Source organism: Rousettus aegyptiacus, unplaced genomic scaffold, assembly GCF_014176215.1.
Source record: "Rousettus aegyptiacus isolate mRouAeg1 unplaced genomic scaffold, mRouAeg1.p scaffold_m13_p_15, whole genome shotgun sequence".
Taxonomy (NCBI): domain Eukaryota; kingdom Metazoa; phylum Chordata; class Mammalia; order Chiroptera; family Pteropodidae; genus Rousettus; species Rousettus aegyptiacus.
The window spans coordinates 24413307-24657099 of record NW_023416290.1 but is presented as its reverse complement, the minus strand read 5'-3'; the positions used below and the strand labels follow the sequence as shown (position 1 = coordinate 24657099).

Sequence of the window (243793 nt, the reverse complement as noted above, 5' to 3'; positions counted from 1 at the left end):
GAAACAGACATACAACCCCAGGAAGTAAGAAAGTCTCAAAAACCAGGAACCCAAAGAGGCCCACACCAATACACATAATAATAAAAGCGCCAAAGGTTAAATACAAAGAGAGAATCTTTAAAGCAGCAACAGAAAAGCAGTTAGAGCATCCATAAGACTGGCAGCTGATTTCTCAAAAGAAACCATCCAGGACAGAAAGGTCAGGCACAAAATATTCAATGTGATGAAAACCCAGGATCTACAACCAAGAATTATTTATCCAGAAAAGCTATCATTTAGAATCAAAAGACAGATAAAGAGCTTCCCAGGCAAAAATAATAATAATAATAATAATAATAATAATAATAATAATAAGCTAAAGGAATAATCACCACCAAGCCAACATTATAGGAAATGGTGGAGGGACTTCTTTAAGAAGAACAATCATGTATCGAAAACATGAATAAAGAATGGTAATAACCAATTTCCTATCAACAAGTACCTCAAATGGGAAAGAATTAAGTGCTCCAACCAAAAGACAGAGTGGCTGAATGGAAGAAAACAAGACCCCTATATATGCTGCCTATAAAAGACTCACTTTAGATTATAAGACACACAGGAAGGGGATGGAAAAAGATACTGCCTTGATGGACCTAGATGGTATTGCGCTGAACGAAGTAAGACAAGGAAAGAAAAATCCCACATGATTTCACGTATATGTGGAATCTAAAGAACAAAATGAACAACAACAACAAAAAAACCAAAAAGCAAACTCAGAGATACAGAGAACATTTTGAGGGCTACTCGCCGGGAGGGGACTTGGGGTGACAGTAAAAAAGGGAAAAGGGATTAAGAAGTACAAATGGAAAGTTAGAAAATAGTCATGGAGATATACAGTGTAGCATAAGGAAAAAAGTCAACGATGTTGTCATAAATATGCAAGGGGGAAGAGAGGTATTAGATTTAGTGGAGTGATCACTTTCTGAGTTATACAGATCTCCAATCACTAGGCTGTACGACTGAAACTAATATTGTATGCCAACTACAGTTGAAAAAACTCATTGAATTGTACAATGTAAATATGAGCAACTAATTATTATATTTCAATAAACTGTAAAAAAAAGCTTAGTAACTTAAAATGCTTACTAAAAATACTTAATAATATTCATATTTACTTATAAGTATAATCAGTAGAGATTCTTTTATTTTCTGGTTTCCAAACCAAGTATCTTTTAAAAATTAAATATATTGGGATGACATTGGTTAATAATATAAATTTGAAGTGTACAATCCTATAACATATCATTGCATTGTGCGCTCACCAAAGTCTAGTTTCCATTTGTCAGCTTATATTTGATTGACCCCTTTTACCTTCTTTATCTTCCCTGCAATCCTTCTGTTGTCTATGAGACAAACCAAATATCTTTATTCAGCAAGAATCATAGGGTTGAAGTTTGGACCACAGGTATGAGTCACATATGCAGTTCCTAAGTGTATAATAAGGACATTTACCATCCTGAGCAATTGTGCAAATGTCATGAATTTTGTATACTGTAACTGTTTCTTTCTGTTGCACTCTCATGGATTCTGATGGAATTTTCAAGCACAACAGCTTAGAAAGTGGACTCATACACAGTCATCTTGTAACAATGAACTTTTATTTACATAAAAAGTAGTCATTAAAAAACAGGGGTTCACATAATATGGGGAACTAGTTAATAAATATATCCCCTATTATCAGGACTCAAGTGAAATTATGGTTAATTGTTATAGAAAACATATTATAAATCAACTCAATTCCAAAGTAGGCTTGTTTTGGTTGCTTTTACACTGTAGCAAAACAAATCTTTACTAGATCATGTGTATAGTGGGTTTTCACATACATCGTCACTTATTTTCCTTTAAAGATGAAATTTCTTTGGTTGACTAGATACCATTTGCTGAGAATATCAAGGTTTATCTTTAATGCCATAATGTATTCAATCTGTAATTATGAGAATAAATTTGTCAAGTAATATAACAAAATATTTCATAAGATTAACATTTTGCTTTTGAAACTGCATAAGAGCTATACACTAGTTTGGGAAAAGAACTTTAACATTCCATATTATTAAGCTTGTTTCTCAAAATCATATGAGTTTCCAAATGTATGTATTTGAAGAAGACAATAATAAAAAGCTCAAAGCCAACCAGAAAACAGTTCCAGGTGTGTGGAGGATTAGAGGAAGAGCAGAGATTCTGTTAATGGATCGGAAGACATTTTTGTATTTTGTAATTTGATATTGCTGTTCTAAAATGCATCTTTTCTCTCCAAATGAGAAATTCACTTCAAATTGGATTTATTTGATTTTCCTAAAATTGAAATGCTTAGTGCTATTCCTATCACCATACCTGGAATTTTGGAAGTTATCTAAGTTTAGCTATCTTCCTGTTGTGGACCAGAGTAGCAGACGTGAGTGCTAAGGCCAAGTTTTTTTGTTTTTTTTTCCTCCTAAATACTTTCTCTTCTGGAGAATAACTATCATAAAATGTTGAAACTGGAAGAGAATAAAATAAAAGAAAAAAAACTACAAAAAATATCCTAAACTATCTAATGCAGTCATTTCTAAATATAATAAGCCATAACCATAGCTTTATCTATTGTTACTATTCCTCTGCTGCTAATATAATATAACAACCTATCAGTTCTACTATTGGCTTTTCTCTCACAGTCTTAGTGATAAAGTCTTTTGGGTGTTATTTCCAATGTGCCATGATTACCAATGAGAACACTGAATGGAATGTTCACATTTATACCATTTATTAAGATAGCTGGTTTACCTAAGTCATAGCACTTATAATACGCTATAATCTTAATAGTTGTATAAGCCTGGATATATATTTTTCTATTACAAGTCTATTATTATCCTAATCTAATCTTTGATTAAAACCTAATCATTCATTCATACTAACATTCCCTTATTCATCATGATCTTGATTCAACTTCTGCTACAAGACTATCACTAAATATTCTTCTCTTTAATGCTTCAAGAAATTCAGCTCGTTCAAAGTTTAAAAAATTCTTTATACACTTTCATGTTTTTTTTATCTGTTGGTTCACACAGATCTCACATCCAGGGCTCCCATCCTATCCAAGTTCTGCCAAGGATGTTGGGGTCTGTCGCCTGGTCAATTAAGCACTTTACTTGTGCCTCTTCTGAAAGTCCACTCTCCGGTTCTTGGGCACGAATGTTGTGATCTTTGTTTCCTCGTGCTACAGCCATATAATCTTCGAAGGCGGGGGCCTTCTCATGGCCCAGACGTAACTCATCACTGGAAAAATAATTAAACAAATATAAAAACACAAACTATGCATTACTTTTCCTTTGTTGCCTACATTCCTAGTTCCTAGTTATCAAACATTCCCTCTCATCACTTACAGAATATTTTCTGTTGCTCAAAACCTTGAAATCAAGAGATTCAATTTATAGAAAAATAGAACATGAATAATGTTGCTCTTGATGTTTATCTACAAGTTTTTATGCAGATACATGCTTTCATTTCTCTTGGATAAATCCAATTGTTGGGTCAAATGGTAATTCCATTTAACTTTTTGCAGAACTGCCAGACTGTTTTCCACAGCAGCTGCACCATTTTACATTCATACCAGCAACATATAAAGACTCCAATTTCTCCACATCTTTACCAACACTTGTTATAGCCCATTTTTTTAATTAGTAGGTGTGAAGTGGTATCTCATTTGCACTTCTCTGTGACTAATGATTTCAAGCCTTCATTTTTAAGATGGGGATAACAGTGCTAACACCACAGGCTAAATGTAAAGTTCTCAGCACTTTACACAGCATTTAGTAATTCTTCAGTAAATGGTAGCATGTGGCATTCTGTTTGTTTTTTCCATAAATAATAATCTTACCAAGTAATAACTGCTGGATTGGCACCCTCTAACTTTCTCTTAGCATAATATATTTTCTGCCGGGGATACCAATTTTTTTCGGTTACATTTATTTCTGGAATCCATGATCCTTTTTTCAGCATTTTCTGTTCAAAATTCTAAAGGAAAAGAACATGATTTTTTTTCTGCTTACTGTAATGGTATATATGATCGCATTCAAACAGAAGAAACCAGTAATGATCTTAAAATAAATATCTCTAGAACAGGGGAGAGCTCAACAGCTTTCTATACTAATTCGAATGGTAAATGAGATTTAAGAAAGCGCTATCTGTCTTTATGATCAAGTAAGACCTACTGTGGAACATAAGTCTTTATTTTAAAATAAAAGTTGTCTCCAAGAGAAATCGAGCCCATCATCACCAATGGGTCCATATTCCTCTTATAGTTAGAAATACACTCAGCTGAAACAACAGTTTTCTCCAAATAAAGGTTATATTTCTTATTTGGTTTTCAGGCTAAATGACCGCAATATTAATTCTGAGAAGTGCTGTACAAAATAATGTAAATAGTTTAATAAACACAATCTGATGCATTTCCATCATATAAAAGTGGATGACAGATCAATCACCAGCACATGGTATTAAAAGTGGAAAGTTCAAATAAAGAACCCTACTTTCCAGTCGAAGGATGGTTCCTTTACAAACACGTCCATGGTGGTAGTAAGCAGGTCAGGGTGTGAGCGGAAGGCTCTCAGTGCATGCACCATGACACTGTACATAACACCTGTTTCTTTCATTGGTAACAGCAGATTGATAAATTGGCGAGTTAGACGAAAAGGCATCAGTTCAGGGACAGGCAGAAACTAAACAAAAAAATACATGCAAGAAACAGAATATATGAAGTAGAAATCTCAAAGTAACAAGCATGAATAAAACATCATCTCACAGTTATTATTTGCATTTTGTGAGAATATGAACTCCTGTTCTTGAAATCAGTTATACAGATATGCATTTACTGTGCCTGAGTAATCAACACTATCATTCTTGCCATGCAGATACCTATGTGCATAGGACCACACACACGGCCTGCAGAGATTTAGAAGTGCAATTTAAAACATTCAGAGTTTAATGTCGGAGAAATATTTATATCATATCCTGTATACGACATTTCGACTACAGGGCTTCATAAAACTTTTTTATAGTCCTCCCTTTTCATCAGACATATTTTATTCTTAGCTCTGATTATATAACTTATCATCATACTTTCTTTCCATTACCTGTCCAAATCAGGTCAAAATGAAGTTGAAATTATCCCTTTCTGTACTGATGACAAATTTAATAACCATGATAAAACTGACCTAACTGAAGTGTCACTTGTTCCTTAAAATTATCCACTTTCAGAGGGTGTTACAAAGTCCTATGACAATTCTAGTAGCCAAGAATAACAACAGCAAGAAAAGCGTACCTGGGTAGCTGATCCAAACGCATGCCCAAAGTCAATTCCAATCATTCCGCCCGTCTCCATGCTTATCATAAAATTGTTCAGATGTCTGTCTCCGATACCCAGAATCCAGTGGCTAATGCACATCAGAGCATGAGAGTTGATAAAGTGGGAGCGAAGTGCCAGAAAGGCCTCGGGGCCCGTGCTCATCTTCAGAAATGCCCGCCTGGGGGAGGGAGGCACAAATGCTATGGTCTTCTGCTACACCACCAGCTTGCTGATAGTCAGAAGTATACTTACTTTAAGAGATCAGCTGGCACTTTACTTTCTCTTTTTCTGAAAGATGTGACTGTTTCAGTACGACTAGCTCCCCTATGATTTAACAGGAAACATCTGATTAGAATAACCTTCTAGTGACTGGAAATTTAAAATTCTTTTTTTACACTGAAGCTCAAATATCAAAACACTAGATTTTAATGATCTCTCTGAGGCAAAACTTTTCAAGAAAAGTATATATGCAACTTTGAAAAGCATGAACTAGTTACTAAAAAGGAAAATATAAACAAACTTACTTATACATTAGCGTGTAAGCATTAACATCATATTTTCCAGACATCTTTGTCAGCCAGTCTCTATACTCAAAAGGTGGTGCTTTGGGATCACTAACAAACAGGAAAAGGAATCAGCATTAGGAAGATATTTAGCATTATATAATTTCATTGGCAAAGACTACCAAAATTTACTGAAGAGTAGTGAAGAGGCAGGGAAAAATAAATATGACTTTTAATTATATTTCATCATTAACATTGAACCCATGTTACTCTGGATGAATTTCAATATATCATCATTAATTCTACATCGAAACTACATCCTATGTAAAAAATTAGGCACAGAACAATCAGATACAATATTTTCCCACTTTATACAGAGAGGAACAAGATGACCTAAACAGAAAAGTGTTTATGATCCAGGCATATGGCTCTGAAAATCTGGTCCTAGAAAAGAACCTTAAGAGAATGACAGCACTACATACAACTTACTGAAAGTAGGCAAGAAATGTTAAACCATATTACTATTACAAAAAAAAGAACACAAATTATTTGTTGAAGATAAAGTCTGCTTTTGTCATTATTTAAAACACTGCCATACCCTTTTTTTAAAACCATTTCCAGTATACAGAGACATACAAAATCCATATTAAGAACAATAAAGTATTTTCTCATATGACAATGGATTTGAATTGAATTTGAAAAGACATTTTCAATAATGCTTCATAGGAAAAAGACAGTATATGGAAACAATGTAATATTTGTATGTGTAGCTACTTTTGGATTTGTGTTAAAGCTTTAACAATTTTTCTTAAAAAAAAAAAAAGCTAAAGATAGAACAATTTCAGAGCATATTACTTAGTCACTTAAGGCAAATCTTTTCTGAGTTGCTACTAAGTTAATTTGAAAAACAGACCACTCCATTTTTTCACCTAAATTCTCCTTTCAAATGGGATGAACATTTTTAGTTTGGAAAACTGCAACATATAAATTAAGAAAAAAAATAGCAATGATTTTTAGTAATGGGGGCTAAAAGTGCCTGTTTTAAAAGGTAGTGGGAGGTAATTCACATATAATTCCATATTTGAAAAGCACTTTAAACTGTATTGATACCTATGTTTACTTTATTCATTTTACATTACTATCCCATCTTACAAACTGGAGTGGGGTGGGGCATGGGAATCAGAGGAAAGGCAAGTCACCTCTTCCGAATCCCCTTGTGAATCAGGACCATTGTGAGTTAGCACCAGAGCGAGCTCTGGAATTTCTGATCCCAGGAAATTCTATTCATCAGTTTCCCTGTCTTCCAGAGAAGGCAGAAACAATTCTACTCAAAGGACTCAAATGATTGGAATTAAAAGTTGGTAAACGCTGCCCTATTTAGTAACTATTACCCACAAATAAGAGTTTGATAGAGTACAATTAATTTTACAGAAACCATTCCTGACTGATGAGAATATTGCTCTTATGTAAATACTTTCAGGAAAGAATGAGTACAATGAAGAGAAATAGGCCTTGAAGCTATTTGTTATTATTTCCTCTTCTTTCTAGAGCTTGTCATCAAAACTTGTCAATTCCTCCTTCAAAATGTCTTTTAATCTGTCCTTATTCTTTACAGAAACAAAAAATGAATAAACCTCCTAATTAAAAATACATGTTCACTGTAGAAAAGTTTGAAAATATAAAAGGATAAAGAAAAATAAAAGCACCTATATCATGACCTAAAATTAATCACTAGTAATCCCAGTTATATTACTCAGATGCTGGGTGACCTAGGACAAGAGAGCCTAGGACAAGAGGCTCTCTGGGCCTCGGTTTCCTCATCTGTTCAGAGGTGATAATACTTGCCTTATAGATTCGTCTAAGAAATAAATGACTTCATATACATTAAGAACTGAGAATAGTACCTAGCACACAGAAAATGTTTAATGAAATGGTATCTGTTGAGAATCCTCTACTTCATTTAGTTTATTTACCTAGCCAGAGGCAGATTATAAACTAGACAAGGGTCTGGCTGAGAGAGCCAATTAAAAGGGGCTGTAAAATGTCACTGGAAACATGAGGTGGAAGAAACTGAATCTGAAACTACGCTAATCAGAGATGTTATGTCTGGGTAGCAGCAGGCTGGCTGTGCTGGGCCATGGCAGAGCTGGAGAAAATATTTAGACTCTACATTACCTTGTATAAGCTGCTTTCTCCTTTTGTGACATGTTACTCAAAAGAAGTTCCTTTAAGGTAAAAGTATTTTCAATCCATTCAATTAATCCTAATCTGAAAAGAATAAAAGACTTATGAATACAAATTCAAACTGCTCTTTACTTAGGAAAAAATTTCTGTAGACTCAAAATAGACTTCATGTTAATTCTTCACATTAAGATGAAAATCATGGGTTCAGAGTGTTTCAGTTTAGCTCTCTGTGAAATCTTAAAACACTAAAATGTCAAGTAGCCTTCGACCTCATCTCAACAAAATTAAACAAGGATTTGGCCTAGTGCTGAAATTTCCATTCATATAAATCTACTTCAGAATGAATGATGCCCATGTGGTCATACCTCGAGGTCATGGGTATAACCTGGTATGTCTTCAAATGCATGTTTCTCTGACTACAGGCGGCATCTTGGGAAAGGATGACATTCATGACCTCGAAGAGCTGCTCAATGCGTTGGTCCTGCCGCAGATCTTCACCCCCCTTCACAAGGAAAGGGTACTCTCTTTCATCATGGCCTCGGATGATGATGCGTTTCGGTTTTCTGAGAGATGCCATTACTTTTACCTTTAAAAATTAAGAAAATATTTTTAGGTGCAGCCTGAGAAATAGGGAGAATAGCCCATCATAGCAAATGGCCCATCATATAATTATCAAAAGGGGAAAAGGTTGGTTGGCACATATTCTTCAAAGATACTTCTCTCTGAAGACAGTCAGGTGATAGAGAAAAAAAAAAAAAAACAGAACCTAGGGACAATGAAATACTTCTGTTACCTGTTCATGCCATACTGTTGTGCCCATGGAATGAATATTCTTGGTTACAAATGTGGATGTCTTTAGTAATAAACAACATGTCAACTTTCTATACTTAATTTTACATATATTTTATGGATACACATATATAATTTACTCTTCAAGTTTATTATATCCTTAAATATGATTGATGTTATCTTCTTAGTAGGTATACAAGTGATTCAAAATGGATTAAAGATTTAAATATAAGACCCGAAACCATAAAACTTTAAGAAAACAACATAGGCAGTAAACTCTCTGATATTACCAACAGGAATTTCTTTTCAGATATATCTCCTCAGGCAAGGGAAACAAAAGAAAAAATAAATAAATGGGACTACATCAAACTAAAAAGTTTTTGTAAGCAAAGGAAACCATCAACAAAACAGACAACCAACTGTTTGGGAGAAGATATTTGCTAATGATACATCTGATAAGCGGTTAATATCCAAAATTTATAAAGAACTTACGCAACTCAACAAGAAAAAACAATTCAATTAAAAAATGGGCAGAAGACCTGAACAGATAATTCTCCAAAGAGGAAATACAGATGGCTAACAGATATATGAAAGGATGCTCAAGGTCGCTAAAAATCAGAGAAATGCAAATTAAAACCACAATGAGATATCACCTCACACCTGTCAGAATGGCCATCATCAAGAAATCAAAAAACACCAAGTGTTGGTGAGGATGCAGAGAAAAGGAAACCTTTATACTTTGTTGGTGGGATTGCAAATTGGTACAGCCGCTATAGAAAACAGTATGGAGGTTTCTCAAAAAAATTAAAAATGAATATACCTTTGGACTCAGCAATTGCACTTCTGGGTATTTATCCAAAGAAAACTAAAAACAATAATTTGTAAAGATCTATGCACTCCAATATACATGGCAGCACAATTTACAGTAGCCAAGATATGGAAGCAATCTACAGGCCCATCGACAGACGATTAGATAAAGAAATTATGGTTCATCTATACAATGGACTATTACTCAGCCAAAAAAAAAATTAAATCCTACCATTTGCAACGACACGGATGTACCTAGAGATTATTATGCTGAGTGAAATAAGTCAGAGAGAGAAAGATAAATACCAGATGATTTCACTTATGTGTGGAATCTAAGGAACAAAAAGAACAAACCAATCAAAAACAGACTCACAAATATAGTAGACAATTGGGTGATAGACAAAGGGGAGAGGGGTTGAGGAGGTGGGAGAATGGAGTGAAGGGTTAAAGAAGTACAAATTAGTAGTTGATAGTTGGGCATGACGATGGGGAGCATGGCACAGGGAATGCAGTTAGCATTAATATAATGGCTAAGTGGAGAGCGAGAGAGGGAGGGAGCAACTGTTTTATGCACAATATAGATGTCTAACCAATGCACTGTATACCTGAAACTAATTTAAATAAATAAATTTACTTTAAAAATATGATTGGTGTTAAAACATTGGAAACATATTAAGAAATTCAGTAAATAAGAGGATCAGAAAACTACATAAATTTGAGACCAACAAAGAAAGTTTAGTGTCTTTTCTTTAGTAAAGACGAATACTCTCTAAGAGAAGAACTAACTGCCACATGCTAACAATCCTAACGAGGGTGATTCAGTACCGACCCGCTCATCAAACCCAGCGATTCGCGCATGGTATTCTGGCACCGGCTTTCCTTTGCCATCATACTGACCTAAGATAAAACAAAGAAACTTGATTTAGATATAGCTTGTTACAGAACTCTGTATTTTAAAACATAACTATTGATTGAATAAAAAAAAAAAACTAACACTTTGAAATTTTTTACTAAAAGTTTTCATTTAAAGAAAATAGACTTTTTAAAAAATGTTATTTCTTAAATTGACTAATGGGAGTTACCTTCCTATTCTAATGGAGTGTTTCTCCATGTATGTTTTTTATATCTACAGGAACAAGAACATGAATAAACATATTAAAATATTTTTTGTCTGACAAATTCCAGAGTGAAGAACACGGAATGTACAAAGATTGTCATTTAAAAATCATGCTGTGTTCACTTCTGTTCACAATTCGCTAAGTGCCTCCAACCTCAATGTCAAAATTCTTTTTCCTGAAGGTAAGTCATTCATCATTATTGGGTCACTTTAAATGGGTTCAACGTGTTCAAATCCTTGGAAATGATCTGCATCTATACCTATATCATATTTCTGAGGAAAAGTTATTCAGGAGCAAAGCATGAGTATGGTTAGAGGGAATTACGGGTTACCAGCATTAGATAGAAATTTGAAAATTTGTTATAATCAGGAATATAAGGAAATGCTAATTAGACATTGGATAAAGTGTACTGATTCACAGTAATTGTAAATTTTCCTAATGATAAAAAATATGGTAAAATTTTAAATTAAAAAACACAATAATTGTCAGGACTGATTTTAGAAAGTTCTTGCTACAGCATTATTCTATTTAAAGTAGATTTGTTACTCCTAAAGGTTAACTCACCAGGAATCTCCAGCTCATTTCTCAAGAATTCTACTTTGAAGTTACTCATCCAAGGTGAGCATTCTTTCAGATTCCCAGGTGGCTTTGAGTCTTTGCACATTTTTGAAAGTAGTGAGCTGGTAATGTCATTGAAGTCACGGAGCTTCATTGTAGGTAGTTTAGAACCTCCTCTCCCAAAATGTTCATCGAATTCTTTTCCAAAAGCCTGAAATTAATAGTAATTTACCTGAATATTAATGTTTAAAAGGTGGACTTGAACTTTGAGAAATGTTTATTATAAATACCCAATTACATAGGGTTTTTTTTTTTTGTGCTTTCACAATTTATAGTTTTGTTTTCATTGACTATTTCAATACTCTAAAACACGGGTCCCCAACCCCCGGGGCCATGTACTGCGTGGCTTGTTAGGAACCAGAGTGATGGGTGAGCGAGCAAAGCTTCATCTGGGGAGTAGCCACTCCCCAGCGCTAACATCACTGCCTCAGCTCCACCTCGGGTCATCAGACAATAGATTCTCATAGGAGCACAAACCCTACTGGAAACTGCACACGTGAGAGACCTATGCTATGTGCACCTGATGAGAATCTAATGCCTGGTGACCTGAAATGGAGCTGAGGCTAGTACTGGGGAGCGGCTGCAAATACAGATTAACATCAACAGAGATGTTTGACTCTACAGACACCATAATAAATCAATTGCTTACAGACTCATAACAAAACCCTATCAGTGAATGGCAAGTGACAATTAAGCTGCATCAGGTGGCAGGCTTTATAGTAGGCAAGTGAGTTGATGAACTTCAATTTTACAGCTCTATCTGGTAGTAGGCTTTAAGTCAGAATCTGACATTTCTATTAATCCACGCATAGCCCACTCATTATTTTATTTACCACTTCTGTATGTGCCTCTTTCCCACACTGTGCACTTGTCTCAGTCAATTTTGGTAAGCGCACAAGCTAACCCTAGCCAAAATGAGTAAAAACAAAGGTCACTGGAGAGCTTCTTTGGAAAGGGGGAAAGAACCAATGATGAGACAGCAGAAGACTACGGCTGCCAACAAAAAGAAAGCTTCATTTGAAAGAAAATACCAAGAGTCCTACTTAAATTACAGTTCATTGCAACAGGTGATTCACATTTTCCCAGCCCACTTTGTATAACGTGTGGTGACCAGCTATCCAACAAAGCCATGAAAGCTTCAAAACTGCTTCACCACATGGAGACCAAGCGCCCTGCATTAAAAGACAAGCCTTTGGAGTTTTTCAAAAGGAAAAAAAAAAAACGTGAACATGAAGAACGAACCATTATTGAAGGCCACAACTTCATCAAACGTGTCTACACTGAGAGCATCATTCTTAGCGGCTAACCACATTGTTAAAGCTAAGAAGCCCTTTACTATTGGTGAAGTGTTGATCCTGCCTGCTGCAAAGGACATCTGTCATGAAATTTTAGGAGAAACTGCAGTTCAAAAGGTGGCACATGTTCCTCTTTTAGCTAGCACCTACCTAGATGAATTAATGAAATAGCAGAAGATATTGAGGCACAACTGTTAGAGAGGATTAATGAGTCACTATGGCAAGCAATCCAGGCTGATGAGTCTACTGATGTTGACAAGGCAACAGCACTTGCTGTGTGATATATTTTCAGGAGGATGTGCATGAAGATACGTTATGTGCACTTTTGTTGCCAACCGACACCACAGCTACAGAATTAATCAAGTCTTTGAATGATTACATATCAGGAAAACTGAATTGGTCATTTTTTGTCAGATGGAGAAGCTGCCATGACTGAACGGCTTTCTGGTTTCACTACTCGGATCAATCAAACAAGTCGCTTCTGAATGTGAGTCTAAACACTGTGTCATCCATAGAGAAATGCTGGCTACCTGAAAAATGTCACCCGAACTTAACGTTTTGCAGGATGTGATTAAAATTATCCATCACTTTAAAGTACATGCCCTTAACTCGTGTCTGTTTGCACAGCCTGTGAGGAGATGGACTCAGAGCACACATGTCTCCTCTTATACACAGAAATGAGACGGCTTTCCAAAGGTAGATCACTGGCCAGAGGTTCTGAGTTATGAGAGCTGCTCCAGAGATTTCTTTTAGAAAAACATTTCAGTGACACACAATGGTTTACAAAACTTGCTTACTCAACAACTGTGTTCAATTTGACAGATAAAGCAGCTGTATTCAAAGCCAAACTGGAATTATGAGAGCAATGAAATTGGGATTTTTGATATGTTTCAAACATTAGCAGAGATTCTGAAAGAGATTGAGCCAGGGCCTTCTTTATCCCAGCTGCTGCATGTTCACCTATCTCAGCTTAAAAAAGAATCTGAGCATTATTTCCCAACCACAAAAGACCCCTGAACTGGGGAGGAATGGACCCACGACCCATTTATGAATAAGCCAGGTGAATCAACTTGGTGCTATAAGAGGATCAACTGCTTGAGCTTGCATATGACGGTGGCCTTAAAAGTATGAGACAACTTCAAATCTCCATATATTCTATACTAAAGTCAAGGCGAAATATCCTGAGATTACCACAAAAGCACTGAAAAAGCCTGCTTTCATTTCCAATACCCTATCTTTGCGAAGCAGAGTTTTCTGCAGTGACAGCAACCAAAACGAGATTACAGAGTAGACTGGACATAAGCAACACACTTCAGGTGTCACCGTCTCCCATTACCCTCGGATGAGACTGTCTAGTTGCAGGAAAACAAGCTCAGGGCTCCCACTGATTCTGCGTTACGGTGAGTTTATAATTATTTCATTATATATTACAATGTCATAATAATGAAGTGCACAATAAGTATAATGCACTTAAATTATCCCCAAACCATCGCCACTCCCACTGGTCCATGAAAAAAATGTCCTCCGCGAAACTGGTTCCTGGGGCCCAAAAGGTTGGGGACTGCTGCTCTAAAACACTGAAGCCTGTCTTTTGTTTGTTTTCCTTAGAAAACATAGAAAAGGTATAATTGGTAGTGGCTTCTAGCCATAAATTCTAATAAGGACTTTTAAAACTTGAGAAAGTCATTTAACCTCTTTAAGCCTATTTTCTATTTACTGATCTACATCATTATGATAACAGAAGTAATTAGGAACAAAGCACAAAATAAATGGATTAATTCAATTAAAATGAAAAATCCATAATTATCACAGCTGAAGGGAAAAATATAAGAATGTTACTTTCTTTAGTAAGGGTCTTTCAAGTCATTTGGATCATAAACCAGTACAAACATCAAATAATTTATGTTTCAAAGAGCAATTATTATTAGAAGTATTTTATCTTGGAACATATCAAATATTTCTTTGTATTCATCTCTATTCAAATATTTAATATAATCTTAATATCAAAATAAGACAAAACTCAAGAGTATTAACAGTGACTTAATAGTCATCAATATTTACCTGATTGTTTTTAATTAGAAATGTTTTTACCAAATTTATAACTAACCTCACAACATAAATCTGGTATAAATAAAATATATGCTCTAATTTAAAATAATCTACTACAGGAAAAATTACACAAATAAAATAAATTTATTCTTTGGATTAAAAGTATTGAAACAATCTGCAAACTCTTAGAATACATGGAAAGACTGACTATTTCCCAAACATAACCAGCACCAACAATATATCTGAATAGCATAATGCCCTTAAAGATCCTCTAAAGTGAATTCTGAGACAAGTCTGTTTGGGTACATTATTTTAATTAATGAAAACTTGTTGATTTGGTACAAATTAGAAAGTTCTGGATTTATTTTCCATGGTACTAGAAAGTAACCTCAAGACTTTAAGTATCATGCCTGGTGAGAACTATGGAAGTAGGTTTCGACACTGTTCCTTGGTTAGGGTTGGAGGCAAATGTGCTCAGCAGCAATTAGGAAGAATAGTGGCTCTACACTAACAGCTTTTCAGGGCAGAGTCTTATGATATTCAGAATGCAGGGAAAGGAAGCGGCCATGAGTTCAAAGTAACAACATGCTGTCTCTTCTGGGGGCTGTGTAGAATTGTTCATAGAATTATTCAATATGAGGCAATGAACAGGACTGCTGCAGACATTCTCACACTAGTTAAGGAGACAGGCAGGAGAGCAAAACACCCACTCTTCAGTCTGGGGTAAGGTCCAGAGCCTACTGGAGAGCAGAGAAAGGCTGCAGAAAAGAGGTACTGCTGAAATTAAATCTTTTCCCAGATGATAGATTGGTCCTTCTAAGTTGGAAGACCTGGTTTTAGATTCTATTGACATTGGGCAAGTCACCTGTTTTTCAGCTCTAGCTTCTTTCTTTAGAACAAGGTTTGGCAAACTACAGCCCACAAGCCAAATCCTGCCTACTGCTTGTTTCAATAAATCAAATTTATTGGAATCTTTCAGTCACCACATACTGTCTCGGGCTGCTTTTGCAATATGATGGCAGATGTGAGTACTTGTGACAAGAGACTGATATAACTTATTAAGCTGAAAATCTGCGCCTTTACAGAAAAAGTATACCTAAAAGTTTCTTAAACCACTTACTGGTTTAGGAAAAAAAGAAAACCTACACTTTTCCAAATATAATATTCTAGAATTTTATTAATGCTAGTGTATTAAAGTACATTTATAGTATGTGTATTTCCTGTTCCAAGACCCTTGCATACGTAATGTGCAGCAGTATAATGAGACAGATTTGATATGATGTGAAGCCTAATATATGTCATAAAATGAACTACGGAGGTTTTTGGTTTTATCTTCACTTTTAGGATATATCCCTGCCTGGTCATGTTCAGGTAACGACAGTCCTGTGTATTACTACATTCATTCATACCTTTAACTAAAACTATCCTAAGAAGAAATGACCAACAAAATCCATCTCTACTTATTAAAACCATACCATTCATTCATCTAATTAAAGATGAATGTTTCACACAAGACACTATGCTAGGCAGTGGAAAGAAAAAGTGAATAAGACAAAATCCCTGTCCACAAGTCTAATTTGGGAGGCATAAAATTAAAGGGAGAGGTAAAAAATAAACACGAATTTCCAACTCTGAGGAGCTCCCCACAAGAATCTGTACACTGATGTTCACAGGAGCACTATTCATAAGAGCTAAGAAGTGGAAACACTCCAAATGTCCATCAGCTGATGAAAAGATAACCAAAATGTGGCATATCCATACAGTGGAATAATATTCAGCAATAAACAGAATGAAAAACTTACACATTACAACATGGATAAACTCTGAAAACATTATGCTAAGTGAAAGAAGTCAGATCACTTATTGTATGACTCACTCCATTTATAGGAAATGTCTGGAACAGGCAAATCTATAGAGAAAGTTTAGTGGTTGTCTGGTGTTGGCAGGAGAGGGGAGTGAGGAGTTACTGCTAACAGGCACGGTGTTTTTTTTTGTAGTGATAAAAATGTTCTAAAATTGATGTGGTGATGTTTGCACAACTCTGTGAACATAATAAAAAGTAGAGCATTGTACACTTTAAATTGATGGATTGCAGGGTATGTGAATTACATTTTAATAAAGGAATAATTTTAAAAAAATAAAAACCTCGTCTGCACTAGAGACTGTGGAACTGGAGAACTCTAGCAACATGAGTACCATGACTTCTCCTTTATGCTCTTAAACTTCCTGAGGTTTAATGAACAAAGGTAGTTTGACCAAAATTGGGGAAAAAAATCAATGTGATGAATGCTAAGAGTGGTGCACAAAGGTGCCTTAGACAGCAGAGAGGAAGGAGCACCTAATTCTTCTTGGGGATAGTAAGGAGAAGGTTCAGGAAAGGCTCTAAAGGAGAAATGATGCATAAGCCACATCTCAAATGATAAGTTCTCCAGATGGACAAAGGAGAAAAAAGATAAACTCATAGGGAGCAAAAAGCACAAAGTCTGATGGTATAAAATCTAAACACTTTGAGGCTCATTTTAATCTCCACTTGCTCCAAGAGGCTTTTCCAGATTCTCTCCAAACTGAGGTATGTTCTTTTCCTTTCAACTCTAGAGCAACTTTAAAAATAGATCTCACATTTACCACATTTGTCTTATACCATAATTCTTTATATAGAGCATTCATCAGACAATCCCTTAGAATTCAGAAACTGGGTCTGTCTTCTCCTTGTATAACCTGTGGCACTCAGGAGTGTGTGCCTTGAACAAAGATAAGTGCTCACAAATAGTAAAATTTCTTGATTCAATGTTCAAATTATTTGATAACTAAAAATATTAAATCACATGTGACCTTCATATCTAAGAATCTGAGCATGAAGAACACAATGTAATAAAAAAGCCCTGCTTGCTACTATTTGACCTAAAAGTATGCCATCAATATCTCACAGAAAGCATCAGATCTAAAGAAAGATTACAAATTCAATGGTTATTTTAAAACCAGAATGGTTAACAAAACAGCAAAATATAAGCATTGATCTTTATGATAATTCTGTTATCATAAGGGTAAGCTTCTGTTCACCCATACCTGAATAAACTTCCTTCTAAAAGCTCCAAGGCCTGGGGCCTTCAGGTCTCCCAAGGCTGCATACATTCTTTCATACATCTTTTCAATATTTTTTTTATTGATAGGGTTTTTTGCTAATTCGGCTTTGATATCATCGGTCCAATCCTATTGCAAAGAACAAAACAAAAAAAAAAAACAGAAAAATCAAGCTAGATTATAAATAGGTTATATCTAAGTTTTAGGTTTTATGTGTTAGAAATGTAATATTACCTTAAAGAGCATTTCGGGATTAGAAAGCTGTTCTAGGGCATTAATAAAATCTTGAATCACTCCTCCTTGATCCAACTTAATTTTAATCCTACAAAAAAATTACCAAGTTTAGGTAATGAAATATCTTTCATAGATCAAGGCCTATAATTTATAAATATTTATGTTTATATATAATAACCAGTTACATAGTCTAGGGAAAGAGCAATTTAAAAATTCTATGCAATTCTAGGAAAACATGGCGGAGTGAGAGACGTCCTCAGATTTCTACCCTTGAAACAACAATAAGCTGAACATTTAAAACTCAACAAAAAATACCCAAACTGCACACCAGAATGTGTGAGCCTGGGATCTGGCATAAGAGCTACCCTGGGTGTCAAGAGCTAGGTTGGGAGTAATAACGATGCTGCCTCTTGCGGCCCCCTGAGCTCTTTGTAGAAGGAGCGGGGAGAGTGAAGGTGCGGCGGCTTCCCTGATCAGCCCTGCCTGGAAGTGCCGGGACTTATCTGTGCAGCTGGCAGCAGGGCTCAGTCATCAGGGCAGAAAGCAGAGAAGCAGGACAGGACAGCAGAGAAACAACAGTTGATTTCTACTGGCCCCAGGTGAAAAACCAAAGCGGAGCTGCAGCCCCCAACCCCCAACCCAGAGTGCTTCCTGCCCATATCCTCCGAGACTGATCACCATGGAAAGCCAGGGGAATCGGAGCAAAAGCTGCAGAGACTGAAGCTACCCCTCTCAGCCTCTGGAACTCCCTGTAGGAGAAGGGAGAGGGGAGAAGGTGCAGCAACTTCCTTAACAGACCTGCTTGGAAGTGCTGGGACCTTTCTAAACAGCTGGCAGCAGGGCTCAGTCATCAGGGCAGAAAGCAGAGAAGCGGGACGGGACAGCAGAGAAACAACAGTTGATTTCTACGGGCCTCAGCTGTAAAACTGAGGCTGAGCCGCAGCGCCCAACTCCCAACCCAGAGGACCCCTCCCACATACTCTCTGAGACCAATCACTGTGGAGCCCCTGGGGAATTAAGCAAATGCTACCAAAACTGTTGCTAACACTGACAGGGACTGAAATGGAGAGTAGCAAGTGTGATTAAAAGCTACAAGAAAATAAAATACGTTAGGCTTTTTATAAAACAGAAATCCAAGAGTTTTAGATGCCACCTACTGGAAACCAAAAGAAAAGTGCCTTCTTTGCAGCAGGCTAAAGAGACACCTTTATATAATAAATCTTCATTCTGGAAAAACAACAGAATATACTTCCATTAATGCCCAGGTGCAGAAATAGTCCATTAAACACCATGAACCACCAAGGTGACAAGGCATTTCAGAAAGAATGAGAAAAATCTCCAGAAAATGAGCTTACAAACAAAGAAATGTGTGACTTGAGTGACAGAGAATTCAGGATGGTACTTCTGAAAAAACTCAGTGAGTTCCAAAACAAGTCATATCAACAATTTCAGATATTGCAAAAACAGCTAGATGAGCAAGGAGATTGAAACCCTCAAAAGGAACCAAACGGAACTTCTGGAGATAAAGAACACAATGCAAGATTTGAAAAATGAAATATTAAGCTAGGGAAATAGAGTCGACCAAATGGAGTAAAGTATCAGTGATATCGAAGACAAAAATCTAAAAATAAATCAGAACGAAGAAGAGAGAAACCGAAGAATGAAAAATAATAAAAGAGACATTAAAAAACTAGCTGATACCATCAGGAGAGGAAACATAAGAATAATGGGCTTTACCAATGACGAGGAAAGGAGCAGGGACTAGAAAGCATTTTCAGACAAATAGTAGACAAGAATTTCCCAAATCTAAGGAATGAGCTGGAACTCAGAATTCAAGAAGTCAACAGAACACCCAATTATCTCAACCCAAAAAGGCCTTCACCAAGACACACTGTATTAAAGTTATCGAAAATCAATGACAAAGACAGAATTCTCAGGGCAGGCAGGAAGAAGAAAACAGTAACTTTTAAAAGAAAACCCATTAGATTATCATCGGACTTCTCAGCACAAACTTTACAAACAAGAAAAGAATGGAATCAAATATTTAAACTATTAAGTGAAAGAAAATACGAGCCTAGAATAATGTATCCAGAGCTCTCCTTTAGATACAAAGGAGAAATTAAGACCTTTTCAGACACACAAAAACTGAGGGACTTCTCCACTACAAGGCTTGCATCGCAGGAAATTCTGAAAGAAGTCAGCTCAACAATAACAACAATAAAAAATACATAATTAGGAGTAAAGTGACTATCAGGCAAATAAAAGCAGAGGAGTGTAGCCCTTACTAAGAACAGGGCATTCTAAGCCTAAATAATAAGAAGAGAATTGCTATAGCAAGATAGTAATGAATGTTCGGCATACATAGAAACAAATTGAGATAACAATCACAGAAAAGGGGAAGATTCAAAGATCCAAATTCACAAAAGAGAAAGGAGATAAGGCACACACAGAAGAAAACGGACAACTGTATATATATATAACTATATCTTTTTCATATTTGTAATGGTAACCACACCCCATAGAGTCAGAACTGAAGTATATAGCATAAAACAAGAACCAGAGGCAAAACTCACAAAAGCCAATTGAAATAAAGAAACAAAAACACAAAGACAAGGAAGTAATGGAAAAACCAAGCTACCAGAAAGCAAAAGATAAAATGGCTATAAGACCCCATATTTCAATGATCACCCTAAATGTAAATGGACTGAAACTCACCAATGAAATGGCACAGTTACAAAATGGATCAAAAAACAAAACCTAATCATATGCTGCCTCCAGGAGACACATCTCAGCTCCAAAGACAAATACAGATTCAAAGTAAAAGGGTGGAATATGATTTTTCAAGCAAATGGCATTCAGAGAAAAGCAAGAGTAGTGGTACTAATATCGGACGAAAGAGACTTCAAAATAAACAAGGTCAAGAAAGATACTAAGGGACACTTCATAATGATAAAGGGAATCATGCACCAAGAAGACGAAGACGTAACACTAATTAATATCTATGCTCCCAATCAGGGAGCCCCAAAATATGTAAAGCAATTACTAACAGAACTAAAGGGAGAAACAGACCAAAACACTATCATATTAGAAGACCTAAATACCTCACTGTCGGATATGGACAGATGGTCCAAACAGAAAATCAATCAGAAAAATAACATCCTCAAATGACACATTAGATCGACTGGAGATAACTGACATATACGGAGCATTCCATTCCAAAACAGCTGCTTAAACATTCTTCTCTAATGCACGTGGAACATTCTCAAGAATCAACCACATACTGGGACACAGAAATAGCCTCAATAAATGTAAGAGGGTCGAAATCATACCAACCATATTCTCTGATCATAATGCTTTGAAACTAGAGATCAACTAAAAAGAAATCAGGAAGAACCACAAATACATGGAGATTAAACAACATGCTACTGAAGAATAACTGGGTCAGAGAAGAAATATAAATAGAGATCAAGAGATACATAGAAACAAATAGTAATGATAGTACAACATATCAAAACTTTTGGGACAAGGCAAAAGCGGTCCTAAGAGGAAAGTTCATATCATTACAGGCCTATCTCCAAAAACAAGAATGAGCCCAAATAAACAACTTAATGCTCATCTTAAAAAATAAGAAAAGGAAGAACAAATGAGGCCTAAAGTAAGAAGAAGGAAGGAAATAATCAAAATTAGAGCAGAAATAAATGTAATTGAAAACAAACAAACATTAGAAAACATAAATACAACAAAGAACTGGTTCTTTGAAAAAGTTAATAACGTTGACAAACCCCAGGCTAGACTCACTAAAGAAAAAGAGAAAGGACACAAATAAACAAAATTAGGGATGAAAGAGAAGAAATTATTACTGAATATCGCATAAATACAAAGGATCATGCAAGAATACTATGAAAAAGTATGTAACACCAAATTTAATAACCTAGAAGAAATGGACAAGTACTTAGAAAAATACAACCTTCCTAGACTGAATTAAGAAGACCTGGAAAATCTAAGACTGATCAGCAGAATGAAAATTGAAACAATCATCAAACACCTATCAAAGAGTAATGTCCAGGACCAGATGGCTTCACCAGTGAATTCCACCAAACATTCAAAAAGAGATTGAATACCTATTCTCCTCAAACTCTTCCAAAAATCAAAGAGGAAGCAATACTTCCCAGCTCATTTTATGAGGCCAATATTACTCTATACCAAAACCTGGTAAAGATTACACAAAAAAAGAAAACTACAGACCAGTATCTCTCAGGAACACTAATGCAAAAATCCTAAATAAGATACTAGTGAACCAAAGACAGCAACATATTACAAAGAGTATATACCATGATCAAGTGACCTTCATCCCAGGGGCACAGGGATGGTTCGACATATGCAAATCGATTAATGTTATACACAGGTAAACAAATTAAAAAATAAGAATCATATGATGATATCGTTAGATATAGAAAAGGCCTTCCACAAGATACAGCATCCATTTATGATCAAAACACTTAACAAAATCGGTATAGAAGAAAAGTACCTTAGCATCATAAAGGCCATCTATGAGAAACCCTCAGCCAACATCGTACTTAATGATGAAAAACTAAACACTTTCCTTCTAAGATCAGTAACAAGACAAGGCTGTCCACTATCACCACTGTTATTCGACATAACATTAGAAGTCCTAGTGAATGCAATCAGGTAAGAGAAAGATATAAAACAAATAAAGTCAAGTCTCTGGATACAAAATCAATGTTCAAAAATCCATAGCGTTCCTATATTCTAATTATGAAGTGTCAAAAAAGAAGTGGAAAAAACAATTCCTTTTGCAACTGCAAGAAAAAGAATAAAATACCTAGAAATAAATTGAACAAAACAAGTGAAGAACCTATATAATTAAAACTATAAGACCGTATTAAAAGAAATAGAAGAAGATACAAAGAAATGGAAAGATATTCCATGTTCTTAGATTGGAAGAATCAACATAGGTAAAATGACCATATTACCTAAAGCATTATACAGATTTAATGCAAATGCCCATCAAAATCCTATTGGCAGTTTTTAAAGAAATAGAACAAAAAATAATCAGATTTGTATGGAAGCACAAAAGACCCAGAATTGTCAAAGCCAACCTGAGCAAAGAGAATGAGGCTGGAGTCATCCCTCCGCCAACTTCAAATTATACACAAAGTGACAGTAATCAAAACAGCATGCTATTGGCAGCAAAACAGACACATGGACCAGTGGAACAGAATCAAGAGTCAAGAAGTAAACACATATTTATATGGGCTAAAAATTTTCAACAAAAAAGCCAAAAACATACAGTGAAGAAAGGAAAGCCTCTTCAATAAATGGTGCTGGGAAAATTGAAAGGCTACCTGCAAAAGAATGAAACAAGACTATTGTCTATCACCACACAGCAAAATTAACTCAAAATGGATTAAAGACCTGACTATAAGACCTGAAACAATAAAATGCATAGAAGAAAACATAGGAATGAAACTCAAGGACCTTGGACTTAAAGAGGTTTTTATGAATTTGACCTCAAAGTCAAGGGAAGTAAAAGCTAAAATATGTCAATGGGACTATATCAAACTAAAAAGCTTCTGCTCAGCTTTTTAGAAACCGTCAACAAGGTAAAGAGACAACCATCTGAACGGGAAAATATTTTTGCAAACAACACCTCCAATAAGGGCCTAATAAACAAAATATACAAAAAAACTCATGCAACTCAGTAACAACAACAAAAAATGATCCAGTTAAAAATGGGCGGAGGACCTGAACAGACATTTCTCACTAGAGCACATACAAAAGGCCAACAAACATATGAAAAGATGCTCAACATCGCTAGCTATTAGGGAAATGCAAATCAAAATCACAATGAAATACCATCTCACACCTGTCAGAATAGCTATAATCAACAGAACAAGTAATAACAAATGTTGGAGAAAATGTGGAGAAAATGGAGCCCTCATATACTGCTGGTGGGACTGCAAATTGGTACAGCCATTATGGAAAACAGTATGGAGGTTCCTCAGAAAACTAAGATTGGATTTACCATATGATCCAGCAATCGCACCCCTGGGTATTTACCCCAAAGACTTGAAAACCCATATCCAAAAAGATATTTGCACACTGATGTTCACGGCAGCATTATTCACAGTGTCCAGGTCATGGAAGCAACAGAAGTGTCCTGTGATAGGTGACTAGATAAAGAAGATGTGGCAAATATATACAACAGAATATTACTCAGTCATAAGAAGAGATGAAATACTGCCATCTGTGACAAAATGGATGGACCTCATGATAATCATGCAAAGCTAAATGATCCAGACAGTAAAATTTGAAAATCACATGATATCACTTATATGTGGGATATAAATCTAAAAGCAACAAACGAATAGGACAGAGACTCAGGGACATGGACAATGGCCTAATGGTTACCAGATGGTAGGGGGTGGGGGAGGAGGTGAGAGGTAGATGGGGAAAAGGAGGTTAAATGTAGGGGAGAGGGGAGGATAAGTGGGTAAAGGGGATCAAATATATAATAGCTGAAGGAAACTGAACTTTGGGTGGTAATCACACAGCAGACTATATAGATGTCAAATTATAATGTACATCTGAAAATTATATAATTGCATTAACCTATGTTACCCCAAATAAACTTAATTAAAAAAAAATAAAAATATTCTATGCAATATTAGATGAAGAACAAAATATATTCTCTTATCCATAGTTTCCATGGTATCAGTTACCCGTAGTGAACTATGTTCCAAAAATATTAAATGGATAATTTCAGAAACAATTTGTAAATTTTAAAATGAGAGCCATTCTAGTAGTGTGATGGAATTTTGTGCCATCTTGCCTGAGACATGAATCATCTCTTTGTCCAGCATACCCACCCCACTTCATCTCATCACTTGAGATGAAGCATTATATCGTCTCACATTATTAAAAGGGCAAGTACAGTATAGTATTTTGAGAGACCATATTCACATAACTTTTATTACAGTATGTTGTTATAACTGTTCTGTTATATTATTATTGTTGTCAGTCTCCTACTTTGCCTAATTTATAAATTAAACTATCATAAATACATATGTATAGGAAAAAACATAGTATATGTAAGATTTGGTACTGTCTGTTTCAGGGATTCACTGGGGGTCTTAAAACATATCCCTAATGGATAAGGAGAGACTACTATATTCTATAAAGAGGTGAGGTTCTTGGATAAGATAAAAGTAAATCTCCTTGCAAATAATATCAACATTTTGATGTATACAATTTGATACAAACAATTTTGAAGTTATGTTATGAAAGAAAAGGCCACTTTCTTGATGCATTTTCAAATCTTTTTCTTCTTTCTTTAAAAAAAAATTATGTTGCAGCTGACTCTGCTGAAAGATTATGTGGTGCGCCAAGCACTAACAGTGGCAGATAGTGTCTGCACAGCCAACCCATTGACAAACTGTAATGAAAGCTATGCCTTACTCTTCCCTGTCTTCTCAGAAACAATACGCTCTAAATAATAAGGCAAATCAGCTCATGAAAAAAAACAAAGCTCTTGACAGAGAATGTCAACTAAAATACCATGTACTTAGAAGTATTCTTGCAAAAGTAATACATCATTGCCAGTTACACCAGCTGTCTCCACTTACAAATAGGTTGAAGAATTGAAAAAGATGATACTTGAGGTAGTCTACTGAGTCCTAAATTAAGTACAGGGGCTTCTGGATATTTTCGTTAAAGAAGAATTTCAAAAACTGATTTTAAGAAGCATCTCATCTAGTCTGTCTCAACCAACAGCAATTAGGCATGAGGGTAGAATATTTCATGAATAATATTCTAAAATGAAATACATTTAAAAAAGGAAAGAAATTCTGTAACAAATAACATACCCAAGCTAGAAACTTTCAACAGATGTCTAAGATTTTCTATTCTTCAATGACAGCTCTAATTAATTTGAAGACAAACATAAGATTCCATGTGTTTACTTTTACCATACACATTTTTTATAACCTGTAATATTTGGTCAACCTAATTTCTCTGTAATATTACCTTGTCACAAACTCCTTATTCTTATGACCAGTAGAAGTATCTTTAAAGGAATAGCTTTCACTGCTTATTATAAATGGGTAGACAATCGCCTGTGGATAGTTATCAGCAATGTCTTCCACAGTGCGCTGGATGGCAATGGCTTCTTCTTTGTCCAATAAGGCCACTATGTGGCTGATCCAACCAATAAATTGCCAGCAAGGAATGGAAGAAATCTAAAACACAGATAGCCATAACTTAATAATGAATAAAACTTTAAAATTGTTTTATTATAAAAGTAATGTGCTCAATATAAGAAATATATGTTTATAATCATAAGCATGAAAACAGGCAGAAATATAAAAGTCTTTTCTTTCTCAGCCCTCTCAGTTCCTGTTCTGAGAACCATTCTATTCTTCCACATGTTTTCTATGTATATGTACACATATCCTTTCTTTACAAGAATGGGATAGACATACTGTTTCTAGTTTTTCTTAGATTTACCTCATTCTGTTTAACAGCTGTATAATATTCCATCTTATTTAACTACTGCTCTGTAATGAATTTTTAGGGTGTTTTCAAATTTTTGCTATTATAGATAATGCTACAATGGACATCCCTGTATGTTTATCTCTTTGTACTTCTGCTATATGGGTACATTGAAGAAATTCTTAGAAGTAAAATTACTGTGTGAACATTAACAACTATAAAAACATTGCTAGAGTTCCCTCCAAAAAGATTTCTCAAATTTCTACTTTTAAAAGTGAATTAGATTGACCCTCCCAAGTTCTTTCCAACACTGGACATAATCAATTTTTTAAATTTATTTTCAATCTGAGAAGTGAAAAATATCTAATTTCCATATTTCATTATTAGTGAGGCTGAACTATTTGCTTTACGGACGTTAATCTTGCATGTATTTCCTCTGACCATTTTCTACTGGTCTATTTATTTTGTAGAGTAGAGATAATCAACTCAGTCTTTAAAATGTATTGAAAATGTTTTTCTGCCAGTTTTTTTTTTTAAACTTTGTATATGGTAAAATGTTTCTCTGCATAGAAATGTCAAATTATTTTCCTTCATGGCTTCTGGTTTTGTCTCTTTACTCCAAGACCATTTCAAAATTTGTTCATGTTTTCCTCTAATGCTTTTTAAGGTGTTGATTTTAAGATATCTCATGTACTTAGCATATATATATTGGTATAAGGAGTGAACCTGGGCATGCTTCCTAACTTCATCTTTAAATGAGGAAAGAACAGGATATGTGAGGATAAAATATATCAGTCCATGTAGCTCACTAGGAGCACTCAGAAAAGGTTAGCTGCCCCAACCCAAATTCATTGTAACACTGGATTTAAAATGCTACTTTTATTATATATAAATATTACTTGGAAAAAGCTAAAATTATAACTTTTATTATTGCTATCTTTAAGAAAAATATACATATTGCATTTCTGAATTTACTTTAATCTCCTGTTTAAGACCTACTGAAAAAGTCCACATTCACAAGAGGGTCAGAGGTGTGGTACATAAAGCCCTGACAGGCACTGAGTCTCCACTGCTCAAACTTTGGCCCTATTTTCCAATTAAACAACTATAAAAATCATTGAGGAGCCTTTCCAATGGCCCTCAGCTTTTTATTATAGATGACAGGAAGGTGTCAGGATGACACAAGCCCTTTGTGGGGTGAGGACGGCAGGGACATACAAGCTGGTGAGCAGAACATGTGGAGGATTATGGGATGCTCCTGCGTGTCCACAAACACTAGCTGCGCACTGTGAATTTGGAGGCCTCAGGATTCCTGTGGACACAGTGCTGCTGACAGACACTACAATCACTGGAAGTTTCTCCCTGGGCTAAATCATACACTGAGCATGGGCACCAACAGATGTTACAGACTACAGCTTAGTCTTTATGGACAGCAAACTGCTACAGAAATTCCCGTCTCTGTCCCAAATATACTTGCTCTTCTATTTCTTGGAGTCCTTGTTCAGAAATAGCGTTATCAAGTCCCAATGAGGAAAATGGGTAAATAGGGACACTCCTTTATACGGTTTGAAATTATCTATGTTCTTGGAATGTAGCAAAATTCAACGTTGGTTAGGAAAAGCTACAATATATGTATTACACGCATTAATGTGGTTGAATATAAACAGGAATATGTCTTTCAGTTCTGTACAGTTCTCTTTTGCTAGAATAAAGATACTAACCTCTTTTGTCATTAGGCTCAGGGTCTCCTCTGGATACTGTTCTATAATCTGCAGTAGTCTGGGAAACTTCAGCCTGGCTTCATTGGAATGTAATTTTAAAGCTTTCAACATTTTGTCTACTAAAACAACTGGATATGTCTGCAGTTCTACAGACTCAATAACTTATAAGGATAGGAAAAAGAAAACAGTGGTCAATATATCCGCTTATACATACATTATAAATTTAACATATGATGACATTTTTACTTTTTGGCTTATATTTTATAATATGTCATTGTTTTCTTTTTAACAACAACTTTAGATCAACAAACACCAAACACAATCTTTTATACACTATATGTAAAAGATTCTACCTCGAAGGTGAACTTTTCTATTAGATTACCCATTCTGCAGGAAACATAGTTTGCTTCCTGAGCTGGAAAAATAAAGGGTAGGTGCTGATTATTGAATTTATTCCAGGAGCAAAAGGCAGGACACATAAGTCAATAATATCAAAGCTGCAAGCAGAATTTGAAAATATAAATTAAGCAAATGGAAAGAATGAAGATAGCCTAACTCTAGGATATGAAGACAGCTGGTCATGTTGCTTAGAGATGTCATTCCTTCTTAGAAAGACTTTTCTCAGAATTTGTCATTTAAAACGAACACACAAATAGGAAATCAAAAGTATATACAAAATTCTTAACACTTTATGCTAACAAAATATGACACATTCATTTTTTCTTTTGTGATTCACCTGAAGCAGTCTCTTCCTCCTTGCGAAGCTGTTGGTCACAGAAATCCACTAGTGTCATATAAGCATCTATTATCCTTGCTGCAGGCCATTGGTCCCTGGTGGAAGACTGTGTCTCCTCCTCAGCTATCCGCACAGCCTCAGAAATGTAATGGAATGCTCTCTGGTACAGCCCTGCAATCACCTAAAATTCAAAGATTTCAAAAAGAGTGAAGCTTTCTATAAGAACTCTGTTTTCTACCTGCAATGATAAAGAATACTTGTGATTCATTAGTTATGGCTAATATCACAGAAAGCTGGCTAAATGGAAAAGGGAGAATCTTCCCCAATTGTGAAAAAGTAAGCAATTCCAGTAAGATCCTGAGTACATAAAATAACACCAAATAAAAAAAAAGAATAAGCCAAGTGTGGACCAATCAACTAGTCACACATAACTGGCACCAAAAGTCAATGCAGATCATGCAGCCTTTAAAAAGAGATGGAATTTAAAAAGAGATGGAAGTTGGCACCTTATGCTCAACATACCGAGAATGTTAATAACATTGTGGAGGAAGAAGACAAGATTATACAACTAAAGTGACATAGGCCACAGTGAGATGAGGAAAAGCTGGTAATTATTAAAAATACAAAATCATTTTTAAAAGCTAAGTAAAGCAGGCACTAAATAAAAAAGAAAAAAAGGCTGATTTGTCCAATAAACTAATGGGACGTCTAAATGATGACTAGTAGTGAAATTCTATTAACAAAAGTCATGGAAAAACTGTCCGCATTATTCCAATAAAAATTTCTCATTGTAAAATCTGTATTATTCAAATAAACAGGAAACACATAAAATATGTCAATTTTCCACATAATAAATTTTGCTATGCTCAACTGTCAAATATATTATAGAAACGCAAAGCAATGACCATTATTTATTTATTTATCTTAATTATCCCTTTTTCGTCTTTAAGATCCAGTTTAAAACTGACCCTGCCTAGGATCTTGAAACAATGGCTCTTTATCTCAGCTGTTAGAAAGCATTTTAGGTTAATTCCTTCCATATAGTGAAGTTATCAAAAACTATTTTCAGACTGAATTTCCATTTTTTTTCAAATCAGTGTATGATTATTCAAATAACATATTAAACTGCTGAATAAATCCTCATTTTAAGTAGTTAAAAAGAAATGAAATGGAACAAAGAATAAAAGAATTTCAGAACCCTATATTTTCCCCCTAAAATGTAGCATCTCTTTCATCTTTGGTGTTTTACTTAAGAGCTTAAAAATCTACTAGCAATCAGATTCTCATTTGGAACTAAGCAAAAGGACTACTAAAAACTACACTGACTGGAATCACTGGGCATATATCACAACATCTTAAAGATTAAGAGTTTAAGATGAACATATGCAACATACGTCTTTCCCTTTGCAAGTATCTGCAGATGATTCAAGTTGTTTGTACTTGGATTTTTAAAATTTATTTTTCAATTATAGTTGATACACAGTATTATATTAGTTTCAGGTGTAAACATAGTGATTAGATTAAGTTTTTACGTGTTTCACGTGGTAGGCCTGTATTGCTATGCATTCCCCTTAGAACTGCATTTACTGTGTCCCATATTTTGTAGTCATTTTCGTTTTCTTTTGTCCCAAGTTATCTTGATTTATTCTTTGATCTCACTGTTAACACATTTAGCCTCCATGTGTTTTTCAGTTTTCTTCTTATACTTGATTTCTTGTTTCATACCATTGTGATCACAGAGGATGCTTCATATGATTTCATCATCTGACATTTATTGAGACTTCCTTTGTAGCTTAACATGTGTTCTATCCTGGAAAATGTTCCATGTGAACTTGAGAAAAGAATGTCTATTCTGATTTTTTGGGTGAAATGTTAATTTATTAAGTCCAATTGGTCTAAAGTGTCATTTAAGGCCTCTGTTTCCTTGTTGATTTTGTTCAGGTAATCTAGCCATTGGAGTCAGTAGGGTGTTAAAAGTTCTCTACTGTCATTATATTACTATTGATCTCTCCCATTATGTCTGTCAAAGTATGCTCATACATTGGGTGTGTAGATGTTTTTAAGAATTATATCCTCTTGTTTGATTGATTCTTTTATCATTATGTAATGTCCTTTTCTACAGCCTTGTTTTAAAGTCTTTGTTGGATATAATACTGGTACTCCAGCTTTTCAAAAAATTTCCATTTGCACGAAACATCTTTTTCCATCTCTTTACTTTCAGTCAGTGTGTGTCTTTTGAATTGAAATGAGTCTCCTCTACATAGCATATATATAAATGGATCTTATTCTTGTATCCATTCAGTCAGCCTATGTATTTTTATTGGAGGATACCGTCCACTTATATTTAATTAGTTATAGGTATGTAGTTATTGTCATTTTATTGTTCTGATTGTTATTGTAGTTCTCTGTTCCTTTTTTAGTTCTCTTGCTCTTCTTTTGTATGTTGACAACTTCCTGTGGTGTTATTTGAGATATCTTTTTCTTTATTTCTTATATATCTTTTCTAGGTTTTGATCTGTGGTTACGATGTGCTTCATATATACCAAGCTATGTTTATAGCGGTTTATTTTAAGTTGATGGTTGCTCAAGTTCAAACACATTCTTAAGTAACTACATTTTTTACTCAACCCCAATGTTTATTTTTGTCATTATTTTACCTCTTTTTTGTGTGTATCCCTTAATTTATTGTTGTATTTACACATGGTCTTCCTACAACTTATGGCTTTTAACTTTTATACTAGCTTTATAATTGGTTGATTCAATGTTTTAACTAAGTGCTTGCCTTTGTCAGTGAGAATTATTTCTGTCCTATATTTTTATTTTTGATCATTTCTACTAAAAAAAAGTCCCTTTAACATTTTTTGTAATGCTGGTTTAGTGGTGATGAAAGCCCTTAGCTTTTGCTTGTCTGGGAAACTATCTCTCTATTCTAAATAATAACCTAGATGGGTAATCTTGGCTATACGTTTTTACCATTGGTCACTTTGAACATTTCATGTAACTACTGCCTTTTGGCCCGCAAAGTCCAAAGAAGTCAAAAAAAATTATCTGACAGCCTTTTATGGGAGCTCTCTTGTACCTAAGTAGCTGCTTTTCTTTTTGTTTTTAGGATTGTCTCTTTGTTGTTAGCTTTTAGTATTTTAACCCTTTTAGTATTTAGGGGAAAAAAAAGGGCAGATGGCTGCCAGTGTCTATTTAACATCACACACAGGAATGCTACATTTTCTAAGATTTGACATTTTCAGCAATCAAACTACTAAAAACAGAATGCTATAAATAGAATGATGTCATTTGTTCTGAAGACTATCAATTTTCTATACTGATGCAAAAAATAATAATAAAAGCAAGATATTTCATGGCAAACTTTGGGGATAAGGTTAGAACTATAATCCATGAGTTATCTTAGGATAAATGCTGTAGCAGAAGCACCACTGGTGAGTGTTCTCAAGGTAAATGGGAAAAGGGTTAATCATAATGTGTCTTGGTATGGAGCTCTTTGGGTTCACCTTGTTTGGATCTCTCTGCTTCCTGGACTTGTATGTCTATTTCTTTGACCAGGCCAGGGAAGTTTTCAGTCAATATTTCTTGAAACAGGTTTTCAATCTCTTTCTCTCTCTCTTCTCCTTCTAAGACCCATATGGTATAAATGTCAGTTTGCTTAATGTCGTCCCAGAGGTTCCTTAAACTATCTTCATTAAAAAAAATTCTTTTCTCTTTTTTGCTGTGCCAAATGGGTATTTTCTGCGATTTATCTTCCAGATTACTGATTCAATTCTCTGCTTCGTCTAATCTGCTGATTCCTCCTAGTGTATTTTTCCTTTCAGTTATTGTAGTCTTCAGTTCTGATTGGTTACTTTTTTTCCTATTTCTTTGCTGAAGTTCTCACTGAGTTAATCTATTCTTCTTCCAAGTTCATTGAGGCTCTTTATAACCAGGGTTTTAAACTCTTTAGCTAGTATATTGCTCGTCTCCATTTCATTTAGTTCTTTTTCTCGAGTTTTGTCCTGTTCTTTAATTTGGGATATGTTTTTCTTCTCATTTTGACTGACTCTCTCTGTTTTTTCTATGTATTAGGTAGATCTGCTACATCTCCCATTCTTGAAAGAGTGGCCTTATGTAGATGTCCTGTAGGGCCCAGCAATGCAATTTCCCTGGTCACCTGAGCCAGGTGCTTCAAGGGCACTCTCCTGCTGCAGTTGAGTCTCAGTTGCTGCTGCCATGTGGGTGGGACTGACCTTCAGGCTGACTGGCTGTGAAGGCCATCTGCTACTTCAGTGCATAAGTTGTTGTGAAGGGGTGACTCCATGAAGTGGAAGTCACTTTAATGTGGCTCTGGTGCCAGCTGAGGCAGCCCATAATGTGTTGGGTGGGGCTCTAGTATGGGCCAAGGCTGGCCATCTGGTGTACTGGGTCTAGAGCCTCCTGGGAGGGGCTGTGATATGGGACAAGATCAGCTATTGCTTGTGCCGGGCGTGGTGCTGGTTGGTAGGAGCTACAAATTGATCTGTAGTTGGCTGCTTCTTATTCTGGGCTTGGAGGTGCTTAGAAAAGCTGAGCCAGATGTTGCTTGTGCTCATCTTGGGATCCTTTGTGAGCACTGAAATGTGAGCTGTGGCTGGCCATGCCAAGTTTGGGGACCTCTGGGAAATACAACACAAGTTGAAGCTAGCCACCACTTGTGCTGAGTTTAGGGGCAGGTTGGCAAGAGCTATTAATACAGGTTGAGGCTGGCCGCTGCTTGTGTGGGGCTTGTGGACTTTTGAGAGTCTTCTGCATGAACTGAGTGAGGTGGCCCACCATTCTTGTGAGGTTTGCGGATCTTTGGTAGAGTCCACAGCATGAGCAAGGCAGGTTGCTTGTGTGGAGGAGCCACTAGAAGACGATTGGCCAGGTGAGTGAGTTGAGTGGGGCGGGGTCTCAGGAAGTCACCAACACAGGGCAAATGTTCTTAGCCAGGGTAATGGAGCTCTGAGATTTGGTGCCTGCCTGTGCTAGGCCAATTGGGTGAAAGAAGATCTCAAAAAAAGAATAGCATGCCTACCAGTGCTCCTGTCCCCTGAGAGTTATCCCATTCCCTGTCCCTCCAGTGCTTGCCCTGAAGTTAGTCAATTTAGTTTCCCTCTATCTATCTCTGGCACTTTTTGAGCTGCTGCCTGTGTACTGGAGCTTAGAGTATGTGAGTCTGTGCAAGAGCCATTTAAGAGCAGTATCTCAGCCTCTTGCAAATGCTATGGGGACTTCTCTTTCTGGCACAGCTGCCCCAGGTTGGGGAACCTGGTGTGGAGCTGAGACCCTTCGCTCCTCAGGAGGGACCTCCAAAGCCGATCTATCCTTCCTGTTTATTAATCACCCCAGTGTGGGTACAGAACCAGTTTAGTCTCTGCCTCTACTCGTCTTGATGTGGTGTTTTCTTTATATCCTTGGTTATAGGAATTCTGCTCCTCTAGTCTTCAGGTGGTTCTAAGTGTTGATTATTCTGTAATTTAATTGTAATTTTGATGTGATCAGAGGAGGCAGTGCGCTCAGGTTACCTACTCCACCATCTTGACTCTGCCCTCTACTCATTATTTCTTACATGTAGCTAGAAGGTTACACATTAAAGACATATAACACACAAACATAAAAAGTTCATTCTTCCAGTATAAATTACCTTTTCTGTATTCTCTGAAGTGGATCCAGAAAGCGCTAAGATTTTTCTAGCCTTGCTTTCCTCGAATACAGCAAGGCAGGATGGCTCACTGCTGAGAGCATTAGCTATGATCCTATAAGTTGTACCTAAGAGAATGTTCTGGTCATGAAAAGCCAGAATATTTTCGTTTAAGTAGCTTGATGTATTCTCACCTATTGGATTAAAAAAAAAAAGATACACAAGATTTTTTCAGAAGTAATGAATACCATAAATTAAAAAAGAAGAAATTTGTAGTATACAAAGGTTTTCTATTAAGAAATTAACTAAAATAAATCTTGAAAATATAAGAAATTGACTTTAAATATTGGTTAGAGGATTTCTTGAACTCACATTAATGAAAAATGTTTATTATTATTGACCATATCAAAGTTCATAGAGGTTAAGCAATTAAAACACTAATTAAACGGTATTTAAGCATCATAATTATGCATTTTGTCAAAGCACCTAATTCTATCTGTTACAATAATAGAAAATGGCTCTTTTTAACACATTTGTGCACACACATTAATAACAGAGATTTTAAAACTGATACTATTACCTCAATGTATAAGTATCAGAGACTTATGCATTTAAATTAGGTCTGGTTTTTCTCAGACAAGAAAAAGCTGAAGGAGCTCATCATCACCAAACCAGTATTACAAGAAATGTTAAAGGGACTTTTTCAAGAAAAAGAAGGAAAAAAAGCAAAAAACAAAAATATGAATAAGAAAATAGCACAAAGAAAATCAATTCTCACTGACAAAACCAAACATATAATAAAAACAGTGCATCAATGAACACTAAAGCTACTACAAAAGTTAAAAGGCAAAAGTAGGAAGATCATGTGTAATTACAACAATAAAGTAAGGGATATGCAAAAACACACATGCACAAATGAAAATGAAAAAAACATAAATGTGGAAGGGAATGATAAAAATAGTAGTGATTTTAGAACGTGTCTGAACTTAAGCGATCGTCAACTTAAAATAGACTGCTATAAACATAAATTGGTGTATATGAAGCACATTGCAACCACAAATCAGGAATCTACAAGTGATTTATGAGAAATAAAAACAAAGAAATCCAACTCATCACTATAGAAAGTCATCAACATACAAGAGAAGAACAAGAGGATAAGAACAGAGAACTATAAAAACAATCAGAAAACAATAAAATGGTGTATTAAAATAACTATCACTAATTACTTTAAATGTCAATGGATTAAATGCTCCAATCAAAAGACAAATGGATAAAGATGTAGTACACATATATAATGAAATACTACTCAGCAATAAAAAAGAATGAATTCTTGCCCTTTGTGACAACATGGATGGACCTCAGGGGTTTTTTGCTAAGTAAAACAAGTCAGACAGAGAAAGACTAATACCATACGATTTCATTTATATGTGGAATCTAAGAAACAAACAAACAAAACAGAAACAAACTCACAGATACAGAGAACAAACTGATGGTTGCCAGAAAGGAGGGGGTTGTGGGATTTGGTGGAAAATATTAAGTATAAACTGACAGTTATGAAACACTCATGAGGATGTAAAGTAAAGCACAGAGAATAAAGTCAATAATACTGTAATAACTATGTATGGTGCCAGATGGGTACTAGACTAATCGGGGAGAATCACTTCATAAGTTATAGAAATGTCTTACCATTATCCTGTACACTTGAAATTAATATAATACTGAATGTCAATTGTAATTGAAAAAATAAAAAATAAAAATAATAAAGGTCTGGTCTACATCTTACTGTGTGTCTCTGGTAAAGAAAATTATCCAGCCCTAGTCAAGCCCGCAGCTGAGCTTGCTGAGGTGCGAGGAGTGGGCATGAAAGGGAAAGGGCAGTCTCCTAGCCAGTCCCATCAACCACACCTCCCTGCTCAGCCATGGGATGACAAGTCTCTGCCAGATTTCTTTCAGATACATGACTATAACTACTGGCTCTGCTTATTTCACAAGGCTATTACAAACTACAGCCATACTATAACTACTATAGCAATAGAATTATTTTTATAAGTATTAATGTTATCTTAATATCAGTTACTCCTCCTACACATCTTCTACATATCCTCTGGGGGGGGGGGGAACATAAAAAATACTTAAGTAATTGTAATGATGATTTTCTGATCCTGGGATCAATATAGAAAGGCTGCTTCTCCTGTTTGCACATTTACTGAGGCTGATACTCTGATATGATGCCCTGCCCTGCTGAACAGTCAAATTTGGGAATACGGTTGGGAGCACATTCAGTAATAGTGCTACTATGTACCCTTTGACATGTGCAACAGAGCAGCCATATCAGGTCCACATAAAACCCACACAGAGAAAGTTTTTCTCCCCTCAGTCTTAAAGGTGACATTATTATGAAAAGAGAAGCACTGAGGAGGAAAAAGGGTTTTCATGTTTAATATTTTACAAGGTAGTTCTTATATGTAAACAAAGTTTTCAAAATAGTTAAACTACTAGACTCATAATTAAGCTAAGTATTCAAAAACTTCTTTAGAATACAGATATAATATTAAATAGCATTCTTAAACTTATATAAATAAGAGCAGTCTAATACCCAACAAAGAGACTGTCTTCAATACAGTAAGAATCTGGTCAGGACAATTCTGGGTTTGGCTCCGGCTATGGCTGAGTCGACAGTAGCTCTGTACCCATTTCACCAGCCAATCATCTCTTGTTTTTGACTCTTTATGCAGCTTCTTCAATAGTTTCATGGCAAGTGAGAAATTGTTCTAGATAATAGAAGAGAGAAAGTTGTATGATGACATAAAGGTGATAATTTTAGAAATGAAATTATTTTATAAATGAAGGTTTTTTTTTTTTTTAATTGACCTGCTTCCCTTTTTGCATGACACAATTCACCTTAGAGTAGCTAATCCATCTCCTGAGCTTCAATTATGTGGATGTCTTTTTATTTACCAAGGGGATATAATTAACATTTAAAATGTATAATTCGGTGTCTTTTAGTATATTCAAAAGTTAGGCAACCATTACCACTGTCTAATTCATGAAGACTTTCATCAACCCCAAAAGAAACCCTTTGTCCATTAGTATTCACTCCCCATTTCCCTAGCCAATGGCAATCAACCTACTTTCTGTCTCCATAGATCTGCCTATCCTGGACATTTCATATCAATGGAATCAGAAACTAGATGGTGATTTTGTTTATGGCTTCTTTCACTTAACATAGTACTTTCTGGGTTCATCCACATTATAGTGTGTATCAGTACTTCAGTCCTTATTATAGCTGTTCTACTGCATGGGTAGACCACATTTCATTTAACCGCTCATCTACTGATAGATCTTCAGGTCATTTCTACGATTTATTTTTAATTTGGTTGCTTATGTGACTTTTTAAAAATCCATACCATTAATTCTTTCCTGAACTTCAAAGGACATTTTCATCAGACCTGTGCCTTCCTAATTACTACCCTTTCAACCACCCAGGCTAAAAATATGAGTCATCTTCAACTGCATGTTCTCCCTCATTCCTATTATCTCAGGTCTTCTATATACTTTTACAGAACATCTCTCATTGTTTTCATTCCCACTACTACTCTAACTCAAGACTGTAGTTGGTTTTCCCCCCTCAGTTAATCTTCCACAGAGTTTCTAACTTAACCAGGATGTTTGAAAAACCTTCAATGACTTCCTAAGTCCTATGGGATAGTCTTCAGTCATTACTTCAACATTCCAATGCTTCATGATTCACCTCAAACCAGCTATCATGAGACCCCCACAATCTCTGCTCAGAGCGAACTCTGTAGTTCCCAGTTTCTCACCTTCATGGTTTTATTTGAATATATCTGACACCTATAGTATCCTTGTCTCCTCACCAAGTCCAAATCCTACTATTCCCAGAAAGCCCAGTCCAGATGCCTCCTTTTCCATGAAGTCTTTCTATTCCAGGAAGAATTTTTCTTCTTCCCTGTGCAATCCTAGCATTCTTGATATCTCTTTTCTTCGCCCACCTTATGCTGCTATAGTTCTCGCCCTGTCACTACACAGTGATCATGAGGACAGGGATAACACCTTTCCCCCTTAGAATGGTGGGTGCAGTTTCTTAGCTTACCATTATTCAGATCCCCATCATTATACAGAACTCCTTCACCACCAAGCTCTTAAACTCAGATCATCCCATTCTGACCACAAACCTCTTCTACACACCAAATTCCTGCTATGCTTGTTTGATAAGCTACTTAAGATCTCTGGTAACTTTCCCTGCCCTCTTTCTGCTTTCAATTTCTTCCATGTCCAATTAAACAAGCCATTGCTTCTCAGCCTTTTGGCTAAGGTCAAGTGTCCAATTAAGCAAGCCAATCATTCCCATCATTCTCCTAGCAATATTTTCAGATCATTAGGCTTTAGGTATCATTTATCAGGTGTCACACCTATCTGGCAAAACCACATCCTTGGTTAATCAAAGCACATACTTCTCTGCTCCTCCACTTACAGGTTCCCTGGAGATAACACCAACCAGGTTCTATGCTGTCTGACAATCCTTTTCTAGTATGCTGGTCAGCTTCCCCCACACTCTCCCCAAGTGCAGAGTCATCTCCAAACCTCATTTTCCTCAATTTTCCTTCCTGCTCACCCTCTGCAAGTGACTTCCCCTCCCACTTCTCAGAGAAAACATGAGATTTCTTACTCTTCCTGACATTGAAGCCCATTCTTCCTTCCTACCCTCCATTGAGTGAAAACTCACCTTTGTCCTGAGTTCTGTCCCCACTAACCTCCACAAGGAATCTCATTTCACCAGCAATTCCTTTGTTATGTCCAATCTCTTCTGACTCATTAGTTACTTCCATTAAAACTTAAACATCTCCATTCTCTTCTATTCTAAAAAATATTCTTCCCTGATCTCATTTGTTCCTCTTTGTCATAGCTTCTTAATGAGCAGCCTGTGCTCACTGTCCCCATATCCTTACTCTCATCTATTTCTCCACTAAAATCTAACTTCTTTTACTCCAGTGAAATGGTTCTCAAACTCAACACCAACCTCCTCCTTTTAAATGCAAAGACACTTTTCAATCTTTCCACACCTTCACTCTTTTTGGTAATTGACAATGATGATTTCTGGCCCTTCCCCTGTGGTTTCACAGTCCCGTGATCAGACTCTAATCGTGTCATTCAGTTTTGGTTCCTTTGAGCATCCTCCTGCGCTCACCCCATTACTGTTGGTCTGTTTTGGGAACTGATCCTGTCACCTTATTCACTAACCATGGTTTCAAGACTAGCCACAATCTAATCATATTCACACCTCTATCACTAGCATAATAACTCTTTCTCCAGAGCTTCATATTTCTTATGTACAAACTGTCTAATAGAAATACCTAGTGTCTTAAAGGCTATGCAAATTCAAAAATTTTATTTTTGCTTTATAATAGCAATTGATACGGGGTCATTAAAAAAGCAAGCTCCCCTAGTGTATTCAAATATATGATATAATTAAATAGTTTATATGCAGCATTTAACCAAAGCATACTTATATTAAATACAAAAGGTCTTATTATCAAATAATAGATTCCTACAAACTAAACCTAAATATAATTTGTAACTAACTGGCAAGCATTCATTTTGTAAAGAAAGTCAAATGTGATATTAGGTTTCTTTTTTTTTTTTTCAGCTTTATTGAAATATAATAGACAATTAGTTGCTTGTATTTACATTGTACAATTCAATGAGTTGGGTTTTTTTTTTCTGATTATAGTTGGCATACAATTATTCTTTTCAGTTGTACGGCATAGTGATTAGAGATCTATATAACTCACAAAGCAATCACAGCACTAAATCTAGTACCCCTCTTCCTCCTCACATATTTATTACAACATTGTTAACTATTTCCCTTATGCTACACTTTACATCTCCATGTCTATTTTGTAACTATCCATTTGTACTTCTTCATCCCTTTGCCCTTTTTGCTCTCCCCCCAACCCCTCTCCCATCTAGTAATCCTCAAAATATTCTCTGTATCTATGAGTTTATTTCCATTTTTGTTGCTATTATTTTGTTCCTTAGATTCCACTTGTACATGAAGCCATGCGATATTTATCTTTCTCTATCTGACTTACTTCATTCAGCATAGGTTTATTTTCTTTTTCAATAAGAGAAAATAACCATTTTGAAGTGATTACTAAGTATAAAAAAACTTTAGACATTTTCTGGATAATTTAAAGTGTTTCCTTATTTTCTTATAAAGAGAAAAAAACTACTCAATTATCTTTAAGCTTTAGATTTTAAAGAAAAGCTAAGTTTTTAAAAAAAAAAAAGCTCATTTAAGAAAAGTCTGTGATACAATAGAGGAGCATAAATATATGAGTACCTACCTGTTTTCTTGCACTATCTATCATCTTCATTTTCATGGAAAACTTACAGCTCTTAATCAGAGAACAAATATCTCTTTCCTGCTCCTGTATTTCCATCCCGTCATTGGAATCTCCATCTCTATCCCTGTGTATACTATGATCATCTGCAAGAAGAGTAAGTTTCTCCTCTATTTTGCTGAGAAAGAAACATCTACATGAAACAAAGAAAAATTAGAATCGATGCCTCATCAAAGAAATCTCTGATATACAGGAAACTACTGGATAGCATTCACAGACAGAAATTCTAGTTACTAAATTTTTGCTCATTTTCTACAAATATACACTCTAGGTACTGAATTTAACATCCATTTTAATGAACCAATTTTTTAAATATCATCAAGGATATTTCAACAGAATTTTTCAGATTTCACTTATTGCCTTTACCTCCACAAAATAAAGCCTTTAAACAAGCAATTTTCTCTAATGAATGGGTCTGATCACATTCAGACCTCTATCACTAGCATAATAACTTTTTCTCCAGAACTTCAGATTTCTATGTACAAACTGTCTAATAGAAATAATAACTAGTATCATAAAGGCCTTGGAAATTCGACATGTCTCAAACTGAATGTATCATCTTCTTTACAAACAACTCTTCCTCCTGCACTCCATCCACCCAGCTACTCAGGTCAAATCGTGTTTGTCATCCTTTTTCCTCCCAAATAGAACTAGTCATCATGTCCCTGCCCTTCTATGCCAAAAAATACAATACATTACATATAGGTGAATAACAATTTGAATAACCATGACTTTTCTGAAATATTAAGTCAAATATACTGTTGAGGAGAAAGGGGGATCCACCTAGAATTCTATATCCATGGATAACATTCTACAGGAATGACAATGAAATAAAGATATCTTCTGATAAAAGAAAACTTAGAGGATCCATCACAGACCAATCTATACTATAAGAATAGCTAAAGGGAAATTTTCAGCTTAAGGGAAATGATACCAGAGGAAAGCCTGAGCACCAGAAGTGGTAATTATAAAGACTTTTTTTCCCATATAAATTCTTTTGAATATACTATTTAAAAACTGTTTACAGCAAAAATATATTACCTATTTGTGTTTTCACTATATGTTACTATGTATACATATGGAATCCCCTCCCACATCCCACATATACATATAGGCATATCTTATTTAATTGTACTTTGCTTTACTGAGCTGTGCAGATACTATGTTTTGTATAAATTAAAGATTTTTTTTCCCCCCCTGGGAGTTCTTTTTTTAAAAATTTATTTTAAATTCTAGTTGACATACAATATTAGTTTCAGTTGTACAACATAGTGATTCAACATTTATACGCCCTACAAAGTAATCACCACAAGAAGTCTTCTACCCATCTGTCACCATATAGTTACTATCAATCAATTTTTCCAACAGCATTTGCTCACTTTGTGTCTCTGTGTCATTCATATATATATATGTATGTATATATGGAACACAAAGGTGCCGGCTAAACTAGCCACAAACGCATGTGCAAAAACTACTACCCAACCTGCCCATAACTTTGCCTCATTATACCATCATTATAATACAAAGTCTATGGCCAGAAGTTCATGAATCTAATTATAAAAGACTGAATTCTGGGTAAGCACATACACAGTAGGCAAAAGGTTATATGGCAGCCAACTGTCAAAGTAACCTCATATGCAGATCATCTAGAACCTCCCATCATGACCCAAATATAAACCGACCTTCCGCATTGTTACAGCTCTCTTCACTGAAAACCTGCTCCTCCTTAGGACAGTACTCTTTTATCTTTTATTTTTTCACCTCCTAAATTCCATGGGGGCTACAGCCTTCTTTAATATGGCCCATCTCCTTCTAAAATGAACTTTCAATAAATTTTACTTCTTCTAAATCTTGCTGAGCTGTAATTCTTTGCTGTGTCAGCAGGGAAGAACTGAGACGCACTCCCCCCAACCCTGCCCCACCATGCCACTGAAGGAACATCAGATTTCACATCACCCCAGCGATAACAGTAATTCTCATAATATTTCAAGACTTTTTATTATTATTTGTTATGGTGTTCTGTGATCAGTGATCCTTGATATTACTATTTTAATTGTTTTAGGGAACCAAGAACCGTGCCTATATAAGACAGTGACTTAATAAATAAACATGTGTATTCTGATTGCTCCAGTGACTGGGCATTCCCCCATCTCCTTCCCTGTCCTTAGGCCTCTGTATTCCCTGAGACACAACAACACTGAAATGAGACCAATTAATAACTCTACAATGGCCTCTAACTGTTCAAATAAAAAAGAGTTCTACTTCTCTCACTTTAAATCAAAAGCTAAAAATAACTAAATTTAGTAAGAAATGCATGTCGAAATCCAAAATAGGTTGAATGCCAGGTCACTTGTACCAAATAACTAAGTCGTGAATGTAAAGGAAAAGTTCTTTAAGAAAATTAAAATGCTACTGCAGTGAACATGAATGATAAGAAAGCAAAACAGCCTTATTGCAGATATAGAGGAAGCTTAAGTGGTCTGGAAAGATCAAACCAACCAGAACATTCCCTTAAGCCAAAGCCTAATCCAGAGAAAGTCCCTATTTCCCTTTAATTCTATGAAGGCTGAGGGAGGTGAGGAAGTTGTGGAAGTAAAGTCTGAAGCTAACAGAGGTTGGTTTGTGAGGTTTAAGTAAAGAAGCCATCCCCATAACATAAAAGTGCAAGGTGAAGCAGCAAGTACTGATGCAGAAGCTACAATAAGTTATCCAGATCTAGCTAAGATAATTAATGTAGATGGCCACACTAAACAAGAGATTTTCAATGTAGATGAAACAGCTCCATATTGGAAAATACCATCTTGGACTTTTATAGGTACAGAGAAGTCAGTGCCTGGCATCAAAGTTTCAAAGGACAGGCTGACTCTCTTGTTAAGGGCTAATACAGCTGGGAGCTTGAAGTTGAAGCCAATGTTCATTAACCATTCCTAGGGCCCTTAAGAATTATGCTAAATCTGCTCTGCCTGGTGCTCTAAATCAGGGGTCCCCAACCCCCAAGCCACGGACCAGTACCAGTCCGTGGCCTGGTAGGAACTAGGCTGCACAGCACGGGGTGAGTGGTAGGTAAGTGAGCTTCACCTGTATTTGCAGCATCACCACCTCAGCTCTACCTCAGGTTATCAGGCATTATATTCTAATAGGAGCACTGGTCCCTGGTGCCAAAAAGGTTGAAGACTGCTGCTATAAATGGAACAACAAGCCTGGATGGCAGCACATGTGATTACAACATGGTTTACTAAATATTTTAAGCCCACTATTGAGACCTACTGCTTAGGAAAAGAGATTACTTTCAAAATATTATTGCTTATTGATAATGCACCTGGTCACCTAAGAGCTCTGATGAAGGTGTAAAATGAGATTAATGTTGTAACTTGGTAACACAACATCCATTCTGAAGTCCATGGATCAAAGAGTAATTTTGGCTTCCAAGATTTATAACTGAAAAACACATTTTGTAAGGCTATAGCTGCCACATATAGTGATTCCTTTAATGAATCTGTGCAAACTAAACTGAAAACCTTCTAGAAAGCATTTACCATTCTAGATACCACAAATACCATTTGTGATTCATGGTAAGAGGTCAAAATGGATGAGAGGTTCCTTCTTACAGATGATCAAAAAAGTGATTTCTTGAGATGGAATCTACTATGATGAAGATGCTGTGAAGATTATTGAATTGACAACAAAGGATTTAAAATATTACATAATCTTAACTGATGAAGGAGTGGCAGGGTTTGAAAGGACTGACTTAGATTTTGGAAGTTTTGTGGGTAAAATGCTATCAAATAGCATCACATGCTACAGAGAAATTGTTCGTGAAAGGAAGAGTCAATCAATGTGGCAAACTTCACTGTTGTCTTATTCTAAGAAATTCCCATAGCCACCCCAATCTTTAGCAACCAACTCCCTGATCAGTCAGCAGCAATCAACATCTAGGCAAGACCCTCAACCAACACAGAGATTATGACTTGCTGAAGGCTCAGATGATGGTTAGCACTTTTTAGCAATAAAACACTTTTAATTAAAGTATGTATATTATTTGTTTAGACATAGTGCTATTCTATACTTAATAGACATCAGTATAATGTAAACTTAACTTTTATATGCACTGGGAAACCAAAAGATTAGTGTGACTCACTTTATTGATATATTTGCTTTATTACAATGGTATGGAACTGTATGCAGGATCTCTGAGGTATGCCTGTATAGCATTACTTTGAGAAAATAATAAAAAGGACATTTTATCAGGAAGACACAGCAATTATCAATGAGAGTAAGGAAAAGTAAAATTAAAGAGAAAAACAGACAATCCATACCATAGAATTATATTTTAAAATCCCTATCTTAGCAGCTAAGGAAAGTAGACAAAAACAGAACAAAACAAAACGAACCCAAAACAACAACAAAACAATAAAGACATAGAAAATCTGAAAAATACCATAGATCACTTTGATCTAGTTGAAATTTAAATACTACCTCCAAGAACAGTAAAATATACAAGATTTTCAAGTGCACATGGTATATTTACTAAAACGGACCATACACAAGTCTAAATAAATTTGGGCTATTAACAAGTCTAAACAAATTTAAATTTAAAAAGATTAAAACCATATAGACTGTGGTTTGTGACCACAATGGAAGTAATTCAGAAATCAGTAACAATAAGAGGGACAAAAAATTTACCTACTTGGAAATTAAAACAGTTCTAACTTTTTGTGGATAAAAAAGAAAAATCACATGAAACTTAGAAAGTATTGTGAACTAAGTTGATAGTGTAAATACAACATACTATGCAGCTAAAATGGTACTTAGAGAGACATGTACAACTTTAATGTTTACATTAGGGGAAAAAGGTATTAAATCAATGATCAAAGTTTCCACCTTAAGAAACTAAAAAAATAAGAGCAACATCAGTCTAAAGTAGAAAGAAAATAGGAATTAATGCAATAGAAAACGGATAATAAAGAAAATTAGCAAAGGCAAAACATATCCTTCGAGAAGATCAATAGAACTGACAAATCTCTACAGGTTAGATCAAGAAAAAAGAAGATCAAGAAAAAAAAGAACAGAAATCACTAATATCAGAAATGAAAAAGGGGTTCCCACCACAGAATCTACAAATAATAAGATACAAGTAACTTTATACCAAAAATTTGACAACTCGGGTGAAATGGAAAAATGTATCAAAAAATACAATCTAACAAAACTGACACAAAAATAGAAAATTTAAATAGCTCTATATCTATTACAGAAATTACATGCATTATTAAAAATCTTCCCCATCGGAAAACTCCAGGCCCATATAGTTTTACCGGTGAATTATTTCAAATATTCAAATAAGAAATAAGAAAGATCTTACATAAACTTTTTTCAGAGAAGAGAGAAGGGAACATGTCTTCATTGATTTTATCAGGCCAGCACAACCCTTACAGCAAAACCTGATAAAGATCCTACAAAAAACAAAATTATAGAACAATATCCCATTTGAATATAAACACTAAAATTCTTAACAAAATGTTACCAAATACAAGAATGTATATAAGGGTTCATTATGACCACGCACAGTTTACCCCAAGAATGTGACATTTGTTTCATATTCAAAAAGCATTCAATGCAATCCACCATAAACACAATAAAGGGGGAGTAATGTCATCAAGATGGAGACACAGACTGTTGTTGAATTCAGTCTCCCTCACAAGAAAACCAACTAACAAATATTTATGAATAAGACACCATTATGAAAATTCAAGAACATGGGGGTAAGGCTTAAGCACATGCCTACAGCACAGAGACTGAGATAAAATGCATTAGAAGGTAAGAGGAGCAGCTACACTATGACTGCATGGCCCATCACCCAGGCCAGCACATCACTGCATCCAGTGCACTCCACCCCCAAGCCTACAGTTTCTCAAGTGAAAAAAAGAGAGCCCAAGGTGAACATTTAGCTACTCCAATGGTTGTGAGTCTCTAATTGGTAGGTCCACTTGGATCTACGGCTTGGATCTTGGCACACTTAGTGCCCAGGTAGGAATCCTAACCAGTGGCTCTGCTCATCGCAGAACCAAGAACAGCCGCTGATTCTGACAAAAGAACTGGCAGGATGCAGCTCTGCCTGATTTGAAACTGCAAACAATGAGCCTTGCTGGCCCTGGAGTGTGTTTTGTCACTCTGTTCAGGCAGGGAAGCTAATTTATAACTCCACCTATTTCTGAATATAGCTCCTGGCCCTGACTGACTTAGAAGCTGCTTAGCCCAGCAGCACTCCAGCTGAGAGCCCGGCCAGTGGCTCTGTTCATCCACAGAGCCATGCCATTGGCTCCATCCAACCAGGGAGTCTGGTATACAGTTCAGCTTGATTTGCTTCCCAAAAAGAGCCTTGCCAACCTCGGGGCTTATTCTTTGTCCTGACCCAGGCAGGGAAGGTAATCCATAGCCACATCCACTGCTGAATACAACTTCCAACCCTGCTACCCAGGGAACTTAACCAGAGCCCCTGGGAATCTGTGTAGCCAACCCTGCAATCCCAGTGACCGCAGCACCTGAGCAGAAAGCCCAGGCAGCAGCCCTGTGTCAGCAGAGCCAGTATATGACTCTGACAAGGCAGCCTGGTGTGTAGTTTTGCCTGATTTTGTTCGTAAATAAAGAGCATTGCCAGCTCTGGGGCCTTTTCTGTAGCCCCAAACAGGCAGGAAAGATAATTTATAGCCCTACCTAATGTTGAATAGAGCCTCCAGAGTGGCCTGACCGGGAAACCTAACCAGAGCTCCCAGGAATCTGTAGAGTCATCCTGCAACTGTGATTGCAGCGGCACTTGAGCAAAGAGCGCACCTGGAGGCCCTGCCCATTAACAGAGCCAAGACTCCAGTCGTGCCCATCTACAGAACCAGGATATTGGCCCACCAGGCCAGGTTAGTTGGTGCAGAGTTTTGCTTAACTTGATTTCCAAATAAGAGCCTTGACGGTCTTGAGGCCTATGTATGGTGGCTCTGCATAAGTAGGGAACCTAATTCGTAGCTCTGCCTATCCCTGAAAGAGCCTTCAGCTCATCTGACCATGGAACCTAACCAGGACACATGGGAAGTTGTGTAGATGATCCTACAGCCCCTGCTTACAGTGGTACTTGATCAAAGAGCACAGCTAGTCCCTCTCCCTCTCCCTGTCTGCAAAGCAAAACCAGTGGCCTTGTCTAGCCTGGGAATTCAGTACATAGTTCTGCCTAATTTGGGTTCCCAAATAAGATGTGCAGGCTTTGAGACCTGCTTCCTTACTCCTACTGCTGGGTATAGTACCCAGTCCTGATCTTCTAAGAAGCCTGACCAGGTTATACAGGCAACTGCAGAGCCCCTGTTACATCCATGCACAGGCAGGGAACCAAGTCAGTAGTCCTACCCAGCTGTTCTCAACCAGCAGCATCCCCCCTGACCAGAGATTGGGCAGTAGTCTTGCCCCAAAATATACCTTGCCCAAGGAAACTACCAGTTGATATGTCCAGAACCCCAAGCTGAGCTGACTGAAGGACTGTTTCTGCCAAAGTGAACCTATGAAGTTGTACCAACGTAAGGAATCAAGGATGATGAAAATCAGCTAAATATGACACCAAAGCTAATAAAGATCCAATAACTGACCCTAAAGAAATGGAGATCTATGAACTAACAAAGAATTCAGAATAATCCTCTTAACAAAATGTGTTGTACAAGAACACACAGATAATTAAACAAAATCAGGAAAACAATGTATGAATAAAATGACACATTCGACAAAAAATAGAAACCATAAAAAAAAAAAAAGAAATCCTAGAACTAAAGACTACAATGACTGAACTGAAGAATTCAATGGAGAGCTTCAAAAGCAGACTAAATCATAGAGAAGTAGGAATTAGTAAAATTATCCTGTTAGAGGAGCTAAAAGAAAGAAGAATAAAAGACTGAAGCAAGCTTATGGACCTATTGGGTAGCATGAAAAAAACAATACAAACATACCTCAGAGATATTGTGAATTTTGTTCCAGACCAATGCAATATAGCAAGTATTGTAATAAAGTGAGTCATAATCTTTTTGTTGGTCTTGCCTTCAGTTTGTAAAAAATGCAGTATCTGTGAAGTGCAAAAAAGTGAAGCGGAATAATGTATGTATACTTATTATGGGAATCCAGAGGGGAAGTGAAAGAGAAAGGGATATTTGTTTATATTTAAAGCAATAATAGCTGAAATCTTCCCAAACCTGGAAGAGAAATGGAGTACCATATCTGTGAGTCTCAAAAGACCACAAACAGGTCTTTTAAACCTGAATAGGGCTACACCAAGCCATATCATAATTAAATTGCCAAAAGTCAAAGACGAAGGCTTTTGAAAGCAGCAAGAGAAAAGCAACACGTCAGATACAAGGGAATTCCCTTAACAGTATGGATAGAGTTCACAATAGAAACTTTTCAGGCCAGGAGAGTGGGATGATATATTCTAATTATTCAAAGAAAAAAATCTGTCAACCAATAACGCTATATCTGGCAAAGCTATCCTTCAAAAATGAAGGAGAGATAAAGATTTCCTGAAAAAAAAAAAAAAAAAACAAAAGCTTGAGGAAGTTCATGATTAGACCTGCCTTATAAGAAAAGTTTAAGAATGCTATCGTCCTCGTTATTATCAGCTTAAAATAGGGTGTTATATATATTTTATGTGAGCTTCATGGTAACCACAAAGGAAAAACTTTGTGTAGTAGTTACACAAAAGATAACGATAAAGAAGTCAAAGCATACCAGTACAAAGTCATAAAAATCACAAAAGAAAACAGAAGAAGCAAGGAATAATGGATTTATAAAACAGAACAATTAACAAAATGGCACTATTATGTCCTTAACTATCAATATTTACTTTAAACGGAAATGGATTAAATTCTCCAATCAAAAGACACAGAATGACTGTATGGATTAGAAAACAAGATCCAATATATGCTGCCTACAAGAGACTCACTTAAGATTTAAAGACATACACACACTGACAGTGAAAGAAATGGGAAAGCAAATGGTAACCAAGAAAAAAAGCAGGAGTAGCTATATTATATCAGATAAAATAGACTTTAAGCCAATGATGTTAAAATGACACAAAGAAAGGCATTATAAACTAATAAAGGGGTCGATCCATCCAAAAGATATAACATTTATAAATATTTATGCACCCCAAATCAGAGCACTTACAATATATAAAGCAAATACTAACAGAACTAAAAATAAATAAATAAATAAAAAGCAATACAATAGCCGAAGACTTTAATATCCCACTGTCAACAATGAACAGAGATCAATAAGGAAATAGCAGATGTGGATGATATAACAGACCAAATGGACCTCACAGATATATACACAATAAAGAAAAAATATGTATAATTGATTAAACAGATACAGAGAAAGCACTTGACAAAATTCAACACCCATTCATGATATAACAAATATTTCAGAAAACCAGTATATGAGTAGCAAATAATTGGAAAACACAATTAAGAAGAAAAAATTCCATGTATAACAGTGCCAAAAATGATAAAATACTTAGGAACAAATCTAATGAATAACATCCAGGATATCCATATTGAAATAATACAAATCACTGAAATTAAAGAAGACAAAGAAATAGAGAGACATACAACCTTCATGAATAAAACAATGCTATATACTGTTAAAGTGGCAATTCCTCAAGTTTATCTACAGTCAATAAAATCCCAAACACACTCTAAGCTTTTCTGGGGAAGAAAGTGACTGGCAGAATCTAAAATGCACACATAAATGTAAATAACCTAGGGAAAAAAACACAACTATTTTCATAAAGAAAAAAAAAGTTGGAGTATTCACCCTATCTGATTCAAAACTTACTATAAAGCAACAAGAATAAAGACAATTTAATATTGTGAAAAGATATACAAATAAATCAAGGGATAGAACAGATCATTCAAAATTATACCCGCACACATATATATGGTCACTGATACTCAAAAAGGGTGCCAAGGCAATTCAATTATGAAAAGTAAGACTTCTGAATAAATGGGACTAGACAACTAAATTCCACATGGAAAGAGTGAATATCTACCCCTACTTTATACCATCTATGAAAACTATCTTCCACTGGATCATAGACCTAAATGTAAGAACTAAAACTATAACATTTCTAGAAAAAGGAGAATAATTTTACAAGATGAGCATGGAATGAATACCAGCTTGAAGGACCTTCTGTTAGCCAAATGTGAGACAATGTGAACATGAAATAATAAGAACAGTAATGAATTATATTCCATTAGATAAAATTGGAATCCATGATTCCATATTATTAAAATTGAAGTAAATGAATAAATAAAGAGGGGAGAAGGGAGAGCTCTTCCTTAACAATAAGATGTAGGCTGATAAACAGGGAACACAAGGTAGGAAAATCATCACCTTGCAAACATCATTGTCAGGACTGGCTTAAGCTAATGGTCATCCACAGAAACAAAATACAGAGGTAAGTCTTAAGACAAGCAGGATATATGCATGTCTCCCACATTGCTTATTAGTTGCAAAGGAAAAAAAAAAAAAATAGACATTTACACTGAAGAGACCATACAATATGTTAACTAGACAATCAAAATCACTATCAGCAGTAAAAGACAGATGGATTCTCTGTGCTTGCAGATGTGATACCCTGAATACTTAAGTAGTATTTTGGGTAGGGGTGTATCATCTGAATCTAACTGTGAGGATACACAGACAAATCCAAACTGAGGAACCTTCCTCAAAAGTATTGTTATCAAAGATGGCTAAGGAACTGTTCCAAATGAAAGGAAACTAAAAAGACATATCAAATGAATACCACATTTAATTCTGAACCGGAAATGCTTTAAAGGACAGTAAAAGGACAACTGACAAAACTGAAATGGGGGCTGTAGATTAAAAATTAAAATAGTGAAGTTACGGTTACATAACAGAATACTCTTTTTCTTAGAAAATGTATGGATAATTTAAGAGGTAAGAAAATATGTATACAACTTACCCTCAAATGGTTCAAAAAATATGTATATGTGGAGAGAATAAAAAAGCTAAAGTGGCAACATGTTAAAAACAGTGAATCTGGGTAAAAGGTACACAGGAGACAAGGGGGCAAGTGGGGACAAAGGACATACTGCTGACGCGGAGAGCTTTGTTAGAACAACTTAAACGAGAAATTGGGAAGATGGTATGTGGCTGCACTAGGTTCAAACTCCACAGTTTTTGTAAACCACAGTTTGAGAGAAAAACCATTCTGGCAATTTAGGAAAATAATCCACATTCAACTCAAAAGGATCACATCTTACCGATTTGTGATGATGTCATCCCAGATGTTCATTGGGTCCATTTTAGCATCTGGATATCTGTTTGTCCAGGTTTTTATAAGTCTCTTAAGGGGAACTTGAGATAATAAATTACCTAAAAATAATAGTAAGGGATGACGTATATCCACAACTCAGGACAAAACCAACTTACAAAGTAGTGCTGCCATTAGTAAATGGAAATTTAATTCAAATTTCTTGTCTAAATTAAAAAATTGTGTCTGTTGCACCAAGTTACCATATTAAACCTAAGGTATTCTGATTAAACTCAATTTCTTAAAGATATAAAGATGGGGAAATAAAGAATTTTTACATTTAGTAAAGGTCCACTTCATCCGCAATTCCAAAAATAAAATTAAAAAAAAGGCACTAAAAACTGAAAAGGGGTTGCAGTTAATTTTCTTGGCAAAATCTGATCTGAATTGGCATAGGGCTACTTATAATCTGTTTATGCCATTCATATGAATATTAACCACTTAAGCTAGAGATGCATCATTACATTTAATTAGGACATACTGCCCCAGGCCCTGGTGTTTGCACGAGATTACATATAGATAATGATGATGATATCTGAAACTATCTAGTCTCAAGGGTTTTGGAAAAGAAATTGATAATCCTCATGAAATTTAAATTTCACATTGCTAATGTTTAGTGTTGTAGATTTCTCTCTGTTGGTGGAAAGCAGGAGTTAAGAAAACAAGTTTAAATTAGGCAGCTCTGGGATCAAAATCTGAATCTTTCATTTAATAGTGTGAGAAAATTATTTAATCTCTAAGCCTCTACATCTCATAAGGCTGTTACAAAAACTAGGTAATACAGAAGAAAGAGATTAACATAGTTCCTGGAAAGTAAAAAGCACTTAATGAATGATAAGTAATTAATAATATGTACTTGAAAAATAATTCTCCAAATTTAAAAAGAACAATTAGATAGATATAAACATCAATCTTTATTAATACTGTGAAAAGTGTCTTTCATATCATTTTTAATTATTTACAGCAAGAATTAAAATTCAGGTTTACAACTAAGATTTGTTACTGTTGCAAAGATGAACTCTTTCCCTTTGACTCTAGGTGGCTTTCTATAGGCACCAGGATAAAATTCATTTGTTGGCTGCAGAAAGACCTTCATAGTATGAGCACCCCTCACTTCCCCTCAGGCCAGGACATCTGGCAGCGGTCACAGAACTTCCAACACCTCACGGGACACTACAAGCTTTCAGTCAGGCAGGCACTATGCAAACGCCTCTCCCTCATCCACACTCAATTCAGACTTCTCCTCCAGGAGCCTCCTGCACCCCTCAATCTAGGGCAAGTTCTGTCATCTGTGTTTCACATGGGGTCCTATGCACGACTCCGCCTCAGCAGGTATCACATCATGTAGGAATTACCCTACTATTCTGAAAGATTCTTCAAGGTGGGCAATATTATTTGGCTTTGCACTCCCAGTGCCTAAAATAGTGTGACCGTTTTAAACATTTCAATCATCTGAAAATATATATTTATAGAATTAACTCAAGGCAGTTTCTAACCCATACATTAAGAAAAAGATACGCTTTTACTAAGCAAAAAAAAAAACAAAAACAAAAACAAAAAAAACGCTAAAACTCTTTTAAAATTAAAAAAGAAAAAAATTACCTTCTTTGCTTATAAAGCTGAGGAACTCCTGAATTTCTATTAAGGTTTGTACAGACTGCAATTTGGTGAGTCTACTTCTGTGTAAAAGCACATCGATACTAGAATAGTTCTAGAAAAAAGGCATTTAGTATTGATTATAAATCAATTTACTACTTTAAATTTTAATTTAGTTCTCTAAAATGTGAAATATAGAAACTACCATAAAAATACATTAATTACACAATGTGTCTCAGAATAGTTAATAATTCGGTCATAGAAGCAATTAATAAATGATTTAAATTTTTTTAATAATTTAGGTTTTCGATCTCATTTTGATTCATCAAAATCAATACAAATAGGCTGTCATTGCCTTTATTTGCCAACAATGTTTGAAAATCACACCTTATAATGTAAATTGCTAAGTACAGAAACCAATTCTTTTTCTTCAATAAATTTTGAGTGCACTAATCAACTTCAAAAAAGTTTAAAAATGAGACAATAAATGAGTTTGCTTATATGATCAATATATGCCAATGATAAATGTTGTTAATATACACTATACAAGACACTGACTTTAAAAATAAACAAACAATCATCAGAGGAAGATTCTCAGAAAAGATAAATGGAAAGACAGCATAATAGCAGAAAATGATCAGGGAAGATTTATATTCTTCTTCACAAAGCAAACAAACTTCTATTCAGTTACTCCAAATGGAAAAGTCTACTCTCAGGTGTTTTTTAACAGTGTGAGAAAAATAAAAACCTAAAAAAAAAAACCCCAAAATGGAACTTTTGTAAAAGGAAAAAAAGGATTAAAAAAGACATTAAGACCAAAAAAAAGTGAAGAGAAATATCAGAAGAAACTGGAAGAACAGAAAGAAGGAAATGGGTGGTATCAAATAGTAAAAGAAAATTTTTTGATTGTTCTTATTCATGAGTTTACTGACTTTAAAAATATTACAGAAATGGTATATTTTAGATTGGTATATCTGTATTACCTGTATAAAATTGTGAATGCTATTTTCAATATAATATTTGGCTCTGTCAACATCATTTTGTAAGATGTAAAGAAGACTCAATTCCTGACTATAATGAAGCTCTATAATAGCCTTCTGGAGCTCCTTGTTCACAGCTTCATCAATAAACGTCAGCAGGGACTGGTCATTCTCTCCTTGAAGCAGTAACTTCAGCTTGCTGCGGATCATGTAAGGTAGATAGGTCTCCTAAGGAACATAAGAATCTACCTGTAACTTCAGAAAACCAATTTTGTATGCCTAATTATTTTATTACTATAATATTCTTCGGTATAATTTTAGAGGCTAAAATTTAGAGCCAAAGTGATTATTTGATACATCGAACATAAAACTAGAATTTTTAAAACATGTTCATCTAAAATTGTTCATTTTGTAACCACAAAATATATAGGAGGAACATGTTCTATAGAAAATCGGAACTATGTACTTTTAGCTGAAAGATGTTATATTCAAAGTAAGGAATCTTTATTTTTATTTTACTTTTTTTTCCAAGTGAGGAATCTTTAAGCAGAGCGAAGATAGCACCAGTGTGGGAGGGACCAGCCTTGTTCAGGTGTTTGGGCAACCTTGTGAGTGGGGAGCTGAATTGCTCCAGGAATTGGGGTGGGCCCACATGTAACCTTTGATACAGTGCAGAAACAACAGAAAATCTTCTTTCATGTCACCAAAGAAGGGATGTTAATATTTATTTTTAAATGCATGCCATTTATTTTGAAAGGGTTAGTTAAACGTGGTAAGAGATTTAACAATACAGTGGAGTTTGTGGGGGAAGTCAGGTAATATAAATACCTGAATGCTTCAAAATTACATTTTTTAAAAGTTTTAAACAACTTCATTAATTAGAAAACACCTGACCATCTAAAATATTTATTTCAGTGACCTCATAAAAATAATTCTACCCACCTGATAAAATGGTTCACTCCACATTTTATTTAGATCAGGAGGATTTTTACTGTCGACACTGACTATGGAACAGTATTCTAGTGATTTCCACTCAGCAAGTTGATTATAACAGTCAAGAGATGCAAGTTCCCAAAAATCCTTCTCAGCTTCTATAGGCTCACCATCTACCCACTCTTGTTTATTGAGAGCCTGGCAAAGAAAAGTTCCTAAGATTATTTTATAAAGTTGGAAAGAATACAAATTAAATATATTTGAAATAAGGTATGCAGCATAACATTCATAACAAAGACAATCATTTTCAGTTTATGATTAGGAGAGTGAAAAAGGAAAATAAAGTAACACTGAAGGGAAGAGAAAAAACCAAAAGGAATATTATAGTAACAAATAAAAATAAAAACTCCCACCAAAAGGAAACTACTTCTCTGAGAAACTTACCAATAAAGCCAATTAATAAAATGAAGACTTTAAATGACTCATAATTTGATTTACTGTGGGTTATTTACTACTTAAAAACATTAGAATCAAAACTGGAAAATAGGACATTTACAGAAACTTGCAGAGAATTTTACAACCTGAATTATGCATTCGGGAGTCTCACAGGTCACAGATCCTGAATTTCAAGTAATTCCTAGACATCTACACTTGGATAGACACTGGCAACTCAAAACACAAAATATAAAAAATTGAATTTATAGTCATCTACTCAAAACCAATTCTTGCTTCTCTCTTTATATATTTTTTACTTGCTGAAGGAAAACAATCTACTCAAATAGAAATTATATAATACTAGCAAACACTGAAATATTTTATAGTACTTGGTAATTTACAAAATGCTTTCTCTTTTACCATTGATGTTTCCTTAAAAAGAGGTACAACAATAATTATTTCGAATTTTAGTTATTGTGAAACAATTCTCTGCCACTTGTGTAAAATCTAAGGAATAAAGCTGAAACATTATAAAGCTCTAAATTTTAAAGCAAATAGTTTTTCCATCCAGAGAACAAAAGTGTTTAAGCAACTGACATTTGCTAGAGATCAGTTTTACCTCATTATACTGCTTAGCAGCTTCAGAATAATCACTTCTGGCTTCTTCTAATAAAGCATTCTGAGTGATTTGTTTTGTTCCTATCTCACTGCTAAAAATGCCATGGAGGACATCATATTCTCCAATTGATCTATATAATCTATAGAACAAACCAAAGGGGGAAAAATAGTCCAAATTAATGAATGCTCCAATATTTTTAAAGTATTTATTAAAACAAAACATTAAATCAAGATGTCACACATATTAACTAAAGATATGTTATTTTCGTTTTATAAAAATATAAAATCTTACGAATTTTGTTTGTAAGATTTTTTACAATTAGGTTTTACTATTGTAGTCATACAGAAGGCAGAACTTAGTCTAAGCTAAAATTAGAGTGAAGTCTGAAAATATCTTAGGTTCACAATGTATAAATTGTGTCATTAAAGAAGCTTCTTCTATGTTAATAGTACCATTACAGCAACATTGCACATATCTGCAGGAGACCTATTTAGAATCCCTGTCATAGCTCTAAAATTTGGAAGGCAGTCAAGAACCCAGAAGTGAGTGAAAATTAATCCAGGTCTTACTGATGCCACGTTTTAATCCATGTTCTAAGGATAATCTCAATTCTATTGACAAGTAATTTATTTACAGCCTTCATATTTGCTAGAGCATTCATGCATGTTTTTACATTTATACAAATCTGTCTGACCCCAGCAATCAAGCTTCCTCCTTTAGGATATTCTAAAGCATTTAATAAGTTTGATCCCTAATCCCCCCCAATTTTTTTCCATCTTTTAAGTTTCAATGCAAATATCATCTCTTCCTGAATCTGCAGTCACCTGACCAGCCAGCTGAGGACTGCTTTCTCCTTAGTTTTTCTGCAGTTTGGTCCCTTCCCAGGCATGAAATCAAAAGAGCCCCATGGGTGGGGTGAGGGGAGGGGGGAAGAATGGTTAAAAAGGACAAAAGGATGAAGAAGTACAAATGGACGGGTACAAAACAGTCATAGAGCTATAAAGTGCAATATGAGGAATATAGTCAACAATGTTGTAATAAATATGTAAGGGGGAAGAGGGGTACTAGATTCAGTAGGGGTGATCACTGTGAGTTAGTTATATAGATCTCTAATCACTAAGCTGTACGAATGAAATTAATATATTAGTGTATGCCAACTATAATTGGAAAAAAGATCTCATTGAATTGTACGATGTAAATATGACCAACTAATTTTGTCTATTATATTTCGATAAAGCTGTAAAAAATAAAAGAACCCCATGAGCTCTACTTCAGAGCCTACTGGTCCAAATTTAGATAAAAATCTAACACATATGGCTCTCTAAAGGGTTAAAGATAACAAATTAAGAGGCAGAGGTGTGGAGGTAGGTTGTAGGATAACAAACAGTTCACAGCCCAAGAGCCAAAGGGTAGATAAGAGCTACAAACATTTTTCAGGAACTCAGAAAGATATCAGCCTCATTTCACCCTACATTGGCCCCAATGTCCCTAAATTATTTATACTATAACACGGGCAAAACAATGATGGTGACATATCAAGAAAGGGCTAAATTAGTTTCTCAAAAACTGAAAAGGCAAAAATATTCTATAAAAAAGTATAAGTATTAAAATTAGAAAAACAAATATTTAAAATTTAGGTCCTTAAAAGTGTGTGCTTCATTACCCATTAAATATACACTATATGAGTTCTCACTCCCTGAAAATACTAAATAGACAAATTGTTACTTACTGTTCACATACATCTGAAACAATAAGGTAAAAAGTCAAGATGTGCTCTCTGAACTGTCTAATCTAGGATTTATCTGGCCTCTCAGAGAACTCACCATCTCCTACTTCATATAGTCACATATATAAGTACATGTATTTCCTACTGGATGGCTAGTTTTGAGTCTGTGAGAACTGTCTAATTCATATTTTAATTCTTCTCAGCACCTGATACAATGCCTTACTTAGTGCTCAATTAAGAAAGACAGGACTGACTTTGACTATAAAACAGTGAAAAGTGCACAGATTCCCCACCTTTACTTTTATTCTCTTTTTCCCTAGAACCTGAAAATCTAAAAATCTGTACGATAAAATAGAAGTTCTAATTAAATTTCAACCCAATCTAGCAGGCTTTCTTACGACAAAACCACAGGTATGGGAAGGATCAGACACAATACAAAATGCCATAACTACTAGATGGAAATTGTTTTTCCCAAATAAATAAAGTAATTGGGCTAAATTGTTCCTAAAAGTTTGAGTCCTGATGAAAATAATAAATCATCCTCTATTTAGTTTAGCAAACTAGCAAACCCATAAAATACTAGGTAGGAACTGCAAGTTACAGCCACACTTTGCAGGAAACTAAACTTAGTGGATAACATTCTGAGTCCAAAAACATTGTACACTGAAAGAAATTAGCAGGTATAATAAAAATCTTTCTTTGGGAAAGACATTCCTTGTCATGGCAACTATTCTTAACTCATGGAATGGTACTCAAGCTGAAAAATTTTTCAAAAAACTTTATAGAAGTGTTACTATCAACTTCATTTGTTTAGTTTTCTGCCAAAATGAAGCCAAGATTCTTCTGTATTACTTAGTTAAAAGTCACTATTCTCCCAACGGTGTCTGGATCACAGAGCTTACTTAGCAAGTTCCATCCATTTGCAGACATCAAGAGAGAGGTGGGATCTCCCCCGAGCTCGCTTGGCAAGTGGCTCCTGAGGAATCATTTGGAGCAGGGCCTCCTCTAAAAGGTGGATGCCCACAGGCTGCTGTAGACTGGCCAGGCAGCCGGCACTAACAGAAGCTGGATCAAGGCTCAGCAAGTCTGTGTGTTGGCTACTGATCTCCTGTGAAACCACAAACACATGTAGCTATTTAGCCTTGGTATTTTGACCATTATCTTCATACGTGAATAGTTCATTTTACGAAACATAAAAGAAAGTTTTAATATAAGTAGGGATAGAACCAAAAATTTCTCTGTGTAATTCTATTAAATTTTCCTCAACAAATGATTTCCTCGGGGGAGAAAATTACCTTTTATTTTTACACTGCCAATCCAGGGTTTAATTCAAAACAAAACAAAAAAAACCCACTAGAAAATATGAAGGTTTTTACATATATTCCATATATCCAAACAACAACTGCAGATTCCAGGACTACTTAAATTGAATGGATGAGAAAAGCAGCTGAAACACAAAGATTTCACAGCCATCATCAAAATACAGGATATGTCACAGACAAGAAATTCATCGTGGGAAGTTCTGGTGAGGCAGTGGAAATCTCAAAGAGATGGTCATCCTTGCTAGAAAAGAACACACATGAATGCTATGCCAAATGTACTATGGTTCCACTATGAGAGAAAACAAATCAATAGTTTTAGATATAAACCACAAACAAAATCATAAGAAGCATTTGTTTATTATATAAAGATACAATGTAAATCGATGTAAAGAGAAACTTACTTTGAAATACTGGCCAATTCAATAATACAACAACTCAAATCTTATATTTAGTGTGGCCAGGAAAAAAACAATGAAGGAATTTTACTTGTAAATTATAAACCAATAAAAAAAGAACTAATGTATTTTTAAAAACTATATTAACAGTTTCATGCTATATCAAAAAGAACAAAACAGAAAAACCAAGTACTTCATCTCAGGGAATTATTACCCAATTAGTTTGCAAACCAAAGCTACTAATAAATAATATTAAAAATATAATTTTTAAATTACTCCAGGGAGGGTACAAGTTATAAAAATGAACCAAAAAGATTTTCTATTAGGGACTTAGTAACGATCCATGTTTTGCATGGTAAAAAAACATTTCTTACATGAAAAAGTAGTCTTCCAATAAGTATGTTGTAGCAGTAACTAAAGTATGCCTACAGTAAATTCTCTGCTCAAACTGTATTGCCTTAGAAAGGCCTTCTCTGGCACTTCATCTAAGTAGTATCTACAATGGTTCACACTCCCTACCCTGATCAAAAGGCTGTCTTACTTACCTGCTTCATTATTACCCTACACTACTTTAAGTACTTCTATATTACTCAAGTTCTATGATATCTACTACTATACCTTATGGTATCAATCTATATTTGTCTGTTTATTATCTAGAGTGTTCTTGGGGGGCAGAGATTTGTGCTTCTTCATCACCATGTCCCTGCCACTTAGAACAAAATCAGGCATGTGTACAATCAACATCTCTTGAAGGCAGTCAGGAGGCAAGAATGAATTTAGTGAAATATCAAAAGGAAAAACAAATAAACGAGATGCAGGGTTTAAACAAAAGATTGAAGAGATCAGCTTATTAAAGATCAGAACACATTTATATCAAGATTATTCTGTTGCATATAAGTTTTTTTTTTCAATATAAATAAATTATATCTACTCATCTGGGAATAGGAAACCAAAACAGAGTACATCTACTGTTACAAACACCTTGTGTTTGAGCTTGTGAGACAAATGAAGTTATTGTAACATAATCATGTGAAGGCAAATTAGACAATGCATATATTATAAAGTGTATATAGACTTTTACCTGGATACAAGAGACAAATGGTGGAAAGAAAGAGAATGTGGTGTTAAGAAAAAGATTGAAGTCTTGGAGCAACTTTTGAGTAATGTTGTTTTTCTCAGACATGGTCTTATATTTATCCATCTCTTTTATAATTCCTGAAAACAGGCTGCCAAAAAGCTGCTTTGCAATTATTGAGTCTCTCTGTAAAATATTGAAAACAAAGACAAATTAGGATCTGAAATAAAAACGCTTTAATTTACCAACTATCAGAGCTTTACTGGAAAATACAAACTGCTACAAACACATCTCAATTCTATTCAGAAAGTTTTAACAGGCATTGACAAGGGGAGCATTTGGTATTTAACCTAATATATCTATTTGACATATGCCTTAAAAAAGGCATGATATCATTGACTTTGAACCCAGAGATATGAATTTAAAGTTAGCTTAATCACACACATAACCACATTATCTTAACTCCTGAGTGAGTCTGGGTCTTCAGATTCTTCATCTTTACAATAGGGATAAAAGAAAACATCTCATAGGGCTATAGTAAAGATAAGCCAAAAACGCATGTTAAATGTTCAGTGCAGTAACTGATGAAATCTTGAAAATTAAATTAGATTTTTAGGTATTATCCTCACATGAACATCATTGTAAAGCTTAAGATAACTGATGAGCTTCAATAAAATGCCAATTTTAATTTTTCGAAGTCCCAACATTATATGATGATTTAAACTGTTTTAAACCATCAGTAGCCATTTTTGTATCTTCCATGTTTGGGCTATTCATCTGTAACAGCACACTACTTGATCTTTTATGACTTTAACCCTCACTCTCCATGACCACAAAAACACTTCCTTTACTTGTGTCTATAACACCAGTACTAAGAACAATTTCTGGCATGTTGTGTCTATATATTTTTTTATAAAGGCATGAGTGCAAGAATAAATAAAATTTAAAACATTTCATTTCATAAAAGCTATGACTGAATAAAAAGTACAATTCGACATGTTCTTCATTTATTAATTTAAGTAATGGATTTGTCTTATAAAAAGTTATAATAGTCGCTGTATAAAATTTTTTAAAAAATGGATAAGGGAAAAAATATATTACCCATAATTATACTACATGAAGATAGGCATTGTCATGATTGGTCTCTTACTGACATGTACACTCTTTTACATGGTGTCTATTTTGGGGCAATCTGCTATTTTCACCTAACACGTGGCAGACAGTCTACAACTCATTGATTCTTATGACTTATGTACAAATTCCTTTATATTCTAGGGAGCCTCAAATGCTCATTCTGTTACAATACTGCAGCAGTAATTAAGATAAATAATGCCTTCAGAGCAATAGGATGCTACTGTTGGACATGCCCTGTAATGGCTAGCTTACAAGTGCCTCTTTAATTTTTTCCATATGCAAGGCTCACAATGAAGAATGGCAGTCCCAGAATAGCAGGAGAGGTTTCACCTGTTATCCAGCACTGCATCCCAGTGCTTAGAACAGCCCCTGGCATATTGGAGGAGTTACTCCATATACTAACATTTGTTGAATAAATAAAGTATTGGAACTTGAAAAATTAACAGAAATAAGAATAAACACATTCCTCCTTAAAGAATAGAAAAAATGTAGTCATGTTTTTTTCAAAACAATATTTACCATCTTTATTTTTTCCAAGTATAAATGAGATGAACAGACTTGGAGGTCTCTCAATAGTCTCAGGCTTGCTAACTTACTACCATCATTACATACCACATCTCTCTCCAGTGCAGACAGCAGTAAATCATGCCTAGGACAGCAGGTATCAAATCATTTTTGAAGCAGTGATGTGAACGCATGCAAAGGACTAGAAAAACTGGTAAATAGTGGAAACATAGAAGCAGCACTGGGCCAGGTATCAAAACACAGAGGGCACTTTCCTTGTTGCACAACCAGTGAAACATACAGCTTTCGCATATTATCTGTTCTTTGCTAAACTTCAACTCTTCATCTGTAAATGTGTCTATTAACTGCCTCAATGTCACAAAATTACTGGGAAAATCTAATGAGAGATATGTGAAACCACTCCATAATGACCCAGGGCTGTACTGTAATGGTAGCTACATGAAACTATGCATGGGGTAAAATACACAGAATTTCATACACACACATGAATGCAGGGGAAAACAACGAAAATGAACAAGGTCTGCAGTCTACTTAACGCTATTGTACCAGTCAATTTATAAGTCTTAATAACATACTACAATTATATAATATATCACTATTGGGGGAAGCTAGATGAAGGGTACATGGGACTATGTACTAGTTTTGCAAATTTCTGCAATCTATAATTATTTAGATTAAAAATTAAAGCTTAAAACAGTAAAGGGCTATGTAGATATAACCTATTATAATCAATGTTAGTACTAGAAACTTAAGTACAATAGAATATCAAGCATTACATTGCAGTACTTAGCATAGTGCTATATATACTATATATTATAATACTCTTCGATTTAAAAAATGATTTCAATAAAAGTCAAAAGAATCTTAATCAGGCTTTTGGGGGGAAATATCCTGATTTTGTCAAAGAATTCAGCTAGAAAATTTCATTCACTTTCAATACTTTTACATCCTAATGACTCAGAAAAATATTTTCACTCCTCTGCTATTAAGAGAATTAACAGAGAAGGAAGAATACTGATCCCACTGATAAACTGATACTCTCCTGATTCCAGGCTCCCCTAAAGGATTTTATATAAGCAATGATTTAAGTGGCTAAGCATCTTAAAATTTACAATGATTTTTAACACATTCTTTCATTCTAATATTATTGGTAAGAAAAACGGATTTCACTCTTAGGTTTTATAGACAAAATGCTATGGCTCAGAGCATTAAATGTCTTGACAAGGACCCCAATTATAGGACTATCTTCTAGATGACTCTAATCAGAATCCCACCATGTGAAAAACTTCAGAGCCAAGAAATGGCAGAGCCCTGATTTGCAACAAGGCCTGTTAAGCGAGTCCAGTGTTGAGGACATCTCAATACCTCATTTATGACATAGTATAGCCTTAACCATTTTTCCTTGTACACAGTAGACCCGTGGAACTGTTATAACAGTTTTAATCTGTTTCAGTAGGAAATGCAGTGTTCAAGGACCAACCTGGGCCACAGCTTGCAAGGGCGTGATCAGGCTGCTGTATTTAATCTGAATGTCTGGAAGGTCTCCTTGACGGTAACTTCTGTACAAAACAACCTGGGCATCATGCTTCATTTTCAACTTACTCTTGATCTCCTATAACCATTAGAATAAAAAAATGAAGATCTGAATTCTTATTTAAGAAAATCAGTAGTACATGAGCTATAAAACTGTCAGTCCCATCTTTTAACATAAAAGTGAATCGATGACAATTTTTACCCAAAAGGTTTAGTCACTATGCTTTACCAGTCTATGGTAGATCAGTATGGAAGACGAGTAATGAAAATATTATTTAAATATTTATTACAAAGTAATTTGAATATATGTAAAATCAGAACTCAACTGAAAACTTTTTAAAGCCATAAATCACAGAGTTGTATTTCATTTTAATGACCCTTACAATAAACCCTGGTTATAAGGTCCAATGTGATCACCACAACCCCTTCAACACTCAGGCCCTCTAAGCCCTGCTCATCTACCCAGGCCAGTCTGCTTCTTAATCATCTCCCTAACTCTCCCTCATGCAGGGCTGTGGGTACCTGCTCAACTTTTTGCCTAGAATCTTTCTACAGCTTTTCACTCATCATTTGGTTCCCATCTCGGATATAATCTCTTCAAAAAGGCTTGTCTCACTACCTCTTTTAACAGGTCTCCCCAGAAATGCTCATCACCTGGTCAGTTTACTACACTGAACTTGTTACAACCTTAACTCATCTTTTTTGCCTGTTGTACACACTGGACTGCAGCCCCATAAGTGCTACTATTATACATTTCTATACCACTAGCATTGAGTAGTGGCACTGAGCACAATGCCCAACAAATAAATGACAAGTTCATAGCCTTCTAATACCTATTTCCATGCCATTCTTAATGAGCAGTCAGCCACTTCAGATTAGAACACCTGTATCGGAGGGAATGCTACATTTCTTAATTATTAAAAAGACCTTTGTATCAGGCCAAAGTATCTTCCTGCAATTTCTACCCAACAGTTCTGGTTTTACCTCTTCCTTCTGCTGCCTAGTTACTGTTATTTCCTTCAGGCATGCCTACATAGGTTTCAGGTTTAATTATGAGTCCATACCTAGTTCTGTGAATGGGCAAAACTGAAGGCCCTCCAGGCATGGTAGGTCCAGTGAGAAGGAGCATGAAATAACCTTGGGACACTGATTTTAAAACTTAGTCCTCAAAAGAACAGTTGTAATTACAGAGACAAGAGAAAGCTGAAAAGTACATTTTCTTTCCACAGAAGATACAGTGAAACCATTCAACCACTTCATATTCAGATCTGGAAGTTAATTAAGTGGCTAAGGATTTTAACTGATTTAGAAAAAAGAAAAAAGATAGTTTTTTTTTCTTTTTTACTCACAATCTAGTCTTCCTTGTTTGAAAATTGTCATAATTACTGATTTATAAGTAAGATCAAAACTATGGCTAAACAAATTATTTTATTATTTCCACATTTTAAGAAAATTTAAACTATTAATTCATGCCACATTTGTGTCTCAAATCACTGCTTTCGGCAGATACCCATAGACTGTCTGCCTAGTCCCTGCCCGCTCCTTTCTCTGGGCCGACCAGTCCCTCCTCACCCACCTGTGAGCTAGAACATACCACAGATTCAGGGGATGACCCACATGTCTCATTCCAAGATCCCATGACCTAATCAGTGAGTCATGAATGCCCTTCATATCTACAGAAGTCAGAGGAGACTTTGGTTCATAAATAACTTTAACTCATAGAGTGCAGCTTCTCTGATTTGGATTTGACTAATGCTGGAACCAACATTTAGCAGGAAGCTGAGAGAGAGACAGACGGAGAGACAGAGAGAGAGAGAGAGAGAGAGAGAGACAGAGAGAGAGACAGAGAGAGAGACAGAGAGAGAGACAGAGAGAGAGAGAGAGAGACAGAGAGAGAAAGAGAGAAAAGATATATAAATAGGTATTTCTAACCAATTATTTTCTTGAAAAAGATACAAACCTCCTCTCGTTTTTGTTCAGCAACACCTTTTCTGGCATAAATCAAACTGAGCTTTTCTTGGTCTTTTAAGAATCGTCTGCGTAATCTTAATATTTCTGCCCGATTGTCTGTATCTGAAGAATATAAAGGTTTGTTATAGTTAGTCGAGTTGACATTTGCAGTTGACTCTACCTCCTTCTAGACTCTCCTAAAAAGTGAGATTGTTTGCTTATCTCCATTTTTTTACTTTTGTTACTTTTGTTTAGCTTTTCTTTTTTAAACAACACAATCCTATGAAGAACAGAGAACAACAGAGGAAATGATTAACCAGTTGGAATCTAGAGAACAAAAAGTTATAAATAACTCAGTCCAACCCCAGTGCTGTGGTGGAGAGAAGGGGGCCAGAACAATGACAGTGGAGAAGACTTGAAAGACCCAGGGCCTGGCAGCTCTAGGCACCTCCAGAGAAAAAGTTAAGTCTGAAGCAACTGATGTGGTTTGAACACACAGCCCCACATGCGGTGGGTGCAAAGCCTGGGGAGTGGGATACAGGACCTGTGAGTAGAAAAGGCTGGCATGACTGGAGGCAGAGGAACTACTATAACCATGAGGACATCTGGAATCTGGAGTTGCCTCCTCCCCTAAGGCTTCTATAGTGCTGGCACCCAGGCCTTTAGCCTATAGGCGAGAGGCTGTGGAGATTCTGCCATTGGATGATCAACCAGCACAAAAGAACAGACACAGACATCAACATATCATGGGTTTCAGCGTCTTGGTCCAGCCTGACCTCTGCACAGTGACGGCCCTACTCACTACACACTCCCGATTTGTTGCTATTTCAAATGCCTTTTTAGTGACCTACCAGGGAACACATGCAAAAAAGCCAAATATCACCAGGCATTTTGAAGACAGCTTCGAATATGAAAGACAGAAACCAAAATAAATAGGGAAAGAGCAACTGTTAAAATCTGACCATACAGGGAAGAAAATTCAAAAAATTATTATTTATTGAAAAGTTAAGAATAAATATTACAACTGTAGATCAAGGACTGAAAAGATGTTTAGAGAACAAAAATCCTCATGGAAACTAAAAAATATGATATCATGACATAAAAGCAAGGGTTACAAGATAAGGTTGAAGAGATTTCTCAGAATGTAGAACAAAAAGGAAAAAAAAAAAAGAAAATTAGATAAATATGTGGAAGAATTGATATCCGAGCTACAGGACTCCAAAAAAGAGAAAATTGAGATGAGGAAATCATCAACAAAATCACCCAAGAAAAAGGATTCCAGAACTGGAAAATATGAGTTAGCAGTCTGAAAGGGTCCTACAAAAATGGACTAAAATAGACCTGAACCAAAGGACACTTTTGTGAAATTTCTTAAAACTGGTTTAAAAGAGAAGATCCTAAAAGTGTCCAGAGAAACATTCAGTTCTTACAGCGGATCAACAAACAGAATGACATCCGCTTTCTCAATTGCAACCCTGTGGGGTAGGAAACTGATGAGTTCACACTCAGAATTCTACGGCTAAATACCCCATTAGGTGTGAGTGCCACAAAAGTAACGCATGGCATCAAGTATCAAAAAAAGCTATTGTTTCCGACCCCCTTTTTCTCAGGAAACTACTTGAGGAGGTATACCACCAAAAAAAACGAACTAAACCAAGAAAGAATAATCAGACCCAGAAAAAGTGAATAGATTCTCAGGATGTGGAGGTGATCCAAGATGATAGCTAAGCAGACACCCCAAAAAAGCAAGCAGCCTGGCATGAGGAAGTTCAGAGGCCCTAGGAGAGGTTTCCTTAAGAATATGAAACATTTATATGTTGGGACAAAATAAAACACAATAACTCAGAGAAAATTTGGTGATAAATATGTAGAAATCTAAGCATCTAAACCAAAATATACTACCTAGGACAAATTATTGTACAAAAAAGAAAAAAGTAGTCACAGAATCACTCATAGTTCAAAGACAAATTATATTATGTAGTCAAAAGGAAACAGGATATCAATGAAGCAAAGACTAAGACATAATTATATCAGTAAATGAAGGCACAGAAAGAACTCATTGTGAGTGTGTATAAGACAGATGGGGGTAAGAGACAAGAGAAAGCCAAATCCTCAATGTCTGTAATGCAAAGCCAAAAGTGACTAATACTGAAAGAAAAAAAAAGGTAACAATATAAAAAGACTCTTTAGAGAGATGGAAGTGAACACCAAGAACATGGCTAAAAGGGTATGTGGTTGACTCTGGGATTTGGAAAATGAGTTGTCATTTCTAATAAGCTTTGGAAAAATACTTCACTCTTTAAACTACATGCATGTATTAGTCTGATACAAATAACTAAAGAAAACCAAAATAAATAATTAAATAAAATAATGGTTCAAAAGTGGTATTTTAATTAGGTTACCACTTCAAGTTTGTAAACTGTACTGCCTTTCAATGATAATAGTGTCATAGTAAGTATTCACAATATTTTATGAACCTCCAAATGTTCTTCTTTAGGCAAGAAAACACACATCTCCTAAAGAAGACAGGATGTCAAACATTTTAAATCAATAAAATTACACGGGAAGATTCAAATATATTAACTGAATTGCTATTAGCATTCATTTTACCTACTTGGTTCTATGACAGAGTTTTTTCAAAATCATATATAAACCTTTCAAGGAAAATTATTTAAAAATTAGGTTTTACCTCTCATCTTTCTTAATTTATACTCATGGTCCCTCAATTCTACATTTTTTTTCACTCTAAAAATGCAGACAGGGAAAAACTACAACAACTTGATCTGTGGACAATAACTGCTGTCAACCTAAGCAATTTCATTTGTTTCTGAGCCTCATCCCATTCAATAAAGAAATCAACTAGCTCAGAGTTGGTCACTAACAATCACCATAGGTTAACTGACTGCAGACTGCCCCAAACGTACAACAATCTCTAACAATTCTACAGAAAGCTGCAATGCCCATAAGTTTGAGATGAGCGAGTGTAAAGGTCAGAGAGACAATTTATAAGCAACGAGAACATGACAGTCACTTTGGGACTTCATTTTAACTTTAGGACTTTCAAAATCAAAGTTACCAAGAGCTATACACTCTTAGAGGATAATACATCACTGACTGAAACAGTAAAGAAGAATGTAAATAAAGAAAACTAGTGAGAGGTAGTCAAGAGTGGAGGAAAAGACAGAGGAGTGGATTCATCAGTCCTCCATCACATTCAAGAGTTATGAGCAAAAAGAAGGCTAAGATACATTTACCATTCTATATTAAATTAAGAGAATTGTGCATGCCCACTGATCTGCATCATAAAAATATTAAGAGTGGTTGGAAGGAAAATATTTTTTTTCTGTGTGTTTTAGTTCCTACAATTAAATAAAAAGGAACATATATGCCCTTGCTTCTAATTTTACTTCTGTCTAAAGTCATACACTGGCATTTACACAGGGTTTTTACCTTGGGATCTTTCCTCTCTTCACATTTTCTCCCCCTGGGCTTTCACTCACTCCCAGAGCTGTAATTCTCATAAGGAGCTAACTTCGAAACTGGTCTCTCTACCCCAACCCTCTCAGAGTTGGGTCTTGTCAGCACTTTCCACTCTGCCCACCCCCCACCTTCTTCCTGCCTTGACACAGGTCAAGATGTGGCTGCCCTTGACCTACACCTCTCAGTATCCCTCAGGCACTCCATCCCCAAGAGGTCATTTAGAGACCCTGTGCCTGTCTCTGCTTGGTTCATTACATAAAGTTGTAGTGCACTCCTTGAGCCACACTCCCACACCCTCAAGTCTGTTTCCTCAGCATTCTTTACCTGTGTTCTCAGTGTGTCCTGACACATCCACTTAACTGGACACTGCTAGAGCTGACTCTCAGTCAGTGTGCATTGAGCTGTTCTGGGTCAGTTCCACCTCCTAACACACTACATACTCCTCCATCTCTGGCCTTGTTCGTCCTCTCCCTTTGTGGCTAGTCTTAAAGTCTACCTCCTCCATCGGGTATTTCCTGAGGCTCTCTCCATTCTCTACCTGGATTTAAACACTCTCTTCAAGACTTAGCTTACTAATTTTGCACACGATCACCTACTTGTTGCTTACTCACACCTATTATTCTGGAAAATCACTAAATAAATGGATTGAGTTCAGTTTATTCGACAGTTTTTCTGGAATACATAAAACTATGATTTCAACAAGGTAAATGCCCAGACGACATTTACTAAATTAAATTTTAATAGGCTTAATTACAGGTTACAAAGAAATGTGAACAGTCAGAAATGTGCTTTCTTCATCTAAGCCTCTGCATTGATTTAGACAGTAGGTGATTTTAAACACATTTCGGCAACTTTACCTTTTGCTTTGTTATCCACCTTGTCCCCTGGAAGGCCCAACCTTTTTTTCCCAAAATCAGGTCCCACTGACTTCAGGAGTGCTCTTCGTGATTTTTCACTCCTCTTGTGGACAAATAGTAAGGAGGAAGATAAGGAATCAGATGATGAGGAAACCATATAATCCACCAATGGGTCAATATTGCTCCCAGTGAGCCAATTAAAGGAGCTTCTTCCATCTGTAAACAGGTATAACCACAGCCATGTCACAGCATGCTCAGCACTTCAGAGCCCTGCCAAGCCCACACCCCACCCACCAACGCCCCACTGGGGCAGCACCACCTGCCAGAATACACTGTGTGAGAGAAAGGGGTACATCGTCCTGGTGGCACCTGGGGCCTCCACATGCTCACCTGGAACAGTAACTGGGAACAGCTTTCCAAGGAGACAGTCATGTCACAGCAGAAAGACACTGGGTGGAGACTCCATGAGGTCATCAGTGGGTGACCCAAGGCAGCTCAGGCATCTAAGCCTCAGTGTTCTCATTTATAAAGTAGAAAACACATTGCCTGCCCTTTTAAGCTGCTGTGAGCATTACAAGTATGGTGCTTTGTAGCTACTACGAAGTACTAAGATCCATGATTTCTAATATCAGTGTAATAAAATTTCCATTGTAATTATTCAAATTAGTGCTACTTCTAGAAACAACTGAACATGAAAAAATTTATATACAGAAAAAATGCTGTGAAGTGTTTCTATAAAATGATTTAAATATTTTACTCCACAACTTATACTTTGATGTTCAAAAGAAATAGTTGAACCATTTGAGAAAGAACATTTTGATCAACTATAAACATAGTAATAAGTCTGGTTTAGCTCTACTTTACATCTGGGTGTTTTTTAATTTGATGCACTAAACAGATTTTTCTGGACAAAACCAAAACAGAACATATAAGTACTAAAACTTTTCCTTTTTTTCCCCCTCAGTCAGAAATAATCCTTCTCTTTTCTAAAATTGTGGTAAAACACACACATCAAATAAACTATTTTAACCGTTTTTAAGTGTATAGTTCTGTGGCATCAAGTATATTCACATAGTTGTGCAGCCATCACCACTATTCATCTCCGGAACTTTTTCACCATCGCACAACTGAAACTTCATATTCATTAAACACTAACTCCTCATTGCCCACTTCCCCAGACCGTGAAAACCACCCTTCTACTTAATGTTTCTAAGAATTTGACTACTTTAGAGACCTCAATCCTTTTGTCCTTTGACTGATGTATCTTTTTTGTGGCACTTATCACTTTCTCCTATTATCGTTTTACTCCTCTTACAAATGGTCAATGTTCTTACAGTAGAGCCTGTTTCCACAGGCGATAGTGTTTGGTGCACAGCAGGGAGGCATTCAGGTTAACAGTTACCTGTGTTTTGTGTAGGTGTGAAATCATACTGCTGTTGGGTGGCCCGTATCTGCCTAGCCATTGCCCCTCGATCTGAGAGGGATCCTTTCTGAGTCCATGTCTGGAGAGTATTTTGGGAAGTCTGAGTCTCAATAAACATTGGAGTGAGAACAGCACTTCGCAAACGCCAGTCAGAATCAATAGTATACTCCTGCATGCAAGAGAGTTTCAAATGAAATAATGCTTACTTCTTTAGCAACATGGCAATATTTTAACTTAAAATGGTACTATCAGCAAGTATGTACTGTAATTTCATTTATCTCTATGGGAAGCAGATGAAGAACTTTTTCAAATTTAAAAGTTTTAATTTTATTTTCCAACTAGAAAAACTAATTCGAACTATGGTAGAAAAATCATTTTTCTACTCCTTAACATTCTGCATTAAAAGGCTTAATGCCATATTCAACAACGGCACCATAACACAACCGCAACTCCTTCGTAAGTACTCACCACGTGCCCAGCACTGTGAAAGATATTAAGAATACGAGAGCAAGGAGAATAGGGTTAGGCTTTGCTGCCCAGGAGTTCAGGCCGGGATAAAGAGAACTCGTTTATTAATGTGGAAATCATAGCTGTTAAGGCTTCCAGAAGGCACAAACTGGGCATGTGTACCAAGTGGGTGAAAGAGTGATGGAAGGAGGAGCAGGCATTATGGAGAAAGGAAAATTTAAGTGGAGGTAGAAAAAAGGAGAAGTGTGAGCCATGTGAAGGGAGTGTGGGCAGAGGAGAATAAGCAAATGAGAATGTTTCATAAAGGAAGATAAGGAGTATTCCAAGTAAAATAAAAGAACCAACATCACTAATCATCAGGGAAATGCAAATTAAAACCAAGATAAGATATCACCTCACAACTGTTAGAATGGCTATCATCAGGAAGACAAGAAATAAAAAGCAGTGGTTGTGGAGAAAAGGGAACCCTTGTGCACTGTTGGTGGGAATGTACATTGGTGAAACCACTATGGAAAATAGTGTGGCAGTTCCTCAAAAAATTAAAAATAGAACTACCATATTATTACCCAGCAATCCCACCTCTGAGTATTTTTCTGAAGGAAACAAAAACACAAAGTTGAAAAGATATCTGCACCCCCATGTTCAATGCAGTATTACTTATAGTAATCAAGACATGGAAGCAACCTAAGTGTCCACTGATAAATACTGTGTTCATGTATACAATGGAATATTATTTGGCCATAAAAAAGGAAACCCTGCTATTTGTGATAACATGGATGGACCTTGAATGTATCACACTATGAGAAATAAGTCAGATGGAGAAAGACACATACTGTATAGTCTCACTCATATGTGAAGTCTAAAAACAAAAGCTTTGAACTCATAAATACAGAGATAGATTGATGGTTATGAGGGGTGGGGTTGGGAGGCAGGCAAAATGGATCAAGGGGGTCAAAAGGCACAAACCTCTAGTTATAAAATAAATAAGTCATGGGGATGGAATGTATAACATGGTGACTACAGTTAATAATAATGTATTGTATATTTGAAAGCTGCTGAGGTTCTCGCTGCAAGAAAAAAATTTATAACTATGTTTTGTGATGAATGTTAACAAGACTTACTGTGGTGATAATTTATACAAATATTGAATAGTTAACATTGTATACCTAAAATTAATGTCATATTTCAATTATATCTCAATAAAAAGAAAGAAATCCCATTTGGTACTATTAGAAAATGTTTGCTAACAGACAGGGAAAACTTATAATGTTTATTATTATAGAGCCAAGCACTTCACCTGAAATTCGCATTCTGACAGAGGATGCTCAAACACAGGGTTCAGATAATCTGGACTCAGGCTCGTCATTTCAAGTAGAAAATCTGTTGCTAAACTTAAAAAGTGCATTTCTATCTTAGGAGAATATAAAGAATTTAGTGCCAACAATCGGTCCAAGGTTTTTGAAGGTAACCTCGTTTCATGGCTCCAGAAATTTCGAATAATTAATCTGAAAAGCAGAGAAGAAAGCATACTGCTTAGATATTGGCAAATGACAAAGAATGACCTTACATATAGTGTTACATGGAGAAGGCACAATTTTTCATTTATATAAAGCTTAACATAAAGGCAGACCACATTCAAAATTGTATAAACAGTATAATCTGAGTTATAAATAATAGTATGCATTAAAGGAAGGAAATATTCTAAAACTTTAGAATATTTAACAAGATGTGAGAAACTGGGTGACTCTATTTTTATCTCTAATACCTGGGAAGTTTTCAGAGATTAGTATATAAGACTAACTCTTTTGAAACTGAGAAAACACCTTAAGAAATTATATATAATTCGTTACTGCCTTGTTAACTGACTCTAAAAAAAAGTGCCATAAAATATTCCAAACTTAAAACTAGTTAAAAATCCAGTTTAGGCTTTATAATTTATAAATGCTTATGAAATCCAAATATAATTTTTAAAGGCTCAGTGAATTCAAACTTGCATCACAATAAAAAATTAATTGATGTAAAGAATCATACAAAAAGGTAATTAGTACTTGATAAAACACTCATATAAATGACTTAGTACTTGATAAAACACTCATATAAATGACTTAGGAAAGCCATTTCAGAGAACAAGCACCATTCATATTTTCATGTATCATCAACATTATCAATTTCTTCTATTTCTATGGTTTGAAACATTTCTTTCAATGTTATTATGTATTGTGTGACCTCAACTATTTGAGTTAAATGGAAAACATAAAGATTGTCATTATAGATTTTTTCGTTTTGAAATGCTTTAATTCACTGAACTAGCAAGAATAGGTTTAGCCATACCACTTTCTCAACAGTTTCATATTAAAGTAACTTATTAGGATTTTTAAGTCTAATGTGAATTAAAATACATTTTTATTAAACATTACAAATCCAAGATGCAGAGAAAATGCTAATACCACAAATATACTTCTGAAACTGCTGAAAAGTACACAATGCTAGCCTAGAAAGATATCCCTAAATTTATTCATCTGGCCCAGTTATTTCAGGAGGAGCACATACTGAAGCCCAACGTTCTCATCGATCAATCCTTGAATCAATACATCTTTTGCCAACTTAAATATTTCCTGGGAGTCGCCATCTGCTTGACTTTCCGAATCTCTGAGAAAAATAACAAAATAACAAAACATTAACACTCTCTTGTATCACTTCTGTTCAAACCCAGTAACACTGTCCAGAATTAAAAATTTTAAATCTGGCTTTTTCCATGGAACTTCTAATATACTCTGATGTGAATGTATCCCCGACACTCTCCTTTGGTGCCTCCGTGAGCCCATCTGACTGATCACCCCTCCCTCATCCCCAACAACATGAAGGGGCTCAAGTACAGGGACAACAGGTAGGTGGTGGGAGCAGGACTTCAGAGGGTTCCCTTGGAACGCTAAGAGGTCCTAGGATGGGCCCAGATCCCATGGGAACTGGTGTGATGGTGGTCCTGAAGGATAGATATGCCAGCAGAGTTTATTCCTTAATCTTGTTAGAACTTAAAGGGGTAATTATAAAAACAAATTATACTTTTAGCTCAACCAATAATTTCAAGCTCTGAATATTTCCACACATATGTAATGAGTTAAATAAGGGTACATTTCAATATATTAAAATAAACGTTTTAATTATTAACCATGTTAAAAATGTTTTTATTATTTATTATAATCTGTTCCAGATTGCTAAAAGAATACAAATTCTTCCTTAAAAATTCAATACAGTGTAATACAAAATGTAATACAAAATGTGAACGTAGATTCTCGGGTTACCCCTGCAGTGATGCCCCCTAGTCCCACCAATACCACTACTGTGCCCGCCCCCTAGCTTCTTGGCCACAGGATGGGGACGCATGACGATGGGCGTGACTACCTCTTCAAAGTTGTCTTTATCGGAGATTCTGGTATTGGAAAGAGTAATCTGTCTCAATTTACTCAAAATGAGTTTGATCTTGAAAGCAAGAGCACCACTGGAGTAGATTTGCAACAAGCAGCATCCAGATTGATGGGAAAACAATAAAGGCACAGATATGCGACACCCCAGGGCAAGAGCAATATCGAACTACAGTATTAGCATACTATTGTGGAACTGTAGGTGCCTCATTGGTTTATGACACTGCTAAATATCTCACACATGAAAATGCAGAGTGATAGCTCAAAGAACAGAGAGATCATGCTGACAGTAACATTGTTATCATGCTTGCGGGCAATGAGTGATTTGCGTCATCTCAGGATAGTTCCTACAGATGAAGCAAGAGCTTTTGCATAAAAGAATGGTTTATATTCATTGAGACATCTGCTCTAGATTCTACAGATGTAGAAGCTGCTTTTCAGACAATTCTGACAGAGATATACTACACTGTTTTCCAGAAGGAAATGTCACACATGTAAAAATGACATGTCTCCAAGCAACAAAGTGGTTCCTACTGATGTTTCACCAACCACTGAAAACAAGCCAAAGATGCAGTGCTCTCAGAACATATAACGTGTTTCTCTTCTCTTCTAGAAGACTTTGGATAGTTCATTTCCCAGGCCTGAGATTTAAATATATTTGTAATTCTTGTGGTCACTTTTGTGTTTTATTACTTCCTCATACCTAGGGAATTTTCCAGTTAAGTCTTTTGATTTTAGCTTTATAAAATTATCCACTTGTCCCAGAAAGGAAAATGTCAGTGTAGAGCTTACCTGTAATTGTCATGAATCCACATAAGAATATTGTACATTTGTTCCCTACACATTGGGGAAGGATGAGAAATGAATTCTACAACAGGGTTCAGAAGTTCTCGAAGTTCTACTGGTTTCAATTTTGCCATCATCTTATAAATTATGTCCAAACACACTTTCTGTCTTTCATCATCTCTATAATAAGAGAGATTTTTTTAAAAAACACAAACTTAACAATTTTTATTATTATGCTTTCAGATGCGACAGATTAACTTTTTATTTTCCATGCTGTTCATATTTTGTTATAATAGATAATACTACATATACAAAAATTATATTCTTAAAAGTAATTATCCTGGGCTAGATTATTAAAAATGAACAAATTAACTCAATGTGGTATCCTGGATTGGATCCTGGAACAGAAAAAGAACATTAGTGGGAAAACTGGCGAAATCCAAAAATAAAGTCTAGTTTAGTTAACAGTTATGTACTAATGTTCATTTCTTAATTTTGACAAATGTACCGTGATTATGTAAAATGGGGGAACTGGATAAAGGGTAAGAGGGAACTATGTGTACTATCTTTAAACTTCTCTGTAAATATAAGATTATTCCAAAATTAAAAGTTCATTTTTCAAAAACATGAAAATGTCAAACAAAATAGCTAAATATAAAAAAATTTCATGATTTTAAAAATGATTTCAAGTGTTAGGCCACCTCATGTAGTGGGATTAAGCGTAGTCTGGGTCCCTGGCAAGATGTACACCTACTTCCTTGTTGTATATATCTTTTTCTCCTTAAAGCGCTTTACACATAGAAGGTACTCAGTAAAAGCTTAATGAAGATATCAGCACACAATGACATACATTCTTTATCACTGGCACATTACACATTTATCATTATATGAAAATATATACACAGACAAGACTGGAAAAGTGCAGAGAAATAAAAATATTGCAAATGATCAACAGCATTCTTTTTAACATTTACTAGGTGATTGTAATTTTGAAAATGAACAATTTTAACAAAAAAATGGAAGCCTCTTACCTGGCAAAGTAAGTACAAAACTCAAAACCATGCATTTCATACCTGAAAAGAGCCTCAGACAACCCCACAGACGTGCCCTCTCCAAGGTGCCAGGTGAAAGGAGGCAGAAGGGCCAGACTCCACAATCTTTTTTCTTAGATTTAAATTTAACAAATCCATATTTCATGAAAACCTACAAGTTCTTCGAGTTGACGGAGAAAGCTGAACTAATCGACATTTTATGAGTCTGCTGAATGTAAGATGAAGCTGTCTTCCCACTCACCTATGTTTCATGATTTGAATGAAATCCTTGCTCTTTAACTTTAAGTAGAGATCTGTTACTTCGTCTGAACGACACAGCACCACTTCCAGACAGAGAGTCTTCATCACGCCATGAAATTTTGGTAGCAGGAAGAACACAGTGTTCATAAACCTAATCAGTGGACATGGCCAGTGAGTAGGGGGCAGTCTCCACCAACTCCACCACAGACATTCACCCCTACCAACATCTTACCTATCAGCAAGAGGAGGGTAGTTCTTCACAGCTTTGTTCAAGCACGCGATAAATTTGTCCTCCATTGTATTCTGATGTTGCTTCAACTGTTTTATAATCAGTTCACACACAGATTCCTTCAGTATCTGAAAAATTAAGTTTCTTTTCAAATGTAGAAAAATGCAAACTTAGGTTAAGTTTCTGAAAATAGGTTTACCTTGAAGAGTTATGTGAACCCAAGGAAGTGTTCAGTGTTATCATCCGCAATGGTGTACACAAAGTGAAGTGTCAGAGGAGTACCCACAGGTTTGCATTAACCACTGGGAACCACCAGAGGCTCTGGAACCATGAGTTTGGGTGAGTCAGGCAACAGCCATGCATATTTTGTGCTGCTAGCACTGGCAGTGTCCAGCTCATGTGAGATGTCAGATGGATAAAGATCAGTGCTTCCTTCTGACACTGTTCAGCAAATCATCTGGGATGCTGAACTAAAATGAGTGATTAAATACTGTTTAAGATACATTTTATAATGCCAGTGTTCACGTCTCTCGTCAAATATTCATACAAACCAGAATTTTCAAGCAACTCTATCAAAACAGCAGTCCCTATCACTGTCTATCCCTATACCCTACTTTCTCTTGATCACATATTACTACCTACTATGATAGATTTGTGTCTCTTCTCAGCAAATGCCAGCTCCCTGAGGGTGGGGCTGGCCTGGCCTGTCCCCTGGTGTATAACGAGAGCCTAGAGCCAACCAATAAGTACCCAACACATATAAGTGACTAACAAGTGTAAGTGTCAAAGTTATAAAACAATATTAACCTAACAATATGGATAAAACTAGAAGAAAAATGCATGCACATACATACTGATGACTAGAGTCTATGTCTCAGGTGCCAATGCCAAAAGTAGTTTAGTGGTTAGAATATGAGTGATGCTTACTTCTTCATGCTTTACTGTTTCCCAAATTTCTACACAAAATCGATAGCATTCTAGATTCAGAAAAGAACTATGTGAAAGAAGTGTTTATATATTCCTATTATGTAAAAATTTAGGTCAAGAGAAATTGAACTTGGGATCTGTTGTAATTTGCTCCAACTGTTGTGATAAAATTAAGCATGTTATATAAACTGATTCCCAACATTTAAGGACACTAGAATCATGTCATAAAAAAGTTATTCTGAATTTTTAAAATGGTGTATTTTATAAAAATAGCTGGCAATCCTTAAAACAAATAAGTGAAGTCTGATCTTTCCAAAGGGATCTATTTCCTTTTAGTTTGATTTAATTCTTTTAAATCCAAATAAATGTTTAACTGGTGAAATGAACAGAGGTCCAATACACTGTGTTGGGGTAACCTTGGAAGCCTCAGGACCTCCTAACTACCCCTAAGATTCTCCTCATCCGGCCTGACAGTGAGCCTAGTGCAGACCCCACACTCTATCTTTCCTTTCAGGAGAGGAAGTGAACTGGAGATACGTATCTGGTAATCATAAACCTACAGGCAGTTTTTAAAGCCATGAGGCTGAACGATCAGTAAGGAAGCAGTGAAACTGAAGACCAAGATCACAGCTGTGGAGGTGGCCTGGGAAACACATAGCTGAGGAAGGGAGCAGAAGTTGCCCAGGAAGTAGAAGGAGAGCCAAGAGAGTGTCCTAGAACCAATGACAAAAGAGATTGCAGAGGGAGTGATCAACTGAGCCATCGTGGACAGACTGTGACAGAGAAACCTGGCACAGGCATCTTATCACAGCAAGTGACACTGTTTTTGAAGGCTCCAAAACATGTAGCACCTCATTCTATCAATATGCAGTGGGAAAGCAACGGAGCGGTAAACATCATTCCACTACACTATTTATATACACATCTTTAATAACTATATTTTATTGAAAATTATTGTACTCTGATTCTGTACTATGCTTAACAATTCAATTAGGTTCTTCTCACAATCCTGTAAAGTGGGCAGGGAACACAAGACTGAGAAAGGTTCCCTCAGAAGTGACCTCTCTTATTTAGCATCTATCTTATGTCAAAATTGGAAGTGGAGGATTTTCCTGGTTTAACTTAGCCCTAACAGTAACAGGTACCTATTTGAGTAATATTTTCCAAAAGGAAATCCTGAGACTGAGTACAGAGGAATGAAAGTGGGTTAAATACTCATATCCTGACTTTTATAATAAAGAGTAAGTTATCAATATTTAAATGTTTACCAAATTTCCAAGTGTTTTTAAAAAATCCTATGTCCTCTTTAAAAAAACTGAGCACTGTATACAGTAGGAAAGAGTAAAATATTAATAAATGCAGAATGCCCACTTTGATTTCTTACAGTAGAGAGGATATAAATGCCATGACAAATCAAAACTATAAAAGCATTTATTTAAAATTATACAAAACACTCACATGTTTTCTCTCAGTAATATACCGAAGAATAAGGCCCAGAACCTCTGCCGCTGCCACATACACCTCTTTATATTTTATAAAGGACATATTATTGACCAAAGCTTGAAAGTATCTATAACAAATATAGAAAATAAATATGCATAAAATAATCCACTCAGTTGCTTGACAACAATTATAACAATTTTATTCCTTGTGCCATATAAATAGCCCAAATTGAGAAAATATGAAACTTAAAATGTGATCTGAATGATCTGTGCAGATATATATCTGAAGATGTATTTAAGGCTCTGACTTGACCAGGAAGGAACATGAAAGCCAGTTCATCACAGAGGGCCTGCTATATCCCAAAAAAACAAAAAACAAAAAAACTCGCAATGCTGGATATTAAAAAACTATAGTGAAAAAGAAGTTATTATCTAAGATCATGTTTTACTGACTTCCTCTTAAAGCCATCTACTATGACAGAGAAGGACATAAAACAATGAGAAAGAGACTGAGTGTGAGTGCAGTGGCCCCAGATTTTGTGCACAGAGAAGGACTTTTCACTTTCAGCCTCACAGTGGGAAACCAGAGCTCAAAAAGTAGCTTGTCTAAAAATACGCTACTTCCTGATGAATCTGCATTGAGCGACAACAGGCGGCTGGCTGGTAGAGAGGACCAACTACATGGAGCCACTTTTAAAGAAATGGGAAAAGCATAAAAGGGACACGGTGAACTCTATGCAGTAACCATGATATAAACACTGACTTTTCAAAAATCCTAAAATCGTAGGACAATGAAGTACTTTTTGGTGCTGTCAACAAAATTATCTTACTAAAGCCCTTCCCCTTCATACTTAGGGCCTGCAGCTACCCCCACCTATGAAGGGCCCTAATAGAGGAAGAAACAGTGTGGCTGCAGCTAAGCCAAAAAGCACAGTAACATGGCAGGCGGCATGAGGTCCAGGGAGTCCCCCCTTCATGGTCATTACCCTGTAATGAATGGTCTCAAGAGAGCCGAGTTTGCTTTCAGGGGTAAATGTTGAAAATGTCAGTTTAGAAAATAAGAAAGAAAATACTTACTTCTCAAAATGTACGTGAAAATATTGCACTAATTTTTAAAAGCTCACCCTTCCTCATTTACTCTATTAACATATTTCTTCTCCAAAATGATCTCGTAAACCTAATTAATTTTAGGTAGAAATATTTTTAACATGGGTTTTTAGCCCATACATTTATCAAAATTAAACCATAATCCAGTCTATTTCCAATTCAGGAATATTTTAACCTAAAAAGAAATCAAAGCAAAAACTATGACACTTACTTTATACTCTCTATGCCACATACTGGATCGTAGGGAGGCAAGTTATTGGCCATTACAATACCTAATAATTGAATTCCTACTGAATTGTCTTTAGAATTAGGATCTTTACTGGAAAACTTTTCAAATATTAACCTGAAATGTAAACATAAAAGTACAGATTATCATATAATAAAAGAAGAAGGAAGAAGACAAATATAAAATTATCTAGAGCTAAATTTCATGGTAAGAAATACCTTTTCTTTTCCCATATCTAACACCCTTCTTGTTGATATGCCACCCTGTTTGTTCATATCCAGGTTATTCTAGCTTTGGAACAAAGCCAGTTTTATATCTTCCTATAATTATTTGCCCCAATTCTCCCTTACTTGATAGTAAAACCTTGTGAAAGTTTTAGCTGGCCTTGGGCAGTGCTAAAAGAAAGCAGAGAAAAGTCCTGCAGTCCACCCTGTGCTAGTACAGTCAAGGGCAGAGCACATTCCACATGCTCAGTGCTAGAAGAAAGCCAGGGCTGAGTCAACAGACAGGGCAAAGGCTACCTGGAGGTGATGACCTGCCCACAAATGCTTCTAGTGTCAAACTTAGGAGGTCATGATTTTATGAGTAGCAGCAATATACTCTTATAAAAAGATTCTATTTCAAATTATATTACTCCATCATTTCAAGTAATTACATTTCATTGCAATCACTATTTATGACATTCTACATTTAAAAAATTTCTAACGATATTGCAAAATCTAGTAAATTTATACCTGTAAGGAATGGATAAGCAATCCTTCCAGCATTCAACAAGGGTTTTTATAATTTCAAGGTTGTGACTAAACACAGCTCGTCTTTGATGAAAAACATGTTTCATTAGAAAATGAAGCAACCGATTTGCCAACACTTCATCTTTAGGAACCCCCTGAAATGGTAAAGAAATTCTATATTAATATGTAGCATTCCATTCTGAAAAAGCATTTTTAAATCCAAAAGTCTATTTATAAAATAAATGTGACATTTTACTGAGGAATCCAGCTCCTGCTTAGATTTCCAGGTGCAACCACAGGCAGTTACAAAGGCTTTAGTGATAGGCCTCAAAGGGGAAAGCTGCCCTCCCTACACCAGACTGAGAACTCAAACAGTTCACTGCAGTCGGACACTCAGACCCCCTGTCTTGTCATGTTTTCACATATGTGCATTCCCAGCCCAGGCAATTTCACTCCTAGGTCTCTATTCTCTTCAGGCAGCTCTGCTGAAACCTCCTCATGGGGAGAGGTAGGGAAATCCCAAAGACATTCTTGCTCACTCTGACTCAGTACTCAATGATTTTCAACTCCTAGCCCTTGTCTCTTATACTCCTCCCAACCCCAAGGTCCTATAAAACTGCTAGACCCCTTAATTTGCAGATCCCTCAACAGGGAAATGACCCCTAGATTTGTGCTGATCCACTTTGCCCTCGACCAATATGCTGTTCCATGGAGGAAAATAGAACAGGGGAATCAGCAATTCCTCTGTTTTAGCCTCTTTCTTACACTATTGCAATGAGTTGTTTTTGTTTTTGTTTTTATCAAAGGCTTCACTGTGACTTTCGTTTTGGTTTGCTGTTGCTTTAATCAGCTATTCCAATGCCTAAGCAGTTCAGCTCTCTCAAGCTTAGCTAAGCTCTTGACATCTAAATCAATCTTTTCCAATGGTTCCTAAGTTAAACAAAACACTCTTAATTTTTTCATGTTATTAAGCAGACTACAAATTATTTTATCACATTAAAGCTAAGAAATCTAAATTTAATTTGCTGTGAGAGGCACATCCAGACATAAATATATATAAAAGCTCTATGTATGTACATTACGTTTAATAAGAACTGTTCCGAGGATATCTTTACATGAAAACTTTTATACATTATTAGTGCAAATGTTTTCAAATGAACAGGCAAAACTCCAACACACTCTAATCTATACTGGTGAATGTGACAAGTTTGCTTCAGCATAACACAGTGTCACTCATTTGGCAGTCACTTGTTTAGCAATCTCGAACACCATAGATAGTCAATACTCTGGAAGTAGAGAGGCTGGCAAAATAAATGCCAAAAAACCCAGGGGCTTTAATCACAGAGGAGTTTTCATAACCTCACATTCAGGGCCTACTGACATTTATTTGACATATACTCTTAATAAATCAATTATCTAGCTTCCAAGCTCCTAGCAGGTAAAAGCAACAACAAAAAAAATAAATAAACAAACACTGACAGCAGTACCACAGCAATATAACAATTAATACTAAAAATGATGACTCTAAGTCATTAAGAGGAGTTTGAACTATTTATTATATACTCTACTTAGGATATCAACAAAGAACTGATAGACTACTTACTATAGGAGTAGCTAGTCCTGTCCATGAAAGAACAGTAACCACTATCTCAACCACCATATAGTGAATTCCTTCTCCTCCATTGTTTTCGGAAACAACCAGCTGCAGCAAGGGACTAAGCCAGTACTTTGCATAAGGGCGAAAGACCTAGTAGAGAATTTGAAAGTTGAATATCAAATATTGTTTTAATGATTGAAATATTAATCCAGAAACATATCTTCCATCAGCTAAAATTTTATATTATGATGACCTAAATCCAAAACTGGTGTAAATTCCAACAATTACCCTGCTTAATCAGATCAGATTCTCTGTTGAATGCTCTCTTCATGGGCCCCTGAAACCTCGATTCAATGGAAATAGATTTATTATTGATGTTTTCTTTGCTTAAAATCTTTCTGATATAACTACGTTCATAGAAATCAAAATTAAAATATTCTATATCGAATTTATCCTATATGAATAACATGTAGCTTTAGAGAATTCGTATTTTATTTTATGCCAATGCAGAGAGTATATGAAAAATGAGAATATGCAAATTAGGTGGGTGCATGTGGCTAATTTTTTTTCATTTCTTCCTGTATTATGGAGGTCAGTCTGTTATAGATTTAACATACCCAATACTCTGAAATCTAAATAAAATGTATCTATATACTAAAATTCCATTTAGTTCATTTTAGAAATTGCTATTTTGATTCAAAAAGGCAGACTAAAGTATAATTCAAGCTATCTCCTTAACTTTTGTCACCTTTTTTAAAAAATGTTTTCTCAGGGATTTCTCATCTACTTTCACTGCTTAAATCTATGTGGTCTCAAGTCTTTTTTATGCACCTCCATTAAGTAAAAAAAATTTTGAACACTCTCCATTTTATACCTATTGGTTTCTTTGTAAATTATAAATACAAACTTATTTATTATTAAAATATAACAAATAGATAAATTTAAAGGATGAAATTTTTTAAATAAATGTAAATAAAAATTCTAATCTTTCTTCCATAAAACAACAGACTGTCTTGAACATCTCCTTCTAGAAACCAATGCCCTGATCATTTCAGAGCCCCATATATGCACAATGCTCCAGGGACATCTCTTAGTGATGTCTCAGAGGCACCTCACATCTACACATGTAAACGAATTCAGCAGGCTTCTGTGTCAAACTACACCCCCACACCCAGCCTACCAAGAAATAACCCAAAACACAAAAACACCGGTTCCTTCTTTGCTAGCCATCAAGTCAGTACTTACAGGAATGTGTGCTAGAAATCACATGTAACCCTAAATGTTTGAGTTGAACTGAGTTCCCTAAAAGAATATTGAAGTCCTAATTTCCAGTACCTGTAAATGTGATCTTATTTAGAAATGGAATCTTTGAAGACTATCAAGAGAGGTCACTGAGGGCCCCTAATCCAATAAGTATCCTTATTAAAAGGGTAAACTTGTACAAATGAGATTCAGAGAGGAAAGACAATGTGAAAGCTCATGGAGAAGACTATCTACATGCTGAGAAATACCGGAGGCCACTATAAACTGGAAGAGAGGCCTGAAACAGATTCTCCCTCAAACCTTTCACAAAGAACCAACCCTACCAACACCTCGACCTCAAACTTTTGGCTTCCAATTTGTCGCTTAAGCCATCCAGTTTTGTGGTACCTCTGATACTGCAGCCCTAGGAGTTAGAAACCAGGCATGACCTTGAGAAACACAGGCCCTCCTACAGTCTCAGGTCAGCCCTCTCGACCATCTCCCAACAGCCTTGTGGCCTTTGGCTCACATTTGCAGTGTTGCCTAAAAGGACCTTCGTGGAGCCACATGGATCATGTCACTCTACCTAGCACCCTTCAGTGGCTCTGTACCAGTCAACAAATAGGCTGGGCCCTTTGTATGGACCTGAAAGCCTGGCTCAGCTCATCTGCCACACAGACATGTAGTTACACCATTTACACTTTTCTTCTGGACCATGTAACCACGGTCTGTGTATTCAGTGCAGACATGCTTGGCTCTCTCAGGGCCCATCTCTGCTAACACTGTTGCTTCTATGCAAAATGTAAACTTTCACTGCTACTTTACAACATTTAGCTCAAGGGCTCTCTTGAATGTCTATCCTAACTCCCACTGGTGGAGGATGCTCCTCCCTAACACAGTATTGTATGTAGACCAACTGATAAATTCAGCAACTATCTGAGTTGGCTTTTTTCATAGAGAGTTAACGGGAATAATTTTACCACCTGTTCTACTACTATTAACCAAGAAGGTTGGCAGCCATAACAAAGTTATGTACTTATAAAAAGATCACTTTTAACTCAACACAAGTTAATTTACATGTTTTAAAAGAAAATGATACAAGAATGATGTTGAACAAATACATATAATTGGCTAATTTATTCAGAGAACAAAAATATTATGCTCTGTTCCTTTACATCTTTCTTTGTTGTGGGTTTTTAAATAGATGCACATAACTGCAAATATGTTTAAAGAAATAATAAATGACTTACTTCTTCTGTATTAATAACTAGCTTGGCTATGAAGAGACGAATATTTAATGACACCGATGGATTCCCTAGTTTGTCATGAAGAAATTTCATCCAAGGAGGAAGATTTCTTGGCACTGAACCCTAAAATGATACACTCAAAATTACCTTAAAAAGCAGAATATAATAACTTCATATTTTGAGACAAGGGTGACCAAGTAAAACATGAGCAACAAAATCATGTTTATCTGACATGGAATTTGATTTAGTCTTTGATATTAAATGTTCACTTTTAGTATGATACCAATGAATAATATTAAGTGAGACAATATAAGATTAGCGAAAAAAGACCTCTTCTTCTTTAGGTAGGATTTGATTTCTTTGCATGTGCTTAATCAGGGCTGTCATGGTTGCCATACATTCATGTTGATTGAGTTCATCCATCTCTAATTCTAGGATATCATCTTGAATAACGGGGTCTTTATGCTCCTATGAAAAGGGAAGAATCAGATTATGCAGAGTACAATTAAAATTTCAGTGTACATAATATTCTGATTTGGGGTATAATGCCATGAAACACACACTTAGGTAACAATGATAATTTGGTAATAACATCAAACACACATGCTTTCTTATTAAACACCTAAAAAAATAAACAGGACCTCATGCCTTCCTACATTCTAGATATATATTTCCCATCTGACCCTTGTGTATATTGTCACTCCCTTGGGGTCACACTCAGGTCATAGCATCCATGCACACATGTGCTGCTTTGTACAAACAGCAAGATATTTTCAAATGTGTCTTGGAGGCCCCAGAAGCCTCAATACCTTGAGAGTAATAACCTTAGTTGCCACTTTATGGAGAAAGTGCAGCTACTGAAGTATAGTTAGTTATAAGATATGTGGTTGCCTATTTTTTTTTTCTCAGTAAACTGAAAAAAAGTTTTTCTCTGAAAATCTTTGTAAAGTCCTTAATTTGTGTTGAAATTCTAATCAATAGAACAAAACTTTATAAGTATTCTTGATTCTAAAATATTCTGAGAAAATACAGCAGTGATAATCATTTTATAAATGTAATGAACTGAGGTTCGACATATACACACAGTAAATTTTATGCACACACATACGCATACACACACATAGGGATGAACAATTTGTCTGGTATTTTCTAGCACAGATCATTTCCAGGAAAAATAGACTTAGAGAAAATTTTTGGACAATTACTAAGTACTTACAGAGATAGAATAGAAAGAGGAATAAAAATAGTCCTAGATAATTTCTGTAATTCTGTCTGCCCTGGTGACAAAAACAATTCCAGAATATCACTTCCCTAGATGGGCAGTATTTGGAAACATAGCCTTCTTAAAACTGCTGTGCCCACAGTCTATCTCCCAAATATAATGCATAATTTCTATAAGATCGAGGTCTTAAAAATAATAGGAAATGGTGTTATATTTTAGTAACAGCAGGACTAAATAACACTGAAACAATAAATTTCATGCACAATCAGGGTTACATGAGACAATAAAAAAATCAGTAAGCCATAAAATCAATCACAGTAATCTTAATGTTAAAGGATTAATTATGTTATTTGACTGTATTCAGATCTACTCAACAATGTTTTTACTCAGAATCACTGTATCTCAAGATGCTGCTCACAAGGACCGAATGAATCTGAAACTGGAGACTCATGCAATCAGATAGAAGGCATGAGTAGTGAACCCAAGATCCCTTGCTATAAATGGCCTATTAATAAAAATTCACCGAACAGTGCAACCATTTTTTTTTATTACCCAGCACAGATGATCTCAGTGAAAGAACTATTGAATGGTCTTCCCTTTGAAGCATTCATTTAAAAAGAGAGGAACCAACTTTAGGGGCAACATAAAGCATAGTAGATGTTCAATAAGTGCTTGCTAATGTTTAATGGAACCTTCTACATAAAAGAATCCTTTCAGAAAACTGGTCCCTCTCAGTTCCATCAGAACATATTTTTATTTTGATAAAACTCTTATGAACCAGCTCGACAAAATATGTAAAGTAAGAAGTAAATTATAGTCAAGCTCAACTTTAAAAATATGTTATTCCTCGTTCCTCTTTCTCAGGCTGGGACTTGGATCTTGGAAAACTCTCCAAACTAATACTGTTCTCTGAAGACTACTGACAGAGAAGTGGCTTTCTCTGTAACAAGGAAGCCCTCTTCCTTTACAAATGCTAATAATATTCTTTAACATGTAAAATGTGATCACCCGTCTTCGAAAAGGACCAGTGGTAGATTTAGGGTCTTGGTATGAATAGCTCTGAACTCCAGTTGAGAAATCAAATTGACTCATTTCCTCACTTAGGCTACTGTCTGCCAAATATGACAAGGAAGATATATAATGAGGACCACCTGAAATAGAAATAAAAAGAAAACACATTTATTCAATGTATTAAAAAATGTATTTCTCTAAGCTCGAATGACATTAAAAGAATACTGTTAGTTAAAGCTTTTCATGAAGCTTATGATTCTCAACTCATATCCAGATTAACAAGGCAAAAAGGAAATAAGGAAAAGATCGCCTTTTGTTCTTCTCATTATTGACAAGTTATTTGCTATTGTCATAGACAAAGAAATTAAGTTAAACTGGATCCAAGTTTTGAATATGATATTAAAAGAATTTCTTTTTATTTAAAATTTTTATGATGTACATTTTGCCCATAAAGTTTAACATAGGTGTGGGAAAAGATATAACTGAAAAATAACATCTTAAATACATAAGAGACTTGGAAAACTGGTCCAAAAGTTATCCTCAAACTGAGAAAACAAAGCTACGCAGAAAAATTAAGCAGAAAATTGAAACAAGGAGTATCTGGATGGAGAAAAGTTTAATTTTAAGTAGAGGTCAGGGGGAATGTCCTTCAGGAGATGGCATTAAATAAAATGTCATGAACCATGCTGCTATCCGGGCCGTTTATTCCAGGCTGAGGGAGTATCTCATGCAAATGCCCAGAGGCAAAGTGAGCCAGTCCTACAGGCACAGGTAGGAGGATGGGCAGCTTGAGCAGCTCTGTCTTGAGGAAGGTGGGAGATGATACAGGCTTTGGGGCAGAGAAGTGGCAGGATGGGACCGTATTTTAACATAGATTTTTAAATAACATACATACATAATAATCTATATACAAACAAATATCAAGGTTATGTTATATATTTTTTAAAAAGTATACCATGTCTGAGCCCCCTTTGGCCACTTAGAGATCTTTCTATGCAATAAAAGTTTAATTACATTTCTTTCAAGATACAATTCAATTGATCACTTAAAAAAACTTCAAACTCAATTTCAATGTTTTAGGGTATTTAGATATTTTCCTTTATGTAACAAATACCAATCATCAGAATCTTTCTCATCATGTTCAAAACATCCTACCTGAATCCCCATTTGCTGCTTCCCTGGCTTCTTTCCTAATTTCAATGTACCTTTTCTTTCTTTCCATAGGAACCTATGAGGCAGAACAAATATACAATTTAAAACTTTAGAATCATGGTTAGATGTATTCTATTTATTAGCAATCTGGCAAAGACCCCAAAATTAATTATTAAATTTTTAAACAAAACTTTTATCAAACTTAAAAACATTAAAAAATATCCACAAGGAAATATCCTTTAAGGAAAGCTTTTCCCAAATTCCCACGGAACCCCAGAGGAGCCCGTGCCTCCCTCTCTGGGCTCTGGGACACAACATGTGCTAAGCTCTAACAGCCACATGCCTGGATTACCAATAATTTGTACTTAACCTGTGAGCCTCAGTTTCCTCAACTATATGGTTATGATATATTACAGCACCTTATGGTGCTGTTGTGAAGTTTAGAAGTAACATATAGCAGGTGTCTGAATGCTTAGTTAACCAGTGTTTTGTTTTTTAGTTCTTTGAACGTGTGCCTAGAAAAAAGTTACCAATCTTGTGCCAAAAGGGAACAATGCTAAAAGCGACCATTTATATGAACTGGTGAACCACTAAGACGTGGTCAAGGTCAATAGTTGTGAAGAGGTACGTGAATGGCAGCTCCTGGCCCAACCTCACATTTCCAATGGGCTGGGAAAGACTGCATCCACACTCTTTCCACCAATTGCTTAGGCTGATATATCAAACATAGCTTGGCTAAAATCAAGCTCGTCACATTTGCCAGAGCAAGTTTTGCAATTATCCCCATGACCGCTGTACATGGCACCCCATCATCTTGCCAAATAACCCAACCAAGGCCACAGGGTCATAATTCTGTACCCAATGGATTGCAATTTCATTGACCAGAGGAATTTACTCAGAAAACAACTGCTAGAATTTGTCCTAACAGCTCCTTTTACTGGCATACTTTTCCTTTACTAGTCAAGAAAGGGAAAAATCGAGTTTGATGAATTTCGTTATAGTTGCCTTTTTGTTGTAGTTGCCTCAGATTGAAATACTGGAACCTGCCAGTTTTTGTAGTTCAAAGCAGACTTGAATACTGGAAATTTAATATGTTGGTATAATGTATATCTTTCTCTATAAACACTTGGTAAGATTTTTTTTAAACTTAGAAACAGCATTGAAAAATTTTACTCACCTCAACTTCTACAGGAAATGTATAGCAGCGCTTCAGGTCTATCAGATTTTCAAAAATAAGCAAGTTCTGTGAATCCAAAGAATCACATAAAAATATCTGAATAGTGGAGTCCTTAATACTGATGCTACTACAAAAATGATGCTACTTACTAACTGATTGAGAAGCACTTCAGCTTTATATATATGAGGAACTAAAAGAACTACATCTATAATAATATGATACAAATTACAATATAACTTTAATTGATGTAATCTAATTTTTGAAATCCTATAATGACAATAACAGTATACACCCAAGGAATGGCTTACCTTTTCTGGTTTTTCACTAAACAGAAAACCTTGGTAAAATTTTAATTCGTTGAAAACACAGCAAATAACAGAAATGGCGCAGTTGTATGCAGCACAATGGTAAAGTCTCCTCCTCTCCAGCAACTGATTCTCACCAGCCATGTTCTCTGTAAATGCATCATAACACAATCTGAAATGTAGATGAAGTAAAAAATTAATTTGTGTAACAGGGAAATCATTGCTCAAGTTCAACAATGCCAGATAACAGGATCTCAATTCAGTTCAGCCTTTTCTGAGTGTCAGGTTTGTGCCCAACATAGTACTAGGCACTGGGAACAGCAGACTAGCAAGTCACTGTGCCCATACACATCTCAAGGCAAAGGTCATGTCCATGGTTTTCATCATACTGCAGTAATCACAGTGATAGGAACAAGCACAGTAAAGTTAGAGATGGAAGCAAGGAGGACAGAAGTAGTTCAGCCTCAGGAGCCAAAAAAGGTTTTAAGACAAAAACCAGAGTTTCAAATTATAAATTAGCCCAAGAAAAAATGTACACAGGCATTGTAAATTATTATCACTTATAAAAAGGGAGAAGCCACATGGTATATTCAGAGGATGAAATGAGCAGCGCCTAGCAGTGAGTGAAAAGTACAGAGCATTGCATTCCTGGAAGAGCTTGTCTACCATACTAAGGAGCTTGGACTTCATATTATAGGACAAGGTCACCAAACTATGCCCTGGTGATCAACTATTTTTGAAAATAGTTTTCTTGGAATATAGCCATGCCCATTAATTTACATAGTGTTTGTGGCTGTTTCACAGTATAGTGTGGTAGTTGCAACTGAGACCAGATGGCCCGCAAACCCAAAAGTAGTTACTATCAGGCTCTTTGCAGAAAAAGTTTGTCTACCGTACTACTGAAGATGGAAGGGTTTTAGACAGAGAAGTTAAACAATCAGATTCGTATTACAGCTGTATTATTATTATTATTATTATTATTATTATTATTATTATTATTATTATTATGGCAGCACTATGGAAAACTGAGAAAGACAAGCCTAGGAGCAGGAGAATTATAAAGGATAATGCAGTAGTTCAGCAAAGAACACCAGATGCTACAACGAGGCTATATGAAGGCGGAATGAAATAAGGCCACTGGTTTAAGAAATACTGAGGAGATAAAATCTACCCAATCTGCCAACCACTAGGGTATGCATCAAGGTTGGAGAGATGAAGATGAAGGAGGAATAAAATACAATTCCCAAGTCTCTTGTTTATGCAAATGAGTGAACGGTGATGTCATTCACTGAAGAGGTAAAGACTAGGAGACCAGGAAAGTAACAATCCATTTGTTCTAAGTATGCAAAATGAGACGTGGCAGAATATCTACTGAGAAGAAACTTCATTATAAGGCTGGTTTTAGAGAAAATGTATTTGATTACTTTGTTTTTTATACAATACCTGCTTAAAGGCATTTTTAGGCTCCTTTTAATTTCAAATGATGGTCAGAAAAATTAAAATACACTAATCCCGTCTGTAAATCATTCCACTAAATCATTCCACCAAAAATATATAAATTAAGGGGGAAAATAGTAGGATAAACAGTAAAAGAAAAAAAATGATTTTTGTTCTTTATGAAAGATGTGTATAGAATAAAACTTGTTATCCAACAATATTCTAAATTAAAGCCCATCTAAGTAGTCTGTACATACAAAAAACCAAGAAAGTTATATTCAGTAAACAAACGTAAATACTTATTCACATTATATACATGCTTAAAAATATATGTATCGAAAACATTAAATCAAATACAACCCAAAATTAACTAAAACCTTACTTAATAAGTGTCTTTGTAAGTTCACTTCCTTCTGTAATACATGAGCCATGGAAAACTTGATTAATTTTGGATTCCTTTGAGTGAACATCATCTTTTGGAAGACGAGAATACATCACATCTAGCATCTTATAATAGCCCATCTTCTTGATGATTTGAGTCTCAAAGGTAGATTCGTTTAACTAAGAAAAAGTAACAAATGATTATCTTTGGTCTTATTTAACATGAAAATATTTATGGAATATGTCAAATTTAATACTCAATACCATTAACACAAAAAGTAATTTTAACAAAGATATTAAATCACTTTAATAAGAGATAACCCAGGGTCTAAAATGTGGAAATAAGTATTAATGTGTTATATTGAGTGAGACAGGATTAATGCACAATGTCCAAAGAGTGAGCTTAGGGTATGAGTATACAACCTTTGCATAAAATCTTATTGAAAGTATGATAATAGCAGGTGAAAATTCGATTTTTAAAAAAACAAAATTTCAACTATGTATATCTCCACTGACTATGTACTATTTGAGTATTTACAATATTCTTCACAGCATCAGGAGGCTGAATGATGCCCCTACCCCCAAAGATATCCACGTTCCAATCCCTGAAACTCGTGAAAATATCTTCATAAAGTAAAATGGCACTTTATAAATGTTATTAATAGGGAGTTAATTCTGGATTGTTTATGTGGACCCAAAATAAAACCACATGTAACCTTGTAAAAGGGGTAAAGAGAGAGAGCAGATTGATAGAAACAGGCAAAGTGGCAATGGAGGCAGAGACTGGAGCGATATAGCCACGAGTCAAGAAATGCAAGCAACCACTAGAAGCTTGAAGATGCAAGGAATGAGTACTCAGGGGCAAGTGTGACCCTTGCAACACACTGAGTTCAGCTCAGTGTAACTGATTTTGGACTTCTGGCTTCCAAAACTGTGAGAGAATAAATTTCTATTGTTCTATGGCATCGAGTTTATGGTAATGTTACAGCAGATTCATGAAACTAATCTATATTTTGGTACCAAGAGTTGGGGACTGCTAAAACAAATGCCAAATATATAAAAGGGCTTTGAAATTAGATGATGGGTAGAGGATAAAAGAATTTTGTCATATGTGACAGAAATAGCCTAGGTTACCTTGGAGAGATTGTTGGTAGAAATTCTGACATTAAAGGCAGGGCTCAGAAGGAAGTGAAGAGCATGAGAGAGAAAGCCAATATTGTTTTAAAGAATATGTCAACCATCATAAACATCTTTCTGGTAGAAATATGGACATCAAAGTACTTGCTGGTGAGGTCTCAGAAAGAAATAAAAAACATATTTTTGCAAACTGAAGGAAATGGGATCCTTGTTATAGTGGTAGAAAACTCAGCTGAATAGTATTCTATAGTTGTGCAGAAAGCAGAACTTGTAAGCTATACAATTTAATATTTAGTGGAGAAGATTTACCAACAAATTAGTAGAAGGCACAGCCTGATTCTTTGATGCTTATAATAAAATCTGAGATATAAGAACTCTTAGGCAAAAAGAAGCAGAACTTGATCATTTGGAAAATTCTCAGCCTATCCAGATTGTAAAAGATGCTAATATTTAGGAGATTCACTGGATAGAAGACCAAGGGTGTGGCTAGACAATCTGTGGCTAATGCTGAAAAAATTAAGTATGTGAGGGTGGCTCCATAGTGTAGTGGTTAGCACGTCTGCTTTACACACAGAAGGTTCTGGGTTCGCATCCCAGGTAGAGCCATGGACCATACCCCAGGTGTGCCAGGCCCTGGTGCGTGCTGCGAGCATGTGGGAGGAGACACCCTGCCTTCAGAGATCCAGTTCTTAAAAGGAAAAGGTAACATCCATAAGTCAGGGGTAGAAGGGGGGGGGGGACGGGAATTAAAGAGGGGGAAAAAAAAATTAAGTATATGACTCACGGGTGCCCTCAATCATTTCAGCAGAAGCCAGGAATAGAGATGAAATTATCTAGCAGATATCAGTGGATGTTTCTCTTTTTCTATTGGAGTAAATCTCCAGAAATACGTAAGAGAATTACAAGGTTTTTGAGAATGTTATACCAGAGAAACATTTCTACATGAAATGAAAAAAGGCTACTGTACTCCCAAAATTCTTCAAGCAAGATATACATTGATAAAATACTCAGCTGCAAACAAATGCTATCCTTCAAGAAAAAAGAATGACTCCATGGATGAAGCCTTTGGTCCAGAGGACAGAGCATCAGGCCACAGGGCATTATTCTCGGGTTTTGAAACCTAATAGAATTTGCCTGGCTTAATTTTGACATTTCTTTGAAATACTAACTCCTTTCTTACCTCAATTTTCTCTTTTTTAAAATAGAAATGTCTGTAATTGTCTTCCTACGCCAGTCCCACCACTGTGTAATGGAAGCAAATAATTTGTTTCCTAGTTTCATAGGTCAGATGGAGAGAACTTTGCCCCAAGAGGGATCATACCCAGAATCCCACCCATACCATATTTATACGATTTAGATGGTGAGATTTGGGTCAGTTAATGATATTTAAATGAGATTTTGGGCTTAAAAGTTGATATTTTAATGAATTTAAACTTGGGGGGATGTTGGAATAGGATAAATCTAGTCTGCAAGTGGAAATATTTGGGCAGGTGACTTGTACTAAGCTGAATAATAGCCTCAAAAAATATCCATGTTTTGATCCCTGAAACCTGTGACTATTACCTTATACGACCAAAAAAAAAAAAAAAAATTATATAGATGGAATTAAGTAAATGATCCCAAGATGGGGAGATTAAGGAGGCCCTATATGCAATCACATATTTATAAGATGGAGGCAGAAAGAGAGATTAGACAAAAAAGGAGGAAGCAATGTCATCACATAAGCAGAAACAAGAGTGATGTAGCTATAAGCCGAATGCTGGCAGACTATAGAAGCTGCAAGAGGCAAGGAATAGATTTTCCTATAGAGCCTCCAAAGCAAGCGCAACCCTGGCAACACCCTGATTTCATCCCAATGAAACTGATTTCTGACCTGGCCTCCAAAACTATGAGAGAACAAATTTGGTTGCTATAAGCCACATTTGTGGTAATTTATTATAGTAGCTTCAGGAAACTAATGCAGATCCTATGTAACCACAGGCTGTTATCTAAATACGGAGGTAGTTTGGAGAAATATGGCAGACTGAGAGATATCCCCTGATCTCGATCCTTGAAACAACAATAAGCTGAACATCTAAAACTCAGCAAAAAACACCCAAACTGCACACCAGCACATCAGAGCATGGGATCTGCACGTAAGAGCTACCACAGGTTTGAACCCCTGGTGTGGGGCAGTAACTGGGAGAAATAAAGAACCTCCTTCCCACAGCCGGAGCTCCCTGCAGGAGAAGGGGGAGGGGGAAAGGTACAGTGAGTTCCCTGAACGGCCCTGCCTGGGAGTGCTGTGAGATCCCCGCAGCTGGCTGGAGGTAGAGCCCAGTCAACAGGGCAGAAAGCAAAGAAGTGGGGATAAGGGCAAAAACAGTTGATTTTTACGGGCCACAGCTGCAAAACCGAGGCGGAGCTACAGCCCCCAAACCCAAACTCAGAGATCCACCCCAACACCCTCCGAGACCAAACACCACGGAGACCCAGGGGAATATCAGCAAATGCTACCGAAACTGTCACTAACACTGACAGATTGAGATTGTGGTGATTAAACATCTATAAGGGGTTGGGGGTGGGGGGGGGGGAGGAAAGCATTATTAAGGCTGTATATAAAGCAGGGATCCAAAAGGCTTAGATGACACCTACTAGGAAACCAAAAGAAAAGCACCTTCTTTGCAACAGGCTAAAGAGAGATCTTTATACAATAAATATTCTTTCTGGAAAAAAAAAAAAGTAGTTACACTACCGTTAATGCTCAGGCAGAGAAATAGTCCATTAAACACCATGAACAACCAAGGTGACAAGGCAGCTCAGAATAAAAGTGAAAAAACTCTAGAATATACCCTTACAGACATAGAAATATACAACTTAAATAACAGAATTCAGAATGGTACTTCTGAAAAAACTCAGTGAGATCCAAAATGAGTCATATCAACAATTTCAGGAATTAAAAAAACAACTAGAGGAGTAGAATGAGTTCTTTAACAAGAATATTTAAACCCTTAAAAAGAACAGAATAGATCTTCTGGGGATTTAAAAAAAAAAAAAACAGCAAGACTTGAAAAATGAAATAGCAAGCTTAGGAAATAAAGTCGACTAAATGGAGGAAAGAATCAGTGCTATCGAAGACAGAAATCTAGAAATACATCAGAAGGAAAAAGACAGAAACCGAAGAATGAAAAATAATGAAAGAAAATTCAAGAACTAGCTGATACTATCAGGAGTAAACGTAAGAATAATGGGGATTATCGAAGGCGAGGAAAAGGAGCAGGGACTAGAAAGCATTTTCAAACAAATAGTGGATGAGAATTCCCCAATCTAAGGAATGAGCTGGAGCTTGGAATTTGAGAAGTCCACAGAACACCCAATTATCTCAGCCCAAAAAGGCCTTCACCAAGGCACATTCTATTAAAATTAATAAAAATCAATTACAAAGATAGAATTCTCAGGGCAGCCAGGGGAAAAAACACGGTAAGTTAAAGGAAAACCCATTCGATTATCGTCGGACTTCTCAGCACAAACTTTAAAAGCTTGAAAACTATTAAGTAAAAAGAACTACTAGCCTAAAATAATGTATCCAGCAAAGCTCTCCTTTAGATATAAAAGAGAAAGAAAGACTTTTCCAGACATAAAAAAGTTGAGAGAATTCTCCACTACGATGCTTGCACTATAGGAAATACTAAAAAGGGTCAACTCACCTTAAACAAAATGACAAAAAGAAAAAATACATAATTAGGAGTAAAGTGTCTCAGGCAATAGAAGCAGAGAAGTGCAATTCTTACTAACGACATGGCATTATAGCTTAAAGAGTGAGAAGAGAATTGCTATAACAAGATAGTAATGAACGTTCAGCATACACAGGGACAAATTGAGACAACAATGACTGAAAAGGGGAGGATTCAAAGATCTAAATTCACAAAAGCAGAATGGGGATAGGGCACCTGCAGAAGAAAATGGACGACTGTATAGCTATAACTATCCTTTACATATTTGTAATGGTAACCCACACACCAAAGATGCAAAACTGATGTATATAACATAAAACAAGAAAAACCAGAGGGAAAACACACAAAACCCAACCAAAATAAAGAAAACAGAAATGCAAGGACAAGGAAGCAATGGAAACACCAAACTACCAGAAAGTATAAGATAAAATGGCTAATAAGAAAACCTCACATTTCAATAATTACCCTAAAGGTAAATGGACTGAACTCACCAATAAAAAGGCAAAGAAATGCAGAATGGAATAAAAAACAAAACCCAACTATATGTTGCCTCCGGGAGACACATCTCAGGTCCAAACACAAATATAGACTCAAAGTGAAAGGGTGAAAAATGATATTCCAAGCAAATGTCATTCAGAGAAAAGCGGGAGTAGTGGTACTAACATCAGATGAAATAGACTTCAAAATAAACAAGGTGAAGAAAGAAACGGAGGAACACTTCATAATGATAAAGGGAATCATTCACCAATAAGAAATAACACGTTAATATCTATGCTTCCAACCAGGGAGCCCCGAAATATATAAAGTAATTTCTAACAGAACTAAAGGGAGAAACAGACCAAAATACGATCGTAGTAGGGGACATACACATTAGACCAACTAGAGTAAACTGACATTTACAGAGCCTGCCATCGCAAAATAGCTGCTTATGTATTCTTCTCTAGTGCACATGGAACATTCTCAAGAATTGACCAGATACTGAAACACAGAGATAGCCTCAACAAATATAAGAGGGTTGGACTCATACCAACCATATTCTCTGATCATAATGCTTTGAAACTAGAGATCAACTGCAAAAAGAAAGTGGAAAGAACTACAAATACATGGACGTTAAAAACATGATACTACTAAAGAATAACTTGGTCAGAGAATAAAAGGAGAGATCAAGAGATACATAGTAACGAATGATAACTACAGCACAACATATCAAAACCTTTGTGACATGGCAAAAGCAGTCATAAGAGGAAAGTTCATATAATTATAAGCCTATCACCAAATTCAAAAATGAGCCCAAATAAGAACCTAATGCTTCATCTTAAAAAACTAGAAAAGGAAGAATAAATGAAGCCTACAGTCAGCAGAAGGAAAGAAATAATCAAAGTTAGAACAGACAGAAGTGAAATTGAAAACAAATAACAAAAAACAAAAAAACAACAAAAAAAATAATGCAATAAAGAGCTGGTTCTTTGAGAAGGTTAATAAAATTAACCAGACTCACTAAAGAAAAAAAAGGACACAAACAAAATCAGAGATGAAAGAGGGGAAATTAAGACAGACGCTGTAGAAATGCAAAGGATGACACAAGAATACTATAAAATGTATGTAACACCAAATTTAATAACCTGGAAGAAATGGACATGTACTTAAAAAAAACAACCTTCCTAGAATGAATCAAAAAGAACTGAAAAAATCTAAATAGACCAATGAGCGTATGGAAATTGAAACAATCAACAGAAACCAACAAGTAAAAGTCTAGGACTAGATGGCTTCACCACTGAATTCTACCAAACATTCAAAGAAGACTGAATACCTATTCTCCTCAAACTCTTCCAAAAATCGAAGAGGAGGCAACACTTACCAACTCATTTTATGAGGCCAATATCACTCTGATACCAAAACGTGGTAAAGATAACGCAAAAAAAGAAAACTACAGACCAGTATCTTTCAGGAACACAGATGTAAAAATCCTAAATAAGATACTAGTGAACCAAATACAACAACAAATTAAAAAGATTATACACTACCAAGTGGGCATCATCCCAGAGGAACAGAGATGGTTCAACATACGCAAACCAATTAATGTGATACACCACATAAACAAAATAAAAAATAAGAATCATATGATCATATCAATAGATACAGAAAAAGCCTTTGACAAGATAGAGCATCCACTTATGATTAAAATACTTAATAAGATTGGTATAGAAAGTACCTTAACATCATAAAGACCATGTAAGACAACCCCTCAGCCAACTTTATACTCAATGGTAAAAAACTAAAAATGTTCCCTCTAAATTAGGAAGTAGGCGAGGCTGTCCATTATCGCCACTGTTGTTCAATATAACACTGGAGGTCCTAGCAAGTGTAATAAGAAAAGAGAAAGATATAAAATGCATCCAAATAGGAAACAAAAAAAGTCAAACTGTCACTATTTGCGGATGACATCATTCTCTATACAAAAAACCCTAAAGACTCCACAAAAACACTACTAGAAACAATAAGCGACTACAGTAAAGTCTCTAGATACAATATCAATGTTCAAAAATCCATATCATTCCTATACTCTAATAATGAAGTGTCAGAAAATGTGGAAAAATTCCATTTGTAATTGCAAGAGAAAATAAATCTAACAAAACACGTGAAGAATTATATAATGAAAACCACAAAACCCTATTAAAAGAAATCAAAGAATATACAAAGAAATGGAAAGATATTCCATGTTCTTGGGTTAGAAGAATCAATACAGTTAAAATGATCATTTTACCTAAAACATTATATGGGTTTAAGCAATCTCCATCAAAATCCCATTGGCATTCTTTAAAGAAATAAAACAAAAAAATTTTCAGATTTGTATAGAAACACAAAAGTCCCAAAACTGCTAAAGCCATCCTGAGAAAAAAGAACGAGGCTGGCGGCATCACTCTGCCCAACTTCAAAGTATACTACAAAGCAACAGCAATCAAAACAGCATGGTACTGGCAGCTGTAGCACACAGACCAGTGGAACAGAATCCAGAATCTGGTAAAAATCCCATGTGCAAATATATGTGCAAATATATGCGCAAATAATTTTAGACAAAAAAGCCAAAAACATGACAGTGGAGAAAGGAAAGCCTCTTCAATAAATGGTGCTGGGAATACTGGAAAGCCACCTGCAAAAGAATGAAACTAGACTGTTGTCTATCACCACACACCAAAATTAACTCAAAATGGATTAAGGACCTGAATATAAGACATGAAACAATAAAATGCATTGAACAAAACATACGAACGAAACTCAAGGACCTTGGACTTAAAGAGGATTTTAAGAATTTGACCTCAAAAGCAACGGAACTAAAAGCAAAAATAAATGAATGGGACTACAGCAAACTAAAAAGCTTCTGCTCAGCAAAAGAAACCATCAACAATGTAAAGAGACAATCACCCAAATGGGAAAATATATTTGCAAGCAACACCTCCAATAAGGGCCTAATATCCAAAATATACAAGGAACTCATACAAGTCAATAAAAACAACAAAAAAATGATCCAGCTGAAAAGTAGGCAGAGGACCTGAAGAGACACTTCTCTCTAGAGGACATACAAATAACCAACAAATTTTTCAACAGTTGCTCAACATCGCTAGCTATTAGGGAAATGTAAATGAAAACCACAATGAGATGCTATCTCATACCTGTTAGAATAGCTATAATCAACAGGACAAGTAAAAAGTGTTGGAGAGGATGCATAGAAAATGGAACTCTCATACAACGCTGATGGTACAGCCACTATGAAAAACAGTACAGAGATTCCTCAAAAAACTAAGAATTGATCTATCATATGATCAAGCAATCCTTCTACTGGGTATTTACTCCAAAGACTTGAAAACTCATATCCGAAAAGATATTTGCACACCGATGTGCATAGCAGCTTTATTCATGGTGGTCAGGACATGGAAGGAACCGAAGTGTCCTATGACAGATGACTGGCTAAAGAAACTGTGGTACATATATACAATGGAATATTATTCAGCCACAAGAAATGAAATACTGCCATATGTGACAACATGGATGGACCTCAAGATAATCATGCTAAGCAGAATAAGTCAGACAGAAAAAATTGAAAGTCATGTGATATCACTTATATATGGGATATAAACCTAAAAGCAACAAATGAACAGGACAAACAGAGACTCATGGACACGGAAAACAGACTAGTGGTTACCAGAAGAAAGGGGGGAGGTGTACAGGGGGTCAAATATGTGGTGACAGAAAGAAATCTAACTATGGAAGGTGAACACACAGTGTAAATATATATATGCATTACTGTTAAAGTGTACAAATGAAACTTATTGGATTTCATTAATAATATCACCATAAAAAATAAAAAATTAAAAAGTAAATAAAAGATAATAAATATAGAAGTAGTGCTCCCAGTGAAATAGAAAATCCTTGAGTGAACCAACATGGCAGTTTCTATTGATATTGATTAAAGAGATCTATCAATTCTTATTATCATTTAACTTAATAATAGATGTATGATACCTTTATAAATCTGGACTTCAACACATCAATGGCATCCACCACAATTTTACAAAAAAATTCTCTCAAAGCATCCAGGCTACAGTGCCACAGTAGAGTGAGGAGAGAACGGTCTACAAATGCTTGGCGAGTGATATTTGAAATCAGGTCATCCCTTCTGAACATTCTGTACACACTTTCTAGAAGGCTGAACTGTGTAACACATGAACTCCTAAGAAAAAAGTATATAAACATTCATGCTCTGAACATATAAATTATGAATGCCTATTCCATAATGAGCAAATTAAATGCCAATGATTATGAATTACAAAATAACTTTAAAGGTTAAATACATGTATAAACTATAAAATACAAGAACTATTTGTACATAAACCAGATTATGTTACTCATGCCCAGAAACATTCATGACAAGTTTAGACATTAGAAAGAAAAGTTTTTTCATTTACTTTCAAATCTGCTCTTGTTCAGAGAGACTACCTGGAAGGCTTTCGAAGAGACTAAGGATAATTACATTTATAGAATATGAAACTCATGAATTATGATTTTAAAATGTTGGTCTCTTCCTATTAACAAACTTCCATTACTGTTTCCTATACAGAGATATATTCAGCTAGTCCTTTATTCTCTCATCTGGGAAATAAGATATTTTAATCATCATCTATAAGGTTTTATCTATAAATTAAGACTACAGAGTTAGTTTCCTTATCCATGATATAAGAAATTAGGACTAAATGATCATTAAAATCCTTTCTGTTTCTAAAATCCTGATGCTCAGAATTTTGTTATGAATCAAGGCAAAAATGTTAGATTCAGAAGGCATTTGAGTCATAAAATTTTAAGGTTGTAGGATACTACTCGATGCTACATGGGCTTTTAAAATATTCATTTGGGCACTATATTGATTTAAACTGTCTTGAAGAGCTTCCTGCTATTGAGCACAGTAGGGACGCACAGCCCTAAAGCATCTGATTCATACAGAAAGCTAAAAGGAGAAAAACAGCAACATAAAGCAAGAGAACCTGATTTTTAAAATGGGCCAACAGAAGGTTTACTGAAATGGAAATGAGCAAATAAGCATTAAATAAATGAATATTTGCTCCATTTAACTCATGATAAAATACAAATTAAAGAACCTTGAGCAATCCTTCCTCACTTCCAAAATTGAAAAAAAATCCAAATATTTGATAATATACTCTATTGGTAAGGCTGTGATCGAATAGATTTTCCATATGTTGATGGAGGGAATGTCAATAATATAGCCCAAAAAGAAAGGATGTAATAATGACTAGCAAATTACAAATGTATTTAACTTCTCACGTATGTTTTGGAATCTACACCAAAGATATATTGTCAAAAAGAAATGACATATGCTTAGGGCTAGCTATTCACTGTGGCATTACTTTTAATAGCAAAAGACTGAACCTAAAAGTCCATCAATAGGGGACTGCTTCAAAAAACTATGATATGTCTATGCAATAATTATACAGGTTTAAAAAAAAACAAAGTAATATATGTCTATATGTAGTATATCTTCTTTATCCACTGGCCTATTGATGGATATATAGGTTACTACATTCCAATTCCAATTTGTACCTTCTTCATTTTCAATATTAATGTCTTAACAGTTTTCCCACTACAGGTCTTTAACCTCCTTGGTTAAATTTATTCCTAGGCATTTTATTTTTTTTGACACAATTGTAATGGGATTGTTAACTTCTTAATTTCTCCGATAGTTCATTATTGGTGTATAAAAATGCAACCGATTTCTGAATATTAATTTTATATTCTGGTACTTTGGTGATTTCACTTATTCGAAATTTTGGTGGAATCTTTAGGGTTCTCTACATACAGTATCATGTCATCTGCAAATAATGACAGTCCTTTCCAACTCGGATGCATTCTTTATTTTTTCCTCGTCTGATTGCTCCAGTTAGGACTTCCAATATTGTGCTGAATAAAAGTGATGAACGTGGACATTCTTGTCTTGTTACTGACCTTAAAGAAAAAGCTTTCGGCTCTTCACCATTGAGTATGGTGTTAGCTGTGGGTTAGTCACATGTGGCCTGTATTATTTTGAGGTACGTTCCATCTATCCCCACTTTGCTGAGTTTTTGGGTTTTTTTCCTATTCCTAAATAGATGTAGGATTTGGTCAAATTTTTTTTTTTTTTGCATGTATGGATATGTTCATTTGACTTTTATCTTTCATTTTGTTTGTGTGGTGAATCGTGTTAATTGTTTTGCAGATAGTAAGTCAACCTTGCATCCTAGGAATAAATCCCACTTGATCATGGTTAATGATCCTTTTAATGCATTGCCGAATTTGATTTGCTAATATTTTTCACATCTATGTTCACCAAGGACATTGGCCTATAATTTTCTTATATTGAAATGTCTTCGTCTGGTTTGGTATCGGGGTAATGGTGGCCTCGTAAAATGAGTGCCTTCCTTCCTCTTCAGATTTTGGAATAGTTTGAGAAGGATAGGGATTTTTTTCTTCTTTGAATGTTTGGTAAAATTCTCCTGTGAAGCCTGGTTCGAGACTTTTGTTCGTTGGGAGGTTTTCGATTACTGATTTGATTTTGTTAGTAGTTATCAGTCTGTTCAGATTTCGGCTCTTCCCGATTCAGCCACTTTTCCCCGTTGATTTTCTGTCTAGACGATCTATCCATCAAATTCACTGAGGTCTTAAAGTTCCCCACCATTGTCGTCTTATAGTCGATCTCTCCTCCTTTACGTCCGTCGGTATTTGCTTTTTGGTTGGCATTTAGCTGCCATTTGGGTGGGTGGGGGCAGGGGGGCGGTCCATAGATGTTTACAAGAGTTATATCATCTTGCTGGATTGATCCCTTTGTCATTATGTAAGGTCCTCTATCTTTTGTTACAGCCTTTCTGTTAATGGTTGTTTTGTCTGATAGAGTATTACTACCCCAGCTTTTTTTTGTTTCCATTTGCATGAAATACCTTTCCCCATCCATTTACTTGCAGTCTGTGTATGTCTTTCGATCTGAAGAGAGCATCTCTTGTAGGTGTACGGGTCTTGATTTTTTTTATCCATTTAGCCACCCTACATCTTTTGATGGATGGCGTTCAATCCATTTACATTTAAAGTGATTATTGACAGGTATGTAGTTACTGCCATTTTATTGTTTTCTGGTTATTTTTGTAGTTCATCTCTGGTCTTATTCTCTTGCTCTCTCCTCTTTTATGCCGATAACTTTCTATCGTTTGTTGTGTTTGAATTCCTTTCTCTTTATCCTCGTGTATTTCTTATAGATTTTTGGTTTGTGGTTGCTATGTGCTTCATATATACCAAAGTAAGTTTACAGCAGCCAAGGCCGCTTCAGTTTGAACACATTCTAAAATCACTCACCCCCTCCATGTTTACGAGTTTTTCATTTGTGACTCTCTGCACTTCCGGACTTGTGTGTCAATTTACTTCAGCAGATTAGGGAAGTTTTCAGTCATTACTTCTTCAAACAGGTTTTCAGGCTCCTGCGCTCTCTTTTCTCCTTCCGGTGCACCTATGATGCAAATGTTGGTATGCCTGACGTTCACCATGTGGGTCGGCATGCCAGAGGTTCCTTAAACTATCCTCATTTTTAAAAATTCTTTTTTCTTTCTGCTGTTCCGATTGGGTGTTTTTCGCTCCTTTGTCTTCCAGATCACTGATTTGCTCTTCTGCTTCATCTAGACTGATTTCGATGCCCTCCTATATTGTCTTCATTTCAGTTCTGTATTCATTTCTGGCTATTTTATTTTTATGTTTTCCGTCTCCATTTCTATGTTTCCTATCTCTTTGTTGAAGTTCTCACTGAGTTCCTTTATTCTTCCCCTAAGTTCACTGAGCATCCTTGTAACCAGTATTTTGAACTCTGCATCTGGTAGATTGCTTGTCTCCATTTCGTTTAGTTCTTTTTCTGGAGTGACATCCTGTTCCTTCATTTGGGACAAGTTTCTTAGTCTCCTCACTTGGGCTGACTCTCCGAATTTGTTTCTGTTTATTTGGTAGATATGCTCCCTCTCCTGGTCTTGACAGAGCGGCCTTATGTAGAAGGTGTCCTGTGGGGCCCAGTGGTAGTCTCTCCGGTCACCTGAGCTGGGTGCCCCAGGGGTGTTCACCATGTGGGTCTGTGCTCCCCCTCTTTCAGTTACTGTTGCCACGTCAGTCAGTCAGGTTGACCCTCAGGTTGACTGGCTGTGAGGGCTGTCTGTGACTGTGGTGGACAAACTGTTGTGCGGGGACTGACCCCACAGAGAGAGTGTACCTTTAGCGATGCTCTGGTGCCGTCGAGTCTGCTTTTCAGGTGTGTCATTCATTGGTGAAGCTGGTTGGGCGGTGCTTTGGTGTGATCTGATGCCGGCCACCATGTGTGTTGGTTTTAGATCCTCTTGGGAGGTGCTTTGGTGCAGGCCAAGGTCAGCCACCACTTGTGCCAGGCTTGGGGCCTCTTGGTAGGCGCTACAGAGTGATCTGAGGTGGGCTGCTGCTTGTGTTGGTTTTGGAAGTGCCTGGGAGAGGATACTCTGCAAACCCAGGCCTGTTGCCACTTGTTCCGGGCTTGTGGCTACTTTGTTGACCCAGATTGGCCAATGCTTACGCCAGGCCTGGGGCCACGTGATGGGAGTTACAGTGCAAGTTGAGACCGGTCACCATTTGTGCTGGATTTGGGCCACTGAGCAAGAGCTACAAGGTTTGCTGAAGCCAGCCACTGCCTGTTTGGGATTTTTGGACTTTGAGAGATTTGGGGAAAGTCTGCAGTACAAGCCAAAGCAGGCTGCTTGTGTGGAGGAGCCACTGGAAGAGACTCTGGCCTGGTGAGCAAGTTGGGTGGGGCGGGGTCCCAGGGAATCACCAGGGTGGGGCAAACGATGTAAGCCAGGTTGATGGGAGACTCAGGTTTCATGCCCACTTGTACTGGACCGGCTGGGTGAGAGAGGAGCTCACAAAAGCACAGTGGTGCCTGCCAGTGCTTCTGTCTCCAAAGAGAGCTGCTCCTAACCCTGCTCCTCCAGCCCTCACCCAGAAGTTAGTCAGTCAGTTCCTCCCCGTATACCTCCGCACTTTGTGAGCTGCTGCCCCTATACCGGTGTTTAGAGTGAGTGAATTTGTGACTGACTGAGGAAACTTTCACTTCTCAATGAGGACCTCAGCAGTAGATATTCTTTCTGCTTCTTAACCGCCACGCCATGGGTGTAGGATGCATCCATTCTACATGTCTGTCCTTCCTACCAATTGTAGGTGGCTTCATGTTTATATCTTTAGTTATAGGAATTCTATTCAGCTTGTCTTCAGGTTTTCTAAAGGATTTAGTTGTAATTTTGATGTGGGGGTAGGAGAAGGTAAGCAGTTTACTGACTATGCTATCTTGACTGGAACTCCGTCATGAACTGTACTACTCCTGCTTTGTCATCTAGCTGACAGTTTCTCATTTACCTTTTCAAAGAATTAGTTTTTGGTTTCACTGATTTTTCTCTACCATTTACTGATTTTTATTTTACTGATTTTCACTCTCATCTTTATTATTTCCTTCCTTCTGCTTGCCTTCGGATATTTTCCCTTAGATCTTGAGGTAAAAGTTTATTATTATAGGATATTTCTTACTTTCAAATATTGGCATTAAGACACAATTTTCCCTTTAAGCACTGCTTCAGCTGCATTAAAGTACTATCTGATGTCCTTTATTTCTTCTTTGATGCAAGGGTTACTTAGAAATGTGTTAATTAGTTGGTTATTTAGAAATGTTTTTGTTATCCCACACTTCCTTTTGTTGTTGATCAGAAAACATTTTGTAGACAGAAAACATATTTTGTAAGAATTCAAAATTTCTATAATTTTATTAAGACTTGTTTAATGGCCTACCATATAGCCTGTCCTGAAGAATGTTCCATATGTACTCAAAAAGAATGTATATTCTCCTGCATTGTGTATTATGTTCTATAGTTGGTTAACTGTAACATTTTTTAAAAAATCTCAGTAAAAATAAACTATTAATTCATGCTATCTATATTATAGATGAACCTCAAAAACATGCTGAATAAGGAAGCCAAGCATAAAAGTATTGTTAAAGTCCGAACATGCTGAGGCTTGTTTAATCTGGAGGTTCACTTATAGTTTTAACTTTAGCTTTGAGTATTTTTGAAACTTTCAGGATAAAAGTCTTTTTTTCTTACAAAACACAAAATAGTACAAAATAAAACTGAGTGGTGAAAGTTGATTGCAATTGCCACTCAACTTTTTTTGGAACAGATAAGATAATTTCCCACAGAAATAAAATGAATATTGTTCCTGGCATCCCAGACTAGAATAGAATAACTTACTTTCTGGCAATCTTTTTGAAAGTGGACTGAAATAATTCTTCCATAACATGTTGCTGTTCCCGACAAAGAATTTCTGTCATCAACTGCAACAATATAGGACTTTGAGATAATTCCAATGCCTCTAGAAACTACGAAAGAAAAAAAAAGAAACAGTGATAACTTCATTGAATTTTCATTTGCTATTTTTATCAGTTCTAATAAAAAATAGAAAATTCTAACGATTTCACAGAGAATTAACAAATGCTAATATTTTTGTGATTTTTACAGATATAATGAATGCTGGGTATATAATGTTTGTTAAATACCTAAATTTTGATCTTTAAGGTTTTATAGATATTTTCCCCTCTAACAACTTTTAGGATCTTCCTTTAACCTCAGGTTCTGAAATTCCATAATTATGTGTCTTAACTGAGGTCATTTTCCTTCACCATTCTAGGTTCTCTGTGGGCTCTTTTATTCTAGTGATGTATGTCTTTTCCACACCATTTTCACTGCACAGCAGATGTCTAGTTGCTCATCTGACATTTTCATCTTTATTCTCCCATTTTCCATCTCAATGTCTTATTTATTCTACTTTCTAGGAGATGTACTAAATTTTACCTCCTGTTCTGTGAAGTTTTATTTTTAAATTTTGCTTTTATATATTTAATTTCTAAGAGCCCTTATTTGTTCTATTTCATAAACACAACACCTTCTCTTTCATCTTTGAAGCTAATCTGTACAGTTTCTTTGATGTGTTCTTATCACCCTTTGTTGTCCCAGTTACTTCTGAATTCTTTTTTCCTGTTGGTATATATCCTTCTTAGGCTGGAAGCTTTTTTCAAATGTTAGGTGATTATACTTACACTTACGGAAATGCATTTACAGTAAAAGAAAGTACTAAAGATATATTTAGAATTCTGTGACAGAATTCTAAACCATTGGGTGACAGATTATTGGGGAACAAGATACTTTGATGGAACCAACATGATGGGGTCACCTCTCATCTCTCTATTGAACACACCATTCAATAGAGAGATAAGGCAGTCACCACCTTAACTGGGCCATAAGACTTGAGGTCACTAACAATGGGATTTTCCTGAAATTCATGACCAAGTTTTAAGCCTCGCTTCCAGTTCAGAGGAAATGCAGAGGATCAAGGGCAAATTAAAGAACACCCTAAGGAAACAATCAGAGAAATAGGACATAACATCCAAGAGCAGCACTCTGGTCTCTTCCAAAAATTCAATGTTATGAGACATGACAAAATGCGATCATTCATTTATCCTGGTTTGAAAAAAAAATGCTAAACATGGGAGTGTCTGGAGAAATGTGAATGTGGACTACATAATACATATTAGAAGAACATTAATTTGCTTAGGTATGGTAATGGTACTGTGGCTTATTCTTAGGACATGCATGCTGAAGTTATCTAGGGATGAAGTGTCATGATGTCTGAAACTAACTTGCAAATGTTTCAGCCAACACACACACGCGCACGCGAGAGCACGTGCACACACATGCAAATATGACAAAATGTTAACTGTTGACTATAAGAGATGGTAATATCAATGCTTGTTGTACTATTCTTTCAATTTTTCTGTATGTTTGGAAAAAAATATGTAAGTAGAATGGGGATGAGAGAATTTGTGTGGATGAGTGGTGTATATAAACTGGCCTTTCCATGTGGCTGCTTGGCTTCCTTTTGGGATGGTGACTGGGTCCCACAAACAAGAGACCCACGAAAGAGAGAAATTCTGGTGGAAGGTGTAAGCCTTTTATAACTAGTCTTGGCAGTCACACAGCATCTCTTCTACTGCATTCTTTTTGTTATGAGGCCAACCAATACAAAATGGAAGGAAAAGCAGATTTTGTTTCTCAATGGAAAGATCAGCCATCTTTGGAAAATATAATCTGCCACACCTCTATACCATATGTTTATCGCTATCCTAGCATTTAGTAAAGAGTTTTAATCATTTTTTTGTTTCTGTTTCTTCCTTGCTTTACTATAAGCGCTTTGAAAACAAAAAGAGTGTCTTTATTATTTTTAAGTATTCAGACATTGGCTCAGGGCTCAGTCCATCATTAGTATGGCAGACCACTACTCACCCTCCAATGGTCACTGTCTAAGTTTTCCTTTACTGGTTGATCTCGAGTTTGAGTATACAGTTGCCCAAAATAACAACATTCACAGCCTTGCTTACAGATGTATGCGGCAAATAGAATATCAGCAGAATTGGTATGTGCAAGGTCTGGATTAAGCCCTTAAAATGAAGAAATGTGTTCTCTATTACAGTTCCCCACCTCTTGTTGGCTAGAAGGGAAAGGAAGATAGCAGGAGCTAGAGCAGATAGAAGCTATGTACGGAGAAAAAGCTAAAGAAAGACTGGCCTCTGCCAACTGTAGAGCTATCCTGTCACCAAACTAGAATTGTATACAAGAGAGAAATAATCTACCACTTTGTTTAAGCCATTGATATTTCAAGGATCTTCAGCTATATATTAATTAATATGGGTGATAATCACTGTATGTTTCTCAAATAACTAGTACTCAAATTTCAGAAACTGAAACATACCAGCAATATTCTATTTCTTAGCTCTTTTTGGTATTATTCTTTAAGATTTACATATTATCCATAAAACATGTCACAATATGTTTATGTATAAAATACTTCACATTTTAAATTAGGGGAAAAAATTAATTCCAAAAGATTTTGATAATCATCTACCTTCACAGATATCCAGCTTTCAAAATGAATTAAACTGAATTCTTAAAGTTAGAACACTTCTGATTCCGAATATTTCATTTCCTTCTCTTCATCAAGAAATATAACAGAAAAAAAAAAAAACCCCTAATGTTTTACTTTTATTCGGTACTACTAAAAACTAACCTTTTTCATGCAGTCCACATAATTATTGTACCGCAGAGTTCCCGGGGGAAATTCTTCAGATTTCATGGGGAAATTAGAAATGATGAGCTTTTCGAGCACATGCTTAAGGTCCTCAAGACTGTCTCCAGTTAGGTTGGTGAAGAATGGAAGAAGAATTACTGCTTGACCCTGTGAAGCAATGCAGACATGAAATTATACTAGTCGTGGCTGGCTTACAGATCTTACAGAATAAGATAAATTACTGTTTCTAAAGACTTTACAAATAAAGCACTGTGTAGATTTAAAATACTTACTAGAACATCAAAAACCAACCTTAATGCAATGCTGTATCATGGCTTCTACTCTAGAGGGTAAGTGGGCCAACTGCGGGCCAACACACACGCGCACACACACACACACACACACACACACACACACACACGTATGATTCTGTATGCTATTTCTCCTAAAAATATAGACTCTAGTAGAAATATACTGTGTTGAGTGAAAAGAATATTTTAAATAACCTATGGGGTAATTAACAAATATTCCTTGTAGAACTAACTCAGAACTTCACACTGAGCTTAAAAGAAACTAGGTGTTGTTTCCTTGTGTGGTAGGTAAGTTTCCAGACTCCCTCATACTGAGAGGTGAGAAACTTGACTAATCACATAGAATGGAACATTGCAAAGAAAATCCTCATGTTTCAGTAAAGAGAACAGTTTTCAATAAGACCACATTTTATTAGAGTGTAAAATCTAATTATTAAAGGACTTTAAAGTTAAAATGTTTATTATGTTCTTGACCTAAAAATTACAAGATATTTTATATTACTTATTAATACAAAAATTAAGTTAAAATGCTGTCATTCATTAATACAGTATTCTCAAGAAAGCGAATTTAAATCACTGATATACAAAGACAAATATTAATACTTCTAAATATAGTTACTTCATGTAATTATACTTATCTTTTGGAGAGAAATACTAAAGTATGTGAAGATCAGATAACATGATACCAAGGGTATCCTTCAAAGCCATGGCCTGGAGTAACTATACATTTGAAACAAACATGTCCACAGACAGATAGCTATGAGGTTGGATAACAGGTACATGGGAGTTTACAGTACTAGTCTCTCTGCTTTTGAACGTTTAAAATTTGCCACTATAGAAAACAGAAAACATCACAAATGTGCTAAATTAGGAAAGTAAGGAAGAATATAATGGGGAAAAAATATGTTTTTAATACTTACCTTTAAATGTAGACCCAATTTCGAATCAGCAAGTAGAGTAGTGTATGTTGTAAAGACACCAGGGAACGCACTGTGATTTACATTAAAAGATATGGATGAATCAATCTAAAGGAGAGAAAATAAAAATATGATCCATTTCTATATTATGCCTCTAATTTCCTTTACCACACAGTTTTCAAAGTTTTAAATTTCTGAAATAACTTACACATTTTTTCTTGCGCTTCAACAATATTTCAACAATTCTTGTTCTAAAATATTTTAAAACTATCTGATAAGACAATGAAAGTAAAGGTATATTAAAAAATAAAGTATAAAAAAGTGATAATAAAGTAAAATAACAGAAAAAGTCTAAAATGTAAGATAAGCAGCAATTGTCCAGTCAAAATATTTTTTATTTATCAAACCTCCACTAAAATTTTAAAGATACAAGTTACAGAGGATAAAATAACAATTGTATTTTTTAAGGTCTCTGAAATACCTGCAAAATTTTTGCCAATAAGGTCAGCACCGCCATTTTACTTTCAGGAGCAGAATCTTTGGCCCACCACAAATCACACTTCCTCCAGTTTTGCAAAATTGTAGTTGCAAGTTGAGGTCCTTGGTGTTTCTGACTGGCCCGATTCCTGAAGCTCTGATCTAACATACCATTCAAAACGGTGCTCACCTGAAACAATTGTGTGGTAATGGAGGAAAAAGTCATAATATCAAGACACATATATAACAAAATTTACTTTCATTTCAAAGCTATTCTTGGAAAATGAAGCTGTTGTTTCTATAATAACCATTAACTTCGTAACTCCTCAAACTGAGAAGAGTACTTTAACATGCAAACTTTTCCATAAAAACATAAGGTATTCTCCTTTACGAAACCATGCTCATATTGCTATTTCTTGTTTTCCTAGTTGGAGGCAGTCTTGCTGAGAAAGAATTAGCTTTCTTCTATCATCATCACCATGTGTGTATGTGCAGATGTACACACCTGCATATTCACACACCTGCACATTCAGAGACATGGATATACACATAGGCTTGCATACACGTTTCCTGTCGCACCACCTTTCAATAATGTTTTCTACTTTGTTAGATTACTATTTAATATTCCTATCATTATGACAATGTAAACATTTTTCACAATTAATCCAAACTGTAAACTACCGAAACTTTTCCTTTCTTGCACATTTTGATCTCCCTGAAGTCAACACTGTCTGCTTCCTTTGCTGTTTTCAATGTGCCCACTTTTATTCATCAAATTCTCCCAAATTAATAAAATTTCAAGACATCCAAACATATCAAGAAATCTATTGACTCCATCTCTGTGACAATGTAGTGCCCACTCTGGAATGTTGGTGACCTCTGCGTTCTGGGTCTTACTTTAACACCTCCAGGAGACTCATTCACTTCTCTTGAGTTCAAGTCAACAACTTCCCAGATCCAACATCATCCTCTTTCTCAACTGACTGCCTTATTTCAGTGAAGTTTTTTCTTCTGGTGCTTTCTGGTAAGAACTACACCAGAAATACATTCCTTTGAGATCTGGCACATTTAAAAATAATTTCCATCGACTCTCACATGTAAATGATAATCTGGCTGGATTTAGAACTCCAGATTAGAAATCCTTCCTGATTTGTGAAGAAAATCTACCTCATAGATTTATAGCATCCAATGCTATAAACACAAAAATGATCCAATTTCTTGATAGTTTCCTTTTTTTTTTCCATTTAGGAAAAAATAAATTCAGCTGACAGTGTTAATTTAATTTTACATAAACACACTCTTCCAGGCTGAAGCAAATCTGACTGGTTTTCAATATGCAAAAAAAAAACAAAAACAAACTGTTCTTGGAGTTATTTCTAAATAGAACTCATCTTTAATCCTAATGTAACAAAAATGTAAACATAAATCTTATTCATTAAATGAATCTTCAGCTAACGATTGTTCAAGAATGATGTTAATATCACGTATAGGATTGATATGTTTTTTAGGATTTGACATTTTCAGAGACTGAGAAATATTATATTAAATGGAAATACCACTACTAAAAACAGAATGCTATAAATAGAATGATGTCATTTGTTTCCAAAGGCTATCAACATACTTGAGTGATGTGAAAATAATAAAAGCGAGATACTTTGTGGCAAACTCTGGGGGTAAGGTCAGGACTGTAATACACGAGTAATCTTGGAACAAACGCTGCAGACACAAGCACCACAGCGTGAGTATTTTCGGGCAAACAGGAAATGGGTTAATGTAATCAGGACTTCTATAGAAACTTTCCATAATTTTTTCTAATAGTGAATCCCCGGAGTTCTGATTTCTCAAGAAAAATGCTCCACGTGGAGCTGTTTTCATACACTATATCGGACACTCAATGGCCCTCTTCCATCTGGAAGTACAAGTCCTTCATTTCTGGGAAATTTTCTTCAGATGTGTTATCCATGAAGGCCTGTCTTCCATCTGGGGTGGAGGCCTTAGTACTGGAACTTGTACATTGATCCCAAATTTCCTTATCTTTCTCTCCTATTTCCTATTTTGTCTTCTTTCTTCTATTCTGTGTAAGAGTTCCTAAATTTTAACTTGCCCAATTCATATTTTATTTCTGATGCTTATGCTTAATTTCCAAGAATTCTTTTTTGTTCCCTGATGTACTTTTTCAGTAGCAATGGATATAGCATCTTCTTTAATCTTTCTAAAGTTTTTCTTTTCATATTTCCATTTCAAGTAGCTTTTTTCCTTCCAGTCAGTTTTAAAAATCCTTTTTTCAGGTGCTTTGTACTCTTTGCTGTTGGTACATATTAAGAAACTGACTACAATCACTGTGTTAGTGAGCAGGGCTCACTGGCCATGATGATTGCTGTGAACTGATATAGCTGGGCAGTGATGACACTATATTTATTTTCTCTTGGGCTTGTTAAAATAGTCCAATACCCTGCCTAAGAGAATATACCTAGCTGACCATATTCTGGAAGTCAAACTGAGGCTAAGCTTTAAAGATCAGAATTTAGGGAGGCTTTCATTTAACTTCCTTGTATTTAAGAGGGTATTCTTACACCACAGAAATACAAAGAATCATAAGAGACTAGTGTGAACAATTATATACCAACAAATTGGCCAATTTAGAAGAAATGTATAAATACCTAGAAGTATACAAACTTCCAAGACTGAATCAGAAAGGAATAGATAATCTGAATAGACCAATTACTAGTAAGGAGATGAGACTGAATCAGTAATCAAAAACCTCCCAAACAAAAGTCCAGGGCCAGATTGCTTCATGGGTAAATTCTACCAAAAATTTATAAAAGAACTGATACCGATTCTTCTCAATCTCTTCCAAAAAATAGAAGGGAAGGAAACACTTTCAAGGTAATTTTACGAGGCCAGCATTACCTCAAAACCAAAACCAGACAAGGAAAATACAAAAAAAGTCACTTATAGGAAAATATCCCCAATAAACATAGATGTAAATACCCTCAACAAAATATTAGCAAACCAAATACAACAATACATTAAAGAGTTCATATACCATAATCAAATGTGTTTTATTTCAGGGATACAAGGATGGTCCAATAAATGTAAATCAATGATGTGACACATCACATTATTAAAATTAAGAATAAAAACCATATAATCATCAATAAATGTAGGAAAGCACTTGATAAAAATTAACATCTATTCATGATAAGAACTCTGAACAAACAGGTGTAGAAGGAACAAATCTCAACATAATGAAACCATATATGACAAGCCTGCAACTAACGCATTCAGCAATGAAAATCTCAGTGCTTCCTCTATAATCAGGAACAGGACAAGAATACCCACTTCCATCACTTTTATTCAACATGGTACTGGAAATCCCAGCCAGAGCAATTAGGCAATAATCAACTTGAAATGTATTAGACTTGAATGTCAGACGTGTGAAGCTATGAAACTCCTAGAAGAAAACTTAAGGGGTAGGCTCCTTGACATTGGTCTTGGCAATAAGTTTTTGGATTTCACATCAAAAGCAATGGCAACAAAACAAAAATAAATAAGTGGGCCTATAACAAACTATAAAAGCTTCTACATAGAAAAATATCAACCAAATGAAGAGATAAGCTACAGAATGGGAGAAAATATTTGCAAATCATATCTGATAAGGGGTTAATATTCAAAAATAGATAAAGAACCCATACAAACCAACAGTAAAAAAAAAAAAAAATCTAATTAAAAAACAGGCAGAGGAACTGAATAGACATTTTTCTAAAGACTCGAAGATGACCAATAGGTACATGAAAAGGTATTCAACATCATCAATCATCAGGGAAATGCAAATCGAAACCACAATGAGATATCACCTCACACCTGTTAAAATTATTATTAAAGAGACAAGAAATAATAACATAAATTTAATGATAAAAATTTAAATATTTCTATATAGAAGAAACACTCCAAGACTGCTATCCTTAATATATAAAAATGTCTTACAAATTAAGAATGCACAACAGAAAAATGGGAAAAATATAAAAATACAGCTTACATCAAAAATGCTTTGATTATTTAAAAAAATTAGTGGGAGACACAATCAGTAGAGTTAAAGAACTGACATTAAACTTGAGATAAAAGTACAAACTAGAATTCTCAGTAGTGAAATAATAAAATGATTTTGTTATGGTGCAAAGTATCCCAAACTTTACTACATTGCTTAAAGAGGTACTTGTATTACATACTGAATGTGATTCTAATCTTCACTCAAGTTCTTTAAAATATATAAATACGTATATATGTGCACACACACACACACACACACACACATCCTTACACTCAACTGGGCCTAGGGTCTCCAGTCGAGAGATGTTTATTCTGTCCAAAGAATCAGCCACGTCCAGGCTCAGGTGGGGAAGGATCAGTCCCCTGACTGCAGGGAATGGCTAATCTTGAACCAGTCTTCCTCCATACCTTGCTCTCTCTGTACTCCAGAAACCCAGGGTTTCTACTGCCTGACCCCTTTCTGAGTTCTGCAGCACAAACTGGCTGCCCATGTTCCTGCTGTTATGGTCATACTGCAGCTGTCTTGGACTCTGAAGTCTGTTATCACTTGTCCTTTTGCCTTCCAGCTTCCAAAGTGCTATCACTCTTTTGTGTGTGTGTATGCCTTTTAAGACTGTGTTTTAAAAAACTGTTTTGGTCATTTTAGAGGGATCTGAGGAGGTGGAGGGAGGTAAATGCATATGGTTTTTGTCCATTATCTTTACTAGACATATGAATAGTTTAAAAGCTCAAATTACTGTATTTCCTGAGTGCTATGGGTCTACTAAAAAATACAAATTCCTAGCACAATCTACCAGAAAACATTCTCCTACGACAGACAACAAGCACTGTTTGGAATAAATGCTTAACTCAGTAAAAAATTATGCACGTTTCCCTTAAAATGGTCATTCCAACAGTTTGTAACGGTTTTTGATTATCTACAGATCAGGTTAAATTTCAAAATTTTATAAGTTTAGCAAACCAAAATCAACTTTATGTTAAATATTGGTCTCCAAAGGTTCAGTGTGAGGGGGAAAAGTAGGCTATACCAGGAACATGCAGGAAATAATTCCTGAATGTTTAGGACCAGCTTGTGGCTGGTGGAGAAGCAAAGGCAGGCTTGGGCCTCAGGAAAGGTTTATGAGTTCTAATGCCAAGTCTTGACAAAAGTCAATATCCTACATGGCAATAGGCCTAGAGATTTTGAGGGAGTGAGAGATTAGAATAAATAATCAATGTTTTAACATCCATTATTAAGTATTCATAAAGGCTGTGTTTTGTTTCCTTTGATTTTGTTTTTAAACACTGGCAAGAGCTTTAAACCTTCCGGGAAGAGATCTTGTTTTGTTTTAATGATATATTTCAAAAAAATATAGGCATCATATTAGAAAATATACTTTACATAAAGTACAATTTCATTACCATTTTGGGATTATCCACAGATGATTTCATGAGCTCCAATACAGCAAGATCTATATTTTTCAGTAATTCAGTGTTGATTATTTCTGAGAACAAGCAATAAAAATACTCTCCATGACAGAATTTGACAATGTTTCTCTGGCACTCTCCTGAGGATGGCATGGACAACACTGCTGTGTCCAGAAGAAGACTCACAAGGCATTCACACTGAGAAGAAGGAAGAAAAGTATGTGCAATAACAGAATTACAAATATTAAATGTGACAGAAAGACTCCTTGGGTAGCTATAAACTTTGAAAGTGGAAAAACACAGGAAGGTCTAAAGAGAGCCTAATGGGTTCAAGTTTGAATTGTATATATTTCAAAGAGCCTCCATTTTCTATGTTTCATTTTGGGAAAGAAATCTTCCCTGACTCCCATTTCTCCCCAACTTCCAGAAATATTGTTGCTGCTTTGAGGGGAGAGTCTAGTAAGGGTGAGTATTTTTAGACAACTTAAGTATGTAATTTGTTTACATTACGTTGACAAAGGGGTAAAGAGGTTTCTGCTACTGGAGAAAAGATGGGCAGAATGGGGTGAACATAATGAACTGTTTGGCAGGTGTCAACAATAGCAAAAACTGTTTGAAGCCAGCCCTACACAGATCAAACAAACAATGAAGACATTTTTTTGTGGTGCTTCTGAATTATCTTCCAGGGGCTCTCCCTAATCAGCTATCTGAAGAATCACCAAGGACAGGGAAAGAACTGGTCACTGTGTCAACACAGACCAGCTGTTCTCTGTCCAAACTCCTTTTGAAAACAAAGAGAGAGAGACAAAACCTCAATTTAAGAGAATACTGTTCTCTTTTATTAAAAGAAAAACAAAAGAGGTTTTTTGTAAATCAGTTAAGAATTTACCCAACTAATTCCTATTTTTAAAGACACAATGCATGTGAGTTATATATTTACATCATTAGGATAGCATAGCATGTAGCTGTTTTTCCTACCAGTCCTCCAAAAGCAAAAGCCAACTCCAGCAGTCCACTGGCCAATCGCTTACAACTAGGGTCTAGTGAAGAAAGGCACTGTTGTTCACGTCCAGGTGCAATGCTTTTATAAACCAGGGAAAGAAGTTTTGTACCAATAGAATGATGCTGATCTGCAGACTAAAATAAAGTCAACACTGAAATATCCAGCAATAAGATATTTTATTTAAAAAAAATTCACAGCTTTCATTAATTAAAAAATTTATGTTAGCTAATAGTGACAACTGTTTTCTAATTGTCAGGAAAATATTCACTGGACTTTGGTTTCTACGTTGTATTTTTTCTTTTATGTCACCTAACCACAAAGACATAAAAGCAGTTAGTCTCTAAGTTCTTCGGGAGGCTGCTAGAAATATTCAAATGTCCTTTATATCATTTTCATTTTATAAGTTTTTAAATTTACTTTCTCATTTATATTCCTGGTAACACCTACATGTCTGGATCAAGTATTTCTGTAATTTCCACTTCAGCATGCTCTGTACATAAAGGATGTTAAAAAAGAATACAAATAAATAGACTAATTACCATAATGAAGCTAAGAGAAATATAAAAACAAACTGGCTGTGGTTACCTGAGATGGTAATATAACATGCAAAAAACCAGCTTTATGTAGTTGTTTACAAGCAGACACAATAGAAGCCAGCTTGGCCCTATCCACATAAGCATCAGGGCCATAAAGATCAACAACAGAGAGCTCCTCAATGCTGGCCATGTGGAAAAAGCAAAAAGAAAATTAGATGAGAACTGATTTCATTAAATTATCAGGATATACTGGAGGGAAAAAAGTGCATGTTCTATTATAATTGTATTTACTAACTACCTGGTACTCAAATTTATGACATAGCCCTGGAAAGCAGATACAGGCTAACACCAAACAAGGGGCCCATGCACTGATCCAGCCATGGAGATCAATACGGGCTAAACCACGTCCAAGGCGTGCATTCTCTAAGGTGCAAGGAAGGCATTTGCTAAATAGATGATTTTCAAACAACTAATGAGATCCTCTGCACTAAACACCCCATTGATGAGATCCTTTACTTTAAGAAATAGGGCTACAGCAGCAACACACACTGCCAGAGCATGTTGCAACCTTAAATTCCACCACAACACTGACCCAGAGTATGATCCAAATACCCACCTCTGTGCTGTTATTTTTTCCTTGAGGTGCATCTCTAGAATGTCTTTGTATGGGGACTTCTTTAGGGCTTTCATCAGGTTCACACAAACATTGGGAAGCTGATCCATAACAAGGACATCACCGATATTGAAACCTATGCTTGAGGGTTCACATAGGGTTTTCACCAAGAGTTTTATAAGGTTTGTGTTACATAAATACTTCCCAAGAAGCTGTAAAAGATGGATTTGCATAAAAACATATCTATTGGTCAGGATTTAGATTTTCACTTGAGCGTAAAGTCCATGAAGCTGAAAATTTTTGCCTGGCTAGGGGAAGGATTGGTAAACTTTCTCTGTAAAAGGTCAGACAATAAATGTTTTTGGCTTTGTGGGCCATATGGTCTCCACAGCAACTACTTAAATAACTGCTATTATAGTGTGAAAGTGGCCATGGACAACATGTGAACAAACGAATCTGGATGTGTTCCAATAACCTTCTTTACAACAGCAGGCAGCAGGTGGAATCTGGCCTATGGACAGTTTTCCAGGCCCTGATGTGTTAGGGCAATGCTACACCCACAGGACAGGGCCGGTCATACAGTAGTACATAGTATATGTTAACTGGATGGGTTGACTTAAGTGTGTTTATATAATATTTACAAATATTTGCTAATGCATGTTTCCTAAGGCAGATGCTTGGTCATAGTATAAAATGAAATATCCAATAAAAATTTAGAAAAACTATTTTGTATTTTATTCACATAAGCATCTGAAATACACACAAAGTTTTATTATACAGGTTACTACTACAGCAATGGAAAGTTCTAAGAAAACCAAAACTATTTTTAATAGGTACTTTATATGGATTTTCCCAGTGTTAAGTACTGACCTCACATTCATAGAGCAGCAAAGTGAACCTACCTTCCAGCCTTCTGGGTAGATATTCAGCAGTGTTGTGGTAAATTCCATTATCCGAACGACAACTGTGCATTTGCTGTAATTATATCTTTCTCTCTCTTGTGGGCTGGGTCTGTTACCTATTGCCCCAGTGCCAAAGCACTTGTCTATGGCCATAATATCATAAATAGCAATGCGTTCTAAAAAGAAAGCTACTGCTTTCCAAAGTGAAGACTGTGTTTCATTACCTAGAGAAAAATTACATTAAAATATTAACGTATACTTCCTTCTAACTCCACAAAGGTTACTGTAAAATTCCTTCAATATACTTTTAGTTAAAATTCAAAATTTTTCAGAAAAAAAGTTCAATAAAAGCTGAATAAAATGGAAGCCATTTCTTCTTATTTCAAAATTTCAGAATTGATACCACTCAAATAGACTTCAACTTTAAACTCGTACAATAAGAACAGATCTATGGAAAGTCAGGTCTTGCTTCTCAAATATTACTGTAGGAATATAAATTAATATAATCTTTTCAAAGAGCAACTTGATAAATCTTATCAAATGCTTTTAAAAATGTGTATGCCAATTTCTATAAAATGTTAAAAAGCTCATGTACTTTGAACCAGCACTGAAATTCTGACTAAGTAAGATAATGGCAGAATTGCAAAGCTGTGTTTGTAAGGATGCTCATTTTAGCATTATTCTTGATGATGAAATAATAGAAACAACTTAAATGTCCTTCAAAAGGGCCATAGAGAGACCAGTTATGACAGTCTTCAAACAGGTGTCTATAGCACGGGTCATTTTATGGAATCAATTTCAGATTAACTTCCAAATAAACATTTTCATAAAGCTCAACTATATGGAAACATGACTGTGCTGGTGCTCCTTTCTCATCTTCACCTCTTTCATGATTATCCTTCTCCTGCTTAACAAAAGAAAGATAGATACACCACTTCCTCTCCTCCCTTTTACTGTAGTTTATTATTATCTCAAGGTATAAAGACCTTTGAAGCCCCAAAGCAATAATTTAAAATAGCAACATATATGTTGAAAGAGTAAAGGTAATGACTGAATAAGAAATCTTTTCATAAGTCTGATGGTTTCCAATTCTTTGTTTTCATAAAATCTAAGAAAAGCTAATCAAACTGTCAACTGGCAGACCATTAAGAATAATTTTTGATAACACGTGCAAAAAACTGAGAGAAAATATATTAAGGATTCTCAAACACCATATTTCCTTAAATGTAATAGACCATAAGCTGTATGATGCATTCTAAGCACAAATATGTTAAATGTGGGAAAATGTACATTTTAGAATTATTCATATATGGCACTTGTTTATGTGAAAAAGGATTTTAAGTACTAAAATCTAAATAAAAAAATAGGATTCTAACCACATAATTTTACTTTTCATGTGTAATATAAAAATGTTTGTTGTATTTATATTGTTGTGGTGGTAATGAATATAATGTGCCCTAATAACAAATGTTATGATAACTCAGCACAGAAGAAACCTTTAAACACAGACCCTTTGTTGCAATGACATATAGAGTTATAAGTAAAAACATAAGCATAAAAGCATAATATTTTAGGATAAAAAAAAAAGTAAAGGGTATGGAGTAGTAATAATAATTTCCAGTAAAGAAACTATTTTAAAGCTGATGATGCTGAAATATAAAACTACTGTACTATTTATGTTCTACTGATTACATTTCTTTCAAGTAACATTACCAGTTTTATTTTAAAATGTCACCATTTACAACACATCAGAAAGCTAAAAGAAAAATTTTTTTGGTCAACTCTAAAGTTTGAACAAAGGTACATTGTTTTTAATGCCTCCCTCTCCTCACAAGGTAAATAAATAAAATTGTTTTAAGACTACTTAATTGTAATATAGTCACATAATTTAGTAATATGTATACATTAAAATTAGATCAAGCTATATATACCAACATAAAAAGATGTCTAATATGTTCAGTTTCTTTTTAAAAGCTAATCACAGGTGACATCAGAAACATGGCAGAGTGAGAGACATCCCTAGATCTCTCCCCTTGAAACATCTAAAACAAAAACACCAAAACTGCACACCAGCACATCTGAGCATGGGATCTATGCATAAGAGCTACCATAGGTCACAACCCTGGGTGTCGGGTGGTGGACTGGGAGAAATAAAGAAGTTGCCTCTTGTAGCAGGAGCTCCCTGTAGGAGGAGGGGGAGAGGAGTAGTGGCAAGTTCCCTGAACAACCCTGCCTAAGAAAGCTGTGAGCTTCCTGCGGCCTGCTAGTAGCAGGGCCCAGTCATCAGGGCAAAAAGCAGAGAAGCAGGACGGGGACATAGAGAAACAACAGTTGAGTTTTACCAGCCGTAACTGTAAACCAAGACTGAGCTGCAGCCCCTACCCCCCAACTCAGAGGGCTCCTCCCCCTATACCCTCCAAGACCAAATACCGCAGAACTCCAGGGGCTCTGCGAACGCTACCAAAACTGTTGCTAACACTGACAGGGGCTGAAACTGAGAGTAGCAAGTGTGATTAAAATCTACAAGAAAATAAAAGATGTTAGGCTTTATATAAAAGCCTAAATTAGTGCACCTAAACTAGTAAAGGTTTAGATACCACCTACTGGAAACCAAAAGAAAAGCATCTTCTTTGCAGCAGGCTAAAGACAGACCTTTAAATAATAAATCTTCTTTCTGGAAAAACAACAGAATATACTTCCATTAATGCCCAGGTGGAGAAATAGTCCATTAAACATCATGAACAACCAAGGTGACAAGGCAGCTCAGAAAGAAAGAGAAAAATCTCCAGAAAACAAGCTTACAGATATAGAAATATGCAACTTAAATGACAGAGAATTCAGGATGGTACTTCTGAAAGCACTCAATGAGATCCAAAATAATTCATATCGACAATTCCAGGAATTGAAAAAATAGCTAGATTAGCAGAATGAGTTTTTTAGCAAAGAAACTAAAACCCTCAAAAAGAACCAAATAGATTTTCTGGAGATGAACACCACCCTGAACGAGGTGAAAAATGAAGTAGCAAGCTAGGGAAATAGAGTTGACCAAATGGAGGAAAGGATCAGTGATATAGAAGACAGAAATCTAGAAATAAATCAGAAGGAAGAACAGAGAAATTGAAGAACGAAAACTAATGAAAGAAATACAAGAACTAGCTGATATCATCAGGAAAGAAAACGTAAGGAAAATGGGCATTCCCAAAGGGAAGAAAAAGGAGTAGGGATTAGAAAGCCTTTTCAGATAAATAAAAAGCAAATTACAGTAAAGCATAGATAATGGCCCCATTAATTAAAAACAGAAAATTAGAAAATATAATATGTCTAAGAAAAGTTTAGAAAAGCCAACACTAAACTGTTAAAGTGTTTACCACTAGAGAATACGGTTATGGGAGAGGTTTTGAGTATTTCCTATCCTTTTTTCCTGCTTTAAATTTTCAAAATGAGGATACACAAGATCTCTTAAAACAGTAAAATCAAGGTACTATTTACAATAGAACCACTGCTGTTTTTAAATTCACAACTTTCTGACCCAGCCTTCTGATAATCTCATGCTGGAATCACACAATCTCATGCTAGGGAGCCAAATTTTCTCAGAATGGTATAAAATCTGTTTTCCTTAACCTTAGCATGTGTGTGTGCATTGTACAGTCCCCCAATATGCCTGGCTCTATCATCCTCAAGCTAGAAGGAAAACAGCCTGGTTCCTTTCTTCCAAATTCCCATAACATGGACTTCACATCAGACAGAATTAAAGAGAGAACAGTAGTACTTTTCGTCAGCCACCACCACCACTAGAGTGAATTCTATGTCTATAGTAAAAATCATTTAAATACCAGAACATGTTCTAAATGGCAAGCCTAAAGTTCAGCCCATGAAAGATTTAAGTGAAACCACAAAAGATTAACATATACCTGTTCAGAGAACTACAAAACAGAGAGCATATCTGTCAGCCAAAAGTCAGTTCTAGATGCTCTGTCCCCAAAGAGAAACACCTCTCAAACACTATCTCCTGCCCTCACAGGTCCCATTTAGGTCACCAAAAGAAGGGGACCTGCCTACCTTCTTCTACCTAGCATGGGCTAAGGAACACAAACACATTCCACCTTATATTTTGCCTTCTGCAAACAATACTTATTACCATAGTATAATAAAAATGCTTAAAGAATAGGAAAACATAGTAACAAAGACATGCTACACTGACACACAGAATAAAATCATCTGATGACAGGTCACTATGTATTCAAAGAATTGTGACAAAATATATTAAGCATTCTCAAACACCAAATTTCCTTGACTATAACAGACCAAAGCCTCAGGTCAGGAAGAACTGTTTTAATATACTACTTGCAAACGAAAACTTGAAACAGTTATTTTTATATAATGGTCAACAACCTGTGGACAGGACAAAAAGGAAATACAGACTTTGGACAGATTTTTGTAGCCTCAGCTGTGTCATCTAAATAATACTTACACCCTCACTGTGGACTAAATAAGAATGCATGAAAAGCATTTCTCACAGTGTTAAATAAATGATGTTGTCATCTGTGTTATTTATTTTGTGACAGCAGCAAACTGCCTAATCAAAAACCCCTCTCATCTTTTCCCCAGAATAACAACTTCAGGCAGAACTGAAGAGCACTAACTTAGGGGATAAATTTTACCTACCCAGGACCTCAGGTGCTTCAAGGGTTTTCTCTTCAATAAATGTGTTGTAGCACTCAAGTGCCGCGAGAAGCATGTCCATCCACTGTAGGGCAGCTCTTAGACTGAATGGCCCTTCCAAGTCGAAGAGGGTTGGTTGAGCAAGAATGCCTGATGGCTGATCATAACCAACTCCTCCCCCCTCAAATATATTTATGAGAAAGGAAGTATCTTCTTTCCTGATAATATCTTTCAGCCACAAAGAAGGGGATTTGCTGCCTTAAAAAAAAGAAACAAGATTGAAACACACATGTAAATTAACTTTCACATAATTAAAATTATTTCATCTAATTACTGTGCCTAATTAAAAATAACATTCCTCAATAATAAAATAACAAAAATTGAAAGTCTGGTAAATCAAAAAATGTAATCAGACCAGAACAAGACTGATGCTACACAGTATTTCAAATGTAATTTTCCATAAAAGTCCCACATAAACTGTCTACCAGAGCAGTAAAATTTCAAAATGATGCATGACAATCTTTTTGAAAATCATAGTACTCACAACTTGTTTCATTATAATTGCTGCCAAGAAGGAATTTCCACCAAAAGCCATTTACTACAGTTTCTTTAATATTCTAAAAATTGTTGGACACCATTTGAATAACTATAAGATTAATGTCTTTCCTTGGCCTTTTTTCTTAAATTTTATTTTTTAAAAGAATAATTTAAGGGATAAACACAAAAAGGACCAGTGATCTAAAGAAATGCCTAATTCTGTCCCTTAATAACCACTAGAGGAAAAGATACAGAAGAGAAAGGTAGATGCACCATTGGAGGACACTGAAAATGTTAATTTTATAAGAATTGTATGTTGGTAGCAAGGCAAGGCGCACCTACTACTTGGCATCCTTAGTTTAACAAAAATAATTCTGAGAGGTAGTGCTTGTTTATTTCATTTATATTTATAGAGAGAGAGAGTCCATATTAAAGGCAATAGAAATGTCTAGGATCAGTCAAGCTGACATTACTACAGATCGTGTGAGCCAGAGAGCCACAAACCCAAACATTACAGGACTGTTGTGAAATATGATTTAACATCCAAAACCAACTTTCTCTAAAAGCTATAAGCAAATATAAAATACTAATACTGTTTTTTAAACAATTCTGAGTTAAAAATACAAATATACATTTGTACTATATAAACATAATTATAGTACAGTAGATAAAATATATTATATATAATATACGGCAAGGGTCCCCAATGACCAAGCCATAGACCAGTACCAACCAGTCCATGGCCTGTTAGAAACCAAGCTGCACAGGAGGAGGTGAGCAGAGAATAAGTGAGGGAAGCTTCATCTGTATTTGCAGCTGTTCCCCAGTACTAGCATCACCACCTCAGCTCCACCATAAATCATCAGGCATTAGATTCTTATAGGAGCACCAGTCCCTGGTGCCAAAGAGGTTGGGGACCACTGATATATAGTATAAATATAATTTTAATATATAGTATGCAAAATATATAGTATATAACACTATATTTCATAATATACCAAAATACAGAATCCTTCTAAGTTTTAGAATTATATGAAGTTATTTTTACTTTTTTTTCCATGAAGAAAAAGCCCAGAAGTTGTACTCCACCCCATTTTCTACAGAGAACTGGCTCTCTACCTTGATTTGTAGTACACTGTTACCTTTCTCACCCAGATGCACACACAAGAACAAGTATTAGTTCTGAACTGGTACACAGTGCACTTGAAGGGAGGAAGCCAGGGCCTATGTCTGTCCTGAGGCACAGCTTTTCCATGCCTAAGCTACCAAACCTGGGGTTGGACTTACTGGAGAAAACAGAACAATACATTTATTCTTGAGAAATTTAGTCATTATCTCAAGTCAATAAGTACAGTTTAATAGTTTAATACAGTAATTATTGAAAACTACAGGCTCACTCCTTGCCTTTAATATCACAATAATGACATCATTCAGACTTAGGAGACTAGCAGTTCCTTATTAGTTACATATTGACAGAAAACGACTACATTAGTTCGTTAACTATTAATAAGATTTCTATATCTTAATTGAATATCACGTTAATAACTACAATGGTCATCCAATTCTTCTTTATTTCTTTAAAATGGGATGGAAAAACAAAAATGTAATGGGAAATAAAATGCTGGGAAATCCTAAATTTACTTCCCCTGTACCATTTGACTAACATCAAAATAGCATTTTTTTCTTTCCTTCTCTAAATCTTTGATAAATGTACAGCCATAATTTATCAAACTATCATACTAATGATCTGTAATAGTTAATGAATATACTTAATTTTTAGATTTATTTGTTATATTCATCTAAACAATGAAAAGATCACATGTTAAATAAGTATGCATCTCTAAACTACTGGTAAAAGCAAAACCTGTCATTTATAGAATATAAAGATCACCATACCTGGCAATAAAGGAACAAATTTATAAAAGAGTTGTATGGATTTGTGTCGACATTCTGTATGGGGCCTCCCACAATGGGCTAAAAGCCACTGGACCACATCCAATAAACACAATGATGCCGCAGGTGGAAATCCTCTATATGGAGATAACATACAGTACATAATGCACACTCCAACATTTAGCATTTAACTGACCCAAGAGTCTAGAAATCATAAACTTAATTTGCCACACTGATACATGTAGAAACCTCATTAAAAGGCATTCCATTTCTTTTAATGTATTATCATTAGAATAAAATCAAAATGTCACAGGTTAAATGGGTCCTAAATGCTGCTTACCTTCATTTTTTTTTTTTTTTTTAGGGAAACATTTAAAAGCATTTCTTAAAAGAACACCACTATAGTTTCATATTTCCTTTTCACTGTACTTCAAAACAAAAAAAAAGTTTAAAATCTAAAGCAGTGTTTCTCAAATTGTGGTCCTTGGCCTGGCCTCATCAGTGTCATCTGTAAATTTGCCAGAAATGCAAATTCTTGGCCCCACCTCAGATCTCCTGAAACAGATTCTGAGTGCAGAGTCCAGCAACTTGTGTTTTAATTAGACTTCCAATTAATTGTGATGCATGCTCAAGTTTGAGAACCAATGACTTAAACAGATGTCATAAGTTAATGGTAGGCTCTGGAAGAACTGATTTTTAAAAAAAGGCCATATTAATATCCAGTCTATAAGGGCCAATGCTTTTGCAGAGTGGCAGATACCAGAGATACCTGCACAGATCTGGAGTGGTAGTTGCATGGCACACCCCCCACCATGTCTGAGAATGTGACCTTGCTGTGATAGGAACAACAGCAAAGACTAGAAATCATTGGTCAACGACCCAGCCTTGTTTTTGAGCAGCTTCATTTCATAATTCTATAAGTCCATGTCTATCAAAATTCTACTTTCAATACTTCATTTCTTTGTTTTCAAGTGTACTCCATAACAGTTCATGCACAAATAACTCCACATCAATTTGTGTTCAAATTCATAAAGGTAAAATAAATCCTCAGCTACAAAACTAATTTTTGAATTCTATCTGCTATCCCACTCGAGATCAAATTTATACCTTAAGCAAATCACCTTCGAACATAAAGTGTTTTAATGTCTTTGGAAAACTGACTTTTCATTTACCCACATTCCCTGTTTAGAAAATTAATTCTTTATATTTCCAAATATTCCTCTCAGATTCTTCTCTATTAACTGAGAATTACTTTTACGTTGAAGGAAAAAAAAGGAAAATGAAGCAATATCACCTACCGTGGGCAACGTCGTTTCTTTGCTTCGTTTAAAGAAATGTGCTTCTTTTCAATGATACGCCTTAAGTGATCAATGGCATCACAACATTGTTGAATTGTACCTGTTCTCAAGTACAAAGATTTATTGCCAAAAAAGATATACAGCAGATTATTATTAATAGATTAGTATTATATGTTAATTGGGTTACTTTTTTAGAGGTAATTCAACAGTTAATAAAACCCTCAGAATATAAAATTTAAATAAATTATTTACATTGCATGTCCAAAACCAAAACCAAAATCCATATTCCAGACTGAAAGATACTATGATTCACTCACATATATAGCAAGACCACACCTAATGAGAAACTGTTCCACTAGTCCTCCAGCAGGCCAAAGCATAGTCTCATGGATTTGAGATGGAAGAGACTTTGCAAGTATTTCAAAAACCACATACCAGGCAAGAGCCTGTGTACCTCGATTTAAAGCTTTTATTTAAATTGAGTGTAAGTTCCTCCCCTTTTTATGTAGCTTCAACTATATTACAGCTTAATAATACAGCCACTATAGAAGGAAAATGTAAATAAAATAGTAACGGTATACATAGATGTCTAGGGTTATTTATGAAAGGGGCCTTACATCACTTATTTTAACCTCTGTTACCAAGGAAGTTCCCTTTCTATGTTTTTTAAATACAGCAGTTTTTAAAATGTCGAGATAAACAAAGTAATATTAAGCTATTGATGGCAAGGAATAAATTTTAAGCACTTTTACCCATGATAGACTATCAACATGAAGGTTAATAGAGCTCAGTCTTTTTAAAAAAATAAACAGAAACCAAAACTTGGATAAGTGAAAGAGAAGTTCTGCTATCACACTACGTAACCTGGATCAGTAGTTTACATTTTCTGGATTTCTGTGCCCTGACTAGTGTAGAGACTGAATAGGGAGATCTCTAAGAAGTCTTCTGGCTCAATAATTCCATGATGTTTCTAATAGTTTCTGGACAGAACTTAATGTAAAGACTATCATTTATTATTCCCTTAGCTACTTTAGCCTATTTCTGACCTAATTCTTTTTTTTTTCTTAATTATGGTGAAAAAAGCTTTATTACAATCTTGTAATGACCTTTTCCTCTCTAAATTCTTTTGAGTTAAGAAACAATGATCATATCTCAGCGGTTATTACATCCAGCTTTTTTCACACTGTACAATCTGTACATTTTCACATTTTGTGTCAAAAGAGCAACTGGCTAGTTTCATTGGAAGTCGAAATAAAATTGTCCCATTTTCCATGAGCAGGTATCTGACCAACCAGAGGTCCAACTTCAGTAGCCGCCAAGGATACATGGTGTTTTCAACCCACCATAAAATTGACCTATCTGCCCTGGGCAGGATCTCTGACCAACTAGGAATCAACCCTATGGCCACCAGAAATACATGGTCTTAGAGGAGGAGGACAGGACAGATTCTTTTACAAACTGCATTTGAGGCACTGCAGGGGTATATCTCCCCTTTACATTTATCACCCTAAACAGGAGATGTGAGAAAAGCACACTGCCCTTAAGAGAGAATGAGCTAAGGCTTAACCTCTGAGTGAAAAAGCTTTAAAGACTTGTGAGGAAAAAGAATTGGCATGCACACTGAAGCTCCGATAAGACCTACCTAAGGATTTCTCATCTGTATGTGCTAAGGCCAGACTTTCCATATATGTAACCAAGGCTTCAAACACAAACTGTTCTACCAGATACTCTTCTTCCCTGTAAAATAAAGAATATTGATCCTCACCTAAGAAAACAATAAAGCAGAAATGACAAGGAAAAAAAAGTAATGTTATTAAAGAACACATATATTGATTAAATTTGTTTTTTAAAAATAGCTCCAATATTCTAAAACATAAAACAAACAAAAATTCTTCTCAAAGAAGAAAACTTCCTCGTGAGTAGTCCAAAGACTACATATACTGAAAGAGGCAGCACTGGTTTTTTTCTCTATACACACTTTTTTCTCTTCTAATATTTGAGCAATTGTTCCTAGCACAAAACCTTAGAATTCTTGATCTAAACACACTTCCACATATCTCATTAAAATTAAATGTAGTAGAAAAGATCTGATACTATATCCATATTCTCTTAACATAAAGGGATTTAAATAGCTTTCAATCTATCCAAAAATAAATCAACACCAAGAGTAAACTCTAAGCCTTTTACAAGAATAACCAGTACATGCAAATAATTCGATTGGCAAGATCTGTGGACCATCTACTTATACAGAATAAACTCATGGGCCAAGGACAAAGGCCAGCTCTCTCATTGAAAAATATGTTCTTTAATAAAATAGGACAGTAAATGACAAAGTGACAAAATGACAGGTACAGGCACTAAGTCTCATAGGAGTTCAGAGAAAACTAAGAGTTAAACATTCTAGTTGTGCGATGTTGTGCTGGGTCACTGTACCACCCACTGGGAAGGAGCACTTTCTTAGAACACACAAAACCAGAGTGTGGTGCTAGAGGATGGGGAGGACTAGAACAAGAATTGCAAACTGGTATTTGGTTTGGCAGGAATATTATTCTAATTTGTTTTTTTAACTGAATCCCAGGAGGGGCAGGGACTCTCATGGTTCCACAAGATCCACATCTCCCCCAATGTTCACACCCAAATCTGACACTGAAAATAAAGGATATTATCAATAAATGAATGATATGGGCAAAGATATGGAAGCAAGATGAAAACACAGGAGTTGGCAAGCAAACTGGCCAAACTAGAAGATTCATTTGTAAGGGCAATTTGTAATAAGACTGCAAAGTTGGAGTTGAAATGTAGAGATCTTCAAGGGTCAGATTAAGTACAAGTATTTTTATCTTAGATACAAAAACCAGTTGAAGTAAGATGGTAAAGATATAACATAACAAAATTGTACTCTAAAACCATGTTCTCCAAAGAAAGATGTGTAGAGCAGTCCATTAGTACGTAGAAAGGAAACACTGAAACTTGTATTTATATTATTCAACATGTAAGATCTCAAAAAATGTATCTCTCATGCAACTTTTCTCAAAAAGCCACTTAGAATGTGGTCAAAAATGAGAATATCCAAGAAAGAAAATAAAAGGAGAAAAGAAAACAGAAGTCCAAATAAGGAAAGGGAACACCCAAGAGGAGTATCAAGGAGATCCAGACATGGTAGGCAAGTAGGGACCCAAGAAAAAGACTTGTTGACAGCTGTCTCAAACAGGATATTCAGAATGGGTTTTTCAACCTGAAAATAAGACCCAGTTTAGCCTAACCCAAATTCCTCTGTTTGGGAACTTGGCCTACCTATCAGGCCTACCATGACCATGTGCTGTTAAATTTTTCTCCTGTTCATGTTGTGCCTGGATCAGCTGACAGTACTCCTAAAAGATGAGGGTAGGCCACTGGGAACTAAGAAGCAAATATTAACAGGCAGTCCACACCCTCTGACAGTATTTCTCCAAGATGTCAGATGCCAGTCTATTTCACACCATTTCTGGACAGCTCTGCTTCGCAGGACTAATGATGGACCTTGTCAACGTACTGTAATTCCTTGGAACAGTCGCATGTAATCCCGCAGGAAAGCTGAAGCCAGTTTCCATTCAGCAGTCTCCCAGGATCCTTCACCTAACAGTGAAAACACTGCCACAATCCTTTACACAGTTGTGTCTATGCTTTCTATCTGCCTCCTAAAACTCAAAAGTATGCCCTTTAGGATACATTTAAAAATAATGAAACAAAAAAGAGCAATAGAACAAGTAACATAAAAGTTAGGAAAATGATTAATTCAGGGCTGGAGAAAATTGATAACATTCTATTTCTTAACCTATATGGTAAGTATGCAAAACCTTCTTTTATTATTATTCTGCAAAATTCACACATTTTTAAAACTGAGGCATTATGGTCTACGGCCATGCCACCCTGATCAAATCCAATCCTGTCTGACCTTGGAAAGTAAGTAGGGTCAGGCCTGGTTAGTACTTGGGTGGGAGACCACCTAGAAAGACCAGGGGCTGTAGGCTTAAAAATTAAAAAATAAGGGATTGTAAGCTTACAAGGTCCTTGCAATCAGTAAGCTCAACCAAGGGTTGCCTCACAAAAATAAATAAATAGATAAATAATAAAAATACATTTAAAAAAATAAAATTAAGGCATTATGAACATATAACATTATATTAGTTTCAGCTATTACATACTGATTCAATATTTGTATAAATAACAGATAATCACCACAATAAGTCAAGTTAATATCTGTCACCATTCAGTTACAAAATTTTTTTCTTGTGGTTAGAACTTTTAAGATCTACTCTTGGAGGGTGGCTCCACAGTGTAATAGTTAGCACATCTGCTTTACACGTAGAAAGTCCTGGGATCGTACCGCAGGTAGAGCCACTGACCACACCCCAGGTGTGCCAGGCCCCCTGAGTGCACCAGGCATACCAAGGCCCAGGGACGCCAAGCTCTGGGTGCATGCCAAGTGTGTGAGAGGAGACGCCCCGCCTTCAGAGATCCAGTTCTTAAGGGGAAACAGCAACATCCATAGGTCAGGGGTGGAAGTGGGAGGGAGGGTAGGATTAAAGAAAGGGGAAAAAAAAGATCTACTCTCTTATCAACTTTCAAATATTTAATACAGTATTGTTAACAGTAACCGTGCTATACATTATCTCATTAAGACTTACATACTTTATAACTAGAAGTTTGTACCTTTGACCCTATTTACCTATATTACCCACTCTCCTCACTGTACCTTTTGTAATCACCAATCTGTTCTCTATATCCATGGCATTCATTTTATATTTTTTTAGATTCCACATATAAATGATATCATACAGTATTTGTCCGTCTGACTTATTTCACTTAACATAATGCCCTCAAGGTCCATCCAAGTTGTCACAAATGGCAAATTTCCTTTTTCTTTACAGCTGAGTATTATTTTATTGTATGTATGTATGAATGTATGTATGTGTATACATAAATATATATACACATACACACACACATATCTAATACATCGTTACCCATGCATCCATCAATATACACATTGTTTCCATGTCTTGCCTATTGTAAATAACACTGACATAACATGGGGGTGCATATATCTTTTGAGTTAAGTGTTTTTTCTTTGGATAAATACCTAGAAGTGGGACTGCTGAATCTATTTTCAATTTTTTGAAAAACTGCCATACTGTTTTCCATAGCAGCTAAACCAATTTACATTCCCACCAACAGTACACAAGGGTTCCCTTTCTCTACAACCTCACCAACACTTGTTATTTCTGGTGGGGTTTTTTTTTTTTTTTAATTATTATTTTTTTTATGGTGACAATGGTTAACAAAATCCAGTAAGTTTCAGCTGTATTTCTGGTTTTTGATAACAGACATTCTAACAGGTGTGAACTGATAACTCAGTGTGGTTTTGATTTGTATTTCCCTGATAATTAGTGAAACTAAGCATCGTTCCATATATCTATCATCGAAATCTTCTTTGGAAAAATTTCTATACAGATATTCTGCCCATTTTTTAATCAGATTGTTTTACTGCTATTGAGTAGTATGAGTTCTTTATATATTTTGGATATTAACTCCTTACCCAATACATGATTTCTATACATTTTCTTTAGGTTGCCTTTTCATTTTCTTGAATGATTCTGTTGCTATGTGGAAGCTTTTAGTTTGACGTAACCCTACATATTCATTTTGGCTTTTAGAGTCAGGTCCAAATACTAATTGCCAACTGCTGTCAACCAGTATAAAGGCAGCAGCTAACAAAGTGCGGAGGTATACGGGGAGGAACTGACTGACTAACTTCTGGGTGAGGGCTGGAGGAGCAGGGTTAGGAGCAGCTCTCTTTGGAGACAGAAGCACTGGCAGGCACCACTGTGCTTTTGTGAGCTCCTCTCTCACCCAGCCGGTCCAGTACAAGTGGGCATGAAACCTGAGTCTCCCATCAACCTGGCTTACATCGTTTGCCCCACCCTGGTGATTCCCTGGGACCCCGCCCCACCCAACTTGCTCACCAGGCCAGAGTCTCTTCCAGTGGCTCCTCCACACAAGCAGCCTGCTTTGGCTTGTACTGCAGACTTTCCCCAAATCTCTCAGGGTCCAAAAATCCCAAACAGGCAGTGGCTGGCTTCAGCAAACCTTGTAGCTCTTGCTCAGTGGCCCAAATCCAGCACAAATGGTGACCGGTCTCAACTTGCACTGTAACTCCCATCACATGGCCCCAGGCCTGGCGTAAGCATTGGCCAGTCTAGGTCAACAAAGTAGCCACAAGCCCGGAACAAGTGGCAACAGGCCTGGGTTTGCAGAGTATCCTCTCCCAGGCACTTCCAAAACCAACACAAGCAGCAGCCCACCTCAGATCACTCTGTAGCGCCTACCAAGAGGCCCCAAGCCTGGCACAAGTGGTGGCTGACCTTGGCCTGCACCAAAGCGCCTCCCAAGAGGATCTAAAACCAACACACATGGTGGCCGGCATCAGATCACACCAAAGCACCGCCCAACCAGCTTCACCAATGACACACCTGAAAAGCAGACTCGACGGCACCAGAGCATCGCTAAAGGTACACTCTCTCTGTGGGGTCAGTCCCCGCACAACAGTTTGTCCACCACAGTCACAGACAGCCCTCACAGCCAGTCAACCTGAGGGTCAACCTGACTGACTGACGTGGCAACAGTAACTGAAAGAGGGGGAGCACAGACCCACATGGTGAACACCCCTGGGGCACCCAGCTCAGGTGACCGGAGAGACTACCACTGGGCCCCACAGGACACCTTCTACATAAGGCCGCTCTGTCAAGACCAGGAGAGGGAGCATATCTACCAAATAAACAGAAACAAATTTGGAGAGTCAGCCCAAGTGAGGAGACTAAGAAACTTGTCCCAAATGAAGGAACAGGATGTCACTCCAGAAAAAGAACTAAACGAAATGGAGACAAGCAATCTACCAGATGCAGAGTTCAAAATACTGGTTACAAGGATGCTCAGTGAACTTAGGGGAAGAATAAAGGAACTCAGTGAGAACTTCAACAAAGAGATAGGAAACATAGAAATGGAGACAGAAAACATAAGAATAAAATAGCCAGAAATGAATACAGAACTGAAATGAAGACAATATAGGAGGGCATCGAAATCAGTATAGATGAAGCGGAAGAGCAAATCAGTGATCTGGAAGACAAAGTAGCGAAAAACACCCAATCGGAACAGCAGAAAGAAAAAAGAATTTTTAAAAATGAGGATAGTTTAAGGAACCTCTGGCATGCCGACCCACATGGTGAATGTCAGGCATACCAACATTTGCATCATAGGTGCACCAGAAGGAGAAAAGAGAGCGCAGGAGCCTGAAAACCTGTTTGAAGAAGTAATGACTGAAAACTTCCCTAATCTGCTGAAGTAAACTGACACACAAGTCCGGAAGTGCAGAGTGTCACAAAAGAAAAACACGTAAACATGGAGGGGGTGAGTGATTTTAGAATGTGTTCAAACTGAAGCGGCCTTGGCTGCTGTAAACTTACTTTGGTATATATGAAGCACATAGCAACCACAAACCAAAAATCTATAAGAAATACACGAGGATAAAGAGAAAGGAATTCAAACACAACAAACGATAGAAAGTTATCGGCATAAAAGAGGAGAGAGCAAGAGAATAAGACCAGAGATGAACTACAAAAATAACCAGAAAACAATAAAATGGCAGTAACTACATACCTGTCAATAATCACTTTAAATGTAAATGGATTGAACGCCATCCATCAAAAGATGTAGGGTGGCTAAATGGATAAAAAAAAATCAAGACCCGTACACCTGCTTGCCTACAAGAGATGCTCTCTTCAGATCGAAAGACATACACAGACTGCAAGTAAATGGATGGGGAAAGGTATTTCATGCAAATGGAAACAAAAAAAAGCTGGGGTAGTAATACTCTATCAGACAAAACAACCATTAACAGAAAGGCTGTAACAAAAGATAGAGGACCTTACATAATGACAAAGGGATCAATCCAGCAAGATGATATAACTCTTGTAAACATCTATGGACCGCCCCCCTGCCCCCACCCACCCAAATGGCAGCTAAATGCCAACCAAAAAGCAAATACCGACGGACGTAAAGGAGGAGAGATCGACTATAAGACGACAATGGTGGGGAACTTTAAGACCTCAGTGAATTTGATGGATAGATCGTCTAGACAGAAAATCAACGGGGAAAAGTGGCTGAATCGGGAAGAGCCGAAATCTGAACAGACTGATAACTACTAACAAAATCAAATCAGTAATCGAAAACCTCCCAACGAACAAAAGTCTCGAACCAGGCTTCACAGGAGAATTTTACCAAACATTCAAAGAAGAAAAAAATCCCTATCCTTCTCAAACTATTCCAAAATCTGAAGAGGAAGGAAGGCACTCATTTTACGAGGCCACCATTACCCCGATACCAAACCAGACGAAGACATTTCAATATAAGAAAATTATAGGCCAATGTCCTTGGTGAACATAGATGTGAAAAATATTAGCAAATCAAATTCGGCAATGCATTAAAGGGTCATTAACCATGATCAAGTGGGATTTATTCCTAGGATGCAAGGTTGACTTACTATCTGCAAAACAATTAACATGATTCACCACACAAACAAAATGAAAGATAAAAGTCAAATGAACATATCCATACATGCAAAAAAAAAAAAAAAATTTGACCAAATCCTACATCTATTTAGGAATAAGAAAAAAACCCAAAAACTCAGCAAAGTGGGGATAGATGGAACGTACCTCAAAATAATACAGGCCACATGTGACTAACCCACAGCTAACACCATACTCAATGGTGAAGAGCCGAAAGCTTTTTCTTTAAGGTCAGTAACAAGACAAGAATGTCCACGTTCACCACTTTTATTCAGCACAATATTGGAAGTCCTAACTGGAGCAATCAGACGAGGAAAAAATAAAGAATGCATCCGAGTTGGAAAGGACTGTCATTATTTGCAGATGACATGATACTGTATGTAGAGAACCCTAAAGATTCCACCAAAATTTCGAATAAGAAATCACCAAAGTACCAGAATATAAAATTAATATTCAGAAATCGGGTGCATTTTTATACACCAATAATGAACTATCGGAGAGATTAAGAAGTTAACAATCCCATTACAATTGTGTCAAAAAATAAATAAAATACCTGGGAATAAATTTAACCAAGGAGGTAAAAGACCTGTACTGGGAAAATTGTTAAGACATTAACCAATGAAAATGAAGAAGGTAGAAATAAATAGAAGGCTATATCATCCTCATGGATAGGAAGAATTAAAATTTTGAAACTGTCCACACTACCCATAGCAATCTACAGATTAAATGCAGTTCCTATCATAATGCCAGTGACATTTTCCCAGAACTTTAACAAATAATCCTAAAATTTATATGAAACCACCCACAAAAGACCTTACATAGCCACAGGAATCTTGAGAAAGAAGAACAAAGTTGGAGTTATCACCATATATAATATTAAGGCATATTATATTATAAATGTATAGTAATAAAAATGGGATGCTACTAGCATAAAAACAAACCCGTAGATGAACTGGAACAAAATAGAGAGCTCAAAATAATCCCATTACCATATGATTAACTAACCTGTGACAAAGAGGGCAAGACTACACAATGAGGTAAAGACAGTCTCGTCAATAAATGTTGCTTGGAGAATGGGACAACTACATGCCAAAAACAAAACTAGACAATTATCTTACATCATATATAAGAATACACTCAAAATGGATTAAAGACTAAAATGTAAGACCTGAAACCCAAGTACTTCTAGAATAAAACACAGGCAGCAAACTCTTTCTGACATTGCTCTTAGCAATTTTTGTTTGGACATGTCTCCGCAGGCTAGGGAAACAAAATAAAAAATAAACAAATGGGACTACACCAATGTAAAGTTTTTGCACAGTGAAGGAAACCATCTAAAAAATAAAATTACAACCTACTGAATGGGAGAAGGTATTTGGCAACGATGTATCTGATAAGGAATTAATAACCCAAAATATATAAGGAATTTAACATCAAACTTCAAACAATCTGATTTAAAACGACACTTCTCCAAGAGGACATACAGATGACCAAGAGATATGTGAAAAGATGCTCAACATCATCAATCATCAGGGAATTGCAAGTTAAGACCACAATGAGACATCATCTCTCACCTGTTGGAATGGCTATCATCAATAAAGCAACAAAGAAAATGTGTTGCCACAGATATTAAGTGTTGTGCACTATTGGTGAGATTATAAATTGGTGTAGCCATTATGGAAAACAGTATAGAGGTGCCTCAAAAAGTAAAAATAGAACTACCACATGACCCAGCAATTCCACTTTGGGGTATTTATTTGAAGAAATCCAAAATACTAATACTATATTCACTGCAGCATTACTTTCAAAAGCCAAAAAATTGAAACAATCTAAGTGTCTTATCAGTAGACGAATAAAGAGTAAATATAAACAATGGAATATTACTCAGCCACAAAAAAGATCGGAATCTTACCAAGTGCAACATGCATGGACCTTGAGGGTATTATGCTTAGTAAAATAAGTCAGAGAAAGAAATATCATATGATTTCACTTATATGCAGAACCTAAATAACAAAATAAATGAACAAAACAAAACAGAAACTCATAAGACACAGAGAATCAACTGCTAGTTGCCAGATGGGAGTGGAGTTGGCAGATGGGTGAAAAAGGTTAAAGGGATTAAGAAGTACAAATTGCCAGTTTATTAAAATAGTCATGGGGTTGTAAAGTACAGAATGGGAAATACAATCAATAACACTGTAATAACTATGTATGGTGTCAAATAAGTACTAGACTCATCAGGACATAAACCTTCGTAAAGTATATAAATGTTTAATCATTAGTTGTACACTTGAAGTATAATATTGTACATCAACTATAATTGTAAAATATATTTTAAAAAATGCCATTGGAATTTGGATTGGAATTACATTAATCTGTAGACTGCTTTGCGGAATATGGCCATTTTAACAATATTAATTCCCTGAATCCAGGATCATGGAGTAACTTTCCAATTATCTGTGTCTTCTTCAATATCTTTTATTAATGCCCTAGTTTTCATGTACAGGTCTTCCATCTCCTTGGTTAAATTTATTCCTAGGTATTTTACTCTTTTGATGCAATTGTAAATGGGATTGTTTTCTTAATTTCTCTTTATGATAGGTCATTATTAGTGTATAAAAATGTAACAGATTTTTGTTTATTGATTTTGTATCCTGCAATTTTACTGAGTTCAGTTATTAGTTCTAACCCGGGACACTTCAGGGTTTTCTACATATAATACCATCTACAAATACTGATAGTTTTATATGTTTTAAACTGTCTTCTGTACATACAGTGTTACAATTTAAAAAGGTTTAAAAATAATAAAGTAGCTTAAAACTTGTCACATCATACAAATATGCACATGCACCCATACACTGCATGAGAGACTTCCATCCCTCCATCCAAACATCTATATCTCATAATTGCTCCCCTCATCTCTATCCCAGCTACTACTTCCTGAGAGAAGCTACACTGGACCAAACAAGATGAGGTTCCTCATTATAAGGTTACTTGGTAATCATGTACAACTACTTAAAAGCACTAATTTCAGGTATAGATTTTACATTTACCTCTGTGATTATTATCTATCTCTTGTTCTTAAATACAATCTTCTTGAAGGGCTATATCTTTATATCTCCAGCATATGGCATAATGTCCAGTACATAATATTCTTTTCAATTTTTAAAAATTGAATTTATCAGGGTAACATTGGTTAATAATTGTTTCAAGCATACAATTCTATAATCGATCATATGCATATTGCCTTGTGTGCTTACCATGCAAAGTCTAGTTTCCTTCCATCACCATATATTTAACCCCCTTTACCCTCTTCTACCTCTCTCTGCTCACTCCCTTCTGGTAACCACCTTAATGTTGCTGTTTCTATGACTTTGTTTGGTTTGTTCATTTATTGCTTTCTGTTTTATATCCCTCATGGGTGAAATGGTATGGTTCTTGTCCTTTTCCATCTGACTTGTTTCGCTTAGCGTGATACTCTCAAGAGCTATCCAGATTGTCAAAAATGGAAATATTTCATCTTTTCTTACAGCTAAGTATTCCATTGTATATTTCTCCCACATCTTTATCCAATCATCCATTGATAGGCACTTGTTTGCATGTCTTAGCCACCGTGAATAATGCTGCAGTGAACTAGGGGTACAGAATCTTTACGAAAAAATGTTTTCAAATTTTTCTGGCAGATACCCAGAAGAGGGACTGCTGGGTTATATGGTAACTTATTCTTAAGTTTCTGAGGCGCCTCCATACTGTTTTCCATAGTGGCTATACCGGTTCACCTTCCCATAAGCAGTGTTATTATTTGTCTCGTTGATAACAGCCATTCTAACAAGTGTAGATGATAACTCATTATGGTTTTGATTCATATTTCCCTAATAGCCGGTGAAGGTAAGTATCTTTTCATGTATCTGTTGGCCATTTTTATGTCTTGGGAAGTGTCTGTTCAGGTCCTCTACCCACTTTTTAATCATGCTATTTGTTTTTTTGTTGTTGATTTGTATGAGTTCTTTATATATTTTGGATATTAGCCCCTTATCAGAGGTATTGTTTGCAAAAATCTTTTCCCATTTATTTAGTTGCCTCTTTATCTTGTCGATGGTTTCTTTTGCTGGACAGAAGCTTCTCATTTTGTTACAGTCCCATTTATTTATTTTTTGCTTTACTTCCCTTACCTTTGGGGTCAAACTCATAAAATCCTCTCCGAGATCAAGGTCCATAAGTTTAGTGCCTATGTTTTCTTCTATGTCTTTTATTATTTCATGTCTTACATTTAGGTCTTTGATGCATTTTGAGCTAATTTTTGTGTAGGGTGTAAGAAAGCGGTCTAATTTCATTCTTTTGTGTGTGGCTTTCCAATTTTCACAGCACCATTTATTGAGGAGGCTTTCTTTTCTCCATTGTATGTTTTTGGCTCCTTTGTCAAAAGTTAATTATCCATACACATGTAGGTTTATTTCTGGGGTCTCAATTCTGTTCCATTGGTCTCTGTGACTGTTTTTGTGCTAAAAACATACTGTTTTGATTATTGTCACTTTGTAGTATAATTTGAAGTGGGCAATATAGTACCTTCAGCTTTGTTCTTTTTTCTGATTGCTCTGGCTATTCAGGGTCTTTTGTGGTTCCATACAAACTTGATGAATTTTTGTCCTATATCTTTGAAAAATGTCATTGGGATTTAATGGGGATTGCATTAAATCTGTACATTGTCACCATTTTAACTGTGTTGATTCTTCCAATTCATGAACATGAAATATCCTTCCATTTCTTTGTTTTCTTCAATTTTTTTCTATGTTTTTCAGTTTTCAGTGTATAGGTCCTTCATATCCTTTGTTAAGACTATCCCCAGGTGGTTTATTTTTTTTATTTAACTGCAAATGGAATCGTCTTTTTCCATTTCCTTTTCTGAAATTTCACTGTTAGTAAACAGGAAAGCAACAACTTTTGTACCCTAATTTTGTGTCCTGCAACTACTGTATTTATTATTTATTTATTATTTCTAATAGTTTTTAGTGGAGTCTCTGGACTTTTCTATATAAAGAATCATGTCATCTGCAAAAATGACAATTTAATTTCTTCATTCCCAATTTGTATGCCTTTTATTTCTTTTTCTTGCATGATTACTCTGGCTAGGACTTCCAGTAGTATGTTGAATAGCAGGGGTGAGAATGGGCATCCTTGTCTTATTCCTGATCTCAGAGGGAAAAGCTTTGTTTTTCACCACTGAATATATTAGCTGAGTATATATGGCCCATATTTTTAATAAGTGGATTAACAAACAAATGAACAAACACCACTGTCAACTTAGATCAAGGAAGGACTAATTATATTTTCTTGGACTTTTGAGATAGCCCCTTCATTGGTGTCCTGGCTGTCAGTTTTGTCCTACTCGGATCCACTTTTTATATACCTACTGGCAAGTGAATTTTAGGAGGAAATCTAACAAAGCCACTCTCTGCTCCCACTACTCCAGGGGCTCATCATCAGTAGAGCTGACCTGAGTTTCTAATCTTGACAAAGGGCCCCGGTCAGCTTCATTAGGCTCCATTCTAAGCATCGAACTCCACAGTCTATACTAATATAAAATGTCTTTATCTCCTTATGTACCATCCTATTTCTTATCTCTAGCCCATCCCTTTGATCTGAAATGTTTTGGCTGATTTTCATTTGTCCTTTAAGTCTCATCTCAAGTATAAATGTTGTAGGAAGGCTTCCCTAACCTACTGAAACTTGGTTAAATACTTCTCCTCTGTGCTCCAAAAGACCCTGTATTAGGTCTTTTGTTGCACTTACAAGACTCCTGTGGTATTATGTTTGCATTCATTTCTTAGCTGTTTAAGTTCTTAACTATAAGCTGAATTTTACTTAATTTTTTAATCCCCAGAAAATAGCACAGCATCCAGCACACACTTACTAAATACTTGATACATGAATACTTGAACACATAAACATCAAGTTCCTTTTCCAAATCACTACTAATTTAAAGAATATTTACACTCTCCCCTGTTATTTGGCTTACTTACCTGAATTCCCGGTATATATTATTAAAAGCAAGTGCTGCTCCTAGCCTCTTGAAAGCATTGGGGTGAAGTGCAAAGCTGTATAGTCGCTTGAAAAGTGATTTAGTGTTTACTGAACTTTTTTCCTGTTGCTGCGGTGTTGTCTGCTTAATGGACCATTTGAGGAATTCTCGAATACACTGACCACAAAAATCTCTCAAAGTACTGTCAACGGGGTCCACGATTCCATCCTAAAACAAGGCATAACATGACAACTGAATACTCAAGTCTGCCTCTGAGCTATAACTAAAGTCATGAAAATTAGAGTATTATTCAAGAAAAAAAATTAGACACTAGTAATGTCAATCTGATTATCTAGAATTTAGACTCTAACAATTTCTTTTTGAGATAAGAAAAACATTGTCTTTTAAACAAATCAATAAAATGAAAAATCTATTTTTAAAAAAAGAGAATATTTTAATTCTGTAACAAAGCAATCTTTCCCTGAAGAAACACAATTGCCGCATTCTAAGAATTTCTGTTGATACGACTTCAGAACAGTATCTGAGATGATTTATTGAGGTTAAAGAGAGTAAGACTCTTGTAAGTTCCAAAAAATTATACTGCTACATAAAGAAAAATCATATGTAGATATGGTTCTAGAAAATATAACTTTCTATAAGAATAGTCTACACAAAGCCACGGTTTCTTAATACTTGACAAATATAGCTAAAGAAATCTGAAATGTTTTTGTTTTCCTCTAGGCACCATTTTCCTCTTAGACATATATAGAAAATGTTTAACTTGAAAAAGTGCACTGAACACTGAAATAAGGGAGTTCTTTTTGCCTAACATCCCCAGTTATTTGCTACATGCAAATTTCTGTTAGTCAGAATTCAAGACGCTTAAAAAAATAAAAACGAAAAAACAAAAAAACCCACGAAAATGTGAAGAGGCAGTATTTACTGCTTCTCAGAGCAGAGGTAATGTATGTGTTGATGTTAGGCATCAGCAATTCCTATTAGGAGACTGACAGATGCTCCTTCACTTGCCAGAGCGGTACTACATTTCCTCCTTTACCTTTTCTTAACTATCTCTTTTTATGTTATCGTTAATGTATCTGATTTCTTTCTGAAGCCTTTACTGCAGCTACTTTCAAGGTTCAAAAGGGGCAAAGAAATAGCTAAGAAACTTCAGAACACAAACATCAGAATAAATCGATATGAATGCAAATAAGCTACCACTTAATTAAGTATGTTTATTACAGGCAGAACTCACTGGTAGATACTACAGAGAAGTAAACCATAGATATAATTATGTCACCATCCTAATTAAAAATGTTCAGTAACTCCCTCTATTCTGCCCCAAAACATCTTTCCAGCCTCACCTCAAACAATTCTCCCATGCAAGCGAAACTCAAAACAGACCTAATTCCTCACAAACATACCAAGCACCTAATGCCTTTATTTCCTCAGTCTGGACAACATTGTCAAATTCCCTATTTCCTCTGGCTCACCTCAAAATTATCAGAAAGTAACACACAGATTCAAATTGGAATCAATTTGCAAAAGCATACAAGAACTTTGGAGTGTTTAACTGGGGCTTTTAATTCCAAAGTCCAAATATATAGCAAAACAAAATTATAGGCTGAAATAATAGGTAAAGTCAAATAAGATGCCATTTAAATGTATCAAATGTAAAGTTATTTGTACAAGTTCAGAAAACTATAATAAAATAAGTGTCAAAGACACTAAGGCATTAGCAGGACTCCTTTTTTTTCCTGCCCTGAATGAATCTGTTACCAAATACTACAGATTCTACTCCTACAGTCGCAGGATAATTCTATGTAAATGGTGAGATACTGTTTCTAGGGTCCTTTAGTTGCTGAATCTGAATGCTGGAGAAAACTGGATAAGCTCAAAACACTCCTTTTACTTTTGAATAAATTATTGTACTATAGATATTTTAAAAAAAGAAAAAAAAAAGGATACTGCAACTCAAAGTCCAAAAATGTTCTTATTCACTGTTCCCACCCTCAACACACACATCTAGATACATGGCCTTGATATAGATGAAGTTTGTCAAATTTATAACCATTCTTCCAAAAAACAGAACAAAAATAAGAAAGTGAATAAATATGGCATCCTGACCATTAAAATGTCATTTCACCAATTCTCTAAAACAAAAGAAAAAAAGCAATATGGTCTAGCTAAATGCTATATGCTGATATCTTGACAGGTAACTTTTTTTAAAGAACCAAATATACATCAAATATAAGTAGTCAATGGGAATAGTAGGAAAAGAATCAACCATTACTCACCAATATTGTTTCTAGTAAGGCAACTGTATCTTGACTTTCAAATTTCTTATTGTTAGTGAACCAGTGAATCAGTTGCATAACTAGTGGTTCATATAGTTGTCTTGTCACCTGAGGAAAAAAATACCACTAGCGTTTAATTTCTTCATGTTAAAGTAATCTTATATCGGCAAAGAGTTCCATTTAAATGGCAAGGACAAAATTAAGTGATAATTCTACCAGGGTTGTATTAGTTTCCTTTTCCAGTTAAATTTTATGAAGAACATGTTCTAACTATTTTCTCCTTCCTAAAAAAAAGTCCAACAAAGAAAAATATGCATACTAAAACTCACTGTTCCTCTAATTAGGAGGGCAGTTTAGGGTAGATATTGTTGGTTTTTTAATATTCATCTTTACTAATTTGATCCTGAATGTGCACATGAGATATTCTGGATAGAGACATTATCAGTATTCGACTAAAAAGCAAATAAGGATTTGGTGGCTCCCTACACCCCAAAATTCACACCCTTTTGGTGACGAAAAGAAAGGAGATTAATGTCCTATGCATACAAACTTTAAAGCCCATATCATAGGAAAAGGTATACAGGACAAAGAGACTGCTGCCTCTCCCACCCCTGCCAAAAGAAGGAAGAAAAATATATATTCTTTGGAGACGGGATGGAAAAGAGGCTAGGTTCTCTAACCTTCCAGAATGTAAATAAAGTCTCTCCAGGAATCAGACAGCCCTGTGGGTCTCTGGCTTTTATAATCAAGGGTATCTTCCAGGCCTGTGGTTCTTCCTTCCAAAAAAGAGATACCCAGGGAAATAGGCTCATCTTTCTGGAACCCTGAGAACTTACTAGCCTAGTCTGGTGTGACCATGTGATTACATCTTGGAGAAATAAGGGAAGTTTTATTATCCTTTTGGATCAGAGCAATTACCTAGACAAATGGTTACAGATGTAATCCTCACTATTACAAGTAAAATCTTTGTAGCAAAAGTGAAGGGAAACATTCCCTATCTTTATATCTTATGCATTTCTGTGTCTCACAAGGCTAGGCTCCTCCCCAGCACTGAGAAATGCAGGAGAGTTTTATTTCCCAACTGAGACCAAGCTCAAGAATGAAGCACGTAGTATGAATACCACCACCTTAAAAATCATGTAAGATGTCTCAGGACTCAGACCAAGCAATAGAGTCCTCTTGCACCTAGATATTTTTCTATTAAAAAAGGTATCTTTCTAACCTTTGAAGAGATTTTTAGAATTAAGAAAAAAAAGAGTCTTACCTTTCAGTCTGAAAAATTTAAACTGGTCTTAAAACGTCCCTTTTTTTCCAAAAGAATTACAGTTTTTTATTCTTAGTACATAATATATATAGGTACACACACAAAGAATTTGTAGAAGACAATCCATCTATAAACCTACATGCCAAAATGGCTGTTAATTTTCAAAATATTTTATTTATAGACATTTAAATATATGTATGTTTATAAAAATAAGTATACTTTTTTGTAACTTTTCCTCTGCATTTTGAATATTTTCCACATAAATACATAAGCTATATCAATATTTTTATTAGCTGCCCAGTATCTCGTATATGGATATATCATGATCCAGTTACCCAAATCTTGCTGTTAGAATTACATGACTACATGTATTTCTAATTTATGACTAGTATAAAGAAATCACAGGGAAAAGTCTTATACACACCACTCTGAGTATATTATAAATAATGAAACTGTTGAATAAGGGCTGTGGGTCACCAAGCCTTTTACTCTGCCTGCAGATAGCCTATGTGAACCCATACTGACATCAGCCAGGGCCTTTTCCTGGCTGGAAATATCAACATTTGTCAGTTTTTTAAATATTTGACAAAAGCTGCAAACAATGTCATTTTAATTTGAATTTCCTTTTTTTAAAAAAAGGTTGAATATTTTAAAATATAGTTCACTGGCAACATAGACTTCTTTGATTATGAGCTGCTTATTTTTGTTCTTTATCCATTTGTCCATTTTTATTTTTTTAAATTTTTTTAACTTTAATTTTTTTTTTTTTAGGCGAAACAACCCTTGGTTGACCTCACACATTGCAAAGACCTTATCAGCTTACAATCCCTTATTTTTTTATTTTTTATTTTTTTTTATGCCTACAGCACCTGGACTTCCTACCTAGGTGGTCTCCCATCCAAGTACTAACCAGGCCCGACCCTGCTTAACTTCCGCGATCAGATGGGATCGGGCTTGTTCAGGATAGCATGGCCATTAAACAATATGCCCATTTTTAGATCTTATATCTTCAGTAAAACATTGCAAAAAAAAATTTTTCCCCATTATATATGTTAATATTGTGCTTTTTGTGCCATCCAGTAGTTTTAAACATTTGTAAAGTCAAAGCTATCACTACATTAGCATATTTCTTCTATGTATCTGTCTTCAAAATCTTGTAGGAAAATCTCCCTTCCTATGCAAACTTTATGGAAAAACAATTTTCTGAATGCCTTTAATAAAAATAAAATCCATCCAATTAGCAGAATCAGACTTTCTACACAAAGGAAAACATTTTTGAATGTTATGTTCTTACTTTTTACAAATAAAACAAAATAAATATGCATATTTGTAAAAATGTGTTTTTACAAAGATCTGGGAATATATTTTTTTGTAGAAGATAACATGATTTTTCCTGGGGAATAAGAGTGGGAAGGAGTTTATGATACGGAGGTTTACTTTTAGCTCCACGCATCTCTATATTAATTTATGTATTTTGTCAATTAAAAAAACCATCCCAATCCAAAAATATAGACAAATGCTAAAATTCAATATTTTCATGTAATATATTTATAGTTTGTTTTTCCTTCTAAATCTTAATATGAAACTAATTTTTCATGTTAGTCAACTGACCTAATTTATCTATTTCTCATTAACTTCAAAAGCCTTTTATACAAAATATATAATTTTTATGCACACATGGGTCCACCTGCCAACTACCAGACACACCCACTGATTTGTGCACCAATTTTACCTTGTTATAATTAATGTGGCATCTTTCTAACGTCTGTTAGGGAAAGACTACCTTCGACACTCTATCCTTTCAAAATTTTTCTTGGTTAGGCTCAAGAAGTCATTCTTCCAGATTACTTTTTAGGTTCCATATGAAAAGCTTTTTACTGGAATGCTACCAAACACTGACTGATCTGGGAAGAGTTGCATTTTTTCAATACCAATTCTTCCAACCTGGGTATATAATGTATTCATTTTATAGTCATACAATATATGTTTGGCCTGGCATATTGAAGTTTATTCCTAGAAATTATATGTACATATATTTGATGCTATTATGAATAGGATAGTATAGACATATTTTCCAAGTGGTCAATACTAATATATGACATATATGAGGATAATGATATATAAGAATTATTAATGCTTAGAGTTTATCAGTTGATACTCTTGGGCTTTCCAGAAACTATATTCCAAAATAACAATCTTTTCTCCTTCCTTTCTAATGTCCCTGCCCTCAGAGAACACATAGCCTAGTGAGAGGACCAGATATTAACCACTGTAAATAACTAAATACAAGTGAAGTGACTGAGCAACCAACTACTCCAAGATATAGGCACTGCTCCTGGTAGGTGGTGGAGGCACTATGAGCAAGCTAAATCATTTCTCACTAAAGGCTTCTGTCCTGGTCAAAGCACAAGACAGCATTAGTACTTCATGACTGGAGGTGATTTGGTTGTGACATTCAGGTAAACATTCTTTATCAGATTAAGATAATATTAAAACTATTCCTAGTTTACTAGGGGCTAACAAATGTCCTTTAGGCTTCTACAGAGAGGATCACTGCTTCTTTACATTGGTTTCTGTGGTAACTTTCCAGTTTTAACCAAAAATCCTATTGAATCATAGTGCATCTCAATACACTGCTGTATTGTATTTATTCATAAAGACTGAAGTCTTTTCCATCTATATTTATAAAAGTTTTTCATTTTGTTTTCTTTTTTATGTATACACCCTGATATCAGGGTTATGCTCGCTTCATAAAATGAACTAAGAATTCTATTTTTTTCTTCTTCATGAAAGCAATAAGAATTTGTCCAAAAGTCATCAGTAATAAGCCATTTACCAACAGTTCCAATCTCTTCCATGACTACTGACCATGGTCACTTATCTCTTCTTCACTCCTTAAAAGAGTATGAGTCTCTAGAGGTGTGGAGTGGCAGCTAATTCAGCTTTAGATGCCTAGACTCTTACTAACCCTAACTAGAAGACTGACTCTCAAACTTTGTGGCAAATCAGAAATCACTAGGACAACCTATAAACGTCACAATCCCCAGGTCATGTCCCTGAGGGATTAACTCGGAGTCTGGGGACAGCAACTGGGAAGCAATATTTTTTTTTTTAGAGATCACAGATGATTCCAATGTGAAACAAGCCTTGATAACCAAACTAGACAGAGTGTTTAAAAACATTTTTTCAACTGTTTCAAATTAAAAATCCTTCACTTACCTGATCTACATCACATGCAAGTCGAAGAAGCACAGGAAAAGTTCGTTTATAGAGTTGGTACATGGGCGGGGAACCCTGATCACTTTCAGGCATTTGAGTGGCTTTCCCCAACATAAACATAACCATGCTATGTAAAAGTTCACAAGCAGCAACCTAAAACAGACCAGGAATTCAACAAAGTTTAAGCTTTCATATTTACAAGAAGAAAATATTTTGAAATGATACTCAATTCAGCCTTTTAACTCTTTTCCCAGTTATAAAAAAAAAAAAAGTGCAGCTAGCTCACTGCCATTGCCAATCTCACATTGCATAAGAACGCTACGTCTTCTAGGATATGACATTTTCAGCAATCGAGAATTACTATATTTTGTAAATGGAAATACCACTACTAAAAACAGAATCCTATAAATAAAATGAAGTCATTTGTTTCCAAAGACTACTGATATACCAGAGCAATGCGAAATAATAATAAAAGCAAGATATTTCATGGCAAACTTTGGGGGTAAGGTTAAGACTGTAATCTGCAAGTTATCTTGGGATAGACGCTGCAGCAGCAAGCCCCACCCGCGACTATTCTTCGGGGCAAATGGGAAATAGGTTCAAAAGAAAACCTATCATACCCAAATGTAAATTAACTGAAAGTAGCACTTTTTGATGTATAAAATTAATGCTTCTGTTCACTCTGGCCTTTAACCAAGAGTTAAGAACTGAAATTTAAAGCTTTAGACATTAGGACTAATACATTCATAAGAAATATATTTCAATGCTACCATAATAGAGAACTTTGCTTCATTTGTTAGCACATCTCCAACTATCAGTACTTTAGTGAATATCTGAAGCACTCTGAAAATTTACAAATTAATATAAACACTTGAGATTATTTGTTTCTAATCTCCCAGGTTGAGGAGATAATTGAGCACAGATTGAAAATCACTTTTAAATGCCCTTTTACTGCATTTTCTGTTATGAAGAGTTTTCGGTATATTAATATTTTGCTAGGTTATTATCTATTAGGATGATTTTTGTTTAACTCATTTATCAATGACATCTGTTCTGATAATTAACTAGTTTTCTAATTACTATATTACAGAAATATAAAATTAGTGATATTGGAATGGCTGAAATGTATTATCTATTTCCTAACAAATATTATGTTAAAATAAAAAGACTCTAAATAATGAATGGAATAAAAAATAAAATTACTTTAGTTTGTCTGTCACTGGCTGAGAGAGCTAATTCTGTGACCCGAGGCAAGAATATATCCAGGTAAATAATAGGCTTCATCTCTATAAATGGTACTGCAAAACTGAGTCTCTTTTCTCTGTCCCATGCTACACATTTCTTCAGCATTTCATCTGAGGATGCAGCTGTTAAAAAAAAAAATTAAAAAGAGTAGTTTTTTCCATTCAAAATCTGTCTAATACTGATTGCTTTACAATTCATTAGTGAAATCTGAATACTTTTTTATACTTTCAAGTACTTTATCCATCTTTACTTTTTTGTTTACTTCAGACATGTAACTACAACTTTAGAAATTATCAATACACTATTTCTGAATTTAATTTAAAGTAAAATTATTTTAAACAAGTCCAACAGCCTGGGATGTTTAATTTCCAATTTCAGCAAGGAGTAGAAAAATAATAAACAAACAATATTTTTATTAAAAATCTTTTATAACACTTATTTTCTCAGCATAGGCTATAATGTCCTAAATAACCAAAAGTCACTATTATATTTAATATGAATATTCAAAAGTAAAAATAAAGATGAATTTTTGCTAATCAAATGTTAATTCTCATCAAAACAATGCAAAAATATCCAAATATTAAGAAGGTTAAGTTTAAAAAGGACTGGCTTTGAATTCCTGATACAAGGTTTAATATAGAAATGAATGTCAAATTAGATTGTTTCAAAATGAAAAACATGCTTCACACATCAAATTGGAACATTTTCCCTGCTAGTTTACTGAATTATTCAGATTGCATGGGTATAGTCAAAAGACTCCATTAGGCAATTATTCTTTGTAAACTTATTTGAAAATATATAAATCACATGTGGGGGCAAGAAACTGAATATATAACATGATCTGTATACATCCAAATTGAAGTACAAATGTATCTATAGAGGTTAATTTATTTTAAAGGAAAGATTATTTACCTGTTAGAAGATTTTTGTTTACTTGTCCTCCTAGAGTACCAAGCATTTTTACTACTCTAATCCTTATTTCTTCTAAGGACAGTGCTTCGTTCTGCAAATATGAATAATTGTATTACATGTTACAATAACTGAGTTAAAAAGGAAAGAGCATTATGAAAGAAAAACTCTTTTACAACTCTATTGTCAATGTTTCCCAATGGTTCATTATATCCTATACCATACTGTTTATTTTATTGCAAATTAATAGAAAGTCATCTCTCTCCCAATTTTGCAGTTAGAGGTCCAAAGTTTCAGCAGGACCCGTTACATCCTTAAAAGAGACTAAAGATCCCAAAAGAGCTTTTATGCGAGTGGTTATTTATCAATATTCATATTAGAAGTTAAAATTTAGATATTATTTTATTCCAAAGTACTACACCCATTACATGTTAACAAGTGACATATTTTTAGGAAAACATATTTTCCAAATAAATAAAAAACCTTGAAAAGTGGCAGTGTTTCACATTTGTACAAATTTCTAAACTGTCTGGCTCATTAGAAGACAGCTCTTGTGATATGTTAGGGCTGTAGTTGGAATCTGTAGAAGGAATGAGGAGCATTTTGATAGACTTTTTAGATAATTCTGATTATCCTTTGATACTACACCAAAACTGAACAAGTGGTAATTTCCTAAAGATTAGTTAATGTGGAACCTGAAACGGTATCAATCAACTTTATATACTCTATTACAGGGACCCCCAATCTCTGGACCTTACTGGCCCATAGCCTGTTAGGAACCAGGCCGCACAGCAGGAGGCGAATGAAGCTTCATCTGTATTTACAGCCGCTCCCCAGCGCTTGCATCACAGCCTCAGCTCCACCTCAGATCAGCAGGCATTAGTCCCTGGTGCCAAAAAAGTTGGAGATTGCTGCTCTATTACATTAAAATCCACTTATTTATCTTGCACGGAAGATGGATTTTTTTTACCCATGTACAATTTGGTAATATATTGCTCATCTGAAATTACCGATTCTGAAATTACTGGTTCACTGTGTTCTACAGATCTGCCAAATGTTGACAGATTTCATTATGTATGCAAAAATCACATTTAATATCACCACCAATATTATCAGAGAAATTTTTCAGAGGAGCCATCAAGCTCATGACCATAGCTACGGCTTTCCAAAATTTTAATTTTCGCTTATGCTTGAATTTTACCACTGGCAACAAATACTCTCAGACATTTTCTTTGAAGTGACAGGATCATTCTGTTTATTTTATAGAAAATGTTTGCCAAATACTGGATAGCCAGTTTGTCTATATTTGTTCAAGTAAATATGGTATTCATGAAAATAATGGCTATGTTAGTTCACAGCTCAAAGCATCCATCATGCAAGTACTTTTCCTGAAGACATCTGTCACATTTCACTATGCAGCAGACTCCTTTTTTTTGCATACTTCTTGTTTCATCACACAGAATATTAAAAAGATGTGTGCTCAAGGGTCAAGATTTAATAAAGTGCAGAAGAACTAACAGTGTTACCCATCTTTACTACATAGTGCAAAGGTCAACGAGTAAAAACACTGAAGCTCTTAGGGGTCCACACTATAGGAACCAGTGTCCTAAGCAATAGGGGTGGTATATCTGTAATGAAATTTTTATTTGCAAAATTGAAGATATGCTCAAATAATTTTCTCTTGCATTATTTACCTAAGATAAAATAATTTTTTAAATTTAGACAACTATTTATAGTTTCATTCAAGTCTCTCAATCAAAAGCTATTAAAAATAATGAGGTGGGAAGAATTTAGTCTAGAGTTTGCATTAACAGTTCCAGACATCAAAAATTTTTCAAATTTTAACTTTCACTTTATACTTAGAAATTATTTTTCCTATACTAATTCAATTTTCTCTGTCATTTTTTGTTACATTATATGCCACATCTGAAAAATACTCTTGAGAAGTTCATATTGAAAAAAACACACAAAAATTGGCATGAACTGACCATGACAAAATATCTTTAAGATCTAATCAGTAAATGAATTAATCTTATATATCCATAACATCAGTATTCCCACTGCTTATTGAAGATAAACCATGTTACTTTTTATTATCCACTAAATATATTTGAAGGTGAAGACAAACAGGAAAACAAGATCAACACAATGAACCAAGTCAGTAATTTAGCTACATTTTTGTTACTAAGAATATATTGAAATTATTTCTATAGTGTACTCTCATATGTAAGAGTAACATTTTAAATGAAAATTTTTACTTTTCACAAGCATTAGAATCTGATCTTTGCATTAAGGTAAAGAAAATACAAGGAATTTCTTACTGATGAAATGTTCTTTGTCTTTTTCAGATGCTTTGACACAACTTTATTAAATCCTTTCTGGGCAGCCCGAGAAAGTGCTGACACTTCCCAGTTATTCTTGTTCTTATCTAGCAACAGGAAACAAAAATCAATGTTGACAGTAATCGTTCATTTACTTGATGAATACTAAGGTAAACACACTATATTACCAAATAGAGACACTAAAATCCTAATTTTAATTATGATTAAACATTATATTTCTAGAACAAAAATATATTAACAGTGGTTGTTTTAGTTTTAAACAGCACTGTCTACAAAAAGAAATATGGTTTCTTGGAGAATTGTTAGACAATTCCAGAGTCTGGGCAGGAAACAAATACTAAAGTAATAATCAGAGGTAGTGGGCCTCAGTAAAGAATTAGAGGTGGCGGGACATCAGGAAAGAAAAGTTTTGCATCATACTTCCAAATTTTCTGTAAGTTAACGATGATTATTTAAAAATAAAATTCTCCTACATAACAACCATGCAGTTAACTATCCAAATGAGGACAGTGACCTTGAGACATTACCCACATTTAATCCTCAGCCCCATTCACGTTCCAGCATTGAGCCTAATAAGGTCTTTAGTTCAGAACATTACATTTACTTCTCTGTCTCTTCAGTTTCCTTTAAACTGAAACAGTTCTTCAATCTTTCCCTTGAATTGCATGTTTTGAACAGATTTAAAATTATATGCCAGTAATTTTGTACACTGTCCCTGTTTGGGTTTATCTAATGTTTTCTTGTGATTAGATTCGGGTTACAGGTAACATCCTAGTAGTTCTTTTATTAACCATTGAGTTAAATATTAGACACGTGTTCATTTATATCAGCATAAACTCATAATTTTACAGCTATAAAGTTATTTTTCACTAGTTCTGGAGATGCATAGTGAATATGCCATCAGAGCCAGGTAAGCTTCATTGCTAGAGGACACCTCACAGGTGCTTTAATCCCATCCCATCTTTTCTTGGCTCTCAGAATCCCAAATGATGAATGACGCAACTTTCCTAGCTGTTATTCTAGTTCCTGTCCTTTATATGATTTCATGGTTTTGGTTTGCTTATACTCAATAAAGTGGTCCCCACAAGTGGGAGTAATGAACGAGAATTGAGATTTATGGCCTGCTAACAATTTGGTGACCTTCTGTGGGTAGATGTTAGAAATGGACTGAGATGAAAAAGAAGACCTGGTTTTTAGTGTTTTTTATTATTATTTTTTGAAGCTCAAATTAGTTAAGAATTTTATATAGTGAGAAGAACAGCTGTTTGATACCTAAACTGATCAGTGTTATGTTGGTCTCTTTTGTCTGTTGAACTAGGACTCAAATTGCAGAACAGAAGTTATAATCTCTCCATGTCTATATGTCTATGTTCTTGATTTGAGAAAGACCTCTACTTCTTATGTGAGTAATATTCTCCTATATTTGGAGAGTATTAGTAAGTTAGATTATAAAGACTCTTAAATTAAAAGAACTATTCTATTTACACAGATTACCTTATATAAGTTGAATATTCCTAAGTTTTTCTGAAAATGAGGACACTACAATGCTTTGAATGTGCCAGACTTTTTTTAAAAAGTTAACAGAAACTAGCTCAGAGCATTTCATAAATCCATATTCATATACTTAAGGCATATCTTTGGTAAATGAGACAAGTTTAATAATTTTGGTTTAAATAAATATATATTTTTTCTATCCATGATAAGTACGACAGTGTACATTTTCTTCTACTTAGATTTGTTTTTCCTATACTTATTCAGGCTAATAAGCTGTCATTACTTCTCATAAAATTTTTTATTGTTGTATAAAACACATTAACATAAAATATATTCTTTTAAGTATTTTTAAGTGTACAATTAAGTGGCATTAACTAAATTCACAATGTTGTGCTACTATCACCACTATCCATCTCTAAAATTTTTTCAACAAGTCTTGCATAACTTTTAAGACTATGAAAAATGTAGCAAGTTTATGTTCAAATAAACTGAAATCTTTATTTAGGCAAATGTTTTATTTTCCCAGTAATTATGTTTTGTACCATATCAGGTAGAAGATAATTTCTAAGCTCTATAGGTAACTTAAAACCTTGGGTTTAGTTAATTAAGGGATAATTACTGCATACCCGGCCAATTTATAAGTAAAATAGAATACTGAAACATGGATTATTAAGCATCATTTTTAAGTCTATGCTTTTGCTTCATGTTTGCATAGGCTGTACTGAGGCAGGAGCTTGGGATCACATTAAAGAATGCATGCATATTGCCATTTGGAGTTATAAAGGAAGGGACATGGCTGCACGTAGTGGTATCATATGTGCTCACGAGCTCCACAAGTCTGGCAGACAATTCTCAATGATCTACTCTGAGTTTTCTTGGTGAAAGAGAAATCAGTTTAGTAATAATTAATGAGTGGTTGATGCTAAAGAAGTAATAGTGTAGAAATGCAATTGTGGGTGTGCTTTTGCTTATCAAGGAAGGACAGCGGTTTCCTCATAAGCTAGAGAGTTTGGGGCTCTTGGCATCTGGATCTCTTTCCACAAATGGGACATATTAAGGACCCCAGAGATCTTTGCTTATCTGGATTAGATCTAACAATAGCTACCTTATTAGAAATAGAAACCTTTTTTTTTTTAAAGATTTACTGATTTATTTGAAGATCACACATTAACATGCACAACATCATTTGGAAAACAGTTGATTTCACTGACTATCTGTTTTAAAACTGTCAGTTTGTTCCAGAAAAGAAAAGAGCATAATAAAGGATAAAACTTGGAAAGTGAGTCTAAAAAGAAGCCATGAAATGAGGTAAATGTTTAGCTAAGGACACTCAATCTTGAATGATGTGCTTCTTTGGTTTGTCTATAATATGAACAGTTATTCTTTACTTTCTGTGTAATCTTCCAAGATTGTAAAAATTCAGGATGTTGACTTCATGGCCTAAAAGAGAAGATTTAGGCCATGCACCTTTGGCAAGAGTGGCAAAGAGCAACTCTGCTTTCTTCTCAGAAAACCATATTAGGAGACATATGCTATTAATTAGTTCTACTACAGGCCAGTAGGCTGAGAAAGTTTGTCAGGTGTCTCCAACTGCAAAGCTGCTATTTTTACCTTGGTAATTAACACATATTTTGAGGTGAAGTGCTTTGGGGTGATTTCCCCTGTGTTACTCCATGATTATGCTACCTTATATAACAAGGGAGACTATCCATGTGGGCCTAATTGAATCACATGGCCCCTTAAAAGCAGAGTTTTCTGCCGCCAATAAAAGAGAAAGATCTGAAGCATGAAAAGGCCTCAAAGATGGAAGGGGCCATAAACAAGGACCAGAGAGAGGTCTCTAGGAGCTGAGAATAAGCCCTGACCATCAGTCAGCAAGGAAATGAGAATCTCAGATGCTACCACCAACCTGAGTGAGTCTGGAAGAAATTCTTATCCAGAGTTTTCAGGTAAGAGCCCAGACTGGGCAATACCTCAATGAAATTGTGAGACTGAGTAGAAGACCAGCTGAGCCCACCTGGACTTCTGACCCACAGAACCATGCAATAATAGATGGATATTGTTTTAAACTGATAAATCTGCAGTAACTTATTACACAGCAACAACGAAAACACACTATGAAACTTTCAATTTACTCAATCATATCTGTACACACTCAATATTTCCTATTTGATTCAATAGATTATAACGGTTTTCTAGAATGATTTATTTCGATGCTCAAGTTATCTCACATTTTGCCTGTGACATTTTCCTATCATTTTTTGAACACTTCCTGGCTTTCTGGATATTTCAGAAAATACAGTATTCTAGGTTCATCTTATATTTTCCCTGTCCCAGGCTGCAACCAGTCATTTCCCCAAGGAGATTTGTTTCCTTTTAATAGAAAATGACATTTAGAAGCCATAGTCTAGACACGAGGTTTGCTCATTTCTATTAAGGTATCACTATTCCCAAGTAGGCCCTTTCAATGGACAGAATTAGAATATATGTATGTGTAACATATACATACACACCCATGCTTTCATCTCTATTTCTACATTTAGTTATCCATATATGTATGTATGTGTGTATATAATATTGTCACTCTCCTCACCCTGCCTAGACCCCCATATCCCAAAAGACTGCCCCAACATGTTGGTGTCTCCCACCCTTCTCCAGCTCTAACTCCAACACCTGGCAGCCCCTCAGGCCTGCCCTCCTCAGAAGCACAAGAGCCACCCACACTTGCCTTCCTCTGTGCCACCTAAAGGCCTTAGGACTAAATACTTCAAGAAGAGTAGATGGAGAGGACTTCAAACAACTGACTCACACAACGAAAAACACTTTATAACTACAAAAAGAAGGAGGAGACACTTGCTAACCATATGGTCAAAATAAACATGACTGGTAATCATGATGCTGTGAGCAGGACAAAGCATTAGTTCTCGGTGTTTCTGCCAAAAGACATAACCTGAATCTCATCACGAGAAAACATAAGACAAGCCCACACTGAAAGACATTCTATAACTGGCCTGTAATCTTCAAAAATGTTGATGTCATAGAACTAAGAAAGGTTGAAGAACTATCCCACATTAAAAGAAGCTAAAGAGTTACAATTAATTGCAACAAATGGTCCTACATTGAATTCTAGACCAGAAAAAATACAGCTATACATACAGCTATAAATAAATAAATTAATGGGACAACTGAAAAATTTGCATATGGACTGTAGGTTAATGTATCCATGTTATTTTTCCTGATTTTGATAATAATACTGTGGTTATGTAAAATATTCTTGCTCTTAAGACATACACATTACAGTATTTAGGCATAAATATCCATAATGCCTACAACTTAGGAAAAAAGTCATATCTACACACACACACACATACATACACATGCATATACATATATAGACACCTACACATATATATCACACACAGAGAAAGTACATGCAAAGATAAAGTACATGGCACAGATCTTAACTGCTGAATCTGGGTAAAGAGTATATAGAAATTCTTTTTACTATTAATGTAACTGTTCCGGAAGTCTGATATCACCTCAAATAAAATGTTATTAAAAATAGTGGTTGTCTTTAAGATATGGACTTTCTTGTTTAATTTTACTTATACTCTGCTTTTCCCTACCTTCTAATTATCTATACTTACAAATGATGAATCATTTGCTTAAAAGAATCACAGTAGTTTCCTCATTAATTTAAAAACACAAATTATTTCAATGAGCTGACAAAACTGAATTCAAAAAAGCAAATAAAAGTACCACAAAGGTATTTGCTACTAGATATATTTTTTTAACTAAGTCCATATATTATTAGTGAACTACTCGATAAGCAGCATTCCTTATATAATGTGAATTTTAAAAGGCTAAGTAAGCTATGAACATTAACTAGTTTACATTTTCTAACTCTAAAGAATATTTGTTATAACTATCATTTACAGAAAAATCTCCCAAAATTGACTCACTCTTCATGACCTTTGAATATGTATAGAGAGTGTCACAAAAACCAGATACAGATACAAAATTTGTCACGTGCCTTTTACTGTTTCCAAACCAATATTATTTAAGTTGAACAATAAAATGACTTACACAGATGAAATTTTACAAAATAACACATCATTTTCTACTTTGATGATGGAAAAGTTTAAATTCTTATGATTACTTCAGTGTCTTTCTCCAAACTGAACCTTCCTCTTTGCTTCATCTGATAACAATGCCCCTTTCCACTCTGGTTCAAGTAAATCTGCACCCCTCGACTCTAAGTACTACTTTTTCTGACCAGTAAAATTTTTGCCTGGCCAGGTGAATTTTTTCTCTGACTCTTTTCCCAAACCTTTTTCTTCTATAATAATTCTTCTTAACTGGCTACCATAAGTGCTTCATAGTCATATTGGAAAAACCAATAAAAATCAAGTGAGATTGGTCAAAATATAAAATTACTATTGAAATTTCTTAGTTTTAATTACTGTTTGATTTAACAAAATTTTTTTACAAGGCAGTGTAGCAGAAGCTATAAGGAGCTCAAGATATTTAAGGTACGTTCTTGCCCTTAAAGATTTTATAAAGCTTGGTAGAAGTGAGTAAAATGAAAAATAGGTCTAATGCCTCAGTTATATTTCCTATGCCCCAATTATACTGAAATGAATTGGGGACATTATAAAAATACCAATCAAATATATTTTGAATATGTTGGGTTCAAATTTCAGAAGTTGCAAAAATACAAACAATAGTCTCATTATAGTTTTCATTGCTATTTTACTTAAGATACACATCATAATTCTTTTAAACCTTACCTGATAACGCTGAAGTTTTCAGATATCCATCAAGGCTAGGTAGAATGTCCTTATAATAGGGCTGAATTACTTGTTTGCTGATGTAAACTGACCATTCTTCTAAAGCATTCAGGCCTACTTCCGCCAGTGGGGTATAGCTCAAGCCCAGTTTAAAAGCCATCTATATATTAATACAACAACGTAAACTGAAAAGTGGGAATTTAAGATTTAAAGAAAAAAACACCACCATTTAATTGTGATTTCTAATGAATAAGCCTTTCTACTGCCAGAACACCAGATACTATGGGGGGAGTAAGTGGGTGCATCCCAGGTCATTATTTGAAAAACAAGGACCACTATTCTATATGATTGGTGATCCACTATAGACTTTCAACACGTGGAAGATTTAATCCTCACATCCACCTGTAAAGGAATCTCAGAGAGGCCAAGCCAAGTGTCCCAAGTCCCACAGCTACTAAGTAACAGAAGTAAAACTTAAACCAGGGATGTATGACTGGTAAGTACCTACTGTGACTGCCATGGCAAGACTTTGATATTTTCATGTGTTCTAGGAAATATAATATTGTATGAAGAAATGGATTTACTCAATACAATGCATCTACCTGCAATGCAGGAACGTAGGCTCTAACATCGAGTTCAATGATGTCATGTGGTAGGGACAGAATAAAGATCAAACAGGAGGCCAAAAGTTCGTCTTTGTATTGCTTCATTTTAACTGATACCTTAACAAAAAAAAAAGAGAGAGAAAGACTGTGCCGTGAACCTGAACAGAACCTATGCTTTAAAAATCAACTAAAATAGCTAAAAAATATTTACCCTATTCTCAAATGCAAAAAAAAAAATGATCATGCAGCCTTTATTTGACATGGCTGTGTTCATTTTCAAATTAAACACTGACCTTTGGGAATATTTCATTTGTTGAAGTATTTAATTTCCATTATATGGAAAAGCTAGACTCTTAATTTTGAATTATCATCACACAAATTATTTTATGAAAACTCAAGGGAATTCTGAAGCACAATGGTTTTCTGTTAGTATTTTTTTAATATCTTAATCCCGATCTGTATTAAGAAAACCAATTTTTAAGTAGTTAGATCATTTATGATCACTAGAATTTTTTTTAACATACATTCTTTTTTAAATTAGATCCATTGGGGTGATACTGGCTAATAAAATTATATAGGTTTCAAGTGTACAATTCTACAATACATCAACTGTATATTGCATTGCATGTTCACCATCCACAGTCAAATCTTCTGTCACCATGTCTTTTACCCTATTCTACCTCCCCTGACCACCTGACATACATTCATTTTTAAGCAGCTCATTCAAAAATTACCTCTTTACCAAATTTTGCAAATAAGGCAAAGCAAGAATACTTTTCTGGGTCCTCAGGAGACTGTTTCTGACTCTTTGGACCAATTCCCTGTTGAATAAAATAGTAAGTAAGTACAGTGAAAAATAAGTAATTCTGTGTCCTAAATCAATAGTTCCCAACCTTTCTTCTGAGGGGTGAATCCATTTTAACTTTGCCAAGGTCCCATGCAGAGGGTAAGAAAAAAGTGACTCTGAAAACATTTCAGCAGCGGTCAGTAAAAAAGAATGTGAGGTGGAAGGTGGATGGCTGGCCAAGAGCCACAGGCCTAGCTAAATCCATTCCCCTTTACCCATCATTCAATACATACACATGAGCACTGGGACAGGCTCACCCTGTAAATAACTAGTTGGACTGCTCATGACTAACTTGATCCTTAGGTACACTAATTCGGTTATTCTCAAACTTCAAGAGCTGCCAATCACCTGAGTGACTTGTTAGCACAGCCTGCTGAGCCATACCGCCAGTGTTTATAATAAGTTTGGAGAGGGCGTGAGATTTTTCCAAGTAATGCTGGTGCTGCTGGTCCTAGGACCACACTTTGAGAATCTCTATTAATCTAACATAATTAGCTAGGTGCTTATAAATCAAAACAGAAAATACTATTAACTTTTTTAAGAGTGTCATCCAATTGCCACTCACATTATCAGTTTTTAAAAATATAAATAAAATTAGATTTTAAAACTTCAATATGCTATCATCTCATATTTTATAATGCATTTATTTATACTCGTGCAATCTAAAAAAAACAGGAATGTTCAATGTCCTCCAAAAAACACTTACCTCAAAATATTTTATTTTCTTGGCATTATTCACAGCAATAGAAAGCAGTTTGTAGAAACCACTAATGAGTGGCAACCGTGTACACTGCATAATTAATTCATATGCAAATGAGTATACCCATGGCTCAAAAAAGTCTATATGTTTCTCAGGAAGAATCTCTCTGTAAAAACAAATTAAGGGCTTAATGTTGAAATTTTATTCATACTAATTTTATTCAGCTTTGAATTATAAGGGATATAATTAAAAGGTCTATAACTCCATTATAACATTTTTAGGTATATGTATGTTACCTGTTTTTAAATATAAAATAACAACTCTAAGCTGGTACATATAGATATATTTTAAAGGTTCATATAAGCAATTTTATAAGTCTTGCTATTTCATTTCTTACATCTATCAAAGTGTTTTCCCTATATTATAGCCAATAACCTATAATTTTCACTCTTAAATAATTAGAATTTTTTTAAATACCTGCAAAATTCCACCAGGTTAATGAAAGCTGAAAGATCTTTAGGTTTAGCAGGATGCAGATTAGCAGCTGGATCTGAAGTCGGGATCATCCAAACACCAGTAGCTCCATTTTCATCCTTAAAAATTAATTGCACCAAAACAAACATTATACCATGCAATTACATATTTATTCAACAAATAACTGACCAACTGACTTTACAGCAAAGGCCTGATGCTATGAAGAAGGAATGCAAAAGCAGAGAATATACAGATGAATCCTCAAGACCTTATAGTTTGATAAAAATGATGGAACTTGCAGAAAACAATAAAAGGATACATGGGAAGTGATAAAATGAAGTGATTTTTTTTTTTAAAAAAAAAAAAAGGTTAAAAATACAAAAATACAAAGAGGGTAGCACTTCTTAAGGGAGCTAGCAATAATGCTTTGAGTGAGATAGAATTCAAAACAAAAGTTTATAGAAAGTATCAATAATGACTTGGAGGTTTCGAACTGAGAAACAGAGAAAGAATTAATAATATTGTCATACTAACTCAATATTAATATATTAAGATTGTATTATCAAATTCAGGGGGAAATGTTAAACAAGTAGTTAGAAATGCAGAGCTAGAAGCTGTGAAGGAAGATAAGGTTAGAGACTAGCTTTATTTGGGAAGTGTTAACAGGTGACAAATGCCCTGTTGAAATGAAGCAAGAAGAGTAGGAAACAGAAGAGAGCAGAAAACAAGAGAAAGTGCAAGGAAAGCCACTGGAGACAACAAAAACAATAAAGACGTGTGTTCTAAGAAGTAGGTCTGTTGGCTGACACTGTTCCAGTTAAGACCCTTTTAGCAAGTTTTTAATGAAATTATTTTAGACAGACTTTAGCATAAAAGGCAATAAAATACACATTGGTGTTCCTATCAACTAGCTAAAAATCTGAACATTACAAATGCAATAAAGTCAATGTGACAAATGGCATTTTCCTCTTTATTTGTCCTCTGCATATCCTCCCGATTAACTCTAACTTCACAGTGTTATAGTAGAAGTATACACACACTAACTATTAACAAGCATAATCCAGTCAAAAAAATCACTCAACTCAAAAGTAAACTAAATGTTTTCTACTGGAACTCAAGCCCTTTGACACAAGTCTCAATATCATAAGGTTTTGTTACTAAAACTCAGATAATATTAGAGCAACTCCCATCTGGCAGCCTAAAGACATGAAAACTGGGTATTGGAAAAAGGGAGGGTATATACTTCTTTTTATGCCTATTGTCTATACTATCTCAAGAACACATTTAATACTATGCACCCAGTATCTGGAGTTTCCTTATCTACACAAGAGGAATCTCAGGTTTCCCTGTCCTACTAAGGTCATCTCTGCACAAAATAAGATTTGACTCTTTACTATTACTAAAGAATGAATAACAAGCCTAGTAAATAGCTTTTTCAAAAAAAATTGTCTTAACATATTAAAAATATAAATTACTTTTTGAAAAATCTAGTAACATTTTCTACACATGAGACTATTCTAAAAGTATCAATGACATATAAATTGAAGAAATCAATCGTCTGCAATTCTCTACAAATGTGCTATTTAACTTACCTATAAAGAGAGGTAGTATAAAAATGATGCAAAATTATTAATGACAAAAATTCTAACCTCTTGCTCTCCAACAGTCTGTTTTTCTAGTGTAAGATCCAACTTCTGGACAATCTTCAAAACAGACTTTACAAAATCATCATATAGCAAACGATTCAGACTTTGAAGGGAGGAATTCATAGAGAGAAATGTTTCATCTGCTAAAAGAGAACCCTTTAAATAAAGAAAAATCATAAGCCTAAAAACTCTGTGCAAAAAAGTACCAGAATTAGTATTAAATAAGCATTAAAATGTATACAGACATACATGAATATTTAGGTATTACGGAAACTGCTGTATAAATTATAGTAGATTTTACGTTTTCAAGCTCAAGTTGTAGACTCCTTCCTAAATTATTAGAGCAATATCACTGCTGTCAAATAACATGACTTATTCAGTCATGTAGCAATTATTAAATACATAGTAGTGAATGAGAAGATTTAGGCCAATCCTTGTCAAAGCATCTACCCCAACTAATTTGTGTGTGTATATACATATACACTACACACATAATACTATATGCATGTATATGCAAATGCACATACATGCACATATACATTATGTGCACACGTGCGCACACATATAAGCATACACATATACATACACCTGGATATATATATATCTATTTAAAAGTATATTCTATCATTTCTTTAAAAGTATTTTACCACTCCAAAAACAAAGGCCATTTACTTTGCCTTTACTCAGTCAAATATCCTCAAAATATAGGGCTACCTAATAACACATATAAGAAAAAAATATTTTAGGTAAAATTATTAACACTGCTAATTTACCTCAATAAGAAAACAACTAAAAACTCCTAAGATTTTTCACAGGATAGGAATAATCTACTGACAAAAATTGCTTTTCCTAGGCTACTAATGCTTTGTCAAAGTGTATGTTAAAATGGCGGCAAGACCTCGCTTAAAAAACAGACATTAAAAAAACATCTGCTAGAAATATTAGGCAGGAGGCATTATTCTAATCATAAATTATGTAAATAATAGCTCTGCACCAATCTCTTTCATATCTATTAAATCAATTGGATGTATCCCCATCTTTAACAAATAAGAAGAGAATAGCTCTTCCATGATGATAATGTTATATTTTTGTTACCTAAGAGACTGAATTTGTTCAAAAGAACAACTTAGCATTAACAATGCTACTTAAGGCTAAAGTGTGGACTCAGCTAAAGTAATTAACTCTAAATGAGTTCTGACTTTGTTCCTTTTAATTGATTTTTTGTAATCTCACTTTACCCTAACTTACACTGTTTTGAGTTATTACTTGAAGTTCTTTTCAAAAAACTATTGAAAGTCAGTAAAATATAATTCTGAAATAAATAAACCTTAAGTGTAAAATTATGCAGACTAATAAAGGGGAACCGGGGTATAGTATAGCTTTGAAATTGTTATTTTTACCATCATCTGGTCACAGCTCAGAAGATTTCTAAAAAGATCCAAATAGTCTCTGTATGTGGGAATTTTCCACTTGCCAGTTCTAACTTCCCCTGATGCACGATAGTCGTCATTTTCAGACTCAGCACCCTGGGCAGGAAGACAACATGCCAATACTTACTGATGGATTCATCACAAAATAAACACTGCTGCTGGAACTTTCTGAGTCTCAGAATTTTCTAAGCTAAAACAGCTACCAGTAGAAGACTATAATTTGATTGAGGAAGACATTATATTATGAAAACATCATTAAAAAGCAAGCTGAAAAATAGTCATGATTCTTTTAACTAGGACTAAAATAGTGATGCACTAAAAATTATTTCAAAAATGATATCCATGGAATTTGTTATAAAGCATTTATCTCACTCTCTTCCACAGGTCAGTCTTTCATCTCATTCTATTTCCTACAACTTCAAGTAACTAAGATATGCCTCCTATAATACACCTAAGTATTCTGTCCTGTGCTTTCAAATGATAACATTCCTTTTTTGTAAAAAGGCATATAAAACAGTAAATTTATGTTTATGGATATTTCATAATTTAGAAAAGTTTATTCACTTGAAAAAATATAAAGGTACTGTATCCTACACATTTCATGATGTAAGGCATGGCTAATAACTAATAAAGCCACTTTTCTATATTTACAGACTACAAACCCCAGCAATATTTCTAACTTTCAGTGATAAATGACTAATGACTAATTTTCAAAATATTAGATTCAGAATTTACCTTTTGAAAGATCACTGGTTTAGAACAGATTCTGATTAGACTCTGATGTACTGAAAAAAAGAATATGAAAACAAAAATGAAGGAAACACTGAAAAATATAACCACTTGACAAAAATGACAGCCATTATTTTTTGAATATAAGTTAACCTCTTATTTTTTTCTCTAAGTTTATTAAAATCTTTAGCTTTGGACTAAGATTTAGAAGCACAAAGAAAAGAAAAAAAGATTCAAAAAAGAATAAAGAGATTTTGGTCCACCAAAATATTAAAAGTTCTCCAAAAGACATCAAAAGATACGAAAAATAAAAACAAAAAACTGGCAACTAGATGTTCTTTATATCATATAACATGTTAAATAGTCATTATAATAAAAACAAGAGTGAATTCCAAACTTACCCACTGTACTAATGCAATTCCCAAGAACTGGTCCTTTTTCTGCTAAGGCTAGGAAAACTTTCACTATGGCTCTACAACATACCGACTGCATTTTTGGACTGTACTGTGGGAACCTATCTATCTGTACCACCATGAGATGTTCCAGAACTGAAGTATATACCTCAGGAACCTACCAGAAAGAGAGAGCAAACTAAAAGTTAGGGGAGAGAATAAATGAATATGGGATTACAAATATTCAAAGTAAATACAACTCAATTAGACACATATTAGATGAATGAAAAACCTGGTTTATCTCCATCTACTAATAAACTTCACATTTATTATTGTGATTGCATAAAAAAATTGAAGCAAAGTTGTCTAAATTGTACTTAATGTGCAATCCTATTCCAAGCAGCGATCTTAACCTTTTAGAAAAATAGAAAGAGTAACAAATAATCTTCCTGCTTTGGATAACAAAAAGTCAAGTTTCTAACTATAATTCTATTGACACAAAATACTGATTTAAAATGTCACCTTGATCATAATGGGGCTTGTACTGAGCGCATACAACTCCACCAAGTTATTTGAAGAATTGAGATTAAATAAAATTGTGCTCATTTTAATTATTCCACTTACTGTATCAAGGTGAAGCAAGACACTTGCAACAGACTGAAGGAAACTTGGCATCTGGTAAACATGATCATCAACAGTGTCCGTCTGGGTGAGGAACAACTGCTTGCAGCGTTGAATGAGTTCTACATACATGAAGTCAACATCTTTTGCATTTATAACCTTGCAAGGCTTTAGGAAGGGTAAAACAAATCTTTATCAATCCTATCTGTCAAAATGATTATATTTAAGGTGTCTTATTAAGCCATGTAATTATATACTGAATATAAACAAGCTTTTAAATGAAGAAACTGACATAAAATACAGTATATTTTATAAAGATCCTTTTTTAAATAATCTGTAAATACATTCTAAACAATTATTCATAAACATATAAAGATTTTCAATTATATCCTTGGCACTGTTTAGATGGTAGGTATCAAAGTCCCTGCAACTCACCCAGAGAAAGAGACTGAGAATTAAATTCAAAGCTGGAATACATTACTATAACACACTGAACACTATGCCTGGAGCCTTGTCTAGCATGCTCTAGCTACACTGTGAACATATTTAACTATAGTGAACAAATTGAAGTTGGTCAGACCATAGTGTATGGCATTGAAAATCCATGTTCTTGTTTACCTCTGAGTTTTCTTACATACTGTTCTTTCTGCCCTGAGTATATTAAAAGGAACCAATAAAGACAAATGAACATGAAAATTAATAAAGCAGAGGAGGATTATCTGTAAGCAAATAAGGAAGGATCAGGAATGGAATCAATAGTGATAGTGGAAGGCCAGAAAGTGGAACTCTTGTTCTATGAAACAAGAGAGTAGACATTGATGAATGAATTTGTAGAAAGCAAAGTAGCAAACAATTTTCTTTGGAAAGCAGAAGTCCTAGAGATCCGCTAAGAGGGAACTAACTACAGTTATTCTCATTATTCTTAAATATACCTCTTACGGTCATTAGAAGTTCTAAAATGTTGAGTGAAATCAACTACAATTTTACTTCCTAAATAAGAGGCAGCATTGTACAGTAGGAAAAAAACACGGTGTTTCTAGTCTTTACACTTGAATGTATGTCTTGGTTCTGTCAGTTATTAACAGTGTGTCCTTTAACAAGTTACCCAATTTTTCTGGGTCTCAGCTTTCTCATCTGTAAAGTGGAAAAATACTCCTAAAAGCATGTATGAGAGTTATGAAGATTTGAGATGACACAAATACAGAATCCTAATACATAGTAGGTACTGAAAAAACAAGTTAACAACAGAGCAAATAACAATATTGTCACAAGTGTGAGATACTTAAAAAGTCAATAAATTATATTCCTTTAAACACTGAAATAAAATTTAAAAGGTAAAAAGAAATTAAGGAGCCATACTCCTGCAAAAAGTCCATATCCACGAATTGCAATGGATAAATCCTTGTTATTTGAATCCATGTTCCTGATGATTCCATAGAATTGCTCCATAAAGTACTGCAGTTTGTTCTTATGCATTTCTGTGTCTTTTGCCATCAAAAGAGAAACCTGCAATTGCATAATATTTACTTTTTAAAAATATTTAATGGCAAAACCAAGTTATCTGCACAAATATGAAAGGCTAGAATTATTTAATTGGCTATTATAAATGTGTTTTATAGTTCCACACAATCACTTTACTCATAAAGAACCACTGCTTCAATTTACCTAGTCTCCAGCAAGTTCAGAAAAAACACTCTTAAATAAGGCTTTATTATATGTGATGTATTTTTCCTAGAGAAAGGGACTAAAAGAGACCAGGAAAATGCAGAAAGACACACACACACACACACACACACACACACACACACACGTTTTGGATTAAGGCTCTCTAATAAAGCAGAAAACATCTTCATAGCTCATCTCTGACTCACAGGGTGACACGGAGTTGTGCAGGCTCAGCAGCCAGCAAGTTCAGAAATCATTGACAAACTGGAAGTCTTATGAAGGCAATACAAAATAGAATTCAGAACTAACAAAGAGCCAAGGCATCACTTTTTTCAAAAATCATAAGCCACAAACTGTAAGGCTTAAATTAGATGAGGCAAGGGGAGAAGTACTTTGAGAAGCAAGTAGATCACTACCTACCAAATAGCCTAAACAGATGTTCAAAAAATCATTCCTAATTTCAACACAAAGAATTCTAAGAATGCAAAGGATCTAGGTAACTATTAAGGGCATAAAAAAAGATATCCACCTTTCATTTCCAACCTAGCAACATATGCCCTAATCTCAAACAAAGTTCCACGGGTCTTAGCATAGTCCTCATTTATTTTAGAAAAATGAGATAGTATACATACTGCTTAATTATTTTTTTCTGAATGTATCATGAACATGTTCCACAAAAAGTAATCATCTTATTTAATCACAGAATAGCTTTTCATTTCATGAATATTCTGTTTATGAATTTAAACCATTTCTAATTTTTTGTATTTTCAACAAACATTCTTTTTATACATTTTAATCCAAATATTTTCTGTTTAGTAGCAAAAACTTGGAAGTAATTACCTACCAGTAGAGAATCTAAAATATTCTGACTCATATACATAATGATACATATCAACTACGTTGCCATTAAAAATCAAGTAGATCTCAATGTGCTATCAGGGAAATAAATTCGGAAAACCTTAAGGTTATGGAAATTATGAATAATACTCCTTTATGTCAAGGTATTTCTGCCTCCCTCCTCATTTCTTCTTTCTGGAGAAAAAGGGAGCAAAAGGGAGATAAAAGGAAGGGAGGGATAGAAAAATGGAGAGGGAGGTCTGAAAGCATCACCAGGAAAATGCTGAATTTCCTTCTCTTGGTGGAAGGATTTCAGAAAATTTTAATAATTTTCTTTGTATTCTTCTACATTTTTTTAATTATATGCAACTACCCTGTGATGTTTTTCCTGAGAACTTTATGTAAAGCTATTGAACGGAAAAATAAAAATTTCTTTCCCACAAGATTAATGTTTAAATTTTAAAATGCAGTACATGTAATAGTCGAAACAGTAATAGAAAAAAAAGAAGTTGGAGGACATCTACTACCTCTACGACCTAATTTCAAGACTTAATATAAAGGTAGAACAATCAAGACTGTGAGATACTGATGTAAGGGCAGACAAAAAGACAAATGAAACAAAGTAGAGGGTGTAGAAATAAAACCAAACATATATGGTCTATATACGATTTTTAACAAAGTTACTGAAGTAAGTAAATGGGGAAAGAAGAGTCTTTTCAACAAATGATGTACCAAAAAATGGGGGGAAAGACAACTTCAAATCAGACTTTACACCATATAAAAAAAAAAATTCAAAATAGATTACAGACCTAAATGTAAGTAACTACTAAAAACTATTAACTACAAAACTTCTTTAAGAAAAATAAAAGAAAATCTCTGCACCCATGGGACAGGCAAGTACTCTTAGATAGGGCACAGAAAATAACTCATTAGAAAATTAGTAAACTAGTCTTAAACATTAAAACTTCTGCTCTTTGAAAAATTCTGTTAAGAAAATGAATGAGTGAGCAACCTGAGTGAGACCACTCCTTTGTATCTCCCCTTAAATCTATATATAAGTGGCCAAGCATCTGTAATCCAACAAACATCCCTCTGCTCAACACACTAGAATACCTAAGAGATCCATGCACCTGTACTGTGAAAGGTGAGCATATTGTAATACACAGGGGAGGCAGGACAGGGACAGTGCCTGTAGCTGCAGTTCCCTGGCCCCCATGGCTAAGCATGTGGCCCCAGTGAACAAAGGAATGGTGGAGAAGACAGGGTGTGGACCCAAAACATGGACCATGATGGAGAATGAAAGGGACAGCAACAGTGTCAGCACCTGAAAATCCAGCTCCCTCACCCCACTGCAGTAGTATTCACACCACTAGAAAGACTAGCAGCAGCAAAGGAGACACATCTCCAGCCTCCCGCACAGTGCAGCAGTGCCAGTAGCAGCATAATGAGCTCGTGAACTGGGTTTCCCCATCACTTGCCACATCTCCCTGCCAAGACAGTGATACCACAAGAACAGGCAATCCAAACACAGCAAGGGTACCCACCACTGGGATCACCCAGGAGGCAACTCTCATGCCCCCACCATGACCCCAGAGGCACAAGCAGCACAGGTTACAGAAAACAAAAACCTGCACTATTTTACCTTCTACCAGAAAAAAAAAAAAGAAAAAGCTCTAATTATCCACATGTTAAATTGTTAAAATCAAAATGATACCCTAACTAAGTGTTCACTACTTCTAATGCACTAGCACAAATCATCAAGTACCATAAACGACCAAGGTAGTAACAAGGTGGTAACACAGGAAGAAAATGAAAATTCTCCAGACACTAAACTCAAAGTCCTACAAGATTCTGAACTAAATGATAGAGAATTCAAAATAGCAGCCATGAAGAAACTCGGTGACATAAAAGAACACTCTGAAAGGCAATTGAATGAACTCAGAAACAAAATAAGTGAACAGAAGTAGTATTTTGTCAAAGAGTTTGAAACTATAAAAAAGAATCAAACAGATATTCTGGAGCTGAAAAACTCAGGAAGTGAAATGTATTAGAAAGCACCAGAAATATAGTAGACCATATATAAGAGAGAATGAGCGAGCCCTAAGATAGAAACGGTTCAGGTGGAAAAGAGAACTCAGATTTTTTTTTTTTTAATGAAGGTCCTTTTTGAGAACTATCTGACTCCATTAGAAAGGGCAACATAAGGATAATGGGTATTCCAGATCAAGAAGAGAGGGAGAAGAAACAGCTGATTCAAACAAACTACCAATGAGAACTTCCCAAACCTAGGGAAGGAACTAGACATACAAGAAACTAATAGAACAGATAATTATCTCAGTACAAAAAGAACTTCTCCAAGGCACATTATGTTAAAACTTTTAAGCTAATAATAAAGAATTCTCAAGGCATTCATGTGGAGAAAAAGGTAACCTACAAGGGAAAACCCATCAGATTATCAGATTTCTTGGCAGAAACTCTACAGACCAAGAGAAAGTGGAACGATATGTTCAAAATATTAAAAGATAGTAACCACTATAAAATACTCTAAAGTTATCCTTTAGATATGAAGGACAAATAAAGGCTTTGCCAAACAAAAGCTGAGGGAATTTAACACGACAAGACCTACTCTACAAGGAACATTTAAAGGAATTCTTCTACCTGAAACCAGAAGACAAAAGTACACAAAACTGCGAGTAAAGTGATGAACAGAAAAAAACTGCAACTCTTTCAGATTAGGGTGCTAAACATATAATTACAATATAAAGATTAAAGGGAAAAAAAGCATTAAGACTAACCATAGCTACTTCAAAAACACACAACAGAAAGAGATAATTTGTGCCAACCAAAACATAAAATGAAAGGAGGAAACGAATGGAACTTGTATAGGCAAATGAAGATAACATGCTAGCGGGGAAAAAAAAAAAAAAAAAGACCTACTTTTTCAATGTGGTATTTCATACAAACCTCATGGTAATAAAAAAACGAAAATCTAGAGCTGAGATGTGAAACATAAAAAAGTAGAAAACAAAGAAAATCATCATAGAAAACCATCAAACTAAAATAGCAATCAGAAACACAAGGGAAAAGACACAATGGAGATACAAACCAATCAGAAAACAAACTATATATAAAACGACAAAGGTTAGGTCCTCACATGGCAGAGGTAAATCCTCATATGCCAGTAATCACCCTAAATGTAAATCAGCTGAAGTCACCCAATCAAAAGGCAAAAACTAGCTGGATGGATTAAAAACTATATGCTGCCTATGAGAGATCCATCATAGCTCCAAAGAAAAACATAGGCTCAAAGTGAAGGACTTGAAGATGATACTCCAAGCAAACAGTGTCCAGAGAAAAGGATGTAGCTCTACGTTTATCAGACAAAATAGATTTCAGGACAAAAAAAGATAAAAAAAGAAAAAGATGGATATTTAAAAATGATAAAGGGGGACAATCCACCAAGAAGACATAACATTTATTGATATATGTGCACTCAACATAGAAGCACCACTATACATAATTATTAACAGATATAAAAGGAGAAACAACAATACTACAATAGTAGACTATAACACCCTATTTACAACAATGGATAAATCATTCAGATAAGTCAAGAAAAAAATACCAGCCTTAAATGACACTTTAGACCAGACAGACGTAAGACACATGTACAGAACTTTCCATCCCAAAGCAAAAGAATACAAATTCTTCCCAAGTTCACATGGAACATTCTCAAGGATAGACCATACATTGGGACATAAAACAAGTCTCAATAAATTTAAGATTGAAATCATATCTTTTCTAACCACGATGGTATAAAACTAGAAATCAATTACAGGAAGATGGAAAAGTCACAAATACGTGATTAAACAATACCCTACTGGACAACTATTGGATCGATGAAGAAATAAAAGAAATCAAAAGATACATAGAAACAAATGAAAATGAAAATAAAAATATGACGTACCAAAATGTTTGGGATGCAGCAAAAGTGGTAAGAGAAAAATTTACAGTGATACGGGCCTACTTCAAAAAACAAGAAAAACCTGAAACAATCTAAATTGTACCTTAAAGAACTAAAAAAAGAGGACAAAGCCCAAAGTCAATAGAAGAAATAACAACAATGACAAAAACAAATTAAAGTGGAAATAGATGAAATAGAGAAAAAAGACAACAGAAGAGATTAATGAAGAGCTGGTTCTTTGAAAAAAATAAAATTGACAAATCCTTAGCTAAATTCACAAAGGGAAAAAAAGAGAACACTCAAATAAATAAAATCAGAAAAGTTACGACTGATACCATAGAAATACAAAGGACCTTAAAAGAATACAACTGGCTATATGCCACCATTAAATAACCTAGAATAGAAAAATTCTTAGAATCACATAATCTTGAATTATAACTATGAAAAATAACCTGAAAAGACTGATAACTAGTAAGGAAATTGAAACAGTAATCAAAAACTTCCTTAAAAGCAGAACTCTAGAACCAGATGGCTTCACTGGTGAATTCTATCAGACATTCAAAGAAGATTTAATACGTATCCTTTTCAAACTCTTCCAAAAATTAAAAGAGGAGGGCATGCTTCCTAACTTTTTTTTACAAGGTCAACATTACCCTGATAACCAAAACCAGGCAAGAACAACACACACAAGAAGAAATTACCGGGCCAATGTCTCTGAACAGAGATGCAAAAATCCTCAATAAAATACTAGCAAATAAAATAAAACTATACATTAAAACGATCACACACCACCATGAAGAGGGATTCATGGTACATCATCTACAAATCAGTTGTGATACACCATATTAACAAAACGAAGAATAAAAATCATATGATCATCTCAATGGACACAGAAAAAGCATCTGAGAAGATACAACATCCATTTGTGATAAAAACTCTCAATTAAATGGGTATGAAAGGAAAGTACTTCAACATAACAAAGACCAAATTGACAAACCCGCACCTAACATCATTCTCAAAGGTGAAAAATGAAAGGAAAAAGATAAGAATGCCTATTCTTCCAATTTTTATTCAACTTAGTACTTGAAGTCTTAGTCAGAGCAATTAGGCAAAAAGAAAGAAAGAAAGAAAGAGAGAGAGAGAGAGAGAGAGAGAGAGAGAGAGAGAGAGAGAGAAAGAAAGAAAGAAAGAAAGAAAGAAAGAAAGAAAGAAAGAAAGAAAGAAAGAAAGAAAGAAAGAAAGAAAGAAAGGAAGAAAGAAAGGAAGGCAGCCAGCCAAACTGGAAAAGAAGTAAAACTGTCACTACTCACAAATGACACAATATTACATATGACAAACCCTAAAGACTCCCCCAAGAAACTAATAGGAATAACAAATAAAGTAAATTTGCAGGATACAGAAATCTGTTGCATTTCTATAGATATAGTAACAATGAATTATCAGAAAAAGAAATGAAGAACACATTCCATTTACAACTGGCAAGGAAAAGAAGAAAACATCTAGGAATAAACAAAGACCTGAACATTGAAAACTATAAGACATTGTTGAAAGAAATGAAAAAAAGACACAAAGAAATGTAAAGATATTACCTGTTCAAGGACTGGAAAAATTAACATTGCTAAAATGTCCATATTTCCTAAAGCTATCTATAGGTTCGATGCAATCCCTACCAAAATACTAACAGCATTTTTCAAAGATATAGAATAAAAAATCATCGAATTTGTATGGAACCACAAAAAACGCTTATAATCAAAGCAATCCCGAGAAAAAAAAACAAAGCTGGAAGTATCACACTCCCCAATTTCAAACAATACTACAATACAATAGTATTCAAAACAGTATGGTATTGGCACTAACACAGACACATACCAATGGAACAGAACTGAGAGCCCAGAAAAAAAAACCCACACATATATGGGCAATTAATCTATAACAAAGAAGCCAAAAACATACAATGGAGAAAGGACAGTCTTTTCAATAAATGGAAAAACTAGAAAAATACATGCAAATGAATGAAACTAGAACATTACATTACACCATCCACAAAAATTAACTCAAAATGAATTAAAGACTGGAATGTAAGACCTGAAACAATATACAGTAAAAAACATTGGCACTAACCTTCAGTCTCAGTGGGGTTCTTGTGAATTTGACTCCAAAGGCAAGGGAAACAAAAAACTAAACAAATGAGACTACATCGAACTAAAAAGCTTCTGTACAGCAAAAGAAACCATTAATGAAACAAAAATGTAACCAACCAAATAGAAAAAAATATTTGCAAGTGATGTCTGATAAAGAGTTAATATCTAAAAGATATGAAGAACTTATTCAACTCAACAGCAAGAAAAACAATAACGACAAGAATAAATAATAACCCAATTAAAAAATGGGCAGAAAATCTGAATAAACATTTTTTTTTTAAGGTGAGGCAATCCTTGGTTGACCTTGCAGATTGCAAGGATCTTGACAGTTTATAATCGCTTATTTTTTTTTTTTTTTTTACGTCTACACCACCTGGTCTTCCTAGGTGGTCTACCATCCAAGTACTAACTAGGCACAACCCTGCTTAGATTTCAAGATCAGGCAGGATCGGGCTTGTTCAGGGTAGCATGGCCACAGACTGCATAGATATTTTACTAAGGGAGACATATACAAGATGGTCAACAGATATATGAAGTTTGCCATCACTGGTTATCAGGGAAATGTAAATCAAAACAACAAGATACCACTTCATACCTATTAGAATGGCACTTATCAAAAACATAACAAATAAGAACTGTTGGAGAGGATGTGGAAAAAAAAGGAACTCTCATACACTGCTGGTAGAATGTAAACTGATTAGCCACTCTGGAAAACAGTATAGAGGTTCCTCAAAAAATTAAGACTGGAACTACCATATAATCTAGCATTTCCTCTTCTGGGTATTTATCCAAAGAATATGAAAACACTAATTTGAAAGATATATACATCTCTATGTTCATGACAGCTTTTTTCACAATAACCAAGTTATAAAAACAACATAAGCGTCCATCAACGGATGAATGCATAGAATGTGGTATATGCGTACAATGAAATACTACTCTGTCATAAAAAAGAGGAATTATTGCTATTTGCCATAATATGGATGGATCTTGACATTTATATGCTAAGTGAAATAAAAAAGAACAAAATACATGATTTCAGTCATATGTAGAATATAAAAAATATATAACAAACAAAACAAAAACTCATAGATACTGACAACAGTATGGATACTATCAGAGAGGAAGAGAGTGATGGGGAGGGCAAAATGTTACATAAAGAGGGTCGAATATATGTTAATGAATAAAAAGTAGACTTTTGGTAGTGAGCACACAACAGCGTATACAGATATCAAATTATAATGTTGTGCACTTGAAATTATAAAATGTTCTTAACCAATGTTACCTCAATGAAAAAAATCTTAAAAAATAAAAAGAAAATGAAAGAAACGTGGCAGAGCGAGACATGTCCCCCGATCTCTCCCCTTGAAACATCAATAAGCTGAACATCTAAAACTCAACAATAAACACCCAGACTGCACAACACTACATCTTAGTATGGGATCTGCGCATAAGAGCTACCATAGGTCAGAACCCCCAGGTGTCGTGTAGTGGACTGGGAGAAACAAAGAAGCTTCCTCTCACAAACAGAACTCACTATAGGAGGAGAGGGCAGAGAAGGTGCTTCCTGCAAGAGGGGAAGGGGAAAAGGTGCCGTGAATTCCCTGAACAGCTCTGCCTGTAAGTGCTGTGTGCTCCACAAGACAAGCAGCAGGGCCCAGGCATCAGGACAGAAAGCAGAGAAACAAGATGGCAGAGAAACAACAGTAGATTTTTACCCGCAATGGTTGCAAAACCAAGGCTAGGTCAAAGTCTCCAACCTCCAGCCCAGAGGGTCCCTTCCTCCATACCCTCGTACAGAGCCCCAGGGGAATCTGAGCTGAGACTGTCACTGATACTGACTGAGACTGAGAGAAGTGACCAAGATTAAATATCTATAAGGAGAAAAAAAAAGGCATTATTAAAGCTGTATATAAATCAGGGATCCAAGAAGCTTAGACACTACCAACTAGAAACAAAAAGAAAAACGCCTTCTTTGCAACAGGCAAAAGAGAGACTTTTATAGAATAAATCTTCTTTCTGGAAAAAAAGCTGGAAGTACTTCCATCAATGCCCCGGTGGAGATATAGTCCATTAAACAGCATGAACAACCAAGGCAACAAGGCAGCTCAGAATAAAAGTGAAAAAACTCTAGAATATACCCTTACAGACATAGAAATATGCAACTTAAATGATAGAAAATTCTGGATGGGACTTCTGAAAAAACTGAGTTCCAAAACGAGTCATGTCAAAAACTTCAGGAATTGAAAAAACTAGACGAGTAGAATGAGTTCTTTAGCAAGGAGACTGAAACCCTCAAAAAGAATAGACTAGATCTTCTGGAGATTAAAACAAACAAACAAAAACTGCAGAGTTGAAAAATGAAATAACGAGCTTCGGAAAGGAGTTGACAAATTGAAGGAAAGGAATAGTGATATCAAAGACAGAAATCTAGAAATACATCAGAAGGAAGAAGAGAGAAACCGAAGAATGAAAAATAATGAAAGAAAATTCAAAAACTAGCTGATACCATGAGAAGAAACATACAAATAATGGGTATTTCTGAAGGCAAAGAAAAGGAGCAGGGACTAGAAAGCATTTTCAAACAAATAGTGGATGAGAATTCCCCAATCTAAGGAATGAGCTGGAGCTTGGAATTTGAGAAGTCCACAGAACACCCAATTATCTCAGCCCAAAAAGGCCTTCACCAAGGCACATTCTATTAAAATTAATAAAAATCAATTACAAAGATAGAATTCTCAGGGCAGCCAGGGGAAAAAACACGGTAAGTTAAAGGAAAACCCATTTGATTATTGTCAGACTTCTCAGCACAAACTTTAAAAGCTTGAAAACTATAACTTTAAAAGCTTGAAAACTATTAAGTAAAAGGAACTACCAGCCTAGAATAATGTATCCAGCAAAGCTCTCCTTTAGATATAAAAGAGAAAGAAAGACTTTTCCAGACATAAAAAAGTTGAGAGAATTCTCCACTACGAGGCTTGCACTACAGGAAATACTAAAAGGGGTCAACTCAGCTTAAACAAAATGACAAAAAGAAAAAATACATAATTAGGAGTAAGGTGTCTGAGGCAATAGAAGCAGAGAAGTGCAACTCTTACTAACGACATGGCATTATAGCTTAAAGAGTGAGAAGAGAATTGCTATAACAAGATAGTAATGAACGTTCAGCATACACAGGGACAAATTGAGACAACAATGACTGAAAAGGGGAGGATTCAAAGATCCAAATTCGCAAAGGCAGAATGGGGATAGGGCACACGCAGAAGAAAATGAATGACTGTATAGCTAAACTATCCTTTACATATTCGTAATGGTAACCCACACACCAAAGATTCAAAACTGAAGTATATAACATAAAACAAATCTAAGGAATGAGCTGGAGCTTAAAATTTGAGAAGTCGACAGAGCACCCAATTAGCTCAACCCAAAAAAGGCCTTCGCCAAGACACATTCGATTAAAATTATCAAAAATCAAAAACAAAATTCTCAGGGCACAAAGGAAAAGATGATAATTTGTAAAAGAAAATCCATTAGATTATCATCAGACTTCTCAGCACAAACCTTACAAGCCAAAAAGGAGGAGAATCCAATATTCAAACTATTAAATGAAAGATACTACTAGCCTAGAATACTGTACCCAGCTAAGCTCTCCTTTAGGTATGAAGGAGAAATAAAGACCTTTCCAGAAAAAACAAAAATTGAGGGAATTCTCCATCATGAGGCCTAAACTACAGGAAATAATAGAAACAGTCAGCTCATCTAAAACAAAATGACCAAAAAAAGATACATAATTAGAAATAAGGTGACTAGCAAGCTAATAGAAGCAGAGGAGTGCAACCTTTATTAAGAACAGGGCATTATAAACATTAAACAATATGAAAACAATTGCTATAGCAAGACAGCAATGAACATTCAGCATCCATAGCTACAAATTGAGATAACAATGACTAAAAAGGAGTGGATTCAAAGATCTAAATTTGCAAGGGTAATGGAGATAAGGCACATACAGAAGAAAAGGGAACACTATATATATGTAACTATCCTTTACTATTCGTAATGGTAACCACACACCAAAGATTCAGAACTGAAGAATATAACATAAAACAAGAAGAACCAGAGGCAAAACCCAAAAAAATCAAACCAAAATAAAGAAAACAGAAATGCAAGGACAAAAAAGCAATGGGAACACTGAGCTACTGGAAAGCAAAAGAAAAAATAGCTAAAGAAGACCTCATATTTCAATAATCACCCGAAATGTAAATGGACTGAACTCACCAATAAAAAGACACAGCATTGCGGAATGGATCAAAAAACAAAATCCAACCATATGCTGCCTCCAGGAGACATATTGTAGCTCCAAAGACAAATATAGACTCAAAGTGAAAGGATGGAAAATGATATTTCAAGCAAATGGCATTCAGAGAAAAGCGGGAGTAGCAGTACTAATATCAGAAATATACTTCGATATAAAAAAGGTAAAGAAAGATACTGAGGGACACGTCATAATGATAAAGGGAATCATGTACCAAGAAGACATTACACTTATTAATATCTATGCTCCCAATCAGGAAGCCCCAAAATATGTAAAGCAATTACGAACAGAACTAAAAGGAGAAACAGACCTAAACACTATCATAGTAGGGACCTAAATACCCCACTGTCAGATATGTACAGACTATCCAAACAGAAAACCAGTAAGGAAAAAAACATCCATAAATGACACATTAGACCAACTGGACATAACTGACATTTACAAAGCCTTCCATCCCAAAACATCTACTTATATATTCTTGTCTAGTACACATGGAATATTGTCAAGAATTGACCACATACTGGGACACGGAAAAGCCTCAATAAATAAAAGAGGGATGAAATCATACCAACCATATTCTCTGATCATAACACTTTAAAGCTTGATCAACCATGAAAAGAAAGCAGGGAGAACCACAAATATGTGAAGATTAAACAACATGCTACTACTAAAGAATGACTGGGTCAGAGAAGAAATAAAAAGAGATCAAGAAATACATAGAAACGAATGACAATTACAGTACAACCTATCAAAACTTTTGGGATATGGCAAAATGGTCATAACAGGAAAGTTCGTATCATTATAGACCTATCTCAAAAAACAAGAACGAACCCAAATAAACAACCTAATGCTTCATCTTAAAAAACTAGAAAAGGAAGAACAAATGAAGCCTAAAGTAGGCAGAAGAAAAGAAATAATCGAAATTAGAGGAGAAATAAATGAAATGGAACACAAAAAATAAATACATACATACATACATACATAAATGCAACAAAGAGCTGGTTTTTTAGAAGGTTAATAAAATTGAAAAGCTCCTGGCTAGACTCACTAAAGATAAAAGAGAAAGGACACAAATAAGCAAAGTCAGGGATGAAAGAAGGAAAATTACGACTGACCGCAGAAATACTAAGGATCATTCAAGAACACGATGAAAAAGTATATAATACCAAATTTAATCGCCTGGAAGAAATGGACCCATACTTAGAAAAATACAACCTTCCTAGACTGAATCAAGAAGATCTGGAAAATCTAAATAAACCAATCAGCAGTATGTAAATTGAAACAATCATCAAAAACCTACCAAAAAGTAAAAGTCCAAGACCAGATGGCTTTACCAGTGAATTCTACCAGACACTCAAAGATTGAATATCTATTCTCCTCAAACTTTTCCAGAAAATCAAAGAGAAGGCAATAGTTCCAAACTCATTTTATGAGGCCAATATTACCCTGACACCAAAACCTGGTAGATAACACACAAAAAGAAACCTTCAGACTATTTTCTCTCAGGAACACAGATGCAAAAATCCTAAATAAGATACTAGCAAACCGAATACAGCAACATATAAAGATTATACACTATGATCAAGTGAGCTTCATTCCAGGGGTACAGTGATGGTTCAACATATGCAAATCGTTTAATGTGATACACCACATAGACAAATTAAAACATAAGAATCAAATGATCATATCAGCAGATGCACAAAAAACCTTTGACAAGATATAGCATCCATTTATGATCAAAACACTTAACAAAATCAGTATAGAAGGAAAGTACCTTAATATAATAAAGACCATATATGACAAACCCTCAGCCAACGTTGTATTTAATGATGAAAAACTTAAAACCTTCCCTCTAAGATCAAGAACAAGGCAAGGCTGTCCACTATCACCACTGTTATTCAATATAACATTGGAGGTCCTAGCGAGTGCAATTAACAAAGAGAAAGATATAAAAGGTATCCAAATAGGAAACAACAAAGTCAAAGTGTCACTATTTGCAGATGACATCATTCTCTATGTAGAAAATCCTAAAGACTCCATAAGAACACTACTAGAAACAATAAGCAAATACAGTAAAGTTTTGGATAAAAAAATCAACATTCAAAACTTCATAGAGTTCCTATACTCTAACACTGAAGTATCAGAAAAAGAAGTGCAACAGAAAGAATAAAATACCTAGGAATAAATCTAATGAAACATGTGAAGGACCTATTTAATAAAAACTATAAGACCCTATTAAAAAAAAATAGAAGATACATAGAAATGGAAAGATATTCCATGTTCCTGGGTTGGAAGAATCAACAGTTAAAACGACCATATTACCTTAAGCATTATACAGGTTTAATGCAATCCCCATCAAAACCTCTTTGGCATTTTTTAAAGAAAAAGAACAAAAATCTCATCAGATTTGTATGAAAGCACAAGACTACGAATTGCCAAAGCCAACGAGGCTGGAGACATCACTCTACTCCACTTCAAAGTACACTACAAAGCAAAAGTTATCAAAATGGCATGGTATTGGTAGAAAAACAGACACGCAGACCAGTGGAACAGAACTGAGAATCCAGAAGTAAACCCATATTTATATGGGCATATAAATTTCGACAAAAAAGGCAAAAACACTGGTCTACTGCCATGCCACCCTGAACATGCCTGATCTCATCTGATCTCGGAAGCTAAGCAAGGTCGGACCTGGTTAGTACTTTAATGGGAGACCACCTGGGAATACCAGGTGCTGTAGGTATTAAAAAAAAAAAAAGCCAAAACATACAGTGAAGAAAGGAAAGCCTCTTCAGTACTTGGTGCTGGCAAACCAGGAAAGCCACCTGCAAAAGAATGAAACTAGACTGTTGCCTATTACCACACACCAAAATGAACTCAAAATGGATTAAGGACCCGAATATAAGACGTGAAACAGTAAAATGCACAGGACAAAACATGGAGACTAAACTCAAGATCCTGGACTTAAAGAGTAGTTTATGAATTTGACCTTAAAGGCAAGGGAAGTAAAAGCTAAAATATGTAAATAGGACTACATCAAACTAAAAACCTTCTGCACAGTAAAGAAAATTGTCGACAAGGTATAGAGACAACCATCCAAATGAAAAAATATATTTGCAAGCAATGCCTCCGATAGGGGCCTAATATCCAAAATATACAAAGAACTCATATGACTCAATAAAAACAAAAAACAACGATCCAATCAAAAAATGGGCAGAGGACCTAAACAGACACTTTTCCCTACAGGACATACATCTGGCCAACGAATTTTTCAAAAGATGCTCAACGTCACCAGCCATTAGGGAAATGCAAATCAAAACCATAATGAGGTACCACCTCACACCTGTTAGAATAGCTATAATCAACAGGACAAGTAGTAACAACTGTTGGAGAGAATGTAGAGAAAAAGGAACCCTCATACAATGCTGGTGGGACTGCAAATTGGTACGGCCACTATGGAAAACGATATGGAGGTTCGTCAGAAAACTAAGAATTGATCTACCGTATGATCCAGCAATCCCTCTAGTGGGTATTTACCCCCCAAAGACCTGAAAACCCATATCAGAAAAGATATTTGCACACCAATGTTCAGCAGTATTATTCCCGGTGGCCAAGACATGGAAGCAACTGAAGTGTCCTATGATAGATGACTGGATAAAGAAGCTGTGGTACATATATACAATGGAATATTACTCAGCCATAAGAAGAGATGTAATACTGCCATTTGCAACAACATGGATGGACCTCAAAGTAATCATGCTAAGCAAAATAACCCAGACAGAAAATGCTGAAAATCACATGATATCACTTATGAGAGATATAAACCTAAAAGCAACAAATGAACAGGACAAACAGAGACTCATGGACAGAGACTATAGACTAGTGGTTACCAGAGGGTAGGGGGTGGGAGGAGGGGAGTACTAGCTGGGGTAAAGGGAGTCAAATATGTCGTGACAGAAAAAAATCTAACTATAGGTAGTGAACGCAGTGTAAATATATATATATGTCTTACTGTTAAAGTGTACAAATGAAACTTATTGGATTTTGTTAACCAATGTTACCATAAAAAATAATTGATTAATTTAAAAAAGAAAGAAAAAATGAAAAGGTAAGTCAGAGAAGAAAAACTTTTTGCACTATTTTCAGAAAACGACTTGTACCAAATTATGTAGGGAACTGCTGTTACAATTCATTAATAAAAAGACGTACAACTTTATTTTAAGAAAAGCTAAATATCTGAATGAATACTTCATCAAACAAGATATAAGTATGACTAATAACTGCAGGGAAAAAAGGTCTTCATAAACTGTTCTCATGGAAATTCAAATTAAAACCACAGTAGGATAACATCATATACCCATTAAAATCTAACAGTAAAAATACCAACAATACCAGGTCCTGATAATGATATGGGGTGACTGGAATTCTCATGCATTGCTGGTGGGAATGTAAAATATGCAATCAATCTGGAAAAGAATTCAGTAGTTTCTTCTAAAGTTTAATATACACCTAACATGTGACATAGCAATTCCACTCCCAAGTTTTTACTGAAGAGACATGAAAACGTCCACAAAATACTTGGTCAAAAATGTTTTTAGCTATTTTATTTACAACAGCTCCAAACTGGAAACCATCAAATATTGTTAATCTTTGATATTTTCCTTCAGAGCCAACCCAAGCAGTCTAACTCCATAGCACCTATTGTGAACAGCAGGTAGGTCCAGACGCCTTTGGATCTTCAGAACCACAATCCCAAGCACATTCTCCTTAGCTAACTGATAACATGTTCCCAAACCTGCAGGCTCAAAACCTGTAACCGCATTCTATCTAGATAGAAAACATACAAGGGGCAAACAGACTCTCCTTGTTCTTGAAGTAACATGAAACACAAGCATCATATTTTAACATTGACAGCTGACCCACCCCTCTTGGGAGATGTGTTTCTGCACTCCGAGATGGCTACCCCTGACCTCTCAGCCCTTCCTTACTACCACTTCCTCATTGCCACTTTAGTTGAATCTTGGCTCTAAGGCCATGATCAGATCTGGTATCTTCCTAGCTTTCTTTCAGTTTTGCTGCTACCTGTGAAGCTGATCAAACCAAGCTTTTTTTTTTAAATGCTAATAGAGCAACTTGTATTTATTTTTCAAATGTGTATGCACAGCATTGGAATTTAATATTTTGCATGGAAAAAGTATTCTTAAGTATAAATTTTAGTACCTGTTTCAGAAAAGATTCCAGAGCTGAATGTGCACCTTTTTTCAATTCTATGTTTGTATGGTTACACCATTTTGACAGTACTTCAAATAAAGAAACATAGTTGTCCAGAAGGCAGGTGCTAAATTGAGATGCATGCAGGGTAAATAAGCATAAGCCAGCTGCAATTGCAAAAATCATTATATTTAAATGAGGGCCACAAAAGACACAACAAAAAAACTAAGAAAGCTTCAGGTATATGTCAAAATTAAAATTGTGTTCATGAAGATCCAGTATTATTACACTATAATGACCTAGGGATCCTGATCAAAGTTTTAATGCCACCATGCTCCATTTGAATCAACACACCCATAATTTGGCCAATGACCCGCAAAACAAAGTTCAGAAATAGGATCAGGGTTTATTTAAAGTCAGAATCAAACAATCTGGAGCCCTTAAAAGATGCTCTCAGTAATTTTTTTAAATCATGTAATCTAAGTGTAACTATCGTGACTAAAATTTGTGTGCTAAAACAAAGTTTCCAAAAGCCTCCTTGTAAATAGTTGTGTGTGAAACATTATAGATGTTGTTACACTTACTTCCTTTTCTTTTCTTTTCTTTTTTTTTTTTTTTTTTTTTTTTTGAGTTAGACTCTAACTCAAAAAATTGATATTCCAGCTTTATTACACATCAGCCTTAGGCTCAGGGCATCTGGGCATCAGCCCAAGAGCCACATTTACTTTCATTTACAGTTGAAGTGAAAGATTACTCAAGACATTAATTTAATAACCTGAAATACTCTACCTCACTAAACATAGAAACTTACCTAAGGGCACCGCATATCTCTTCAAATCAATCTATTTAAAAAGAAAATTTACCATCAATGTTTGACAATCACAAGTCTCAACTGTAAAAGAATTAGAGTAATATTAGCCCCACCTGAGGACGAATTGCCTTTAATGCAAAATCAAAAATCTCCCTTGAAGTTTGGGGATCTGGAGGAAAAACAAAACAAAAAGAAGCCATCTGTTACAAATCATAACAGTATCATCTGACAAACCTCACAAATTACTTTACAAGTTTTATTTCAGACAGCTAGACATCTACCATAACTCTGTCTCTTTTGAATTCAGGAGTAACATCTTTCATTCAATAGCTAGAGAGCTGCAAGTTAAGACTGCTAGACAGTTAGAAGAAGAAAATCTAGAATAACAAAGATATAAATTTATTGTCCAACTTATCACTTACAAAGTTTGTTAGATAATTTCTCAGAGCCTCAATTTTATCTGTAAAAAGGGATAATATATACCTTCTTTTAGAGTTGTTTGGAGGATTAAACAAGGCCAAACACATTATTATTCTCCCACTTCTGGGTATAAGCCCCCAAAATGAAAGCAGGGACTCTAATGGATAAATGCACACCCATTTTCCAGCAGTATTATTCACAACACTCAAAAAGTAGAAGCAACCCAAGTGTCCACTGATGTATGAATGGATAAACAAAACATAGCATATTCATACCATGGAATATTATTCAGCTTTTAAAAAAAAGGAAATTCTGACACATATTACAACATGGATGAACCTTGAAGTGGATGAACCAAAAACTTACATACTATGAATCCATTTACATAATCTCGAAATGCAGTGTGGTTATAGGTGGGGAGAGAGGTGAATGTGGTTATAAAGGGTTAGCAGGAAGGATCCTTGTGAGGGACTGTTCAGTATCTTGACTATGGTGGTGCATACACAAATCTCCACATGATAAAACTGCACAAACTACATGCAAGTGTGTGTACAAAAAAGAAATTGGTAAAATCTGAATAAGGCTAGTGGATTTTATCAATGTCAATATCCTGGTTGTGCTATTGTACTATTATCACTAGCAGAAACTGGGTGAAGGACACATAGAATCTCTCTGTATTATTTCTCACAATTGCATATGAATCCAAAATCGGTTTAAAAGTTCAAAAAATAAACAAGCAATTTATTCTAGACCTATAGTTTTTGAATAAAGAAAGAAAATAAGAAGTCAACCAATACCTTCTTCCATGGATTTAGTGAAGTTACACATAAGTGATGACAATCCCTTAAGACATCCTGCCACAACAGGCAGTTTGGGCTCTCTTACTGTTGATGTCATCTAAAGAGAAAGTTTTAAGAAAATAACATTATAAGAGAAAAATACAACCAATCTATGGAAGCAGAATATCATAAAGTTTATCTTACCTGGGTTTTAAGTTCACCCAGAAAAGCCCGGAACAGTTTTTCTGAATTATTTACCATCTCACTAGGATGAACTTCCCCTAATATTCCTAGGAGCTCATATATTTTTTCTAAAACTGAAAAACAAATTTTAGATAAAGGCCTAAAATTACATTTAAATAAATTAAAGAAAAAGACATACAATAAATAAGAAAACGAAAAAATATGTAGTTCAAAAGTAATTTCACAATAAGATATAAAAAATACATAGTTTTACATATTGGAATCTTTCCCAATAAGTTTTATGCAATTCTAGTATTATAAACTAAATTACATTTGACATATGGTGTGAAATTTATATTTAAGAAAATCATTTTGTTCACATGAAAATTTTTATAAAAAAGTCTTCGCACATTGTTTTTGCTTATTTATATTTTGGCTCATTTTCAGCAAAAAGAATCATCTATAAAAAATAAATACTTTGGTAGAGAAAAACTTAAATTTTACACTAATAATTTTTTAATATTAATTTATTAAAATATTTTAAAACATTTAAATGCATCTTACCTGTATCCGGTATTTTTGTTTTCGATGCAAGTTCTCCATAGAATTTACTAAATAATTCTCCAACTCTAAATTCATCCATGAATTTAGAACTTCTCAAAGTCTGAAGTAACTAAAAGATACAAATTAGCATTGTCTAAAGAGAAAAATAATGAAAAGGTGTCATCCACCTAAGTGTACCACAAACTTCCATAATCATGTATCCCTAGGGAATTTATGCTTGGTCTCTCAGGACTCGTATCTAGCCAGACTATTTGGGAGGTAGAGGGTGAGGTGAGCAGTCGAAGAACAAAGGTGGATAGGGTGTAAACTTAATTTTACTTTCCCAAGAAATCAATAACATGACTAGAACCATTCTCTCACAGGCACTTAAGACAAGACCCAACAAGACCCAAAAGAGTTCTAATAAAGATGCAAAAAGAGAAATACAGCTAAGACATACATGTGAGAATGAGTCCCAGTGACCACTTAAATACAACATACAGACCCATTTCCATAAAAAGGTTTTAGAAAAAAACCTTTTGATGTGAATTTTGGCAATTAGTAATTTTAAAAGCAACAATAATGAGAATAGTGGAGGAAGAGTAAATTTCTTAGTTGATTTTTCCCTTCATTCCCACCATATCCCCAAATTCTTCCTTCGCTACCTGCAAGAGTCTGAGAGCAAACTACCAAGGTATTGTTGAGTGAAGATTTGAAAATGTACATCTTATCCACATATCAATGTGATTCAAGCCTATCTTCCAACATCTCTCAGCCAAAAGAACATATTCCACAACTCCAATTTTCAGTTTTTAAGTTGTATGTTCAATATAAAACATATGTACTTAGGAAAATAAAATTACCTTAATAAGAACGTCTAGGGCTGGAATTTTACATTTAGCAGCTTTATCTTTTGTGTAAACACTGGTACAAGTAGTCTAGGTTTTAAAAAGAATACATACCAAAATCATCAATAAGATCTTAGTTCTTATTACTAAAGACTTAACAATAGCTAAAACTACATCTTTGAGAGGAGCAATACCAGTATAAGACACAACACAATTAAATATCCAGCTGTTAAAAAGAGCATGTAAATATGCAGATTAAAAATTACTTAAAACATTGATGCAATATATAATAGTCACGATATTAACAATAACTATAAAAATACAAAGTAAATGGAGGTCTCAGCAGGACAAAAAACAAGTAAAAGTTACTCCTACTTATACACTTCCCATAGTACTTTTTGCCATATACCAAGAAAGAAAGAATGAAGAATAAAAAAGGTAACTTAAGTAGTTCAGAGGATGGCTAGGACTTTACAGGAAACCAGCACAGAATAATGAAACAAACAAGAGCTTTGGATGGAGGCACCCTAACTCCAAGACCAGGGTGACTTTCTTAACTTCTAAATCTCATTTGTAAACTAGAGAGATTTATAATATCTAAAAGAGACTTGGTAAAAATAAATAAAAAATTGTACATTATAAAACTTTTATAAACTATGAAGTATTCTACAAAATGACTCCTACTATTGAGAGAATTTTATTAAATATTAAGATTCTAATCAAGATTTCTAGAAATCAATGATAATCATTGAAATATTTTATATATTTGAGCTCTTAAAATTTATAAAACTTCCCATAAATTACCTCAAATTGAACAAATACTTCTTCGTCAGCTTTTAGCATCCAAGAACTAGAAATACCAATAAAAATTACTTACCTAAAAATGTGGCACTTGTTGAAAGTTCAAATAAGTATGAGAAACAACCTAATTTATCACTACAGTTCCAGTTTGTTATGAGGAAACCTGGGGAAGGCAGGTTGAAAGAGAATGGGAGGCGCAAGGGAGGCAAACTTTTCAGATTATCGTCAAAGAGAACACATGAACTACAAGAAATATGGATCTTACCCAGAAGGAGAATTCTTTACAATTGTTTTTTAAAGTGTTCTGAAGTCTCCCTATAATTCAAAAGTCCAATTTATTATGACTTTTTGTAAAAGGCATTATTTATCCTATGTATAAACATTATCAAAATAGTTTTTGACAAGGGCCTTAGCTTATTAAATCTAAAAAATAAAGCCCACTTCATTCTAACACAAACAAGCAGAAATAAAGTCCCCAATGAGAAAGACAAAAATAAAATAAAAATCCAAATTTAACTTACACCGTAAGTTAAAATTGATGTCGATATATAATGAGGTATGTTTTTTCCTCCTTACCTTAATATCAAGAGAATAAGGTGTGATCTTTTGGCCAATTTTTTCTAAGAAAATAGATAAGAACTTCAGGACTTCTTCTCTACAATCACGAAACTATAATAAAAGAAATACACATTGCAGTAAATATGGGTAAGAATAAGAGTCATTCCAACATTAAGAAATATACAAGGAAAGTGAAATGAAAATCTTCAACTTACCTCATCAATGCTAAGTGATTTCCGAACAAAAACAAGCAAACCGAAATCTCTGGAAAAAACTAAGGAAGTCTGTAACGCTATACCAAAAGAACAAAAACAAACAAACAAAAAGGTAAGAGAACTGCCAGGAAGCACTCCACAAACCCACCCTAAAGAGTGTATGTTTCTCAGTTCAGCTTTATAGGATAAAACATTAACCTAAGACTGCTGTATTTAGACAAGGAAAATAGGAAATTCCAGGTGATGTTCCACAGGGATGCACGGGTAAGTCACACCTGTAAATTTGCTAACTTTACATGGCAAAATATAACTAAGGTTGTAAATGGAATTAAAGGTGTTAATCAGCTGACCTTAAAATGATCTGGTGGGCCCAATGTAATCACATGGCCCTTTACTAGTGGAGGGAGGAAGAGCCATGGGAAGACAAGGAAGCAGGAGAGATTCCAAGCATGAGAGTTTTACTTGACCCACTACAGCTGGCTTTGAAGACGGAGGAAGGGGGCCATGATAGAAGTAGTGTGGGTGGCTTCTAGAAACAAGGAAAGCTAGCAAGAAAAAAAGAGACCTCAGTCCTAAAACTGCAAGGACATACGGGCTACTAAAAACCTGAAAGAAAAAAGAAAGAAATTCTCCCTCAAAGCCTTCAGAAAATAGTGGCCCTGCCTGTCACTTTGCTTGGTGAAATATGCTGGCTTTGACCACAGAACTTTTAAGAACAAGAAGTCTGTGTTGTTTTAAACCACTAAGTTTATGATATTTGTTACAGCGGCAATAAAAAACAAATACACTCTATAACCTCACAAGTGAAAGGACATATAAAATAGAGTGAACTTCTGTTTTTACAAAGTAGGTACTAAAAGTATAAGGAATTCTAACACAGAAACCCTGAGGCTAGAAAACATTTACATAACATTGTTAATTTTTAAATTTTCCCCCCATTAATGCATACCTGACAATATATAAGTACATCTGTCAAATGTGTTTACATTAATTTCTCCATCATATTCAGTGAAAACCTCTTAGAAATTCTCACCTATCTTCAAGAGGACACACCATGGCGAAGGTCTATATATTTGTTTTTTAAAAAGAATACAGAAGTTTTTAAACAGTGTTCTCTACGTTAAAAGCGATGAAAAGAGGCATTTTGACTACAGAGGAAAAAGTTCCCACCCAGGTATTGCTTAAATTAAAATGATAGCATGACTTTTCAGTTATATTTCAGCACTGTTTCTCAAAAGTAGAAAGAGCAAATACAGGGGTTTGGAAAAGGTGCTGGTGGGTTTAGGCTAGATTAAGGTGAAAGAAAATACTTTCCTCTTGTTCTTTCTCCCCACTTTGGATAGCAATGATGGAAGAATTTAGAGAATTTTCGCCAACTTTGCTTTTAAAACTTTGGCTATTAAAAAAAGCAGTATAACAAAAATCACTTTTTATACACAGCCACAAATTATGACGACCCAAAATCAAATGGGGGAACTTCAAAGTACTGTTAACCTGTGAGACAAACACTAGGACGTCAAACTCTAAGTAAACTCAGAAATCCCAAAACGCGCACGCGCCCCGGCGCCCATCTCCGCGCGGCCGGGGGGCCATACTCACCCAGCACCGTAGGGTCGGTGCTCAGAATGCACTCCTGCCCCAGGCCTCGGATCAACTGATAACTAGCCATTGCAGCGCTGCAGCGGTCCGCAGCGGACAAGGACTCCTGCAACTGCAGGAGGGAGGCCTGCACCACAGAGCTGGAATCAGCCATGACAGCGGGCGCTGCGCCTGCGCAGAGCCTTCCCAGGGCCCGGAAACGCCGGAGGCGGATGTCGCTGGCCGCAAGGCGGAGCTCGCAACCGCGGGAACCATCCTCGACACCGAGGGCAAATTCTTCCTGTAGGAGTAGCCTGCTGAGACGTGAATTAAGATTTTGGCATGTTTATGACTGTGTTGCACACAGTACACTTAGCATGTATACACTGAAGCTTAGAAAGAAACAGGAAAACAATGGTTTGGCCTCCAGAAATAGACGGGGAGGATAGTTGGTAAATTGGAGTGGACTTATTAAAGTCAGAAAAAGACAATCTAAGGTCTTGGATCAGCATCTAGTTTGTCCCTTGATAGTGAAAAAAAGCATTTATATGTCTTTAGAAACAAAAATGCTTAAGGGATAAAGTATATTCTCGACCAACACGACAGTGAAGAGTACACCCTTGCTGAACAGATCTAGCTGGATGCCGAATTTCCCGTTACACCGCGGGGTTCAGACCATCTGAACGGAAGTGACAGTCGGCCTTCTGCGAGGCGCAGGAGGAGGCCGTTCAATCTCCCCTGTCGGTGAGCAGTGGCACATCCCGGAGGTGGAGCCATGCGAGAGCGTCACTGTTATTGGTGGGGCGCCGCCAAGGGCGGTGACTACAGTGCAGCTGGCGCGAAATCTTGGTCCCTGCTGGTGCAGTCTAGGAGTGTGACCGACCTAGAGCACCTCGCAGTTTCACGTGCGTGAGAAGTAGCGGCCTTTCTCCGGTAACCTCCTGCGTCCGAAGCAGCGGCTTTTCTCCAGCAACTGCGCGCCGGCGGGGAGGGTGCGGCGGGGAGCACTGCGAGGATGTCTGTGCGGCGGGGCGTGGGAAGCCGAAAGCGGGCGCAGCACCATTTTGTCCTTTTTGTCGCGCAGGTACTCCGAGCACAATGTCGTCCCCGGCGTCTACGCCGAGCCGCCGCGGTAGCCGGCGCAGTAGGGCTATACCAGTGCAGACGCGTAAGTTCTCCCTCGAGTCCGCCCCGCCACACAACGCCACTCCCTCCAGCTTCCGTCTCCTCTTCTGGCCTTTTCCCGCCGCCGCTGAGAGACAGATCTGTGTGCAAGGCCTCGGGATGTTGTCTCCAGCCTGGGGAGGAGTAAGATGTCATGCAGACAGCGAGCTTTTGTTGTGCCCTGCCCATCCTAATGTTCAGAGACTTTCTTGTGAGAGAGAAAGAGCTGGACGCACATTTCCATTCTTGCCAGGCACTTTCTGAATTTTGGTAGTTAAACATGTCCGTACTCGTTTGTTTGGTTTGTATTTGTTCAGTAATGATTCAAACCGTCCCAAGAAAAAGACAAATCCAGGAGACCAACCATGAAAATTAATGACCATCTTTTATGTTTTGTATGTCACAAGCTCGAAGTGAGGATGCCAGGTCATCTCCATCTCAGAGACGTACGGGTGAGGATTCTGTCTCTACAGGAGAGCTGCAGCCAATGCCAACGTCGCCTGGAGCTGACCTACAGACACCTGCGGCACAGAATGCATTATTTTCCAGCCCTCCTCAGATACATTCAAGTGTGTTTCCGAACATCTAAGTTATACCATAGCTAATATACAAGTGATGGGTCAGCTTGTCAGATTTTCTAGTTAAGTGGTAGTTGGTATAACTGGGCATGAGCTAATATGTTCACCAGAAGTACAGAAATAGTACACATTAGGGCTTAGTAAACAGAGAAAGAAACTTGGTGCTTTTACTAGACTTCAGAATCTTCACCACCAGAGGTTATAATAAACATTCAGTTTGCTATTGGATTTACATGACTTAGATCAACAGGTAACATACTATAGTTTCAGGTTTGTTATGCTACCAGAAGAATTTCATTATAAACTTTCATATTTTGTTTTTATAGCTATTCCTCTTGACTTCGATGTTAGTTCACCACTGACATATGGCACTCCCAGCTCTCGAGTAGAGGGAACCCCAAGGAGTTGTGTTAGGGGCACACCTGTGAGGCAGAGGCCTGACCTAGGGTCTGCGCGGAAGGGCCTGCAGGTGGATTTGCAGTCTGAAGAGGTGAGTACACAGAACACTCTTCTGATAGCTGTATGTTAAAGACGTAAAATGGGTAACTTCCCATTAACATGGTTCTGTCATACTTTTCTATGTAGCCAGTAGCAGAAGATATAGTGGCGAGTGAGCAGTCTTCAGGCCAAAAACTTGTGATTTGGGGAACAGATGTAAATGTGACAACATGCAAAGAAAATTTTCAGGTGAGCCTTAGGTGTTCAAATTTATGTTCTTAGAACTGAAAATGCTGGAAGTGTTTATAATGTATATCTAATTGGCCATAATACTTAGGAGTAGATTTTTATATGGCTTAGAATTGTTGATATTTTTCTAGTTTTTAGTAGTGACATACTGTTTCAAATACTGTCGTGGTCATTCCTAAATGCATTAAGCTTAATATATTTCTCTCTACATCAAGAAATTTCTTCAGCGTTTTATTGACCCTCTGGCTAAAGAAGAAGAAAATGTTGGCATAGATATTACTGAACCTCTATACATGCAACGACTTGGGGAGGTAATCATATATTCTCACTTGTAAATTCAAGTTATGCATTTTAAAACAATTAGAATATAACTTGTTTCTTTTATCTTACAGATTAATGTTATTGGGGAGCCATTTTTAAATGTAAACTGTGAACACATAAAATCATTTGACAAAAATCTATACAGACAGCTCATCTGCTACCCACAGGTAAGAATCTATCTTTGACCTTGATGAATTAACAGTAAACATCTAGAGCACCTGAAGAGGCTTTAGATAGCAAAATTTCCTTGGTGATTAACAGAGGAAATTTGCTTCCAAAGCAAAAAAGAACTTTTAGAAAACCATGTTAATCTCCTTTAAGATAAGCATTTTATCCACACTTTAATATTCCTGAAATTGAGATGTATATTACCGTCAATAACATGTCATAGTTTAATGACAATGTTTGTTAATAGTATATATAAAGTAATGGCAAATCTTTACTTCTTGGGTTTGATGAAGTAAATTATCTTAAGTAGAGATACTTTATAAATGCATCATAAACTTGTGCCATCTTTAACATTATATTAAACGTACTATGGTCTTTTTCTTCAAAGCTTAAAGTCGGCTTTATTAATGATGTATCTTCTATGTTGATACTAGCTGTAAGCTTTGGAGGTAGGAGGATTTAGTTTTAAATCTTGGCATTTCTGTTTAAAAGCTATGTAACCTGTGTCAAGTTGGTTAGCTCCACAGAGGCTGTTTCCTTATCTGCAGAATGGGGAACAAGTATTAACAAATTTGAATAATTATGATTTAATCCATTTCGGTCTCATTTCATTGTGGAGAAAAGGTAAAACATGAAAGTATGCGCTTCAGATCCTTTCTGTTTCTAACTAAAAGCCTAAAATATGCCAAAACATAGTGAATTCGCTTTTATACGTATAATCACATTTAACCCTAATGAGAGCACACAGAAGATAAGATAGTTCAGTGTGCCAAAGGTGTATAAATGGCATGTGTGTGATTATTTAGGGTAATGTTTTTGGATTATGCCATGCATTTTTGCCTGTACAATTTACTAATGTAAAATGTTTTATTTACATATAACCCTAAGGTAGAAATAGAAACACAGCTTGGCGTCCTTATTCATTTTTACAGGAGGTCATTCCAACTTTTGACATGGCTGTCAATGAGATCTTCTTTGACCGTTACCCTGACTCAATCTTAGAACACCAGATTCAAGTAAGACCATTCAATGCATTGAAGACTAAGAATATGAGAAACCTGAATCCAGAAGGTAATATTTTTAATAGCAGGAAGATACCTTACATGGAAGTAAAATCTTATTTCCTCAAAGACCTTTAAAAGAATTAGTGGTGATGGATTAGAAATTGACAAAATAGCAGATTCAGTTACCCTATACTATTATGAACCAAGCATACCTTTTTTTAACTTAAGTGAAATTATATAAAAGGTTTTGTAACTATTGACAATTCTCTATCTTAAGGTGAATTTATCTAAAACTTAATGATTTTACAGTTATTAAGTAGGTACTTTCTCCACTGTAGAAAACATATGATTCCCTGCTCTGGAGTTTAAGAAAAAAAGTTGCGAAAGGGAATAAAAGAAGAGGTAGAAAAACTGAAGAACAGTGCAGGAGATGTCTCGGTCCAGGAAGAGAAGGAGAACGCTGGGCCCAAGTGGGAAGAGTTCATGGTGAAATAGAAATTGGGGTTGCAGTAAGGATTTGGAAAGCAGATGTGAAGGAATTCTCTCTATACAGCAGAAAAAAGATATAGCTAGAAGCAAGGGAGCGAAATAGCTGTGGGTGGACAATAAAGTAATGGCTGAAGCAGGGAATTGGGTTGTACTGTTTTCATGGAAGCTGGAAAGTCTAGGTTCTAATGAACTTTGAAGTCCAACTTAATCTAGATATTTTATTCCAAAGTCAATAGGGAAAGATTTGCCACTCTTGAGAAGTTCACGATAGGTCTGGTGTGCAAAGGATGTTGAGGTTCAGTTAGGAAACTTAGCAATAGCTCATATGAGCAGCAGGGTCCTAAGCTAGACAGTGGTCATAGGAGTAAAAAAAATAGGACAAACATGTTATTTATCTTGCCTGAAAATTGAAGTATGAAAGTTATTGAGAATTAATGAATACTGCTCTGGATAAATGCAAAAAGACAAGATCTCAGTAAAAGAAAGTAAGATGAGCAAGTGTTGGAATTTATTAAATAAGTGTAATTTTTATTTTTCTCTTTTGAAATTGTCTCCTGACATCTCTATGTTAGTGATTTCTGGTGGGGATACTGGATGAGGTAGAGCTGTTTAAGAGTGAGTGTTGTTGCATTTAAGTTTTCAGAGTCAAGAGTATTTTACACAAAGAATTCCAGGGTAAGATTAGAGATTACTAATTGCCAGGTACTCAACTGATTTCAACACGTTTTAGCTTTTACATTTATTTTTATAACTTATTACAAAAGTTACATTTTAAGTAAAGTATTAGTGGGGAAAAGCAAAGAAGAGTCATGGGAGGACAGGATCAGAGGAAAGGTCTCTTGAATCAGCAGTAAGTACTTAGGAGATGGGAAGATCTGCAAGGTTGGCAAAACTGGAGGGCATGTTTTGTTGAATACAAATAACAGTAACTCATTTAGAACCAGCAGTGGAATTAGTTGGGGGAAAAGCTGTCATGGAAGGCCCAAATCGTAGAAGACTATAAGCAGAGTATAAAATAGTCTATATATAGGGCCTTTCTTGTATAGATAGTGGTGATTGGCTAAGGTATATAGTGCTTCTCTGTCAGGTACTATTCTTAATAGACTTGATGTATGCTTACTCTTAATTCTCAGCAACTCTGAGGTATGTACTGTCATTACTCCTATTCTATAGATGAGGTGGAGAGGCTAAGGTTACCCCCAAGGTCACACAGGTACTTAATCCAGGCTATGTGGCTCTAGAGCCCATGCTTTTCATATACAATGAGATAGCAGGACTTGTGTATGGCACAGTGAGTTAGATGGAAGGTCATAGCACAAAATGGGCAAAAGCATAGAGTTTTTAATCCAAAACAAGAAAGTGGAGCCAGACAGAAGGCAGATAAAAAAGATGATGGTGGGATGCCTGTTGGTCAGGGAGCCCTGAGGAAGAAACAGTCAGAGGTCCACTGGGGTTGAGAGGAAGACAGACTAGACACATAAAGGGCATTGTTGGCCAGACCTGAACTAGTACCCAACGAGATGTGCCCTAATCACAGCACCTACCTGTGACCCCAGCCATCCCCAGGTACTTCTGGTCCTCCAGGTAAGGTCTTTCCGGGCTTGATAGCAGACCCAGACCTGCCCTGGCAGGAATCCAGCTCTGGGAGATGCCACATCTGGCTGGGCTGTGGACAGTAGCTAACAGACAAGCCGACCTCTCTCTCCCCCTTGCAGACATTGATCAACTCATTACCATTAGTGGCATGGTAATCAGGACATCCCAGCTGATTCCAGAGATGCAGGAGGCCTTCTTCCAGTGCCAGGTGTGCGCCTACACAGCACGGGTAGAGATGGACCGCGGCCGCATTGCTGAACCCTGCGTGTGCGAGCGCTGCCACACCACCCACAGCATGGCACTGATCCACAACCGCTCTGTGTTCTCTGACAAGCAGATGGTGTGTGACCTTCCTGGGTGTCCTGGGTGGCATTCCCTTTGGCATGTTTTACCTTTATTCTCCCTGTATCTGGATCCTCAAAAAGCCATGTATAACTTGTCCACTTGTGAGGCCCTAAAACGTTGCTTTCTAAATGGCATTCAACTACTTTGTCCCTTCTCTGATAGTGTAGCTTTTGTTAGAGGGTTGGGGACTGGGTACTTGGAGCACTCTTAAACCTGCGGCTTTGGTATGGCAGATCAAATTAGACTCTTTGATTTATTAAATTTAACATGAGGTGTTTCTATGGGAAATATTTAAGATTGTAATTTTTTTTTAGTATGTCAGATAAGAGTATATAAAATATTTAACATCAGTAAAAATTATTTGGTTAAATCCTGCCATTTTGCAACTGTTTCACTGGTAAAGAATGAGTTGAGAAATTTTTCTAAAGTTTTTCTCACAAATATTGCATAGGTAGTTTGATTTTTTTATCAGTATTAGATGATTTTTTATCTCTTTAATTATGAAATTTTTAAGTTGAAGTTATTAAAGCAACTAGTAGGGAAAGGCAGAAAAATCATTTACTGTAATTGTAATGGTGTAAAAGTATGCATAAGGACTCCTTGTTAAAATGTTTTAACAACTTTTTTAGTGTTGAGAGAGAATGTTCAAACTTCTATAAAAGATCATATCCGTAATTTATTGGGGGTCAATAAGAGAAACTCTAGCAAATGTGAATGTGTAACTTTATTACAAACCAAATAATTGAAAATAAAATTAAGATGTAAATTTTCATCTAATACTGATATAAATTATTGGAACAGATGTACCTCAGCATGGTGTTAAGAGGTGGAAATACAAAGATGGAACCCCTCCTCCCAAGGAACTTGCAGTATAGTATTCTTTGAATGCTTCAGAGACTCCCAAACTGACTTAGAATAAAACCTAATATCTTAGAGTAATCTCCAAGCCCACTGTGTCCCATCATCACCCACAACACACCTTTTTATACCCATGGACCTTGCTGACATTGTTTCAACTATTTCTTTATTCAAGGATCATCAAGCAAGCTCAAGATTGATGCAGGATCTTTACTCTTGCTGTTCTTTTCATTGAGAACACATGCTTCCTCCCTGACATCCTTGGACCTTGACTTTGAGGTCACCTAATTTGAGAATGGCTTCCCTAACCTTGCTTTATGAAAAGCATCTCCTCTATTCCCACTGTCTGTGCTCTTTACTCTTGTCTGTTGCATTTGTTACTGTCAGATCTGATACATTCTTGTGTTTGTGTATTATCTGTTCCCGCCTCCACTCTGAGGGAAGAGACTTTGTTCATTGCAGTCTCCAACATCTAGAACAGTGCTCAGTACGGGTTTGTAGATGAATGGATATAATTAGATAAACAGGCAAGTATTTGTGAGGTGCATGCAATAACTAGGAAAGATGCACAGAAGTCCTTAACCATAAACCTGAAAAGTATGTGCCTTTCACCTAGGAAATTACTAGTAAACTTCTCAAAAAAATAATTTTTAGACAAACAGTTAAGCTAAAAGATAGCCACTACAGCTTTAAAATGGCAGGGAAAAAAAATAGTGACCTAAATCACCTCCTGTCTCCCTCAGGGGAATGTTTAAATAAATAACCTCACAAAAAGCATGCTCATGTCATATTTTTTAAAAAGTATTAATTGGAGATAAGAAGAATGTTTTAAAAAAGATGCTGGGCATCAAAAATATTTCTAAGTGATACAAAGACTTGCAGTTTTTTCCCATTATGCTTTCTTCATTTCTTGAGTTCTCTGTTTTTCACTGTTCTTTCAGATCAAACTTCAAGAATCTCCTGAAGATATGCCTGCAGGTCAGACACCTCACACTGTCATCCTTTTTGCTCACAATGATCTTGTTGACAAGGTTCAACCTGGGGACAGAGTAAATGTTACTGGTAAGGATGTAGGTTTTGTTAATGCAATAAGTTTTATCTTTTAACAGCACTTTTCAGTCCTTTGGCTTGGTCATGAATTTATTGGCATTGGGCTTGGTCCTTCCTTCAGCTGTCATTGAGGTCTTTAGAAGGTGGAGCATACTGCTTTAATCACCTTGTTTTTAACCTAGCAGGACAGAATGTTACAATGCATTGTCCTTGCGAGTCCCTTCTTGCTATGTCAGTATCCCGAAGCTATGTGTGTGTCTTGACTTCATAGTGTTGGTACCTTGAGAAAACAGCTTTGGACAATGCTGATACTGGCAAGATTTGAGCTCTGCAAGCAGCTCCAGGAAGTCATGCTTACCAACTCTGGAATTTTAAAGAACTTTCTACTTATTCCCTAAATGCACAGCTAAGGCTTAAAATTTATTATAAGAAAGAAGAGATCAGAGCACCTTGCTTCCATGCCAGGAGTTACATTGTAGTGTTTTTAGAGATGAGGAAGCTGAAATTCAGAGAAGTACAGGTCATTGTAGCTGAGATTCTACAGTAATTTCTGGGACTTGGACTCATCTTCTATTACTGCCAAGAGAGTGCTCCTTCCACATGAATATGCCAGTGTTTCTTTCAACACTTCATAGCAGTACGGGTACTTGGTTTCGTCGGGGTGGGGATGGTTGTTTGTGGCAGACATAAAATATTTTTTTATTTTTCGATTATGGTTGGCATACAATATATTAGTTTCAGGTGTACAGCCTAGTTATTAGCTTTATAACTCACAAAGTGATCACCCCAGTAAATCTAGTACTCCTCTTCCCCCTTACATATTTATTACAACATCATTGACTATGTTCCTTATGCTATATTTTACATCTCAATGACTATTTTGTAACTACCCATTTGTACTTCTTAATCCCCTTGCCCTTTTTCACCAATTTCCCCCCAGCCTTCTTTGCCATCTGGTGACTCAAAACATTCTCTATATCTATGAGTTTGTTTTCGTTTTTGTTGTCGTTGTTATTGCTTATTTTGTTCTCTAGATTCCACATGAACATGAAATCATATGGCATTTCTCTATCTGACTTACTCCATTCAGCACGATACTTCTAAGTCCATCATGCAATATCTTTCTTTCCCTTCACTTTAAGTCAGTGTGTATATTTTAATCTGAAGTAAGCAGCATATATGAGGATCTTGGTTTTTTATCATTCAGCCATCCCGTCTTTTGATTGTAACACTTAATTCTTTTTCTTTTAAAGTACTTGTTGATAGATATATAGTTATTGCCATTCTTTATTCATATTTTTGATACATGTTTTTTCTTCTTAAGTCCCTCCAACATTTCCCGTAACACTGGCTTGATGGTGATGAATTCCTTTAACTTTTTCTTGTCTAGGAAGCTCTTTATCTGTTCTTCAACTCTAAATGACAGCTTTGCTGGGTAAAGTAATCTTGGTTGTAGATCCTTGCTTTACATTGCTTTGAATATTTTGTACCAAGCCCTTCTGTCCTGCAAAGTTTATTTTGAGAAATCAACTGCCAGTCTTATAGGTGCTCCCTTGTAGGTAACTAACTGGCTTTCTCTTGCTGCTTTTAAGATTCTCTTTGTATTTTACCTTTGGCAGTTTAATTATGATGTCTTAGTGTAGGCCTCTTTGGGTTCATCTTTTTTTGGTACTCTGAACTTCCTGGGATTGTATGTCTGTTTCCTTCACAGGTTAGGGAAGTTTTCGCTCCATATTTCTTCAAATGGGTTTTTAACTTCTGGTGCTCTTTCTCTTCTCCTTCTGGTGCCCCTATGATGGTGAATGTTGGTATGTTTGATGTTCCATAAGCCCCTTAAATTATCTTCATTTATTTTGGATTCTTTTTTTCTTGTTGCTTTTCTGATCAGTGCGTGCTCCACTATCCCGTCCTCTATACTGGTAATTTCATTCTCCTCTTCATCCAATCTTTTGATTCCCTCTAATGTATTCTTCATCTCAGATATTGTATTCTTAATTTCTGACTGGTTCCCTTTTATGTTTTCCATCTCCATTTTTATATTTTCTATTTCTTTATTAAAGTTCTCACTGATTTCATCTACTCTTCTCCTAAATTCATTGAGCATCCTTATAACCAGTGTTTTGAACTCTGCATCTGTAAATTGCTTGCCTCCACTTTGTTTAGATCTTTTTCTGGATCTCTGTTCTGTTCTTTCATGGGGGGCATGCTTCTTTGTCTCCCCATTTTGGCTGCCTTTCTGTGTCTGTTTCTATGTACTAGGTGTAAAGCTCCTTAGTCTCCCAGTCTCAGTAGCATGGCTTTGTGTAGTAGGTGTCCTGTGGGGCCCAGTGGCCCAGTCCTTAGAGAGGTCCAGCTGCAAGCCAAGTTTAGCCCAAGCCTGTACCCCTGCAGGGCCACCTGGTAAGAGTTGGCAAGCAATCCACAGACAACTGCCATCATACTGTGCTCATAGTTGCCTGAACTTACAGTTGCCTCAAGAGGCCACACCAGAAACCGAGACCAGCTGCCACAAGTGCAGGGCTTGGAGCTGCTCAGCGAGGGGCACAGGGCACTCAGAGGATACCACTAAATACTTGAGTAAGGCCACAAGTTGGGAGGGGCGGAGTTTTAAGGAATCCCCTGGGCAGAGTGACCAGTTATCCAGTTTCATGACATTTCAGCTATGGTAGCGCCTGTGTCTGTACACGGGTAGGTCTCAACAAAAGAACAACGGATACTGCTAGCACTTCTGCCCAGGAGAAAGCCTCCACTCCAGCCCTCACCCCACAGTGTACCCCTCAAAAAACAATAGGAAACTGAATTGTCCTGGTATTCAAGGGTTCTAGTTTGAAATTCAAAAAAGATTAAACATCAGACATCAGTTTGAGAAATTCTTGTTCTTGGAGAATGAATGAGTTGGTATGTTCAAAGGGTTACTTATTTACCTCCTCTTAATGTTCTTAAAGTATATTCTTTAGGAAATAGGGTATAGGGTGGGGCTCAATCATTCACCTAGAAATACCTCCTATGACAAACAAAATACAGTCATTTTTCCTTTACCATATCTTCAGTCAGTAGATTGTCTTATTGTCTGAAATAATTTGTGAATGATTTTTAAAAGATTTGAGCTTTAAAAAAAAATGCCTGCAGCACCTGGTATTCCTAGGTGGTTTCCCATTTAAGTACTAACCAGATCCAACTCTGCTTAGCTTCTGAGATTAGACAAGATTGGACATATTCATGGTGGCATGGCCATAGACAAAAAACTTGAGCTTTTAGGATTTCCTTTCCAAGTTTTTGGTACAAGATTTTAGTAGTATTTTGTTCCAGTAAAATAATTACTAAGCACATTCTGTATACTCAGCTTAAGGGAAAAGAAATTATTTCAAAATACTATTCATTGAACCAGGTATACTATCCGTGAGCCAAGCGTTGTGCTAGAAGCAAAATAATTTCATTTAAACCTCAGAATGATTGTGTGCAATGTGTTTATGCTCATATAGGTGCCCAAGGTCACAGAGCTAACCAGTGGTCACAGATGAGCACAATTTTAGGTCTGCCTTTTTCAGAAACCTGTGTTTATTCCAACTCGATCCTATCCCCTTTAGCAGAGAACTTTATGCTGTAAGCCTGAGTCCTCGACTCTGGGACATCCATGAAGGCCATGTGCTTGGAGCTCATCCCCTCCAGTGCCAGCTGTCAGTTCTCAGTGCTGCCTTGTTGTCTGTGCTGGTTTACTGAGCCTTTTAGTAGAAGGTAAAAGTATGTTTTATGGTTGTGCCTTCAGGCATTTATCGAGCTGTACCTATTCGAGTCAATCCAAGAGTAAGTAATGTCAAGTCTGTCTACAAAACCCACATTGATGTCATTCATTATCGAAAAACTGATGCAAAACGTCTTCATGGCCTTGATGAAGAAGCAGAACAGAAACTTTTTTCTGAGAAGCATGTGGAATTGCTTAAGGAACTTTCCAGAAAACCAGACATTTATGAGAGACTTGCATCAGCCTTGGCTCCAAGCATTTATGAACACGAAGATATAAAGAAGGTAAAAATGGATTTTTAATTTATAATGGGAATCTATAGGTTTTTTTATGAGGTCATAGTGTTTGACCCCATAAAGGTAGTAACTGCTGCCTGTTTGGCAGAGCGTGGCACTTGTAACCTGACTTGGTTATCGAAGGAAAAGAATCACAGCATCATTGTCCATTTCTTTACCTCTACGCCAACCTTACATGTTTGTAAACATAAGATTAGGACGTGGTTACATAATGTAGTGGTTAGCATGTCTGCTTTACACACAGAAGGTCCTGGGTTCGCGCCCCAGTAGAGTCATGATTCATGGTCTACGGCCATGCCACCCTGAACAAGCCCGATGTCTGATCTCGGAAGCTAAGCAGGGTCGGGCCTGGTTAGTACTTGGATGGGAGACCACCTAGGAAGACCAGGTGCTGTAGGCATAAATAATAATAAGTAATAAGAATAATAATCATAAAAAATAAACATAAGAATAGCCACACAGGGTTGGAATAGGGATTTACATGGCCACTATTCTGGCATGATAGTGTATGCTTCCTTATAAACTGGTTAGGGATAACTTAAAGCACTATCATATACACTTTTATATCTTTACTTAAATTTCTGAATTGTAATTTATAAAATACCTCTAACATTTAAACTATAAGTTACTCTACAGTAAATGAATGTTTGGACATGTTTGTTTGTTTAGGGAATCTTGCTTCAACTCTTCGGCGGAACAAGAAAGGATTTTAGTCACACAGGAAGGGGCAAATTTCGTGCTGAGATCAACATTCTGCTGTGTGGTGATCCTGGGACCAGCAAGTCCCAGCTGCTGCAGTATGTGTACAATCTGGTCCCCAGGGGCCAGTACACATCCGGGAAGGGCTCCAGTGCCGTCGGCCTCACTGCATATGTAATGAAAGACCCTGAAACGAGGCAACTTGTCCTACAGACTGGTGCCCTTGTCCTCAGTGACAATGGTATCTGCTGTATTGATGAGTTTGACAAGATGAATGAAAGTACAAGATCAGTACTGCATGAAGTCATGGAGCAGCAGACTCTTTCTATTGCAAAGGTGAGTCACATTCTTCATCTATAAACATGGTCATGTTTAAAATGTGTGGAGATTTGAAATAAAGCATCTGTGGAACTATGCAGTGACTTTGGTTCTAAACTTTGGGAAACTGGTAAATACTTTTCCTATTAGATTTCAGCTAAATCTGAGTATTTTCTACAGCAGGGAAAACCCCCAAGCCATGGACCAGTACCGGTCCATGGCCTATTAGGAACTGGGGGTCACCGCAGGAGGGAAGCAGCTTGCAAGGGAGCGAAGTTTCATCTGTGTTTGTGGCTGCTCCCCAGCATTAGCTTTACTGACTCAGCTCCACCTCAGATCATCATGCATTAGATTCTTATAGGAGCACAGGTTCCTGGTGGAAAAAGGTTGGAGACCACTGTTCTACAGGATCCTCTTCATCTTTTTTGCTATGCTAACCCACTAATGTGTGGTTTTCACAGAACTTGAATTTGTCCTAAATCTTATGCAAGAAGTTTAGTCTCTTAAAAAGACACGAATATACATTTATCTAAAATTCAGTCCTTGACTTGAATCCAAGGACAGGGTATTGTCCCAGGTGGTGATATGGCTCTTGGTGACATTGGAGACATGTCAGAGGCCATACTAAATGACTATGAGTCACATAGTTCCTGCCAGCATCAGGGCGAGGCTTCTAACTGCACTGTTTTCTTTGGTAGGCTGGGATTATTTGTCAACTCAATGCACGCACCTCTATCTTGGCAGCAGCGAATCCTATCGAGTCTCAATGGAATCCTAAAAAAACAACTATTGAAAATATCCAGCTGCCTCACACATTATTATCAAGGTATGAAAACATATTTTTGTAAAAGAGACATTCTTACTTTGCTCATTTGTAGAATTATCAGAGTGAGATTAAGAAAAGGAAATACTAATATTCAGCAACTGTTAACATCAAATTCTTCACTCTAACACAAAATTTTTCAAAATTGGTTGGTTGGGTTTTTTTTGGCAAGGACTATGTTTCTTTGCTCAGCTATAGGTAGCACCTTAACATACATTTTGTTTTCTTTTTGTTTCTTTGTCTTTTTGTTTTCGAAACAATTAGAACATTTCACCTTGACATTTTTTTCCGAAGCATGTCCCTCAGTACTTGTATCTCAGTCTTACAGCCACTATTGAGAATCAATCACTATCCTCTGTTCTATAGAGAATATCTTCACATGGTAGATAAGGTTCTGAAAAATTAAATTTGTTAAAGTGGAATCATATAATTCACAGTTTATAGACCTCCTCCAAATATTGATGTAGTTCATAAAATTATTTTTGATTTTGATTATTTTTTAATAAAATCTCCCCTTGCCCGAAAAAACAAAAACAAAACAAAACAAAAAACAGTTGAATGTATTTTTATTCTTTCATGTCTTCAAAATTATAGTAACATTTCCTTTGGGGGAGTCTTAATTCTTTGATTCAGCTGTTTGGTAACCAGCCATTTTCTGGGCAGACCTAAGGGCCAGGAAAGCGCTCATCCGCTGGGGACAGGGTGGAGTGAATTGAATTGATCCGAAGGCTTTGTAGGCAATCTGGATGGAAGATGCTTATTCTCCCTCAGCAGCCCTGACTAAACATGTGCCTAGGTGGCCCAAGAGCAATTTCTAAATCGTTTGTAGGTATGTTAGTGTCTCAATTAGGAAAACAGTGTTTTTACAATATTTTCTCAGGTTTGATTTGATCTTCCTCATGCTGGACCCTCAGGACGAAGCCTATGACAGGCGTCTGGCTCACCACCTCGTCGCTCTGTACTACCAGAGTGAGGAGCAAGTGGAGGAGGAGTTCATGGACATGGCAGTGCTAAAGGACTACATTGCTTATGCACACAGCACGGTCATGCCCCGGCTGAGCCAAGAAGCTAGCCAAGCTCTCATTGAGGTAACACATGCTCATGTTTAAAACCTGAAAAACTGTTTTGCTGAACTTTTAGCCAAAAGCCTTAATGTAACTAGCCAATCATTCCCTTAAAACAGTCCTTATTTTAAGAAGAACATTCTGTTTTCTATAACTACTTTTTCCTCCTCTTGCAAAATTGACTTTTCCAAATGTGAAAAGGGGGAAAGGGTTCATTTCTATAGGTTGTACATTTTATATTTCTTTTTTTCTAATTCATTTATTTTAATTAGTTTGAAGTATGCAGTACATTGGTTAGACTTCTATATGGTTAGTAAAAAAAAAAAAATCCCCCCAATTGCTCCTTCCCTCCCCTGACCATCTAGCCAGCATATTAATGCTAGCTACATTCCCTATGCCGTGTTCCTCATCCCTGTGATCATCCATCAACTAATTGGTACCTTTTTAACCCTTCAGCCCATTCTCCCAACCCCCCAAACCCCTCCTCCCCTCTGTCATTCACCAAATTGTCCACTATTTGTGTCTGTTTTGATTAGTTTGTTCTTTTTATTCCTTAGATTCCGCATGTAAGTGAAATCATATAGTGTTTATTTTCTCTGTCTGACTTAAATACCTTCTAGGTCCATCAAAGCAGTATCTTTTCCAGCCCCTTCAGTCTGTGTGTATCTTTTAATCTGAAGTGGGTTTCTTATAGGCAACATGTTAGGGGTCTTGTTTTCCTATCCATTCATCCACTCTATCTTTTAGTTGGAGTACTTAGTTCTTTTCCATTTGAGGTACTTATTGATAGGAATGTAGTTGTTACTATTCTTTATTCCTGTTTTTGATACATGTTTTTTCTTTTTAAGGAAGTCCCTCCAACATTTTCTGTAATACTGGCTTGATGGTGATAAATTCCTTCAGCTTATTTTTGTCTGGGAAGTTCTTTACCTGTCCTTCAACTGTAAATGATAGCTTTGCTGGATAAAGTATTCTTTGTTGTAAATCCTGGGTTTTCATCATGTTGAATATTTTCTGCCAAGCCCTTCTGTCCTGCATAGTTTTTTTGAGAAATCAGCTGCCAGCCCTATGGTGTTCCCATGTAGGTAACTATCTGCTTTTCTCTTGCTGCTTTTAATCTTCTTTCTTTGTATTTAACCTTTAGCATTTTAATTATGATGTGTCTTGGTGTGGGCCTCTTTGGATCCCTGGTTTTTGGGATTCTCTGAGTTCTTGGGGTTTTGCGTCCATTTCCTTCATGAGGTTAGGGAAGTTTTCCATCATTATTTCTTCAAACAGCTGGTCAACATCTTGTTTTCCTTTAGGTATGCCGACCAGACGAATATTTTGACCCTATATAATGTCCCATGTTCTTCTTAAATTATTTTTATAGTCTTGCCATCTTTTTTCTTACCATTCTGATTGTGTATCCTTAGCTTTCCCATCTTCTATATAGATCATTTGATCCTCTTCTTTATTCACTTTGTTCCATTTAATATACTTCTCATCTCAGATAATGTGTTCTTCAGACTGGTTCCCTTTTATAATTTCATTTCCATTTTTATGTTTTTCAGCTCTTTTTGAAGTTCTCACTGAAATTATTTACTCTTCCCAAAATTTTATTGAGCATCTTTATAACCAATGTTTTGAACTCCACATCTGTTAGATTGCTTGACTCCATTATATCTGAATCTCCGTTCTGTTCTCTCATATGGCTTCTGCTTTGTCTTCCCATTTTTGCTGCCTTTCCTTGTCTGTTTCTGTGTACTAAGCAAAGTCTCCCGGTCTTATTAGTTTGGATTTGTAAAGTAGGTGTCCAGTGGCACAGTCCTGAGAGGGATTCATCTGCAGGCCAAATTTAGCCCAAGCCTCTGCCCCTCTGGGAACACCTGTTAGATTCAGCAAGCAATCCACAGATGCTGTGCTCATAGTTGCCTCAAGAGGCCACACCAGAAACTGAGGCCACCTGCCTCCAGTGTGAGTCTAGGCGCTACTCAGTAAGGAGTACCTGGCACGCTGAGGATATACCTGGATGTGGCTTGTGTGGGGCCACGAGCTGGGGGAGGCAGGTTTTCGAGGAATCTTCGGGCAGAGCAACCTCTGCTATCCAGTTTGATGGCATCTTAGTTACGGTGTCCCTGTGTCTGCGCACTGGGAGGAAGGAGGGCTCAACAGGGAACAATGGATACCGCCGGCACTTCTGTACAGGGCGAGTCTCCCTGTAAGTCCCTGGTGCCCCCTGCGTGCAGCTGAATCAACACTGGTGCTCAGAGCCAGCAGATCCGTCACCATGAGAATCCCCTCGGAGACGTGGCCCCTTTAAGAGGAGTCTGCTGCTACTGCTGCCTCTGTCCCACTCAGCAGCTCAAGACTAGGCAGCGTCACATCCTTGCCCTGTCCCACCTTCTGCCATTGCAGGGTGATTTCTTGGATTTCTCCTTAGTTGTATGGCTTGTTCATCTAGATCCCAGGTGATTTTTCCTTGCTGCTTGCTCCTTGTTTCTGTCACAATTCTGATTTGGTTGCCAGAGGGGTGAACGGAGCCTCTATTGTCTACGCCATTTGTTCCCTACCCCTACACTTTTTATATTTAAATACTTATAAGCATAGTGAATCTAAGATCAGACTATAGGAGCTGAAATACAGGTGATGCTACTTGGTAACTCTGTAACTCTGGACAAGTCATCCAGTTTCTCTGAGCTTCCATTTGCTTGTTACTAAAAAATAAAATACATTATAAGTATTTTATATTCACTTTTTCAGTACCCTTTTACATGGACAGCAGTGCATGATGACATATGCTAGGTTATGTAAACCTTGTGTTAGGAAGGTTTCCTGGTGTTTTGATAGGCTTTACATCCTAATGAAGCTCCCAAGAATGCTCTCAAATGAAAGTTACAGATGATCTGTAATTTTCCATTTGTATCATTCTTGAGGATGCTCAGAAAGAAGTAAAACTGTATCACCTACTTATAAGTTTGATATAGTTTACCTACTCCTTTGGGTGCCTTGTTAAATGGATGGATCTTCAGCAAGTATATAAACTAGAGTCAGTGCCTGAGGACTTTTTGCAGACAGACTCCCTGATTAGAGGCCTCTGCTCTAATTGCAGCATACCCCTTACCCCAACATACCATGTCCTCTGAGTGTCGGGCCTCACGCAGCTTCACTGCCCATTCCCATTCTCCATTCTTCAAAGCTGCATCAGATACCACCTTGATGAGTGTGAGGCACAAAACTTGATCTCACTTTTAATTCCCCGTAGAACCTGTACATGGTACAGGCAGCCAGGCAGGAGTTCCGCTTATGTAATGGAATCCTAAATGTTCAACCACAGAACTAAGGTTATGATAGTTACCAAAGAATTTTGGGTTTTTTCCTGTTTACACTAGGCTTATGTAGACATGAGGAAGATTGGTAGTAGCCGAGGAATGGTTTCCGCATACCCGCGACAGCTGGAATCTTTGATTCGCTTAGCAGAAGCCCATGCTAAAGTACGATTTTCAAACAAAGTTGAAGCAGTTGATGTCGAAGAGGCAAAACGCCTGCATCGAGAGGCTCTAAAGCAGTCTGCCACTGACCCCAGGACAGGCATTGTGGACATATCTATTCTTACTACAGGTTTGTTATTTGTGTTAAACATAAGAACACATGAAAATTATTTAATATATAACTAATTAATATTTCACATTTAAGCTAATTATTCGGTCATTTAAAGCAGAGCTATAAACCTTTTTTGGATCAGAGCCCTTTTGAGATTCTGGTAAAAGTTGTGAGAAAAATACATGCTAACTTCTGAGAAAAATATACACTAGTATACACACAGCGTTGCATCTAATTTCAAAGAGATTCTATTTCTTCTCTCTAGGTACCCATGTTATCCCATTTTAAAGAATTAATTCATTTCTTACTGAGCAGTGAGTGACTCTGCAAAGTAGATTATGTGTACTATGTTTCACTAGAAAGTAGCAGCTATTGGCTTATAGAAAATTGGAAACAGCAGCAAATTGAGAGCTCATGATTTTGAATGTATTTTAGCATTTAGCTGCTGTCCCCTAACCTTGATGGAAATATGAAACATTTCACTTCTTGTAGCAGAAATATTTTTATTAATTTCTTTAAATCAGGAATGAGTGCCACCTCTCGTAAACGGAAAGAAGAGTTAGCTGAAGCGTTGAAAAAACTGATTTTATCTAAAGGCAAAACACCAGCTCTAAAATACCAGCAACTTTTTGAAGATATTCGAGGACAATCTGACATAGTAAGTGTTTACATGTATTTTTTGTCTGATAGTTTTTTTCTTTAATACTTCTAAGTTTTTTTTCTTAGTTTTCCCTTTATTGTTTAAGTAATAAGTGTAGGTAACAAAGAAAGTAAGATCACCCATAAATCTATCATCAAGAAATAATCACTAATAAAATTTTGTTATATTCCTTTTGTGGGTTTTCTATGTGTATTTATACACACATGATCTTTAAAAATTGGAAATAGTCAATTATATTTATACTGTTTTGCAACTTGCTGCTTTTCTTTTCAATTAACGGTTAAATTAATACTATTACAATATCTGATGGTAAATAGACTTCATGACATTCATAAAAGTTGGGTAACATTCTACTGCATCCATATTCCATCACTACTTAACCAGTTGGACATATAGGATGTTTACAGTTTTTTCTATTATAGTGTTACAAATACACATCTTAATTTAGTAATATCACATTTATTTGTTATGTTTTGGGGATGAAATATTCAGGTGCCCTTTTGTGAATAAGTTGAGTTGTTCAGTGAAAAGAACTCTGATGGCCAAACCATCCTTTTGCCTGTCATAGTGCCCCTTCACTTGTGTATTGCACAGCAAGGGCAAAGTTGAATAGTTGTGACAGACGCCAAGCCTATAGTGTTTATCATCTGGCCCTTTACAGGAAAAGTTTGCCACTCCTAAGTTAGACCATAAAAAATGTATATACAACCACCAAAACTGGAAGAGAATGATGATTTCAGATTCTTTAACACTGAAATCATTGTATCTCTTAACTGGTAAGGGAATGCTTGACATGTAAAATATTTGTTTTCCTCCTCTTCCCCTCTCAAAGGCAATTACCAAAGATATGTTTGAAGAAGCATTGCGTGCCTTGGCTGATGATGACTTCTTGACAGTAACTGGAAAAACTGTTCGTTTGCTCTAAAGTTCTTGAGAGCCGTGCTGTATTCTGTTTGACTGCACTTGCTTTCTTCATATATGTGTGGCATATGGGCCACTGAGCCACCACCGTTGCCACTACTGGAAATAGGTTCTTAAAGTTATTATTTGGTTTGATAAGACTTTTCTAATGTTGGTTCGATTTTTATAGTGAAGTGTGTTTCAGTTTTTGAAACATTTTAAGTAAAAATGCTATGCCAACTTACCAATACACAGCAGATATTTTCTTGAAGCACCTTTTCTTTAGCACCAGGACTTCAATCTGTGTTTATATGCAGATGGCACATATCAGTCGTTTTTGAAGATGGAAGTCTGGGCTGTGCTTTTTGTGCTAGACATTCTAATAGCAATCATATGCTTGAGGTTTTGTAACCTGAGGTAAGACTTAGCTAGGGCATACTATTCAGAGTGAGGTAATGAAAGACCAGAGCCTTTCTCCCTGTTAAAACTCTCAAGTGTAATTACTTCTAAAGGCTTGTTTTCATGGCTACTATAAGATCAAAAATAGGTGGTTGGAAAGGGTTAGGTTCTAGATTAACTTTTTATCACTTTATCCATAATATGTAAAACTTTTTCCTAAATAAATAATACACTAAGTAATACTTGTTTTTCTGGCATTTTTAATTAAGATAAAAGCTTTAATACTATATTAATGGAAATTCTTGGTGGTAAGTACTTGAAATCAAAGAAACAATAGTATAAAGAATTTCATTTTATTCAAAAATTATTTCAGTCCCAGCAGTCATAATCTTATAAAACCGTCATAATCTGATATCTTGTATGAAAATACTACAATAATCCCTGAAACATTAACTTAGAGTCAACATTTACTGATAAAGTATCCATAGAAAATTATATCTAATTGAATGTTTAAATAGCATTAAAACTTCTTTATTGTATTAAATTGGGGTGACAACAGTTAATAAAACTATGTAGGTTTTAAGTGTATAATAATATATATTGCAATGCGTGTTTACTACCCAAAGTTAAATTTCTTTCCATCACTATATATTTAACCCCCTTTACCCTTATCTACCTCTTCCCCTCCCCTCTTCTTTCCGGTAATCACTAAAATATTATCTCTGTCTATGAGGTTTTGTTTGGCTTTTTTGTTTATTGCTTTCAATTTTTTTATCCCCTATATAAGTGAAATCATATGGTTCTTGAGTTTTTCCATCTGACTTATTTTGCTTGCCATGATATTAAGATCATCCACGTTGTCGCAAATGGCACTATTTCATTTTATGGCTGAGAAGTATTGTATATATGTAACACATCTTTATCCAATCATCTATCAAAGAAATACTTTTGTTGTTTCCATGACTTGGCCAACTTGAAGAATGCTGCAATGAACTTAGTGGTACATATAACTTTACAAATGAATGTTTTCAAATTTTTCAGGTAGATGAGGGATTGCTGGGTCATATGATAATTCTTCATTTTTTTTTTTTTATCATCATAGTGACATTGTTTAACAAAATCTGGTAAGTTTCAAGTGTACAGTTCAACAGTAAGTTGTACATATTTTGTATTGAATATTCACCACCCATGGTTAGGTTTCTTTCTGTCACCATGTATTTGACCCCTTTTACTCCATCAACCTCCCTTCCCCTACCCCCTCTAGTAACCACTAATCTATTGTCCATATCTATGAGTGTCTGTTTGTTTGTCATATTTGTTGCTTTAGGTTCATATCTCACATATAAGCAATATGTGGTTTTCAACTTTTTCTGTCTGGCTTATTTCGCTTAGCATGATTATCTCGATGTCCATCCATGTTGTCACAAATGGCGGTATTTCATCTCTTATGGCTGAATAATATTCCATTGTATATATGCACCACAGTTTCTTTAGCCAATCATCTATCATAGGACACTTAGTTTGCTTCCATGTCCTGGCCCCTGGGAATAATGCTGCTATGCGCATTGGTGTGCAAATATCTTTTTGGATATGGCTTTTCAAGTCTTTGGAGTAAATACCCAGTAGAGGGATTGCTGAATCCTATGGTAGATCAATTATTAGTTTTTTGAGGAGCCTCCATACTGTTTTCCACAGTGGTTGTACCAATTTGCAGTCTCATCAGCGGTGTATGAGGGTTCTTTTTTCCCCACAACCTCTTCGACACTTATTTTTTGTCTTTTGGTAATCATTCTAACAAATGTGAAGTGGTAGCTCCTTTAGTTTTGAGTTCCATTTCCCTAATAGCTAGTGAAGTTGAACATCTTTTCATATGTCTGTTGGCCATTTGTATGTTTTAACATTAAATGAAATCAACTGGCCAAACTCATTTTTATGAGTCATCATTATTATCTGTACTGTCCTTGGCAAGTTTGCAAAACGTCATATTTTGAAGGAGGCATCACGAAAGGATGTAAGGTTGACATCTCACCAAGTGGCTATATGAATGAGAATCTTAAGTGAACTCACCGTGTAGGAGATACTTTTATATGTAATCTTCAGCCGCTCTGTAGGATCAAGTCTTTTTACAGATGAAGGAAGCAAGAAGTTTTATCTCTCGCCTGATGACACAAAAGCAAGAGATAATGCTGGAATTATAACAGTAGAGTCTTCTGACTTTAGAACTTTATGCCATGCTCAGGCTACAACTTAGGTTTTTAACTCTGTTCAGTGCTTTTGGACATGCTGCTTATACTTCTAAAATCATGCTGAGAAGGTTCCCTGGTGCCTGTCATTTGGTGGATACTCTAAAAATGTTCCATTGAATAGAGACGTGTGGGATGGAAGACTCTGTATATGTCAATTATATCCAGTTGGCCTAATGTGTCGTTTAAGGATGTTATTTCCTTATTGATTTTCTGTTTAGATGATCTGTCCATGTCCAACAGTGGGGTTTTTAGGTTTCCTACTACAATAGTGTTGTGGTCTGTTTCTCCCTTTAGTTCTATAATTGCTTTACATATTTTGAGGCTCCCTGATTGGGAGCATAGATATTAATAAGTGTTACGTCTTCTTGGTGCATGACTCCCTTTATCATTATGAAGTGTCCCTTAGTATTTCTTTACCTTTTTTATTTTGAAGTCTATTTCATCTGCTACTAGTACCGCTACTCCTGCTTTTCTCTGAAAGGCATTTGCTTTGAATATTGTTTTCTACCCTTTCATTTTGAGTCTACATTTGTCTTTGGAACTGAGATGTGTCTCCCAGAGGCAGCATGTGATTACATTTGTTTTTTGATCCATTTTGCAACTGCCTTTTTATTGGTGAGTTCAGTCCATTTACATTTCAGGTGATTTTTAAAATATGAGGTCTTACAGTAATTTTATCTTGCTTGCTGGTAGCTCAGTGTTTCCAATGCTTTCCTGTCCTTGTGTTTCTGTTTTCTTTATCTTGATTGGCTTTTCTGGATTTTGCCTCTGATTCTTCTCGTTTTATGTTATATACTTCAGTTCTGACTCTATGGTGTGTGGTTACCATTACAAATATGAAAAAGATATTTTTATATATACAGTTGTCCGTTTTCTTCTGTGTGTGCCTTATTTCCTTTCCCCTTTGCAAATTTGGATCTTTGACTCTTCCTCTTTTCAGTCATGGTTATCTCAGTTTGTTTTCTACGTATGCTGACCATTCATTACTATCTTGCTATAGCAATTCTCTTATTTAATCTTCTAATGCCCTGTTCTTAGTAAGGGTTGTACTCCTATGCTTCTATTTGCCGGATAGTCACTTTACTTCTAATTATGTATTTCTTTTATTGTTATTTTGTTTTAGGTGAGCTGACCCTTTTCAGAATTTCCTGTAGTGCAGGCCTCATAGTGGAGAATTCCCTCAATTTTTGTATGTCTGAAAAGGACTTACTTTCCCCTTCATTTCTAAATAGGAGAGCTTAGCTGGATACATTATTCTAGGGTGGTAGTTCTTTCACTTAGTAGTTTAAATATTTGATTTCATTCCTTTCTGGCTGAGAAGTCCAATGATAATCTAATGGGTTTTCCTTTATACATTACTGTTTTCTTCTCCCTGGCTGCCCTGAGAATTCTTTGTCATTGATTTTTAATAGCTTTAATACGGTGTGTCTTGGTGAAGGCCTTTTGGGTCAAGATAGTTGGGTGTTCTGTTGACTTCCTGAATTCCACATTCCAGCTCATTCCTTAGATTTGGGAAATTCTTGTCCACTGTTTGTCTGAAAATGCTTTCTAGTCCCTGCTCCTTTTCCTCGCCTTCAGTAACGCCCATTATTATGTTTCCTCTCCTGGTGGTATCAGCTAGTTCTTGTATTTCTCTTTCATTATTTTTTATTCTTCAGTTTCTCTCTTCTGATTTATTTCTAGATTTCTGTCTTCAATATCACTGATCCTTTCCTCCATTTGATCAACTGTATTTCCCAAACTTACTATTTTATTTTTCAGCTCTTGAAGTGTGTTTTTTATCTCCAGAAGTTCTATTTGGTTCTTTTTGAGGGTTTCAATCTCCTTGCTCTGCTCATCTAGCTGTTTTTACAATTCCTGAAATTGTTGATATGACTCATTTTGGAACTCAACTGAGTTTTTTCAGAAGTACCATCCTGAATTCTCTGTCACTTAAGTCACATATTTCTATGTCTGTAAGCTTATTTTCCAGAGATTTTTCTCTTTCGTTCTGAGATTCCTTGTCACCTTGGTTGTTCTTGGTATTTAATGGACCATTTCTCCACCTGGGCATTAATGGAAGTGTATTCTGTTGTTTTTCCAGAAAGAAGATTTATTATATTAAGGTGTCTCTTTAGCCCACTGCAAAGAAGGTGCTTTTCTTTTGGTTTCCAGTAGGTGGCATCTATCTGAGCCTCTTGGATCCCTGCTTTATATAAAGCGTAAGGTCTTTTATTGTAGATTTTTAATCACACACACTACTCTCAGTTTCAGTCCCTGTCAGTGTTAGCAACAGTTTCCGTAGCATTTGCTCAGATTCCCCTGGGGCTCCTCGATGATCAGTCTCAGAGGATATGGGGGGAGGGACACTCTGGGTTGGAGGTTGGAAACAGCTCGGCCTCAGTTTTGCAGCTGAGGCTGGTAAAAATCAATTGTTTCTCTGCTGTCCCGTCCTGCTTCTCTGCTTTCTGCCCTGATGACTTAGCCGTGCTGCCAACTGTGTACAGAAGTCCCTGCACTTACAAGCAGAGCTAATCAGGGAAGTCACACCTTCACCCCTCTCCCTCCTCCTGCAAGGAGCTCCACCAGCTGCAAGAGGCAGCTTTATTTGTCCGAGTCCACTGCCCGACACCTGGGATACTGACCTGTTGTAGCTCTTATGCGCAGATCCCACACTCAGACGTGCTGGTGTGCAGTTTGGGTGTTTTTCGTTGAGTTTTAGATGTTCAGCTTATTGTTTCAAGGGGAGAGATCTGAGGATGTCTCTCACTCTGCCATGTTTTCTAGATTATTTTTCCAAAGTGTTTAAAAAATTGTTAAACTCACATCTTCTGACATTGATGATGAAAAGAAAATCTTTTCAGATTTATGAAATCAGACAATTTCCTTTTCTAGTTGGGTGCTAGGATGTTCTAAGGGAACTAAGCTGATTCACAGTAGAATTGCTAGCTCAGGTGACCTAGATATTTGAGTTTATGCCCCGGGTCATTTTCAATTGAGGAAATCAAGATTTGGAGAATTATTTTACATATTGTATAATGTATTTTACGTAAAGTAGGGATTGGAACATAACATTCATTCCATTAAGAGGTACAGAACTGAGTAGAGAAGTCTGAATCCTTTGAACCATGTTCTTGGCAGCCACATGATTTTTAGACTTGGAAATGTTTTATTCACAGCTCAAGTTACTCTTAAGATAACTAACTCATACTTAGGTCAAATTTGAATTTGCTGCTGGCACATCATTATGAAAATCACATCGTGTAGGGTTTTGTGAGGCCAAGTTATCTGAATGAAAATGATTAGGAAATGTCCTGTTACTAAAATGAGAATGAGCTCTCAAATTTTCCCCCAAATTGCATACTGAATAAGATCACCTAAAAAAAATCCCTTCTTTCACAATTATAAAACTCATAATTTAAAAAACAAAAAACATTCTACTAGTACTAGACAGCTAAAAATTGTGTCATCAAGTTCTAGAGCTGATTCCTTTATACAATATAGTTCTGTAGAATTATAAAATGATGCAAGAAAGACAGGTTTTTTTCTCCAACTTAAATTCTTAGCCTGCAGTAATGACTAGAATGTTGGAAGCTATCTTTATATTTAAATTTAGTTAAATAATACCTGAAACTGCTTGGTAAGTAGTATATGCTCAAATACTTGTTGATTAAGATGTTTTTCCCTTAAAGTTTATAAATTAGTACTATTTTTCTAAACTGTCATTCAATTCCAAGATGGAAGATATATACAAGTGTAAATGAAGTATATACGTAAGTTCGATTTCAAGGGAATTTTAGTTGAATGAAAATAATATGGCTGTCCTGTTGCTGGTAGGTTTCATTGTAGTCAATTTCTGTTTTATTCAGTTAATTTCCTGTTCATATCTATAACTTGCCTAATAGTCTATTGCTCTCCAAGAGCAGGGATGGTAATATTCTCTCAGTGCAGTGACTGATGATCAATGATGGTGACATAATTGTGGAGAGAGTAGACTCCTGTGAAGAGAGAGTTAAAGTATAAGTTCAGAAAACATTCTTGAAGTCAGTGAAATTTCAGGATGTGGAAGGGAAGAATAAAAGAATGTGTTTAAATTCAAGTTCTGCCCCTTAAATTCTGACAGATGTTTCCTTGGACAGTGTGCCACATGACTGGGAACACACGTTATCTCTCAAGAGTGCTGGGCAGGCAAGATTGAGAACCCCTGCCTTAACAGAAGAGCATCTTCCCCATTTATAGTGTATAGATTGAGAGCATAGGTGTAGGCCGACCAGGTTCAAATCCTGGCTCACCACTTACTCTCAACATACAATGCTTAGGACACTGACATGGTAAGTATTGTGAAAAAAATAAGAATTTTTCTTACTAGAGCAATGTAATTTCAGTTTAATTCCTATGAATATTTATTTGTGAAAACACTACAATAGAATGTAATTCCATTTGAATCTTTCCCTGTGACTTTGACCCTGAAAGGTAAAAAAAAAAAAAAAAAACTTGTAAATTAAAATGGTTTTATTTGATTTATATGGATAGCCATGTGCTATTCTTCTGGTAGCCATCATAAATATAACCAACTCCATGTAAATGAGTCAAAAATTGAGTCAAGTAAAATGACATAAATGATAGAGGCTTTGTTCATCTGCCCTTGTGACCACATCAAATTGTGACAGAAACATGGAGCAAACAGCACACAGAGTCGCCTGGGGGCTAGATGAACAGAAGCCCTACAACTACAGAGGGAAATAAATCACCTTGCAGTGGTAGGAGTTAAGAGGGGGGCAGTGGTGAGGCTGCCTGGTCCTGAGTAGCTTAGTGGGATAGAGGTTATGGCAGCTGCGACTGGACCAACTTAAAGGGGCCATGTCCACAACCAGACTCTAGTGATGATGGACTTGATTACCTTAGCACCAGCACCAGGTCAATTGCTTAGATGCATCAGGGACTTAGACAGGGACGCTAAGTTGTTAGAGCAACAGGCAGACACAAGACTTTTTCCCAGATAGAACTGCTATTCCTCTGTTGAGCCCTCCCTACTCCCAGTGTGCAGACACCACCATAGCTGAGACATCATCAAACTGGATAAGAGGTCACTCTGCCCAGAGGATTCCCTGAAACTCCACCACCCTCAACCCGTGGCCCCACCCAAGCCACATCTGATTGTATCCTTGCGAGTCCTGTGCAATTTGCTGAGTAGCGCCAAGACCTACACTGGTGGCAAGTGGCCTTGAGGCGATTATAAACACAACATCTGTGGATTGCTTGCAGAATCTTAACAGGTGGCCTTGGAGGGACAGAGGCTGGAGCTAAACTTGACCTGCAGCTGAACCCCTCTCAGGACTGTGCCACTGGACACCTACTACACAAAGTTGCGCAAATAAGACCAAGAGACTTAGGAGCGTTGCTGAATACATAGAAACAAAGAAAGGCACCAAATGGGGAGAAAAGAAGCAGAAACTGTATAAGAGAACAGAACAGATCCAGGAACAATGGAGTCAAGCAATTTTAACAGATGCAGTGTTCCAAACACTGGTTATAAAAATGCTCAATGAACTTTTGGGAAAAGTAGATGGATTCAGTGAGAACTTCAACAAAAAAATAAACAAAAATGGAAATGGAAATTATAAAAGGAAACCAACCAGTCAGAAAAGAAGAACACATTATCTGAGATGAGTATATTAGAGGAAATAAACAGTGGATAAAGAAGAGGATTGAACCCCTGATACAGAGGATGGGGAAGCAAGGACACCCAATCAGAAAAGCAAGGAAAAAGAAGCTAAGGATATAATAACTTCAGGAGCCTATGGGACAAAATTAAATGTAAAAACGTCTGTGTCATAGGGATACCTGAAGGAGGAGAACAAGAATTTGAAAACTATTTGAAAAAATAATGATGGAAAACTTCCTTCACCTGATGAAGGAAATAGACACAAAAGCTCAGAGAATCTCATAAACCAGGGATCCAAAGAGGCCACCACAAGACACATCATAATTAAAATGCCAAAGTAAAGACAAAGAATCTTAAAAGCACCAAGAGAAAAGCAGTTACCTACAAGGGAGTACCCAAAAGACCGGCAGCTGATTTCTCAAACTTTGCAGGACAGAAGGGCTTGGTACGAAAATATTCAAAGTGATGAAAACTCAGGATCTACAAGAATACTTTATTTAGCAAAGCTATCATTTAGAGTTGAAGGGCAGATAAAGAGCTTCCCAGACAAAAATAAGCTAAAGGAATTTATCACCACCAAGCCAGTATTACAGGAAATATTGGAGGGACTTCTTTAAGAAGAAAAAACATATCAAAATCATGAATAAAAAAATGGTAATAACTACATATCTATCAATGAGTACCTCAAATGGAAAAAAAATTAAGTGCTCCTACCAAAAGATAGAGTGGATGAATGGATAACAAAACCCCTATATATGCTGCCTACAAGAAACACTTCAGATTAAAAGACACAGACTAAAAGGAAGGAGATGGAAAAGATATTGCCTTGAGAGTTTTAGAGGATATTGCACTAAATAAATCAGATAGAGAAAGACAAATGCCACATAATTTCAAGTACATGTGGAATCTAAAGAATAACCAACAATAACAACAAAAATGGATACAGAGAATATTTTGAGGGCTACTAGACAGGAGGGTGTTAAGAGGTATGGCAAAAAAAGGGCAAAGAGATTAAGAAATACAAATGGATAGTTATAAAATATGAAAATATAAAGTGTAGCATAAGGAAAATAGTCAACAGTGTTGTAATATATAAGTGGGAAGTGGGGTACTAGTTTTAGTGGACTGATCACTTGAGCTCTAATCACTATGCTGTACAACTGAAACTAATATTGTATGCCAACTGTAATTGAAAACATTGAACTGTACAGTGTAAATATGAGCAACTAATTATTATATTTCAATAAAGCTCGGGGAGAGACAAAAATTATCAAGAGGAGTGAAGAAACAATTTAATGACTCAGCACACAGATTAGGAATTATTAACTTAAAGGCTGTTTTTTATTAAATCTAAGGTAATTACCATGGCAATTTAATGTTTAAAACCTTTTTTGAAATAAATTTCAAATACAAAAGTTATAAAAACAGTATAAATATCTCCCATATGCCTTTCACTGAAATTTCTTTAATGTTAATATTTTCTTAAATCCGCTTTTATCCTCATATAGTTTTAATCATTGAAGAGTAAGTTACAGACAGGATGCCTCTTTAAAATGCTTCCTTAAAAATATATAATCAGAATGATTTCATAACAATCAAAAAATTAATACTGTTACCTTATCTACAGACATTTTAATTTCATCGTATTTCTCAGTAATGTTTTTGGCAAAAATATAAAACATCTTGGTTTCAGGATCAAAAGTTGCATTTAGTTTTCATGCCTAGTCTTCAATCTGGAACATTCCTCAGTCTTTCTCATCTTTTTACGATTTTAACATTTTTAAAGGGTAAAGGCCAGTTCTTTTGTAAAATATCCCTCCATTTGGATTTGTCTGATGTTTTTATGATTAGATTTTGGATATCCATTTTTAGCAGGAATACCATGGAAGTGATGGCATGTCCTCGGTGCATCATATCAGGAGGGCCAATAAACCCAACCTTTTACCTTTATCACCTGAATAAAGTGTGTGCCAGGTTTCTTAATTGTAAATTAATTGTAAATTTCGTCCTTTGCAATTTTAAGTATTTCGTGTGGAGATAACCTGGAGCTATGTAAACATTGTGTTTCTCATCAAATTTTGAGAGTAAGTTACACACAATTCCCTTTACCTTTAAATCCTGGAATTGGTCTTTTTAAAACAAATCATATGACTTCAGTTTGGCAATGCACTATACAAATTGGCATTATCTCGTTTCTTAAGACATTTCAAAGGTCCCCTAATCTAATTAACAAAATAGAATCTCTTTGTCATTCATAATTAGAACACTACAGGATCTTATCCCTATTCTGGGATTTTATGACTAATTCAAATTATTACAGTCACACTACGTTTATTTGTGTTTGTCCAACTGGCCCTATTGTTAAGGCCTGTCATGAGACTGAGCAACTGATTCCATGGTTTATTTAACAAACATGTGCTCACACTTTTCAAAGTATTCTCCCCTACTTGCACCACTATGAGGCAGTATAATTATCTTATCCATTTTATGGACAGGGACTCTCAGGTCAGAGAAAATACGTAATCTGTCTATGGTCCTAGAGCAAAAGAGCAACAAAGTCAGGATTCAAAATCTAGCTCCAGAGTCTGTGTTTAGATTCTCAATTTTTAAAAAAGATTTCCCCTATATCTGCCATTGCATTCTACAACAACACAGAAATGTTTATATTATGTCAATTGAAAAAAAGAATGTGATAAAATTACAAGTATTAGGAAACCAGGGTCCTGAGAGTTAGGTGTAAGAGAGAGACTTATGTTTTACTATCTCTTTGGTACACTATGAATTTAAGTTTAGAGAAATATGTAATATTTTTATAAACTTAGATCATTCTAATCATAGCACCATATTCTAAAAACATTTTAAAATTGGCATATTTGAATACACAAAAGTTTAACACATCCCGCATTAAATATTATAAGCAAAGCTTAAAAGCACAAACAAAAATATTTACAAAATATATACCAAAAAAATTAGTATTAACATAAAAAGTTCTTAAAATCTATATAGGAAAGAGATTGGCAGTCCCTGAAAGAGTAGACAAAGGACCTGTATGGCTACAAAATAAGAATCACAAATACCTATTTCTGAGTTATTTTTGATGGCGATGCCTACATTTCCAGAATATAATTTTTTGAATATGTACTTTTGTAATGGAGTAAAATGCTCAGCCTCCCTGACTTTATCTTGTCCAAGCCTGCTTTGTTCCTATGGCCTTCAGGTTAACAGCTTCTGTTTAGCGAGATGCTATTTATTAGAGGAATTCCACTTGCACCTGAGTTTTACAACAACATCCCCTTACCAGAAAGTTCCTCTCCTAAGGAAATAAGGGAAGCATGTGCAAAAATAATGATTATTGATAAAAGATTTGCAGGAACCTTGTGACTGGACTCACATCAACTATTGTTAATAGACTAAGAACAAACAGGGTTTCACAATCTTCTTCAGACCCTTGCTGGCACTCAGATGTCTGTGGTTATCATCACTTCTTGTTCCTCCTGTTTCCCCCTTCCCTTGACATCAAAGAAGCCTAAATTCTGTACTTTCTTAAAATGATTGTTTAGGATGGTAGTCCACCATCTTCTCAGCTTGCTAGCTTTCCGAATGAAGTTACTTTCCTTTCCCCAACACCTCACTCGACTTGATTATTGTGCCACAAGTAATATGAGCTTGCATTTGGTTACACTTTTATGCAACAGAATATACCTTCATTTTAATACCATTTGAGAGACCAGATATACAAAGGAACAATAGCCAGACTATATATAAAAGTAGAATTTCAACCCACAACCTGAAGTAACCTACCCAGGAAACTAAACTATGTATAATAAATGGTCCAAAAAACCAGCTTTGTATAAGTCAGACTTGCAAAACCCAGACTGCTATCTCTAGTGGCAGTCCAGGAAACTAAACAATAACATTTTTAACAATCAGCCCCAAATGGCCAGGACTTGATTAATAACTTCTGGCTTCCCTGAATTTTGTTCCTGCCTCTAACTTAAGACCAAGAAGAGAAAGTCAAATATACTCCCCTAATGAATCACACCCCTCTATAGCTTCCCCTCATCAAAAGCCTCCAGTCAGTGCATTCATACCTGAGCCTTTTCTTTCTTCCATCCTAAAGCTTTCCCATTCCTCTTCTTGCTTTTCAGTCTCTGCCAAAAGAAGGCAACAGTGGCTGGCTCCATTGTTACTGACAAAAGAGAAATTGAGATGTTCTAAATTAAAATTACAGCTGCCCAGAGAGTGAGAGAAAAAGAGTCATTAGTGTGCCTAATAGCTGTGGGTCAATTAACGAAAGACTGCTCATATTCCCAAATGTTTCTCCAAGCCTCCAATAAACCTCTGAGCATATGTTATCTGACCCCTAGATACTAGTACATCCTGCATATTATAAACTTTCAGGACTATTACCCCTAACCAATCCAATGTAGTAAACATTTCTACCTCACCAACTGCACCTACCATTGAACTGCCCCACTTCACCCTTTCCCGACCCCTTTATCTTTAGTTAATATAAACTCTTTCAAAACAGTTTACATCTTTCTTCCCCAAATCACAATCTATGAAAGTGCTTGTTAATTTTAGAATGATCGACATGCTTGTCTTTTCTACTTAGTCCTGCTGCTGGTGGTTTAGACTTCATACCCCTAGGACTTGGTTTTTTTCTGGCTAGTAGTTGGCTCAATAAAATCTTTCAATAAAAAACTTTCAGCACCAACAGTTTGTTTGTTTAACACTATAACAAGCTCTGAATAAACAGCCTTCGGCTTTCTCATTTGGTCTTCATTTATTTCCTCCTATTATTTAAAGGTTCAGGTAACTGGTCAAGATGGCAGAGTAGGTAAACACTGCTCACCTCTCACAACCACATTAAAATCACGACTAAACTGCAGAATAGCCATCATTGAGAGCCACCTGAAGTCAAGCTGAACAAAAATCCTACAAGGGACACACAAAAGAGGCCACCTTGAGACTGGTAGGAGGGGCAGAGACATGAAAAGGGCTGGTGCCATATCCACATGTGGCAGTTGAGAATTGAGAGAAATATCTCAGTTGTGGAGAGTCCCCCTGAGAACTGAGACAACCCAGCCCATCACTAGACTCCCCAGCCCAGGGTTCCAGTACTAGGAATAAAAGTCCCCACAACTTCTGGCTGTGAAAACCAGCAAAGATTGTGGCTGATTGAGAAGAAGGACTGGGGGAGTCCCAGGTGCTCCTCTTAAAAGGCTCGCATAAGGATTTACTGCTGACTGACTCATTTGCTCTGAGCTCCAGATCTAGGCAGCTACTGGAATGGTGCCAGGGACATATGGGAAGAACTGAATTGTCTGGCCTCAGGGTGAGGACTGGAGAGGCAGATTTCTCTCAGACAGAAGTGCTGGTAGAAGGCATTGTTCTTTTGTTGAACCCTCCTCCCACTCCCCCATGGCTTTCAGACTCAGGCAGTCTCCCTATATGAGTCTCCAGCAACGTACCTAACACAGGTTGCCCTGTCCTAGTAAGTCCTTGACACCTCAACCCTCCCAACCTGTGGACCCAACCAAGCTGCTTCCAGTGGATTTTTGACACAAACAGCCTATCTCGCTCATGCTACAGACTTTTCCAAAATCTCTCAAAGGTTCACAAAACTCAAACAAGCAGCATCTGGCCTTGGCATGCCCTGCATGTCTTGCTGAGCAGCCCCAAGCCAAGCAATAGTAGCAGCCAGTCTAGGTTTGTGGCTTGGCCTCTCAAGGCACTTCAAAGCCCAGTGTGGGTGGTAGCCATCTGTGTATTGCTTAGAGGCTCATACCAAGTGGGCCTGGGCAGGGCACATGCTGCAGCTGAAGTTGACCTGTGGTAGGGCCCTTCCCAGGACACCTGGTGGCCAGCTTTGGTCTGAGCCAGAGCACCACCCAGGGTCATATCTGAGGATGACACACCCAAAGGGCAGACAGGACAGGCACCAGAGCCTTGCTAAGTGAATCTTGCTCTGTAGGGTCAGCCCTGGAACAACAGCTTCTCCACTAGTTGTGGCCAGTCATCACAACCAATTAGCCCGAGAGTCAATCCCACCACTGATGAGCTAAGAGTAACCAAGGCTCAACTACAACAGGAGGGCATACACAATTCATACAAAAGACATACCTGGAGCAACTGGCTCAGGTGACAAGGGAAGACTATACCACTAGGCTCCCAGCACACCTAATACCTAAGGCCACTCTGCTAAAACCAGGAGACATAGCAGCTCTACCTAATACATCAAAACAAACACAAGTAAGCAGCCAAAACAGGGAGACAAAAAGACATGTCCCAAACCAAAGAACAGAACAAAGCCCCAGAAAAAGCACTAAAAAAAAATGGAGACAAGCAATCTATCAGATGCAAAGCTCAAAAGACTGGTTATAAGAATACTCAATGAACTTAGAGGAAGAGTAGAGGAACTCAGTGAGAACTTCAACAAAGAGACAAAAAATGTAAAAGTGGAGATAGAAAACATAAAAAGAATCAGTCAGAATGAAAAATACAATAACTGAAATGAAGAACACCTTAGGAGGAATTAAAAGTAGATTAGATGAAGCAGGGGATCAAATCAGCAAGTTAGAAGAGAAGATAGCAGAAAACATTCAATCAGAATAGCAACAAGAAAAAAGAATCCAAAACAGTGAGTATAGTTTAAGGGGCTTTTGGAACAGCATCAAGCATACTAATGTTCTCATTATAGGGATACGAGAAGTAAGAGAGAGAAAGCAAAGAATTGAAAACCTATTTCAAGAAATAATGACTGAAAACTTCCCTGACCTGGAGAAGAAAATAGATGTACAAGCCAAGGAAGCTCAGAGAGTCCTAAACAAGAGACGCCCAAAGAGGACCACAGCAAGATACATCATAATCAAATGCCGAAGCTTAAAGACAAAGAGAGAATCTGAAAAGCAGCAAAAGAAAACCAGTTAGTTACCTACAAAGAAGTTGCCATAAGACTATCAGTCAATTTCTCTACAGAAACTTTGCAGACAAGAAGGAAATGGAAGAAAATATTCAAAGCGATGAAAAGAAAGGATCTATAACCAAGATTATTCTACCCAGAAAAGCTATCATTCAGAATTGAGGGACAAATAGTTTCCCAAACAAGAGAAAGCTAAAGAGTACATCAACACCAAGCCAGTATTAAAGGAAATTTTAGAGGGCCTTCTTAAAGAAGAAGAAGGAAAAAGAAAAAAAAAGATTAAAAATATGAATAATAACATAGCAATAATGACATATCTAGCATCAATTACTTTAAATGTAAATGGATTAAATGCCCCAGTCAGAAGATAGAATTACTGAATGGATAAGAACACAAGACCCATACATATACTGCCTACAAGAGACTTACTTCAGATCAAGACACACACAGGCTGAAAGTAAAAGAATGAAAAAAGATGTTTCATGACAATGGAAACAAACAAAGAAAGCTGCTGTAGCAAGACAAAATAGACTTTAGAACAAAGACTATAACAATAGACAAAGAAGGACTCAGTAATCCCACTTGGATGTCCATCAATAGATGTATGGATAAAGAGGTGATACATATATACAATGGAATATTACTCAGCCATAAAAAAGAATGAAGTCTTGCCAACTGCAACGATATGGATGGACCTAGAGGGTACTGTGCTAAGCGGAGTAAGTCAGGCAGAGAAAGACAAATTTCATATGTAGAATCTATAGATGAGGATAAACAAAGAATAGAAACGAGCTCAGATACAGAGAGCATTTTGATAGTTGTTAGATTGGGGGGTGGTGCATGGGTGAAGAGGGGAGGGAATTAAGAGGTACAAATTGGTAGTTACAAAATAGTCACAGGAATATAGAGTATAACACGAGGACTATAGTCAGTATTATTATAATAACTGCATGGTGTCACTTAAGCTATGCAATTTGTATTTTATTGTCTATATAATTTAATAAGCTATTTTTGTGGAACTTATTACAAAAACTACAAGGGCAAAAGGGAGTCCTACCCATGTTTGGAGGCTTGAGAGTTATATAAACATATTATGTTTGTATTTGGATTATAATTTAAAAACGCATACATATATTTAAATCCACATGCACACATTTTAAACTAATGTACACATTTATATACATGGATACATTTATTTTGCAGTATTAATGTGTAATTCAAAGATATTTTATAGAACAAGATTATTTTAGTTTAAGAGGCAGTGAACCAAGCCTCCTCAAAAGGTCAGACCATCCCTCCAGTTCCCTTCCTCTGTGTGGCCTTGAAGTGTAAATTTACACACAGTCGTAGTTCATACTCTGAGAGCTCCTAAGAGCCTGCCCTGGATGTATGTTCAATGCTGTATTTCAGATCTACTGATTCACTTTGGTACTCTTCTATCTGAGCCTAATTCCTTTCTGCCTTGTACCTCTCTTTCCCTTCTGCCCCTATCTCTACAAGCATCAAGTGCTGGGAGGGTTAGAGGAAGACCAACATTCCAGTTCCTTTCCTGTTTCATTCCATTGAAGTAGTTGCTTGCCTCCCTATCCCACTCTGTCTTTACTATGTCTCCTCACACTAATAATTACAATGGAAGGACTATGTCTAAAAAGGCTAAATTGTTGTTTGTAAGGAAGATCCCAGTCTTCATCAGTGCTCGCTATATTGCCACCTGAGAGCAACTAGACAAGATGGGCCCTCTGCTTGCCCCTATAAAATAGCATTATTCTTTACATTGAAATATCTAATTAGGTGATATTTGCTGCTGGTAAAACTCAAGAGCCTTTGTTTCATCTTCTGCCCTTCAGATACCTCATTACTTCTCCTAGCATAGCCTCCCTGGTCTTTTAATGGGATTTCAAAAGAAAAGTGTTCAACTTGATGTTTTTAAGCACTGTGAACCACAATTTTTGCAAAAACGAAAGTAGCCTTTCCTTAGTTGGAAAAGTATATTGTAATATAATAGTAGATTTTAAAAGTTTTAAAATCAGTTTGAAAATTGCATATAGCATCTGTCATGACAATTTTTATAAGCTATCTTCTGTGATTACTTGGACTTAAAACGGGGATCACAGATAAAGAATTTCCAGAATATCATAGTTTACTTCTGTTTTATCGGAAACATTCTGAACATTTGAGAGACCACAGGATCAAATGTGAGCTCAGTGAAGTTGTATTTTAAGGGTCTGAAACTTCTCCTTGAATCATAGAACTTTGAAGAGGCTAAAATTTCTAGAGAATTAAACAATTATTTAATTGGAAAAATGCTCCTCTTCCTCAGGACTTTTGGTAATATTATAGAAAAACAATATTACACTCAAGAATAAAGTTTAATCATTATTTTTATAAAACTCTTGGATATTAGTAGAGAATACAGTAAAGGCAGGCAAAGACATAAAAATTATGGATAAGCATAAAGAAGAAAGATCTAAAACCAGATATAATACCTATTTATTTATTTGGTAAATGTCTACAAATATTTATAACAATAGTACTTTATAATCCAAACCAAATCTCCCAGTGGCTTTGTCACAGAACTAAAATTGCCAAATCATTCATGCCTAGAGTTTAACATTGAAGTTTGTTGTCAAATGCAAAATATCTCAAAAGAGTTATTCATCAAACCAACATCTAATATGAAATTATACTTTGAATGAGTTTATAAGTTAGATGAGTCTTCATAAAAAAAGATACCAGGTTGGCAAATTTTCAAGTACATTAAATAATTTGCTTACTTGTGGAGGGCAGTTTGTAAACTGACAAGGTCCTTGCAGACTGCAAAGGCATCCAAGGGTTACTTCACCTCCACAAATTCCTCCTAAGAACAAGATAGCACAAATATAGCCACAGACAGATAACTAAGCTGAAGACCATGAGAAAATGTAGTCTCAGAGAAACAGAAGAAACAGCATTACTGTGTTTTAGAGAAACTGCTTATGACAGCAGCAATTGTATGTTCTTCTTGTATTAAAGTTGCTTGCAAAAATAAAACTGGGCCATTGTCCGCCGTCAGTGGGCAGTGGACCTCCAAATTCCTGCTTTCTGTCTTCTTTCTTTTCTTCATCTCCCACCATTCCCACTCAGGTTTATTTTCTGATTCCGCGCTGGATGTGGCAGGATTCACTACTTGCTGGATGTGGCAGGTGGTGCTGGAACAGGGACCAGAGGAAGGGAAAACTTGTAAATATGATCAGGTGAGGAGACTCCCTCTGAAAAATGTGCACAAAAGAATAAGAGGAGGAGGTCGAAAATACGGAGCACAGCCTGGTAGAATTCTAGAAAAAAAATGCGCATTAAACAAATTTAAGGAATAGACTGTCATCATTAAGAGCAGCAATGGGGCAACAAGAGTCAAAAAACCGTAATACAAATGCTTAAAACTATGTTTAGGAATAGGGAGTGTAATGTGCGCACTCACCAGATTTAGCAATTTCTGTCAAAAGTAAGCTAATAATTGGTCTCATCGCATTGTTGCTCAAAAAGACTGGATGACACCTGGAGGTCACATAGCCTATTTGATAACCACCCAAAAGGACGCATTCAAAAGAACTTGCGACGTGCCTTTGAAGCCTTAGACTTCGTTAATCTGTCTGATTCATCTACTTCAGATTTGGTCATCAAGAATAGCCATGGGGTTCGATCTTGCGTTGCTGCCCCCTATGTCTTTCTAATGGGACAATTATAAACGACTGCTTTGAATGGACTTCTTAATATATCTTGTGTTTATTGTAACCTAATTAATTGTGTAAGTCCTCACAACAAAGGGTCAGATCTATTGGTTTTGAATCAACCTAATTTTATAATGTTACCAACAAAATTGGAAGAGCCTTGGTATGATGATAGTAGTGTACAAACTCTGTTAGAAATGAAATTTGCTTTGAGTAAAGATAAGAGATTTATCAGACTTGTTATTATAGGACTAGTATCTCTTGTGTCATTAATAGCTACCACAGTAACTACAGCAGTAGCCTTATCACAAAGCATACAAAATGCTAATTTTGTTAATGAGTTGGCTCATAATATTTCTATGGCTATAAAAACATAGGAAGATATTGAGTTAAAATTAGAAGTTAAGCTAAATGGCTTAGAATCTGTTGTAGTGCAATTAGGAAATGAAGTAGAAGTTCTTGAAAAAAGAATGTTTGTGCTGCCATGCTGCTTATAAAGGGGTGTGTGTAACTAATGTACTCTATAATCAATCCTAGTGGAATTGGCAATGGGTATGATTGCATTTACAAGATATTTGGCATCATAATAATTTAAGTTTAGATTTGAATAATTTGCACCAAGAAATTTTAGACATTCAAAATGCTAAAGATACTATTATTAATCCAAAAGACTTAACTAAAGACTTATTAGATAGTTTGCAAGGGTTTAATCTTTTAAATATGCTTAAACATACTTTTTGGATTTTAGCTGGAATTGTATGCTTACTTGTATTCTTCTGTGCCTTTTCAGTCAGCTGCCGAATCTTCCAATGACAACTAACAGTCTCAAATTGGTCTGCATTCACTGTGGCTTCAAATTAAAAGGAAAGGGGACATGTAGAGAGCAGTTTGTAAGCTGACAAGGTCCTTGAAAACTGCAAAGGCAACCAAGGGTTACTTCGCCTACACAAATTCCTCCTAAGAACAAGATAGTACAAATATAGCCACTGACAGATAAGTAAGCTGAAGACCATGAGAAAATGTAGTCTCAGAGAAACAGTGCTACTGTGCTTTAGAGAAACTGCTTATGACAGCAGCAATTGTTATGTTCTTGTATAAAAGTAGCTTGCCCATTGTCCACTGTCAATGGGCAGTGGACCTCCTAATTCCCGCTTTCTGTCTTCTTTCTTTTCTTCATCTCCCACCATTCCCACTCAGGTTTATTTTCCAGTGCCATGCTAGACATGGCGGGATTTACTACTTGCTGGACATGGCACTTACTTATTCTCAATATCAGATTTTCAGATTGTACACAATCATATGTAAACTCTAGTTCTCATGGACAAAGAAAATATAGCTTTATGAAAGAGACTGTTAATGTAGAGTACTAGGTGCTTTTCAAACTGTTGATTCCACACTTTAATGAGTCTTTTATGAAAAAGTTAATGTTATTTTAAACTATTCTATTACCTAATTAGTAGCTGTTATGAAATAAAATAGAAATTTAGCCACTAAGAAAAAACTTTTTCGTAGTGTTGACAAACCTATTTTGTTAAAGTTCTGGGATTTAGTTTCTACATCTTGTACCCTCTGTACATTAGTATTACAAGATATGAAGGTTGCTTAGATGAACTTAAATTGAAATAAACATCCAGAAATAGCAAAATAGAATTTTTTCAACTTTGTCCAACTCCAGTGCCACTTAGAAGCAGAACCCTATGCCCCTGATATGCCAGATAATACTCTGGGAGGCAGAAGTTGCAGCTTGAGACAGGTGAGGTATCCAAACAGCACTTAGAAGGCTTCTCAATCAGCTGCAAACTCCTTCCTCCTGGCCCTGAGGAATGGGTGTCATCTCTTGCCTGTAGAAATATTTTTCTGCTTATGTGGCTTGCTCATTTGCGGTCCTTCAACACAACTCCCACAGGCTTCTAAATGAGACTTGATTTCCTCAGCATGGCAGAGGCCTTCATCCAGCTCTTCAACTGCTATAGTCTGAATGTTCATGTCCTTCTAAAGTTCGTATGTTGGAAACCTAATGCTCAAGGCGATGGCATTAGCATGTGAGGCGTTTAGGATATGATGACAGAGCCCTCATGAGTTCTACTATGCCTTTATAAAAGAGACTCCAGAAATATCCCTTGCCCCTTCCCACCATGTGAGAACACAACAAGAAGTCAGTAATTTGCAACCCAGAAGAGGGCCTTCACTAGACACTGATTCTACTAGTGCCATGATCCTATAATTCTCAGCCTCCAGAACTATGAGAAACACATTATGTTATGTATAAGTGACCCAGCCTCTGGTATTTTATTTTGCTATAGCAGCCAAATAGAGTAAAACAACAACTTTCTCTCATGCACAGCTTTACACCCCTACCCCATGCCTCTGAATGTGTGGCAGTTCCCTAGACTACCTATGCTCCCCCCTCAGTCTATGCTTCTGCATAAAAATTCCTTACCTCTACTTCTCTGACCAATTCTTGGCCCATTAATTCAAAAAGATCCAGGCTGAGATCCCCTCAGGAACCTTCTGTAGGTCCTTGGGTACCCTGAACCTACACCTACCATGACCCTTGCTCTGCATTACACTGGCAAGATTCAGCAACAAAAAAAGAGTGAAATCTTGCCATTTGCAACAACATGGAAAAAACTTGAAGGCATTATGCTAAGTGAAATAAGTCAGACAGAGAAAGACAAATACCATATGACCTCACTTATGTATGAAATTTTAAAAAAGATAAATGAATAAACAAAACATGAGCAGACCCCTAGATATAAAGAAAAAATTGATTGTTTCCAAAGGGAAGTGCATGTGTGTTGTGTGTGTGTGGGGGGGGCAGGACTAAAAAATGTTTTTTAAATTAAAAAAATTTTTTTTAATTTTTTAAAAAGGCAGAGATTGGAAGAATGAATTTTTAAAAACTATATGCTGTGGCTATGTAGAAAAACCTCACAGATCTAAAGACAAAAATAAGTTGAAAGGGAAAGAATGAAAAAATATATATATTCCATGCAAATGCTAACCAAATGAGTTGGTATAGCTATACTAATATCAGACAATATAGATTTAAGTCAAAATTTTTTACAAGAGACATAAAAGTAAATGATATGTTGATAAAAGTCAATTCACCAAGAAGCTATAACAATTAAAAACATATATTTACTGTCTTGTTTGAGTTGCTATAATAGTACGCCATAGACTGAATGGCTTATAAACAACAGAAATTTATTTCTCACAATTCTTGAGGCTGGATGCTGACATATTTGGTGCCTTATGAAGGTCTGCTTCCTGGGTCATAGATAACCATCTCGTTGCTGCGTCCTCACATGACAGAAGGGATCCTATTTAATAAGGTCACTAATTTCACTTATAAGGGCTCTGCCTTCATAACCTAATCACTTTCAAAAGACCCCATTACCTAGTATCATCATATTGGGAGTTGGGTTTCAACATATGAATTTGGGGGGAACACAAATATTTGGTCTATAGTATTCACCAAACACCAAAGCTCAAAAATACATTGACAGAATTGAAGGGAGAAAAAGATTGTCAAAAGACATAGACTAAGACAAGAAATAAATTTAAGATCAGAAATAAATAGTTCTATAATAATAGTTGGAGTCTTTCATACTCCACTTTTGATGATAAATACAACAGTCAAACAGAAGATAAATAAGAAAATGGAGCACTTGAATAATATTGAAGATAAATTGCCTCTAACAGACATAGAACACTCCCCTCAACAACAGTAGAATACGTATTTTTCGCAAGTGCACACAGACAAGCTCCAGGATAGACTGTCGGGCCTATCAAAACAAAACAATTTTAAATAGATTTTAAAAGACTGGAATTATACAAAATACTTTTTTGATCACAATAAAATGAAACTTGAATCAATAACACTAGGAAAACTGGAAAATTCACTAATAAGCAGAAATTAAACAACACACTTTTAAACAACTAATATGTCAAAAGAGAAATCAAAAGGAAAATTAGAAAATGCAGTGAAAGCAGTGTAGAGACAGAGATTCATAGCTGTAAACACAGACATTAAAAAAGAAGAAAGATCTCAAATTAATAACCCAATTTTACAGCTTAAGAAACTAGAAAAAGAAGAGGAAACTAAATCCAAAGGTCATAGAAGGAAGGCAGTAATAAAGATTGGAGTGTAGAAAAATAAAATAGAGAATATAAAAACAATACAGAAATCAATTAAATCTAATTTTTTTTCAGATTAACAAAGTTAACAAAGAAAAAAAGGTTGACTAAAAGAAGATGCAAATCACTAAAATTAAAAATGAAAGTGGAAACATTACTAATGATTTTACAAAAATAAAAAGGACTATAAGAAAATGCTATGAATAAGTGTACACTAACAAATTAGATCGCCTAGGTGAAATGGACAAATCCATAGAAATACACACACTACCAAAACTGAATCATGAAGAAATAGAAAATCTGAATACACCTATAACTAGTAAGGAGATTGTTTCATTAATCAAAATTCTCTCAGTACCGAAAAGCCTTGGACCAGATGGCTCCACTGGTGAAGTATAGCAAATATTTAAATAATTAATGACAATTTTTCTCAAACTCTTCCCAAAACTTGAAGAGGAAGGAACACTTCCTACTTCATTCTATAAAGTCAGCATTACTCAGATTCCAAAGACACTAGGAGAATGGTACAGACCAATATCATTTATAAAAATTGTTGCAAAAAATTCTCAACAAAATGCTAGCAAACTGAAATCGGCAGCATATTAAAAGGATTATACATTTATATACCTTGTTCCAGTGGGATTTATTCCTGGAAAGCAAAGTTTTTTCAGTATAGTGAATCAACCAATATAATATATGCCATATTAATAGAATGAAGAAAAAAAAAACATGGCCATTTCAATTCATGGAGTAAGAGCTTTGGACAAAATTCAACACTCTTACAAGGTAAAAACAAACACCAAACTAGGAATGTAAGAAAACTTCCTTGAGATTATAAAGACCACATATAAAAGCCCACAGCAAATCGTTTTTAGTGATGGAAAAAAAAAATGTTTTTCCCATAAGATCAGGAACAAACCCACACTGCCACTTCTATTTAGTGCAGTATTTGAAGTTTTATTTTCTAATTAACTTACATTTTATTTTCTCATGTTTTCACAGACTCATTAAAATGTTTTATTTATTTATTTTATATGGTGACATGGGTTAACGAAATGCAATAAGTTTCAGCTGTACTATTTAACACTAAGGCATATATATATATTGATTGCATTGTGTGTTCACCTTCCATAGTCAGATTTCTTTCTGTCACCACCAATCATCTGTTGTAGGATACTTTGGTTGCTTCCATGTCCTGGCCACCGGAGAAAATGCTGCTATGCACATCGGTGCGCAAATATCTTTTCAGGTATGGATTTTCAAGGCTTTGGGGTAAATACCTTGTAGAGGGATTGCCGGATCATATGGTAGATCAATTCTTAGTTTTTTTGTGAAACCTCCACACGGTTTTCCATAGTGGTTGTACCAATTTGCAGTCCCACCAGCTGTGTATTAGAGTTCCTATTTCTCTGCATCCTCTCCAACATTTGTTATCACTTGTTCTGTTGATTATAGCCATTCTAATAGGTGTGAGATGGTATCTCATTGTGGTTGTGATTTGCATTTTTCTCATACCTAGTGATGTTGAGCATCTTTTCATATGTTTGTTGGCCATTTGTATGTCTTCTAGGGAGAAGTGTCTATCCAGGTCCTCTGCCATTTTTTGATTGAATTGTTTGTTTGTTTTTCTTCTTATTGAGTTGTATGAGTTCTTTGTATATTTTGAATATTAGGCCTTTACCAGAGGCATTACTTGCAAATATATTTTCCCATTCAAATGGTTGCCTCTTTACCTTGTTGATGATTTCTTTTGCTGAGCAGAAGCTTTTTATTTTGATGTAGCCCCATTCATTTATTTTTGCTTTTACTTCCCTTGCCTTTGAGGTCAAATTCATAAAATCCTCTTTAAGTCCAAGGTCCTTGAGTTTAGTTCCAATGTTTTCTTCTATGCATTTTATTGTTTCAGGACTTATATTCAGGTTCTTAATCCATTTTGAGTTAATTTTGGTGTGTGGTGATAGACAACAGTCTAGTTTCAAACTTTTGCAGGTGGCTTTCCAGCATTCCCAGCACCATTTATTGAAGAGGCTTTCCTTTCTCCACTGGCTTCTTTGACGAAAATTATTTGCCCATATAGTCGTGGGTTTACTTCTGGACTCTCGATTCTGTTCCACTGGTCCGCATGTCTGCTTCTCTGTCAATACCATGCCGTTTTGATTACTGTAGCTTTGTAGTATACTCCGAAGTTGGGCAGAGTGATGCTTCCAGCCTCATTCTTTTTTCTCAGGATGGCTTTGGCAGTTTGGGGTCTTTTGTGCTTCTTTGCAAATCCGATGATTTTTTGTTCTATTTCTTTATAAAATGCCAAAGGGACTTTGATGGGGATTGCATTAAATCTGTATAATGCTTTAGGTAATATGGTCATTTTAACTATGTTGATTCTTTCAACCCAGGAACATTGAGTATCTTTCCATTCCTTTCTATCTTCTTCAATTTCTTTTAATGGGGTCTTATAGTTTTTATTATATAGGTCCTTCACATATTTCATTAGATTTATTCCTAAGTATTTCATTTTTTTTTGTTGCAGGTGCAAAAGGAATTATTTTATCCACTTCTTCTGATGCTTCATTATTCAAGTGTAGGAACGCTATGGATTTTTGAACGTTGATTTTGTATCCAGAGACTTTACTGTATTTCCTTATTGTTTCTAGTAGTGTTCTTGTGGAGTCTTTAGGGTTTTCTATATAGAGAATCATGTCATCCACAAATAGTGACAGTTTTACTTCTTCATTTCCTATTTGGATGCCTTTTATATCTTTCTCTTGACTGACTGCACTCACAGGACTTCTAATGTTATGTTGAATAACAATGGCGATAGTGGACAGCCTTGTCTTGTTACTGATCTTAGAAGGAAGGTGTTTAGTTTTTCATCATTAAGTACGATGTTGGCTGAAGGTTTCTCATAGATGGCCTTTATGATGCTAAGGTACTTTTGTTCTATACCGATTTTGTTAAGTGTTTTCATCATAAATGGATGCTGTATCTTGTTGAAGGCCTTTCCTGCATCTAATGATATCATCGTATGATTCTTATTTTTTAATTTGTTTACATGTGTATCACATTAATCGATTCGCGCATGTCGAACCATCCCTGTGCCCCTGGGATGAAGGCCACTCGAGCATGGCATATAATCTTTTTAATATGTTGCTGTATTTGGTTCACTAGTATCTTATTTAGGATTTTTGCATCTGTTTTCCTGAGAGATATTGGTCTGTAGTTTTCTTTTTTTGTGTGTTATTTTTACCAGGTTTTGGTATCAGAGTAATATTGGCCTCATAAAATGAGTTGGGAAGTATTGCCTCCTCTTCGATTTTCTGGAAGAGTTTGAGGAGAATAGGCATTCAATCTTTGAATGTTTGGTAGAATTCACTGGTGAAGCCATCTGGTCCTGGACTTTGACTTTTTAGTAGGTTTTTGATGATTGTTCAATTTCCATACTGCTGATAGATCTATTTAGATTTTCCAGTTCTTCTTGATTCATTTTAGGAAGGTTATATCTTTCTAAGTACTGGTCCATTTCTTCTAGGTTATTAAATTAGGTGTTATATGTCTTTTTTATAGTATTCCTATACGATCCTTTGAACTTCTGTGGTGTCTGTCATAATTTCTCCTCTTTCACCCTTGATTTTCTTTATTTGTGTTCTTTCTCTTTTTTCTTTAGTGAGTCTAGCCAGGGGTTTGTCGATTTTATTAATCCTCTCAAAGAACCAGAGCTTTGCTGCATTTATTTTTTCTATTTTTTGTTGTTGTTTTCAATTTCATTTATTTCTGCTCTAATTTTGATTATTTCTTTCCTTCTGCTGACCTTAGGCTTCATTTGTTCTTCCTTTTCTTGTTTTTTAAGATGAAGCGTTAGATTGTTTACTTGGCACATTCTTGTTTTTGGAGAGAGTCCTGTAATATATGAACTTTCCTCTTATGACCGCTTTTGTCGTGTCCCAAAAGTTTTGATATGTTGTACTATCATTATGATTCATTCCTATGTATTTCTTGACCTCTTCTTTTATTTCTTTGACCAGTCATTCTTCAGTAGTAGCGTGTTGTTTAATCTCCATGTATTTGTGGTTCTTCCCACTTTCTTTTCGAAGTCGATCTCTAGTTTCTGAGCATTATAATCAGAGAATATGGTTGGTATGATTTCAGTCCTCTAATATTTGTTGAGGCTATCTCTGTGTTCCGGTATGTGGTCAATCCTTGAGGATGTTCCATGTGTAGTAGAGAAGAATATATAAGCAGTTGTTTTGGGATGGAAGGCTCTGTAAATGTCAATTATGTCCAGTTGGTCTGATGTGTCATTTAAGGATGTTTTTTCCTTATTGGTTTTCTGTTTGGATAGTCTGTCCATATCTGACAGTGAGGTATTCAGGTCCCCTACTACAATAGTTTTTGGTCTGTTTCTCCCTTTAGTTCAGTTAGTAATTGCTTTATATATTTTGGAGCTTTCTGATTGGGAGCATAGATGTTAATACGTATTATGTCTTCTTGGTGCATGATTCTCTTTATCATTATGAAGTGTCCCTCAGTATCTTTCTTTGCCTTTCTTATTTTGAAGTATATTTCTTCTGATAATAGTACTGCTACTCCTGCTTTTCTCTGAATGCCATTTACCTGAAATATCATTTTCCACCCTTTCTCTTTGAGTCTATATTTGTCTTTGGAACTGGGATGTGTCTCCTGGAGGCAGCATATGATTGGGTTTTGTTTTTTGATCCAATCTGCAACTTTGTGCCTTTTCATTGTTGAATTCAGTCCATTGACATTTCGGGTGATTATTGAAATATGGGGTTTTCCTATAACTATTTTATGTTCTGGTAGCTTGGTGTTTCCATTGCTTCCTTGCCCTTTTGTTTTTGTTTTTGTTTGTTTTGTTTTGTTTTGTTCTGTTTTTAACCTTGGTTGGCTTTTGCGAGTTTTC

The 243793-nt window shown here is 35.8% G+C and overlaps 2 protein-coding genes and 5 pseudogenes across 4 annotated transcripts; 5 read left to right on the top strand and 2 right to left on the bottom strand.

Annotated features, from left to right (window-relative positions):
- Nucleotides 1–1618: 1618 nt before the first annotated feature.
- PRKDC (protein kinase, DNA-activated, catalytic subunit) lies at nt 1619–195683 on the bottom strand. The gene is made up of 86 exons (XM_036233299.1): nt 195494–195683; nt 193895–193971; nt 193698–193790; nt 192336–192410; nt 191494–191602; nt 190951–191063; nt 190765–190864; nt 189661–189716; nt 189548–189578; nt 188746–188903; nt 171966–172112; nt 170610–170774; nt 169995–170163; nt 169600–169649; nt 168835–168960; nt 167438–167590; nt 165792–165907; nt 165321–165480; nt 164502–164588; nt 163765–163884; nt 163163–163322; nt 156858–156964; nt 154540–154630; nt 153586–153749; nt 152383–152535; nt 147900–148007; nt 145604–145830; nt 132623–132717; nt 130981–131080; nt 129686–129819; nt 127256–127510; nt 122591–122814; nt 121692–121900; nt 121125–121257; nt 120515–120673; nt 119531–119734; nt 114084–114269; nt 113606–113710; nt 112375–112542; nt 109506–109633; nt 103189–103396; nt 93819–93997; nt 92003–92171; nt 91695–91760; nt 90521–90593; nt 89363–89505; nt 87463–87600; nt 87136–87255; nt 84650–84793; nt 83050–83201; nt 82301–82432; nt 80999–81110; nt 78617–78741; nt 78386–78535; nt 77099–77272; nt 75435–75533; nt 74182–74389; nt 72396–72585; nt 70994–71209; nt 66667–66779; nt 64654–64785; nt 61521–61700; nt 59625–59830; nt 56997–57135; nt 55952–56140; nt 55013–55237; nt 54036–54144; nt 52384–52495; nt 41018–41207; nt 37249–37423; nt 34656–34846; nt 29006–29186; nt 28270–28430; nt 26084–26295; nt 18038–18125; nt 17789–17932; nt 11325–11529; nt 10472–10539; nt 8412–8632; nt 8038–8130; nt 5884–5973; nt 5612–5683; nt 5336–5537; nt 4545–4733; nt 3893–4029; nt 1619–3291 (listed from the first exon to the last, which is right to left on the bottom strand). The coding sequence occupies exons 1-86, from the start codon at nt 195645–195647 to the stop codon at nt 3087–3089; spliced, it is 12396 nt and encodes a 4131-aa protein (XP_036089192.1). The 5' UTR covers nt 195648–195683; the 3' UTR covers nt 1619–3086.
- On the top strand, nt 76114–76898 carry LOC107505081 (annotated as a pseudogene).
- LOC118612241 lies at nt 134872–134990 on the top strand (annotated as a pseudogene).
- On the bottom strand, nt 150021–150143 carry LOC118612234 (annotated as a pseudogene).
- On the top strand, nt 186150–186268 carry LOC118612302 (annotated as a pseudogene).
- A 593-nt stretch (nt 195684–196276) lies between the features above and the next one.
- On the top strand, nt 196277–216456 carry MCM4 (minichromosome maintenance complex component 4). Of its 3 annotated transcripts, none has more exons than XM_016134945.2 (17): nt 196277–196405; nt 196557–196640; nt 197044–197205; nt 197541–197704; nt 197800–197901; nt 198117–198212; nt 198294–198389; nt 199323–199461; nt 201599–201819; nt 203624–203744; nt 207499–207758; nt 208440–208805; nt 209486–209613; nt 210491–210698; nt 214046–214274; nt 214781–214914; nt 215750–216456. In XM_016134945.2, exons 2-17 carry the CDS (start codon nt 196571–196573, stop codon nt 215840–215842), a joined length of 2589 nt encoding a protein of 862 aa, XP_015990431.1. In that variant the 5' UTR covers nt 196277–196405; nt 196557–196570; the 3' UTR covers nt 215843–216456. The 3 variants fall into 3 exon arrangements, with proteins under 3 accessions (XP_015990431.1, XP_015990430.1, XP_015990432.1); XM_016134944.2 differs by having other exon boundaries at nt 196307–196377; XM_016134946.2 differs by having other exon boundaries at nt 196359–196464.
- On the top strand, nt 208055–208170 carry LOC118612366 (annotated as a pseudogene).
- Nucleotides 216457–243793: the final 27337 nt, after the last annotated feature.

What these genes read in the sequence shown, in the direction of transcription:
- PRKDC (XM_036233299.1), bottom strand. Translation starts at nt 195,647, where the DNA reads ATGGCTGATTCCAGCTCTGTGGTGCAGGCCTCCCTCCTGCAGTTGCAG. An exon ending in GAATTGCATTAGTACAGTGG is followed by an intron (nt 169,650 to 169,994) that starts GTAAGTTTGGAA and finishes TCTTTTTTTCAG; the next exon opens with TACATCAGAGTCTAATCAGA. An exon ending in GTGCCAGCTGATCTCTTAAA is followed by an intron (nt 5,538 to 5,611) that starts GTAAGTATACTT and finishes TCCCTCCCCCAG; the next exon opens with GCGGGCATTTCTGAAGATGA.
- MCM4 (XM_016134945.2), top strand. Translation starts at nt 196,571, where the DNA reads ATGTCGTCCCCGGCGTCTACGCCGAGCCGCCGCGGTAGCCGGCGCAGT. An exon ending in GGACAGAGTAAATGTTACTG is followed by an intron (nt 203,745 to 207,498) that starts GTAAGGATGTAG and finishes TTGTGCCTTCAG; the next exon opens with GCATTTATCGAGCTGTACCT. An exon ending in CTAGCCAAGCTCTCATTGAG is followed by an intron (nt 210,699 to 214,045) that starts GTAACACATGCT and finishes TGTTTACACTAG; the next exon opens with GCTTATGTAGACATGAGGAA.